The sequence below is a fragment of the Castor canadensis genome, chromosome 18 (genome assembly GCF_047511655.1).
Source record: "Castor canadensis chromosome 18, mCasCan1.hap1v2, whole genome shotgun sequence".
Classification (NCBI taxonomy): domain Eukaryota; kingdom Metazoa; phylum Chordata; class Mammalia; order Rodentia; family Castoridae; genus Castor; species Castor canadensis.
The window spans coordinates 18,027,999-18,316,356 of record NC_133403.1 but is presented as its reverse complement, the minus strand read 5'-3'; positions in this window follow the sequence as shown (position 1 = coordinate 18,316,356).

Here is a 288,358-nt window from a genome sequence, read left to right as displayed (position 1 = left end):
TATAAAGAAAACCACCTTTGATAGAAGCAGAAGCATTTTACACATTGTTTCAGTATGAGAATTGAACTAGTTTTTGAAAGGAATACGTCCTGCAAGTCATCATTTTCAAGGTGGGCAAAGGGTCATTTTGCTTGAAATAGGCCTATTCAGCTCAGTTGAAGAAACACACGTTTTTCTCGAAAGACAACCATCTGTGTTAGAAGCAGGAGTGTCTAGCACATTGTTTCCCTGTGAGAACTGAGTTAGTTTTTGCGACTCATAGCTGCCTAGGTGGATTACGGTTCATATTGCTCCAAATAGGCCTATTCAGAGGAGTTGAAGAATCACATGTATCTCTCAAAAAAAAACCATTTGTGTTATAAAAAGGAACATCTAGCACATTGCATTCCTCTCAGAATTGACTTAGTTTTTTAAAGGAATTCTTCCTGCAAGTCATAGTTTGCCAGGAAGTTAGGCGCTATTCGTTCAAATTGGCCTATTCAGCTCTCTTAATGAAACACATAGATCTCTGGAAAGAAAACCATCTGTGTTAGAATCAGGAAAACCTACCACATTCTTTGCCTGGGAATTGAGTTAGTTTTTGAAAGAATATGTCCCGCATATCACAGTTTTCATAGTGGAGATAGGCTCTGATGGATTCAAATGGGGCTATTCAGCTGAGTTGAAGAAACACATATATCTCTCCAAAGACAACCATCTGTGCTTGAAGCAGGAGAATCTAGCACCTTGTTTCCTTATGAGAACTGAGGTAGTTCTTGAAAGAATCCATTCTACAAATCAGAGTCTTGAAGATGGGAGAGGCTCATAGTCTTCCAACTTCAACTATGAGTTGAAGACTCATAGTCTTCAACTGTTCAGCTAAGTTGAAGAAACACTTGTATCTCTCAAAAGAAAATCATCTCGTTTAGAAGCAGGAGCATCTAGCATATTATTTCTCTGTGAGAATTGAGTTAGTTTTCCCAGGAATACTTCCTGCAAATCACAGTTTTCAAGGTGGATTAGTGCTCATGTTCCTGCATATGGCCCTATTCAGCTGACTTGAAGAAACAAATGTATCTCTCCACAGAAAACCATCCATGTTAGAAGCTGCAGCCTCCAGCAGATTGTTTCCCTGTGAGAATTCACTGACTCTTTGAAAACTATACTACCTGCAAACCATAGTTTCCAGGGTGACGATAGGCTGTGTTTGCTCCCAATAGGCCTTTTCAGATGAGTTCCATAAGTACGTGTATCCCTCAAATAAAACCATCTGTTTTAGAATCTGAGGCCATGGCACACTGTTTCCCTATGAGAATCGATTTAGCTTTTGAAAGGTGTACTTACTGCAACGTAGGTGTTTCCAGGTGGAGATCAGGTCAGTTTCCTCCAAAAACCGTCTATGATAGAAGAAGGAGCATCTAGCACATTACTTCCCTTTGAAAATTCAGTTAGTGTTTCAAAGGAGTTCATCCTGCAAATCATAGTTTTCCAGGTGGAGATAGACCCTTTGCTCCAAATTGGCCTTTTCTGATGAGTTGAAAAAGCACATTTATCCCTCAATGAAAACCATCTATGTTAGAAGCGGCAGCATTTAGCACATTGTTTCCCTGTGAGAATCGATTTAGGTTTTGTAAAGAATACTTCCTGCAACGTAGGTGTTTCAAGGTGCAGATAGGGTATGTTTGCTCCAAATAGGCTTTTTCTGCTAAGTTGAAGATACACATGTAACTCTATAGAGAAAACCATGTATGTAATAAGCAGGAGAATCTATTATATTGTTTCCCTAGAAACTGAGTTAGTTTTTGAAAGACATAATTTCTGCCACTTAGGTGTTTCAAGGAGGAGATAGGCTCTGTTTGATCCAAATAGGGCTATTTAGCTGAGTTTAACAAACACATGCATCTCCCAAAGAAAACTATCTCTGTTAGAAGCATGAGCATCTAGCACATTTTCTCCTTGGAGAACTGAGTTAGTTTATGAGAGGAATACTTCTTGAAAATCACACTTTTCAAGGTGGATTATGGCTAATGTTGCTACACACAGGACTATTCAGCAGAATTGAAGAAACACATGCATCCCTCCCAAGAAAATCATCTCTGTTCAAGGCTGCCGTGTCAAGCACCTGGTTTCCCTATGAGAATAGGTTTAGGTCTTGAAGGGAATACTTCCTGCTAATTAGGTGTTTCTAGGTGGAGATAGTGGTGTGTGCTGCAAATAGGCCTATTCAACTAAGTTGAAGAAACATATGTGCCTCTATAAAGAAAACCTTCCATGTAAGAAGCAGCAGCATTTGGCATGTTGTTTCCCTGAGAGAGTTGAGTTAGTTTTGAAAGGAATACTTCCTGCCAATCATAGATTTCAGGGTGGAGATAAGTTCTTTTTGCTTCAAATTGATCTTTTCAGCTAAGTTGAAGAAACACATGATTCTCTCAAAGAAAACCATCCTCGTTAGAAGCAGGAGCATCTCACTGATTGTTCCCATGTGAGAATTGAATTCGTTTTGGAATGGAATACTTCCTGCATCTTACGTGTTTCAGGTGGAGATGGACTGTGTTTGCTCCAAATATGATTACTCCACTGAGCTGAAGAAACACATGTATCTCTCCGAAGAAAACCCTCTATGGTAGAAGCTGCAACATCTAGCAGATTTTTTCCCTGTGAGAATTTATTTAGTGTTTGAAAGGAATTCTTCCTGCAAAGTTTAGTTTTCAAGGTGGAGAAAGCTTCTGTTTGCTCCAAATAGTCCTATTCAGTTGAGTTTAAGAAACACATGGATGTCTATAAAGAAAACCATCTAAGTTAGTAGCAGAAGCATCTAGTGCATTGTTTCCTTGAGAACTATTTTAGTTTTTGAAAGGAATACTTCCTAAAAGTTCGTTATTTCAAGGTGGATTTAGATTCTGTTTTCTCCAAGTACGGCATTTCAGCTGTGTTGAAGAAACACATGTATCTCACCAAAAAAACCCATCTGAGATGGAGGGGCAGTACTTAGCACATTGTTTTCAGTGAGAATTGCATTCGTTTTTGAAATGAATACTTCCTGCATATCATAGTTTTCAAGGTGGAGATGGGCTCTGTTTGCTCCAAATAGGCCTAATCACCTAAGTTGAAGAAACACATGTACCACTCAAAAGACAACCTTCTGTCTGACGATGGTTGATCTGCAAGATCATCTACCACACTCTTTTCCAGTGAGAACTGAGTTAGTTTTTCAAAGGAAAACTTCTTGCAAATCATAGTTTACTGGTGGATTGCAGCTCATGTTGCTCAAAAGAGATATATTCAGCAGAGTTGAAGAAACACAACATTTCTCCAAAGAAAGTCATCCTGTCCGAAGCTGCCATATCTAGGTTTGTTTCTGTGTGAGATCGATTTAGGTTTTGAAGTGAATACTTCCTGGATCTTGGGTGTTAAAGGTGGAGATGCGCTATGTTTGCTCCAAATAGGCCGAGTCAGCTAAGTGGAAGAAACACATGTCTCTGTATAGAGAAAACCATCTGCTTTAGAAACAGGAGCATCTAGCACATTTTTTTCTGTGTGAAAATTGAGCTAGTTTTGGAAACGAATACCTCCTGCAAATCGTAGTTTTCTAGGTCGGAAAAGGCTCATTTTGGTTGAAATAGGCCTATTCAGCTAAGTGGAAGAAACACATGTAGTTCTCAAAAGAAAACCATCTGTGCTAGAAGTAGGAACATTAAGCACATTGTTTGCCTGAGAATTGAGTTAGTTTTTGAAAGAATTCATCTTGCCAATCATAGTATTCAACGTGGGGAGAAGTTCATTTAGTTCAAATAGGCCTCTTCAGCTAAGTGGAAGAAAATCATGTATCTCTCATAAGAAAACCATCTGTGTTAGAAGCAGGAGCATCTGGCACATTGTTTTCTTAGGAGAACTGAGTTTGTTTCTGAAAGGAAAACTTGCTGCATTTCACAGTTTTCAAGGTGGATTACGACTCATGTTGTTCCAAATAGGCCTATTCAGATGAGTTGAAGAAAGGCATGTATCTCTTAAAACAAAACCATCTGTTTCAGAAGCAGAAGCATTTCACACTTTGTTTCCCTGTGAGGATATACTTAATTTTTGAAACGAATACTTCCTGCAACTTAGGTGTTTCAGTTTCAGTGGGCTCTGTTAGCTCCGAATATGGTTATTCAGCTGAGTTTAAGAAACACATGTATCTCTTCAAAGAAAACCTTCTATGTTAGAAGCTGCAGCACCTAGCACATTGTATTCCTGTGAGGCTTGTTTTCGTTTTCCCAAGTAATACGTCCTGCAAATCATAGTTTTCACAGGGGGGAAAAGCGAATGTTTTTCAAAATAGGCATATTCAGCTAAGTTGAAGAAACACATATATATATCTCTAAAGTAAACCATCTGTGTTAGAAGCAGCAGCATCTAGCACATTGTTTCCCTGAAAGAATTGAGTTCATTTTTGAGTGGAATACTTCCTGCAACGTGGATTTTTCAAGGTGGTGATAATCTCTCTTTGTTCCGAATAGGCCTATTCAGCTGAGTTGAAGAAACACATGTATCTCTCCAATGACAATCATCTGTGTTAGAAGCAGGAGCATCTAGAAGAACATTGTTTCCCTGTGAGAATTGAGTTCGTTTTTGATGGAATACTCCCTGCAATTTACATGTTTCAAGGTGGAGATAGGGTCTGTTTGCCCCAATTAGGCCCATTCAGCTAAGTTGAAGAAATACATATATTGCTCAAATGAAAACCATGTGTGTTAGGAGCATGAGCATCAAAATCATTGTTTCCCTGTTAGAACTGAGTTATTTTTTCAAAGAAATACTTCCTGCAAATCATACTTTCTAAGGTGGAGAAAGGCTTTCTTCGCTCCAAACAGGCCTACTCCGCTGAGTTGAAGAAACACATGTATCTCTATAAAGAAAACCATCTAATTTTGAATCAGGAGCATCTAGTGCATTGATGACCTTTGAGAACTGAGTTTTTTTGTAGGGAATAGTTTTGAAACTTAGGTGTTTCAAGGAGGTGTTAGGCTTTGTTTGCTCGAAGTAGGGCTATTCAGCTGAGTTGAAGAAACACATGTAACTCTCCAAAGAAAATCATCTGTTATAGAAGATGCAGCATGTGGCACATTGTTTCCCTGTGAGAACTGTTAGTTTTTTTAATGAATACTTCCTGTATATCAGTTTTCAAGGTGGAGATAGTCTCTGTTTGCTCCAGGAAGGCCTATTCAGCTAAGTTTAAGAAACACATGTATCTCTAGAAAGAAAACCATCTATGATAGAAGAAGGAGCATCAAGCATATCATTTCCCTGTCAAAATTCAGTTAGTTTTTGAAAGGAAAACATCCTGCAAAGCATAGTTTTCAAGGTGGAGATAGATTTGTTGGCTCCAAAAGGCCTTTGCAGATGAGCTGAAAAAGCACATTTTTCCCTTCATGAAAACCATCCATGTTAGAAGCTGCGGCATTAAGCACATTTTTCCCCTGGAGAATCTATTTAGGTTCTACCAGGTATCTTTCTTCAATGTAGGTGTTTCAAGGTGCATATAGGGTCTCTTTGATCCAAATAGGCGTATTCAGCTAAGTTGAAGTAACACATGTATCCCTATAACGATAACCATGTATTTTAGAAGCAGGAGGATCTAGTACATTGTTTCCCTCGAAATTGCGTTAGTATTTGAAAAGCCTAATTTTGCAACTTGGGTGTTTCCACGTGGAGAAAGCTTCTGTATGATCCATATGGGACTATTCATCTGAGTTGAAGAAATACATGTACCACTCCAAAGAAATCCACCTGTGTTAGAAGCAGGAGCATCTAGCGCATTATTTCCCTGAAGGACTAGACTTATTTTTTGGAAGGTACAAATTCTGCAAAGTGGATTTTTCAAGGTGGTGATAGGCTGTCTTTGTTCCAAATATGCCTATTCAGCTGAGTTGAAGAAAAACATGTATCTCTCCAAAGACAGCCATCTGTGTTTTAAGCAGGAGCATCTAGCACATTGTTTCCCTGTGAGAATTGAAGTCGTTTATCAGAGGAAGACTTCCTGCAAATCATAGGTTCCTTACAAGCTGCAGGATCCAGCACATGTATCCCTGTGAGAATTTAGTTAGTTTTTGAAAGGAATACTTCATGCAAATCATAGATTTACAGGAGAATTGGTTCTTTTGCTCCAAATAGGCCCATTCAGCTATCTTGTGGAAACACATGTATCTCTCGAAAGGAAACCCACTGTGTTAGAAGCAGGATCATATAGCACATTTTTTGCCTGAGATTTGAGTAAGTTTGTGAAAGAATACATTCTGAAAATCATAGTATTCAAGGTGGGGAAGAGTACATTTTGTTCCAAATAGGCCTGTTCAGCTAGGTTGAAGAAACACATGTATCTCTCGTAAGAAACCCATGTGTGTTTGAAGTAGGTACATCAAGCACATTGTTTTCCTGTGAGATCCGAGTTGGTTTTTCAAAGGTAAACTCTACAAATCATATTGTTCAAGGTGGAGTACTGCTCATGTTGCTCCAAATAGGCTTATTCAGTTGAGTTAAAGAACCACATAAATCTCTCCAAAGAAAATCATCTCTGTTCGTAGCTGCCATTTCTTTCTCATTGTTTCCCTGTGAGAATCGATATAGGTTTTGAAAGGAATACTTCCTGCAACTTGTGTGTTTCAAGGTGGAGATAGGCTCTGTTTGCTCCAAATAGGCCTAGTCAGGTAAGTTGAAGAAACCCATGTATCTGTATAAAGAAAACCACCTTTGATAGAAGCAGAAGCATTTTACACATTGTTTCAGTATGAGAATTGAACTAGTTTTTGAAAGGAATACGTCCTGCAAGTCATCATTTTCAAGGTGGGCAAAGGGTCATTTTGCTTGAAATAGGCCTATTCAGCTCAGTTGAAGAAACACACGTTTTTCTCGAAAGACAACCATCTGTGTTAGAAGCAGGAGTGTCTAGCACATTGTTTCCCTGTGAGAACTGAGTTAGTTTTTGTGACTCATAGCTGCCTAGGTGGATTACGGTTCATATTGCTCCAAATAGGCCTATTCAGAGGAGTTGAAGAATCACATGTATCTCTCAAAAAAAAACCATTTGTGTTATAAAAAGGAACATCTAGCACATTGCATTCCTCTCAGAATTGACTTAGTTTTTTAAAGGAATTCTTCCTGCAAGTCATAGTTTGCCAGGAAGTTAGGCGCTATTCGTTCAAATTGGCCTATTCAGCTCTCTTAATGAAACACATAGATCTCTGGAAAGAAAACCATCTGTGTTAGAATCAGGAAAACCTACCACATTCTTTGCCTGGGAATTGAGTTAGTTTTTGAAAGAATATGTCCCGCATATCACAGTTTTCATAGTGGAGATAGGCTCTGATGGATTCAAATGGGGCTATTCACCTGAGTTGAAGAAACACATATATCTCTCCAAAGACAACCATCTGTGCTTGAAGCAGGAGAATCTAGCACCTTGTTTCCTTATGAGAACTGAGGTAGTTCTTGAAAGAATCCATTCTACAAATCAGAGTCTTGAAGATGGGAGAGGCTCATAGTCTTCCAACTTCAACTATGAGTTGAAGACTCATAGTCTTCAACTGTTCAGCTAAGTTGAAGAAACACTTGTATCTCTCAAAAGAAAATCATCTCGGTTAGAAGCAGGAGCATCTAGCATATTATTTCTCTGTGAGAATTGAGTTAGTTTTCCCAGGAATACTTCCTGCAAATCACAGTTTTCAAGGTGGATTAGTGCTCATGTTCCTGCATATGGCCCTATTCAGCTGACTTGAAGAAACAAATGTATCTCTCCACAGAAAACCATCCATGTTAGAAGCTGCAGCCTCCAGCAGATTGTTTCCCTGTGAGAATTCACTGACTCTTTGAAAACTATACTTCCTGCAAACCATAGTTTCCAGGGTGGCGATAGGCTGTGTTTGCTCCCAATAGGCCTTTTCAGATGAGTTCCATAAGTACGTGTATCCCTCAAATAAAACCATCTGTTTTAGAATCTGAGGCCATGGCACACTGTTTCCCTATGAGAATCGATTTAGCTTTTGAAAGGTGTACTTACTGCAACGTAGGTGTTTCCAGGTGGAGATCAGGTCAGTTTCCTCCAAAAACCGTCTATGATAGAAGAAGGAGCATCTAGCACATTACTTCCCTTTGAAAATTCAGTTAGTGTTTGAAAGGAATTCATCCTGCAAATCATAGTTTTCCAGGTGGAGATAGACCCTTTGCTCCAAATTGGCCTTTTCTGATGAGTTGAAAAAGCACATTTATCCCTCACTGAAAACCATCTATGTTAGAAGCGGCAGCATTTAGCACATTGTTTCCCTGTGAGAATCGATTTAGGTTTTGTAAAGAATACTTCCTGCAACGTAGGTGTTTCAAGGTGCAGATAGGGTATGTTTGCTCCAAATAGGCTTTTTCTGCTAAGTTGAAGATACACATGTAACTCTATAGAGAAAACCATGTATGTAATAAGCAGGAGAATCTATTATATTGTTTCCCTAGAAACTGAGTTAGTTTTTGAAAGACATAATTTCTGCCACTTAGGTGTTTCAAGGAGGAGATAGGCTCTGTTTGATCCAAATAGGGCTATTTAGCTGAGTTTAACAAACACATGCATCTCCCAAAGAAAACTATCTCTGTTAGAAGCATGAGCATCTAGCACATTTTCTCCTTGGAGAACTGAGTTAGTTTATGAGAGGAATACTTCTTGAAAATCACACTTTTCAAGGTGGATTATGGCTAATGTTGCTACACACAGGACTATTCAGCAGAATTGAAGAAACACATGCATCCCTCCCAAGAAAATCATCTCTGTTCAAGGCTGCCGTGTCAAGCACCTGGTTTCCCTATGAGAATAGGTTTAGGTCTTGAAGGGAATACTTCCTGCTAATTAGGTGTTTCTAGGTGGAGATAGTGGTGTGTGCTGCAAATAGGCCTATTCAACTAAGTTGAAGAAACATATGTGCCTCTATAAAGAAAACCTTCCATGTAAGAAGCAGCAGCATTTGGCATGTTGTTTCCCTGAGAGAGTTGAGTTAGTTTTGAAAGGAATACTTCCTGCCAATCATAGATTTCAGGGTGGAGATAAGTTCTTTTTGCTTCAAATTGATCTTTTCAGCTAAGTTGAAGAAACACATGATTCTCTCAAAGAAAACCATCCTCGTTAGAAGCAGGAGCATCTCACTGATTGTTCCCATGTGAGAATTGAATTCGTTTTGGAATGGAATACTTCCTGCATCTTATGTGTTTCAGGTGGAGATGGACTGTGTTTGCTCCAAATATGATTACTCCACTGAGCTGAAGAAACACATGTATCTCTCCGAAGAAAACCCTCTATGGTAGAAGCTGCAACATCTAGCAGATTTTTTCCCTGTGAGAATTTATTTAGTGTTTGAAAGGAATTCTTCCTGCAAAGTTTAGTTTTCAAGGTGGAGAAAGCTTCTGTTTGCTCCAAATAGTCCTATTCAGTTGAGTTTAAGAAACACATGGATGTCTATAAAGAAAACCATCTAAGTTAGTAGCAGAAGCATCTAGTGCATTGTTTCCTTGAGAACTATTTTAGTTTTTGAAAGGAATACTTCCTAAAAGTTCGTTATTTCAAGGTGGATTTAGATTCTGTTTTCTCCAAGTACGGCATTTCAGCTGTGTTGAAGAAACACATGTATCTCACCAAAAAAACCCATCTGTGATGGAGGGGCAGTACTTAGCACATTGTTTTCAGTGAGAATTGCATTCGTTTTTGAAATGAATACTTCCTGCATATCATAGTTTTCAAGGTGGAGATGGGCTCTGTTTGCTCCAAATAGGCCTAATCACCTAAGTTGAAGAAACACATGTACCACTCAAAAGACAACCTTCTGTCTGACGATGGTTGATCTGCAAGATCATCTACCACACTCTTTTCCAGTGAGAACTGAGTTAGTTTTTCAAAGGAAAACTTCTTGCAAATCATAGTTTACTGGTGGATTGCAGCTCATGTTGCTCAAAAGAGATATATTCAGCAGAGTTGAAGAAACACAACATTTCTCCAAAGAAAGTCATCCTGTCCGAAGCTGCCATATCTAGGTTTGTTTCTGTGTGAGATCGATTTAGGTTTTGAAGTGAATACTTCCTGGATCTTGGGTGTTAAAGGTGGAGATGCGCTATGTTTGCTCCAAATAGGCCGAGTCAGCTAAGTGGAAGAAACACATGTCTCTGTATAGAGAAAACCATCTGCTTTAGAAACAGGAGCATCTAGCACATTTTTTTCTGTGTGAAAATTGAGCTAGTTTTGGAAACGAATACCTCCTGCAAATCGTAGTTTTCTAGGTCGGAAAAGGCTCATTTTGGTTGAAATAGGCCTATTCAGCTAAGTGGAAGAAACACATGTAGTTCTCAAAAGAAAACCATCTGTGCTAGAAGTAGGAACATTAAGCACATTGTTTGCCTGAGAATTGAGTTAGTTTTTGAAAGAATTCATCTTGCCAATCATAGTATTCAACGTGGGGAGAAGTTCATTTAGTTCAAATAGGCCTCTTCAGCTAAGTGGAAGAAAATCATGTATCTCTCATAAGAAAACCATCTGTGTTAGAAGCAGGAGCATCTGGCACATTGTTTTCTTAGGAGAACTGAGTTTGTTTCTGAAAGGAAAACTTGCTGCATTTCACAGTTTTCAAGGTGGATTACGACTCATGTTGTTCCAAATAGGCCTATTCAGATGAGTTGAAGAAAGGCATGTATCTCTTAAAACAAAACCATCTGTTTCAGAAGCAGAAGCATTTCACACTTTGTTTCCCTGTGAGGATATACTTAATTTTTGAAACGAATACTTCCTGCAACTTAGGTGTTTCAGTTTCAGTGGGCTCTGTTAGCTCCGAATATGGTTATTCAGCTGAGTTTAAGAAACACATGTATCTCTTCAAAGAAAACCTTCTATGTTAGAAGCTGCAGCACCTAGCACATTGTATTCCTGTGAGGCTTGTTTTCGTTTTCCCAAGTAATACGTCCTGCAAATCATAGTTTTCACAGGGGGGAAAAGCGAATGTTTTTCAAAATAGGCATATTCAGCTAAGTTGAAGAAACACATATATATATCTCTAAAGTAAACCATCTGTGTTAGAAGCAGCAGCATCTAGCACATTGTTTCCCTGAAAGAATTGAGTTCATTTTTGAGTGGAATACTTCCTGCAACGTGGATTTTTCAAGGTGGTGATAATCTCTCTTTGTTCCGAATAGGCCTATTCAGCTGAGTTGAAGAAACACATGTATCTCTCCAATGACAATCATCTGTGTTAGAAGCAGGAGCATCTAGAAGAACATTGTTTCCCTGTGAGAATTGAGTTCGTTTTTGATGGAATACTCCCTGCAATTTACATGTTTCAAGGTGGAGATAGGGTCTGTTTGCCCCAATTAGGCCCATTCAGCTAAGTTGAAGAAATACATATATTGCTCAAATGAAAACCATGTGTGTTAGGAGCATGAGCATCAAAATCATTGTTTCCCTGTTAGAACTGAGTTATTTTTTCAAAGAAATACTTCCTGCAAATCATACTTTCTAAGGTGGAGAAAGGCTTTCTTCGCTCCAAACAGGCCTACTCCGCTGAGTTGAAGAAACACATGTATCTCTATAAAGAAAACCATCTAATTTTGAATCAGGAGCATCTAGTGCATTGATGACCTTTGAGAACTGAGTTTTTTTGTAGGGAATAGTTTTGAAACTTAGGTGTTTCAAGGAGGTGTTAGGCTTTGTTTGCTCGAAGTAGGGCTATTCAGCTGAGTTGAAGAAACACATGTAACTCTCCAAAGAAAATCATCTGTTATAGAAGATGCAGCATGTGGCACATTGTTTCCCTGTGAGAACTGTTAGTTTTTTTAATGAATACTTCCTGTATATCAGTTTTCAAGGTGGAGATAGTCTCTGTTTGCTCCAGGAAGGCCTATTCAGCTAAGTTTAAGAAACACATGTATCTCTAGAAAGAAAACCATCTATGATAGAAGAAGGAGCATCAAGCATATCATTTCCCTGTCAAAATTCAGTTAGTTTTTGAAAGGAAAACATCCTGCAAAGCATAGTTTTCAAGGTGGAGATAGATTTGTTGGCTCCAAAAGGCCTTTGCAGATGAGCTGAAAAAGCACATTTTTCCCTTCATGAAAACCATCCATGTTAGAAGCTGCGGCATTAAGCACATTTTTCCCCTGGAGAATCTATTTAGGTTCTACCAGGTATCTTTCTTCAATGTAGGTGTTTCAAGGTGCATATAGGGTCTCTTTGATCCAAATAGGCGTATTCAGCTAAGTTGAAGTAACACATGTATCCCTATAACGATAACCATGTATTTTAGAAGCAGGAGGATCTAGTACATTGTTTCCCTCGAAATTGCGTTAGTATTTGAAAAGCCTAATTTTGCAACTTGGGTGTTTCCACGTGGAGAAAGCTTCTGTATGATCCATATGGGACTATTCATCTGAGTTGAAGAAATACATGTACCACTCCAAAGAAATCCACCTGTGTTAGAAGCAGGAGCATCTAGCGCATTATTTCCCTGAAGGACTAGACTTATTTTTTGGAAGGTACAAATTCTGCAAAGTGGATTTTTCAAGGTGGTGATAGGCTGTCTTTGTTCCAAATATGCCTATTCAGCTGAGTTGAAGAAAAACATGTATCTCTCCAAAGACAGCCATCTGTGTTTTAAGCAGGAGCATCTAGCACATTGTTTCCCTGTGAGAATTGAAGTCGTTTATCAGAGGAAGACTTCCTGCAAATCATAGGTTCCTTACAAGCTGCAGGATCCAGCACATGTATCCCTGTGAGAATTTAGTTAGTTTTTGAAAGGAATACTTCATGCAAATCATAGATTTACAGGAGAATTGGTTCTTTTGCTCCAAATAGGCCCATTCAGCTATCTTGTGGAAACACATGTATCTCTCGAAAGGAAACCCACTGTGTTAGAAGCAGGATCATATAGCACATTTTTTGCCTGAGATTTGAGTAAGTTTGTGAAAGAATACATTCTGAAAATCATAGTATTCAAGGTGGGGAAGAGTACATTTTGTTCCAAATAGGCCTGTTCAGCTAGGTTGAAGAAACACATGTATCTCTCGTAAGAAACCCATGTGTGTTTGAAGTAGGTACATCAAGCACATTGTTTTCCTGTGAGATCCGAGTTGGTTTTTCAAAGGTAAACTCTACAAATCATATTGTTCAAGGTGGAGTACTGCTCATGTTGCTCCAAATAGGCTTATTCAGTTGAGTTAAAGAACCACATAAATCTCTCCAAAGAAAATCATCTCTGTTCGTAGCTGCCATTTCTTTCTCATTGTTTCCCTGTGAGAATCGATATAGGTTTTGAAAGGAATACTTCCTGCAACTTGTGTGTTTCAAGGTGGAGATAGGCTCTGTTTGCTCCAAATAGGCCTAGTCAGGTAAGTTGAAGAAACCCATGTATCTGTATAAAGAAAACCACCTTTGATAGAAGCAGAAGCATTTTACACATTGTTTCAGTATGAGAATTGAACTAGTTTTTGAAAGGAATACGTCCTGCAAGTCATCATTTTCAAGGTGGGCAAAGGGTCATTTTGCTTGAAATAGGCCTATTCAGCTCAGTTGAAGAAACACACGTTTTTCTCGAAAGACAACCATCTGTGTTAGAAGCAGGAGTGTCTAGCACATTGTTTCCCTGTGAGAACTGAGTTAGTTTTTGTGACTCATAGCTGCCTAGGTGGATTACGGTTCATATTGCTCCAAATAGGCCTATTCAGAGGAGTTGAAGAATCACATGTATCTCTCAAAAAAAAACCATTTGTGTTATAAAAAGGAACATCTAGCACATTGCATTCCTCTCAGAATTGACTTAGTTTTTTAAAGGAATTCTTCCTGCAAGTCATAGTTTGCCAGGAAGTTAGGCGCTATTCGTTCAAATTGGCCTATTCAGCTCTCTTAATGAAACACATAGATCTCTGGAAAGAAAACCATCTGTGTTAGAATCAGGAAAACCTACCACATTCTTTGCCTGGGAATTGAGTTAGTTTTTGAAAGAATATGTCCCGCATATCACAGTTTTCATAGTGGAGATAGGCTCTGATGGATTCAAATGGGGCTATTCAGCTGAGTTGAAGAAACACATATATCTCTCCAAAGACAACCATCTGTGCTTGAAGCAGGAGAATCTAGCACCTTGTTTCCTTATGAGAACTGAGGTAGTTCTTGAAAGAATCCATTCTACAAATCAGAGTCTTGAAGATGGGAGAGGCTCATAGTCTTCCAACTTCAACTATGAGTTGAAGACTCATAGTCTTCAACTGTTCAGCTAAGTTGAAGAAACACTTGTATCTCTCAAAAGAAAATCATCTCGGTTAGAAGCAGGAGCATCTAGCATATTATTTCTCTGTGAGAATTGAGTTAGTTTTCCCAGGAATACTTCCTGCAAATCACAGTTTTCAAGGTGGATTAGTGCTCATGTTCCTGCATATGGCCCTATTCAGCTGACTTGAAGAAACAAATGTATCTCTCCACAGAAAACCATCCATGTTAGAAGCTGCAGCCTCCAGCAGATTGTTTCCCTGTGAGAATTCACTGACTCTTTGAAAACTATACTTCCTGCAAACCATAGTTTCCAGGGTGGCGATAGGCTGTGTTTGCTCCCAATAGGCCTTTTCAGATGAGTTCCATAAGTACGTGTATCCCTCAAATAAAACCATCTGTTTTAGAATCTGAGGCCATGGCACACTGTTTCCCTATGAGAATCGATTTAGCTTTTGAAAGGTGTACTTACTGCAACGTAGGTGTTTCCAGGTGGAGATCAGGTCAGTTTCCTCCAAAAACCGTCTATGATAGAAGAAGGAGCATCTAGCACATTACTTCCCTTTGAAAATTCAGTTAGTGTTTGAAAGGAATTCATCCTGCAAATCATAGTTTTCCAGGTGGAGATAGACCCTTTGCTCCAAATTGGCCTTTTCTGATGAGTTGAAAAAGCACATTTATCCCTCACTGAAAACCATCTATGTTAGAAGCGGCAGCATTTAGCACATTGTTTCCCTGTGAGAATCGATTTAGGTTTTGTAAAGAATACTTCCTGCAACGTAGGTGTTTCAAGGTGCAGATAGGGTATGTTTGCTCCAAATAGGCTTTTTCTGCTAAGTTGAAGATACACATGTAACTCTATAGAGAAAACCATGTATGTAATAAGCAGGAGAATCTATTATATTGTTTCCCTAGAAACTGAGTTAGTTTTTGAAAGACATAATTTCTGCCACTTAGGTGTTTCAAGGAGGAGATAGGCTCTGTTTGATCCAAATAGGGCTATTTAGCTGAGTTTAACAAACACATGCATCTCCCAAAGAAAACTATCTCTGTTAGAAGCATGAGCATCTAGCACATTTTCTCCTTGGAGAACTGAGTTAGTTTATGAGAGGAATACTTCTTGAAAATCACACTTTTCAAGGTGGATTATGGCTAATGTTGCTACACACAGGACTATTCAGCAGAATTGAAGAAACACATGCATCCCTCCCAAGAAAATCATCTCTGTTCAAGGCTGCCGTGTCAAGCACCTGGTTTCCCTATGAGAATAGGTTTAGGTCTTGAAGGGAATACTTCCTGCTAATTAGGTGTTTCTAGGTGGAGATAGTGGTGTGTGCTGCAAATAGGCCTATTCAACTAAGTTGAAGAAACATATGTGCCTCTATAAAGAAAACCTTCCATGTAAGAAGCAGCAGCATTTGGCATGTTGTTTCCCTGAGAGAGTTGAGTTAGTTTTGAAAGGAATACTTCCTGCCAATCATAGATTTCAGGGTGGAGATAAGTTCTTTTTGCTTCAAATTGATCTTTTCAGCTAAGTTGAAGAAACACATGATTCTCTCAAAGAAAACCATCCTCGTTAGAAGCAGGAGCATCTCACTGATTGTTCCCATGTGAGAATTGAATTCGTTTTGGAATGGAATACTTCCTGCATCTTACGTGTTTCAGGTGGAGATGGACTGTGTTTGCTCCAAATATGATTACTCCACTGAGCTGAAGAAACACATGTATCTCTCCGAAGAAAACCCTCTATGGTAGAAGCTGCAACATCTAGCAGATTTTTTCCCTGTGAGAATTTATTTAGTGTTTGAAAGGAATTCTTCCTGCAAAGTTTAGTTTTCAAGGTGGAGAAAGCTTCTGTTTGCTCCAAATAGTCCTATTCAGTTGAGTTTAAGAAACACATGGATGTCTATAAAGAAAACCATCTAAGTTAGTAGCAGAAGCATCTAGTGCATTGTTTCCTTGAGAACTATTTTAGTTTTTGAAAGGAATACTTCCTAAAAGTTCGTTATTTCAAGGTGGATTTAGATTCTGTTTTCTCCAAGTACGGCATTTCAGCTGTGTTGAAGAAACACATGTATCTCACCAAAAAAACCCATCTGTGATGGAGGGGCAGTACTTAGCACATTGTTTTCAGTGAGAATTGCATTCGTTTTTGAAATGAATACTTCCTGCATATCATAGTTTTCAAGGTGGAGATGGGCTCTGTTTGCTCCAAATAGGCCTAATCACCTAAGTTGAAGAAACACATGTACCACTCAAAAGACAACCTTCTGTCTGACGATGGTTGATCTGCAAGATCATCTACCACACTCTTTTCCAGTGAGAACTGAGTTAGTTTTTCAAAGGAAAACTTCTTGCAAATCATAGTTTACTGGTGGATTGCAGCTCATGTTGCTCAAAAGAGATATATTCAGCAGAGTTGAAGAAACACAACATTTCTCCAAAGAAAGTCATCCTGTCCGAAGCTGCCATATCTAGGTTTGTTTCTGTGTGAGATCGATTTAGGTTTTGAAGTGAATACTTCCTGGATCTTGGGTGTTAAAGGTGGAGATGCGCTATGTTTGCTCCAAATAGGCCGAGTCAGCTAAGTGGAAGAAACACATGTCTCTGTATAGAGAAAACCATCTGCTTTAGAAACAGGAGCATCTAGCACATTTTTTTCTGTGTGAAAATTGAGCTAGTTTTGGAAACGAATACCTCCTGCAAATCATAGTTTTCTAGGTCGGAAAAGGCTCATTTTGGTTGAAATAGGCCTATTCAGCTAAGTGGAAGAAACACATGTAGTTCTCAAAAGAAAACCATCTGTGCTAGAAGTAGGAACATTAAGCACATTGTTTGCCTGAGAATTGAGTTAGTTTTTGAAAGAATTCATCTTGCCAATCATAGTATTCAACGTGGGGAGAAGTTCATTTAGTTCAAATAGGCCTCTTCAGCTAAGTGGAAGAAAATCATGTATCTCTCATAAGAAAACCATCTGTGTTAGAAGCAGGAGCATCTGGCACATTGTTTTCTTAGGAGAACTGAGTTTGTTTCTGAAAGGAAAACTTGCTGCATTTCACAGTTTTCAAGGTGGATTACGACTCATGTTGTTCCAAATAGGCCTATTCAGATGAGTTGAAGAAAGGCATGTATCTCTTAAAACAAAACCATCTGTTTCAGAAGCAGAAGCATTTCACACTTTGTTTCCCTGTGAGGATATACTTAATTTTTGAAACGAATACTTCCTGCAACTTAGGTGTTTCAGTTTCAGTGGGCTCTGTTAGCTCCGAATATGGTTATTCAGCTGAGTTTAAGAAACACATGTATCTCTTCAAAGAAAACCTTCTATGTTAGAAGCTGCAGCACCTAGCACATTGTATTCCTGTGAGGCTTGTTTTCGTTTTCCCAAGTAATACGTCCTGCAAATCATAGTTTTCACAGGGGGGAAAAGCGAATGTTTTTCAAAATAGGCATATTCAGCTAAGTTGAAGAAACACATATATATATCTCTAAAGTAAACCATCTGTGTTAGAAGCAGCAGCATCTAGCACATTGTTTCCCTGAAAGAATTGAGTTCATTTTTGAGTGGAATACTTCCTGCAACGTGGATTTTTCAAGGTGGTGATAATCTCTCTTTGTTCCGAATAGGCCTATTCAGCTGAGTTGAAGAAACACATGTATCTCTCCAATGACAATCATCTGTGTTAGAAGCAGGAGCATCTAGAAGAACATTGTTTCCCTGTGAGAATTGAGTTCGTTTTTGATGGAATACTCCCTGCAATTTACATGTTTCAAGGTGGAGATAGGGTCTGTTTGCCCCAATTAGGCCCATTCAGCTAAGTTGAAGAAATACATATATTGCTCAAATGAAAACCATGTGTGTTAGGAGCATGAGCATCAAAATCATTGTTTCCCTGTTAGAACTGAGTTATTTTTTCAAAGAAATACTTCCTGCAAATCATACTTTCTAAGGTGGAGAAAGGCTTTCTTCGCTCCAAACAGGCCTACTCCGCTGAGTTGAAGAAACACATGTATCTCTATAAAGAAAACCATCTAATTTTGAATCAGGAGCATCTAGTGCATTGATGACCTTTGAGAACTGAGTTTTTTTGTAGGGAATAGTTTTGAAACTTAGGTGTTTCAAGGAGGTGTTAGGCTTTGTTTGCTCGAAGTAGGGCTATTCAGCTGAGTTGAAGAAACACATGTAACTCTCCAAAGAAAATCATCTGTTATAGAAGATGCAGCATGTGGCACATTGTTTCCCTGTGAGAACTGTTAGTTTTTTTAATGAATACTTCCTGTATATCAGTTTTCAAGGTGGAGATAGTCTCTGTTTGCTCCAGGAAGGCCTATTCAGCTAAGTTTAAGAAACACATGTATCTCTAGAAAGAAAACCATCTATGATAGAAGAAGGAGCATCAAGCATATCATTTCCCTGTCAAAATTCAGTTAGTTTTTGAAAGGAAAACATCCTGCAAAGCATAGTTTTCAAGGTGGAGATAGATTTGTTGGCTCCAAAAGGCCTTTGCAGATGAGCTGAAAAAGCACATTTTTCCCTTCATGAAAACCATCCATGTTAGAAGCTGCGGCATTAAGCACATTTTTCCCCTGGAGAATCTATTTAGGTTCTACCAGGTATCTTTCTTCAATGTAGGTGTTTCAAGGTGCATATAGGGTCTCTTTGATCCAAATAGGCGTATTCAGCTAAGTTGAAGTAACACATGTATCCCTATAACGATAACCATGTATTTTAGAAGCAGGAGGATCTAGTACATTGTTTCCCTCGAAATTGCGTTAGTATTTGAAAAGCCTAATTTTGCAACTTGGGTGTTTCCACGTGGAGAAAGCTTCTGTATGATCCATATGGGACTATTCATCTGAGTTGAAGAAATACATGTACCACTCCAAAGAAATCCACCTGTGTTAGAAGCAGGAGCATCTAGCGCATTATTTCCCTGAAGGACTAGACTTATTTTTTGGAAGGTACAAATTCTGCAAAGTGGATTTTTCAAGGTGGTGATAGGCTGTCTTTGTTCCAAATATGCCTATTCAGCTGAGTTGAAGAAAAACATGTATCTCTCCAAAGACAGCCATCTGTGTTTTAAGCAGGAGCATCTAGCACATTGTTTCCCTGTGAGAATTGAAGTCGTTTATCAGAGGAAGACTTCCTGCAAATCATAGGTTCCTTACAAGCTGCAGGATCCAGCACATGTATCCCTGTGAGAATTTAGTTAGTTTTTGAAAGGAATACTTCATGCAAATCATAGATTTACAGGAGAATTGGTTCTTTTGCTCCAAATAGGCCCATTCAGCTATCTTGTGGAAACACATGTATCTCTCGAAAGGAAACCCACTGTGTTAGAAGCAGGATCATATAGCACATTTTTTGCCTGAGATTTGAGTAAGTTTGTGAAAGAATACATTCTGAAAATCATAGTATTCAAGGTGGGGAAGAGTACATTTTGTTCCAAATAGGCCTGTTCAGCTAGGTTGAAGAAACACATGTATCTCTCGTAAGAAACCCATGTGTGTTTGAAGTAGGTACATCAAGCACATTGTTTTCCTGTGAGATCCGAGTTGGTTTTTCAAAGGTAAACTCTACAAATCATATTGTTCAAGGTGGAGTACTGCTCATGTTGCTCCAAATAGGCTTATTCAGTTGAGTTAAAGAACCACATAAATCTCTCCAAAGAAAATCATCTCTGTTCGTAGCTGCCATTTCTTTCTCATTGTTTCCCTGTGAGAATCGATATAGGTTTTGAAAGGAATACTTCCTGCAACTTGTGTGTTTCAAGGTGGAGATAGGCTCTGTTTGCTCCAAATAGGCCTAGTCAGGTAAGTTGAAGAAACCCATGTATCTGTATAAAGAAAACCACCTTTGATAGAAGCAGAAGCATTTTACACATTGTTTCAGTATGAGAATTGAACTAGTTTTTGAAAGGAATACGTCCTGCAAGTCATCATTTTCAAGGTGGGCAAAGGGTCATTTTGCTTGAAATAGGCCTATTCAGCTCAGTTGAAGAAACACACGTTTTTCTCGAAAGACAACCATCTGTGTTAGAAGCAGGAGTGTCTAGCACATTGTTTCCCTGTGAGAACTGAGTTAGTTTTTGTGACTCATAGCTGCCTAGGTGGATTACGGTTCATATTGCTCCAAATAGGCCTATTCAGAGGAGTTGAAGAATCACATGTATCTCTCAAAAAAAAACCATTTGTGTTATAAAAAGGAACATCTAGCACATTGCATTCCTCTCAGAATTGACTTAGTTTTTTAAAGGAATTCTTCCTGCAAGTCATAGTTTGCCAGGAAGTTAGGCGCTATTCGTTCAAATTGGCCTATTCAGCTCTCTTAATGAAACACATAGATCTCTGGAAAGAAAACCATCTGTGTTAGAATCAGGAAAACCTACCACATTCTTTGCCTGGGAATTGAGTTAGTTTTTGAAAGAATATGTCCCGCATATCACAGTTTTCATAGTGGAGATAGGCTCTGATGGATTCAAATGGGGCTATTCACCTGAGTTGAAGAAACACATATATCTCTCCAAAGACAACCATCTGTGCTTGAAGCAGGAGAATCTAGCACCTTGTTTCCTTATGAGAACTGAGGTAGTTCTTGAAAGAATCCATTCTACAAATCAGAGTCTTGAAGATGGGAGAGGCTCATAGTCTTCCAACTTCAACTATGAGTTGAAGACTCATAGTCTTCAACTGTTCAGCTAAGTTGAAGAAACACTTGTATCTCTCAAAAGAAAATCATCTCGGTTAGAAGCAGGAGCATCTAGCATATTATTTCTCTGTGAGAATTGAGTTAGTTTTCCCAGGAATACTTCCTGCAAATCACAGTTTTCAAGGTGGATTAGTGCTCATGTTCCTGCATATGGCCCTATTCAGCTGACTTGAAGAAACAAATGTATCTCTCCACAGAAAACCATCCATGTTAGAAGCTGCAGCCTCCAGCAGATTGTTTCCCTGTGAGAATTCACTGACTCTTTGAAAACTATACTTCCTGCAAACCATAGTTTCCAGGGTGGCGATAGGCTGTGTTTGCTCCCAATAGGCCTTTTCAGATGAGTTCCATAAGTACGTGTATCCCTCAAATAAAACCATCTGTTTTAGAATCTGAGGCCATGGCACACTGTTTCCCTATGAGAATCGATTTAGCTTTTGAAAGGTGTACTTACTGCAACGTAGGTGTTTCCAGGTGGAGATCAGGTCAGTTTCCTCCAAAAACCGTCTATGATAGAAGAAGGAGCATCTAGCACATTACTTCCCTTTGAAAATTCAGTTAGTGTTTGAAAGGAATTCATCCTGCAAATCATAGTTTTCCAGGTGGAGATAGACCCTTTGCTCCAAATTGGCCTTTTCTGATGAGTTGAAAAAGCACATTTATCCCTCACTGAAAACCATCTATGTTAGAAGCGGCAGCATTTAGCACATTGTTTCCCTGTGAGAATCGATTTAGGTTTTGTAAAGAATACTTCCTGCAACGTAGGTGTTTCAAGGTGCAGATAGGGTATGTTTGCTCCAAATAGGCTTTTTCTGCTAAGTTGAAGATACACATGTAACTCTATAGAGAAAACCATGTATGTAATAAGCAGGAGAATCTATTATATTGTTTCCCTAGAAACTGAGTTAGTTTTTGAAAGACATAATTTCTGCCACTTAGGTGTTTCAAGGAGGAGATAGGCTCTGTTTGATCCAAATAGGGCTATTTAGCTGAGTTTAACAAACACATGCATCTCCCAAAGAAAACTATCTCTGTTAGAAGCATGAGCATCTAGCACATTTTCTCCTTGGAGAACTGAGTTAGTTTATGAGAGGAATACTTCTTGAAAATCACACTTTTCAAGGTGGATTATGGCTAATGTTGCTACACACAGGACTATTCAGCAGAATTGAAGAAACACATGCATCCCTCCCAAGAAAATCATCTCTGTTCAAGGCTGCCGTGTCAAGCACCTGGTTTCCCTATGAGAATAGGTTTAGGTCTTGAAGGGAATACTTCCTGCTAATTAGGTGTTTCTAGGTGGAGATAGTGGTGTGTGCTGCAAATAGGCCTATTCAACTAAGTTGAAGAAACATATGTGCCTCTATAAAGAAAACCTTCCATGTAAGAAGCAGCAGCATTTGGCATGTTGTTTCCCTGAGAGAGTTGAGTTAGTTTTGAAAGGAATACTTCCTGCCAATCATAGATTTCAGGGTGGAGATAAGTTCTTTTTGCTTCAAATTGATCTTTTCAGCTAAGTTGAAGAAACACATGATTCTCTCAAAGAAAACCATCCTCGTTAGAAGCAGGAGCATCTCACTGATTGTTCCCATGTGAGAATTGAATTCGTTTTGGAATGGAATACTTCCTGCATCTTACGTGTTTCAGGTGGAGATGGACTGTGTTTGCTCCAAATATGATTACTCCACTGAGCTGAAGAAACACATGTATCTCTCCGAAGAAAACCCTCTATGGTAGAAGCTGCAACATCTAGCAGATTTTTTCCCTGTGAGAATTTATTTAGTGTTTGAAAGGAATTCTTCCTGCAAAGTTTAGTTTTCAAGGTGGAGAAAGCTTCTGTTTGCTCCAAATAGTCCTATTCAGTTGAGTTTAAGAAACACATGGATGTCTATAAAGAAAACCATCTAAGTTAGTAGCAGAAGCATCTAGTGCATTGTTTCCTTGAGAACTATTTTAGTTTTTGAAAGGAATACTTCCTAAAAGTTCGTTATTTCAAGGTGGATTTAGATTCTGTTTTCTCCAAGTACGGCATTTCAGCTGTGTTGAAGAAACACATGTATCTCACCAAAAAAACCCATCTGTGATGGAGGGGCAGTACTTAGCACATTGTTTTCAGTGAGAATTGCATTCGTTTTTGAAATGAATACTTCCTGCATATCATAGTTTTCAAGGTGGAGATGGGCTCTGTTTGCTCCAAATAGGCCTAATCACCTAAGTTGAAGAAACACATGTACCACTCAAAAGACAACCTTCTGTCTGACGATGGTTGATCTGCAAGATCATCTACCACACTCTTTTCCAGTGAGAACTGAGTTAGTTTTTCAAAGGAAAACTTCTTGCAAATCATAGTTTACTGGTGGATTGCAGCTCATGTTGCTCAAAAGAGATATATTCAGCAGAGTTGAAGAAACACAACATTTCTCCAAAGAAAGTCATCCTGTCCGAAGCTGCCATATCTAGGTTTGTTTCTGTGTGAGATCGATTTAGGTTTTGAAGTGAATACTTCCTGGATCTTGGGTGTTAAAGGTGGAGATGCGCTATGTTTGCTCCAAATAGGCCGAGTCAGCTAAGTGGAAGAAACACATGTCTCTGTATAGAGAAAACCATCTGCTTTAGAAACAGGAGCATCTAGCACATTTTTTTCTGTGTGAAAATTGCGCTAGTTTTGGAAACGAATACCTCCTGCAAATCGTAGTTTTCTAGGTCGGAAAAGGCTCATTTTGGTTGAAATAGGCCTATTCAGCTAAGTGGAAGAAACACATGTAGTTCTCAAAAGAAAACCATCTGTGCTAGAAGTAGGAACATTAAGCACATTGTTTGCCTGAGAATTGAGTTAGTTTTTGAAAGAATTCATCTTGCCAATCATAGTATTCAACGTGGGGAGAAGTTCATTTAGTTCAAATAGGCCTCTTCAGCTAAGTGGAAGAAAATCATGTATCTCTCATAAGAAAACCATCTGTGTTAGAAGCAGGAGCATCTGGCACATTGTTTTCTTAGGAGAACTGAGTTTGTTTCTGAAAGGAAAACTTGCTGCATTTCACAGTTTTCAAGGTGGATTACGACTCATGTTGTTCCAAATAGGCCTATTCAGATGAGTTGAAGAAAGGCATGTATCTCTTAAAACAAAACCATCTGTTTCAGAAGCAGAAGCATTTCACACTTTGTTTCCCTGTGAGGATATACTTAATTTTTGAAACGAATACTTCCTGCAACTTAGGTGTTTCAGTTTCAGTGGGCTCTGTTAGCTCCGAATATGGTTATTCAGCTGAGTTTAAGAAACACATGTATCTCTTCAAAGAAAACCTTCTATGTTAGAAGCTGCAGCACCTAGCACATTGTATTCCTGTGAGGCTTGTTTTCGTTTTCCCAAGTAATACGTCCTGCAAATCATAGTTTTCACAGGGGGGAAAAGCGAATGTTTTTCAAAATAGGCATATTCAGCTAAGTTGAAGAAACACATATATATATCTCTAAAGTAAACCATCTGTGTTAGAAGCAGCAGCATCTAGCACATTGTTTCCCTGAAAGAATTGAGTTCATTTTTGAGTGGAATACTTCCTGCAACGTGGATTTTTCAAGGTGGTGATAATCTCTCTTTGTTCCGAATAGGCCTATTCAGCTGAGTTGAAGAAACACATGTATCTCTCCAATGACAATCATCTGTGTTAGAAGCAGGAGCATCTAGAAGAACATTGTTTCCCTGTGAGAATTGAGTTCGTTTTTGATGGAATACTCCCTGCAATTTACATGTTTCAAGGTGGAGATAGGGTCTGTTTGCCCCAATTAGGCCCATTCAGCTAAGTTGAAGAAATACATATATTGCTCAAATGAAAACCATGTGTGTTAGGAGCATGAGCATCAAAATCATTGTTTCCCTGTTAGAACTGAGTTATTTTTTCAAAGAAATACTTCCTGCAAATCATACTTTCTAAGGTGGAGAAAGGCTTTCTTCGCTCCAAACAGGCCTACTCCGCTGAGTTGAAGAAACACATGTATCTCTATAAAGAAAACCATCTAATTTTGAATCAGGAGCATCTAGTGCATTGATGACCTTTGAGAACTGAGTTTTTTTGTAGGGAATAGTTTTGAAACTTAGGTGTTTCAAGGAGGTGTTAGGCTTTGTTTGCTCGAAGTAGGGCTATTCAGCTGAGTTGAAGAAACACATGTAACTCTCCAAAGAAAATCATCTGTTATAGAAGATGCAGCATGTGGCACATTGTTTCCCTGTGAGAACTGTTAGTTTTTTTAATGAATACTTCCTGTATATCAGTTTTCAAGGTGGAGATAGTCTCTGTTTGCTCCAGGAAGGCCTATTCAGCTAAGTTTAAGAAACACATGTATCTCTAGAAAGAAAACCATCTATGATAGAAGAAGGAGCATCAAGCATATCATTTCCCTGTCAAAATTCAGTTAGTTTTTGAAAGGAAAACATCCTGCAAAGCATAGTTTTCAAGGTGGAGATAGATTTGTTGGCTCCAAAAGGCCTTTGCAGATGAGCTGAAAAAGCACATTTTTCCCTTCATGAAAACCATCCATGTTAGAAGCTGCGGCATTAAGCACATTTTTCCCCTGGAGAATCTATTTAGGTTCTACCAGGTATCTTTCTTCAATGTAGGTGTTTCAAGGTGCATATAGGGTCTCTTTGATCCAAATAGGCGTATTCAGCTAAGTTGAAGTAACACATGTATCCCTATAACGATAACCATGTATTTTAGAAGCAGGAGGATCTAGTACATTGTTTCCCTCGAAATTGCGTTAGTATTTGAAAAGCCTAATTTTGCAACTTGGGTGTTTCCACGTGGAGAAAGCTTCTGTATGATCCATATGGGACTATTCATCTGAGTTGAAGAAATACATGTACCACTCCAAAGAAATCCACCTGTGTTAGAAGCAGGAGCATCTAGCGCATTATTTCCCTGAAGGACTAGACTTATTTTTTGGAAGGTACAAATTCTGCAAAGTGGATTTTTCAAGGTGGTGATAGGCTGTCTTTGTTCCAAATATGCCTATTCAGCTGAGTTGAAGAAAAACATGTATCTCTCCAAAGACAGCCATCTGTGTTTTAAGCAGGAGCATCTAGCACATTGTTTCCCTGTGAGAATTGAAGTCGTTTATCAGAGGAAGACTTCCTGCAAATCATAGGTTCCTTACAAGCTGCAGGATCCAGCACATGTATCCCTGTGAGAATTTAGTTAGTTTTTGAAAGGAATACTTCATGCAAATCATAGATTTACAGGAGAATTGGTTCTTTTCCTCCAAATAGGCCCATTCCGCTATCTTGTGGAAACACATGTATCTCTCGAAAGGAAACCCACTGTGTTAGAAGCAGGATCATATAGCACATTTTTTGCCTGAGATTTGAGTAAGTTTGTGAAAGAATACATTCTGAAAATCATAGTATTCAAGGTGGGGAAGAGTACATTTTGTTCCAAATAGGCCTGTTCAGCTAGGTTGAAGAAACACATGTATCTCTCGTAAGAAACCCATGTGTGTTTGAAGTAGGTACATCAAGCACATTGTTTTCCTGTGAGATCCGAGTTGGTTTTTCAAAGGTAAACTCTACAAATCATATTGTTCAAGGTGGAGTACTGCTCATGTTGCTCCAAATAGGCTTATTCAGTTGAGTTAAAGAACCACATAAATCTCTCCAAAGAAAATCATCTCTGTTCGTAGCTGCCATTTCTTTCTCATTGTTTCCCTGTGAGAATCGATATAGGTTTTGAAAGGAATACTTCCTGCAACTTGTGTGTTTCAAGGTGGAGATAGGCTCTGTTTGCTCCAAATAGGCCTAGTCAGGTAAGTTGAAGAAACCCATGTATCTGTATAAAGAAAACCACCTTTGATAGAAGCAGAAGCATTTTACACATTGTTTCAGTATGAGAATTGAACTAGTTTTTGAAAGGAATACGTCCTGCAAGTCATCATTTTCAAGGTGGGCAAAGGGTCATTTTGCTTGAAATAGGCCTATTCAGCTCAGTTGAAGAAACACACGTTTTTCTCGAAAGACAACCATCTGTGTTAGAAGCAGGAGTGTCTAGCACATTGTTTCCCTGTGAGAACTGAGTTAGTTTTTGTGACTCATAGCTGCCTAGGTGGATTACGGTTCATATTGCTCCAAATAGGCCTATTCAGAGGAGTTGAAGAATCACATGTATCTCTCAAAAAAAAACCATTTGTGTTATAAAAAGGAACATCTAGCACATTGCATTCCTCTCAGAATTGACTTAGTTTTTTAAAGGAATTCTTCCTGCAAGTCATAGTTTGCCAGGAAGTTAGGCGCTATTCGTTCAAATTGGCCTATTCAGCTCTCTTAATGAAACACATAGATCTCTGGAAAGAAAACCATCTGTGTTAGAATCAGGAAAACCTACCACATTCTTTGCCTGGGAATTGAGTTAGTTTTTGAAAGAATATGTCCCGCATATCACAGTTTTCATAGTGGAGATAGGCTCTGATGGATTCAAATGGGGCTATTCAGCTGAGTTGAAGAAACACATATATCTCTCCAAAGACAACCATCTGTGCTTGAAGCAGGAGAATCTAGCACCTTGTTTCCTTATGAGAACTGAGGTAGTTCTTGAAAGAATCCATTCTACAAATCAGAGTCTTGAAGATGGGAGAGGCTCATAGTCTTCCAACTTCAACTATGAGTTGAAGACTCATAGTCTTCAACTGTTCAGCTAAGTTGAAGAAACACTTGTATCTCTCAAAAGAAAATCATCTCGGTTAGAAGCAGGAGCATCTAGCATATTATTTCTCTGTGAGAATTGAGTTAGTTTTCCCAGGAATACTTCCTGCAAATCACAGTTTTCAAGGTGGATTAGTGCTCATGTTCCTGCATATGGCCCTATTCAGCTGACTTGAAGAAACAAATGTATCTCTCCACAGAAAACCATCCATGTTAGAAGCTGCAGCCTCCAGCAGATTGTTTCCCTGTGAGAATTCACTGACTCTTTGAAAACTATACTTCCTGCAAACCATAGTTTCCAGGGTGGCGATAGGCTGTGTTTGCTCCCAATAGGCCTTTTCAGATGAGTTCCATAAGTACGTGTATCCCTCAAATAAAACCATCTGTTTTAGAATCTGAGGCCATGGCACACTGTTTCCCTATGAGAATCGATTTAGCTTTTGAAAGGTGTACTTACTGCAACGTAGGTGTTTCCAGGTGGAGATCAGGTCAGTTTCCTCCAAAAACCGTCTATGATAGAAGAAGGAGCATCTAGCACATTACTTCCCTTTGAAAATTCAGTTAGTGTTTCAAAGGAATTCATCCTGCAAATCATAGTTTTCCAGGTGGAGATAGACCCTTTGCTCCAAATTGGCCTTTTCTGATGAGTTGAAAAAGCACATTTATCCCTCACTGAAAACCATCTATGTTAGAAGCGGCAGCATTTAGCACATTGTTTCCCTGTGAGAATCGATTTAGGTTTTGTAAAGAATACTTCCTGCAACGTAGGTGTTTCAAGGTGCAGATAGGGTATGTTTGCTCCAAATAGGCTTTTTCTGCTAAGTTGAAGATACACATGTAACTCTATAGAGAAAACCATGTATGTAATGAGCAGGAGAATCTATTATATTGTTTCCCTAGAAACTGAGTTAGTTTTTGAAAGACATAATTTCTGCCACTTAGGTGTTTCAAGGAGGAGATAGGCTCTGTTTGATCCAAATAGGGCTATTTAGCTGAGTTTAACAAACACATGCATCTCCCAAAGAAAACTATCTCTGTTAGAAGCATGAGCATCTAGCACATTTTCTCCTTGGAGAACTGAGTTAGTTTATGAGAGGAATACTTCTTGAAAATCACACTTTTCAAGGTGGATTATGGCTAATGTTGCTACACACAGGACTATTCAGCAGAATTGAAGAAACACATGCATCCCTCCCAAGAAAATCATCTCTGTTCAAGGCTGCCGTGTCAAGCACCTGGTTTCCCTATGAGAATAGGTTTAGGTCTTGAAGGGAATACTTCCTGCTAATTAGGTGTTTCTAGGTGGAGATAGTGGTGTGTGCTGCAAATAGGCCTATTCAACTAAGTTGAAGAAACATATGTGCCTCTATAAAGAAAACCTTCCATGTAAGAAGCAGCAGCATTTGGCATGTTGTTTCCCTGAGAGAGTTGAGTTAGTTTTGAAAGGAATACTTCCTGCCAATCATAGATTTCAGGGTGGAGATAAGTTCTTTTTGCTTCAAATTGATCTTTTCAGCTAAGTTGAAGAAACACATGATTCTCTCAAAGAAAACCATCCTCGTTAGAAGCAGGAGCATCTCACTGATTGTTCCCATGTGAGAATTGAATTCGTTTTGGAATGGAATACTTCCTGCATCTTACGTGTTTCAGGTGGAGATGGACTGTGTTTGCTCCAAATATGATTACTCCACTGAGCTGAAGAAACACATGTATCTCTCCGAAGAAAACCCTCTATGGTAGAAGCTGCAACATCTAGCAGATTTTTTCCCTGTGAGAATTTATTTAGTGTTTGAAAGGAATTCTTCCTGCAAAGTTTAGTTTTCAAGGTGGAGAAAGCTTCTGTTTGCTCCAAATAGTCCTATTCAGTTGAGTTTAAGAAACACATGGATGTCTATAAAGAAAACCATCTAAGTTAGTAGCAGAAGCATCTAGTGCATTGTTTCCTTGAGAACTATTTTAGTTTTTGAAAGGAATACTTCCTAAAAGTTCGTTATTTCAAGGTGGATTTAGATTCTGTTTTCTCCAAGTACGGCATTTCAGCTGTGTTGAAGAAACACATGTATCTCACCAAAAAAACCCATCTGTGATGGAGGGGCAGTACTTAGCACATTGTTTTCAGTGAGAATTGCATTCGTTTTTGAAATGAATACTTCCTGCATATCATAGTTTTCAAGGTGGAGATGGGCTCTGTTTGCTCCAAATAGGCCTAATCACCTAAGTTGAAGAAACACATGTACCACTCAAAAGACAACCTTCTGTCTGACGATGGTTGATCTGCAAGATCATCTACCACACTCTTTTCCAGTGAGAACTGAGTTAGTTTTTCAAAGGAAAACTTCTTGCAAATCATAGTTTACTGGTGGATTGCAGCTCATGTTGCTCAAAAGAGATATATTCAGCAGAGTTGAAGAAACACAACATTTCTCCAAAGAAAGTCATCCTGTCCGAAGCTGCCATATCTAGGTTTGTTTCTGTGTGAGATCGATTTAGGTTTTGAAGTGAATACTTCCTGGATCTTGGGTGTTAAAGGTGGAGATGCGCTATGTTTGCTCCAAATAGGCCGAGTCAGCTAAGTGGAAGAAACACATGTCTCTGTATAGAGAAAACCATCTGCTTTAGAAACAGGAGCATCTAGCACATTTTTTTCTGTGTGAAAATTGCGCTAGTTTTGGAAACGAATACCTCCTGCAAATCGTAGTTTTCTAGGTCGGAAAAGGCTCATTTTGGTTGAAATAGGCCTATTCAGCTAAGTGGAAGAAACACATGTAGTTCTCAAAAGAAAACCATCTGTGCTAGAAGTAGGAACATTAAGCACATTGTTTGCCTGAGAATTGAGTTAGTTTTTGAAAGAATTCATCTTGCCAATCATAGTATTCAACGTGGGGAGAAGTTCATTTAGTTCAAATAGGCCTCTTCAGCTAAGTGGAAGAAAATCATGTATCTCTCATAAGAAAACCATCTGTGTTAGAAGCAGGAGCATCTGGCACATTGTTTTCTTAGGAGAACTGAGTTTGTTTCTGAAAGGAAAACTTGCTGCATTTCACAGTTTTCAAGGTGGATTACGACTCATGTTGTTCCAAATAGGCCTATTCAGATGAGTTGAAGAAAGACATGTATCTCTTAAAACAAAACCATCTGTTTCAGAAGCAGAAGCATTTCACACTTTGTTTCCCTGTGAGGATATACTTAATTTTTGAAACGAATACTTCCTGCAACTTAGGTGTTTCAGTTTCAGTGGGCTCTGTTAGGTCCGAATATGGTTATTCAGCTGAGTTTAAGAAACACATGTATCTCTTCAAAGAAAACCTTCTATGTTAGAAGCTGCAGCACCTAGCACATTGTATTCCTGTGAGGCTTGTTTTCGTTTTCCCAAGTAATACGTCCTGCAAATCATAGTTTTCACAGGGGGGAAAAGCGAATGTTTTTCAAAATAGGCATATTCAGCTAAGTTGAAGAAACACATATATATATCTCTAAAGTACACCATCTGTGTTAGAAGCAGCAGCATCTAGCACATTGTTTCCCTGAAAGAATTGAGTTCATTTTTGAGTGGAATACTTCCTGCAACGTGGATTTTTCAAGGTGGTGATAATCTCTCTTTGTTCCGAATAGGCCTATTCAGATGAGTTGAAGAAAGACATGTATCTCTTAAAACAAAACCATCTGTTTCAGAAGCAGAAGCATTTCACACTTTGTTTCCCTGTGAGGATATACTTAATTTTTGAAACGAATACTTCCTGCAACTTAGGTGTTTCAGTTTCAGTGGGCTCTGTTAGCTCCGAATATGGTTATTCAGCTGAGTTTAAGAAACACATGTATCTCTTCAAAGAAAACCTTCTATGTTAGAAGCTGCAGCACCTAGCACATTGTATTCCTGTGAGGCTTGTTTTCGTTTTCCCAAGTAATACGTCCTGCAAATCATAGTTTTCACAGGGGGGAAAAGCGAATGTTTTTCAAAATAGGCATATTCAGCTAAGTTGAAGAAACACATATATATATATCTCTAAAGTAAACCATCTGTGTTAGAAGCAGCAGCATCTAGCACATTGTTTCCCTGAAAGAATTGAGTTCATTTTTGAGTGGAATACTTCCTGCAACGTGGATTTTTCAAGGTGGTGATAATCTCTCTTTGTTCCGAATAGGCCTATTCAGCTGAGTTGAAGAAACACATGTATCTCTCCAATGACAATCATCTGTGTTAGAAGCAGGAGCATCTAGAAGAACATTGTTTCCCTGTGAGAATTGAGTTCGTTTTTGATGGAATACTCCCTGCAATTTACATGTTTCAAGGTGGAGATAGGGTCTGTTTGCCCCAATTAGGCCCATTCAGCTAAGTTGAAGAAATACATATATTGCTCAAATGAAAACCATGTGTGTTAGGAGCATGAGCATCAAAATCATTGTTTCCCTGTTAGAACTGAGTTATTTTTTCAAAGAAATACTTCCTGCAAATCATACTTTCTAAGGTGGAGAAAGGCTTTCTTCGCTCCAAACAGGCCTACTCCGCTGAGTTGAAGAAACACATGTATCTCTATAAAGAAAACCATCTAATTTTGAATCAGGAGCATCTAGTGCATTGATGACCTTTGAGAACTGAGTTTTTTTGTAGGGAATAGTTTTGAAACTTAGGTGTTTCAAGGAGGTGTTAGGCTTTGTTTGCTCGAAGTAGGGCTATTCAGCTGAGTTGAAGAAACACATGTAACTCTCCAAAGAAAATCATCTGTTATAGAAGATGCAGCATGTGGCACATTGTTTCCCTGTGAGAACTGTTAGTTTTTTTAATGAATACTTCCTGTATATCAGTTTTCAAGGTGGAGATAGTCTCTGTTTGCTCCAGGAAGGCCTATTCAGCTAAGTTTAAGAAACACATGTATCTCTAGAAAGAAAACCATCTATGATAGAAGAAGGAGCATCAAGCATATCATTTCCCTGTCAAAATTCAGTTAGTTTTTGAAAGGAAAACATCCTGCAAAGCATAGTTTTCAAGGTGGAGATAGATTTGTTGGCTCCAAAAGGCCTTTGCAGATGAGCTGAAAAAGCACATTTTTCCCTTCATGAAAACCATCCATGTTAGAAGCTGCGGCATTAAGCACATTTTTCCCCTGGAGAATCTATTTAGGTTCTACCAGGTATCTTTCTTCAATGTAGGTGTTTCAAGGTGCATATAGGGTCTCTTTGATCCAAATAGGCGTATTCAGCTAAGTTGAAGTAACACATGTATCCCTATAACGATAACCATGTATTTTAGAAGCAGGAGGATCTAGTACATTGTTTCCCTCGAAATTGCGTTAGTATTTGAAAAGCCTAATTTTGCAACTTGGGTGTTTCCACGTGGAGAAAGCTTCTGTATGATCCATATGGGACTATTCATCTGAGTTGAAGAAATACATGTACCACTCCAAAGAAATCCACCTGTGTTAGAAGCAGGAGCATCTAGCGCATTATTTCCCTGAAGGACTAGACTTATTTTTTGGAAGGTACAAATTCTGCAAAGTGGATTTTTCAAGGTGGTGATAGGCTGTCTTTGTTCCAAATATGCCTATTCAGCTGAGTTGAAGAAAAACATGTATCTCTCCAAAGACAGCCATCTGTGTTTTAAGCAGGAGCATCTAGCACATTGTTTCCCTGTGAGAATTGAAGTCGTTTATCAGAGGAAGACTTCCTGCAAATCATAGGTTCCTTACAAGCTGCAGGATCCAGCACATGTATCCCTGTGAGAATTTAGTTAGTTTTTGAAAGGAATACTTCATGCAAATCATAGATTTACAGGAGAATTGGTTCTTTTGCTCCAAATAGGCCCATTCAGCTATCTTGTGGAAACACATGTATCTCTCGAAAGGAAACCCACTGTGTTAGAAGCAGGATCATATAGCACATTTTTTGCCTGAGATTTGAGTAAGTTTGTGAAAGAATACATTCTGAAAATCATAGTATTCAAGGTGGGGAAGAGTACATTTTGTTCCAAATAGGCCTGTTCAGCTAGGTTGAAGAAACACATGTATCTCTCGTAAGAAACCCATGTGTGTTTGAAGTAGGTACATCAAGCACATTGTTTTCCTGTGAGATCCGAGTTGGTTTTTCAAAGGTAAACTCTACAAATCATATTGTTCAAGGTGGAGTACTGCTCATGTTGCTCCAAATAGGCTTATTCAGTTGAGTTAAAGAACCACATAAATCTCTCCAAAGAAAATCATCTCTGTTCGTAGCTGCCATTTCTTTCACATTGTTTCCCTGTGAGAATTGATATAGGTTTTGAAAGGAATACTTCCTGCAACTTGTGTGTTTCAAGGTGGAGATAGGCTCTGTTTGCTCCAAATAGGCCTAGTCAGGTAAGTTGAAGAAACCCATGTATCTGTATAAAGAAAACCACCTTTGATAGAAGCAGAAGCATTTTACACATTGTTTCAGTATGAGAATTGAACTAGTTTTTGAAAGGAATACGTCCTGCAAGTCATCATTTTCAAGGTGGGCAAAGGGTCATTTTGCTTGAAATAGGCCTATTCAGCTCAGTTGAAGAAACACACGTTTTTCTCGAAAGACAACCATCTGTGTTAGAAGCAGGAGTGTCTAGCACATTGTTTCCCTGTGAGAACTGAGTTAGTTTTTGCGACTCATAGCTGCCTAGGTGGATTACGGTTCATATTGCTCCAAATAGGCCTATTCAGAGGAGTTGAAGAATCACATGTATCTCTCAAAAAAAAACCATTTGTGTTATAAAAAGGAACATCTAGCACATTGCATTCCTCTCAGAATTGACTTAGTTTTTTAAAGGAATTCTTCCTGCAAGTCATAGTTTGCCAGGAAGTTAGGCGCTATTCGTTCAAATTGGCCTATTCAGCTCTCTTAATGAAACACATAGATCTCTGGAAAGAAAACCATCTGTGTTAGAATCAGGAAAACCTACCACATTCTTTGCCTGGGAATTGAGTTAGTTTTTGAAAGAATATGTCCCGCATATCACAGTTTTCATAGTGGAGATAGGCTCTGATGGATTCAAATGGGGCTATTCAGCTGAGTTGAAGAAACACATATATCTCTCCAAAGACAACCATCTGTGCTTGAAGCAGGAGAATCTAGCACCTTGTTTCCTTATGAGAACTGAGGTAGTTCTTGAAAGAATCCATTCTACAAATCAGAGTCTTGAAGATGGGAGAGGCTCATAGTCTTCCAACTTCAACTATGAGTTGAAGACTCATAGTCTTCAACTGTTCAGCTAAGTTGAAGAAACACTTGTATCTCTCAAAAGAAAATCATCTCGTTTAGAAGCAGGAGCATCTAGCATATTATTTCTCTGTGAGAATTGAGTTAGTTTTCCCAGGAATACTTCCTGCAAATCACAGTTTTCAAGGTGGATTAGTGCTCATGTTCCTGCATATGGCCCTATTCAGCTGACTTGAAGAAACAAATGTATCTCTCCACAGAAAACCATCCATGTTAGAAGCTGCAGCCTCCAGCAGATTGTTTCCCTGTGAGAATTCACTGACTCTTTGAAAACTATACTACCTGCAAACCATAGTTTCCAGGGTGACGATAGGCTGTGTTTGCTCCCAATAGGCCTTTTCAGATGAGTTCCATAAGTACGTGTATCCCTCAAATAAAACCATCTGTTTTAGAATCTGAGGCCATGGCACACTGTTTCCCTATGAGAATCGATTTAGCTTTTGAAAGGTGTACTTACTGCAACGTAGGTGTTTCCAGGTGGAGATCAGGTCAGTTTCCTCCAAAAACCGTCTATGATAGAAGAAGGAGCATCTAGCACATTACTTCCCTTTGAAAATTCAGTTAGTGTTTCAAAGGAGTTCATCCTGCAAATCATAGTTTTCCAGGTGGAGATAGACCCTTTGCTCCAAATTGGCCTTTTCTGATGAGTTGAAAAAGCACATTTATCCCTCAATGAAAACCATCTATGTTAGAAGCGGCAGCATTTAGCACATTGTTTCCCTGTGAGAATCGATTTAGGTTTTGTAAAGAATACTTCCTGCAACGTAGGTGTTTCAAGGTGCAGATAGGGTATGTTTGCTCCAAATAGGCTTTTTCTGCTAAGTTGAAGATACACATGTAACTCTATAGAGAAAACCATGTATGTAATAAGCAGGAGAATCTATTATATTGTTTCCCTAGAAACTGAGTTAGTTTTTGAAAGACATAATTTCTGCCACTTAGGTGTTTCAAGGAGGAGATAGGCTCTGTTTGATCCAAATAGGGCTATTTAGCTGAGTTTAACAAACACATGCATCTCCCAAAGAAAACTATCTCTGTTAGAAGCATGAGCATCTAGCACATTTTCTCCTTGGAGAACTGAGTTAGTTTATGAGAGGAATACTTCTTGAAAATCACACTTTTCAAGGTGGATTATGGCTAATGTTGCTACACACAGGACTATTCAGCAGAATTGAAGAAACACATGCATCCCTCCCAAGAAAATCATCTCTGTTCAAGGCTGCCGTGTCAAGCACCTGGTTTCCCTATGAGAATAGGTTTAGGTCTTGAAGGGAATACTTCCTGCTAATTAGGTGTTTCTAGGTGGAGATAGTGGTGTGTGCTGCAAATAGGCCTATTCAACTAAGTTGAAGAAACATATGTGCCTCTATAAAGAAAACCTTCCATGTAAGAAGCAGCAGCATTTGGCATGTTGTTTCCCTGAGAGAGTTGAGTTAGTTTTGAAAGGAATACTTCCTGCCAATCATAGATTTCAGGGTGGAGATAAGTTCTTTTTGCTTCAAATTGATCTTTTCAGCTAAGTTGAAGAAACACATGATTCTCTCAAAGAAAACCATCCTCGTTAGAAGCAGGAGCATCTCACTGATTGTTCCCATGTGAGAATTGAATTCGTTTTGGAATGGAATACTTCCTGCATCTTACGTGTTTCAGGTGGAGATGGACTGTGTTTGCTCCAAATATGATTACTCCACTGAGCTGAAGAAACACATGTATCTCTCCGAAGAAAACCCTCTATGGTAGAAGCTGCAACATCTAGCAGATTTTTTCCCTGTGAGAATTTATTTAGTGTTTGAAAGGAATTCTTCCTGCAAAGTTTAGTTTTCAAGGTGGAGAAAGCTTCTGTTTGCTCCAAATAGTCCTATTCAGTTGAGTTTAAGAAACACATGGATGTCTATAAAGAAAACCATCTAAGTTAGTAGCAGAAGCATCTAGTGCATTGTTTCCTTGAGAACTATTTTAGTTTTTGAAAGGAATACTTCCTAAAAGTTCGTTATTTCAAGGTGGATTTAGATTCTGTTTTCTCCAAGTACGGCATTTCAGCTGTGTTGAAGAAACACATGTATCTCACCAAAAAAACCCATCTGAGATGGAGGGGCAGTACTTAGCACATTGTTTTCAGTGAGAATTGCATTCGTTTTTGAAATGAATACTTCCTGCATATCATAGTTTTCAAGGTGGAGATGGGCTCTGTTTGCTCCAAATAGGCCTAATCACCTAAGTTGAAGAAACACATGTACCACTCAAAAGACAACCTTCTGTCTGACGATGGTTGATCTGCAAGATCATCTACCACACTCTTTTCCAGTGAGAACTGAGTTAGTTTTTCAAAGGAAAACTTCTTGCAAATCATAGTTTACTGGTGGATTGCAGCTCATGTTGCTCAAAAGAGATATATTCAGCAGAGTTGAAGAAACACAACATTTCTCCAAAGAAAGTCATCCTGTCCGAAGCTGCCATATCTAGGTTTGTTTCTGTGTGAGATCGATTTAGGTTTTGAAGTGAATACTTCCTGGATCTTGGGTGTTAAAGGTGGAGATGCGCTATGTTTGCTCCAAATAGGCCGAGTCAGCTAAGTGGAAGAAACACATGTCTCTGTATAGAGAAAACCATCTGCTTTAGAAACAGGAGCATCTAGCACATTTTTTTCTGTGTGAAAATTGAGCTAGTTTTGGAAACGAATACCTCCTGCAAATCGTAGTTTTCTAGGTCGGAAAAGGCTCATTTTGGTTGAAATAGGCCTATTCAGCTAAGTGGAAGAAACACATGTAGTTCTCAAAAGAAAACCATCTGTGCTAGAAGTAGGAACATTAAGCACATTGTTTGCCTGAGAATTGAGTTAGTTTTTGAAAGAATTCATCTTGCCAATCATAGTATTCAACGTGGGGAGAAGTTCATTTAGTTCAAATAGGCCTCTTCAGCTAAGTGGAAGAAAATCATGTATCTCTCATAAGAAAACCATCTGTGTTAGAAGCAGGAGCATCTGGCACATTGTTTTCTTAGGAGAACTGAGTTTGTTTCTGAAAGGAAAACTTGCTGCATTTCACAGTTTTCAAGGTGGATTACGACTCATGTTGTTCCAAATAGGCCTATTCAGATGAGTTGAAGAAAGGCATGTATCTCTTAAAACAAAACCATCTGTTTCAGAAGCAGAAGCATTTCACACTTTGTTTCCCTGTGAGGATATACTTAATTTTTGAAACGAATACTTCCTGCAACTTAGGTGTTTCAGTTTCAGTGGGCTCTGTTAGCTCCGAATATGGTTATTCAGCTGAGTTTAAGAAACACATGTATCTCTTCAAAGAAAACCTTCTATGTTAGAAGCTGCAGCACCTAGCACATTGTATTCCTGTGAGGCTTGTTTTCGTTTTCCCAAGTAATACGTCCTGCAAATCATAGTTTTCACAGGGGGGAAAAGCGAATGTTTTTCAAAATAGGCATATTCAGCTAAGTTGAAGAAACACATATATATATCTCTAAAGTAAACCATCTGTGTTAGAAGCAGCAGCATCTAGCACATTGTTTCCCTGAAAGAATTGAGTTCATTTTTGAGTGGAATACTTCCTGCAACGTGGATTTTTCAAGGTGGTGATAATCTCTCTTTGTTCCGAATAGGCCTATTCAGCTGAGTTGAAGAAACACATGTATCTCTCCAATGACAATCATCTGTGTTAGAAGCAGGAGCATCTAGAAGAACATTGTTTCCCTGTGAGAATTGAGTTCGTTTTTGATGGAATACTCCCTGCAATTTACATGTTTCAAGGTGGAGATAGGGTCTGTTTGCCCCAATTAGGCCCATTCAGCTAAGTTGAAGAAATACATATATTGCTCAAATGAAAACCATGTGTGTTAGGAGCATGAGCATCAAAATCATTGTTTCCCTGTTAGAACTGAGTTATTTTTTCAAAGAAATACTTCCTGCAAATCATACTTTCTAAGGTGGAGAAAGGCTTTCTTCGCTCCAAACAGGCCTACTCCGCTGAGTTGAAGAAACACATGTATCTCTATAAAGAAAACCATCTAATTTTGAATCAGGAGCATCTAGTGCATTGATGACCTTTGAGAACTGAGTTTTTTTGTAGGGAATAGTTTTGAAACTTAGGTGTTTCAAGGAGGTGTTAGGCTTTGTTTGCTCGAAGTAGGGCTATTCAGCTGAGTTGAAGAAACACATGTAACTCTCCAAAGAAAATCATCTGTTATAGAAGATGCAGCATGTGGCACATTGTTTCCCTGTGAGAACTGTTAGTTTTTTTAATGAATACTTCCTGTATATCAGTTTTCAAGGTGGAGATAGTCTCTGTTTGCTCCAGGAAGGCCTATTCAGCTAAGTTTAAGAAACACATGTATCTCTAGAAAGAAAACCATCTATGATAGAAGAAGGAGCATCAAGCATATCATTTCCCTGTCAAAATTCAGTTAGTTTTTGAAAGGAAAACATCCTGCAAAGCATAGTTTTCAAGGTGGAGATAGATTTGTTGGCTCCAAAAGGCCTTTGCAGATGAGCTGAAAAAGCACATTTTTCCCTTCATGAAAACCATCCATGTTAGAAGCTGCGGCATTAAGCACATTTTTCCCCTGGAGAATCTATTTAGGTTCTACCAGGTATCTTTCTTCAATGTAGGTGTTTCAAGGTGCATATAGGGTCTCTTTGATCCAAATAGGCGTATTCAGCTAAGTTGAAGTAACACATGTATCCCTATAACGATAACCATGTATTTTAGAAGCAGGAGGATCTAGTACATTGTTTCCCTCGAAATTGCGTTAGTATTTGAAAAGCCTAATTTTGCAACTTGGGTGTTTCCACGTGGAGAAAGCTTCTGTATGATCCATATGGGACTATTCATCTGAGTTGAAGAAATACATGTACCACTCCAAAGAAATCCACCTGTGTTAGAAGCAGGAGCATCTAGCGCATTATTTCCCTGAAGGACTAGACTTATTTTTTGGAAGGTACAAATTCTGCAAAGTGGATTTTTCAAGGTGGTGATAGGCTGTCTTTGTTCCAAATATGCCTATTCAGCTGAGTTGAAGAAAAACATGTATCTCTCCAAAGACAGCCATCTGTGTTTTAAGCAGGAGCATCTAGCACATTGTTTCCCTGTGAGAATTGAAGTCGTTTATCAGAGGAAGACTTCCTGCAAATCATAGGTTCCTTACAAGCTGCAGGATCCAGCACATGTATCCCTGTGAGAATTTAGTTAGTTTTTGAAAGGAATACTTCATGCAAATCATAGATTTACAGGAGAATTGGTTCTTTTGCTCCAAATAGGCCCATTCAGCTATCTTGTGGAAACACATGTATCTCTCGAAAGGAAACCCACTGTGTTAGAAGCAGGATCATATAGCACATTTTTTGCCTGAGATTTGAGTAAGTTTGTGAAAGAATACATTCTGAAAATCATAGTATTCAAGGTGGGGAAGAGTACATTTTGTTCCAAATAGGCCTGTTCAGCTAGGTTGAAGAAACACATGTATCTCTCGTAAGAAACCCATGTGTGTTTGAAGTAGGTACATCAAGCACATTGTTTTCCTGTGAGATCCGAGTTGGTTTTTCAAAGGTAAACTCTACAAATCATATTGTTCAAGGTGGAGTACTGCTCATGTTGCTCCAAATAGGCTTATTCAGTTGAGTTAAAGAACCACATAAATCTCTCCAAAGAAAATCATCTCTGTTCGTAGCTGCCATTTCTTTCTCATTGTTTCCCTGTGAGAATCGATATAGGTTTTGAAAGGAATACTTCCTGCAACTTGTGTGTTTCAAGGTGGAGATAGGCTCTGTTTGCTCCAAATAGGCCTAGTCAGGTAAGTTGAAGAAACCCATGTATCTGTATAAAGAAAACCACCTTTGATAGAAGCAGAAGCATTTTACACATTGTTTCAGTATGAGAATTGAACTAGTTTTTGAAAGGAATACGTCCTGCAAGTCATCATTTTCAAGGTGGGCAAAGGGTCATTTTGCTTGAAATAGGCCTATTCAGCTCAGTTGAAGAAACACACGTTTTTCTCGAAAGACAACCATCTGTGTTAGAAGCAGGAGTGTCTAGCACATTGTTTCCCTGTGAGAACTGAGTTAGTTTTTGTGACTCATAGCTGCCTAGGTGGATTACGGTTCATATTGCTCCAAATAGGCCTATTCAGAGGAGTTGAAGAATCACATGTATCTCTCAAAAAAAAACCATTTGTGTTATAAAAAGGAACATCTAGCACATTGCATTCCTCTCAGAATTGACTTAGTTTTTTAAAGGAATTCTTCCTGCAAGTCATAGTTTGCCAGGAAGTTAGGCGCTATTCGTTCAAATTGGCCTATTCAGCTCTCTTAATGAAACACATAGATCTCTGGAAAGAAAACCATCTGTGTTAGAATCAGGAAAACCTACCACATTCTTTGCCTGGGAATTGAGTTAGTTTTTGAAAGAATATGTCCCGCATATCACAGTTTTCATAGTGGAGATAGGCTCTGATGGATTCAAATGGGGCTATTCACCTGAGTTGAAGAAACACATATATCTCTCCAAAGACAACCATCTGTGCTTGAAGCAGGAGAATCTAGCACCTTGTTTCCTTATGAGAACTGAGGTAGTTCTTGAAAGAATCCATTCTACAAATCAGAGTCTTGAAGATGGGAGAGGCTCATAGTCTTCCAACTTCAACTATGAGTTGAAGACTCATAGTCTTCAACTGTTCAGCTAAGTTGAAGAAACACTTGTATCTCTCAAAAGAAAATCATCTCGGTTAGAAGCAGGAGCATCTAGCATATTATTTCTCTGTGAGAATTGAGTTAGTTTTCCCAGGAATACTTCCTGCAAATCACAGTTTTCAAGGTGGATTAGTGCTCATGTTCCTGCATATGGCCCTATTCAGCTGACTTGAAGAAACAAATGTATCTCTCCACAGAAAACCATCCATGTTAGAAGCTGCAGCCTCCAGCAGATTGTTTCCCTGTGAGAATTCACTGACTCTTTGAAAACTATACTTCCTGCAAACCATAGTTTCCAGGGTGGCGATAGGCTGTGTTTGCTCCCAATAGGCCTTTTCAGATGAGTTCCATAAGTACGTGTATCCCTCAAATAAAACCATCTGTTTTAGAATCTGAGGCCATGGCACACTGTTTCCCTATGAGAATCGATTTAGCTTTTGAAAGGTGTACTTACTGCAACGTAGGTGTTTCCAGGTGGAGATCAGGTCAGTTTCCTCCAAAAACCGTCTATGATAGAAGAAGGAGCATCTAGCACATTACTTCCCTTTGAAAATTCAGTTAGTGTTTGAAAGGAATTCATCCTGCAAATCATAGTTTTCCAGGTGGAGATAGACCCTTTGCTCCAAATTGGCCTTTTCTGATGAGTTGAAAAAGCACATTTATCCCTCACTGAAAACCATCTATGTTAGAAGCGGCAGCATTTAGCACATTGTTTCCCTGTGAGAATCGATTTAGGTTTTGTAAAGAATACTTCCTGCAACGTAGGTGTTTCAAGGTGCAGATAGGGTATGTTTGCTCCAAATAGGCTTTTTCTGCTAAGTTGAAGATACACATGTAACTCTATAGAGAAAACCATGTATGTAATAAGCAGGAGAATCTATTATATTGTTTCCCTAGAAACTGAGTTAGTTTTTGAAAGACATAATTTCTGCCACTTAGGTGTTTCAAGGAGGAGATAGGCTCTGTTTGATCCAAATAGGGCTATTTAGCTGAGTTTAACAAACACATGCATCTCCCAAAGAAAACTATCTCTGTTAGAAGCATGAGCATCTAGCACATTTTCTCCTTGGAGAACTGAGTTAGTTTATGAGAGGAATACTTCTTGAAAATCACACTTTTCAAGGTGGATTATGGCTAATGTTGCTACACACAGGACTATTCAGCAGAATTGAAGAAACACATGCATCCCTCCCAAGAAAATCATCTCTGTTCAAGGCTGCCGTGTCAAGCACCTGGTTTCCCTATGAGAATAGGTTTAGGTCTTGAAGGGAATACTTCCTGCTAATTAGGTGTTTCTAGGTGGAGATAGTGGTGTGTGCTGCAAATAGGCCTATTCAACTAAGTTGAAGAAACATATGTGCCTCTATAAAGAAAACCTTCCATGTAAGAAGCAGCAGCATTTGGCATGTTGTTTCCCTGAGAGAGTTGAGTTAGTTTTGAAAGGAATACTTCCTGCCAATCATAGATTTCAGGGTGGAGATAAGTTCTTTTTGCTTCAAATTGATCTTTTCAGCTAAGTTGAAGAAACACATGATTCTCTCAAAGAAAACCATCCTCGTTAGAAGCAGGAGCATCTCACTGATTGTTCCCATGTGAGAATTGAATTCGTTTTGGAATGGAATACTTCCTGCATCTTATGTGTTTCAGGTGGAGATGGACTGTGTTTGCTCCAAATATGATTACTCCACTGAGCTGAAGAAACACATGTATCTCTCCGAAGAAAACCCTCTATGGTAGAAGCTGCAACATCTAGCAGATTTTTTCCCTGTGAGAATTTATTTAGTGTTTGAAAGGAATTCTTCCTGCAAAGTTTAGTTTTCAAGGTGGAGAAAGCTTCTGTTTGCTCCAAATAGTCCTATTCAGTTGAGTTTAAGAAACACATGGATGTCTATAAAGAAAACCATCTAAGTTAGTAGCAGAAGCATCTAGTGCATTGTTTCCTTGAGAACTATTTTAGTTTTTGAAAGGAATACTTCCTAAAAGTTCGTTATTTCAAGGTGGATTTAGATTCTGTTTTCTCCAAGTACGGCATTTCAGCTGTGTTGAAGAAACACATGTATCTCACCAAAAAAACCCATCTGTGATGGAGGGGCAGTACTTAGCACATTGTTTTCAGTGAGAATTGCATTCGTTTTTGAAATGAATACTTCCTGCATATCATAGTTTTCAAGGTGGAGATGGGCTCTGTTTGCTCCAAATAGGCCTAATCACCTAAGTTGAAGAAACACATGTACCACTCAAAAGACAACCTTCTGTCTGACGATGGTTGATCTGCAAGATCATCTACCACACTCTTTTCCAGTGAGAACTGAGTTAGTTTTTCAAAGGAAAACTTCTTGCAAATCATAGTTTACTGGTGGATTGCAGCTCATGTTGCTCAAAAGAGATATATTCAGCAGAGTTGAAGAAACACAACATTTCTCCAAAGAAAGTCATCCTGTCCGAAGCTGCCATATCTAGGTTTGTTTCTGTGTGAGATCGATTTAGGTTTTGAAGTGAATACTTCCTGGATCTTGGGTGTTAAAGGTGGAGATGCGCTATGTTTGCTCCAAATAGGCCGAGTCAGCTAAGTGGAAGAAACACATGTCTCTGTATAGAGAAAACCATCTGCTTTAGAAACAGGAGCATCTAGCACATTTTTTTCTGTGTGAAAATTGAGCTAGTTTTGGAAACGAATACCTCCTGCAAATCGTAGTTTTCTAGGTCGGAAAAGGCTCATTTTGGTTGAAATAGGCCTATTCAGCTAAGTGGAAGAAACACATGTAGTTCTCAAAAGAAAACCATCTGTGCTAGAAGTAGGAACATTAAGCACATTGTTTGCCTGAGAATTGAGTTAGTTTTTGAAAGAATTCATCTTGCCAATCATAGTATTCAACGTGGGGAGAAGTTCATTTAGTTCAAATAGGCCTCTTCAGCTAAGTGGAAGAAAATCATGTATCTCTCATAAGAAAACCATCTGTGTTAGAAGCAGGAGCATCTGGCACATTGTTTTCTTAGGAGAACTGAGTTTGTTTCTGAAAGGAAAACTTGCTGCATTTCACAGTTTTCAAGGTGGATTACGACTCATGTTGTTCCAAATAGGCCTATTCAGATGAGTTGAAGAAAGGCATGTATCTCTTAAAACAAAACCATCTGTTTCAGAAGCAGAAGCATTTCACACTTTGTTTCCCTGTGAGGATATACTTAATTTTTGAAACGAATACTTCCTGCAACTTAGGTGTTTCAGTTTCAGTGGGCTCTGTTAGCTCCGAATATGGTTATTCAGCTGAGTTTAAGAAACACATGTATCTCTTCAAAGAAAACCTTCTATGTTAGAAGCTGCAGCACCTAGCACATTGTATTCCTGTGAGGCTTGTTTTCGTTTTCCCAAGTAATACGTCCTGCAAATCATAGTTTTCACAGGGGGGAAAAGCGAATGTTTTTCAAAATAGGCATATTCAGCTAAGTTGAAGAAACACATATATATATCTCTAAAGTAAACCATCTGTGTTAGAAGCAGCAGCATCTAGCACATTGTTTCCCTGAAAGAATTGAGTTCATTTTTGAGTGGAATACTTCCTGCAACGTGGATTTTTCAAGGTGGTGATAATCTCTCTTTGTTCCGAATAGGCCTATTCAGCTGAGTTGAAGAAACACATGTATCTCTCCAATGACAATCATCTGTGTTAGAAGCAGGAGCATCTAGAAGAACATTGTTTCCCTGTGAGAATTGAGTTCGTTTTTGATGGAATACTCCCTGCAATTTACATGTTTCAAGGTGGAGATAGGGTCTGTTTGCCCCAATTAGGCCCATTCAGCTAAGTTGAAGAAATACATATATTGCTCAAATGAAAACCATGTGTGTTAGGAGCATGAGCATCAAAATCATTGTTTCCCTGTTAGAACTGAGTTATTTTTTCAAAGAAATACTTCCTGCAAATCATACTTTCTAAGGTGGAGAAAGGCTTTCTTCGCTCCAAACAGGCCTACTCCGCTGAGTTGAAGAAACACATGTATCTCTATAAAGAAAACCATCTAATTTTGAATCAGGAGCATCTAGTGCATTGATGACCTTTGAGAACTGAGTTTTTTTGTAGGGAATAGTTTTGAAACTTAGGTGTTTCAAGGAGGTGTTAGGCTTTGTTTGCTCGAAGTAGGGCTATTCAGCTGAGTTGAAGAAACACATGTAACTCTCCAAAGAAAATCATCTGTTATAGAAGATGCAGCATGTGGCACATTGTTTCCCTGTGAGAACTGTTAGTTTTTTTAATGAATACTTCCTGTATATCAGTTTTCAAGGTGGAGATAGTCTCTGTTTGCTCCAGGAAGGCCTATTCAGCTAAGTTTAAGAAACACATGTATCTCTAGAAAGAAAACCATCTATGATAGAAGAAGGAGCATCAAGCATATCATTTCCCTGTCAAAATTCAGTTAGTTTTTGAAAGGAAAACATCCTGCAAAGCATAGTTTTCAAGGTGGAGATAGATTTGTTGGCTCCAAAAGGCCTTTGCAGATGAGCTGAAAAAGCACATTTTTCCCTTCATGAAAACCATCCATGTTAGAAGCTGCGGCATTAAGCACATTTTTCCCCTGGAGAATCTATTTAGGTTCTACCAGGTATCTTTCTTCAATGTAGGTGTTTCAAGGTGCATATAGGGTCTCTTTGATCCAAATAGGCGTATTCAGCTAAGTTGAAGTAACACATGTATCCCTATAACGATAACCATGTATTTTAGAAGCAGGAGGATCTAGTACATTGTTTCCCTCGAAATTGCGTTAGTATTTGAAAAGCCTAATTTTGCAACTTGGGTGTTTCCACGTGGAGAAAGCTTCTGTATGATCCATATGGGACTATTCATCTGAGTTGAAGAAATACATGTACCACTCCAAAGAAATCCACCTGTGTTAGAAGCAGGAGCATCTAGCGCATTATTTCCCTGAAGGACTAGACTTATTTTTTGGAAGGTACAAATTCTGCAAAGTGGATTTTTCAAGGTGGTGATAGGCTGTCTTTGTTCCAAATATGCCTATTCAGCTGAGTTGAAGAAAAACATGTATCTCTCCAAAGACAGCCATCTGTGTTTTAAGCAGGAGCATCTAGCACATTGTTTCCCTGTGAGAATTGAAGTCGTTTATCAGAGGAAGACTTCCTGCAAATCATAGGTTCCTTACAAGCTGCAGGATCCAGCACATGTATCCCTGTGAGAATTTAGTTAGTTTTTGAAAGGAATACTTCATGCAAATCATAGATTTACAGGAGAATTGGTTCTTTTGCTCCAAATAGGCCCATTCAGCTATCTTGTGGAAACACATGTATCTCTCGAAAGGAAACCCACTGTGTTAGAAGCAGGATCATATAGCACATTTTTTGCCTGAGATTTGAGTAAGTTTGTGAAAGAATACATTCTGAAAATCATAGTATTCAAGGTGGGGAAGAGTACATTTTGTTCCAAATAGGCCTGTTCAGCTAGGTTGAAGAAACACATGTATCTCTCGTAAGAAACCCATGTGTGTTTGAAGTAGGTACATCAAGCACATTGTTTTCCTGTGAGATCCGAGTTGGTTTTTCAAAGGTAAACTCTACAAATCATATTGTTCAAGGTGGAGTACTGCTCATGTTGCTCCAAATAGGCTTATTCAGTTGAGTTAAAGAACCACATAAATCTCTCCAAAGAAAATCATCTCTGTTCGTAGCTGCCATTTCTTTCTCATTGTTTCCCTGTGAGAATCGATATAGGTTTTGAAAGGAATACTTCCTGCAACTTGTGTGTTTCAAGGTGGAGATAGGCTCTGTTTGCTCCAAATAGGCCTAGTCAGGTAAGTTGAAGAAACCCATGTATCTGTATAAAGAAAACCACCTTTGATAGAAGCAGAAGCATTTTACACATTGTTTCAGTATGAGAATTGAACTAGTTTTTGAAAGGAATACGTCCTGCAAGTCATCATTTTCAAGGTGGGCAAAGGGTCATTTTGCTTGAAATAGGCCTATTCAGCTCAGTTGAAGAAACACACGTTTTTCTCGAAAGACAACCATCTGTGTTAGAAGCAGGAGTGTCTAGCACATTGTTTCCCTGTGAGAACTGAGTTAGTTTTTGTGACTCATAGCTGCCTAGGTGGATTACGGTTCATATTGCTCCAAATAGGCCTATTCAGAGGAGTTGAAGAATCACATGTATCTCTCAAAAAAAAACCATTTGTGTTATAAAAAGGAACATCTAGCACATTGCATTCCTCTCAGAATTGACTTAGTTTTTTAAAGGAATTCTTCCTGCAAGTCATAGTTTGCCAGGAAGTTAGGCGCTATTCGTTCAAATTGGCCTATTCAGCTCTCTTAATGAAACACATAGATCTCTGGAAAGAAAACCATCTGTGTTAGAATCAGGAAAACCTACCACATTCTTTGCCTGGGAATTGAGTTAGTTTTTGAAAGAATATGTCCCGCATATCACAGTTTTCATAGTGGAGATAGGCTCTGATGGATTCAAATGGGGCTATTCAGCTGAGTTGAAGAAACACATATATCTCTCCAAAGACAACCATCTGTGCTTGAAGCAGGAGAATCTAGCACCTTGTTTCCTTATGAGAACTGAGGTAGTTCTTGAAAGAATCCATTCTACAAATCAGAGTCTTGAAGATGGGAGAGGCTCATAGTCTTCCAACTTCAACTATGAGTTGAAGACTCATAGTCTTCAACTGTTCAGCTAAGTTGAAGAAACACTTGTATCTCTCAAAAGAAAATCATCTCGGTTAGAAGCAGGAGCATCTAGCATATTATTTCTCTGTGAGAATTGAGTTAGTTTTCCCAGGAATACTTCCTGCAAATCACAGTTTTCAAGGTGGATTAGTGCTCATGTTCCTGCATATGGCCCTATTCAGCTGACTTGAAGAAACAAATGTATCTCTCCACAGAAAACCATCCATGTTAGAAGCTGCAGCCTCCAGCAGATTGTTTCCCTGTGAGAATTCACTGACTCTTTGAAAACTATACTTCCTGCAAACCATAGTTTCCAGGGTGGCGATAGGCTGTGTTTGCTCCCAATAGGCCTTTTCAGATGAGTTCCATAAGTACGTGTATCCCTCAAATAAAACCATCTGTTTTAGAATCTGAGGCCATGGCACACTGTTTCCCTATGAGAATCGATTTAGCTTTTGAAAGGTGTACTTACTGCAACGTAGGTGTTTCCAGGTGGAGATCAGGTCAGTTTCCTCCAAAAACCGTCTATGATAGAAGAAGGAGCATCTAGCACATTACTTCCCTTTGAAAATTCAGTTAGTGTTTCAAAGGAATTCATCCTGCAAATCATAGTTTTCCAGGTGGAGATAGACCCTTTGCTCCAAATTGGCCTTTTCTGATGAGTTGAAAAAGCACATTTATCCCTCACTGAAAACCATCTATGTTAGAAGCGGCAGCATTTAGCACATTGTTTCCCTGTGAGAATCGATTTAGGTTTTGTAAAGAATACTTCCTGCAACGTAGGTGTTTCAAGGTGCAGATAGGGTATGTTTGCTCCAAATAGGCTTTTTCTGCTAAGTTGAAGATACACATGTAACTCTATAGAGAAAACCATGTATGTAATAAGCAGGAGAATCTATTATATTGTTTCCCTAGAAACTGAGTTAGTTTTTGAAAGACATAATTTCTGCCACTTAGGTGTTTCAAGGAGGAGATAGGCTCTGTTTGATCCAAATAGGGCTATTTAGCTGAGTTTAACAAACACATGCATCTCCCAAAGAAAACTATCTCTGTTAGAAGCATGAGCATCTAGCACATTTTCTCCTTGGAGAACTGAGTTAGTTTATGAGAGGAATACTTCTTGAAAATCACACTTTTCAAGGTGGATTATGGCTAATGTTGCTACACACAGGACTATTCAGCAGAATTGAAGAAACACATGCATCCCTCCCAAGAAAATCATCTCTGTTCAAGGCTGCCGTGTCAAGCACCTGGTTTCCCTATGAGAATAGGTTTAGGTCTTGAAGGGAATACTTCCTGCTAATTAGGTGTTTCTAGGTGGAGATAGTGGTGTGTGCTGCAAATAGGCCTATTCAACTAAGTTGAAGAAACATATGTGCCTCTATAAAGAAAACCTTCCATGTAAGAAGCAGCAGCATTTGGCATGTTGTTTCCCTGAGAGAGTTGAGTTAGTTTTGAAAGGAATACTTCCTGCCAATCATAGATTTCAGGGTGGAGATAAGTTCTTTTTGCTTCAAATTGATCTTTTCAGCTAAGTTGAAGAAACACATGATTCTCTCAAAGAAAACCATCCTCGTTAGAAGCAGGAGCATCTCACTGATTGTTCCCATGTGAGAATTGAATTCGTTTTGGAATGGAATACTTCCTGCATCTTACGTGTTTCAGGTGGAGATGGACTGTGTTTGCTCCAAATATGATTACTCCACTGAGCTGAAGAAACACATGTATCTCTCCGAAGAAAACCCTCTATGGTAGAAGCTGCAACATCTAGCAGATTTTTTCCCTGTGAGAATTTATTTAGTGTTTGAAAGGAATTCTTCCTGCAAAGTTTAGTTTTCAAGGTGGAGAAAGCTTCTGTTTGCTCCAAATAGTCCTATTCAGTTGAGTTTAAGAAACACATGGATGTCTATAAAGAAAACCATCTAAGTTAGTAGCAGAAGCATCTAGTGCATTGTTTCCTTGAGAACTATTTTAGTTTTTGAAAGGAATACTTCCTAAAAGTTCGTTATTTCAAGGTGGATTTAGATTCTGTTTTCTCCAAGTACGGCATTTCAGCTGTGTTGAAGAAACACATGTATCTCACCAAAAAAACCCATCTGTGATGGAGGGGCAGTACTTAGCACATTGTTTTCAGTGAGAATTGCATTCGTTTTTGAAATGAATACTTCCTGCATATCATAGTTTTCAAGGTGGAGATGGGCTCTGTTTGCTCCAAATAGGCCTAATCACCTAAGTTGAAGAAACACATGTACCACTCAAAAGACAACCTTCTGTCTGACGATGGTTGATCTGCAAGATCATCTACCACACTCTTTTCCAGTGAGAACTGAGTTAGTTTTTCAAAGGAAAACTTCTTGCAAATCATAGTTTACTGGTGGATTGCAGCTCATGTTGCTCAAAAGAGATATATTCAGCAGAGTTGAAGAAACACAACATTTCTCCAAAGAAAGTCATCCTGTCCGAAGCTGCCATATCTAGGTTTGTTTCTGTGTGAGATCGATTTAGGTTTTGAAGTGAATACTTCCTGGATCTTGGGTGTTAAAGGTGGAGATGCGCTATGTTTGCTCCAAATAGGCCGAGTCAGCTAAGTGGAAGAAACACATGTCTCTGTATAGAGAAAACCATCTGCTTTAGAAACAGGAGCATCTAGCACATTTTTTTCTGTGTGAAAATTGAGCTAGTTTTGGAAACGAATACCTCCTGCAAATCGTAGTTTTCTAGGTCGGAAAAGGCTCATTTTGGTTGAAATAGGCCTATTCAGCTAAGTGGAAGAAACACATGTAGTTCTCAAAAGAAAACCATCTGTGCTAGAAGTAGGAACATTAAGCACATTGTTTGCCTGAGAATTGAGTTAGTTTTTGAAAGAATTCATCTTGCCAATCATAGTATTCAACGTGGGGAGAAGTTCATTTAGTTCAAATAGGCCTCTTCAGCTAAGTGGAAGAAAATCATGTATCTCTCATAAGAAAACCATCTGTGTTAGAAGCAGGAGCATCTGGCACATTGTTTTCTTAGGAGAACTGAGTTTGTTTCTGAAAGGAAAACTTGCTGCATTTCACAGTTTTCAAGGTGGATTACGACTCATGTTGTTCCAAATAGGCCTATTCAGATGAGTTGAAGAAAGGCATGTATCTCTTAAAACAAAACCATCTGTTTCAGAAGCAGAAGCATTTCACACTTTGTTTCCCTGTGAGGATATACTTAATTTTTGAAACGAATACTTCCTGCAACTTAGGTGTTTCAGTTTCAGTGGGCTCTGTTAGCTCCGAATATGGTTATTCAGCTGAGTTTAAGAAACACATGTATCTCTTCAAAGAAAACCTTCTATGTTAGAAGCTGCAGCACCTAGCACATTGTATTCCTGTGAGGCTTGTTTTCGTTTTCCCAAGTAATACGTCCTGCAAATCATAGTTTTCACAGGGGGGAAAAGCGAATGTTTTTCAAAATAGGCATATTCAGCTAAGTTGAAGAAACACATATATATATCTCTAAAGTAAACCATCTGTGTTAGAAGCAGCAGCATCTAGCACATTGTTTCCCTGAAAGAATTGAGTTCATTTTTGAGTGGAATACTTCCTGCAACGTGGATTTTTCAAGGTGGTGATAATCTCTCTTTGTTCCGAATAGGCCTATTCAGCTGAGTTGAAGAAACACATGTATCTCTCCAATGACAATCATCTGTGTTAGAAGCAGGAGCATCTAGAAGAACATTGTTTCCCTGTGAGAATTGAGTTCGTTTTTGATGGAATACTCCCTGCAATTTACATGTTTCAAGGTGGAGATAGGGTCTGTTTGCCCCAATTAGGCCCATTCAGCTAAGTTGAAGAAATACATATATTGCTCAAATGAAAACCATGTGTGTTAGGAGCATGAGCATCAAAATCATTGTTTCCCTGTTAGAACTGAGTTATTTTTTCAAAGAAATACTTCCTGCAAATCATACTTTCTAAGGTGGAGAAAGGCTTTCTTCGCTCCAAACAGGCCTACTCCGCTGAGTTGAAGAAACACATGTATCTCTATAAAGAAAACCATCTAATTTTGAATCAGGAGCATCTAGTGCATTGATGACCTTTGAGAACTGAGTTTTTTTGTAGGGAATAGTTTTGAAACTTAGGTGTTTCAAGGAGGTGTTAGGCTTTGTTTGCTCGAAGTAGGGCTATTCAGCTGAGTTGAAGAAACACATGTAACTCTCCAAAGAAAATCATCTGTTATAGAAGATGCAGCATGTGGCACATTGTTTCCCTGTGAGAACTGTTAGTTTTTTTAATGAATACTTCCTGTATATCAGTTTTCAAGGTGGAGATAGTCTCTGTTTGCTCCAGGAAGGCCTATTCAGCTAAGTTTAAGAAACACATGTATCTCTAGAAAGAAAACCATCTATGATAGAAGAAGGAGCATCAAGCATATCATTTCCCTGTCAAAATTCAGTTAGTTTTTGAAAGGAAAACATCCTGCAAAGCATAGTTTTCAAGGTGGAGATAGATTTGTTGGCTCCAAAAGGCCTTTGCAGATGAGCTGAAAAAGCACATTTTTCCCTTCATGAAAACCATCCATGTTAGAAGCTGCGGCATTAAGCACATTTTTCCCCTGGAGAATCTATTTAGGTTCTACCAGGTATCTTTCTTCAATGTAGGTGTTTCAAGGTGCATATAGGGTCTCTTTGATCCAAATAGGCGTATTCAGCTAAGTTGAAGTAACACATGTATCCCTATAACGATAACCATGTATTTTAGAAGCAGGAGGATCTAGTACATTGTTTCCCTCGAAATTGCGTTAGTATTTGAAAAGCCTAATTTTGCAACTTGGGTGTTTCCACGTGGAGAAAGCTTCTGTATGATCCATATGGGACTATTCATCTGAGTTGAAGAAATACATGTACCACTCCAAAGAAATCCACCTGTGTTAGAAGCAGGAGCATCTAGCGCATTATTTCCCTGAAGGACTAGACTTATTTTTTGGAAGGTACAAATTCTGCAAAGTGGATTTTTCAAGGTGGTGATAGGCTGTCTTTGTTCCAAATATGCCTATTCAGCTGAGTTGAAGAAAAACATGTATCTCTCCAAAGACAGCCATCTGTGTTTTAAGCAGGAGCATCTAGCACATTGTTTCCCTGTGAGAATTGAAGTCGTTTATCAGAGGAAGACTTCCTGCAAATCATAGGTTCCTTACAAGCTGCAGGATCCAGCACATGTATCCCTGTGAGAATTTAGTTAGTTTTTGAAAGGAATACTTCATGCAAATCATAGATTTACAGGAGAATTGGTTCTTTTGCTCCAAATAGGCCCATTCAGCTATCTTGTGGAAACACATGTATCTCTCGAAAGGAAACCCACTGTGTTAGAAGCAGGATCATATAGCACATTTTTTGCCTGAGATTTGAGTAAGTTTGTGAAAGAATACATTCTGAAAATCATAGTATTCAAGGTGGGGAAGAGTACATTTTGTTCCAAATAGGCCTGTTCAGCTAGGTTGAAGAAACACATGTATCTCTCGTAAGAAACCCATGTGTGTTTGAAGTAGGTACATCAAGCACATTGTTTTCCTGTGAGATCCGAGTTGGTTTTTCAAAGGTAAACTCTACAAATCATATTGTTCAAGGTGGAGTACTGCTCATGTTGCTCCAAATAGGCTTATTCAGTTGAGTTAAAGAACCACATAAATCTCTCCAAAGAAAATCATCTCTGTTCGTAGCTGCCATTTCTTTCTCATTGTTTCCCTGTGAGAATCGATATAGGTTTTGAAAGGAATACTTCCTGCAACTTGTGTGTTTCAAGGTGGAGATAGGCTCTGTTTGCTCCAAATAGGCCTAGTCAGGTAAGTTGAAGAAACCCATGTATCTGTATAAAGAAAACCACCTTTGATAGAAGCAGAAGCATTTTACACATTGTTTCAGTATGAGAATTGAACTAGTTTTTGAAAGGAATACGTCCTGCAAGTCATCATTTTCAAGGTGGGCAAAGGGTCATTTTGCTTGAAATAGGCCTATTCAGCTCAGTTGAAGAAACACACGTTTTTCTCGAAAGACAACCATCTGTGTTAGAAGCAGGAGTGTCTAGCACATTGTTTCCCTGTGAGAACTGAGTTAGTTTTTGTGACTCATAGCTGCCTAGGTGGATTACGGTTCATATTGCTCCAAATAGGCCTATTCAGAGGAGTTGAAGAATCACATGTATCTCTCAAAAAAAAACCATTTGTGTTATAAAAAGGAACATCTAGCACATTGCATTCCTCTCAGAATTGACTTAGTTTTTTAAAGGAATTCTTCCTGCAAGTCATAGTTTGCCAGGAAGTTAGGCGCTATTCGTTCAAATTGGCCTATTCAGCTCTCTTAATGAAACACATAGATCTCTGGAAAGAAAACCATCTGTGTTAGAATCAGGAAAACCTACCACATTCTTTGCCTGGGAATTGAGTTAGTTTTTGAAAGAATATGTCCCGCATATCACAGTTTTCATAGTGGAGATAGGCTCTGATGGATTCAAATGGGGCTATTCACCTGAGTTGAAGAAACACATATATCTCTCCAAAGACAACCATCTGTGCTTGAAGCAGGAGAATCTAGCACCTTGTTTCCTTATGAGAACTGAGGTAGTTCTTGAAAGAATCCATTCTACAAATCAGAGTCTTGAAGATGGGAGAGGCTCATAGTCTTCCAACTTCAACTATGAGTTGAAGACTCATAGTCTTCAACTGTTCAGCTAAGTTGAAGAAACACTTGTATCTCTCAAAAGAAAATCATCTCGGTTAGAAGCAGGAGCATCTAGCATATTATTTCTCTGTGAGAATTGAGTTAGTTTTCCCAGGAATACTTCCTGCAAATCACAGTTTTCAAGGTGGATTAGTGCTCATGTTCCTGCATATGGCCCTATTCAGCTGACTTGAAGAAACAAATGTATCTCTCCACAGAAAACCATCCATGTTAGAAGCTGCAGCCTCCAGCAGATTGTTTCCCTGTGAGAATTCACTGACTCTTTGAAAACTATACTTCCTGCAAACCATAGTTTCCAGGGTGGCGATAGGCTGTGTTTGCTCCCAATAGGCCTTTTCAGATGAGTTCCATAAGTACGTGTATCCCTCAAATAAAACCATCTGTTTTAGAATCTGAGGCCATGGCACACTGTTTCCCTATGAGAATCGATTTAGCTTTTGAAAGGTGTACTTACTGCAACGTAGGTGTTTCCAGGTGGAGATCAGGTCAGTTTCCTCCAAAAACCGTCTATGATAGAAGAAGGAGCATCTAGCACATTACTTCCCTTTGAAAATTCAGTTAGTGTTTGAAAGGAATTCATCCTGCAAATCATAGTTTTCCAGGTGGAGATAGACCCTTTGCTCCAAATTGGCCTTTTCTGATGAGTTGAAAAAGCACATTTATCCCTCACTGAAAACCATCTATGTTAGAAGCGGCAGCATTTAGCACATTGTTTCCCTGTGAGAATCGATTTAGGTTTTGTAAAGAATACTTCCTGCAACGTAGGTGTTTCAAGGTGCAGATAGGGTATGTTTGCTCCAAATAGGCTTTTTCTGCTAAGTTGAAGATACACATGTAACTCTATAGAGAAAACCATGTATGTAATAAGCAGGAGAATCTATTATATTGTTTCCCTAGAAACTGAGTTAGTTTTTGAAAGACATAATTTCTGCCACTTAGGTGTTTCAAGGAGGAGATAGGCTCTGTTTGATCCAAATAGGGCTATTTAGCTGAGTTTAACAAACACATGCATCTCCCAAAGAAAACTATCTCTGTTAGAAGCATGAGCATCTAGCACATTTTCTCCTTGGAGAACTGAGTTAGTTTATGAGAGGAATACTTCTTGAAAATCACACTTTTCAAGGTGGATTATGGCTAATGTTGCTACACACAGGACTATTCAGCAGAATTGAAGAAACACATGCATCCCTCCCAAGAAAATCATCTCTGTTCAAGGCTGCCGTGTCAAGCACCTGGTTTCCCTATGAGAATAGGTTTAGGTCTTGAAGGGAATACTTCCTGCTAATTAGGTGTTTCTAGGTGGAGATAGTGGTGTGTGCTGCAAATAGGCCTATTCAACTAAGTTGAAGAAACATATGTGCCTCTATAAAGAAAACCTTCCATGTAAGAAGCAGCAGCATTTGGCATGTTGTTTCCCTGAGAGAGTTGAGTTAGTTTTGAAAGGAATACTTCCTGCCAATCATAGATTTCAGGGTGGAGATAAGTTCTTTTTGCTTCAAATTGATCTTTTCAGCTAAGTTGAAGAAACACATGATTCTCTCAAAGAAAACCATCCTCGTTAGAAGCAGGAGCATCTCACTGATTGTTCCCATGTGAGAATTGAATTCGTTTTGGAATGGAATACTTCCTGCATCTTACGTGTTTCAGGTGGAGATGGACTGTGTTTGCTCCAAATATGATTACTCCACTGAGCTGAAGAAACACATGTATCTCTCCGAAGAAAACCCTCTATGGTAGAAGCTGCAACATCTAGCAGATTTTTTCCCTGTGAGAATTTATTTAGTGTTTGAAAGGAATTCTTCCTGCAAAGTTTAGTTTTCAAGGTGGAGAAAGCTTCTGTTTGCTCCAAATAGTCCTATTCAGTTGAGTTTAAGAAACACATGGATGTCTATAAAGAAAACCATCTAAGTTAGTAGCAGAAGCATCTAGTGCATTGTTTCCTTGAGAACTATTTTAGTTTTTGAAAGGAATACTTCCTAAAAGTTCGTTATTTCAAGGTGGATTTAGATTCTGTTTTCTCCAAGTACGGCATTTCAGCTGTGTTGAAGAAACACATGTATCTCACCAAAAAAACCCATCTGTGATGGAGGGGCAGTACTTAGCACATTGTTTTCAGTGAGAATTGCATTCGTTTTTGAAATGAATACTTCCTGCATATCATAGTTTTCAAGGTGGAGATGGGCTCTGTTTGCTCCAAATAGGCCTAATCACCTAAGTTGAAGAAACACATGTACCACTCAAAAGACAACCTTCTGTCTGACGATGGTTGATCTGCAAGATCATCTACCACACTCTTTTCCAGTGAGAACTGAGTTAGTTTTTCAAAGGAAAACTTCTTGCAAATCATAGTTTACTGGTGGATTGCAGCTCATGTTGCTCAAAAGAGATATATTCAGCAGAGTTGAAGAAACACAACATTTCTCCAAAGAAAGTCATCCTGTCCGAAGCTGCCATATCTAGGTTTGTTTCTGTGTGAGATCGATTTAGGTTTTGAAGTGAATACTTCCTGGATCTTGGGTGTTAAAGGTGGAGATGCGCTATGTTTGCTCCAAATAGGCCGAGTCAGCTAAGTGGAAGAAACACATGTCTCTGTATAGAGAAAACCATCTGCTTTAGAAACAGGAGCATCTAGCACATTTTTTTCTGTGTGAAAATTGCGCTAGTTTTGGAAACGAATACCTCCTGCAAATCGTAGTTTTCTAGGTCGGAAAAGGCTCATTTTGGTTGAAATAGGCCTATTCAGCTAAGTGGAAGAAACACATGTAGTTCTCAAAAGAAAACCATCTGTGCTAGAAGTAGGAACATTAAGCACATTGTTTGCCTGAGAATTGAGTTAGTTTTTGAAAGAATTCATCTTGCCAATCATAGTATTCAACGTGGGGAGAAGTTCATTTAGTTCAAATAGGCCTCTTCAGCTAAGTGGAAGAAAATCATGTATCTCTCATAAGAAAACCATCTGTGTTAGAAGCAGGAGCATCTGGCACATTGTTTTCTTAGGAGAACTGAGTTTGTTTCTGAAAGGAAAACTTGCTGCATTTCACAGTTTTCAAGGTGGATTACGACTCATGTTGTTCCAAATAGGCCTATTCAGATGAGTTGAAGAAAGGCATGTATCTCTTAAAACAAAACCATCTGTTTCAGAAGCAGAAGCATTTCACACTTTGTTTCCCTGTGAGGATATACTTAATTTTTGAAACGAATACTTCCTGCAACTTAGGTGTTTCAGTTTCAGTGGGCTCTGTTAGCTCCGAATATGGTTATTCAGCTGAGTTTAAGAAACACATGTATCTCTTCAAAGAAAACCTTCTATGTTAGAAGCTGCAGCACCTAGCACATTGTATTCCTGTGAGGCTTGTTTTCGTTTTCCCAAGTAATACGTCCTGCAAATCATAGTTTTCACAGGGGGGAAAAGCGAATGTTTTTCAAAATAGGCATATTCAGCTAAGTTGAAGAAACACATATATATATCTCTAAAGTAAACCATCTGTGTTAGAAGCAGCAGCATCTAGCACATTGTTTCCCTGAAAGAATTGAGTTCATTTTTGAGTGGAATACTTCCTGCAACGTGGATTTTTCAAGGTGGTGATAATCTCTCTTTGTTCCGAATAGGCCTATTCAGCTGAGTTGAAGAAACACATGTATCTCTCCAATGACAATCATCTGTGTTAGAAGCAGGAGCATCTAGAAGAACATTGTTTCCCTGTGAGAATTGAGTTCGTTTTTGATGGAATACTCCCTGCAATTTACATGTTTCAAGGTGGAGATAGGGTCTGTTTGCCCCAATTAGGCCCATTCAGCTAAGTTGAAGAAATACATATATTGCTCAAATGAAAACCATGTGTGTTAGGAGCATGAGCATCAAAATCATTGTTTCCCTGTTAGAACTGAGTTATTTTTTCAAAGAAATACTTCCTGCAAATCATACTTTCTAAGGTGGAGAAAGGCTTTCTTCGCTCCAAACAGGCCTACTCCGCTGAGTTGAAGAAACACATGTATCTCTATAAAGAAAACCATCTAATTTTGAATCAGGAGCATCTAGTGCATTGATGACCTTTGAGAACTGAGTTTTTTTGTAGGGAATAGTTTTGAAACTTAGGTGTTTCAAGGAGGTGTTAGGCTTTGTTTGCTCGAAGTAGGGCTATTCAGCTGAGTTGAAGAAACACATGTAACTCTCCAAAGAAAATCATCTGTTATAGAAGATGCAGCATGTGGCACATTGTTTCCCTGTGAGAACTGTTAGTTTTTTTAATGAATACTTCCTGTATATCAGTTTTCAAGGTGGAGATAGTCTCTGTTTGCTCCAGGAAGGCCTATTCAGCTAAGTTTAAGAAACACATGTATCTCTAGAAAGAAAACCATCTATGATAGAAGAAGGAGCATCAAGCATATCATTTCCCTGTCAAAATTCAGTTAGTTTTTGAAAGGAAAACATCCTGCAAAGCATAGTTTTCAAGGTGGAGATAGATTTGTTGGCTCCAAAAGGCCTTTGCAGATGAGCTGAAAAAGCACATTTTTCCCTTCATGAAAACCATCCATGTTAGAAGCTGCGGCATTAAGCACATTTTTCCCCTGGAGAATCTATTTAGGTTCTACCAGGTATCTTTCTTCAATGTAGGTGTTTCAAGGTGCATATAGGGTCTCTTTGATCCAAATAGGCGTATTCAGCTAAGTTGAAGTAACACATGTATCCCTATAACGATAACCATGTATTTTAGAAGCAGGAGGATCTAGTACATTGTTTCCCTCGAAATTGCGTTAGTATTTGAAAAGCCTAATTTTGCAACTTGGGTGTTTCCACGTGGAGAAAGCTTCTGTATGATCCATATGGGACTATTCATCTGAGTTGAAGAAATACATGTACCACTCCAAAGAAATCCACCTGTGTTAGAAGCAGGAGCATCTAGCGCATTATTTCCCTGAAGGACTAGACTTATTTTTTGGAAGGTACAAATTCTGCAAAGTGGATTTTTCAAGGTGGTGATAGGCTGTCTTTGTTCCAAATATGCCTATTCAGCTGAGTTGAAGAAAAACATGTATCTCTCCAAAGACAGCCATCTGTGTTTTAAGCAGGAGCATCTAGCACATTGTTTCCCTGTGAGAATTGAAGTCGTTTATCAGAGGAAGACTTCCTGCAAATCATAGGTTCCTTACAAGCTGCAGGATCCAGCACATGTATCCCTGTGAGAATTTAGTTAGTTTTTGAAAGGAATACTTCATGCAAATCATAGATTTACAGGAGAATTGGTTCTTTTCCTCCAAATAGGCCCATTCCGCTATCTTGTGGAAACACATGTATCTCTCGAAAGGAAACCCACTGTGTTAGAAGCAGGATCATATAGCACATTTTTTGCCTGAGATTTGAGTAAGTTTGTGAAAGAATACATTCTGAAAATCATAGTATTCAAGGTGGGGAAGAGTACATTTTGTTCCAAATAGGCCTGTTCAGCTAGGTTGAAGAAACACATGTATCTCTCGTAAGAAACCCATGTGTGTTTGAAGTAGGTACATCAAGCACATTGTTTTCCTGTGAGATCCGAGTTGGTTTTTCAAAGGTAAACTCTACAAATCATATTGTTCAAGGTGGAGTACTGCTCATGTTGCTCCAAATAGGCTTATTCAGTTGAGTTAAAGAACCACATAAATCTCTCCAAAGAAAATCATCTCTGTTCGTAGCTGCCATTTCTTTCTCATTGTTTCCCTGTGAGAATCGATATAGGTTTTGAAAGGAATACTTCCTGCAACTTGTGTGTTTCAAGGTGGAGATAGGCTCTGTTTGCTCCAAATAGGCCTAGTCAGGTAAGTTGAAGAAACCCATGTATCTGTATAAAGAAAACCACCTTTGATAGAAGCAGAAGCATTTTACACATTGTTTCAGTATGAGAATTGAACTAGTTTTTGAAAGGAATACGTCCTGCAAGTCATCATTTTCAAGGTGGGCAAAGGGTCATTTTGCTTGAAATAGGCCTATTCAGCTCAGTTGAAGAAACACACGTTTTTCTCGAAAGACAACCATCTGTGTTAGAAGCAGGAGTGTCTAGCACATTGTTTCCCTGTGAGAACTGAGTTAGTTTTTGTGACTCATAGCTGCCTAGGTGGATTACGGTTCATATTGCTCCAAATAGGCCTATTCAGAGGAGTTGAAGAATCACATGTATCTCTCAAAAAAAAACCATTTGTGTTATAAAAAGGAACATCTAGCACATTGCATTCCTCTCAGAATTGACTTAGTTTTTTAAAGGAATTCTTCCTGCAAGTCATAGTTTGCCAGGAAGTTAGGCGCTATTCGTTCAAATTGGCCTATTCAGCTCTCTTAATGAAACACATAGATCTCTGGAAAGAAAACCATCTGTGTTAGAATCAGGAAAACCTACCACATTCTTTGCCTGGGAATTGAGTTAGTTTTTGAAAGAATATGTCCCGCATATCACAGTTTTCATAGTGGAGATAGGCTCTGATGGATTCAAATGGGGCTATTCAGCTGAGTTGAAGAAACACATATATCTCTCCAAAGACAACCATCTGTGCTTGAAGCAGGAGAATCTAGCACCTTGTTTCCTTATGAGAACTGAGGTAGTTCTTGAAAGAATCCATTCTACAAATCAGAGTCTTGAAGATGGGAGAGGCTCATAGTCTTCCAACTTCAACTATGAGTTGAAGACTCATAGTCTTCAACTGTTCAGCTAAGTTGAAGAAACACTTGTATCTCTCAAAAGAAAATCATCTCGGTTAGAAGCAGGAGCATCTAGCATATTATTTCTCTGTGAGAATTGAGTTAGTTTTCCCAGGAATACTTCCTGCAAATCACAGTTTTCAAGGTGGATTAGTGCTCATGTTCCTGCATATGGCCCTATTCAGCTGACTTGAAGAAACAAATGTATCTCTCCACAGAAAACCATCCATGTTAGAAGCTGCAGCCTCCAGCAGATTGTTTCCCTGTGAGAATTCACTGACTCTTTGAAAACTATACTTCCTGCAAACCATAGTTTCCAGGGTGGCGATAGGCTGTGTTTGCTCCCAATAGGCCTTTTCAGATGAGTTCCATAAGTACGTGTATCCCTCAAATAAAACCATCTGTTTTAGAATCTGAGGCCATGGCACACTGTTTCCCTATGAGAATCGATTTAGCTTTTGAAAGGTGTACTTACTGCAACGTAGGTGTTTCCAGGTGGAGATCAGGTCAGTTTCCTCCAAAAACCGTCTATGATAGAAGAAGGAGCATCTAGCACATTACTTCCCTTTGAAAATTCAGTTAGTGTTTCAAAGGAATTCATCCTGCAAATCATAGTTTTCCAGGTGGAGATAGACCCTTTGCTCCAAATTGGCCTTTTCTGATGAGTTGAAAAAGCACATTTATCCCTCACTGAAAACCATCTATGTTAGAAGCGGCAGCATTTAGCACATTGTTTCCCTGTGAGAATCGATTTAGGTTTTGTAAAGAATACTTCCTGCAACGTAGGTGTTTCAAGGTGCAGATAGGGTATGTTTGCTCCAAATAGGCTTTTTCTGCTAAGTTGAAGATACACATGTAACTCTATAGAGAAAACCATGTATGTAATGAGCAGGAGAATCTATTATATTGTTTCCCTAGAAACTGAGTTAGTTTTTGAAAGACATAATTTCTGCCACTTAGGTGTTTCAAGGAGGAGATAGGCTCTGTTTGATCCAAATAGGGCTATTTAGCTGAGTTTAACAAACACATGCATCTCCCAAAGAAAACTATCTCTGTTAGAAGCATGAGCATCTAGCACATTTTCTCCTTGGAGAACTGAGTTAGTTTATGAGAGGAATACTTCTTGAAAATCACACTTTTCAAGGTGGATTATGGCTAATGTTGCTACACACAGGACTATTCAGCAGAATTGAAGAAACACATGCATCCCTCCCAAGAAAATCATCTCTGTTCAAGGCTGCCGTGTCAAGCACCTGGTTTCCCTATGAGAATAGGTTTAGGTCTTGAAGGGAATACTTCCTGCTAATTAGGTGTTTCTAGGTGGAGATAGTGGTGTGTGCTGCAAATAGGCCTATTCAACTAAGTTGAAGAAACATATGTGCCTCTATAAAGAAAACCTTCCATGTAAGAAGCAGCAGCATTTGGCATGTTGTTTCCCTGAGAGAGTTGAGTTAGTTTTGAAAGGAATACTTCCTGCCAATCATAGATTTCAGGGTGGAGATAAGTTCTTTTTGCTTCAAATTGATCTTTTCAGCTAAGTTGAAGAAACACATGATTCTCTCAAAGAAAACCATCCTCGTTAGAAGCAGGAGCATCTCACTGATTGTTCCCATGTGAGAATTGAATTCGTTTTGGAATGGAATACTTCCTGCATCTTACGTGTTTCAGGTGGAGATGGACTGTGTTTGCTCCAAATATGATTACTCCACTGAGCTGAAGAAACACATGTATCTCTCCGAAGAAAACCCTCTATGGTAGAAGCTGCAACATCTAGCAGATTTTTTCCCTGTGAGAATTTATTTAGTGTTTGAAAGGAATTCTTCCTGCAAAGTTTAGTTTTCAAGGTGGAGAAAGCTTCTGTTTGCTCCAAATAGTCCTATTCAGTTGAGTTTAAGAAACACATGGATGTCTATAAAGAAAACCATCTAAGTTAGTAGCAGAAGCATCTAGTGCATTGTTTCCTTGAGAACTATTTTAGTTTTTGAAAGGAATACTTCCTAAAAGTTCGTTATTTCAAGGTGGATTTAGATTCTGTTTTCTCCAAGTACGGCATTTCAGCTGTGTTGAAGAAACACATGTATCTCACCAAAAAAACCCATCTGTGATGGAGGGGCAGTACTTAGCACATTGTTTTCAGTGAGAATTGCATTCGTTTTTGAAATGAATACTTCCTGCATATCATAGTTTTCAAGGTGGAGATGGGCTCTGTTTGCTCCAAATAGGCCTAATCACCTAAGTTGAAGAAACACATGTACCACTCAAAAGACAACCTTCTGTCTGACGATGGTTGATCTGCAAGATCATCTACCACACTCTTTTCCAGTGAGAACTGAGTTAGTTTTTCAAAGGAAAACTTCTTGCAAATCATAGTTTACTGGTGGATTGCAGCTCATGTTGCTCAAAAGAGATATATTCAGCAGAGTTGAAGAAACACAACATTTCTCCAAAGAAAGTCATCCTGTCCGAAGCTGCCATATCTAGGTTTGTTTCTGTGTGAGATCGATTTAGGTTTTGAAGTGAATACTTCCTGGATCTTGGGTGTTAAAGGTGGAGATGCGCTATGTTTGCTCCAAATAGGCCGAGTCAGCTAAGTGGAAGAAACACATGTCTCTGTATAGAGAAAACCATCTGCTTTAGAAACAGGAGCATCTAGCACATTTTTTTCTGTGTGAAAATTGCGCTAGTTTTGGAAACGAATACCTCCTGCAAATCGTAGTTTTCTAGGTCGGAAAAGGCTCATTTTGGTTGAAATAGGCCTATTCAGCTAAGTGGAAGAAACACATGTAGTTCTCAAAAGAAAACCATCTGTGCTAGAAGTAGGAACATTAAGCACATTGTTTGCCTGAGAATTGAGTTAGTTTTTGAAAGAATTCATCTTGCCAATCATAGTATTCAACGTGGGGAGAAGTTCATTTAGTTCAAATAGGCCTCTTCAGCTAAGTGGAAGAAAATCATGTATCTCTCATAAGAAAACCATCTGTGTTAGAAGCAGGAGCATCTGGCACATTGTTTTCTTAGGAGAACTGAGTTTGTTTCTGAAAGGAAAACTTGCTGCATTTCACAGTTTTCAAGGTGGATTACGACTCATGTTGTTCCAAATAGGCCTATTCAGATGAGTTGAAGAAAGACATGTATCTCTTAAAACAAAACCATCTGTTTCAGAAGCAGAAGCATTTCACACTTTGTTTCCCTGTGAGGATATACTTAATTTTTGAAACGAATACTTCCTGCAACTTAGGTGTTTCAGTTTCAGTGGGCTCTGTTAGGTCCGAATATGGTTATTCAGCTGAGTTTAAGAAACACATGTATCTCTTCAAAGAAAACCTTCTATGTTAGAAGCTGCAGCACCTAGCACATTGTATTCCTGTGAGGCTTGTTTTCGTTTTCCCAAGTAATACGTCCTGCAAATCATAGTTTTCACAGGGGGGAAAAGCGAATGTTTTTCAAAATAGGCATATTCAGCTAAGTTGAAGAAACACATATATATATCTCTAAAGTACACCATCTGTGTTAGAAGCAGCAGCATCTAGCACATTGTTTCCCTGAAAGAATTGAGTTCATTTTTGAGTGGAATACTTCCTGCAACGTGGATTTTTCAAGGTGGTGATAATCTCTCTTTGTTCCGAATAGGCCTATTCAGATGAGTTGAAGAAAGACATGTATCTCTTAAAACAAAACCATCTGTTTCAGAAGCAGAAGCATTTCACACTTTGTTTCCCTGTGAGGATATACTTAATTTTTGAAACGAATACTTCCTGCAACTTAGGTGTTTCAGTTTCAGTGGGCTCTGTTAGCTCCGAATATGGTTATTCAGCTGAGTTTAAGAAACACATGTATCTCTTCAAAGAAAACCTTCTATGTTAGAAGCTGCAGCACCTAGCACATTGTATTCCTGTGAGGCTTGTTTTCGTTTTCCCAAGTAATACGTCCTGCAAATCATAGTTTTCACAGGGGGGAAAAGCGAATGTTTTTCAAAATAGGCATATTCAGCTAAGTTGAAGAAACACATATATATATATCTCTAAAGTAAACCATCTGTGTTAGAAGCAGCAGCATCTAGCACATTGTTTCCCTGAAAGAATTGAGTTCATTTTTGAGTGGAATACTTCCTGCAACGTGGATTTTTCAAGGTGGTGATAATCTCTCTTTGTTCCGAATAGGCCTATTCAGCTGAGTTGAAGAAACACATGTATCTCTCCAATGACAATCATCTGTGTTAGAAGCAGGAGCATCTAGAAGAACATTGTTTCCCTGTGAGAATTGAGTTCGTTTTTGATGGAATACTCCCTGCAATTTACATGTTTCAAGGTGGAGATAGGGTCTGTTTGCCCCAATTAGGCCCATTCAGCTAAGTTGAAGAAATACATATATTGCTCAAATGAAAACCATGTGTGTTAGGAGCATGAGCATCAAAATCATTGTTTCCCTGTTAGAACTGAGTTATTTTTTCAAAGAAATACTTCCTGCAAATCATACTTTCTAAGGTGGAGAAAGGCTTTCTTCGCTCCAAACAGGCCTACTCCGCTGAGTTGAAGAAACACATGTATCTCTATAAAGAAAACCATCTAATTTTGAATCAGGAGCATCTAGTGCATTGATGACCTTTGAGAACTGAGTTTTTTTGTAGGGAATAGTTTTGAAACTTAGGTGTTTCAAGGAGGTGTTAGGCTTTGTTTGCTCGAAGTAGGGCTATTCAGCTGAGTTGAAGAAACACATGTAACTCTCCAAAGAAAATCATCTGTTATAGAAGATGCAGCATGTGGCACATTGTTTCCCTGTGAGAACTGTTAGTTTTTTTAATGAATACTTCCTGTATATCAGTTTTCAAGGTGGAGATAGTCTCTGTTTGCTCCAGGAAGGCCTATTCAGCTAAGTTTAAGAAACACATGTATCTCTAGAAAGAAAACCATCTATGATAGAAGAAGGAGCATCAAGCATATCATTTCCCTGTCAAAATTCAGTTAGTTTTTGAAAGGAAAACATCCTGCAAAGCATAGTTTTCAAGGTGGAGATAGATTTGTTGGCTCCAAAAGGCCTTTGCAGATGAGCTGAAAAAGCACATTTTTCCCTTCATGAAAACCATCCATGTTAGAAGCTGCGGCATTAAGCACATTTTTCCCCTGGAGAATCTATTTAGGTTCTACCAGGTATCTTTCTTCAATGTAGGTGTTTCAAGGTGCATATAGGGTCTCTTTGATCCAAATAGGCGTATTCAGCTAAGTTGAAGTAACACATGTATCCCTATAACGATAACCATGTATTTTAGAAGCAGGAGGATCTAGTACATTGTTTCCCTCGAAATTGCGTTAGTATTTGAAAAGCCTAATTTTGCAACTTGGGTGTTTCCACGTGGAGAAAGCTTCTGTATGATCCATATGGGACTATTCATCTGAGTTGAAGAAATACATGTACCACTCCAAAGAAATCCACCTGTGTTAGAAGCAGGAGCATCTAGCGCATTATTTCCCTGAAGGACTAGACTTATTTTTTGGAAGGTACAAATTCTGCAAAGTGGATTTTTCAAGGTGGTGATAGGCTGTCTTTGTTCCAAATATGCCTATTCAGCTGAGTTGAAGAAAAACATGTATCTCTCCAAAGACAGCCATCTGTGTTTTAAGCAGGAGCATCTAGCACATTGTTTCCCTGTGAGAATTGAAGTCGTTTATCAGAGGAAGACTTCCTGCAAATCATAGGTTCCTTACAAGCTGCAGGATCCAGCACATGTATCCCTGTGAGAATTTAGTTAGTTTTTGAAAGGAATACTTCATGCAAATCATAGATTTACAGGAGAATTGGTTCTTTTGCTCCAAATAGGCCCATTCAGCTATCTTGTGGAAACACATGTATCTCTCGAAAGGAAACCCACTGTGTTAGAAGCAGGATCATATAGCACATTTTTTGCCTGAGATTTGAGTAAGTTTGTGAAAGAATACATTCTGAAAATCATAGTATTCAAGGTGGGGAAGAGTACATTTTGTTCCAAATAGGCCTGTTCAGCTAGGTTGAAGAAACACATGTATCTCTCGTAAGAAACCCATGTGTGTTTGAAGTAGGTACATCAAGCACATTGTTTTCCTGTGAGATCCGAGTTGGTTTTTCAAAGGTAAACTCTACAAATCATATTGTTCAAGGTGGAGTACTGCTCATGTTGCTCCAAATAGGCTTATTCAGTTGAGTTAAAGAACCACATAAATCTCTCCAAAGAAAATCATCTCTGTTCGTAGCTGCCATTTCTTTCACATTGTTTCCCTGTGAGAATTGATATAGGTTTTGAAAGGAATACTTCCTGCAACTTGTGTGTTTCAAGGTGGAGATAGGCTCTGTTTGCTCCAAATAGGCCTAGTCAGGTAAGTTGAAGAAACCCATGTATCTGTATAAAGAAAACCACCTTTGATAGAAGCAGAAGCATTTTACACATTGTTTCAGTATGAGAATTGAACTAGTTTTTGAAAGGAATACGTCCTGCAAGTCATCATTTTCAAGGTGGGCAAAGGGTCATTTTGCTTGAAATAGGCCTATTCAGCTCAGTTGAAGAAACACACGTTTTTCTCGAAAGACAACCATCTGTGTTAGAAGCAGGAGTGTCTAGCACATTGTTTCCCTGTGAGAACTGAGTTAGTTTTTGCGACTCATAGCTGCCTAGGTGGATTACGGTTCATATTGCTCCAAATAGGCCTATTCAGAGGAGTTGAAGAATCACATGTATCTCTCAAAAAAAAACCATTTGTGTTATAAAAAGGAACATCTAGCACATTGCATTCCTCTCAGAATTGACTTAGTTTTTTAAAGGAATTCTTCCTGCAAGTCATAGTTTGCCAGGAAGTTAGGCGCTATTCGTTCAAATTGGCCTATTCAGCTCTCTTAATGAAACACATAGATCTCTGGAAAGAAAACCATCTGTGTTAGAATCAGGAAAACCTACCACATTCTTTGCCTGGGAATTGAGTTAGTTTTTGAAAGAATATGTCCCGCATATCACAGTTTTCATAGTGGAGATAGGCTCTGATGGATTCAAATGGGGCTATTCAGCTGAGTTGAAGAAACACATATATCTCTCCAAAGACAACCATCTGTGCTTGAAGCAGGAGAATCTAGCACCTTGTTTCCTTATGAGAACTGAGGTAGTTCTTGAAAGAATCCATTCTACAAATCAGAGTCTTGAAGATGGGAGAGGCTCATAGTCTTCCAACTTCAACTATGAGTTGAAGACTCATAGTCTTCAACTGTTCAGCTAAGTTGAAGAAACACTTGTATCTCTCAAAAGAAAATCATCTCGGTTAGAAGCAGGAGCATCTAGCATATTATTTCTCTGTGAGAATTGAGTTAGTTTTCCCAGGAATACTTCCTGCAAATCACAGTTTTCAAGGTGGATTAGTGCTCATGTTCCTGCATATGGCCCTATTCAGCTGACTTGAAGAAACAAATGTATCTCTCCACAGAAAACCATCCATGTTAGAAGCTGCAGCCTCCAGCAGATTGTTTCCCTGTGAGAATTCACTGACTCTTTGAAAACTATACTTCCTGCAAACCATAGTTTCCAGGGTGGCGATAGGCTGTGTTTGCTCCCAATAGGCCTTTTCAGATGAGTTCCATAAGTACGTGTATCCCTCAAATAAAACCATCTGTTTTAGAATCTGAGGCCATGGCACACTGTTTCCCTATGAGAATCGATTTAGCTTTTGAAAGGTGTACTTACTGCAACGTAGGTGTTTCCAGGTGGAGATCAGGTCAGTTTCCTCCAAAAACCGTCTATGATAGAAGAAGGAGCATCTAGCACATTACTTCCCTTTGAAAATTCAGTTAGTGTTTGAAAGGAATTCATCCTGCAAATCATAGTTTTCCAGGTGGAGATAGACCCTTTGCTCCAAATTGGCCTTTTCTGATGAGTTGAAAAAGCACATTTATCCCTCAATGAAAACCATCTATGTTAGAAGCGGCAGCATTTAGCACATTGTTTCCCTGTGAGAATCGATTTAGGTTTTGTAAAGAATACTTCCTGCAACGTAGGTGTTTCAAGGTGCAGATAGGGTATGTTTGCTCCAAATAGGCTTTTTCTGCTAAGTTGAAGATACACATGTAACTCTATAGAGAAAACCATGTATGTAATAAGCAGGAGAATCTATTATATTGTTTCCCTAGAAACTGAGTTAGTTTTTGAAAGACATAATTTCTGCCACTTAGGTGTTTCAAGGAGGAGATAGGCTCTGTTTGATCCAAATAGGGCTATTTAGCTGAGTTTAACAAACACATGCATCTCCCAAAGAAAACTATCTCTGTTAGAAGCATGAGCATCTAGCACATTTTCTCCTTGGAGAACTGAGTTAGTTTATGAGAGGAATACTTCTTGAAAATCACACTTTTCAAGGTGGATTATGGCTAATGTTGCTACACACAGGACTATTCAGCAGAATTGAAGAAACACATGCATCCCTCCCAAGAAAATCATCTCTGTTCAAGGCTGCCGTGTCAAGCACCTGGTTTCCCTATGAGAATAGGTTTAGGTCTTGAAGGGAATACTTCCTGCTAATTAGGTGTTTCTAGGTGGAGATAGTGGTGTGTGCTGCAAATAGGCCTATTCAACTAAGTTGAAGAAACATATGTGCCTCTATAAAGAAAACCTTCCATGTAAGAAGCAGCAGCATTTGGCATGTTGTTTCCCTGAGAGAGTTGAGTTAGTTTTGAAAGGAATACTTCCTGCCAATCATAGATTTCAGGGTGGAGATAAGTTCTTTTTGCTTCAAATTGATCTTTTCAGCTAAGTTGAAGAAACACATGATTCTCTCAAAGAAAACCATCCTCGTTAGAAGCAGGAGCATCTCACTGATTGTTCCCATGTGAGAATTGAATTCGTTTTGGAATGGAATACTTCCTGCATCTTACGTGTTTCAGGTGGAGATGGACTGTGTTTGCTCCAAATATGATTACTCCACTGAGCTGAAGAAACACATGTATCTCTCCGAAGAAAACCCTCTATGGTAGAAGCTGCAACATCTAGCAGATTTTTTCCCTGTGAGAATTTATTTAGTGTTTGAAAGGAATTCTTCCTGCAAAGTTTAGTTTTCAAGGTGGAGAAAGCTTCTGTTTGCTCCAAATAGTCCTATTCAGTTGAGTTTAAGAAACACATGGATGTCTATAAAGAAAACCATCTAAGTTAGTAGCAGAAGCATCTAGTGCATTGTTTCCTTGAGAACTATTTTAGTTTTTGAAAGGAATACTTCCTAAAAGTTCGTTATTTCAAGGTGGATTTAGATTCTGTTTTCTCCAAGTACGGCATTTCAGCTGTGTTGAAGAAACACATGTATCTCACCAAAAAAACCCATCTGTGATGGAGGGGCAGTACTTAGCACATTGTTTTCAGTGAGAATTGCATTCGTTTTTGAAATGAATACTTCCTGCATATCATAGTTTTCAAGGTGGAGATGGGCTCTGTTTGCTCCAAATAGGCCTAATCACCTAAGTTGAAGAAACACATGTACCACTCAAAAGACAACCTTCTGTCTGACGATGGTTGATCTGCAAGATCATCTACCACACTCTTTTCCAGTGAGAACTGAGTTAGTTTTTCAAAGGAAAACTTCTTGCAAATCATAGTTTACTGGTGGATTGCAGCTCATGTTGCTCAAAAGAGATATATTCAGCAGAGTTGAAGAAACACAACATTTCTCCAAAGAAAGTCATCCTGTCCGAAGCTGCCATATCTAGGTTTGTTTCTGTGTGAGATCGATTTAGGTTTTGAAGTGAATACTTCCTGGATCTTGGGTGTTAAAGGTGGAGATGCGCTATGTTTGCTCCAAATAGGCCGAGTCAGCTAAGTGGAAGAAACACATGTCTCTGTATAGAGAAAACCATCTGCTTTAGAAACAGGAGCATCTAGCACATTTTTTTCTGTGTGAAAATTGAGCTAGTTTTGGAAACGAATACCTCCTGCAAATCGTAGTTTTCTAGGTCGGAAAAGGCTCATTTTGGTTGAAATAGGCCTATTCAGCTAAGTGGAAGAAACACATGTAGTTCTCAAAAGAAAACCATCTGTGCTAGAAGTAGGAACATTAAGCACATTGTTTGCCTGAGAATTGAGTTAGTTTTTGAAAGAATTCATCTTGCCAATCATAGTATTCAACGTGGGGAGAAGTTCATTTAGTTCAAATAGGCCTCTTCAGCTAAGTGGAAGAAAATCATGTATCTCTCATAAGAAAACCATCTGTGTTAGAAGCAGGAGCATCTGGCACATTGTTTTCTTAGGAGAACTGAGTTTGTTTCTGAAAGGAAAACTTGCTGCATTTCACAGTTTTCAAGGTGGATTACGACTCATGTTGTTCCAAATAGGCCTATTCAGATGAGTTGAAGAAAGACATGTATCTCTTAAAACAAAACCATCTGTTTCAGAAGCAGAAGCATTTCACACTTTGTTTCCCTGTGAGGATATACTTAATTTTTGAAACGAATACTTCCTGCAACTTACGGGTTTCAGTTTCAGTGGGCTCTGTTAGCTCCGAATATGGTTATTCAGCTGAGTTTAAGAAACACATGTATCTCTTCAAAGAAAACCTTCTATGTTAGAAGCTGCAGCACCTAGCACATTGTATTCCTGTGAGGCTTGTTTTCGTTTTCCCAAGTAATACGTCCTGCAAATCATAGTTTTCACAGGGGGGAAAAGCGAATGTTTTTCAAAATAGGCATATTCAGCTAAGTTGAAGAAACACATATATATATCTCTAAAGTAAACCATCTGTGTTAGAAGCAGCAGCATCTAGCACATTGTTTCCCTGAAAGAATTGAGTTCATTTTTGAGTGGAATACTTCCTGCAACGTGGATTTTTCAAGGTGGTGATAATCTCTCTTTGTTCCGAATAGGCCTATTCAGCTGAGTTGAAGAAACACATGTATCTCTCCAATGACAATCATCTGTGTTAGAAGCAGGAGCATCTAGAAGAACATTGTTTCCCTGTGAGAATTGAGTTCGTTTTTGATGGAATACTCCCTGCAATTTACATGTTTCAAGGTGGAGATAGGGTCTGTTTGCCCCAATTAGGCCCATTCAGCTAAGTTGAAGAAATACATATATTGCTCAAATGAAAACCATGTGTGTTAGGAGCATGAGCATCAAAATCATTGTTTCCCTGTTAGAACTGAGTTATTTTTTCAAAGAAATACTTCCTGCAAATCATACTTTCTAAGGTGGAGAAAGGCTTTCTTCGCTCCAAACAGGCCTACTCCGCTGAGTTGAAGAAACACATGTATCTCTATAAAGAAAACCATCTAATTTTGAATCAGGAGCATCTAGTGCATTGATGACCTTTGAGAACTGAGTTTTTTTGTAGGGAATAGTTTTGAAACTTAGGTGTTTCAAGGAGGTGTTAGGCTTTGTTTGCTCGAAGTAGGGCTATTCAGCTGAGTTGAAGAAACACATGTAACTCTCCAAAGAAAATCATCTGTTATAGAAGATGCAGCATGTGGCACATTGTTTCCCTGTGAGAACTGTTAGTTTTTTTTATGAATACTTCCTGTATATCAGTTTTCAAGGTGGAGATAGTCTCTGTTTGCTCCAGGAAGGCCTATTCAGCTAAGTTTAAGAAACACATGTATCTCTAGAAAGAAAACCATCTATGATAGAAGAAGGAGCATCAAGCATATCATTTCCCTGTCAAAATTCAGTTAGTTTTTGAAAGGAAAACATCCTGCAAAGCATAGTTTTCAAGGTGGAGATAGATTTGTTGGCTCCAAAAGGCCTTTGCAGATGAGCTGAAAAAGCACATTTTTCCCTTCATGAAAACCATCCATGTTAGAAGCTGCGGCATTAAGCACATTTTTCCCCTGGAGAATCTATTTAGGTTCTACCAGGTATCTTTCTTCAATGTAGGTGTTTCAAGGTGCATATAGGGTCTCTTTGATCCAAATAGGCGTATTCAGCTAAGTTGAAGTAACACATGTATCCCTATAACGATAACCATGTATTTTAGAAGCAGGAGGATCTAGTACCTTGTTTCCCTCGAAATTGCGTTAGTATTTGAAAAGCCTAATTTTGCAACTTGGGTGTTTCCACGTGGAGAAAGCTTCTGTATGATCCATATGGGACTATTCATCTGAGTTGAAGAAATACATGTACCACTCCAAAGAAATCCACCTGTGTTAGAAGCAGAAGCATCTAGCGCATTATTTCCCTGAAGGACTAGACTTATTTTTTGGAAGGTACAAATTCTGCAAAGTGGATTTTTCAAGGTGGTGATAGGCTGTCTTTGTTCCAAATATGCCTATTCAGCTGAGTTGAAGGAAAACATGTATCTCTCCAAAGACAGCCATCTGTGTTTTAAGCAGGAGCATCTAGCACATTGTTTCCCTGTGAGAATTGAAGTCGTTTATCAGAGGAAGACTTCCTGCAAATCATAGGTTCCTTACAAGCTGCAGGATCCAGCACATGTATCCCTGTGAGAATTTAGTTAGTTTTTGAAAGGAATACTTCATGCAAATCATAGATTTACAGGAGAATTGGTTCTTTTGCTCCAAATAGGCCCATTCAGCTATCTTGTGGAAACACATGTATCTCTCGAAAGGAAACCCACTGTGTTAGAAGCAGGATCATATAGCACATTTTTTGCCTGAGATTTCAGTAAGTTTGTGAAAGAATACATTCTGAAAATCATAGTATTCAAGGTGGGGAAGAGTACATTTTGTTCCAAATAGGCCTGTTCAGCTAGGTTGAAGAAACACATGTATCTCTCGTAAGAAACCCATGTGTGTTTGAAGTAGGTACATCAAGCACATTGTTTTCCTGTGAGATCCGAGTTGGTTTTTCAAAGGTAAACTCTACAAATCATATTGTTCAAGGTGGAGTACTGCTCATGTTGCTCCAAATAGGCTTATTCAGTTGAGTTAAAGAACCACATAAATCTCTCCAAAGAAAATCATCTCTGTTCGTAGCTGCCATTTCTTTCACATTGTTTCCCTGTGAGAATCGATATAGGTTTTGAAAGGAATACTTCCTGCAACTTGTGTGTTTCAAGGTGGAGATAGGCTCTGTTTGCTCCAAATAGGCCTAGTCAGGTAAGTTGAAGAAACCCATGTATCTGTATAAAGAAAACCACCTTTGATAGAAGCAGAAGCATTTTACACATTGTTTCAGTATGAGAATTGAACTAGTTTTTGAAAGGAATACGTCCTGCAAGTCATCATTTTCAAGGTGGGCAAAGGGTCATTTTGCTTGAAATAGGCCTATTCAGCTCAGTTGAAGAAACACACGTTTTTCTCGAAAGACAACCATCTGTGTTAGAAGGAGGAGTGTCTAGCACATTGTTTCCCTGTGAGAACTGAGTTAGTTTTTGCGACTCATAGCTGCCTAGGTGGATTACGGTTCATATTGCTCCAAATAGGCCTATTCAGAGGAGTTGAAGAATCACATGTATCTCTCAAAAAATAACCATTTGTGTTATAAAAAGGAACATCTAGCACATTGCATTCCTCTCAGAATTGACTTAGTTTTTTAAAGGAATTCTTCCTGCAAGTCATAGTTTGCCAGGAAGTTAGGCGCTATTCGTTCAAATTGGCCTATTCAGCTCTCTTAATGAAACACATAGATCTCTGGAAAGAAAACCATCTGTGTTAGAATCAGGAAAACCTACCACATTCTTTGCCTGGGAATTGAGTTAGTTTTTGAAAGAATATGTCCCGCATATCACAGTTTTCATAGTGGAGATAGGCTCTGATGGATTCAAATGGGGCTATTCACCTGAGTTGAAGAAACACATATATCTCTCCAAAGACAACCATCTGTGCTTGAAGCAGGAGAATCTAGCACCTTGTTTCCTTATGAGAACTGAGGTAGTTCTTGAAAGAATCCATTCTACAAATCAGAGTCTTGAAGATGGGAGAGGCTCATAGTCTTCCAACTTCAACTATGAGTTGAAGACTCATAGTCTTCAACTGTTCAGCTAAGTTGAAGAAACACTTGTATCTCTCAAAAGAAAATCATCTCGGTTAGAAGCAGGAGCATCTAGCATATTATTTCTCTGTGAGAATTGAGTTAGTTTTCCCAGGAATACTTCCTGCAAATCACAGTTTTCAAGGTGGATTAGTGCTCATGTTCCTGCATATGGCCCTATTCAGCTGACTTGAAGAAACAAATGTATCTCTCCACAGAAAACCATCCATGTTAGAAGCTGCAGCCTCCAGCAGATTGTTTCCCTGTGAGAATTCACTGACTCTTTGAAAACTATACTTCCTGCAAACCATAGTTTCCAGGGTGGCGATAGGCTGTGTTTGCTCCCAATAGGCCTTTTCAGATGAGTTCCATAAGTACGTGTATCCCTCAAATAAAACCATCTGTTTTAGAATCTGAGGCCATGGCACACTGTTTCCCTATGAGAATCGATTTAGCTTTTGAAAGGTGTACTTACTGCAACGTAGGTGTTTCCAGGTGGAGATCAGGTCAGTTTCCTCCAAAAACCGTCTATGATAGAAGAAGGAGCATCTAGCACATTACTTCCCTTTGAAAATTCAGTTAGTGTTTCAAAGGAATTCATCCTGCAAATCATAGTTTTCCAGGTGGAGATAGACCCTTTGCTCCAAATTGGCCTTTTCTGATGAGTTGAAAAAGCACATTTATCCCTCAATGAAAACCATCTATGTTAGAAGCGGCAGCATTTAGCACATTGTTTCCCTGTGAGAATCGATTTAGGTTTTGTAAAGAATACTTCCTGCAACGTAGGTGTTTCAAGGTGCAGATAGGGTATGTTTGCTCCAAATAGGCTTTTTCTGCTAAGTTGAAGATACATATGTAACTCTATAGAGAAAACCATGTATGTAATAAGCAGGAGAATCTATTATATTGTTTCCCTAGAAACTGAGTTAGTTTTTGAAAGACATAATTTCTGCCACTTAGGTGTTTCAAGGAGGAGATAGGCTCTGTTTGATCCAAATAGGGCTATTTAGCTGAGTTTAACAAACACATGCATCTCCCAAAGAAAACTATCTCTGTTAGAAGCATGAGCATCTAGCACATTTTCTCCTTGGAGAACTGAGTTAGTTTATGAGAGGAATACTTCTTGAAAATCACACTTTTCAAGGTGGATTATGGCTAATGTTGCTACACACAGGACTATTCAGCAGAATTGAAGAAACACATGCATCCCTCCCAAGAAAATCATCTCTGTTCAAGGCTGCCGTGTCAAGCACCTGGTTTCCCTATGAGAATAGGTTTAGGTCTTGAAGGGAATACTTCCTGCTAATTAGGTGTTTCTAGGTGGAGATAGTGGTGTGTGCTGCAAATAGGCCTATTCAACTAAGTTGAAGAAACATATGTGCCTCTATAAAGAAAACCTTCCATGTAAGAAGCAGCAGCATTTGGCATGTTGTTTCCCTGAGAGAGTTGAGTTAGTTTTGAAAGGAATACTTCCTGCCAATCATAGATTTCAGGGTGGAGATAAGTTCTTTTTGCTTCAAATTGATCTTTTCAGCTAAGTTGAAGAAACACATGATTCTCTCAAAGAAAACCATCCTCGTTAGAAGCAGGAGCATCTCACTGATTGTTCCCATGTGAGAATTGAATTCGTTTTGGAATGGAATACTTCCTGCATCTTACGTGTTTCAGGTGGAGATGGACTGTGTTTGCTCCAAATATGATTACTCCACTGAGCTGAAGAAACACATGTATCTCTCCGAAGAAAACCCTCTATGGTAGAAGCTGCAACATCTAGCAGATTTTTTCCCTGTGAGAATTTATTTAGTGTTTGAAAGGAATTCTTCCTGCAAAGTTTAGTTTTCAAGGTGGAGAAAGCTTCTGTTTGCTCCAAATAGTCCTATTCAGTTGAGTTTAAGAAACACATGGATGTCTATAAAGAAAACCATCTAAGTTAGTAGCAGAAGCATCTAGTGCATTGTTTCCTTGAGAACTATTTTAGTTTTTGAAAGGAATACTTCCTAAAAGTTCGTTATTTCAAGGTGGATTTAGATTCTGTTTTCTCCAAGTACGGCATTTCAGCTGTGTTGAAGAAACACATGTATCTCACCAAAAAAACCCATCTGTGATGGAGGGGCAGTACTTAGCACATTGTTTTCAGTGAGAATTGCATTCGTTTTTGAAATGAATACTTCCTGCATATCATAGTTTTCAAGGTGGAGATGGGCTCTGTTTGCTCCAAATAGGCCTAATCACCTAAGTTGAAGAAACACATGTACCACTCAAAAGACATCCTTCTGTCTGACGATGGTTGATCTGCAAGATCATCTACCACACTCTTTTCCAGTGAGAACTGAGTTAGTTTTTCAAAGGAAAACTTCTTGCAAATCATAGTTTACTGGTGGATTGCAGCTCATGTTGCTCAAAAGAGATATATTCAGCAGAGTTGAAGAAACACAACATTTCTCCAAAGAAAGTCATCCTGTCCGAAGCTGCCATATCTAGGTTTGTTTCTGTGTGAGATCGATTTAGGTTTTGAAGTGAATACTTCCTGGATCTTGGGTGTTAAAGGTGGAGATGCGCTATGTTTGCTCCAAATAGGCCGAGTCAGCTAAGTGGAAGAAACACATGTCTCTGTATAGAGAAAACCATCTGCTTTAGAAACAGGAGCATCTAGCACATTTTTTTCTGTGTGAAAATTGAGCTAGTTTTGGAAACGAATACCTCCTGCAAATCGTAGTTTTCTAGGTCGGAAAAGGCTCATTTTGGTTGAAATAGGCCTATTCAGCTAAGTGGAAGAAACACATGTAGTTCTCAAAAGAAAACCATCTGTGCTAGAAGTAGGAACATTAAGCACATTGTTTGCCTGAGAATTGAGTTAGTTTTTGAAAGAATTCATCTTGCCAATCATAGTATTCAACGTGGGGAGAAGTTCATTTAGTTCAAATAGGCCTCTTCAGCTAAGTGGAAGAAAATCATGTATCTCTCATAAGAAAACCATCTGTGTTAGAAGCAGGAGCATCTGGCACATTGTTTTCTTAGGAGAACTGAGTTTGTTTCTGAAAGGAAAACTTGCTGCATTTCACAGTTTTCAAGGTGGATTACGACTCATGTTGTTCCAAATAGGCCTATTCAGATGAGTTGAAGAAAGACATGTATCTCTTAAAACAAAACCATCTGTTTCAGAAGCAGAAGCATTTCACACTTTGTTTCCCTGTGAGGATATACTTAATTTTTGAAACGAATACTTCCTGCAACTTAGGGGTTTCAGTTTCAGTGGGCTCTGTTAGCTCCGAATATGGTTATTCAGCTGAGTTTAAGAAACACATGTATCTCTTCAAAGAAAACCTTCTATGTTAGAAGCTGCAGCACCTAGCACATTGTATTCCTGTGAGGCTTGTTTTCGTTTTCCCAAGTAATACGTCCTGCAAATCATAGTTTTCACAGGGGGGAAAAGCGAATTTTTCTCAAAATAGGCATATTCAGCTAAGTTGAAGAAACACATATATATATCTCTAAAGCAAACCATCTGTGTTAGAAGCAGCAGCATCTAGCACATTGTTTCCCTGAAAGAATTGAGTTCATTTTTGAGTGGAATACTTCCTGCAACGTGGATTTTTCAAGGTGGTGATAATCTCTCTTTGTTCCGAATAGGCCTATTCAGCTGAGTTGAAGAAACACATGTATCTCTCCAATGACAATCATCTGTGTTAGAAGCAGGAGCATCTAGAAGAACATTGTTTCCCTGTGAGAATTGAGTTCGTCTTTGATGGAATACTCCCTGCAATTTACATGTTTCAAGGTGGAGATAGGGTCTGTTTGCCCCAATTAGGCCCATTCAGCTAAGTTGAAGAAATACATATATTGCTCAAATGAAAACCATGTGTGTTAGGAGCATGAGCATCAAAATCATTGTTTCCCTGTTAGAACTGAGTTATTTTTTCAAAGAAATACTTCCTGCAAATCATACTTTCTAAGGTGGAGAAAGGCTTTCTTCGCTCCAAACAGGCCTACTCCGCTGAGTTGAAGAAACACATGTATCTCTATAAAGAAAACCATCTAATTTTGAATCAGGAGCATCTAGTGCATTGATGACCTTTGAGAACTGAGTTTTTTTGTAGGGAATAGTTTTGAAACTTAGGTGTTTCAAGGAGGTGTTAGGCTTTGTTTGCTCGAAGTAGGGCTATTCAGCTGAGTTGAAGAAACACATGTAACTCTCCAAAGAAAATCATCTGTTATAGAAGATGCAGCATGTGGCACATTGTTTCCCTGTGAGAACTGTTAGTTTTTTTAATGAATACTTCCTGTATATCAGTTTTCAAGGTGGAGATAGTCTCTGTTTGCTCCAGGAAGGCCTATTCAGCTAAGTTTAAGAAACACATGTATCTCTAGAAAGAAAACCATCTATGATAGAAGAAGGAGCATCAAGCATATCATTTCCCTGTCAAAATTCAGTTAGTTTTTGAAAGGAAAACATCCTGCAAAGCATAGTTTTCAAGGTGGAGATAGATTTGTTGGCTCCAAAAGGCCTTTGCAGATGAGCTGAAAAAGCACATTTTTCCCTTCATGAAAACCATCCATGTTAGAAGCTGCGGCATTAAGCACATTTTTCCCCTGGAGAATCTATTTAGGTTCTACCAGGTATCTTTCTTCAATGTAGGTGTTTCAAGGTGCATATAGGGTCTCTTTGATCCAAATAGGCGTATTCAGCTAAGTTGAAGTAACACATGTATCCCTATAACGATAACCATGTATTTTAGAAGCAGGAGGATCTAGTACATTGTTTCCCTCGAAATTGCGTTAGTATTTGAAAAGCCTAATTTTGCAACTTGGGTGTTTCCACGTGGAGAAAGCTTCTGTATGATCCATATGGGACTATTCATCTGAGTTGAAGAAATACATGTACCACTCCAAAGAAATCCACCTGTGTTAGAAGCAGGAGCATCTAGCGCATTATTTCCCTGAAGGACTAGACTTATTTTTTGGAAGGTACAAATTCTGCAAAGTGGATTTTTCAAGGTGGTGATAGGCTGTCTTTGTTCCAAATATGCCTATTCAGCTGAGTTGATTTCTCCAAAGACAGCCATCTGTGTTTTAAGCAGGAGCATCTAGCACATTGTTTCCCTGTGAGAATTGAAGTCGTTTATCAGAGGAAGACTTCCTGCAAATCATAGGTTCCTTACAAGCTGCAGGATCCAGCACATGTATCCCTGTGAGAATTTAGTTAGTTTTTGAAAGGAATACTTCATGCAAATCATAGATTTACAGGAGAATTGGTTCTTTTGCTCCAAATAGGCCCATTCAGCTATCTTGTGGAAACACATGTATCTCTCGAAAGGAAACCCACTGTGTTAGAAGCAGGATCATATAGCACATTTTTTGCCTGAGATTTGAGTAAGTTTGTGAAAGAATACATTCTGAAAATCATAGTATTCAAGGTGGGGAAGAGTACATTTTGTTCCAAATAGGCCTGTTCAGCTAGGTTGAAGAAACACATGTATCTCTCGTAAGAAACCCATGTGTGTTTGAAGTAGGTACATCAAGCACATTGTTTTCCTGTGAGATCCGAGTTGGTTTTTCAAAGGTAAACTCTACAAATCATATTGTTCAAGGTGGAGTACTGCTCATGTTGCTCCAAATAGGCTTATTCAGTTGAGTTAAAGAACCACATAAATCTCTCCAAAGAAAATCATCTCTGTTCGTAGCTGCCATTTCTTTCACATTGTTTCCCTGTGAGAATCGATATAGGTTTTGAAAGGAATACTTCCTGCAACTTGTGTGTTTCAAGGTGGAGATTGGCTCTGTTTGCTCCAAATAGGCCTAGTCAGGTAAGTTGAAGAAACCCATGTATCTGTATAAAGAAAACCACCTTTGATAGAAGCAGAAGCATTTTACACATTGTTTCAGTATGAGAATTGAACTAGTTTTTGAAAGGAATACGTCCTGCAAGTCATCATTTTCAAGGTGGGCAAAGGGTCATTTTGCTTGAAATAGGCCTATTCAGCTCAGTTGAAGAAACACACGTTTTTCTCGAAAGACAACCATCTGTGTTAGAAGCAGGAGTGTCTAGCACATTGTTTCCCTGTGAGAACTGAGTTAGTTTTTGCGACTCATAGCTGCCTAGGTGGATTACGGTTCATATTGCTCCAAATAGGCCTATTCAGAGGAGTTGAAGAATCACATGTATCTCTCAAAAAAAAACCATTTGTGTTATAAAAAGGAACATCTAGCACATTGCATTCCTCTCAGAATTGACTTAGTTTTTTAAAGGAATTCTTCCTGCAAGTCATAGTTTGCCAGGAAGTTAGGCGCTATTCGTTCAAATTGGCCTATTCAGCTCTCTTAATGAAACACATAGATCTCTGGAAAGAAAACCATCTGTGTTAGAATCAGGAAAACCTACCACATTCTTTGCCTGGGAATTGAGTTAGTTTTTGAAAGAATATGTCCCGCATATCACAGTTTTCATAGTGGAGATAGGCTCTGATGGATTCAAATGGGGCTATTCACCTGAGTTGAAGAAACACATATATCTCTCCAAAGACAACCATCTGTGCTTGAAGCAGGAGAATCTAGCACCTTGTTTCCTTATGAGAACTGAGGTAGTTCTTGAAAGAATCCATTCTACAAATCAGAGTCTTGAAGATGGGAGAGGCTCATAGTCTTCCAACTTCAACTATGAGTTGAAGACTCATAGTCTTCAACTGTTCAGCTAAGTTGAAGAAACACTTGTATCTCTCAAAAGAAAATCATCTCGGTTAGAAGCAGGAGCATCTAGCATATTATTTCTCTGTGAGAATTGAGTTAGTTTTCCCAGGAATACTTCCTGCAAATCACAGTTTTCAAGGTGGATTAGTGCTCATGTTCCTGCATATGGCCCTATTCAGCTGACTTGAAGAAACAAATGTATCTCTCCACAGAAAACCATCCATGTTAGAAGCTGCAGCCTCCAGCAGATTGTTTCCCTGTGAGAATTCACTGACTCTTTGAAAACTATAGTTCCTGCAAACCATAGTTTCCAGGGTGGCGATAGGCTGTGTTTGCTCCAAATAGGCCTTTTCAGATGAGTTCCATAAGTACGTGTATCCCTCAAATAAAACCATCTGTTTTAGAATCTGAGGCCATGGCACACTGTTTCCCTATGAGAATCGATTTAGCTTTTGAAAGGTGTACTTACTGCAACGTAGGTGTTTCCAGGTGGAGATCAGGTCAGTTTCCTCCAAAAACCGTCTATGATAGAAGAAGGAGCATCTAGCACATTACTTCCCTTTGAAAATTCAGTTAGTGTTTCAAAGGAATTCATCCTGCAAATCATAGTTTTCCAGGTGGAGATAGACCCTTTGCTCCAAATTGGCCTTTTCTGATGAGTTGAAAAAGCACATTTATCCCTCAATGAAAACCATCTATGTTAGAAGCGGCAGCATTTAGCACATTGTTTCCCTGTGAGAATCGATTTAGGTTTTGTAAAGAATACTTCCTGCAACGTAGGTGTTTCAAGGTGCAGATAGGGTATGTTTGCTCCAAATAGGCTTTTTCTGCTAAGTTGAAGATACACATGTAACTCTATAGAGAAAACCATGTATGTAATAAGCAGGAGAATCTATTATATTGTTTCCCTAGAAACTGAGTTAGTTTTTGAAAGACATAATTTCTGCCACTTAGGTGTTTCAAGGAGGAGATAGGCTCTGTTTGATCCAAATAGGGCTATTTAGCTGAGTTTAACAAACACATGCATCTCCCAAAGAAAACTATCTCTGTTAGAAGCATGAGCATCTAGCACATTTTCTCCTTGGAGAACTGAGTTAGTTTATGAGAGGAATACTTCTTGAAAATCACACTTTTCAAGGTGGATTATGGCTAATGTTGCTACACACAGGACTATTCAGCAGAATTGAAGAAACACATGCATCCCTCCCAAGAAAATCATCTCTGTTCAAGGCTGCCGTGTCAAGCACCTGGTTTCCCTATGAGAATAGGTTTAGGTCTTGAAGGGAATACTTCCTGCTAATTAGGTGTTTCTAGGTGGAGATAGTGGTGTGTGCTGCAAATAGGCCTATTCAACTAAGTTGAAGAAACATATGTGCCTCTATAAAGAAAACCTTCCATGTAAGAAGCAGCAGCATTTGGCATGTTGTTTCCCTGAGAGAGTTGAGTTAGTTTTGAAAGGAATACTTCCTGCCAATCATAGATTTCAGGGTGGAGATAAGTTCTTTTTGCTTCAAATTGATCTTTTCAGCTAAGTTGAAGAAACACATGATTCTCTCAAAGAAAACCATCCTCGTTAGAAGCAGGAGCATCTCACTGATTGTTCCCATGTGAGAATTGAATTCGTTTTGGAATGGAATACTTCCTGCATCTTACGTGTTTCAGGTGGAGATGGACTGTGTTTGCTCCAAATATGATTACTCCACTGAGCTGAAGAAACACATGTATCTCTCCAAAGAAAACCCTCTATGGTAGAAGCTGCAACATCTAGCAGATTTTTTCCCTGTGAGAATTTATTTAGTGTTTGAAAGGAATTCTTCCTGCAAAGTTTAGTTTTCAAGGTGGAGAAAGCTTCTGTTTGCTCCAAATAGTCCTATTCAGTTGAGTTTAAGAAACACATGGATGTCTATAAAGAAAACCATCTAAGTTAGTAGCAGAAGCATCTAGTGCATTGTTTCCTTGAGAACTATTTTAGTTTTTGAAAGGAATACTTCCTAAAAGTTCGTTATTTCAAGGTGGATTTAGATTCTGTTTTCTCCAAGTACGGCATTTCAGCTGTGTTGAAGAAACACATGTATCTCACCAAAAAAACCCATCTGTGATGGAGGGGCAGTACTTAGCACATTGTTTTCAGTGAGAATTGCATTCGTTTTTGAAATGAATACTTCCTGCATATCATAGTTTTCAAGGTGGAGATGGGCTCTGTTTGCTCCAAATAGGCCTAATCACCTAAGTTGAAGAAACACATGTACCACTCAAAAGACAACCTTCTGTCTGACGATGGTTGATCTGCAAGATCATCTACCACACTCTTTTCCAGTGAGAACTGAGTTAGTTTTTCAAAGGAAAACTTCTTGCAAATCATAGTTTACTGGTGGATTGCAGCTCATGTTGCTCAAAAGAGATATATTCAGCAGAGTTGAAGAAACACAACATTTCTCCAAAGAAAGTCATCCTGTCCGAAGCTGCCATATCTAGGTTTGTTTCTGTGTGAGATCGATTTAGGTTTTGAAGTGAATACTTCCTGGATCTTGGGTGTTAAAGGTGGAGATGCGCTATGTTTGCTCCAAATAGGCCGAGTCAGCTAAGTGGAAGAAACACATGTCTCTGTATAGAGAAAACCATCTGCTTTAGAAACAGGAGCATCTAGCACATTTTTTTCTGTGTGAAAATTGAGCTAGTTTTGGAAACGAATACCTCCTGCAAATCGTAGTTTTCTAGGTCGGAAAAGGCTCATTTTGGTTGAAATAGGCCTATTCAGCTAAGTGGAAGAAACACATGTAGTTCTCAAAAGAAAACCATCTGTGCTAGAAGTAGGAACATTAAGCACATTGTTTGCCTGAGAATTGAGTTAGTTTTTGAAAGAATTCATCTTGCCAATCATAGTATTCAACGTGGGGAGAAGTTCATTTAGTTCAAATAGGCCTCTTCAGCTAAGTGGAAGAAAATCATGTATCTCTCATAAGAAAACCATCTGTGTTAGAAGCAGGAGCATCTGGCACATTGTTTTCTTAGGAGAACTGAGTTTGTTTCTGAAAGGAAAACTTGCTGCATTTCACAGTTTTCAAGGTGGATTACGACTCATGTTGTTCCAAATAGGCCTATTCAGATGAGTTGAAGAAAGACATGTATCTCTTAAAACAAAACCATCTGTTTCAGAAGCAGAAGCATTTCACACTTTGTTTCCCTGTGAGGATATACTTAATTTTTGAAACGAATACTTCCTGCAACTTAGGGGTTTCAGTTTCAGTGGGCTCTGTTAGCTCCGAATATGGTTATTCAGCTGAGTTTAAGAAACACATGTATCTCTTCAAAGAAAACCTTCTATGTTAGAAGCTGCAGCACCTAGCACATTGTATTCCTGTGAGGCTTGTTTTCGTTTTCCCAAGTAATACGTCCTGCAAATCATAGTTTTCACAGGGGGGAAAAGCGAATTTTTTTCAAAATAGGCATATTCAGCTAAGTTGAAGAAACACATATATATATCTCTAAAGCAAACCATCTGTGTTAGAAGCAGCAGCATCTAGCACATTGTTTCCCTGAAAGAATTGAGTTCATTTTTGAGTGGAATACTTCCTGCAACGTGGATTTTTCAAGGTGGTGATAATCTCTCTTTGTTCCGAATAGGCCTATTCAGCTGAGTTGAAGAAACACATGTATCTCTCCAATGACAATCATCTGTGTTAGAAGCAGGAGCATCTAGAAGAACATTGTTTCCCTGTGAGAATTGAGTTCGTTTTTGATGGAATACTCCCTGCAATTTACATGTTTCAAGGTGGAGATAGGGTCTGTTTGCCCCAATTAGGCCCATTCAGCTAAGTTGAAGAAATACATATATTGCTCAAATGAAAACCATGTGTGTTAGGAGCATGAGCATCAAAATCATTGTTTCCCTGTTAGAACTGAGTTATTTTTTCAAAGAAATACTTCCTGCAAATCATACTTTCTAAGGTGGAGAAAGGCTTTCTTCGCTCCAAACAGGCCTACTCCGCTGAGTTGAAGAAACACATGTATCTCTATAAAGAAAACCATCTAATTTTGAATCAGGAGCATCTAGTGCATTGATGACCTTTGAGAACTGAGTTTTTTTGTAGGGAATAGTTTTGAAACTTAGGTGTTTCAAGGAGGTGTTAGGCTTTGTTTGCTCGAAGTAGGGCTATTCAGCTGAGTTGAAGAAACACATGTAACTCTCCAAAGAAAATCATCTGTTATAGAAGATGCAGCATGTGGCACATTGTTTCCCTGTGAGAACTGTTAGTTTTTTTAATGAATACTTCCTGTATATCAGTTTTCAAGGTGGAGATAGTCTCTGTTTGCTCCAGGAAGGCCTATTCAGCTAAGTTTAAGAAACACATGTATCTCTAGAAAGAAAACCATCTATGATAGAAGAAGGAGCATCAAGCATATCATTTCCCTGTCAAAATTCAGTTAGTTTTTGAAAGGAAAACATCCTGCAAAGCATAGTTTTCAAGGTGGAGATAGATTTGTTGGCTCCAAAAGGCCTTTGCAGATGAGCTGAAAAAGCACATTTTTCCCTTCATGAAAACCATCCATGTTAGAAGCTGCGGCATTAAGCACATTTTTCCCCTGGAGAATCTATTTAGGTTCTACCAGGTATCTTTCTTCAATGTAGGTGTTTCAAGGTGCATATAGGGTCTCTTTGATCCAAATAGGCGTATTCAGCTAAGTTGAAGTAACACATGTATCCCTATAACGATAACCATGTATTTTAGAAGCAGGAGGATCTAGTACATTGTTTCCCTCGAAATTGCGTTAGTATTTGAAAAGCCTAATTTTGCAACTTGGGTGTTTCCACGTGGAGAAAGCTTCTGTATGATCCATATGGGACTATTCATCTGAGTTGAAGAAATACATGTACCACTCCAAAGAAATCCACCTGTGTTAGAAGCAGGAGCATCTAGTGCATTATTTCCCTGAAGGACTAGACTTATTTTTTGGAAGGTACAAATTCTGCAAAGTGGATTTTTCAAGGTGGTGATAGGCTGTCTTTGTTCCAAATATGCCTATTCAGCTGAGTTGAAGAAAAACATGTATCTCTCCAAAGACAGCCATCTGTGTTTTAAGCAGGAGCATCTAGCACATTGTTTCCCTGTGAGAATTGAAGTCGTTTATCAGAGGAAGACTTCCTGCAAATCATAGGTTCCTTACAAGCTGCAGGATCCAGCACATGTATCCCTGTGAGAATTTAGTTAGTTTTTGAAAGGAATACTTCATGCAAATCATAGATTTACAGGAGAATTGGTTCTTTTGCTCCAAATAGGCCCATTCAGCTATCTTGTGGAAACACATGTATCTCTCGAAAGGAAACCCACTGTGTTAGAAGCAGGATCATATAGCACATTTTTTGCCTGAGATTTGAGTAAGTTTGTGAAAGAATACATTCTGAAAATCATAGTATTCAAGGTGGGGAAGAGTACATTTTGTTCCAAATAGGCCTGTTCAGCTAGGTTGAAGAAACACATGTATCTCTCGTAAGAAACCCATGTGTGTTTGAAGTAGGTACATCAAGCACATTGTTTTCCTGTGAGATCCGAGTTGGTTTTTCAAAGGTAAACTCTACAAATCATATTGTTCAAGGTGGAGTACTGCTCATGTTGCTCCAAATAGGCTTATTCAGTTGAGTTAAAGAACCACATAAATCTCTCCAAAGAAAATCATCTCTGTTCGTAGCTGCCATTTCTTTCACATTGTTCCCCTGTGAGAATCGATATAGGTTTTGAAAGGAATACTTCCTGCAACTTGTGTGTTTCAAGGTGGAGATAGGCTCTGTTTGCTCCAAATAGGCCTAGTCAGGTAAGTTGAAGAAACCCATGTATCTGTATAAAGAAAACCACCTTTGATAGAAGCAGAAGCATTTTACACATTGTTTCAGTATGAGAATTGAACTAGTTTTTGAAAGGAATACGTCCTGCAAGTCATCATTTTCAAGGTGGGCAAAGGGTCATTTTGCTTGAAATAGGCCTATTCAGCTCAGTTGAAGAAACACACGTTTTTCTCGAAAGACAACCATCTGTGTTAGAAGCAGGAGTGTCTAGCACATTGTTTCCCTGTGAGAACTGAGTTAGTTTTTGCGACTCATAGCTGCCTAGGTGGATTACGGTTCATATTGCTCCAAATAGGCCTATTCAGAGGAGTTGAAGAATCACATGTATCTCTCAAAAAAAAACCATTTGTGTTATAAAAAGGAACATCTAGCACATTGCATTCCTCTCAGAATTGACTTAGTTTTTTAAAGGAATTCTTCCTGCAAGTCATAGTTTGCCAGGAAGTTAGGCGCTATTCGTTCAAATTGGCCTATTCAGCTCTCTTAATGAAACACATAGATCTCTGGAAAGAAAACCATCTGTGTTAGAATCAGGAAAACCTACCACATTCTTTGCCTGGGAATTGAGTTAGTTTTTGAAAGAATATGTCCCGCATATCACAGTTTTCATAGTGGAGATAGGCTCTGATGGATTCAAATGGGGCTATTCAGCTGAGTTGAAGAAACACATATATCTCTCCAAAGACAACCATCTGTGCTTGAAGCAGGAGAATCTAGCACCTTGTTTCCTTATGAGAACTGAGGTAGTTCTTGAAAGAATCCATTCTACAAATCAGAGTCTTGAAGATGGGAGAGGCTCATAGTCTTCCAACTTCAACTATGAGTTGAAGACTCATAGTCTTCAACTGTTCAGCTAAGTTGAAGAAACACTTGTATCTCTCAAAAGAAAATCATCTCGGTTAGAAGCAGGAGCATCTAGCATATTATTTCTCTGTGAGAATTGAGTTAGTTTTCCCAGGAATACTTCCTGCAAATCACAGTTTTCAAGGTGGATTAGTGCTCATGTTCCTGCATATGGCCCTATTCAGCTGACTTGAAGAAACAAATGTATCTCTCCACAGAAAACCATCCATGTTAGAAGCTGCAGCCTCCAGCAGATTGTTTCCCTGTGAGAATTCACTGACTCTTTGAAAACTATACTTCCTGCAAACCATAGTTTCCAGGGTGGCGATAGGCTGTGTTTGCTCCCAATAGGCCTTTTCAGATGAGTTCCATAAGTATGTGTATCCCTCAAATAAAACCATCTGTTTTAGAATCTGAGGCCATGGCACACTGTTTCCCTATGAGAATCGATTTAGCTTTTGAAAGGTGTACTTACTGCAACGTAGGTGTTTCCAGGTGGAGATCAGGTCAGTTTCCTCCAAAAATGGTCTATGATAGAAGAAGGAGCATCTAGCACATTACTTCCCTTTGAAAATTCAGTTAGTGTTTCAAAGGAATTCATCCTGCAAATCATAGTTTTCCAGGTGGAGATAGACCCTTTGCTCCAAATTGGCCTTTTCTGATGAGTTGAAAAAGCACATTTATCCCTCAATGAAAACCATCTATGTTAGAAGCGGCAGCATTTAGCACATTGTTTCCCTGTGAGAATCGATTTAGGTTTTGTAAAGAATACTTCCTGCAACGTAGGTGTTTCAAGGTGCAGATAGGGTATGTTTGCTCCAAATAGGCTTTTTCTGCTAAGTTGAAGATACACATGTAACTCTATAGAGAAAACCATGTATGTAATAAGCAGGAGAATCTATTATATTGTTTCCCTAGAAACTGAGTTAGTTTTTGAAAGACATAATTTCTGCCACTTAGGTGTTTCAAGGAGGAGATAGGCTCTGTTTGATCCAAATAGGGCTATTTAGCTGAGTTTAACAAACACATGCATCTCCCAAAGAAAACTATCTCTGTTAGAAGCATGAGCATCTAGCACATTTTCTCCTTGGAGAACTGAGTTAGTTTATGAGAGGAATACTTCTTGAAAATCACACTTTTCAAGGTGGATTATGGCTAATGTTGCTACACACAGGACTATTCAGCAGAATTGAAGAAACACATGCATCCCTCCCAAGAAAATCATCTCTGTTCAAGGCTGCCGTGTCAAGCACCTGGTTTCCCTATGAGAATAGGTTTAGGTCTTGAAGGGAATACTTCCTGCTAATTAGGTGTTTCTAGGTGGAGATAGTGGTGTGTGCTGCAAATAGGCCTATTCAACTAAGTTGAAGAAACATATGTGCCTCTATAAAGAAAACCTTCCATGTAAGAAGCAGCAGCATTTGGCATGTTGTTTCCCTGAGAGAGTTGAGTTAGTTTTGAAAGGAATACTTCCTGCCAATCATAGATTTCAGGGTGGAGATAAGTTCTTTTTGCTTCAAATTGATCTTTTCAGCTAAGTTGAAGAAACACATGATTCTCTCAAAGAAAACCATCCTCGTTAGAAGCAGGAGCATCTCACTGATTGTTCCCATGTGAGAATTGAATTCGTTTTGGAATGGAATACTTCCTGCATCTTACGTGTTTCAGGTGGAGATGGACTGTGTTTGCTCCAAATATGATTACTCCACTGAGCTGAAGAAACACATGTATCTCTCCGAAGAAAACCCTCTATGGTAGAAGCTGCAACATCTAGCAGATTTTTTCCCTGTGAGAATTTATTTAGTGTTTGAAAGGAATTCTTCCTGCAAAGTTTAGTTTTCAAGGTGGAGAAAGCTTCTGTTTGCTCCAAATAGTCCTATTCAGTTGAGTTTAAGAAACACATGGATGTCTATAAAGAAAACCATCTAAGTTAGTAGCAGAAGCATCTAGTGCATTGTTTCCTTGAGAACTATTTTAGTTTTTGAAAGGAATACTTCCTAAAAGTTCGTTATTTCAAGGTGGATTTAGATTCTGTTTTCTCCAAGTACGGCATTTCAGCTGTGTTGAAGAAACACATGTATCTCACCAAAAAAACCCATCTGTGATGGAGGGGCAGTACTTAGCACATTGTTTTCAGTGAGAATTGCATTCGTTTTTGAAATGAATACTTCCTGCATATCATAGTTTTCAAGGTGGAGATGGGCTCTGTTTGCTCCAAATAGGCCTAATCACCTAAGTTGAAGAAACACATGTACCACTCAAAAGACAACCTTCTGTCTGACGATGGTTGATCTGCAAGATCATCTACCACACTCTTTTCCAGTGAGAACTGAGTTAGTTTTTCAAAGGAAAACTTCTTGCAAATCATAGTTTACTGGTGGATTGCAGCTCATGTTGCTCAAAAGAGATATATTCAGCAGAGTTGAAGAAACACAACATTTCTCCAAAGAAAGTCATCCTGTCCGAAGCTGCCATATCTAGGTTTGTTTCTGTGTGAGATCGATTTAGGTTTTGAAGTGAATACTTCCTGGATCTTGGGTGTTAAAGGTGGAGATGCGCTATGTTTGCTCCAAATAGGCCGAGTCAGCTAAGTGGAAGAAACACATGTCTCTGTATAGAGAAAACCATCTGCTTTAGAAACAGGAGCATCTAGCACATTTTTTTCTGTGTGAAAATTGAGCTAGTTTTGGAAACGAATACCTCCTGCAAATCGTAGTTTTCTAGGTCGGAAAAGGCTCATTTTGGTTGAAATAGGCCTATTCAGCTAAGTGGAAGAAACACATGTAGTTCTCAAAAGAAAACCATCTGTGCTAGAAGTAGGAACATTAAGCACATTGTTTGCCTGAGAATTGAGTTAGTTTTTGAAAGAATTCATCTTGCCAATCATAGTATTCAACGTGGGGAGAAGTTCATTTAGTTCAAATAGGCCTCTTCAGCTAAGTGGAAGAAAATCATGTATCTCTCATAAGAAAACCATCTGTGTTAGAAGCAGGAGCATCTGGCACATTGTTTTCTTAGGAGAACTGAGTTTGTTTCTGAAAGGAAAACTTGCTGCATTTCACAGTTTTCAAGGTGGATTACGACTCATGTTGTTCCAAATAGGCCTATTCAGATGAGTTGAAGAAAGACATGTATCTCTTAAAACAAAACCATCTGTTTCAGAAGCAGAAGCATTTCACACTTTGTTTCCCTGTGAGGATATACTTAATTTTTGAAACGAATACTTCCTGCAACTTAGGGGTTTCAGTTTCAGTGGGCTCTGTTAGCTCCGAATATGGTTATTCAGCTGAGTTTAAGAAACACATGTATCTCTTCAAAGAAAACCTTCTATGTTAGAAGCTGCAGCACCTAGCACATTGTATTCCTGTGAGGCTTGTTTTCGTTTTCCCAAGTAATACGTCCTGCAAATCATAGTTTTCACAGGGGGGAAAAGCGAATTTTTTTCAAAATAGGCATATTCAGCTAAGTTGAAGAAACACATATATATATCTCTAAAGCAAACCATCTGTGTTAGAAGCAGCAGCATCTAGCACATTGTTTCCCTGAAAGAATTGAGTTCATTTTTGAGTGGAATACTTCCTGCAACGTGGATTTTTCAAGGTGGTGATAATCTCTCTTTGTTCCGAATAGGCCTATTCAGCTGAGTTGAAGAAACACATGTATCTCTCCAATGACAATCATCTGTGTTAGAAGCAGGAGCATCTAGAAGAACATTGTTTCCCTGTGAGAATTGAGTTCGTTTTTGATGGAATACTCCCTGCAATTTACATGTTTCAAGGTGGAGATAGGGTCTGTTTGCCCCAATTAGGCCCATTCAGCTAAGTTGAAGAAATACATATATTGCTCAAATGAAAACCATGTGTGTTAGGAGCATGAGCATCAAAATCATTGTTTCCCTGTTAGAACTGAGTTATTTTTTCAAAGAAATACTTCCTGCAAATCATACTTTCTAAGGTGGAGAAAGGCTTTCTTCGCTCCAAACAGGCCTACTCCGCTGAGTTGAAGAAACACATGTATCTCTATAAAGAAAACCATCTAATTTTGAATCAGGAGCATCTAGTGCATTGATGACCTTTGAGAACTGAGTTTTTTTGTAGGGAATAGTTTTGAAACTTAGGTGTTTCAAGGAGGTGTTAGGCTTTGTTTGCTCGAAGTAGGGCTATTCAGCTGAGTTGAAGAAACACATGTAACTCTCCAAAGAAAATCATCTGTTATAGAAGATGCAGCATGTGGCACATTGTTTCCCTGTGAGAACTGTTAGTTTTTTTAATGAATACTTCCTGTATATCAGTTTTCAAGGTGGAGATAGTCTCTGTTTGCTCCAGGAAGGCCTATTCAGCTAAGTTTAAGAAACACATGTATCTCTAGAAAGAAAACCATCTATGATAGAAGAAGGAGCATCAAGCATATCATTTCCCTGTCAAAATTCAGTTAGTTTTTGAAAGGAAAACATCCTGCAAAGCATAGTTTTCAAGGTGGAGATAGATTTGTTGGCTCCAAAAGGCCTTTGCAGATGAGCTGAAAAAGCACATTTTTCCCTTCATGAAAACCATCCATGTTAGAAGCTGCGGCATTAAGCACATTTTTCCCCTGGAGAATCTATTTAGGTTCTACCAGGTATCTTTCTTCAATGTAGGTGTTTCAAGGTGCATATAGGGTCTCTTTGATCCAAATAGGCGTATTCAGCTAAGTTGAAGTAACACATGTATCCCTATAACGATAACCATGTATTTTAGAAGCAGGAGGATCTAGTACATTGTTTCCCTCGAAATTGCGTTAGTATTTGAAAAGCCTAATTTTGCAACTTGGGTGTTTCCACGTGGAGAAAGCTTCTGTATGATCCATATGGGACTATTCATCTGAGTTGAAGAAATACATGTACCACTCCAAAGAAATCCACCTGTGTTAGAAGCAGGAGCATCTAGCGCATTATTTCCCTGAAGGACTAGACTTATTTTTTGGAAGGTACAAATTCTGCAAAGTGGATTTTTCAAGGTGGTGATAGGCTGTCTTTGTTCCAAATATGCCTATTCAGCTGAGTTGATTTCTCCAAAGACAGCCATCTGTGTTTTAAGCAGGAGCATCTAGCACATTGTTTCCCTGTGAGAATTGAAGTCGTTTATCAGAGGAAGACTTCCTGCAAATCATAGGTTCCTTACAAGCTGCAGGATCCAGCACATGTATCCCTGTGAGAATTTAGTTAGTTTTTGAAAGGAATACTTCATGCAAATCATAGATTTACAGGAGAATTGGTTCTTTTGCTCCAAATAGGCCCATTCAGCTATCTTGTGGAAACACATGTATCTCTCGAAAGGAAACCCACTGTGTTAGAAGCAGGATCATATAGCACATTTTTTGCCTGAGATTTGAGTAAGTTTGTGAAAGAATACATTCTGAAAATCATAGTATTCAAGGTGGGGAAGAGTACATTTTGTTCCAAATAGGCCTGTTCAGCTAGGTTGAAGAAACACATGTATCTCTCGTAAGAAACCCATGTGTGTTTGAAGTAGGTACATCAAGCACATTGTTTTCCTGTGAGATCCGAGTTGGTTTTTCAAAGGTAAACTCTACAAATCATATTGTTCAAGGTGGAGTACTGCTCATGTTGCTCCAAATAGGCTTATTCAGTTGAGTTAAAGAACCACATAAATCTCTCCAAAGAAAATCATCTCTGTTCGTAGCTGCCATTTCTTTCACATTGTTTCCCTGTGAGAATCGATATAGGTTTTGAAAGGAATACTTCCTGCAACTTGTGTGTTTCAAGGTGGAGATAGGCTCTGTTTGCTCCAAATAGGCCTAGTCAGGTAAGTTGAAGAAACCCATGTATCTGTATAAAGAAAACCACCTTTGATAGAAGCAGAAGCATTTTACACATTGTTTCAGTATGAGAATTGAACTAGTTTTTGAAAGGAATACGTCCTGCAAGTCATCATTTTCAAGGTGGGCAAAGGGTCATTTTGCTTGAAATAGGCCTATTCAGCTCAGTTGAAGAAACACACGTTTTTCTCGAAAGACAACCATCTGTGTTAGAAGCAGGAGTGTCTAGCACATTGTTTCCCTGTGAGAACTGAGTTAGTTTTTGCGAGTCATAGCTGCCTAGGTGGATTACGGTTCATATTGCTCCAAATAGGCCTATTCAGAGGAGTTGAAGAATCACATGTATCTCTCAAAAAAAAACCATTTGTGTTATAAAAAGGAACATCTAGCACATTGCATTCCTCTCAGAATTGACTTAGTTTTTTAAAGGAATTCTTCCTGCAAGTCATAGTTTGCCAGGAAGTTAGGCGCTATTCGTTCAAATTGGCCTATTCAGCTCTCTTAATGAAACACATAGATCTCTGGAAAGAAAACCATCTGTGTTAGAATCAGGAAAACCTACCACATTCTTTGCCTGGGAATTGAGTTAGTTTTTGAAAGAATATGTCCCGCATATCACAGTTTTCATAGTGGAGATAGGCTCTGATGGATTCAAATGGGGCTATTCAGCTGAGTTGAAGAAACACATATATCTCTCCAAAGACAACCATCTGTGCTTGAAGCAGGAGAATCTAGCACCTTGTTTCCTTATGAGAACTGAGGTAGTTCTTGAAAGAATCCATTCTACAAATCAGAGTCTTGAAGATGGGAGAGGCTCATAGTCTTCCAACTTCAACTATGAGTTGAAGACTCATAGTCTTCAACTGTTCACCTAAGTTGAAGAAACACTTGTATCTCTCAAAAGAAAATCATCTCGGTTAGAAGCAGGAGCATCTAGCATATTATTTCTCTGTGAGAATTGAGTTAGTTTTCCCAGGAATACTTCCTGCAAATCACAGTTTTCAAGGTGGATTAGTGCTCATGTTCCTGCATATGGCCCTATTCAGCTGACTTGAAGAAACAAATGTATCTCTCCACAGAAAACCATCCATGTTAGAAGCTGCAGCCTCCAGCAGATTGTTTCCCTGTGAGAATTCACTGACTCTTTGAAAACTATACTTCCTGCAAACCATAGTTTCCAGGGTGGCGATAGGCTGTGTTTGCTCCCAATAGGCCTTTTCAGATGAGTTCCATAAGTACGTGTATCCCTCAAATAAAACCATCTGTTTTAGAATCTGAGGCCATGGCACACTGTTTCCCTATGAGAATCGATTTAGCTTTTGAAAGGTGTACTTACTGCAACGTAGGTGTTTCCAGGTGGAGATCAGGTCAGTTTCCTCCAAAAACCATCTATGATAGAAGAAGGAGCATCTAGCACATTACTTCCCTTTGAAAATTCAGTTAGTGTTTCAAAGGAATTCATCCTGCAAATCATAGTTTTCCAGGTGGAGATAGACCCTTTGCTCCAAATTGGCCTTTTCTGATGAGTTGAAAAAGCACATTTATCCCTCAATGAAAACCATCTATGTTAGAAGCGGCAGCATTTAGCACATTGTTTCCCTGTGAGAATCGATTTAGGTTTTGTAAAGAATACTTCCTGCAACGTAGGTGTTTCAAGGTGCAGATAGGGTATGTTTGCTCCAAATAGGCTTTTTCTGCTAAGTTGAAGATACACATGTAACTCTAAAGAGAAAACCATGTATGTAATAAGCAGGAGAATCTATTATATTGTTTCCCTAGAAACTGAGTTAGTTTTTGAAAGACATAATTTCTGCCACTTAGGTGTTTCAAGGAGGAGATAGGCTCTGTTTGATCCAAATAGGGCTATTTAGCTGAGTTTAACAAACACATGCATCTCCCAAAGAAAACTATCTCTGTTAGAAGCATGAGCATCTAGCACATTTTCTCCTTGGAGAACTGAGTTAGTTTATGAGAGGAATACTTCTTGAAAATCACACTTTTCAAGGTGGATTATGGCTAATGTTGCTACACACAGGACTATTCAGCAGAATTGAAGAAACACATGCATCCCTCCCAAGAAAATCATCTCTGTTCAAGGCTGCCGTGTCAAGCACCTGGTTTCCCTATGAGAATAGGTTTAGGTCTTGAAGGGAATACTTCCTGCTAATTAGGTGTTTCTAGGTGGAGATAGTGGTGTGTGCTGCAAATAGGCCTATTCAACTAAGTTGAAGAAACATATGTGCCTCTATAAAGAAAACCTTCCATGTAAGAAGCAGCAGCATTTGGCATGTTGTTTCCCTGAGAGAGTTGAGTTAGTTTTGAAAGGAATACTTCCTGCCAATCATAGATTTCAGGGTGGAGATAAGTTCTTTTTGCTTCAAATTGATCTTTTCAGCTAAGTTGAAGAAACACATGATTCTCTCAAAGAAAACCATCCTCGTTAGAAGCAGGAGCATCTCACTGATTGTTCCCATGTGAGAATTGAATTCGTTTTGGAATGGAATACTTCCTGCATCTTACGTGTTTCAGGTGGAGATGGACTGTGTTTGCTCCAAATATGATTACTCCACTGAGCTGAAGAAACACATGTATCTCTCCGAAGAAAACCCTCTATGGTAGAAGCTGCAACATCTAGCAGATTTTTTCCCTGTGAGAATTTATTTAGTGTTTGAAAGGAATTCTTCCTGCAAAGTTTAGTTTTCAAGGTGGAGAAAGCTTCTGTTTGCTCCAAATAGTCCTATTCAGTTGAGTTTAAGAAACACATGGATGTCTATAAAGAAAACCATCTAAGTTAGTAGCAGAAGCATCTAGTGCATTGTTTCCTTGAGAACTATTTTAGTTTTTGAAAGGAATACTTCCTAAAAGTTCGTTATTTCAAGGTGGATTTAGATTCTGTTTTCTCCAAGTACGGCATTTCAGCTGTGTTGAAGAAACACATGTATCTCACCAAAAAAACCCATCTGTGATGGAGGGGCAGTACTTAGCACATTGTTTTCAGTGAGAATTGCATTCGTTTTTGAAATGAATACTTCCTGCATATCATAGTTTTCAAGGTGGAGATGGGCTCTGTTTGCTCCAAATAGGCCTAATCACCTAAGTTGAAGAAACACATGTACCACTCAAAAGACAACCTTCTGTCTGACGATGGTTGATCTGCAAGATCATCTACCACACTCTTTTCCAGTGAGAACTGAGTTAGTTTTTCAAAGGAAAACTTCTTGCAAATCATAGTTTACTGGTGGATTGCAGCTCATGTTGCTCAAAAGAGATATATTCAGCAGAGTTGAAGAAACACAACATTTCTCCAAAGAAAGTCATCCTGTCCGAAGCTGCCATATCTAGGTTTGTTTCTGTGTGAGATCGATTTAGGTTTTGAAGTGAATACTTCCTGGATCTTGGGTGTTAAAGGTGGAGATGCGCTATGTTTGCTCCAAATAGGCCGAGTCAGCTAAGTGGAAGAAACACATGTCTCTGTATAGAGAAAACCATCTGCTTTAGAAACAGGAGCATCTAGCACATTTTTTTCTGTGTGAAAATTGAGCTAGTTTTGGAAACGAATACCTCCTGCAAATCGTAGTTTTCTAGGTCGGAAAAGGCTCATTTTGGTTGAAATAGGCCTATTCAGCTAAGTGGAAGAAACACATGTAGTTCTCAAAAGAAAACCATCTGTGCTAGAAGTAGGAACATTAAGCACATTGTTTGCCTGAGAATTGAGTTAGTTTTTGAAAGAATTCATCTTGCCAATCATAGTATTCAACGTGGGGAGAAGTTCATTTAGTTCAAATAGGCCTCTTCAGCTAAGTGGAAGAAAATCATGTATCTCTCATAAGAAAACCATCTGTGTTAGAAGCAGGAGCATCTGGCACATTGTTTTCTTAGGAGAACTGAGTTTGTTTCTGAAAGGAAAACTTGCTGCATTTCACAGTTTTCAAGGTGGATTACGACTCATGTTGTTCCAAATAGGCCTATTCAGATGAGTTGAAGAAAGACATGTATCTCTTAAAACAAAACCATCTGTTTCAGAAGCAGAAGCATTTCACACTTTGTTTCCCTGTGAGGATATACTTAATTTTTGAAACGAATACTTCCTGCAACTTAGGGGTTTCAGTTTCAGTGGGCTCTGTTAGCTCCGAATATGGTTATTCAGCTGAGTTTAAGAAACACATGTATCTCTTCAAAGAAAACCTTCTATGTTAGAAGCTGCAGCACCTAGCACATTGTATTCCTGTGAGGCTTGTTTTCGTTTTCCCAAGTAATACGTCCTGCAAATCATAGTTTTCACAGGGGGGAAAAGCGAATTTTTTTCAAAATAGGCATATTCAGCTAAGTTGAAGAAACACATATATATATCTCTAAAGCAAACCATCTGTGTTAGAAGCAGCAGCATCTAGCACATTGTTTCCCTGAAAGAATTGAGTTCATTTTTGAGTGGAATACTTCCTGCAACGTGGATTTTTCAAGGTGGTGATAATCTCTCTTTGTTCCGAATAGGCCTATTCAGCTGAGTTGAAGAAACACATGTATCTCTCCAATGACAATCATCTGTGTTAGAAGCAGGAGCATCTAGAAGAACATTGTTTCCCTGTGAGAATTGAGTTCGTTTTTGATGGAATACTCCCTGCAATTTACATGTTTCAAGGTGGAGATAGGGTCTGTTTGCCCCAATTAGGCCCATTCAGCTAAGTTGAAGAAATACATATATTGCTCAAATGAAAACCATGTGTGTTAGGAGCATGAGCATCAAAATCATTGTTTCCCTGTTAGAACTGAGTTATTTTTTCAAAGAAATACTTCCTGCAAATCATACTTTCTAAGGTGGAGAAAGGCTTTCTTCGCTCCAAACAGGCCTACTCCGCTGAGTTGAAGAAACACATGTATCTCTATAAAGAAAACCATCTAATTTTGAATCAGGAGCATCTAGTGCATTGATGACCTTTGAGAACTGAGTTTTTTTGTAGGGAATAGTTTTGAAACTTAGGTGTTTCAAGGAGGTGTTAGGCTTTGTTTGCTCGAAGTAGGGCTATTCAGCTGAGTTGAAGAAACACATGTAACTCTCCAAAGAAAATCATCTGTTATAGAAGATGCAGCATGTGGCACATTGTTTCCCTGTGAGAACTGTTAGTTTTTTTAATGAATACTTCCTGTATATCAGTTTTCAAGGTGGAGATAGTCTCTGTTTGCTCCAGGAAGGCCTATTCAGCTAAGTTTAAGAAACACATGTATCTCTAGAAAGAAAACCATCTATGATAGAAGAAGGAGCATCAAGCATATCATTTCCCTGTCAAAATTCAGTTAGTTTTTGAAAGGAAAACATCCTGCAAAGCATAGTTTTCAAGGTGGAGATAGATTTGTTGGCTCCAAAAGGCCTTTGCAGATGAGCTGAAAAAGCACATTTTTCCCTTCATGAAAACCATCCATGTTAGAAGCTGCGGCATTAAGCACATTTTTCCCCTGGAGAATCTATTTAGGTTCTACCAGGTATCTTTCTTCAATGTAGGTGTTTCAAGGTGCATATAGGGTCTCTTTGATCCAAATAGGCGTATTCAGCTAAGTTGAAGTAACACATGTATCCCTATAACGATAACCATGTATTTTAGAAGCAGGAGGATCTAGTACATTGTTTCCCTCGAAATTGCGTTAGTATTTGAAAAGCCTAATTTTGCAACTTGGGTGTTTCCACGTGGAGAAAGCTTCTGTATGATCCATATGGGACTATTCATCTGAGTTGAAGAAATACATGTACCACTCCAAAGAAATCCACCTGTGTTAGAAGCAGGAGCATCTAGCGCATTATTTCCCTGAAGGACTAGACTTATTTTTTGGAAGGTACAAATTCTGCAAAGTGGATTTTTCAAGGTGGTGATAGGCTGTCTTTGTTCCAAATATGCCTATTCAGCTGAGTTGAAGAAAACCATGTATCTCTCCAAAGACAGCCATCTGTGTTTTAAGCAGGAGCATCTAGCACATTGTTTCCCTGTGAGAATTGAAGTCGTTTATCAGAGGAAGACTTCCTGCAAATCATAGGTTCCTTACAAGCTGCAGGATCCAGCACATGTATCCCTGTGAGAATTTAGTTAGTTTTTGAAAGGAATACTTCATGCAAATCATAGATTTACAGGAGAATTGGTTCTTTTGCTCCAAATAGGCCCATTCAGCTATCTTGTGGAAACACATGTATCTCTCGAAAGGAAACCCACTGTGTTAGAAGCAGGATCATATAGCACATTTTTTGCCTGAGATTTGAGTAAGTTTGTGAAAGAATACATTCTGAAAATCATAGTATTCAAGGTGGGGAAGAGTACATTTTGTTCCAAATAGGCCTGTTCAGCTAGGTTGAAGAAACACATGTATCTCTCGTAAGAAACCCATGTGTGTTTGAAGTAGGTACATCAAGCACATTGTTTTCCTGTGAGATCCGAGTTGGTTTTTCAAAGGTAAACTCTACAAATCATATTGTTCAAGGTGGAGTACTGCTCATGTTGCTCCAAATAGGCTTATTCAGTTGAGTTAAAGAACCACATAAATCTCTCCAAAGAAAATCATCTCTGTTCGTAGCTGCCATTTCTTTCACATTGTTTCCCTGTGAGAATCGATATAGGTTTTGAAAGGAATACTTCCTGCAACTTGTGTGTTTCAAGGTGGAGATTGGCTCTGTTTGCTCCAAATAGGCCTAGTCAGGTAAGTTGAAGAAACCCATGTATCTGTATAAAGAAAACCACCTTTGATAGAAGCAGAAGCATTTTACACATTGTTTCAGTATGAGAATTGAACTAGTTTTTGAAAGGAATACGTCCTGCAAGTCATCATTTTCAAGGTGGGCAAAGGGTCATTTTGCTTGAAATAGGCCTATTCAGCTCAGTTGAAGAAACACACGTTATTCTCGAAAGACAACCATCTGTGTTAGAAGCAGGAGTGTCTAGCACATTGTTTCCCTGTGAGAACTGAGTTAGTTTTTGCGACTCATAGCTGCCTAGGTGGATTACGGTTCATATTGCTCCAAATAGGCCTATTCAGAGGAGTTGAAGAATCACATGTATCTCTCAAAAAAAAACCATTTGTGTTATAAAAAGGAACATCTAGCACATTGCATTCCTCTCAGAATTGACTTAGTTTTTTAAAGGAATTCTTCCTGCAAGTCATAGTTTGCCAGGAAGTTAGGCGCTATTCGTTCAAATTGGCCTATTCAGCTCTCTTAATGAAACACATAGATCTCTGGAAAGAAAACCATCTGTGTTAGAATCAGGAAAACCTACCACATTCTTTGCCTGGGAATTGAGTTAGTTTTTGAAAGAATATGTCCCGCATATCACAGTTTTCATAGTGGAGATAGGCTCTGATGGATTCAAATGGGGCTATTCAGCTGAGTTGAAGAAACACATATATCTCTCCAAAGACAACCATCTGTGCTTGAAGCAGGAGAATCTAGCACCTTGTTTCCTTATGAGAACTGAGGTAGTTCTTGAAAGAATCCATTCTACAAATCAGAGTCTTGAAGATGGGAGAGGCTCATAGTCTTCCAACTTCAACTATGAGTTGAAGACTCATAGTCTTCAACTGTTCAGCTAAGTTGAAGAAACACTTGTATCTCTCAAAAGAAAATCATCTCGGTTAGAAGCAGGAGCATCTAGCATATTATTTCTCTGTGAGAATTGAGTTAGTTTTCCCAGGAATACTTCCTGCAAATCACAGTTTTCAAGGTGGATTAGTGCTCATGTTCCTGCATATGGCCCTATTCAGCTGACTTGAAGAAACAAATGTATCTCTCCACAGAAAACCATCCATGTTAGAAGCTGCAGCCTCCAGCAGACTGTTTCCCTGTGAGAATTCACTGACTCTTTGAAAACTATACTTCCTGCAAACCATAGTTTCCAGGGTGGCGATAGGCTGTGTTTGCTCCCAATAGGCCTTTTCAGATGAGTTCCATAAGTACGTGTATCCCTCAAATAAAACCATCTGTTTTAGAATCTGAGGCCATGGCACACTGTTTCCCTATGAGAATCGATTTAGCTTTTGAAAGGTGTACTTACTGCAACGTAGGTGTTTCCAGGTGGAGATCAGGTCAGTTTCCTCCAAAAACCATCTATGATAGAAGAAGGAGCATCTAGCACATTACTTCCCTTTGAAAATTCAGTTAGTGTTTCAAAGGAATTCATCCTGCAAATCATAGTTTTCCAGGTGGAGATAGACCCTTTGCTCCAAATTGGCCTTTTCTGATGAGTTGAAAAAGCACATTTATCCCTCAATGAAAACCATCTATGTTAGAAGCGGCAGCATTTAGCACATTGTTTCCCTGTGAGAATCGATTTAGGTTTTGTAAAGAATACTTCCTGCAACGTAGGTGTTTGAAGGTGCAGATAGGGTATGTTTGCTCCAAATAGGCTTTTTCTGCTAAGTTGAAGATACACATGTAACTCTATAGAGAAAACCATGTATGTAATAAGCAGGAGAATCTATTATATTGTTTCCCTATAAACTGAGTTAGTTTTTGAAAGACATAATTTCTGCCACTTAGGTGTTTCAAGGAGGAGATAGTCTCTGTTTGATCCAAATAGGGCTATTTAGCTGAGTTTAACAAACACATGCATCTCCCAAAGAAAACTATCTCTGTTAGAAGCATGAGCATCTAGCACATTTTCTCCTTGGAGAACTGAGTTAGTTTATGAGAGGAATACTTCTTGAAAATCACACTTTTCAAGGTGGATTATGGCTAATGTTGCTACACACAGGACTATTCAGCAGAATTGAAGAAACACATGCATCCCTCCCAAGAAAATCATCTCTGTTCAAGGCTGCCGTGTCAAGCACCTGGTTTCCCTATGAGAATAGGTTTAGGTCTTGAAGGGAATACTTCCTGCTAATTAGGTGTTTCTAGGTGGAGATAGTGGTGTGTGCTGCAAATAGGCCTATTCAACTAAGTTGAAGAAACATATGTGCCTCTATAAAGAAAACCTTCCATGTAAGAAGCAGCAGCATTTGGCATGTTGTTTCCCTGAGAGAGTTGAGTTAGTTTTGAAAGGAATACTTCCTGCCAATCATAGATTTCAGGGTGGAGATAAGTTCTTTTTGCTTCAAATTGATCTTTTCAGCTAAGTTGAAGAAACACATGATTCTCTCAAAGAAAACCATCCTCGTTAGAAGCAGGAGCATCTCACTGATTGTTCCCATGTGAGAATTGAATTCGTTTTGGAATGGAATACTTCCTGCATCTTACGTGTTTCAGGTGGAGATGGACTGTGTTTGCTCCAAATATGATTACTCCACTGAGCTGAAGAAACACATGTATCTCTCCGAAGAAAACCCTCTATGGTAGAAGCTGCAACATCTAGCAGATTTTTTCCCTGTGAGAATTTATTTAGTGTTTGAAAGGAATTCTTCCTGCAAAGTTTAGTTTTCAAGGTGGAGAAAGCTTCTGTTTGCTCCAAATAGTCCTATTCAGTTGAGTTTAAGAAACACATGGATGTCTATAAAGAAAACCATCTAAGTTAGTAGCAGAAGCATCTAGTGCATTGTTTCCTTGAGAACTATTTTAGTTTTTGAAAGGAATACTTCCTAAAAGTTCGTTATTTCAAGGTGGATTTAGATTCTGTTTTCTCCAAGTACGGCATTTCAGCTGTGTTGAAGAAACACATGTATCTCACCAAAAAAACCCATCTGTGATGGAGGGGCAGTACTTAGCACATTGTTTTCAGTGAGAATTGCATTCGTTTTTGAAATGAATACTTCCTGCATATCATAGTTTTCAAGGTGGAGATGGGCTCTGTTTGCTCCAAATAGGCCTAATCACCTAAGTTGAAGAAACACATGTACCACTCAAAAGACAACCTTCTGTCTGACGATGGTTGATCTGCAAGATCATCTACCACACTCTTTTCCAGTGAGAACTGAGTTAGTTTTTCAAAGGAAAACTTCTTGCAAATCATAGTTTACTGGTGGATTGCAGCTCATGTTGCTCAAAAGAGATATATTCAGCAGAGTTGAAGAAACACAACATTTCTCCAAAGAAAGTCATCCTGTCCGAAGCTGCCATATCTAGGTTTGTTTCTGTGTGAGATCGATTTAGGTTTTGAAGTGAATACTTCCTGGATCTTGGGTGTTAAAGGTGGAGATGCGCTATGTTTGCTCCAAATAGGCCGAGTCAGCTAAGTGGAAGAAACACATGTCTCTGTATAGAGAAAACCATCTGCTTTAGAAACAGGAGCATCTAGCACATTTTTTTCTGTGTGAAAATTGAGCTAGTTTTGGAAACGAATACCTCCTGCAAATCGTAGTTTTCTAGGTCGGAAAAGGCTCATTTTGGTTGAAATAGGCCTATTCAGCTAAGTGGAAGAAACACATGTAGTTCTCAAAAGAAAACCATCTGTGCTAGAAGTAGGAACATTAAGCACATTGTTTGCCTGAGAATTGAGTTAGTTTTTGAAAGAATTCATCTTGCCAATCATAGTATTCAACGTGGGGAGAAGTTCATTTAGTTCAAATAGGCCTCTTCAGCTAAGTGGAAGAAAATCATGTATCTCTCATAAGAAAACCATCTGTGTTAGAAGCAGGAGCATCTGGCACATTGTTTTCTTAGGAGAACTGAGTTTGTTTCTGAAAGGAAAACTTGCTGCATTTCACAGTTTTCAAGGTGGATTACGACTCATGTTGTTCCAAATAGGCCTATTCAGATGAGTTGAAGAAAGACATGTATCTCTTAAAACAAAACCATCTGTTTCAGAAGCAGAAGCATTTCACACTTTGTTTCCCTGTGAGGATATACTTAATTTTTGAAACGAATACTTCCTGCAACTTAGGGGTTTCAGTTTCAGTGGGCTCTGTTAGCTCCGAATATGGTTATTCAGCTGAGTTTAAGAAACACATGTATCTCTTCAAAGAAAACCTTCTATGTTAGAAGCTGCAGCACCTAGCACATTGTATTCCTGTGAGGCTTGTTTTCGTTTTCCCAAGTAATACGTCCTGCAAATCATAGTTTTCACAGGGGGGAAAAGCGAATTTTTTTCAAAATAGGCATATTCAGCTAAGTTGAAGAAACACATATATATATCTCTAAAGCAAACCATCTGTGTTAGAAGCAGCAGCATCTAGCACATTGTTTCCCTGAAAGAATTGAGTTCATTTTTGAGTGGAATACTTCCTGCAACGTGGATTTTTCAAGGTGGTGATAATCTCTCTTTGTTCCGAATAGGCCTATTCAGCTGAGTTGAAGAAACACATGTATCTCTCCAATGACAATCATCTGTGTTAGAAGCAGGAGCATCTAGAAGAACATTGTTTCCCTGTGAGAATTGAGTTCGTTTTTGATGGAATACTCCCTGCAATTTACATGTTTCAAGGTGGAGATAGGGTCTGTTTGCCCCAATTAGGCCCATTCAGCTAAGTTGAAGAAATACATATATTGCTCAAATGAAAACCATGTGTGTTAGGAGCATGAGCATCAAAATCATTGTTTCCCTGTTAGAACTGAGTTATTTTTTCAAAGAAATACTTCCTGCAAATCATACTTTCTAAGGTGGAGAAAGGCTTTCTTCGCTCCAAACAGGCCTACTCCGCTGAGTTGAAGAAACACATGTATCTCTATAAAGAAAACCATCTAATTTTGAATCAGGAGCATCTAGTGCATTGATGACCTTTGAGAACTGAGTTTTTTTGTAGGGAATAGTTTTGAAACTTAGGTGTTTCAAGGAGGTGTTAGGCTTTGTTTGCTCGAAGTAGGGCTATTCAGCTGAGTTGAAGAAACACATGTAACTCTCCAAAGAAAATCATCTGTTATAGAAGATGCAGCATGTGGCACATTGTTTCCCTGTGAGAACTGTTAGTTTTTTTAATGAATACTTCCTGTATATCAGTTTTCAAGGTGGAGATAGTCTCTGTTTGCTCCAGGAAGGCCTATTCAGCTAAGTTTAAGAAACACATGTATCTCTAGAAAGAAAACCATCTATGATAGAAGAAGGAGCATCAAGCATATCATTTCCCTGTCAAAATTCAGTTAGTTTTTGAAAGGAAAACATCCTGCAAAGCATAGTTTTCAAGGTGGAGATAGATTTGTTGGCTCCAAAAGGCCTTTGCAGATGAGCTGAAAAAGCACATTTTTCCCTTCATGAAAACCATCCATGTTAGAAGCTGCGGCATTAAGCACATTTTTCCCCTGGAGAATCTATTTAGGTTCTACCAGGTATCTTTCTTCAATGTAGGTGTTTCAAGGTGCATATAGGGTCTCTTTGATCCAAATAGGCGTATTCAGCTAAGTTGAAGTAACACATGTATCCCTATAACGATAACCATGTATTTTAGAAGCAGGAGGATCTAGTACATTGTTTCCCTCGAAATTGCGTTAGTATTTGAAAAGCCTAATTTTGCAACTTGGGTGTTTCCACGTGGAGAAAGCTTCTGTATGATCCATATGGGACTATTCATCTGAGTTGAAGAAATACATGTACCACTCCAAAGAAATCCACCTGTGTTAGAAGCAGGAGCATCTAGCGCATTATTTCCCTGAAGGACTAGACTTATTTTTTGGAAGGTACAAATTCTGCAAAGTGGATTTTTCAAGGTGGTGATAGGCTGTCTTTGTTCCAAATATGCCTATTCAGCTGAGTTGAAGAAAACCATGTATCTCTCCAAAGACAGCCATCTGTGTTTTAAGCAGGAGCATCTAGCACATTGTTTCCCTGTGAGAATTGAAGTCGTTTATCAGAGGAAGACTTCCTGCAAATCATAGGTTCCTTACAAGCTGCAGGATCCAGCACATGTATCCCTGTGAGAATTTAGTTAGTTTTTGAAAGGAATACTTCATGCAAATCATAGATTTACAGGAGAATTGGTTCTTTTGCTCCAAATAGGCCCATTCAGCTATCTTGTGGAAACACATGTATCTCTCGAAAGGAAACCCACTGTGTTAGAAGCAGGATCATATAGCACATTTTTTGCCTGAGATTTGAGTAAGTTTGTGAAAGAATACATTCTGAAAATCATAGTATTCAAGGTGGGGAAGAGTACATTTTGTTCCAAATAGGCCTGTTCAGCTAGGTTGAAGAAACACATGTATCTCTCGTAAGAAACCCATGTGTGTTTGAAGTAGGTACATCAAGCACATTGTTTTCCTGTGAGATCCGAGTTGGTTTTTCAAAGGTAAACTCTACAAATCATATTGTTCAAGGTGGAGTACTGCTCATGTTGCTCCAAATAGGCTTATTCAGTTGAGTTAAAGAACCACATAAATCTCTCCAAAGAAAATCATCTCTGTTCGTAGCTGCCATTTCTTTCACATTGTTTCCCTGTGAGAATCGATATAGGTTTTGAAAGGAATACTTCCTGCAACTTGTGTGTTTCAAGGTGGAGATTGGCTCTGTTTGCTCCAAATAGGCCTAGTCAGGTAAGTTGAAGAAACCCATGTATCTGTATAAAGAAAACCACCTTTGATAGAAGCAGAAGCATTTTACACATTGTTTCAGTATGAGAATTGAACTAGTTTTTGAAAGGAATACGTCCTGCAAGTCATCATTTTCAAGGTGGGCAAAGGGTCATTTTGCTTGAAATAGGCCTATTCAGCTCAGTTGAAGAAACACACGTTATTCTCGAAAGACAACCATCTGTGTTAGAAGCAGGAGTGTCTAGCACATTGTTTCCCTGTGAGAACTGAGTTAGTTTTTGCGACTCATAGCTGCCTAGGTGGATTACGGTTCATATTGCTCCAAATAGGCCTATTCAGAGGAGTTGAAGAATCACATGTATCTCTCAAAAAAAAACCATTTGTGTTATAAAAAGGAACATCTAGCACATTGCATTCCTCTCAGAATTGACTTAGTTTTTTAAAGGAATTCTTCCTGCAAGTCATAGTTTGCCAGGAAGTTAGGCGCTATTCGTTCAAATTGGCCTATTCAGCTCTCTTAATGAAACACATAGATCTCTGGAAAGAAAACCATCTGTGTTAGAATCAGGAAAACCTACCACATTCTTTGCCTGGGAATTGAGTTAGTTTTTGAAAGAATATGTCCCGCATATCACAGTTTTCATAGTGGAGATAGGCTCTGATGGATTCAAATGGGGCTATTCAGCTGAGTTGAAGAAACACATATATCTCTCCAAAGACAACCATCTGTGCTTGAAGCAGGAGAATCTAGCACCTTGTTTCCTTATGAGAACTGAGGTAGTTCTTGAAAGAATCCATTCTACAAATCAGAGTCTTGAAGATGGGAGAGGCTCATAGTCTTCCAACTTCAACTATGAGTTGAAGACTCATAGTCTTCAACTGTTCAGCTAAGTTGAAGAAACACTTGTATCTCTCAAAAGAAAATCATCTCGGTTAGAAGCAGGAGCATCTAGCATATTATTTCTCTGTGAGAATTGAGTTAGTTTTCCCAGGAATACTTCCTGCAAATCACAGTTTTCAAGGTGGATTAGTGCTCATGTTCCTGCATATGGCCCTATTCAGCTGACTTGAAGAAACAAATGTATCTCTCCACAGAAAACCATCCATGTTAGAAGCTGCAGCCTCCAGCAGACTGTTTCCCTGTGAGAATTCACTGACTCTTTGAAAACTATACTTCCTGCAAACCATAGTTTCCAGGGTGGCGATAGGCTGTGTTTGCTCCCAATAGGCCTTTTCAGATGAGTTCCATAAGTACGTGTATCCCTCAAATAAAACCATCTGTTTTAGAATCTGAGGCCATGGCACACTGTTTCCCTATGAGAATCGATTTAGCTTTTGAAAGGTGTACTTACTGCAACGTAGGTGTTTCCAGGTGGAGATCAGGTCAGTTTCCTCCAAAAACCATCTATGATAGAAGAAGGAGCATCTAGCACATTACTTCCCTTTGAAAATTCAGTTAGTGTTTCAAAGGAATTCATCCTGCAAATCATAGTTTTCCAGGTGGAGATAGACCCTTTGCTCCAAATTGGCCTTTTCTGATGAGTTGAAAAAGCACATTTATCCCTCAATGAAAACCATCTATGTTAGAAGCGGCAGCATTTAGCACATTGTTTCCCTGTGAGAATCGATTTAGGTTTTGTAAAGAATACTTCCTGCAACGTAGGTGTTTCAAGGTGCAGATAGGGTATGTTTGCTCCAAATAGGCTTTTTCTGCTAAGTTGAAGATACACATGTAACTCTATAGAGAAAACCATGTATGTAATAAGCAGGAGAATCTATTATATTGTTTCCCTATAAACTGAGTTAGTTTTTGAAAGACATAATTTCTGCCACTTAGGTGTTTCAAGGAGGAGATAGTCTCTGTTTGATCCAAATAGGGCTATTTAGCTGAGTTTAACAAACACATGCATCTCCCAAAGAAAACTATCTCTGTTAGAAGCATGAGCATCTAGCACATTTTCTCCTTGGAGAACTGAGTTAGTTTATGAGAGGAATACTTCTTGAAAATCACACTTTTCAAGGTGGATTATGGCTAATGTTGCTACACACAGGACTATTCAGCAGAATTGAAGAAACACATGCATCCCTCCCAAGAAAATCATCTCTGTTCAAGGCTGCCGTGTCAAGCACCTGGTTTCCCTATGAGAATAGGTTTAGGTCTTGAAGGGAATACTTCCTGCTAATTAGGTGTTTCTAGGTGGAGATAGTGGTGTGTGCTGCAAATAGGCCTATTCAACTAAGTTGAAGAAACATATGTGCCTCTATAAAGAAAACCTTCCATGTAAGAAGCAGCAGCATTTGGCATGTTGTTTCCCTGAGAGAGTTGAGTTAGTTTTGAAAGGAATACTTCCTGCCAATCATAGATTTCAGGGTGGAGATAAGTTCTTTTTGCTTCAAATTGATCTTTTCAGCTAAGTTGAAGAAACACATGATTCTCTCAAAGAAAACCATCCTCGTTAGAAGCAGGAGCATCTCACTGATTGTTCCCATGTGAGAATTGAATTCGTTTTGGAATGGAATACTTCCTGCATCTTACGTGTTTCAGGTGGAGATGGACTGTGTTTGCTCCAAATATGATTACTCCACTGAGCTGAAGAAACACATGTATCTCTCCGAAGAAAACCCTCTATGGTAGAAGCTGCAACATCTAGCAGATTTTTTCCCTGTGAGAATTTATTTAGTGTTTGAAAGGAATTCTTCCTGCAAAGTTTAGTTTTCAAGGTGGAGAAAGCTTCTGTTTGCTCCAAATAGTCCTATTCAGTTGAGTTTAAGAAACACATGGATGTCTATAAAGAAAACCATCTAAGTTAGTAGCAGAAGCATCTAGTGCATTGTTTCCTTGAGAACTATTTTAGTTTTTGAAAGGAATACTTCCTAAAAGTTCGTTATTTCAAGGTGGATTTAGATTCTGTTTTCTCCAAGTACGGCATTTCAGCTGTGTTGAAGAAACACATGTATCTCACCAAAAAAACCCATCTGTGATGGAGGGGCAGTACTTAGCACATTGTTTTCAGTGAGAATTGCATTCGTTTTTGAAATGAATACTTCCTGCATATCATAGTTTTCAAGGTGGAGATGGGCTCTGTTTGCTCCAAATAGGCCTAATCACCTAAGTTGAAGAAACACATGTACCACTCAAAAGACAACCTTCTGTCTGACGATGGTTGATCTGCAAGATCATCTACCACACTCTTTTCCAGTGAGAACTGAGTTAGTTTTTCAAAGGAAAACTTCTTGCAAATCATAGTTTACTGGTGGATTGCAGCTCATGTTGCTCAAAAGAGATATATTCAGCAGAGTTGAAGAAACACAACATTTCTCCAAAGAAAGTCATCCTGTCCGAAGCTGCCATATCTAGGTTTGTTTCTGTGTGAGATCGATTTAGGTTTTGAAGTGAATACTTCCTGGATCTTGGGTGTTAAAGGTGGAGATGCGCTATGTTTGCTCCAAATAGGCCGAGTCAGCTAAGTGGAAGAAACACATGTCTCTGTATAGAGAAAACCATCTGCTTTAGAAACAGGAGCATCTAGCACATTTTTTTCTGTGTGAAAATTGAGCTAGTTTTGGAAACGAATACCTCCTGCAAATCGTAGTTTTCTAGGTCGGAAAAGGCTCATTTTGGTTGAAATAGGCCTATTCAGCTAAGTGGAAGAAACACATGTAGTTCTCAAAAGAAAACCATCTGTGCTAGAAGTAGGAACATTAAGCACATTGTTTGCCTGAGAATTGAGTTAGTTTTTGAAAGAATTCATCTTGCCAATCATAGTATTCAACGTGGGGAGAAGTTCATTTAGTTCAAATAGGCCTCTTCAGCTAAGTGGAAGAAAATCATGTATCTCTCATAAGAAAACCATCTGTGTTAGAAGCAGGAGCATCTGGCACATTGTTTTCTTAGGAGAACTGAGTTTGTTTCTGAAAGGAAAACTTGCTGCATTTCACAGTTTTCAAGGTGGATTACGACTCATGTTGTTCCAAATAGGCCTATTCAGATGAGTTGAAGAAAGACATGTATCTCTTAAAACAAAACCATCTGTTTCAGAAGCAGAAGCATTTCACACTTTGTTTCCCTGTGAGGATATACTTAATTTTTGAAACGAATACTTCCTGCAACTTAGGGGTTTCAGTTTCAGTGGGCTCTGTTAGCTCCGAATATGGTTATTCAGCTGAGTTTAAGAAACACATGTATCTCTTCAAAGAAAACCTTCTATGTTAGAAGCTGCAGCACCTAGCACATTGTATTCCTGTGAGGCTTGTTTTCGTTTTCCCAAGTAATACGTCCTGCAAATCATAGTTTTCACAGGGGGGAAAAGCGAATTTTTTTCAAAATAGGCATATTCAGCTAAGTTGAAGAAACACATATATATATCTCTAAAGCAAACCATCTGTGTTAGAAGCAGCAGCATCTAGCACATTGTTTCCCTGAAAGAATTGAGTTCATTTTTGAGTGGAATACTTCCTGCAACGTGGATTTTTCAAGGTGGTGATAATCTCTCTTTGTTCCGAATAGGCCTATTCAGCTGAGTTGAAGAAACACATGTATCTCTCCAATGACAATCATCTGTGTTAGAAGCAGGAGCATCTAGAAGAACATTGTTTCCCTGTGAGAATTGAGTTCGTTTTTGATGGAATACTCCCTGCAATTTACATGTTTCAAGGTGGAGATAGGGTCTGTTTGCCCCAATTAGGCCCATTCAGCTAAGTTGAAGAAATACATATATTGCTCAAATGAAAACCATGTGTGTTAGGAGCATGAGCATCAAAATCATTGTTTCCCTGTTAGAACTGAGTTATTTTTTCAAAGAAATACTTCCTGCAAATCATACTTTCTAAGGTGGAGAAAGGCTTTCTTCGCTCCAAACAGGCCTACTCCGCTGAGTTGAAGAAACACATGTATCTCTATAAAGAAAACCATCTAATTTTGAATCAGGAGCATCTAGTGCATTGATGACCTTTGAGAACTGAGTTTTTTTGTAGGGAATAGTTTTGAAACTTAGGTGTTTCAAGGAGGTGTTAGGCTTTGTTTGCTCGAAGTAGGGCTATTCAGCTGAGTTGAAGAAACACATGTAACTCTCCAAAGAAAATCATCTGTTATAGAAGATGCAGCATGTGGCACATTGTTTCCCTGTGAGAACTGTTAGTTTTTTTAATGAATACTTCCTGTATATCAGTTTTCAAGGTGGAGATAGTCTCTGTTTGCTCCAGGAAGGCCTATTCAGCTAAGTTTAAGAAACACATGTATCTCTAGAAAGAAAACCATCTATGATAGAAGAAGGAGCATCAAGCATATCATTTCCCTGTCAAAATTCAGTTAGTTTTTGAAAGGAAAACATCCTGCAAAGCATAGTTTTCAAGGTGGAGATAGATTTGTTGGCTCCAAAAGGCCTTTGCAGATGAGCTGAAAAAGCACATTTTTCCCTTCATGAAAACCATCCATGTTAGAAGCTGCGGCATTAAGCACATTTTTCCCCTGGAGAATCTATTTAGGTTCTACCAGGTATCTTTCTTCAATGTAGGTGTTTCAAGGTGCATATAGGGTCTCTTTGATCCAAATAGGCGTATTCAGCTAAGTTGAAGTAACACATGTATCCCTATAACGATAACCATGTATTTTAGAAGCAGGAGGATCTAGTACATTGTTTCCCTCGAAATTGCGTTAGTATTTGAAAAGCCTAATTTTGCAACTTGGGTGTTTCCACGTGGAGAAAGCTTCTGTATGATCCATATGGGACTATTCATCTGAGTTGAAGAAATACATGTACCACTCCAAAGAAATCCACCTGTGTTAGAAGCAGGAGCATCTAGCGCATTATTTCCCTGAAGGACTAGACTTATTTTTTGGAAGGTACAAATTCTGCAAAGTGGATTTTTCAAGGTGGTGATAGGCTGTCTTTGTTCCAAATATGCCTATTCAGCTGAGTTGAAGAAAACCATGTATCTCTCCAAAGACAGCCATCTGTGTTTTAAGCAGGAGCATCTAGCACATTGTTTCCCTGTGAGAATTGAAGTCGTTTATCAGAGGAAGACTTCCTGCAAATCATAGGTTCCTTACAAGCTGCAGGATCCAGCACATGTATCCCTGTGAGAATTTAGTTAGTTTTTGAAAGGAATACTTCATGCAAATCATAGATTTACAGGAGAATTGGTTCTTTTGCTCCAAATAGGCCCATTCAGCTATCTTGTGGAAACACATGTATCTCTCGAAAGGAAACCCACTGTGTTAGAAGCAGGATCATATAGCACATTTTTTGCCTGAGATTTGAGTAAGTTTGTGAAAGAATACATTCTGAAAATCATAGTATTCAAGGTGGGGAAGAGTACATTTTGTTCCAAATAGGCCTGTTCAGCTAGGTTGAAGAAACACATGTATCTCTCGTAAGAAACCCATGTGTGTTTGAAGTAGGTACATCAAGCACATTGTTTTCCTGTGAGATCCGAGTTGGTTTTTCAAAGGTAAACTCTACAAATCATATTGTTCAAGGTGGAGTACTGCTCATGTTGCTCCAAATAGGCTTATTCAGTTGAGTTAAAGAACCACATAAATCTCTCCAAAGAAAATCATCTCTGTTCGTAGCTGCCATTTCTTTCACATTGTTTCCCTGTGAGAATCGATATAGGTTTTGAAAGGAATACTTCCTGCAACTTGTGTGTTTCAAGGTGGAGATTGGCTCTGTTTGCTCCAAATAGGCCTAGTCAGGTAAGTTGAAGAAACCCATGTATCTGTATAAAGAAAACCACCTTTGATAGAAGCAGAAGCATTTTACACATTGTTTCAGTATGAGAATTGAACTAGTTTTTGAAAGGAATACGTCCTGCAAGTCATCATTTTCAAGGTGGGCAAAGGGTCATTTTGCTTGAAATAGGCCTATTCAGCTCAGTTGAAGAAACACACGTTATTCTCGAAAGACAACCATCTGTGTTAGAAGCAGGAGTGTCTAGCACATTGTTTCCCTGTGAGAACTGAGTTAGTTTTTGCGACTCATAGCTGCCTAGGTGGATTACGGTTCATATTGCTCCAAATAGGCCTATTCAGAGGAGTTGAAGAATCACATGTATCTCTCAAAAAAAAACCATTTGTGTTATAAAAAGGAACATCTAGCACATTGCATTCCTCTCAGAATTGACTTAGTTTTTTAAAGGAATTCTTCCTGCAAGTCATAGTTTGCCAGGAAGTTAGGCGCTATTCGTTCAAATTGGCCTATTCAGCTCTCTTAATGAAACACATAGATCTCTGGAAAGAAAACCATCTGTGTTAGAATCAGGAAAACCTACCACATTCTTTGCCTGGGAATTGAGTTAGTTTTTGAAAGAATATGTCCCGCATATCACAGTTTTCATAGTGGAGATAGGCTCTGATGGATTCAAATGGGGCTATTCAGCTGAGTTGAAGAAACACATATATCTCTCCAAAGACAACCATCTGTGCTTGAAGCAGGAGAATCTAGCACCTTGTTTCCTTATGAGAACTGAGGTAGTTCTTGAAAGAATCCATTCTACAAATCAGAGTCTTGAAGATGGGAGAGGCTCATAGTCTTCCAACTTCAACTATGAGTTGAAGACTCATAGTCTTCAACTGTTCAGCTAAGTTGAAGAAACACTTGTATCTCTCAAAAGAAAATCATCTCGGTTAGAAGCAGGAGCATCTAGCATATTATTTCTCTGTGAGAATTGAGTTAGTTTTCCCAGGAATACTTCCTGCAAATCACAGTTTTCAAGGTGGATTAGTGCTCATGTTCCTGCATATGGCCCTATTCAGCTGACTTGAAGAAACAAATGTATCTCTCCACAGAAAACCATCCATGTTAGAAGCTGCAGCCTCCAGCAGACTGTTTCCCTGTGAGAATTCACTGACTCTTTGAAAACTATACTTCCTGCAAACCATAGTTTCCAGGGTGGCGATAGGCTGTGTTTGCTCCCAATAGGCCTTTTCAGATGAGTTCCATAAGTACGTGTATCCCTCAAATAAAACCATCTGTTTTAGAATCTGAGGCCATGGCACACTGTTTCCCTATGAGAATCGATTTAGCTTTTGAAAGGTGTACTTACTGCAACGTAGGTGTTTCCAGGTGGAGATCAGGTCAGTTTCCTCCAAAAACCATCTATGATAGAAGAAGGAGCATCTAGCACATTACTTCCCTTTGAAAATTCAGTTAGTGTTTCAAAGGAATTCATCCTGCAAATCATAGTTTTCCAGGTGGAGATAGACCCTTTGCTCCAAATTGGCCTTTTCTGATGAGTTGAAAAAGCACATTTATCCCTCAATGAAAACCATCTATGTTAGAAGCGGCAGCATTTAGCACATTGTTTCCCTGTGAGAATCGATTTAGGTTTTGTAAAGAATACTTCCTGCAACGTAGGTGTTTGAAGGTGCAGATAGGGTATGTTTGCTCCAAATAGGCTTTTTCTGCTAAGTTGAAGATACACATGTAACTCTATAGAGAAAACCATGTATGTAATAAGCAGGAGAATCTATTATATTGTTTCCCTATAAACTGAGTTAGTTTTTGAAAGACATAATTTCTGCCACTTAGGTGTTTCAAGGAGGAGATAGTCTCTGTTTGATCCAAATAGGGCTATTTAGCTGAGTTTAACAAACACATGCATCTCCCAAAGAAAACTATCTCTGTTAGAAGCATGAGCATCTAGCACATTTTCTCCTTGGAGAACTGAGTTAGTTTATGAGAGGAATACTTCTTGAAAATCACACTTTTCAAGGTGGATTATGGCTAATGTTGCTACACACAGGACTATTCAGCAGAATTGAAGAAACACATGCATCCCTCCCAAGAAAATCATCTCTGTTCAAGGCTGCCGTGTCAAGCACCTGGTTTCCCTATGAGAATAGGTTTAGGTCTTGAAGGGAATACTTCCTGCTAATTAGGTGTTTCTAGGTGGAGATAGTGGTGTGTGCTGCAAATAGGCCTATTCAACTAAGTTGAAGAAACATATGTGCCTCTATAAAGAAAACCTTCCATGTAAGAAGCAGCAGCATTTGGCATGTTGTTTCCCTGAGAGAGTTGAGTTAGTTTTGAAAGGAATACTTCCTGCCAATCATAGATTTCAGGGTGGAGATAAGTTCTTTTTGCTTCAAATTGATCTTTTCAGCTAAGTTGAAGAAACACATGATTCTCTCAAAGAAAACCATCCTCGTTAGAAGCAGGAGCATCTCACTGATTGTTCCCATGTGAGAATTGAATTCGTTTTGGAATGGAATACTTCCTGCATCTTACGTGTTTCAGGTGGAGATGGACTGTGTTTGCTCCAAATATGATTACTCCACTGAGCTGAAGAAACACATGTATCTCTCCGAAGAAAACCCTCTATGGTAGAAGCTGCAACATCTAGCAGATTTTTTCCCTGTGAGAATTTATTTAGTGTTTGAAAGGAATTCTTCCTGCAAAGTTTAGTTTTCAAGGTGGAGAAAGCTTCTGTTTGCTCCAAATAGTCCTATTCAGTTGAGTTTAAGAAACACATGGATGTCTATAAAGAAAACCATCTAAGTTAGTAGCAGAAGCATCTAGTGCATTGTTTCCTTGAGAACTATTTTAGTTTTTGAAAGGAATACTTCCTAAAAGTTCGTTATTTCAAGGTGGATTTAGATTCTGTTTTCTCCAAGTACGGCATTTCAGCTGTGTTGAAGAAACACATGTATCTCACCAAAAAAACCCATCTGTGATGGAGGGGCAGTACTTAGCACATTGTTTTCAGTGAGAATTGCATTCGTTTTTGAAATGAATACTTCCTGCATATCATAGTTTTCAAGGTGGAGATGGGCTCTGTTTGCTCCAAATAGGCCTAATCACCTAAGTTGAAGAAACACATGTACCACTCAAAAGACAACCTTCTGTCTGACGATGGTTGATCTGCAAGATCATCTACCACACTCTTTTCCAGTGAGAACTGAGTTAGTTTTTCAAAGGAAAACTTCTTGCAAATCATAGTTTACTGGTGGATTGCAGCTCATGTTGCTCAAAAGAGATATATTCAGCAGAGTTGAAGAAACACAACATTTCTCCAAAGAAAGTCATCCTGTCCGAAGCTGCCATATCTAGGTTTGTTTCTGTGTGAGATCGATTTAGGTTTTGAAGTGAATACTTCCTGGATCTTGGGTGTTAAAGGTGGAGATGCGCTATGTTTGCTCCAAATAGGCCGAGTCAGCTAAGTGGAAGAAACACATGTCTCTGTATAGAGAAAACCATCTGCTTTAGAAACAGGAGCATCTAGCACATTTTTTTCTGTGTGAAAATTGAGCTAGTTTTGGAAACGAATACCTCCTGCAAATCGTAGTTTTCTAGGTCGGAAAAGGCTCATTTTGGTTGAAATAGGCCTATTCAGCTAAGTGGAAGAAACACATGTAGTTCTCAAAAGAAAACCATCTGTGCTAGAAGTAGGAACATTAAGCACATTGTTTGCCTGAGAATTGAGTTAGTTTTTGAAAGAATTCATCTTGCCAATCATAGTATTCAACGTGGGGAGAAGTTCATTTAGTTCAAATAGGCCTCTTCAGCTAAGTGGAAGAAAATCATGTATCTCTCATAAGAAAACCATCTGTGTTAGAAGCAGGAGCATCTGGCACATTGTTTTCTTAGGAGAACTGAGTTTGTTTCTGAAAGGAAAACTTGCTGCATTTCACAGTTTTCAAGGTGGATTACGACTCATGTTGTTCCAAATAGGCCTATTCAGATGAGTTGAAGAAAGACATGTATCTCTTAAAACAAAACCATCTGTTTCAGAAGCAGAAGCATTTCACACTTTGTTTCCCTGTGAGGATATACTTAATTTTTGAAACGAATACTTCCTGCAACTTAGGGGTTTCAGTTTCAGTGGGCTCTGTTAGCTCCGAATATGGTTATTCAGCTGAGTTTAAGAAACACATGTATCTCTTCAAAGAAAACCTTCTATGTTAGAAGCTGCAGCACCTAGCACATTGTATTCCTGTGAGGCTTGTTTTCGTTTTCCCAAGTAATACGTCCTGCAAATCATAGTTTTCACAGGGGGGAAAAGCGAATTTTTTTCAAAATAGGCATATTCAGCTAAGTTGAAGAAACACATATATATATCTCTAAAGCAAACCATCTGTGTTAGAAGCAGCAGCATCTAGCACATTGTTTCCCTGAAAGAATTGAGTTCATTTTTGAGTGGAATACTTCCTGCAACGTGGATTTTTCAAGGTGGTGATAATCTCTCTTTGTTCCGAATAGGCCTATTCAGCTGAGTTGAAGAAACACATGTATCTCTCCAATGACAATCATCTGTGTTAGAAGCAGGAGCATCTAGAAGAACATTGTTTCCCTGTGAGAATTGAGTTCGTTTTTGATGGAATACTCCCTGCAATTTACATGTTTCAAGGTGGAGATAGGGTCTGTTTGCCCCAATTAGGCCCATTCAGCTAAGTTGAAGAAATACATATATTGCTCAAATGAAAACCATGTGTGTTAGGAGCATGAGCATCAAAATCATTGTTTCCCTGTTAGAACTGAGTTATTTTTTCAAAGAAATACTTCCTGCAAATCATACTTTCTAAGGTGGAGAAAGGCTTTCTTCGCTCCAAACAGGCCTACTCCGCTGAGTTGAAGAAACACATGTATCTCTATAAAGAAAACCATCTAATTTTGAATCAGGAGCATCTAGTGCATTGATGACCTTTGAGAACTGAGTTTTTTTGTAGGGAATAGTTTTGAAACTTAGGTGTTTCAAGGAGGTGTTAGGCTTTGTTTGCTCGAAGTAGGGCTATTCAGCTGAGTTGAAGAAACACATGTAACTCTCCAAAGAAAATCATCTGTTATAGAAGATGCAGCATGTGGCACATTGTTTCCCTGTGAGAACTGTTAGTTTTTTTAATGAATACTTCCTGTATATCAGTTTTCAAGGTGGAGATAGTCTCTGTTTGCTCCAGGAAGGCCTATTCAGCTAAGTTTAAGAAACACATGTATCTCTAGAAAGAAAACCATCTATGATAGAAGAAGGAGCATCAAGCATATCATTTCCCTGTCAAAATTCAGTTAGTTTTTGAAAGGAAAACATCCTGCAAAGCATAGTTTTCAAGGTGGAGATAGATTTGTTGGCTCCAAAAGGCCTTTGCAGATGAGCTGAAAAAGCACATTTTTCCCTTCATGAAAACCATCCATGTTAGAAGCTGCGGCATTAAGCACATTTTTCCCCTGGAGAATCTATTTAGGTTCTACCAGGTATCTTTCTTCAATGTAGGTGTTTCAAGGTGCATATAGGGTCTCTTTGATCCAAATAGGCGTATTCAGCTAAGTTGAAGTAACACATGTATCCCTATAACGATAACCATGTATTTTAGAAGCAGGAGGATCTAGTACATTGTTTCCCTCGAAATTGCGTTAGTATTTGAAAAGCCTAATTTTGCAACTTGGGTGTTTCCACGTGGAGAAAGCTTCTGTATGATCCATATGGGACTATTCATCTGAGTTGAAGAAATACATGTACCACTCCAAAGAAATCCACCTGTGTTAGAAGCAGGAGCATCTAGCGCATTATTTCCCTGAAGGACTAGACTTATTTTTTGGAAGGTACAAATTCTGCAAAGTGGATTTTTCAAGGTGGTGATAGGCTGTCTTTGTTCCAAATATGCCTATTCAGCTGAGTTGAAGAAAACCATGTATCTCTCCAAAGACAGCCATCTGTGTTTTAAGCAGGAGCATCTAGCACATTGTTTCCCTGTGAGAATTGAAGTCGTTTATCAGAGGAAGACTTCCTGCAAATCATAGGTTCCTTACAAGCTGCAGGATCCAGCACATGTATCCCTGTGAGAATTTAGTTAGTTTTTGAAAGGAATACTTCATGCAAATCATAGATTTACAGGAGAATTGGTTCTTTTGCTCCAAATAGGCCCATTCAGCTATCTTGTGGAAACACATGTATCTCTCGAAAGGAAACCCACTGTGTTAGAAGCAGGATCATATAGCACATTTTTTGCCTGAGATTTGAGTAAGTTTGTGAAAGAATACATTCTGAAAATCATAGTATTCAAGGTGGGGAAGAGTACATTTTGTTCCAAATAGGCCTGTTCAGCTAGGTTGAAGAAACACATGTATCTCTCGTAAGAAACCCATGTGTGTTTGAAGTAGGTACATCAAGCACATTGTTTTCCTGTGAGATCCGAGTTGGTTTTTCAAAGGTAAACTCTACAAATCATATTGTTCAAGGTGGAGTACTGCTCATGTTGCTCCAAATAGGCTTATTCAGTTGAGTTAAAGAACCACATAAATCTCTCCAAAGAAAATCATCTCTGTTCGTAGCTGCCATTTCTTTCACATTGTTTCCCTGTGAGAATCGATATAGGTTTTGAAAGGAATACTTCCTGCAACTTGTGTGTTTCAAGGTGGAGATTGGCTCTGTTTGCTCCAAATAGGCCTAGTCAGGTAAGTTGAAGAAACCCATGTATCTGTATAAAGAAAACCACCTTTGATAGAAGCAGAAGCATTTTACACATTGTTTCAGTATGAGAATTGAACTAGTTTTTGAAAGGAATACGTCCTGCAAGTCATCATTTTCAAGGTGGGCAAAGGGTCATTTTGCTTGAAATAGGCCTATTCAGCTCAGTTGAAGAAACACACGTTATTCTCGAAAGACAACCATCTGTGTTAGAAGCAGGAGTGTCTAGCACATTGTTTCCCTGTGAGAACTGAGTTAGTTTTTGCGACTCATAGCTGCCTAGGTGGATTACGGTTCATATTGCTCCAAATAGGCCTATTCAGAGGAGTTGAAGAATCACATGTATCTCTCAAAAAAAAACCATTTGTGTTATAAAAAGGAACATCTAGCACATTGCATTCCTCTCAGAATTGACTTAGTTTTTTAAAGGAATTCTTCCTGCAAGTCATAGTTTGCCAGGAAGTTAGGCGCTATTCGTTCAAATTGGCCTATTCAGCTCTCTTAATGAAACACATAGATCTCTGGAAAGAAAACCATCTGTGTTAGAATCAGGAAAACCTACCACATTCTTTGCCTGGGAATTGAGTTAGTTTTTGAAAGAATATGTCCCGCATATCACAGTTTTCATAGTGGAGATAGGCTCTGATGGATTCAAATGGGGCTATTCAGCTGAGTTGAAGAAACACATATATCTCTCCAAAGACAACCATCTGTGCTTGAAGCAGGAGAATCTAGCACCTTGTTTCCTTATGAGAACTGAGGTAGTTCTTGAAAGAATCCATTCTACAAATCAGAGTCTTGAAGATGGGAGAGGCTCATAGTCTTCCAACTTCAACTATGAGTTGAAGACTCATAGTCTTCAACTGTTCAGCTAAGTTGAAGAAACACTTGTATCTCTCAAAAGAAAATCATCTCGGTTAGAAGCAGGAGCATCTAGCATATTATTTCTCTGTGAGAATTGAGTTAGTTTTCCCAGGAATACTTCCTGCAAATCACAGTTTTCAAGGTGGATTAGTGCTCATGTTCCTGCATATGGCCCTATTCAGCTGACTTGAAGAAACAAATGTATCTCTCCACAGAAAACCATCCATGTTAGAAGCTGCAGCCTCCAGCAGACTGTTTCCCTGTGAGAATTCACTGACTCTTTGAAAACTATACTTCCTGCAAACCATAGTTTCCAGGGTGGCGATAGGCTGTGTTTGCTCCCAATAGGCCTTTTCAGATGAGTTCCATAAGTACGTGTATCCCTCAAATAAAACCATCTGTTTTAGAATCTGAGGCCATGGCACACTGTTTCCCTATGAGAATCGATTTAGCTTTTGAAAGGTGTACTTACTGCAACGTAGGTGTTTCCAGGTGGAGATCAGGTCAGTTTCCTCCAAAAACCATCTATGATAGAAGAAGGAGCATCTAGCACATTACTTCCCTTTGAAAATTCAGTTAGTGTTTCAAAGGAATTCATCCTGCAAATCATAGTTTTCCAGGTGGAGATAGACCCTTTGCTCCAAATTGGCCTTTTCTGATGAGTTGAAAAAGCACATTTATCCCTCAATGAAAACCATCTATGTTAGAAGCGGCAGCATTTAGCACATTGTTTCCCTGTGAGAATCGATTTAGGTTTTGTAAAGAATACTTCCTGCAACGTAGGTGTTTCAAGGTGCAGATAGGGTATGTTTGCTCCAAATAGGCTTTTTCTGCTAAGTTGAAGATACACATGTAACTCTATAGAGAAAACCATGTATGTAATAAGCAGGAGAATCTATTATATTGTTTCCCTATAAACTGAGTTAGTTTTTGAAAGACATAATTTCTGCCACTTAGGTGTTTCAAGGAGGAGATAGTCTCTGTTTGATCCAAATAGGGCTATTTAGCTGAGTTTAACAAACACATGCATCTCCCAAAGAAAACTATCTCTGTTAGAAGCATGAGCATCTAGCACATTTTCTCCTTGGAGAACTGAGTTAGTTTATGAGAGGAATACTTCTTGAAAATCACACTTTTCAAGGTGGATTATGGCTAATGTTGCTACACACAGGACTATTCAGCAGAATTGAAGAAACACATGCATCCCTCCCAAGAAAATCATCTCTGTTCAAGGCTGCCGTGTCAAGCACCTGGTTTCCCTATGAGAATAGGTTTAGGTCTTGAAGGGAATACTTCCTGCTAATTAGGTGTTTCTAGGTGGAGATAGTGGTGTGTGCTGCAAATAGGCCTATTCAACTAAGTTGAAGAAACATATGTGCCTCTATAAAGAAAACCTTCCATGTAAGAAGCAGCAGCATTTGGCATGTTGTTTCCCTGAGAGAGTTGAGTTAGTTTTGAAAGGAATACTTCCTGCCAATCATAGATTTCAGGGTGGAGATAAGTTCTTTTTGCTTCAAATTGATCTTTTCAGCTAAGTTGAAGAAACACATGATTCTCTCAAAGAAAACCATCCTCGTTAGAAGCAGGAGCATCTCACTGATTGTTCCCATGTGAGAATTGAATTCGTTTTGGAATGGAATACTTCCTGCATCTTACGTGTTTCAGGTGGAGATGGACTGTGTTTGCTCCAAATATGATTACTCCACTGAGCTGAAGAAACACATGTATCTCTCCAAAGAAAACCCTCTATGGTAGAAGCTGCAACATCTAGCAGATTTTTTCCCTGTGAGAATTTATTTAGTGTTTGAAAGGAATTCTTCCTGCAAAGTTTAGTTTTCAAGGTGGAGAAAGCTTCTGTTTGCTCCAAATAGTCCTATTCAGTTGAGTTTAAGAAACACATGGATGTCTATAAAGAAAACCATCTAAGTTAGTAGCAGAAGCATCTAGTGCATTGTTTCCTTGAGAACTATTTTAGTTTTTGAAAGGAATACTTCCTAAAAGTTCGTTATTTCAAGGTGGATTTAGATTCTGTTTTCTCCAAGTACGGCATTTCAGCTGTGTTGAAGAAACACATGTATCTCACCAAAAAAACCCATCTGTGATGGAGGGGCAGTACTTAGCACATTGTTTTCAGTGAGAATTGCATTCGTTTTTGAAATGAATACTTCCTGCATATCATAGTTTTCAAGGTGGAGATGGGCTCTGTTTGCTCCAAATAGGCCTAATCACCTAAGTTGAAGAAACACATGTACCACTCAAAAGACAACCTTCTGTCTGACGATGGTTGATCTGCAAGATCATCTACCACACTCTTTTCCAGTGAGAACTGAGTTAGTTTTTCAAAGGAAAACTTCTTGCAAATCATAGTTTACTGGTGGATTGCAGCTCATGTTGCTCAAAAGAGATATATTCAGCAGAGTTGAAGAAACACAACATTTCTCCAAAGAAAGTCATCCTGTCCGAAGCTGCCATATCTAGGTTTGTTTCTGTGTGAGATCGATTTAGGTTTTGAAGTGAATACTTCCTGGATCTTGGGTGTTAAAGGTGGAGATGCGCTATGTTTGCTCCAAATAGGCCGAGTCAGCTAAGTGGAAGAAACACATGTCTCTGTATAGAGAAAACCATCTGCTTTAGAAACAGGAGCATCTAGCACATTTTTTTCTGTGTGAAAATTGAGCTAGTTTTGGAAACGAATACCTCCTGCAAATCGTAGTTTTCTAGGTCGGAAAAGGCTCATTTTGGTTGAAATAGGCCTATTCAGCTAAGTGGAAGAAACACATGTAGTTCTCAAAAGAAAACCATCTGTGCTAGAAGTAGGAACATTAAGCACATTGTTTGCCTGAGAATTGAGTTAGTTTTTGAAAGAATTCATCTTGCCAATCATAGTATTCAACGTGGGGAGAAGTTCATTTAGTTCAAATAGGCCTCTTCAGCTAAGTGGAAAAAAATCATGTATCTCTCATAAGAAAACCATCTGTGTTAGAAGCAGGAGCATCTGGCACATTGTTTTCTTAGGAGAACTGAGTTTGTTTCTGAAAGGAAAACTTGCTGCATTTCACAGTTTTCAAGGTGGATTACGACTCATGTTGTTCCAAATAGGCCTATTCAGATGAGTTGAAGAAAGACATGTATCTCTTAAAACAAAACCATCTGTTTCAGAAGCAGAAGCATTTCACACTTTGTTTCCCTGTGAGGATATACTTAATTTTTGAAACGAATACTTCCTGCAACTTAGGGGTTTCAGTTTCAGTGGGCTCTGTTAGCTCCGAATATGGTTATTCAGCTGAGTTTAAGAAACACATGTATCTCTTCAAAGAAAACCTTCTATGTTAGAAGCTGCAGCACCTAGCACATTGTATTCCTGTGAGGCTTGTTTTCGTTTTCCCAAGTAATACGTCCTGCAAATCATAGTTTTCACAGGGGGGAAAAGCGAATTTTTTTCAAAATAGGCATATTCAGCTAAGTTGAAGAAACACATATATATATCTCTAAAGCAAACCATCTGTGTTAGAAGCAGCAGCATCTAGCACATTGTTTCCCTGAAAGAATTGAGTTCATTTTTGAGTGGAATACTTCCTGCAACGTGGATTTTTCAAGGTGGTGATAATCTCTCTTTGTTCCGAATAGGCCTATTCAGCTGAGTTGAAGAAACACATGTATCTCTCCAATGACAATCATCTGTGTTAGAAGCAGGAGCATCTAGAAGAACATTGTTTCCCTGTGAGAATTGAGTTCGTTTTTGATGGAATACTCCCTGCAATTTACATGTTTCAAGGTGGAGATAGGGTCTGTTTGCCCCAATTAGGCCCATTCAGCTAAGTTGAAGAAATACATATATTGCTCAAATGAAAACCATGTGTGTTAGGAGCATGAGCATCAAAATCATTGTTTCCCTGTTAGAACTGAGTTATTTTTTCAAAGAAATACTTCCTGCAAATCATACTTTCTAAGGTGGAGAAAGGCTTTCTTCGCTCCAAACAGGCCTACTCCGCTGAGTTGAAGAAACACATGTATCTCTATAAAGAAAACCATCTAATTTTGAATCAGGAGCATCTAGTGCATTGATGACCTTTGAGAACTGAGTTTTTTTGTAGGGAATAGTTTTGAAACTTAGGTGTTTCAAGGAGGTGTTAGGCTTTGTTTGCTCGAAGTAGGGCTATTCAGCTGAGTTGAAGAAACACATGTAACTCTCCAAAGAAAATCATCTGTTATAGAAGATGCAGCATGTGGCACATTGTTTCCCTGTGAGAACTGTTAGTTTTTTTAATGAATACTTCCTGTATATCAGTTTTCAAGGTGGAGATAGTCTCTGTTTGCTCCAGGAAGGCCTATTCAGCTAAGTTTAAGAAACACATGTATCTCTAGAAAGAAAACCATCTATGATAGAAGAAGGAGCATCAAGCATATCATTTCCCTGTCAAAATTCAGTTAGTTTTTAAAAGGAAAACATCCTGCAAAGCATAGTTTTCAAGGTGGAGATAGATTTGTTGGCTCCAAAAGGCCTTTGCAGATGAGCTGAAAAAGCACATTTTTCCCTTCATGAAAACCATCCATGTTAGAAGCTGCGGCATTAAGCACATTTTTCCCCTGGAGAATCTATTTAGGTTCTACCAGGTATCTTTCTTCAATGTAGGTGTTTCAAGGTGCATATAGGGTCTCTTTGATCCAAATAGGTGTATTCAGCTAAGTTGAAGTAACACATGTATCCCTATAACGATAACCATGTATTTTAGAAGCAGGAGGATCTAGTACATTGTTTCCCTCGAAATTGCGTTAGTATTTGAAAAGCCTAATTTTGCAACTTGGGTGTTTCCACGTGGAGAAAGCTTCTGTATGATCCATATGGGACTATTCATCTGAGTTGAAGAAATACATGTACCACTCCAAAGAAATCCACCTGTGTTAGAAGCAGGAGCATCTAGCGCATTATTTCCCTGAAGGACTAGACTTATTTTTTGGAAGGTACAAATTCTGCAAAGTGGATTTTTCAAGGTGGTGATAGGCTGTCTTTGTTCCAAATATGCCTATTCAGCTGAGTTGAAGAAAAACATGTATCTCTCCAAAGACAGCCATCTGTGTTTTAAGCAGGAGCATCTAGCACATTGTTTCCCTGTGAGAATTGAAGTCGTTTATCAGAGGAAGACTTCCTGCAAATCATAGGTTCCTTACAAGCTGCAGGATCCAGCACATGTATCCCTGTGAGAATTTAGTTAGTTTTTGAAAGGAATACTTCATGCAAATCATAGATTTACAGGAGAATTGGTTCTTTTGCTCCAAATAGGCCCATTCAGCTATCTTGTGGAAACACATGTATCTCTCGAAAGGAAACCCACTGTGTTAGAAGCAGGATCATATAGCACATTTTTTGCCTGAGATTTGAGTAAGTTTGTGAAAGAATACATTCTGAAAATCATAGTATTCAAGGTGGGGAAGAGTACATTTTGTTCCAAATAGGCCTGTTCAGCTAGGTTGAAGAAACACATGTATCTCTCGTAAGAAACCCATGTGTGTTTGAAGTAGGTACATCAAGCACATTGTTTTCCTGTGAGATCCGAGTTGGTTTTTCAAAGGTAAACTCTACAAATCATATTGTTCAAGGTGGAGTACTGCTCATGTTGCTCCAAATAGGCTTATTCAGTTGAGTTAAAGAACCACATAAATCTCTCCAAAGAAAATCATCTCTGTTCGTAGCTGCCATTTCTTTCACATTGTTCCCCTGTGAGAATCGATATAGGTTTTGAAAGGAATACTTCCTGCAACTTGTGTGTTTCAAGGTGGAGATAGGCTCTGTTTGCTCCAAATAGGCCTAGTCAGGTAAGTTGAAGAAACCCATGTATCTGTATAAAGAAAACCACCTTTGATAGAAGCAGAAGCATTTTACACATTGTTTCAGTATGAGAATTGAACTAGTTTTTGAAAGGAATACGTCCTGCAAGTCATCATTTTCAAGGTGGGCAAAGGGTCATTTTGCTTGAAATAGGCCTATTCAGCTCAGTTGAAGAAACACACGTTTTTCTCGAAAGACAACCATCTGTGTTAGAAGGAGGAGTGTCTAGCACATTGTTTCCCTGTGAGAACTGAGTTAGTTTTTGCGACTCATAGCTGCCTAGGTGGATTACGGTTCATATTGCTCCAAATAGGCCTATTCAGAGGAGTTGAAGAATCACATGTATCTCTCAAAAAATAACCATTTGTGTTATAAAAAGGAACATCTAGCACATTGCATTCCTCTCAGAATTGACTTAGTTTTTTAAAGGAATTCTTCCTGCAAGTCATAGTTTGCCAGGAAGTTAGGCGCTATTCGTTCAAATTGGCCTATTCAGCTCTCTTAATGAAACACATAGATCTCTGGAAAGAAAACCATCTGTGTTAGAATCAGGAAAACCTACCACATTCTTTGCCTGGGAATTGAGTTAGTTTTTGAAAGAATATGTCCCGCATATCACAGTTTTCATAGTGGAGATAGGCTCTGATGGATTCAAATGGGGCTATTCAGCTGAGTTGAAGAAACACATATATCTCTCCAAAGACAACCATCTGTGCTTGAAGCAGGAGAATCTAGCACCTTGTTTCCTTATGAGAACTGAGGTAGTTCTTGAAAGAATCCATTCTACAAATCAGAGTCTTGAAGATGGGAGAGGCTCATAGTCTTCCAACTTCAACTATGAGTTGAAGACTCATAGTCTTCAACTGTTCAGCTAAGTTGAAGAAACACTTGTATCTCTCAAAAGAAAATCATCTCGGTTAGAAGCAGGAGCATCTAGCATATTATTTCTCTGTGAGAATTGAGTTAGTTTTCCCAGGAATACTTCCTGCAAATCACAGTTTTCAAGGTGGATTAGTGCTCATGTTCCTGCATATGGCCCTATTCAGCTGACTTGAAGAAACAAATGTATCTCTCCACAGAAAACCATCCATGTTAGAAGCTGCAGCCTCCAGCAGATTGTTTCCCTGTGAGAATTCACTGACTCTTTGAAAACTATACTTCCTGCAAACCATAGTTTCCAGGGTGGCGATAGGCTGTGTTTGCTCCCAATAGGCCTTTTCAGATGAGTTCCATAAGTACGTGTATCCCTCAAATAAAACCATCTGTTTTAGAATCTGAGGCCATGGCACACTGTTTCCCTATGAGAATCGATTTAGCTTTTGAAAGGTGTACTTACTGCAACGTAGGTGTTTCCAGGTGGAGATCAGGTCAGTTTCCTCCAAAAACCGTCTATGATAGAAGAAGGAGCATCTAGCACATTACTTCCCTTTGAAAATTCAGTTAGTGTTTCAAAGGAATTCATCCTGCAAATCATAGTTTTCCAGGTGGAGATAGACCCTTTGCTCCAAATTGGCCTTTTCTGATGAGTTGAAAAAGCACATTTATCCCTCAATGAAAACCATCTATGTTAGAAGCGGCAGCATTTAGCACATTGTTTCCCTGTGAGAATCGATTTAGGTTTTGTAAAGAATACTTCCTGCAACGTAGGTGTTTCAAGGTGCAGATAGGGTATGTTTGCTCCAAATAGGCTTTTTCTGCTAAGTTGAAGATACACATGTAACTCTATAGAGAAAACCATGTATGTAATAAGCAGGAGAATCTATTATATTGTTTCCCTAGAAACTGAGTTAGTTTTTGAAAGACATAATTTCTGCCACTTAGGTGTTTCAAGGAGGAGATAGGCTCTGTTTGATCCAAATAGGGCTATTTAGCTGAGTTTAACAAACACATGCATCTCCCAAAGAAAACTATCTCTGTTAGAAGCATGAGCATCTAGCACATTTTCTCCTTGGAGAACTGAGTTAGTTTATGAGAGGAATACTTCTTGAAAATCACACTTTTCAAGGTGGATTATGGCTAATGTTGCTACACACAGGACTATTCAGCAGAATTGAAGAAACACATGCATCCCTCCCAAGAAAATCATCTCTGTTCAAGGCTGCCGTGTCAAGCACCTGGTTTCCCTATGAGAATAGGTTTAGGTCTTGAAGGGAATACTTCCTGCTAATTAGGTGTTTCTAGGTGGAGATAGTGGTGTGTGCTGCAAATAGGCCTATTCAACTAAGTTGAAGAAACATATGTGCCTCTATAAAGAAAACCTTCCATGTAAGAAGCAGCAGCATTTGGCATGTTGTTTCCCTGAGAGAGTTGAGTTAGTTTTGAAAGGAATACTTCCTGCCAATCATAGATTTCAGGGTGGAGATAAGTTCTTTTTGCTTCAAATTGATCTTTTCAGCTAAGTTGAAGAAACACATGATTCTCTCAAAGAAAACCATCCTCGTTAGAAGCAGGAGCATCTCACTGATTGTTCCCATGTGAGAATTGAATTCGTTTTGGAATGGAATACTTCCTGCATCTTACGTGTTTCAGGTGGAGATGGACTGTGTTTGCTCCAAATATGATTACTCCACTGAGCTGAAGAAACACATGTATCTCTCCAAAGAAAACCCTCTATGGTAGAAGCTGCAACATCTAGCAGATTTTTTCCCTGTGAGAATTTATTTAGTGTTTGAAAGGAATTCTTCCTGCAAAGTTTAGTTTTCAAGGTGGAGAAAGCTTCTGTTTGCTCCAAATAGTCCTATTCAGTTGAGTTTAAGAAACACATGGATGTCTATAAAGAAAACCATCTAAGTTAGTAGCAGAAGCATCTAGTGCATTGTTTCCTTGAGAACTATTTTAGTTTTTGAAAGGAATACTTCCTAAAAGTTCGTTATTTCAAGGTGGATTTAGATTCTGTTTTCTCCAAGTACGGCATTTCAGCTGTGTTGAAGAAACACATGTATCTCACCAAAAAAACCCATCTGTGATGGAGGGGCAGTACTTAGCACATTGTTTTCAGTGAGAATTGCATTCGTTTTTGAAATGAATACTTCCTGCATATCATAGTTTTCAAGGTGGAGATGGGCTCTGTTTGCTCCAAATAGGCCTAATCACCTAAGTTGAAGAAACACATGTACCACTCAAAAGACAACCTTCTGTCTGACGATGGTTGATCTGCAAGATCATCTACCACACTCTTTTCCAGTGAGAACTGAGTTAGTTTTTCAAAGGAAAACTTCTTGCAAATCATAGTTTACTGGTGGATTGCAGCTCATGTTGCTCAAAAGAGATATATTCAGCAGAGTTGAAGAAACACAACATTTCTCCAAAGAAAGTCATCCTGTCCGAAGCTGCCATATCTAGGTTTGTTTCTGTGTGAGATCGATTTAGGTTTTGAAGTGAATACTTCCTGGATCTTGGGTGTTAAAGGTGGAGATGCGCTATGTTTGCTCCAAATAGGCCGAGTCAGCTAAGTGGAAGAAACACATGTCTCTGTATAGAGAAAACCATCTGCTTTAGAAACAGGAGCATCTAGCACATTTTTTTCTGTGTGAAAATTGAGCTAGTTTTGGAAACGAATACCTCCTGCAAATCATAGTTTTGTAGGTCGGAAAAGGCTCATTTTGGTTGAAATAGGCCTATTCAGCTAAGTGGAAGAAACACATGTAGTTCTCAAAAGAAAACCATCTGTGCTAGAAGTAGGAACATTAAGCACATTGTTTGCCTGAGAATTGAGTTAGTTTTTGAAAGAATTCATCTTGCCAATCATAGTATTCAACGTGGGGAGAAGTTCATTTAGTTCAAATAGGCCTCTTCAGCTAAGTGGAAGAAAATCATGTATCTCTCATAAGAAAACCATCTGTGTTAGAAGCAGGAGCATCTGGCACATTGTTTTCCTAGGAGAACTGAGTTTGTTTCTGAAAGGAAAACTTGCTGCATTTCACAGTTTTCAAGGTGGATTACGACTCATGTTGTTCCAAATAGGCCTATTCAGATGAGTTGAAGAAAGACATGTATCTCTTAAAACAAAACCATCTGTTTCAGAAGCAGAAGCATTTCACACTTTGTTTCCCTGTGAGGATATACTTAATTTTTGAAACGAATACTTCCTGCAACTTAGGGGTTTCAGTTTCAGTGGGCTCTGTTAGCTCCGAATATGGTTATTCAGCTGAGTTTAAGAAACACATGTATCTCTTCAAAGAAAACCTTCTATGTTAGAAGCTGCAGCACCTAGCACATTGTATTCCTGTGAGGCTTGTTTTCGTTTTCCCAAGTAATACGTCCTGCAAATCATAGTTTTCACAGGGGGGAAAAGCGAATTTTTTTCAAAATAGGCATATTCAGCTAAGTTGAAGAAACACATATATATATCTCTAAAGCAAACCATCTGTGTTAGAAGCAGCAGCATCTAGCACATTGTTTCCCTGAAAGAATTGAGTTCATTTTTGAGTGGAATACTTCCTGCAACGTGGATTTTTCAAGGTGGTGATAATCTCTCTTTGTTCCGAATAGGCCTATTCAGCTGAGTTGAAGAAACACATGTATCTCTCCAATGACAATCATCTGTGTTAGAAGCAGGAGCATCTAGAAGAACATTGTTTCCCTGTGAGAATTGAGTTCGTTTTTGATGGAATACTCCCTGCAATTTACATGTTTCAAGGTGGAGATAGGGTCTGTTTGCCCCAATTAGGCCCATTCAGCTAAGTTGAAGAAATACATATATTGCTCAAATGAAAACCATGTGTGTTAGGAGCATGAGCATCAAAATCATTGTTTCCCTGTTAGAACTGAGTTATTTTTTCAAAGAAATACTTCCTGCAAATCATACTTTCTAAGGTGGAGAAAGGCTTTCTTCGCTCCAAACAGGCCTACTCCGCTGAGTTGAAGAAACACATGTATCTCTATAAAGAAAACCATCTAATTTTGAATCAGGAGCATCTAGTGCATTGATGACCTTTGAGAACTGAGGTTTTTTGTAGGGAATAGTTTTGAAACTTAGGTGTTTCAAGGAGGTGTTAGGCTTTGTTTGCTCGAAGTAGGGCTATTCAGCTGAGTTGAAGAAACACATGTAACTCTCCAAAGAAAATCATCTGTTATAGAAGATGCAGCATGTGGCACATTGTTTCCCTGTGAGAACTGTTAGTTTTTTTAATGAATACTTCCTGTATATCAGTTTTCAAGGTGGAGATAGTCTCTGTTTGCTCCAGGAAGGCCTATTCAGCTAAGTTTAAGAAACACATGTATCTCTAGAAAGAAAACCATCTATGATAGAAGAAGGAGCATCAAGCATATCATTTCCCTGTCAAAATTCAGTTAGTTTTTGAAAGGAAAACATCCTGCAAAGCATAGTTTTCAAGGTGGAGATAGATTTGTTGGCTCCAAAAGGCCTTTGCAGATGAGCTGAAAAAGCACATTTTTCCCTTCATGAAAACCATCCATGTTAGAAGCTGCGGCATTAAGCACATTTTTCCCCTGGAGAATCTATTTAGGTTCTACCAGGTATCTTTCTTCAATGTAGGTGTTTCAAGGTGCATATAGGGTCTCTTTGATCCAAATAGGCGTATTCAGCTAAGTTGAAGTAACACATGTATCCCTATAACGATAACCATGTATTTTAGAAGCAGGAGGATCTAGTACATTGTTTCCCTCGAAATTGCGTTAGTATTTGAAAAGCCTAATTTTGCAACTTGGGTGTTTCCACGTGGAGAAAGCTTCTGTATGATCCATATGGGACTATTCATCTGAGTTGAAGAAATACATGTACCACTCCAAAGAAATCCACCTGTGTTAGAAGCAGGAGCATCTAGCGCATTATTTCCCTGAAGGACTAGACTTATTTTTTGGAAGGTACAAATTCTGCAAAGTGGATTTTTCAAGGTGGTGATAGGCTGTCTTTGTTCCAAATATGCCTATTCAGCTGAGTTGAAGAAAAACATGTATCTCTCCAAAGACAGCCATCTGTGTTTTAAGCAGGAGCATCTAGCACATTGTTTCCCTGTGAGAATTGAAGTCGTTTATCAGAGGAAGACTTCCTGCAAATCATAGGTTCCTTACAAGCTGCAGGATCCAGCACATGTATCCCTGTGAGAATTTAGTTAGTTTTTGAAAGGAATACTTCATGCAAATCATAGATTTACAGGAGAATTGGTTCTTTTGCTCCAAATAGGCCCATTCAGCTATCTTGTGGAAACACATGTATCTCTCGAAAGGAAACCCACCGTGTTAGAAGCAGGATCATATAGCACATTTTTTGCCTGAGATTTGAGTAAGTTTGTGAAAGAATACATTCTGAAAATCATAGTATTCAAGGTGGGGAAGAGTACATTTTGTTCCAAATAGGCCTGTTCAGCTAGGTTGAAGAAACACATGTATCTCTCGTAAGAAACCCATGTGTGTTTGAAGTAGGTACATCAAGCACATTGTTTTCCTGTGAGATCCGAGTTGGTTTTTCAAAGGTAAACTCTACAAATCATATTGTTCAAGGTGGAGTACTGCTCATGTTGCTCCAAATAGGCTTATTCAGTTGAGTTAAAGAACCACATAAATCTCTCCAAAGAAAATCATCTCTGTTCGTAGCTGCCATTTCTTTCACATTGTTTCCCTGTGAGAATCGATATAGGTTTTGAAAGGAATACTTCCTGCAACTTGTGTGTTTCAAGGTGGAGATTGGCTCTGTTTGCTCCAAATAGGCCTAGTCAGGTAAGTTGAAGAAACCCATGTATCTGTATAAAGAAAACCACCTTTGATAGAAGCAGAAGCATTTTACACATTGTTTCAGTATGAGAATTGAACTAGTTTTTGAAAGGAATACGTCCTGCAAGTCATCATTTTCAAGGTGGGCAAAGGGTCATTTTGCTTGAAATAGGCCTATTCAGCTCAGTTGAAGAAACACACGTTATTCTCGAAAGACAACCATCTGTGTTAGAAGCAGGAGTGTCTAGCACATTGTTTCCCTGTGAGAACTGAGTTAGTTTTTGCGACTCATAGCTGCCTAGGTGGATTACGGTTCATATTGCTCCAAATAGGCCTATTCAGAGGAGTTGAAGAATCACATGTATCTCTCAAAAAAAAACCATTTGTGTTATAAAAAGGAACATCTAGCACATTGCATTCCTCTCAGAATTGACTTAGTTTTTTAAAGGAATTCTTCCTGCAAGTCATAGTTTGCCAGGAAGTTAGGCGCTATTCGTTCAAATTGGCCTATTCAGCTCTCTTAATGAAACACATAGATCTCTGGAAAGAAAACCATCTGTGTTAGAATCAGGAAAACCTACCACATTCTTTGCCTGGGAATTGAGTTAGTTTTTGAAAGAATATGTCCCGCATATCACAGTTTTCATAGTGGAGATAGGCTCTGATGGATTCAAATGGGGCTATTCAGCTGAGTTGAAGAAACACATATATCTCTCCAAAGACAACCATCTGTGCTTGAAGCAGGAGAATCTAGCACCTTGTTTCCTTATGAGAACTGAGGTAGTTCTTGAAAGAATCCATTCTACAAATCAGAGTCTTGAAGATGGGAGAGGCTCATAGTCTTCCAACTTCAACTATGAGTTGAAGACTCATAGTCTTCAACTGTTCAGCTAAGTTGAAGAAACACTTGTATCTCTCAAAAGAAAATCATCTCGGTTAGAAGCAGGAGCATCTAGCATATTATTTCTCTGTGAGAATTGAGTTAGTTTTCCCAGGAATACTTCCTGCAAATCACAGTTTTCAAGGTGGATTAGTGCTCATGTTCCTGCATATGGCCCTATTCAGCTGACTTGAAGAAACAAATGTATCTCTCCACAGAAAACCATCCATGTTAGAAGCTGCAGCCTCCAGCAGATTGTTTCCCTGTGAGAATTCACTGACTCTTTGAAAACTATACTTCCTGCAAACCATAGTTTCCAGGGTGGCGATAGGCTGTGTTTGCTCCCAATAGGCCTTTTCAGATGAGTTCCATAAGTACGTGTATCCCTCAAATAAAACCATCTGTTTTAGAATCTGAGGCCATGGCACACTGTTTCCCTATGAGAATCGATTTAGCTTTTGAAAGGTGTACTTACTGCAACGTAGGTGTTTCCAGGTGGAGATCAGGTCAGTTTCCTCCAAAAACCGTCTATGATAGAAGAAGGAGCATCTAGCACATTACTTCCCTTTGAAAATTCAGTTAGTGTTTCAAAGGAATTCATCCTGCAAATCATAGTTTTCCAGGTGGAGATAGACCCTTTGCTCCAAATTGGCCTTTTCTGATGAGTTGAAAAAGCACATTTATCCCTCAATGAAAACCATCTATGTTAGAAGCGGCAGCATTTAGCACATTGTTTCCCTGTGAGAATCGATTTAGGTTTTGTAAAGAATACTTCCTGCAACGTAGGTGTTTCAAGGTGCAGATAGGGTATGTTTGCTCCAAATAGGCTTTTTCTGCTAAGTTGAAGATACACATGTAACTCTATAGAGAAAACCATGTATGTAATAAGCAGGAGAATCTATTATATTGTTTCCCTAGAAACTGAGTTAGTTTTTGAAAGACATAATTTCTGCCACTTAGGTGTTTCAAGGAGGAGATAGGCTCTGTTTGATCCAAATAGGGCTATTTAGCTGAGTTTAACAAACACATGCATCTCCCAAAGAAAACTATCTCTGTTAGAAGCATGAGCATCTAGCACATTTTCTCCTTGGAGAACTGAGTTAGTTTATGAGAGGAATACTTCTTGAAAATCACACTTTTCAAGGTGGATTATGGCTAATGTTGCTACACACAGGACTATTCAGCAGAATTGAAGAAACACATGCATCCCTCCCAAGAAAATCATCTCTGTTCAAGGCTGCCGTGTCAAGCACCTGGTTTCCCTATGAGAATAGGTTTAGGTCTTGAAGGGAATACTTCCTGCTAATTAGGTGTTTCTAGGTGGAGATAGTGGTGTGTGCTGCAAATAGGCCTATTCAACTAAGTTGAAGAAACATATGTGCCTCTATAAAGAAAACCTTCCATGTAAGAAGCAGCAGCATTTGGCATGTTGTTTCCCTGAGAGAGTTGAGTTAGTTTTGAAAGGAATACTTCCTGCCAATCATAGATTTCAGGGTGGAGATAAGTTCTTTTTGCTTCAAATTGATCTTTTCAGCTAAGTTGAAGAAACACATGATTCTCTCAAAGAAAACCATCCTCGTTAGAAGCAGGAGCATCTCACTGATTGTTCCCATGTGAGAATTGAATTCGTTTTGGAATGGAATACTTCCTGCATCTTACGTGTTTCAGGTGGAGATGGACTGTGTTTGCTCCAAATATGATTACTCCACTGAGCTGAAGAAACACATGTATCTCTCCAAAGAAAACCCTCTATGGTAGAAGCTGCAACATCTAGCAGATTTTTTCCCTGTGAGAATTTATTTAGTGTTTGAAAGGAATTCTTCCTGCAAAGTTTAGTTTTCAAGGTGGAGAAAGCTTCTGTTTGCTCCAAATAGTCCTATTCAGTTGAGTTTAAGAAACACATGGATGTCTATAAAGAAAACCATCTAAGTTAGTAGCAGAAGCATCTAGTGCATTGTTTCCTTGAGAACTATTTTAGTTTTTGAAAGGAATACTTCCTAAAAGTTCGTTATTTCAAGGTGGATTTAGATTCTGTTTTCTCCAAGTACGGCATTTCAGCTGTGTTGAAGAAACACATGTATCTCACCAAAAAAACCCATCTGTGATGGAGGGGCAGTACTTAGCACATTGTTTTCAGTGAGAATTGCATTCGTTTTTGAAATGAATACTTCCTGCATATCATAGTTTTCAAGGTGGAGATGGGCTCTGTTTGCTCCAAATAGGCCTAATCACCTAAGTTGAAGAAACACATGTACCACTCAAAAGACAACCTTCTGTCTGACGATGGTTGATCTGCAAGATCATCTACCACACTCTTTTCCAGTGAGAACTGAGTTAGTTTTTCAAAGGAAAACTTCTTGCAAATCATAGTTTACTGGTGGATTGCAGCTCATGTTGCTCAAAAGAGATATATTCAGCAGAGTTGAAGAAACACAACATTTCTCCAAAGAAAGTCATCCTGTCCGAAGCTGCCATATCTAGGTTTGTTTCTGTGTGAGATCGATTTAGGTTTTGAAGTGAATACTTCCTGGATCTTGGGTGTTAAAGGTGGAGATGCGCTATGTTTGCTCCAAATAGGCCGAGTCAGCTAAGTGGAAGAAACACATGTCTCTGTATAGAGAAAACCATCTGCTTTAGAAACAGGAGCATCTAGCACATTTTTTTCTGTGTGAAAATTGAGCTAGTTTTGGAAACGAATACCTCCTGCAAATCGTAGTTTTCTAGGTCGGAAAAGGCTCATTTTGGTTGAAATAGGCCTATTCAGCTAAGTGGAAGAAACACATGTAGTTCTCAAAAGAAAACCATCTGTGCTAGAAGTAGGAACATTAAGCACATTGTTTGCCTGAGAATTGAGTTAGTTTTTGAAAGAATTCATCTTGCCAATCATAGTATTCAACGTGGGGAGAAGTTCATTTAGTTCAAATAGGCCTCTTCAGCTAAGTGGAAGAAAATCATGTATCTCTCATAAGAAAACCATCTGTGTTAGAAGCAGGAGCATCTGGCACATTGTTTTCTTAGGAGAACTGAGTTTGTTTCTGAAAGGAAAACTTGCTGCATTTCACAGTTTTCAAGGTGGATTACGACTCATGTTGTTCCAAATAGGCCTATTCAGATGAGTTGAAGAAAGACATGTATCTCTTAAAACAAAACCATCTGTTTCAGAAGCAGAAGCATTTCACACTTTGTTTCCCTGTGAGGATATACTTAATTTTTGAAACGAATACTTCCTGCAACTTAGGGGTTTCAGTTTCAGTGGGCTCTGTTAGCTCCGAATATGGTTATTCAGCTGAGTTTAAGAAACACATGTATCTCTTCAAAGAAAACCTTCTATGTTAGAAGCTGCAGCACCTAGCACATTGTATTCCTGTGAGGCTTGTTTTCGTTTTCCCAAGTAATACGTCCTGCAAATCATAGTTTTCACAGGGGGGAAAAGCGAATTTTTTTCAAAATAGGCATATTCAGCTAAGTTGAAGAAACACATATATATATCTCTAAAGCAAACCATCTGTGTTAGAAGCAGCAGCATCTAGCACATTGTTTCCCTGAAAGAATTGAGTTCATTTTTGAGTGGAATACTTCCTGCAACGTGGATTTTTCAAGGTGGTGATAATCTCTCTTTGTTCCGAATAGGCCTATTCAGCTGAGTTGAAGAAACACATGTATCTCTCCAATGACAATCATCTGTGTTAGAAGCAGGAGCATCTAGAAGAACATTGTTTCCCTGTGAGAATTGAGTTCGTTTTTGATGGAATACTCCCTGCAATTTACATGTTTCAAGGTGGAGATAGGGTCTGTTTGCCCCAATTAGGCCCATTCAGCTAAGTTGAAGAAATACATATATTGCTCAAATGAAAACCATGTGTGTTAGGAGCATGAGCATCAAAATCATTGTTTCCCTGTTAGAACTGAGTTATTTTTTCAAAGAAATACTTCCTGCAAATCATACTTTCTAAGGTGGAGAAAGGCTTTCTTCGCTCCAAACAGGCCTACTCCGCTGAGTTGAAGAAACACATGTATCTCTATAAAGAAAACCATCTAATTTTGAATCAGGAGCATCTAGTGCATTGATGACCTTTGAGAACTGAGTTTTTTTGTAGGGAATAGTTTTGAAACTTAGGTGTTTCAAGGAGGTGTTAGGCTTTGTTTGCTCGAAGTAGGGCTATTCAGCTGAGTTGAAGAAACACATGTAACTCTCCAAAGAAAATCATCTGTTATAGAAGATGCAGCATGTGGCACATTGTTTCCCTGTGAGAACTGTTAGTTTTTTTAATGAATACTTCCTGTATATCAGTTTTCAAGGTGGAGATAGTCTCTGTTTGCTCCAGGAAGGCCTATTCAGCTAAGTTTAAGAAACACATGTATCTCTAGAAAGAAAACCATCTATGATAGAAGAAGGAGCATCAAGCATATCATTTCCCTGTCAAAATTCAGTTAGTTTTTGAAAGGAAAACATCCTGCAAAGCATAGTTTTCAAGGTGGAGATAGATTTGTTGGCTCCAAAAGGCCTTTGCAGATGAGCTGAAAAAGCACATTTTTCCCTTCATGAAAACCATCCATGTTAGAAGCTGCGGCATTAAGCACATTTTTCCCCTGGAGAATCTATTTAGGTTCTACCAGGTATCTTTCTTCAATGTAGGTGTTTCAAGGTGCATATAGGGTCTCTTTGATCCAAATAGGCGTATTCAGCTAAGTTGAAGTAACACATGTATCCCTATAACGATAACCATGTATTTTAGAAGCAGGAGGATCTAGTACATTGTTTCCCTCGAAATTGCGTTAGTATTTGAAAAGCCTAATTTTGCAACTTGGGTGTTTCCACGTGGAGAAAGCTTCTGTATGATCCATATGGGACTATTCATCTGAGTTGAAGAAATACATGTACCACTCCAAAGAAATCCACCTGTGTTAGAAGCAGGAGCATCTAGCGCATTATTTCCCTGAAGGACTAGACTTATTTTTTGGAAGGTACAAATTCTGCAAAGTGGATTTTTCAAGGTGGTGATAGGCTGTCTTTGTTCCAAATATGCCTATTCAGCTGAGTTGAAGAAAAACATGTATCTCTCCAAAGACAGCCATCTGTGTTTTAAGCAGGAGCATCTAGCACATTGTTTCCCTGTGAGAATTGAAGTCGTTTATCAGAGGAAGACTTCCTGCAAATCATAGGTTCCTTACAAGCTGCAGGATCCAGCACATGTATCCCTGTGAGAATTTAGTTAGTTTTTGAAAGGAATACTTCATGCAAATCATAGATTTACAGGAGAATTGGTTCTTTTGCTCCAAATAGGCCCATTCAGCTATCTTGTGGAAACACATGTATCTCTCGAAAGGAAACCCACTGTGTTAGAAGCAGGATCATATAGCACATTTTTTGCCTGAGATTTGAGTAAGTTTGTGAAAGAATACATTCTGAAAATCATAGTATTCAAGGTGGGGAAGAGTACATTTTGTTCCAAATAGGCCTGTTCAGCTAGGTTGAAGAAACACATGTATCTCTCGTAAGAAACCCATGTGTGTTTGAAGTAGGTACATCAAGCACATTGTTTTCCTGTGAGATCCGAGTTGGTTTTTCAAAGGTAAACTCTACAAATCATATTGTTCAAGGTGGAGTACTGCTCATGTTGCTCCAAATAGGCTTATTCAGTTGAGTTAAAGAACCACATAAATCTCTCCAAAGAAAATCATCTCTGTTCGTAGCTGCCATTTCTTTCACATTGTTTCCCTGTGAGAATCGATATAGGTTTTGAAAGGAATACTTCCTGCAACTTGTGTGTTTCAAGGTGGAGATAGGCTCTGTTTGCTCCAAATAGGCCTAGTCAGGTAAGTTGAAGAAACCCATGTATCTGTATAAAGAAAACCACCTTTGATAGAAGCAGAAGCATTTTACACATTGTTTCAGTATGAGAATTGAACTAGTTTTTGAAAGGAATACGTCCTGCAAGTCATCATTTTCAAGGTGGGCAAAGGGTCATTTTGCTTGAAATAGGCCTATTCAGCTCAGTTGAAGAAACACACGTTTTTCTCGAAAGACAACCATCTGTGTTAGAAGGAGGAGTGTCTAGCACATTGTTTCCCTGTGAGAACTGAGTTAGTTTTTGCGACTCATAGCTGCCTAGGTGGATTACGGTTCATATTGCTCCAAATAGGCCTATTCAGAGGAGTTGAAGAATCACATGTATCTCTCAAAAAATAACCATTTGTGTTATAAAAAGGAACATCTAGCACATTGCATTCCTCTCAGAATTGACTTAGTTTTTTAAAGGAATTCTTCCTGCAAGTCATAGTTTGCCAGGAAGTTAGGCGCTATTCGTTCAAATTGGCCTATTCAGCTCTCTTAATGAAACACATAGATCTCTGGAAAGAAAACCATCTGTGTTAGAATCAGGAAAACCTACCACATTCTTTGCCTGGGAATTGAGTTAGTTTTTGAAAGAATATGTCCCGCATATCACAGTTTTCATAGTGGAGATAGGCTCTGATGGATTCAAATGGGGCTATTCAGCTGAGTTGAAGAAACACATATATCTCTCCAAAGACAACCATCTGTGCTTGAAGCAGGAGAATCTAGCACCTTGTTTCCTTATGAGAACTGAGGTAGTTCTTGAAAGAATCCATTCTACAAATCAGAGTCTTGAAGATGGGAGAGGCTCATAGTCTTCCAACTTCAACTATGAGTTGAAGACTCATAGTCTTCAACTGTTCAGCTAAGTTGAAGAAACACTTGTATCTCTCAAAAGAAAATCATCTCGGTTAGAAGCAGGAGCATCTAGCATATTATTTCTCTGTGAGAATTGAGTTAGTTTTCCCAGGAATACTTCCTGCAAATCACAGTTTTCAAGGTGGATTAGTGCTCATGTTCCTGCATATGGCCCTATTCAGCTGACTTGAAGAAACAAATGTATCTCTCCACAGAAAACCATCCATGTTAGAAGCTGCAGCCTCCAGCAGATTGTTTCCCTGTGAGAATTCACTGACTCTTTGAAAACTATACTTCCTGCAAACCATAGTTTCCAGGGTGGCGATAGGCTGTGTTTGCTCCCAATAGGCCTTTTCAGATGAGTTCCATAAGTACGTGTATCCCTCAAATAAAACCATCTGTTTTAGAATCTGAGGCCATGGCACACTGTTTCCCTATGAGAATCGATTTAGCTTTTGAAAGGTGTACTTACTGCAACGTAGGTGTTTCCAGGTGGAGATCAGGTCAGTTTCCTCCAAAAACCGTCTATGATAGAAGAAGGAGCATCTAGCACATTACTTCCCTTTGAAAATTCAGTTAGTGTTTCAAAGGAATTCATCCTGCAAATCATAGTTTTCCAGGTGGAGATAGACCCTTTGCTCCAAATTGGCCTTTTCTGATGAGTTGAAAAAGCACATTTATCCCTCAATGAAAACCATCTATGTTAGAAGCGGCAGCATTTAGCACATTGTTTCCCTGTGAGAATCGATTTAGGTTTTGTAAAGAATACTTCCTGCAACGTAGGTGTTTCAAGGTGCAGATAGGGTATGTTTGCTCCAAATAGGCTTTTTCTGCTAAGTTGAAGATACACATGTAACTCTATAGAGAAAACCATGTATGTAATAAGCAGGAGAATCTATTATATTGTTTCCCTAGAAACTGAGTTAGTTTTTGAAAGACATAATTTCTGCCACTTAGGTGTTTCAAGGAGGAGATAGGCTCTGTTTGATCCAAATAGGGCTATTTAGCTGAGTTTAACAAACACATGCATCTCCCAAAGAAAACTATCTCTGTTAGAAGCATGAGCATCTAGCACATTTTCTCCTTGGAGAACTGAGTTAGTTTATGAGAGGAATACTTCTTGAAAATCACACTTTTCAAGGTGGATTATGGCTAATGTTGCTACACACAGGACTATTCAGCAGAATTGAAGAAACACATGCATCCCTCCCAAGAAAATCATCTCTGTTCAAGGCTGCCGTGTCAAGCACCTGGTTTCCCTATGAGAATAGGTTTAGGTCTTGAAGGGAATACTTCCTGCTAATTAGGTGTTTCTAGGTGGAGATAGTGGTGTGTGCTGCAAATAGGCCTATTCAACTAAGTTGAAGAAACATATGTGCCTCTATAAAGAAAACCTTCCATGTAAGAAGCAGCAGCATTTGGCATGTTGTTTCCCTGAGAGAGTTGAGTTAGTTTTGAAAGGAATACTTCCTGCCAATCATAGATTTCAGGGTGGAGATAAGTTCTTTTTGCTTCAAATTGATCTTTTCAGCTAAGTTGAAGAAACACATGATTCTCTCAAAGAAAACCATCCTCGTTAGAAGCAGGAGCATCTCACTGATTGTTCCCATGTGAGAATTGAATTCGTTTTGGAATGGAATACTTCCTGCATCTTACGTGTTTCAGGTGGAGATGGACTGTGTTTGCTCCAAATATGATTACTCCACTGAGCTGAAGAAACACATGTATCTCTCCAAAGAAAACCCTCTATGGTAGAAGCTGCAACATCTAGCAGATTTTTTCCCTGTGAGAATTTATTTAGTGTTTGAAAGGAATTCTTCCTGCAAAGTTTAGTTTTCAAGGTGGAGAAAGCTTCTGTTTGCTCCAAATAGTCCTATTCAGTTGAGTTTAAGAAACACATGGATGTCTATAAAGAAAACCATCTAAGTTAGTAGCAGAAGCATCTAGTGCATTGTTTCCTTGAGAACTATTTTAGTTTTTGAAAGGAATACTTCCTAAAAGTTCGTTATTTCAAGGTGGATTTAGATTCTGTTTTCTCCAAGTACGGCATTTCAGCTGTGTTGAAGAAACACATGTATCTCACCAAAAAAACCCATCTGTGATGGAGGGGCAGTACTTAGCACATTGTTTTCAGTGAGAATTGCATTCGTTTTTGAAATGAATACTTCCTGCATATCATAGTTTTCAAGGTGGAGATGGGCTCTGTTTGCTCCAAATAGGCCTAATCACCTAAGTTGAAGAAACACATGTACCACTCAAAAGACAACCTTCTGTCTGACGATGGTTGATCTGCAAGATCATCTACCACACTCTTTTCCAGTGAGAACTGAGTTAGTTTTTCAAAGGAAAACTTCTTGCAAATCATAGTTTACTGGTGGATTGCAGCTCATGTTGCTCAAAAGAGATATATTCAGCAGAGTTGAAGAAACACAACATTTCTCCAAAGAAAGTCATCCTGTCCGAAGCTGCCATATCTAGGTTTGTTTCTGTGTGAGATCGATTTAGGTTTTGAAGTGAATACTTCCTGGATCTTGGGTGTTAAAGGTGGAGATGCGCTATGTTTGCTCCAAATAGGCCGAGTCAGCTAAGTGGAAGAAACACATGTCTCTGTATAGAGAAAACCATCTGCTTTAGAAACAGGAGCATCTAGCACATTTTTTTCTGTGTGAAAATTGAGCTAGTTTTGGAAACGAATACCTCCTGCAAATCGTAGTTTTCTAGGTCGGAAAAGGCTCATTTTGGTTGAAATAGGCCTATTCAGCTAAGTGGAAGAAACACATGTAGTTCTCAAAAGAAAACCATCTGTGCTAGAAGTAGGAACATTAAGCACATTGTTTGCCTGAGAATTGAGTTAGTTTTTGAAAGAATTCATCTTGCCAATCATAGTATTCAACGTGGGGAGAAGTTCATTTAGTTCAAATAGGCCTCTTCAGCTAAGTGGAAGAAAATCATGTATCTCTCATAAGAAAACCATCTGTGTTAGAAGCAGGAGCATCTGGCACATTGTTTTCTTAGGAGAACTGAGTTTGTTTCTGAAAGGAAAACTTGCTGCATTTCACAGTTTTCAAGGTGGATTACGACTCATGTTGTTCCAAATAGGCCTATTCAGATGAGTTGAAGAAAGACATGTATCTCTTAAAACAAAACCATCTGTTTCAGAAGCAGAAGCATTTCACACTTTGTTTCCCTGTGAGGATATACTTAATTTTTGAAACGAATACTTCCTGCAACTTAGGGGTTTCAGTTTCAGTGGGCTCTGTTAGCTCCGAATATGGTTATTCAGCTGAGTTTAAGAAACACATGTATCTCTTCAAAGAAAACCTTCTATGTTAGAAGCTGCAGCACCTAGCACATTGTATTCCTGTGAGGCTTGTTTTCGTTTTCCCAAGTAATACGTCCTGCAAATCATAGTTTTCACAGGGGGGAAAAGCGAATTTTTTTCAAAATAGGCATATTCAGCTAAGTTGAAGAAACACATATATATATCTCTAAAGCAAACCATCTGTGTTAGAAGCAGCAGCATCTAGCACATTGTTTCCCTGAAAGAATTGAGTTCATTTTTGAGTGGAATACTTCCTGCAACGTGGATTTTTCAAGGTGGTGATAATCTCTCTTTGTTCCGAATAGGCCTATTCAGCTGAGTTGAAGAAACACATGTATCTCTCCAATGACAATCATCTGTGTTAGAAGCAGGAGCATCTAGAAGAACATTGTTTCCCTGTGAGAATTGAGTTCGTTTTTGATGGAATACTCCCTGCAATTTACATGTTTCAAGGTGGAGATAGGGTCTGTTTGCCCCAATTAGGCCCATTCAGCTAAGTTGAAGAAATACATATATTGCTCAAATGAAAACCATGTGTGTTAGGAGCATGAGCATCAAAATCATTGTTTCCCTGTTAGAACTGAGTTATTTTTTCAAAGAAATACTTCCTGCAAATCATACTTTCTAAGGTGGAGAAAGGCTTTCTTCGCTCCAAACAGGCCTACTCCGCTGAGTTGAAGAAACACATGTATCTCTATAAAGAAAACCATCTAATTTTGAATCAGGAGCATCTAGTGCATTGATGACCTTTGAGAACTGAGTTTTTTTGTAGGGAATAGTTTTGAAACTTAGGTGTTTCAAGGAGGTGTTAGGCTTTGTTTGCTCGAAGTAGGGCTATTCAGCTGAGTTGAAGAAACACATGTAACTCTCCAAAGAAAATCATCTGTTATAGAAGATGCAGCATGTGGCACATTGTTTCCCTGTGAGAACTGTTAGTTTTTTTAATGAATACTTCCTGTATATCAGTTTTCAAGGTGGAGATAGTCTCTGTTTGCTCCAGGAAGGCCTATTCAGCTAAGTTTAAGAAACACATGTATCTCTAGAAAGAAAACCATCTATGATAGAAGAAGGAGCATCAAGCATATCATTTCCCTGTCAAAATTCAGTTAGTTTTTGAAAGGAAAACATCCTGCAAAGCATAGTTTTCAAGGTGGAGATAGATTTGTTGGCTCCAAAAGGCCTTTGCAGATGAGCTGAAAAAGCACATTTTTCCCTTCATGAAAACCATCCATGTTAGAAGCTGCGGCATTAAGCACATTTTTCCCCTGGAGAATCTATTTAGGTTCTACCAGGTATCTTTCTTCAATGTAGGTGTTTCAAGGTGCATATAGGGTCTCTTTGATCCAAATAGGCGTATTCAGCTAAGTTGAAGTAACACATGTATCCCTATAACGATAACCATGTATTTTAGAAGCAGGAGGATCTAGTACATTGTTTCCCTCGAAATTGCGTTAGTATTTGAAAAGCCTAATTTTGCAACTTGGGTGTTTCCACGTGGAGAAAGCTTCTGTATGATCCATATGGGACTATTCATCTGAGTTGAAGAAATACATGTACCACTCCAAAGAAATCCACCTGTGTTAGAAGCAGGAGCATCTAGCGCATTATTTCCCTGAAGGACTAGACTTATTTTTTGGAAGGTACAAATTCTGCAAAGTGGATTTTTCAAGGTGGTGATAGGCTGTCTTTGTTCCAAATATGCCTATTCAGCTGAGTTGAAGAAAAACATGTATCTCTCCAAAGACAGCCATCTGTGTTTTAAGCAGGAGCATCTAGCACATTGTTTCCCTGTGAGAATTGAAGTCGTTTATCAGAGGAAGACTTCCTGCAAATCATAGGTTCCTTACAAGCTGCAGGATCCAGCACATGTATCCCTGTGAGAATTTAGTTAGTTTTTGAAAGGAATACTTCATGCAAATCATAGATTTACAGGAGAATTGGTTCTTTTGCTCCAAATAGGCCCATTCAGCTATCTTGTGGAAACACATGTATCTCTCGAAAGGAAACCCACTGTGTTAGAAGCAGGATCATATAGCACATTTTTTGCCTGAGATTTGAGTAAGTTTGTGAAAGAATACATTCTGAAAATCATAGTATTCAAGGTGGGGAAGAGTACATTTTGTTCCAAATAGGCCTGTTCAGCTAGGTTGAAGAAACACATGTATCTCTCGTAAGAAACCCATGTGTGTTTGAAGTAGGTACATCAAGCACATTGTTTTCCTGTGAGATCCGAGTTGGTTTTTCAAAGGTAAACTCTACAAATCATATTGTTCAAGGTGGAGTACTGCTCATGTTGCTCCAAATAGGCTTATTCAGTTGAGTTAAAGAACCACATAAATCTCTCCAAAGAAAATCATCTCTGTTCGTAGCTGCCATTTCTTTCACATTGTTTCCCTGTGAGAATCGATATAGGTTTTGAAAGGAATACTTCCTGCAACTTGTGTGTTTCAAGGTGGAGATAGGCTCTGTTTGCTCCAAATAGGCCTAGTCAGGTAAGTTGAAGAAACCCATGTATCTGTATAAAGAAAACCACCTTTGATAGAAGCAGAAGCATTTTACACATTGTTTCAGTATGAGAATTGAACTAGTTTTTGAAAGGAATACGTCCTGCAAGTCATCATTTTCAAGGTGGGCAAAGGGTCATTTTGCTTGAAATAGGCCTATTCAGCTCAGTTGAAGAAACACACGTTTTTCTCGAAAGACAACCATCTGTGTTAGAAGGAGGAGTGTCTAGCACATTGTTTCCCTGTGAGAACTGAGTTAGTTTTTGCGACTCATAGCTGCCTAGGTGGATTACGGTTCATATTGCTCCAAATAGGCCTATTCAGAGGAGTTGAAGAATCACATGTATCTCTCAAAAAATAACCATTTGTGTTATAAAAAGGAACATCTAGCACATTGCATTCCTCTCAGAATTGACTTAGTTTTTTAAAGGAATTCTTCCTGCAAGTCATAGTTTGCCAGGAAGTTAGGCGCTATTCGTTCAAATTGGCCTATTCAGCTCTCTTAATGAAACACATAGATCTCTGGAAAGAAAACCATCTGTGTTAGAATCAGGAAAACCTACCACATTCTTTGCCTGGGAATTGAGTTAGTTTTTGAAAGAATATGTCCCGCATATCACAGTTTTCATAGTGGAGATAGGCTCTGATGGATTCAAATGGGGCTATTCAGCTGAGTTGAAGAAACACATATATCTCTCCAAAGACAACCATCTGTGCTTGAAGCAGGAGAATCTAGCACCTTGTTTCCTTATGAGAACTGAGGTAGTTCTTGAAAGAATCCATTCTACAAATCAGAGTCTTGAAGATGGGAGAGGCTCATAGTCTTCCAACTTCAACTATGAGTTGAAGACTCATAGTCTTCAACTGTTCAGCTAAGTTGAAGAAACACTTGTATCTCTCAAAAGAAAATCATCTCGGTTAGAAGCAGGAGCATCTAGCATATTATTTCTCTGTGAGAATTGAGTTAGTTTTCCCAGGAATACTTCCTGCAAATCACAGTTTTCAAGGTGGATTAGTGCTCATGTTCCTGCATATGGCCCTATTCAGCTGACTTGAAGAAACAAATGTATCTCTCCACAGAAAACCATCCATGTTAGAAGCTGCAGCCTCCAGCAGATTGTTTCCCTGTGAGAATTCACTGACTCTTTGAAAACTATACTTCCTGCAAACCATAGTTTCCAGGGTGGCGATAGGCTGTGTTTGCTCCCAATAGGCCTTTTCAGATGAGTTCCATAAGTACGTGTATCCCTCAAATAAAACCATCTGTTTTAGAATCTGAGGCCATGGCACACTGTTTCCCTATGAGAATCGATTTAGCTTTTGAAAGGTGTACTTACTGCAACGTAGGTGTTTCCAGGTGGAGATCAGGTCAGTTTCCTCCAAAAACCGTCTATGATAGAAGAAGGAGCATCTAGCACATTACTTCCCTTTGAAAATTCAGTTAGTGTTTCAAAGGAATTCATCCTGCAAATCATAGTTTTCCAGGTGGAGATAGACCCTTTGCTCCAAATTGGCCTTTTCTGATGAGTTGAAAAAGCACATTTATCCCTCAATGAAAACCATCTATGTTAGAAGCGGCAGCATTTAGCACATTGTTTCCCTGTGAGAATCGATTTAGGTTTTGTAAAGAATACTTCCTGCAACGTAGGTGTTTCAAGGTGCAGATAGGGTATGTTTGCTCCAAATAGGCTTTTTCTGCTAAGTTGAAGATACACATGTAACTCTATAGAGAAAACCATGTATGTAATAAGCAGGAGAATCTATTATATTGTTTCCCTAGAAACTGAGTTAGTTTTTGAAAGACATAATTTCTGCCACTTAGGTGTTTCAAGGAGGAGATAGGCTCTGTTTGATCCAAATAGGGCTATTTAGCTGAGTTTAACAAACACATGCATCTCCCAAAGAAAACTATCTCTGTTAGAAGCATGAGCATCTAGCACATTTTCTCCTTGGAGAACTGAGTTAGTTTATGAGAGGAATACTTCTTGAAAATCACACTTTTCAAGGTGGATTATGGCTAATGTTGCTACACACAGGACTATTCAGCAGAATTGAAGAAACACATGCATCCCTCCCAAGAAAATCATCTCTGTTCAAGGCTGCCGTGTCAAGCACCTGGTTTCCCTATGAGAATAGGTTTAGGTCTTGAAGGGAATACTTCCTGCTAATTAGGTGTTTCTAGGTGGAGATAGTGGTGTGTGCTGCAAATAGGCCTATTCAACTAAGTTGAAGAAACATATGTGCCTCTATAAAGAAAACCTTCCATGTAAGAAGCAGCAGCATTTGGCATGTTGTTTCCCTGAGAGAGTTGAGTTAGTTTTGAAAGGAATACTTCCTGCCAATCATAGATTTCAGGGTGGAGATAAGTTCTTTTTGCTTCAAATTGATCTTTTCAGCTAAGTTGAAGAAACACATGATTCTCTCAAAGAAAACCATCCTCGTTAGAAGCAGGAGCATCTCACTGATTGTTCCCATGTGAGAATTGAATTCGTTTTGGAATGGAATACTTCCTGCATCTTACGTGTTTCAGGTGGAGATGGACTGTGTTTGCTCCAAATATGATTACTCCACTGAGCTGAAGAAACACATGTATCTCTCCAAAGAAAACCCTCTATGGTAGAAGCTGCAACATCTAGCAGATTTTTTCCCTGTGAGAATTTATTTAGTGTTTGAAAGGAATTCTTCCTGCAAAGTTTAGTTTTCAAGGTGGAGAAAGCTTCTGTTTGCTCCAAATAGTCCTATTCAGTTGAGTTTAAGAAACACATGGATGTCTATAAAGAAAACCATCTAAGTTAGTAGCAGAAGCATCTAGTGCATTGTTTCCTTGAGAACTATTTTAGTTTTTGAAAGGAATACTTCCTAAAAGTTCGTTATTTCAAGGTGGATTTAGATTCTGTTTTCTCCAAGTACGGCATTTCAGCTGTGTTGAAGAAACACATGTATCTCACCAAAAAAACCCATCTGTGATGGAGGGGCAGTACTTAGCACATTGTTTTCAGTGAGAATTGCATTCGTTTTTGAAATGAATACTTCCTGCATATCATAGTTTTCAAGGTGGAGATGGGCTCTGTTTGCTCCAAATAGGCCTAATCACCTAAGTTGAAGAAACACATGTACCACTCAAAAGACAACCTTCTGTCTGACGATGGTTGATCTGCAAGATCATCTACCACACTCTTTTCCAGTGAGAACTGAGTTAGTTTTTCAAAGGAAAACTTCTTGCAAATCATAGTTTACTGGTGGATTGCAGCTCATGTTGCTCAAAAGAGATATATTCAGCAGAGTTGAAGAAACACAACATTTCTCCAAAGAAAGTCATCCTGTCCGAAGCTGCCATATCTAGGTTTGTTTCTGTGTGAGATCGATTTAGGTTTTGAAGTGAATACTTCCTGGATCTTGGGTGTTAAAGGTGGAGATGCGCTATGTTTGCTCCAAATAGGCCGAGTCAGCTAAGTGGAAGAAACACATGTCTCTGTATAGAGAAAACCATCTGCTTTAGAAACAGGAGCATCTAGCACATTTTTTTCTGTGTGAAAATTGAGCTAGTTTTGGAAACGAATACCTCCTGCAAATCGTAGTTTTCTAGGTCGGAAAAGGCTCATTTTGGTTGAAATAGGCCTATTCAGCTAAGTGGAAGAAACACATGTAGTTCTCAAAAGAAAACCATCTGTGCTAGAAGTAGGAACATTAAGCACATTGTTTGCCTGAGAATTGAGTTAGTTTTTGAAAGAATTCATCTTGCCAATCATAGTATTCAACGTGGGGAGAAGTTCATTTAGTTCAAATAGGCCTCTTCAGCTAAGTGGAAGAAAATCATGTATCTCTCATAAGAAAACCATCTGTGTTAGAAGCAGGAGCATCTGGCACATTGTTTTCTTAGGAGAACTGAGTTTGTTTCTGAAAGGAAAACTTGCTGCATTTCACAGTTTTCAAGGTGGATTACGACTCATGTTGTTCCAAATAGGCCTATTCAGATGAGTTGAAGAAAGACATGTATCTCTTAAAACAAAACCATCTGTTTCAGAAGCAGAAGCATTTCACACTTTGTTTCCCTGTGAGGATATACTTAATTTTTGAAACGAATACTTCCTGCAACTTAGGGGTTTCAGTTTCAGTGGGCTCTGTTAGCTCCGAATATGGTTATTCAGCTGAGTTTAAGAAACACATGTATCTCTTCAAAGAAAACCTTCTATGTTAGAAGCTGCAGCACCTAGCACATTGTATTCCTGTGAGGCTTGTTTTCGTTTTCCCAAGTAATACGTCCTGCAAATCATAGTTTTCACAGGGGGGAAAAGCGAATTTTTTTCAAAATAGGCATATTCAGCTAAGTTGAAGAAACACATATATATATCTCTAAAGCAAACCATCTGTGTTAGAAGCAGCAGCATCTAGCACATTGTTTCCCTGAAAGAATTGAGTTCATTTTTGAGTGGAATACTTCCTGCAACGTGGATTTTTCAAGGTGGTGATAATCTCTCTTTGTTCCGAATAGGCCTATTCAGCTGAGTTGAAGAAACACATGTATCTCTCCAATGACAATCATCTGTGTTAGAAGCAGGAGCATCTAGAAGAACATTGTTTCCCTGTGAGAATTGAGTTCGTTTTTGATGGAATACTCCCTGCAATTTACATGTTTCAAGGTGGAGATAGGGTCTGTTTGCCCCAATTAGGCCCATTCAGCTAAGTTGAAGAAATACATATATTGCTCAAATGAAAACCATGTGTGTTAGGAGCATGAGCATCAAAATCATTGTTTCCCTGTTAGAACTGAGTTATTTTTTCAAAGAAATACTTCCTGCAAATCATACTTTCTAAGGTGGAGAAAGGCTTTCTTCGCTCCAAACAGGCCTACTCCGCTGAGTTGAAGAAACACATGTATCTCTATAAAGAAAACCATCTAATTTTGAATCAGGAGCATCTAGTGCATTGATGACCTTTGAGAACTGAGTTTTTTTGTAGGGAATAGTTTTGAAACTTAGGTGTTTCAAGGAGGTGTTAGGCTTTGTTTGCTCGAAGTAGGGCTATTCAGCTGAGTTGAAGAAACACATGTAACTCTCCAAAGAAAATCATCTGTTATAGAAGATGCAGCATGTGGCACATTGTTTCCCTGTGAGAACTGTTAGTTTTTTTAATGAATACTTCCTGTATATCAGTTTTCAAGGTGGAGATAGTCTCTGTTTGCTCCAGGAAGGCCTATTCAGCTAAGTTTAAGAAACACATGTATCTCTAGAAAGAAAACCATCTATGATAGAAGAAGGAGCATCAAGCATATCATTTCCCTGTCAAAATTCAGTTAGTTTTTGAAAGGAAAACATCCTGCAAAGCATAGTTTTCAAGGTGGAGATAGATTTGTTGGCTCCAAAAGGCCTTTGCAGATGAGCTGAAAAAGCACATTTTTCCCTTCATGAAAACCATCCATGTTAGAAGCTGCGGCATTAAGCACATTTTTCCCCTGGAGAATCTATTTAGGTTCTACCAGGTATCTTTCTTCAATGTAGGTGTTTCAAGGTGCATATAGGGTCTCTTTGATCCAAATAGGCGTATTCAGCTAAGTTGAAGTAACACATGTATCCCTATAACGATAACCATGTATTTTAGAAGCAGGAGGATCTAGTACATTGTTTCCCTCGAAATTGCGTTAGTATTTGAAAAGCCTAATTTTGCAACTTGGGTGTTTCCACGTGGAGAAAGCTTCTGTATGATCCATATGGGACTATTCATCTGAGTTGAAGAAATACATGTACCACTCCAAAGAAATCCACCTGTGTTAGAAGCAGGAGCATCTAGCGCATTATTTCCCTGAAGGACTAGACTTATTTTTTGGAAGGTACAAATTCTGCAAAGTGGATTTTTCAAGGTGGTGATAGGCTGTCTTTGTTCCAAATATGCCTATTCAGCTGAGTTGAAGAAAAACATGTATCTCTCCAAAGACAGCCATCTGTGTTTTAAGCAGGAGCATCTAGCACATTGTTTCCCTGTGAGAATTGAAGTCGTTTATCAGAGGAAGACTTCCTGCAAATCATAGGTTCCTTACAAGCTGCAGGATCCAGCACATGTATCCCTGTGAGAATTTAGTTAGTTTTTGAAAGGAATACTTCATGCAAATCATAGATTTACAGGAGAATTGGTTCTTTTGCTCCAAATAGGCCCATTCAGCTATCTTGTGGAAACACATGTATCTCTCGAAAGGAAACCCACTGTGTTAGAAGCAGGATCATATAGCACATTTTTTGCCTGAGATTTGAGTAAGTTTGTGAAAGAATACATTCTGAAAATCATAGTATTCAAGGTGGGGAAGAGTACATTTTGTTCCAAATAGGCCTGTTCAGCTAGGTTGAAGAAACACATGTATCTCTCGTAAGAAACCCATGTGTGTTTGAAGTAGGTACATCAAGCACATTGTTTTCCTGTGAGATCCGAGTTGGTTTTTCAAAGGTAAACTCTACAAATCATATTGTTCAAGGTGGAGTACTGCTCATGTTGCTCCAAATAGGCTTATTCAGTTGAGTTAAAGAACCACATAAATCTCTCCAAAGAAAATCATCTCTGTTCGTAGCTGCCATTTCTTTCACATTGTTCCCCTGTGAGAATCGATATAGGTTTTGAAAGGAATACTTCCTGCAACTTGTGTGTTTCAAGGTGGAGATAGGCTCTGTTTGCTCCAAATAGGCCTAGTCAGGTAAGTTGAAGAAACCCATGTATCTGTATAAAGAAAACCACCTTTGATAGAAGCAGAAGCATTTTACACATTGTTTCAGTATGAGAATTGAACTAGTTTTTGAAAGGAATACGTCCTGCAAGTCATCATTTTCAAGGTGGGCAAAGGGTCATTTTGCTTGAAATAGGCCTATTCAGCTCAGTTGAAGAAACACACGTTTTTCTCGAAAGACAACCATCTGTGTTAGAAGCAGGAGTGTCTAGCACATTGTTTCCCTGTGAGAACTGAGTTAGTTTTTGCGACTCATAGCTGCCTAGGTGGATTACGGTTCATATTGCTCCAAATAGGCCTATTCAGAGGAGTTGAAGAATCACATGTATCTCTCAAAAAAAAACCATTTGTGTTATAAAAAGGAACATCTAGCACATTGCATTCCTCTCAGAATTGACTTAGTTTTTTAAAGGAATTCTTCCTGCAAGTCATAGTTTGCCAGGAAGTTAGGCGCTATTCGTTCAAATTGGCCTATTCAGCTCTCTTAATGAAACACATAGATCTCTGGAAAGAAAACCATCTGTGTTAGAATCAGGAAACCCTACCACATTCTTTGCCTGGGAATTGAGTTAGTTTTTGAAAGAATATGTCCCGCATATCACAGTTTTCATAGTGGAGATAGGCTCTGATGGATTCAAATGGGGCTATTCAGCTGAGTTGAAGAAACACATATATCTCTCCAAAGACAACCATCTGTGCTTGAAGCAGGAGAATCTAGCACCTTGTTTCCTTATGAGAACTGAGGTAGTTCTTGAAAGAATCCATTCTACAAATCAGAGTCTTGAAGATGGGAGAGGCTCATAGTCTTCCAACTTCAACTATGAGTTGAAGACTCATAGTCTTCAACTGTTCAGCTAAGTTGAAGAAACACTTGTATCTCTCAAAAGAAAATCATCTCGGTTAGAAGCAGGAGCATCTAGCATATTATTTCTCTGTGAGAATTGAGTTAGTTTTCCCAGGAATACTTCCTGCAAATCACAGTTTTCAAGGTGGATTAGTGCTCATGTTCCTGCATATGGCCCTATTCAGCTGACTTGAAGAAACAAATGTATCTCTCCACAGAAAACCATCCATGTTAGAAGCTGCAGCCTCCAGCAGATTGTTTCCCTGTGAGAATTCACTGACTCTTTGAAAACTATACTTCCTGCAAACCATAGTTTCCAGGGTGGCGATAGGCTGTGTTTGCTCCCAATAGGCCTTTTCAGATGAGTTCCATAAGTACGTGTATCCCTCAAATAAAACCATCTGTTTTAGAATCTGAGGCCATGGCACACTGTTTCCCTATGAGAATCGATTTAGCTTTTGAAAGGTGTACTTACTGCAACGTAGGTGTTTCCAGGTGGAGATCAGGTCAGTTTCCTCCAAAAACGGTCTATGATAGAAGAAGGAGCATCTAGCACATTACTTCCCTTTGAAAATTCAGTTAGTGTTTCAAAGGAATTCATCCTGCAAATCATAGTTTTCCAGGTGGAGATAGACCCTTTGCTCCAAATTGGCCTTTTCTGATGAGTTGAAAAAGCACATTTATCCCTCAATGAAAACCATCTATGTTAGAAGCGGCAGCATTTAGCACATTGTTTCCCTGTGAGAATCGATTTAGGTTTTGTAAAGAATACTTCCTGCAACGTAGGTGTTTCAAGGTGCAGATAGGGTATGTTTGCTCCAAATAGGCTTTTTCTGCTAAGTTGAAGATACACATGTAACTCTATAGAGAAAACCATGTATGTAATAAGCAGGAGAATCTATTATATTGTTTCCCTAGAAACTGAGTTAGTTTTTGAAAGACATAATTTCTGCCACTTAGGTGTTTCAAGGAGGAGATAGGCTCTGTTTGATCCAAATAGGGCTATTTAGCTGAGTTTAACAAACACATGCATCTCCCAAAGAAAACTATCTCTGTTAGAAGCATGAGCATCTAGCACATTTTCTCCTTGGAGAACTGAGTTAGTTTATGAGAGGAATACTTCTTGAAAATCACACTTTTCAAGGTGGATTATGGCTAATGTTGCTACACACAGGACTATTCAGCAGAATTGAAGAAACACATGCATCCCTCCCAAGAAAATCATCTCTGTTCAAGGCTGCCGTGTCAAGCACCTGGTTTCCCTATGAGAATAGGTTTAGGTCTTGAAGGGAATACTTCCTGCTAATTAGGTGTTTCTAGGTGGAGATAGTGGTGTGTGCTGCAAATAGGCCTATTCAACTAAGTTGAAGAAACATATGTGCCTCTATAAAGAAAACCTTCCATGTAAGAAGCAGCAGCATTTGGCATGTTGTTTCCCTGAGAGAGTTGAGTTAGTTTTGAAAGGAATACTTCCTGCCAATCATAGATTTCAGGGTGGAGATAAGTTCTTTTTGCTTCAAATTGATCTTTTCAGCTAAGTTGAAGAAACACATGATTCTCTCAAAGAAAACCATCCTCGTTAGAAGCAGGAGCATCTCACTGATTGTTCCCATGTGAGAATTGAATTCGTTTTGGAATGGAATACTTCCTGCATCTTACGTGTTTCAGGTGGAGATGGACTGTGTTTGCTCCAAATATGATTACTCCACTGAGCTGAAGAAACACATGTATCTCTCCAAAGAAAACCCTCTATGGTAGAAGCTGCAACATCTAGCAGATTTTTTCCCTGTGAGAATTTATTTAGTGTTTGAAAGGAATTCTTCCTGCAAAGTTTAGTTTTCAAGGTGGAGAAAGCTTCTGTTTGCTCCAAATAGTCCTATTCAGTTGAGTTTAAGAAACACATGGATGTCTATAAAGAAAACCATCTAAGTTAGTAGCAGAAGCATCTAGTGCATTGTTTCCTTGAGAACTATTTTAGTTTTTGAAAGGAATACTTCCTAAAAGTTCGTTATTTCAAGGTGGATTTAGATTCTGTTTTCTCCAAGTACGGCATTTCAGCTGTGTTGAAGAAACACATGTATCTCACCAAAAAAACCCATCTGTGATGGAGGGGCAGTACTTAGCACATTGTTTTCAGTGAGAATTGCATTCGTTTTTGAAATGAATACTTCCTGCATATCATAGTTTTCAAGGTGGAGATGGGCTCTGTTTGCTCCAAATAGGCCTAATCACCTAAGTTGAAGAAACACATGTACCACTCAAAAGACAACCTTCTGTCTGACGATGGTTGATCTGCAAGATCATCTACCACACTCTTTTCCAGTGAGAACTGAGTTAGTTTTTCAAAGGAAAACTTCTTGCAAATCATAGTTTACTGGTGGATTGCAGCTCATGTTGCTCAAAAGAGATATATTCAGCAGAGTTGAAGAAACACAACATTTCTCCAAAGAAAGTCATCCTGTCCGAAGCTGCCATATCTAGGTTTGTTTCTGTGTGAGATCGATTTAGGTTTTGAAGTGAATACTTCCTGGATCTTGGGTGTTAAAGGTGGAGATGCGCTATGTTTGCTCCAAATAGGCCGAGTCAGCTAAGTGGAAGAAACACATGTCTCTGTATAGAGAAAACCATCTGCTTTAGAAACAGGAGCATCTAGCACATTTTTTTCTGTGTGAAAATTGAGCTAGTTTTGGAAACGAATACCTCCTGCAAATCGTAGTTTTCTAGGTCGGAAAAGGCTCATTTTGGTTGAAATAGGCCTATTCAGCTAAGTGGAAGAAACACATGTAGTTCTCAAAAGAAAACCATCTGTGCTAGAAGTAGGAACATTAAGCACATTGTTTGCCTGAGAATTGAGTTAGTTTTTGAAAGAATTCATCTTGCCAATCATAGTATTCAACGTGGGGAGAAGTTCATTTAGTTCAAATAGGCCTCTTCAGCTAAGTGGAAGAAAATCATGTATCTCTCATAAGAAAACCATCTGTGTTAGAAGCAGGAGCATCTGGCACATTGTTTTCTTAGGAGAACTGAGTTTGTTTCTGAAAGGAAAACTTGCTGCATTTCACAGTTTTCAAGGTGGATTACGACTCATGTTGTTCCAAATAGGCCTATTCAGATGAGTTGAAGAAAGACATGTATCTCTTAAAACAAAACCATCTGTTTCAGAAGCAGAAGCATTTCACACTTTGTTTCCCTGTGAGGATATACTTAATTTTTGAAACGAATACTTCCTGCAACTTAGGGGTTTCAGTTTCAGTGGGCTCTGTTAGCTCCGAATATGGTTATTCAGCTGAGTTTAAGAAACACATGTATCTCTTCAAAGAAAACCTTCTATGTTAGAAGCTGCAGCACCTAGCACATTGTATTCCTGTGAGGCTTGTTTTCGTTTTCCCAAGTAATACGTCCTGCAAATCATAGTTTTCACAGGGGGGAAAAGCGAATTTTTTTCAAAATAGGCATATTCAGCTAAGTTGAAGAAACACATATATATATCTCTAAAGCAAACCATCTGTGTTAGAAGCAGCAGCATCTAGCACATTGTTTCCCTGAAAGAATTGAGTTCATTTTTGAGTGGAATACTTCCTGCAACGTGGATTTTTCAAGGTGGTGATAATCTCTCTTTGTTCCGAATAGGCCTATTCAGCTGAGTTGAAGAAACACATGTATCTCTCCAATGACAATCATCTGTGTTAGAAGCAGGAGCATCTAGAAGAACATTGTTTCCCTGTGAGAATTGAGTTCGTTTTTGATGGAATACTCCCTGCAATTTACATGTTTCAAGGTGGAGATAGGGTCTGTTTGCCCCAATTAGGCCCATTCAGCTAAGTTGAAGAAATACATATATTGCTCAAATGAAAACCATGTGTGTTAGGAGCATGAGCATCAAAATCATTGTTTCCCTGTTAGAACTGAGTTATTTTTTCAAAGAAATACTTCCTGCAAATCATACTTTCTAAGGTGGAGAAAGGCTTTCTTCGCTCCAAACAGGCCTACTCCGCTGAGTTGAAGAAACACATGTATCTCTATAAAGAAAACCATCTAATTTTGAATCAGGAGCATCTAGTGCATTGATGACCTTTGAGAACTGAGTTTTTTTGTAGGGAATAGTTTTGAAACTTAGGTGTTTCAAGGAGGTGTTAGGCTTTGTTTGCTCGAAGTAGGGCTATTCAGCTGAGTTGAAGAAACACATGTAACTCTCCAAAGAAAATCATCTGTTATAGAAGATGCAGCATGTGGCACATTGTTTCCCTGTGAGAACTGTTAGTTTTTTTAATGAATACTTCCTGTATATCAGTTTTCAAGGTGGAGATAGTCTCTGTTTGCTCCAGGAAGGCCTATTCAGCTAAGTTTAAGAAACACATGTATCTCTAGAAAGAAAACCATCTATGATAGAAGAAGGAGCATCAAGCATATCATTTCCCTGTCAAAATTCAGTTAGTTTTTGAAAGGAAAACATCCTGCAAAGCATAGTTTTCAAGGTGGAGATAGATTTGTTGGCTCCAAAAGGCCTTTGCAGATGAGCTGAAAAAGCACATTTTTCCCTTCATGAAAACCATCCATGTTAGAAGCTGCGGCATTAAGCACATTTTTCCCCTGGAGAATCTATTTAGGTTCTACCAGGTATCTTTCTTCAATGTAGGTGTTTCAAGGTGCATATAGGGTCTCTTTGATCCAAATAGGCGTATTCAGCTAAGTTGAAGTAACACATGTATCCCTATAACGATAACCATGTATTTTAGAAGCAGGAGGATCTAGTACATTGTTTCCCTCGAAATTGCGTTAGTATTTGAAAAGCCTAATTTTGCAACTTGGGTGTTTCCACGTGGAGAAAGCTTCTGTATGATCCATATGGGACTATTCATCTGAGTTGAAGAAATACATGTACCACTCCAAAGAAATCCACCTGTGTTAGAAGCAGGAGCATCTAGCGCATTATTTCCCTGAAGGACTAGACTTATTTTTTGGAAGGTACAAATTCTGCAAAGTGGATTTTTCAAGGTGGTGATAGGCTGTCTTTGTTCCAAATATGCCTATTCAGCTGAGTTGAAGAAAAACATGTATCTCTCCAAAGACAGCCATCTGTGTTTTAAGCAGGAGCATCTAGCACATTGTTTCCCTGTGAGAATTGAAGTCGTTTATCAGAGGAAGACTTCCTGCAAATCATAGGTTCCTTACAAGCTGCAGGATCCAGCACATGTATCCCTGTGAGAATTTAGTTAGTTTTTGAAAGGAATACTTCATGCAAATCATAGATTTACAGGAGAATTGGTTCTTTTGCTCCAAATAGGCCCATTCAGCTATCTTGTGGAAACACATGTATCTCTCGAAAGGAAACCCACTGTGTTAGAAGCAGGATCATATAGCACATTTTTTGCCTGAGATTTGAGTAAGTTTGTGAAAGAATACATTCTGAAAATCATAGTATTCAAGGTGGGGAAGAGTACATTTTGTTCCAAATAGGCCTGTTCAGCTAGGTTGAAGAAACACATGTATCTCTCGTAAGAAACCCATGTGTGTTTGAAGTAGGTACATCAAGCACATTGTTTTCCTGTGAGATCCGAGTTGGTTTTTCAAAGGTAAACTCTACAAATCATATTGTTCAAGGTGGAGTACTGCTCATGTTGCTCCAAATAGGCTTATTCAGTTGAGTTAAAGAACCACATAAATCTCTCCAAAGAAAATCATCTCTGTTCGTAGCTGCCATTTCTTTCACATTGTTTCCCTGTGAGAATCGATATAGGTTTTGAAAGGAATACTTCCTGCAACTTGTGTGTTTCAAGGTGGAGATAGGCTCTGTTTGCTCCAAATAGGCCTAGTCAGGTAAGTTGAAGAAACCCATGTATCTGTATAAAGAAAACCACCTTTGATAGAAGCAGAAGCATTTTACACATTGTTTCAGTATGAGAATTGAACTAGTTTTTGAAAGGAATACGTCCTGCAAGTCATCATTTTCAAGGTGGGCAAAGGGTCATTTTGCTTGAAATAGGCCTATTCAGCTCAGTTGAAGAAACACACGTTTTTCTCGAAAGACAACCATCTGTGTTAGAAGGAGGAGTGTCTAGCACATTGTTTCCCTGTGAGAACTGAGTTAGTTTTTGCGACTCATAGCTGCCTAGGTGGATTACGGTTCATATTGCTCCAAATAGGCCTATTCAGAGGAGTTGAAGAATCACATGTATCTCTCAAAAAATAACCATTTGTGTTATAAAAAGGAACATCTAGCACATTGCATTCCTCTCAGAATTGACTTAGTTTTTTAAAGGAATTCTTCCTGCAAGTCATAGTTTGCCAGGAAGTTAGGCGCTATTCGTTCAAATTGGCCTATTCAGCTCTCTTAATGAAACACATAGATCTCTGGAAAGAAAACCATCTGTGTTAGAATCAGGAAAACCTACCACATTCTTTGCCTGGGAATTGAGTTAGTTTTTGAAAGAATATGTCCCGCATATCACAGTTTTCATAGTGGAGATAGGCTCTGATGGATTCAAATGGGGCTATTCAGCTGAGTTGAAGAAACACATATATCTCTCCAAAGACAACCATCTGTGCTTGAAGCAGGAGAATCTAGCACCTTGTTTCCTTATGAGAACTGAGGTAGTTCTTGAAAGAATCCATTCTACAAATCAGAGTCTTGAAGATGGGAGAGGCTCATAGTCTTCCAACTTCAACTATGAGTTGAAGACTCATAGTCTTCAACTGTTCAGCTAAGTTGAAGAAACACTTGTATCTCTCAAAAGAAAATCATCTCGGTTAGAAGCAGGAGCATCTAGCATATTATTTCTCTGTGAGAATTGAGTTAGTTTTCCCAGGAATACTTCCTGCAAATCACAGTTTTCAAGGTGGATTAGTGCTCATGTTCCTGCATATGGCCCTATTCAGCTGACTTGAAGAAACAAATGTATCTCTCCACAGAAAACCATCCATGTTAGAAGCTGCAGCCTCCAGCAGATTGTTTCCCTGTGAGAATTCACTGACTCTTTGAAAACTATACTTCCTGCAAACCATAGTTTCCAGGGTGGCGATAGGCTGTGTTTGCTCCCAATAGGCCTTTTCAGATGAGTTCCATAAGTACGTGTATCCCTCAAATAAAACCATCTGTTTTAGAATCTGAGGCCATGGCACACTGTTTCCCTATGAGAATCGATTTAGCTTTTGAAAGGTGTACTTACTGCAACGTAGGTGTTTCCAGGTGGAGATCAGGTCAGTTTCCTCCAAAAACCGTCTATGATAGAAGAAGGAGCATCTAGCACATTACTTCCCTTTGAAAATTCAGTTAGTGTTTCAAAGGAATTCATCCTGCAAATCATAGTTTTCCAGGTGGAGATAGACCCTTTGCTCCAAATTGGCCTTTTCTGATGAGTTGAAAAAGCACATTTATCCCTCAATGAAAACCATCTATGTTAGAAGCGGCAGCATTTAGCACATTGTTTCCCTGTGAGAATCGATTTAGGTTTTGTAAAGAATACTTCCTGCAACGTAGGTGTTTCAAGGTGCAGATAGGGTATGTTTGCTCCAAATAGGCTTTTTCTGCTAAGTTGAAGATACACATGTAACTCTATAGAGAAAACCATGTATGTAATAAGCAGGAGAATCTATTATATTGTTTCCCTAGAAACTGAGTTAGTTTTTGAAAGACATAATTTCTGCCACTTAGGTGTTTCAAGGAGGAGATAGGCTCTGTTTGATCCAAATAGGGCTATTTAGCTGAGTTTAACAAACACATGCATCTCCCAAAGAAAACTATCTCTGTTAGAAGCATGAGCATCTAGCACATTTTCTCCTTGGAGAACTGAGTTAGTTTATGAGAGGAATACTTCTTGAAAATCACACTTTTCAAGGTGGATTATGGCTAATGTTGCTACACACAGGACTATTCAGCAGAATTGAAGAAACACATGCATCCCTCCCAAGAAAATCATCTCTGTTCAAGGCTGCCGTGTCAAGCACCTGGTTTCCCTATGAGAATAGGTTTAGGTCTTGAAGGGAATACTTCCTGCTAATTAGGTGTTTCTAGGTGGAGATAGTGGTGTGTGCTGCAAATAGGCCTATTCAACTAAGTTGAAGAAACATATGTGCCTCTATAAAGAAAACCTTCCATGTAAGAAGCAGCAGCATTTGGCATGTTGTTTCCCTGAGAGAGTTGAGTTAGTTTTGAAAGGAATACTTCCTGCCAATCATAGATTTCAGGGTGGAGATAAGTTCTTTTTGCTTCAAATTGATCTTTTCAGCTAAGTTGAAGAAACACATGATTCTCTCAAAGAAAACCATCCTCCTTAGAAGCAGGAGCATCTCACTGATTGTTCCCATGTGAGAATTGAATTCGTTTTGGAATGGAATACTTCCTGCATCTTACGTGTTTCAGGTGGAGATGGACTGTGTTTGCTCCAAATATGATTACTCCACTGAGTTGAAGAAACACATGTATCTCTCCGAAGAAAACCCTCTATGGTAGAAGCTGCAACATCTAGCAGATTTTTTCCCTGTGAGAATTTATTTAGTGTTTGAAAGGAATTCTTCCTGCAAAGTTTAGTTTTCAAGGTGGAGAAAGCTTCTGTTTGCTCCAAATAGTCCTATTCAGTTGAGTTTAAGAAACACATGGATGTCTATAAAGAAAACCATCTAAGTTAGTAGCAGAAGCATCTAGTGCATTGTTTCCTTGAGAACTATTTTAGTTTTTGAAAGGAATACTTCCTAAAAGTTCGTTATTTCAAGGTGGATTTAGATTCTGTTTTCTCCAAGTACGGCATTTCAGCTGTGTTGAAGAAACACATGTATCTCACCAAAAAAACCCATCTGTGATGGAGGGGCAGTACTTAGCACATTGTTTTCAGTGAGAATTGCATTCGTTTTTGAAATGAGTACTTCCTGCATATCATAGTTTTCAAGGTGGAGATGGGCTCTGTTTGCTCCAAATAGGCCTAATCACCTAAGTTGAAGAAACACATGTACCACTCAAAAGACAACCTTCTGTCTGACGATGGTTGATCTGCAAGATCATCTACCACACTCTTTTCCAGTGAGAACTGAGTTAGTTTTTCAAAGGAAAACTTCTTGCAAATCATAGTTTACTGGTGGATTGCAGCTCATGTTGCTCAAAAGAGATATATTCAGCAGAGTTGAAGAAACACAACATTTCTCCAAAGAAAGTCATCCTGTCCGAAGCTGCCATATCTAGGTTTGTTTCTGTGTGAGATCGATTTAGGTTTTGAAGTGAATACTTCCTGGATCTTGGGTGTTAAAGGTGGAGATGCGCTATGTTTGCTCCAAATAGGCCGAGTCAGCTAAGTGGAAGAAACACATGTCTCTGTATAGAGAAAACCATCTGCTTTAGAAACAGGAGCATCTAGCACATTTTTTTCTGTGTGAAAATTGAGCTAGTTTTGGAAACGAATACCTCCTGCAAATCGTAGTTTTCTAGGTCGGAAAAGGCTCATTTTGGTTGAAATAGGCCTATTCAGCTAAGTGGAAGAAACACATGTAGTTCTCAAAAGAAAACCATCTGTGCTAGAAGTAGGAACATTAAGCACATTGTTTGCCTGAGAATTGAGTTAGTTTTTGAAAGAATTCATCTTGCCAATCATAGTATTCCACGTGGGGAGAAGTTCATTTAGTTCAAATAGGCCTCTTCAGCTAAGTGGAAGAAAATCATGTATCTCTCATAAGAAAACCATCTGTGTTAGAAGCAGGAGCATCTGGCACATTGTTTTCTTAGGAGAACTGAGTTTGTTTCTGAAAGGAAAACTTGCTGCATTTCACAGTTTTCAAGGTGGATTACGACTCATGTTGTTCCAAATAGGCCTATTCAGATGAGTTGAAGAAAGACATGTATCTCTTAAAACAAAACCATCTGTTTCAGAAGCAGAAGCATTTCACACTTTGTTTCCCTGTGAGGATATACTTAATTTTTGAAACGAATACTTCCTGCAACTTAGGTGTTTCAGTTTCAGTGGGCTCTGTTAGCTCCGAATATGGTTATTCAGCTGAGTTTAAGAAACACATGTATCTCTTCAAAGAAAACCTTCTATGTTAGAAGCTGCAGCACCTAGCACATTGTATTCCTGTGAGGCTTGTTTTCGTTTTCCCAAGTAATACGTCCTGCAAATCATAGTTTTCACAGGGGGGAAAAGCGAATTTTTTTCAAAATAGGCATATTCAGCTAAGTTGAAGAAACACATATATATATCTCTAAAGTAAACCATCTGTGTTAGAAGCAGCAGCATCTAGCACATTGTTTCCCTGAAAGAATTGAGTTCATTTTTGAGTGGAATACTTCCTGCAACGTGGATTTTTCAAGGTGGTGATAATCTCTCTTTGTTCCGAATAGGCCTATTCAGCTGAGTTGAAGAAACACATGTATCTCTCCAATGACAATCATCTGTGTTAGAAGCAGGAGCATCTAGAAGAACATTGTTTCCCTGTGAGAATTGAGTTCGTTTTTGATGGAATACTCCCTGCAATTTACATGTTTCAAGGTGGAGATAGGGTCTGTTTGCCCCAATTAGGCCCATTCAGCTAAGTTGAAGAAATACATATATTGCTCAAATGAAAACCATGTGTGTTAGGAGCATGAGCATCAAAATCATTGTTTCCCTGTTAGAACTGAGTTATTTTTTCAAAGAAATACTTCCTGCAAATCATACTTTCTAAGGTGGAGAAAGGCTTTCTTCGCTCCAAACAGGCCTACTCCGCTGAGTTGAAGAAACACATGTATCTCTATAAAGAAAACCATCTAATTTTGAATCAGGAGCATCTAGTGCATTGATGACCTTTGAGAACTGAGTTTTTTTGTAGGGAATAGTTTTGAAACTTAGGTGTTTCAAGGAGGTGTTAGGCTTTGTTTGCTCGAAGTAGGGCTATTCAGCTGAGTTGAAGAAACACATGTAACTCTCCAAAGAAAATCATCTGTTATAGAAGATGCAGCATGTGGCACATTGTTTCCCTGTGAGAACTGTTAGTTTTTTTAATGAATACTTCCTGTATATCAGTTTTCAAGGTGGAGATAGTCTCTGTTTGCTCCAGGAAGGCCTATTCAGCTAAGTTTAAGAAACACATGTATCTCTAGAAAGAAAACCATCTATGATAGAAGAAGGAGCATCAAGCATATCATTTCCCTGTCAAAATTCAGTTAGTTTTTGAAAGGAAAACATCCTGCAAAGCATAGTTTTCAAGGTGGAGATAGATTTGTTGGCTCCAAAAGGCCTTTGCAGATGAGCTGAAAAAGCACATTTTTTCCCTTCATGAAAACCATCCATGTTAGAAGCTGCGGCATTAAGCACATTTTTCCCCTGGAGAATCTATTTAGGTTCTACCAGGTATCTTTCTTCAATGTAGGTGTTTCAAGGTGCATATAGGGTCTCTTTGATCCAAATAGGCGTATTCAGCTAAGTTGAAGTAACACATGTATCCCTATAACGATAACCATGTATTTTAGAAGCAGGAGGATCTAGTACATTGTTTCCCTCGAAATTGCGTTAGTATTTGAAAAGCCTAATTTTGCAACTTGGGTGTTTCCACGTGGAGAAAGCTTCTGTATGATCCATATGGGACTATTCATCTGAGTTGAAGAAATACATGTACCACTCCAAAGAAATCCACCTGTGTTAGAAGCAGGAGCATCTAGCGCATTATTTCCCTGAAGGACTAGACTTATTTTTTGGAAGGTACAAATTCTGCAAAGTGGATTTTTCAAGGTGGTGATAGGCTGTCTTTGTTCCAAATATGCCTATTCAGCTGAGTTGAAGAAAAACATGTATCTCTCCAAAGACAGCCATCTGTGTTTTAAGCAGGAGCATCTAGCACATTGTTTCCCTGTGAGAATTGAAGTCGTTTATCAGAGGAAGACTTCCTGCAAATCATAGGTTCCTTACAAGCTGCAGGATCCAGCACATGTATCCCTGTGAGAATTTAGTTAGTTTTTGAAAGGAATACTTCATGCAAATCATAGATTTACAGGAGAATTGGTTCTTTTGCTCCAAATAGGCCCATTCAGCTATCTTGTGGAAACACATGTATCTCTCGAAAGGAAACCCACCGTGTTAGAAGCAGGATCATATAGCACATTTTTTGCCTGAGATTTGAGTAAGTTTGTGAAAGAATACATTCTGAAAATCATAGTATTCAAGGTGGGGAAGAGTACATTTTGTTCCAAATAGGCCTGTTCAGCTAGGTTGAAGAAACACATGTATCTCTCGTAAGAAACCCATGTGTGTTTGAAGTAGGTACATCAAGCACATTGTTTTCCTGTGAGATCCGAGTTGGTTTTTCAAAGGTAAACTCTACAAATCATATTGTTCAAGGTGGAGTACTGCTCATGTTGCTCCAAATAGGCTTATTCAGTTGAGTTAAAGAACCACATAAATCTCTCCAAAGAAAATCATCTCTGTTCGTAGCTGCCATTTCTTTCACATTGTTCCCCTGTGAGAATCGATATAGGTTTTGAAAGGAATACTTCCTGCAACTTGTGTGTTTCAAGGTGGAGATAGGCTCTGTTTGCTCCAAATAGGCCTAGTCAGGTAAGTTGAAGAAACCCATGTATCTGTATAAAGAAAACCACCTTTGATAGAAGCAGAAGCATTTTACACATTGTTTCAGTATGAGAATTGAACTAGTTTTTGAAAGGAATACGTCCTGCAAGTCATCATTTTCAAGGTGGGCAAAGGGTCATTTTGCTTGAAATAGGCCTATTCAGCTCAGTTGAAGAAACACACGTTTTTCTCGAAAGACAACCATCTGTGTTAGAAGCAGGAGTGTCTAGCACATTGTTTCCCTGTGAGAACTGAGTTAGTTTTTGCGACTCATAGCTGCCTAGGTGGATTACGGTTCATATTGCTCCAAATAGGCCTATTCAGAGGAGTTGAAGAATCACATGTATCTCTCAAAAAATAAACATTTGTGTTATAAAAAGGAACATCTAGCACATTGCATTCCTCTCAGAATTGACTTAGTTTTTTAAAGGAATTCTTCCTGCAAGTCATAGTTTGCCAGGAAGTTAGGCGCTATTCGTTCAAATTGGCCTATTCAGCTCTCTTAATGAAACACATAGATCTCTGGAAAGAAAACCATCTGTGTTAGAATCAGGAAACCTACCACATTCTTTGCCTGGGAATTGAGTTAGTTTTTGAAAGAATATGTCCCGCATATCACAGTTTTCATAGTGGAGATAGGCTCTGATGGATTCAAATGGGGCTATTCAGCTGAGTTGAAGAAACACATATATCTCTCCAAAGACAACCATCTGTGCTTGAAGCAGGAGAATCTAGCACCTTGTTTCCTTATGAGAACTGAGGTAGTTCTTGAAAGAATCCATTCTACAAATCAGAGTCTTGAAGATGGGAGAGGCTCATAGTCTTCCAACTTCAACTATGAGTTGAAGACTCATAGTCTTCAACTGTTCAGCTAAGTTGAAGAAACACTTGTATCTCTCAAAAGAAAATCATCTCGGTTAGAAGCAGGAGCATCTAGCATATTATTTCTCTGTGAGAATTGAGTTAGTTTTCCCAGGAATACTTCCTGCAAATCACAGTTTTCAAGGTGGATTAGTGCTCATGTTCCTGCATATGGCCCTATTCAGCTGACTTGAAGAAACAAATGTATCTCTCCACAGAAAACCATCCATGTTAGAAGCTGCAGCCTCCAGCAGATTGTTTCCCTGTGAGAATTCACTGACTCTTTGAAAACTATACTTCCTGCAAACCATAGTTTCCAGGGTGGCGATAGGCTGTGTTTGCTCCAAATAGGCCTTTTCAGATGAGTTCCATAAGTACGTGTATCCCTCAAATAAAACCATCTGTTTTAGAATCTGAGGCCATGGCACACTGTTTCCCTATGAGAATCGATTTAGCTTTTGAAAGGTGTACTTACTGCAACGAAGGTGTTTCCAGGTGGAGATCAGGTCAGTTTCCTCCAAAAACCGTCTATGATAGAAGAAGGAGCATCTAGCACATTACTTCCCTTTGAAAATTCAGTTAGTGTTTCAAAGGAATTCATCCTGCAAATCATAGTTTTCCAGGTGGAGATAGACCCTTTGCTCCAAATTGGCCTTTTCTGATGAGTTGAAAAAGCACATTTATCCCTCAATGAAAACCATCTATGTTAGAAGCGGCAGCATTTAGCACATTGTTTCCCTGTGAGAATCGATTTAGGTTTTGTAAAGAATACTTCCTGCAACGTAGGTGTTTCAAGGTGCAGATAGGGTATGTTTGCTCCAAATAGGCTTTTTCTGCTAAGTTGAAGATACACATGTAACTCTATAGAGAAAACCATGTATGTAATAAGCAGGAGAATCTATTATATTGTTTCCCTAGAAACTGAGTTAGTTTTTGAAAGACATAATTTCTGCCACTTAGGTGTTTCAAGGAGGAGATAGGCTCTGTTTGATCCAAATAGGGCTATTTATCTGAGTTTAACAAACACATGCATCTCCCAAAGAAAACTATCTCTGTTAGAAGCATGAGCATCTAGCACATTTTCTCCTTGGAGAACTGAGTTAGTTTATGAGAGGAATACTTCTTGAAAATCACACTTTTCAAGGTGGATTATGGCTAATGTTGCTACACACAGGACTATTCAGCAGAATTGAAGAAACACATGCACCCCTCCCAAGAAAATCATCTCTGTTCAAGGCTGCCGTGTCAAGCACCTGGTTTCCCTATGAGAATAGGTTTAGGTCTTGAAGGGAATACTTCCTGCTAATTAGGTGTTTCTAGGTGGAGATAGTGGTGTGTGCTGCAAACAGGCCTATTCAACTAAGTTGAAGAAACATATGTGCCTCTATAAAGAAAACCTTCCATGTAAGAAGCAGCAGCATTTGGCATGTTGTTTCCCTGAGAGAGTTGAGTTAGTTTTGAAAGGAATACTTCCTGCCAATCATAGATTTCAGGGTGGAGATAAGTTCTTTTTGCTTCAAATTGATCTTTTCAGCTAAGTTGAAGAAACACATGATTCTCTCAAAGAAAACCATCCTCGTTAGAAGCAGGAGCATCTCACTGATTGTTCCCATGGAGAATTGAATTCGTTTTGGAATGGAATACTTCCTGCATCTTACATGTTTCAGGTGGAGATGGACTGTGTTTGCTCCAAATATGATTACTCCACTGAGTTGAAGAAACACATGTATCTCTCCGAAGAAAACCCTCTATGGTAGAAGCTGCAACATCTAGCAGATTTTTTCCCTGTGAGAATTTATTTAGTGTTTGAAAGGAATTCTTCCTGCAAAGTTTAGTTTTCAAGGTGGAGAAAGCTTCTGTTTGCCCCAAATAGTCCTATTCAGTTGAGTTTAAGAAACACATGGATGTCTATAAAGAAAACCATCTAAGTTAGTAGCAGAAGCATCTAGTGCATTGTTTCCTTGAGAACTATTTTAGTTTTTGAAAGGAATACTTCCTAAAAGTTCGTTATTTCAAGGTGGATTTAGATTCTGTTTTCTCCAAGTACGGCATTTCAGCTGTGTTGAAGAAACACATGTATCTCACCAAAAAAACCCATCTGTGATGGAGGGGCAGTACTTAGCACATTGTTTTCAGTGAGAATTGCATTCGTTTTTGAAATGAATACTTCCTGCATATCATAGTTTTCAAGGTGGAGATGGGCTCTGTTTGCTCCAAATAGGCCTAATCACCTAAGTTGAAGAAACACATGTACCACTCAAAAGACAACCTTCTGTCTGACGATGGTTGATCTGCAAGATCATCTACCACACTCTTTTCCAGTGAGAACTGAGTTAGTTTTTCAAAGGAAAACTTCTTGCAAATCATAGTTTACTGGTGGATTGCAGCTCATGTTGCTCAAAAGAGATATATTCAGCAGAGTTGAAGAAACACAACATTTCTCCAAAGAAAGTCATCCTGTCCGAAGCTGCCATATCTAGGTTTGTTTCTGTGTGAGATCGATTTAGGTTTTGAAGTGAATACTTCCTGGATCTTGTGTGTTAAAGGTGGAGATGCGCTATGTTTGCTCCAAATAGGCCGAGTCAGCTAAGTGGAAGAAACACATGTCTCTGTATAGAGAAAACCATCTGCTTTAGAAACAGGAGCATCTAGCACATTTTTTTCTGTGTGAAAATTGAGCTAGTTTTGGAAACGAATACCTCCTGCAAATCGTAGTTTTCTAGGTCGGAAAAGGCTCGTTTTGGTTGAAATAGGCCTATTCAGCTAAGTGGAAGAAACACATGGAGTTCTCAAAAGAAAACCATCTGTGCTAGAAGTAGGAACATTAAGCACATTGTTTGCCTGAGAATTGAGTTAGTTTTTGAAAGAATTCATCTTGCCAATCATAGTATTCAACGTGGGGAGAAGTTCATTTAGTTCAAATAGGCCTCTTCAGCTAAGTGGAAGAAAATCATGTATCTCTCATAAGAAAACCATCTGTGTTAGAAGCAGGAGCATCTGGCACATTGTTTTCTTAGGAGAACTGAGTTTGTTTCTGAAAGGAAAACTTGCTGCATTTCACAGTTTTCAAGGTGGATTACGACTCATGTTGTTCCAAATAGGCCTATTCAGATGAGTTGAAGAAAGACATGTATCTCTTAAAACAAAACCATCTGTTTCAGAAGCAGAAGCATTTCACACTTTGTTTCCCTGTGAGGATATACTTAATTTTTGAAATGAATACTTCCTGCAACTTAGGTGTTTCAGTTTCAGTGGGCTCTGTTAGCTCCGAATATGGTTATTCAGCTGAGTTTAAGAAACACATGTATCTCTTCAAAGAAAACCTTCTATGTTAGAAGCTGCAGCACCTAGCACATTGTATTCCTGTGAGGCTTGTTTTCGTTTTCCCAAGTAATACGTCCTGCAAATCATAGTTTTCACAGGGGGGAAAAGCGAATTTTTTTCAAAATAGGCATATTCAGCTAAGTTGAAGAAACACATATATATATCTCTAAAGTAAACCATCTGTGTTAGAAGCAGCAGCATCTAGCACATTGTTTCCCTGAAAGAATTGAGTTCATTTTTGAGTGGAATACTTCCTGCAACGTGGATTTTTCAAGGTGGTGATAATCTCTCTTTGTTCCGAATAGGCCTATTCAGGTGAGTTGAAGAAACACATGTATCTCTCCAATGACAATCATCTGTGTTAGAAGCAGGAGCATCTAGAAGAACATTGTTTCCCTGTGAGAATTGAGTTCGTTTTTGATGGAATACTCCCTGCAATTTACATGTTTCAAGGTGGAGATAGGTTCTGTTTGCCCCAATTAGGCCCATTCAGCTATGTTGAAGAAATACATATATTGCTCAAATGAAAACCATGTGTGTTAGGAGCATGAGCATCAAAATCATTGTTTCCCTGTTAGAACTGAGTTATTTTTTCAAAGAAATACTTCCTGCAAATCATACTTTCTAAGGTGGAGAAAGGCTTTCTTCGCTCCAAACAGGCCTACTCCGCTGAGTTGAAGAAACACATGTATCTCTATAAAGAAAACCATCTAATTTTGAATCAGGAGCATCTAGTGCATTGATGACCTTTGAGAACTGAGTTTTTTTGTAGGGAATAGTTTTGAAACTTAGGTGTTTCAAGGAGGTGTTAGGCTTTGTTTGCTCGAAGTAGGGCTATTCAGCTGAGTTGAAGAAACACATGTAACTCTCCAAAGAAAATCATCTGTTATAGAAGATGCAGCATGTGGCACATTGTTTCCCTGTGAGAACTGTTAGTTTTTTTAATGAATACTTCCTGTATATCAGTTTTCAAGGTGGAGATAGTCTCTGTTTGCTCCAGGAAGGCCTATTCAGCTAAGTTTAAGAAACACATGTATCTCTAGAAAGAAAACCATCTATGATAGAAGAAGGAGCATCAAGCATATCATTTCCCTGTCAAAATTCAGTTAGTTTTTGAAAGGAAAACATCCTGCAAAGCATAGTTTTCAAGGTGGAGATAGATTTGTTGGCTCCAAAAGGCCTTTGCAGATGAGCTGAAAAAGCACATTTTTCCCTTCATGAAAACCATCCATGTTAGAAGCTGCGGCATTAAGCACATTTTTCCCCTGGAGAATCTATTTAGGTTCTACCAGGTATCTTTCTTCAATGTAGGTGTTTCAAGGTGCATATAGGGTCTCTTTGATCCAAATAGGCGTATTCAGCTAAGTTGAAGTAACACATGTATCCCTATAACGATAACCATGTATTTTAGAAGCAGGAGGATCTAGTACATTGTTTCCCTCGAAATTGCGTTAGTATTTGAAAAGCCTAATTTTGCAACTTGGGTGTTTCCACGTGGAGAAAGCTTCTGTATGATCCATATGGGACTATTCATCTGAGTTGAAGAAATACATGTACCACTCCAAAGAAATCCACCTGTGTTAGAAGCAGGAGCATCTAGCGCATTATTTCCCTGAAGGACTAGACTTATTTTTTGGAAGGTACAAATTCTGCAAAGTGGATTTTTCAAGGTGGTGATAGGCTGTCTTTGTTCCAAATATGCCTATTCAGCTGAGTTGAAGAAAACCATGTATCTCTCCAAAGACAGCCATCTGTGTTTTAAGCAGGAGCATCTAGCACATTGTTTCCCTGTGAGAATTGAAGTCGTTTATCAGAGGAAGACTTCCTGCAAATCATAGGTTCCTTACAAGCTGCAGGATCCAGCACATGTATCCCTGTGAGAATTTAGTTAGTTTTTGAAAGGAATACTTCATGCAAATCATAGATTTACAGGAGAATTGGTTCTTTTGCTCCAAATATGCCCATTCAGCTATCTTGTGGAAACACATGTATCTCTCGAGAGGAAACCCACTGTGTTAGAAGGAGGATCATATAGCACATTTTTTGCCTGAGATTTGAGTAAGTTTGTGAAAGAATACATTCTGAAAATCATAGTATTCAAGGTGGGGAAGAGTACATTTTGTTCCAAATAGGCCTGTTCAGCTAGGTTGAAGAAACACATGTATCTCTCGTAAGAAACCCATGGGTGTTTGAAGTAGGTACATCAAGCACATTGTTTTCCTGTTAGATCCGAGTTGGTTTTTCAAAGGTAAACTCTACAAATCATATTGTTCAAGGTGGAGTACTGCTCATGTTGCTCCAAATAGGCTTATTCAGTTGAGTTAAAGAACCACATAAATCTCTCCAAAGAAAATCATCTCTGTTCGTAGCTGCCATTTCTTTCACATTGTTTCCCTGTGAGAATCGATATAGGTTTTGAAAGGAATACTTCCTGCAACTTGTGTGTTTCAAGGTGGAGATAGGCTCTGTTTGCTCCAAATAGGCCTAGTCAGGTAAGTTGAAGAAACCCATGTATCTGTATAAAGAAAACCACCTTTGATAGAAGCAGAAGCATTTTACACATTGTTTCAGTATGAGAATTGAACTAGTTTTTGAAAGGAATACGTCCTGCAAGTCATCATTTTCAAGGTGGGCAAAGGGTCATTTTGCTTGAAATAGGCCTATTCAGCTCAGTTGAAGAAACACACGTTTTTCTCGAAAGACAACCATCTGTGTTAGAAGCAGGAGTGTCTAGCACATTGTTTCCCTGTGAGAACTGAGTTAGTTTTTGCGACTCATAGCTGCCTAGGTGGATTACGGTTCATATTGCTCCAAATAGGCCTATTCAGAGGAGTTGAAGAATCACATGTATCTCTCAAAAAAAAACCATTTGTGTTATAAAAAGGAACATCTAGCACATTGCATTCCTCTCAGAATTGACTTAGTTTTTTAAAGGAATTCTTCCTGCAAGTCATAGTTTGCCAGGAAGTTAGGCGCTATTCGTTCAAATTGGCCTATTCAGCTCTCTTAATGAAACACATAGATCTCTGGAAAGAAAACCATCTGTGTTAGAATCAGGAAAACCTACCACATTCTTTGCCTGGGAATTGAGTTAGTTTTTGAAAGAATATGTCCCGCATATCACAGTTTTCATAGTGGAGATAGGCTCTGATGGATTCAAATGGGGCTATTCAGCTGAGTTGAAGAAACACATATATCTCTCCAAAGACAACCATCTGTGCTTGAAGCAGGAGAATCTAGCACCTTGTTTCCTTATGAGAACTGAGGTAGTTCTTGAAAGAATCCATTCTACAAATCAGAGTCTTGAAGATGGGAGAGGCTCATAGTCTTCCAACTTCAACTATGAGTTGAAGACTCATAGTCTTCAACTGTTCAGCTAAGTTGAAGAAACACTTGTATCTCTCAAAAGAAAATCATCTCGGTTAGAAGCAGGAGCATCTAGCATATTATTTCTCTGTGAGAATTGAGTTAGTTTTCCCAGGAATACTTCCTGCAAATCACAGTTTTCAAGGTGGATTAGTGCTCATGTTCCTGCATATGGCCCTATTCAGCTGACTTGAAGAAACAAATGTATCTCTCCACAGAAAACCATCCATGTTAGAAGCTGCAGCCTCCAGCAGATTGTTTCCCTGTGAGAATTCACTGACTCTTTGAAAACTATACTTCCTGCAAACCATAGTTTCCAGGGTGGCGATAGGCTGTGTTTGCTCCCAATAGGCCTTTTCAGATGAGTTCCATAAGTACGTGTATCCCTCAAATAAAACCATCTGTTTTAGAATCTGAGGCCATGGCACACTGTTTCCCTATGAGAATCGATTTAGCTTTTGAAAGGTGTACTTACTGCAACGTAGGTGTTTCCAGGTGGAGATCAGGTCAGTTTCCTCCAAAAACCGTCTATGATAGAAGAAGGAGCATCTAGCACATTACTTCCCTTTGAAAATTCAGTTAGTGTTTGAAAGGAATTCATCCTGCAAATCATAGTTTTCCAGGTGGAGATAGACCCTTTGCTCCAAATTGGCCTTTTCTGATGAGTTGAAAAAGCACATTTATCCCTCAATGAAAACCATCTATGTTAGAAGCGGCAGCATTTAGCACATTGTTTCCCTGTGAGAATCGATTTAGGTTTTGTAAAGAATACTTCCTGCAACGTAGGTGTTTCAAGGTGCAGATAGGGTATGTTTGCTCCAAATAGGCTTTTTCTGCTAAGTTGAAGATACACATGTAACTCTATAGAGAAAACCATGTATGTAATAAGCAGGAGAATCTATTATATTGTTTCCCTAGAAACTGAGTTAGTTTTTGAAAGACATAATTTCTGCCACTTAGGTGTTTCAAGGAGGAGATAGGCTCTGTTTGATCCAAATAGGGCTATTTAGCTGAGTTTAACAAACACATGCATCTCCCAAAGAAAACTATCTCTGTTAGAAGCATGAGCATCTAGCACATTTTCTCCTTGGAGAACTGAGTTAGTTTATGAGAGGAATACTTCTTGAAAATCACACTTTTCAAGGTGGATTATGGCTAATGTTGCTACACACAGGACTATTCAGCAGAATTGAAGAAACACATGCATCCCTCCCAAGAAAATCATCTCTGTTCAAGGCTGCCGTGTCAAGCACCTGGTTTCCCTATGAGAATAGGTTTAGGTCTTGAAGGGAATACTTCCTGCTAATTAGGTGTTTCTAGGTGGAGATAGTGGTGTGTGCTGCAAATAGGCCTATTCAACTAAGTTGAAGAAACATATGTGCCTCTATAAAGAAAACCTTCCATGTAAGAAGCAGCAGCATTTGGCATGTTGTTTCCCTGAGAGAGTTGAGTTAGTTTTGAAAGGAATACTTCCTGCCAATCATAGATTTCAGGGTGGAGATAAGTTCTTTTTGCTTCAAATTGATCTTTTCAGCTAAGTTGAAGAAACACATGATTCTCTCAAAGAAAACCATCCTCGTTAGAAGCAGGAGCATCTCACTGATTGTTCCCATGTGAGAATTGAATTCGTTTTGGAATGGAATACTTCCTGCATCTTACGTGTTTCAGGTGGAGATGGACTGTGTTTGCTCCAAATATGATTACTCCACTGAGTTGAAGAAACACATGTATCTCTCCGAAGAAAACCCTCTATGGTAGAAGCTGCAACATCTAGCAGATTTTTTCCCTGTGAGAATTTATTTAGTGTTTGAAAGGAATTCTTCCTGCAAAGTTTAGTTTTCAAGGTGGAGAAAGCTTCTGTTTGCTCCAAATATTCCTATTCAGTTGAGTTTAAGAAACACATGGATGTCTATAAAGAAAACCATCTAAGTTAGTAGCAGAAGCATCTAGTGCATGGTTTCCTTGAGAACTATTTTAGTTTTTGAAAGGAATACTTCCTAAAAGTTCGTTATTTCAAGGTGGATTTAGATTCTGTTTTCTCCAAGTACGGCATTTCAGCTGTGTTGAAGAAACACATGTATCTCACCAAAAAAACCCATCTGTGATGGAGGGGCAGTACTTAGCACATTGTTTTCAGTGAGAATTGCATTCGTTTTTGAAATGAATACTTCCTGCATATCATAGTTTTCAAGGTGGAGATGGGCTCTGTTTGCTCCAAATAGGCCTAATCACCTAAGTTGAAGAAACACATGTACCACTCAAAAGACAACCTTCTGTCTGACGATGGTTGATCTGCAAGATCATCTACCACACTCTTTTCCAGTGAGAACTGAGTTAGTTTTTCAAAGGAAAACTTCTTGCAAATCATAGTTTACTGGTGGATTGCAGCTCATGTTGCTCAAAAGAGATATATTCAGCAGAGTTGAAGAAACACAACATTTCTCCAAAGAAAGTCATCCTGTCCGAAGCTGCCATATCTAGGTTTGTTTCTGTGTGAGATCGATTTAGGTTTTGAAGTGAATACTTCCTGGATCTTGGGTGTTAAAGGTGGAGATGCGCTATGTTTGCTCCAAATAGGCCGAGTCAGCTAAGTGGAAGAAACACATGTCTCTGTATAGAGAAAACCATCTGCTTTAGAAACAGGAGCATCTAGCACATTTTTTTCTGTGTGAAAATTGAGCTAGTTTTGGAAACGAATACCTCCTGCAAATCGTAGTTTTCTAGGTCGGAAAAGGCTCGTTTTGGTTGAAATAGGCCTATTCAGCTAAGTGGAAGAAACACATGTAGTTCTCAAAAGAAAACCATCTGTGCTAGAAGTAGGAACATTAAGCACATTGTTTGCCTGAGAATTGAGTTAGTTTTTGAAAGAATTCATCTTGCCAATCATAGTATTCAACGTGGGGAGAAGTTCATTTAGTTCAAATAGGCCTCTTCAGCTAAGTGGAAGAAAATCATGTATCTCTCATAAGAAAACCATCTGTGTTAGAAGCAGGAGCATCTGGCACATTGTTTTCTTAGGAGAACTGAGTTTGTTTCTGAAAGGAAAACTTGCTGCATTTCACAGTTTTCAAGGTGGATTACGACTCATGTTGTTCCAAATAGGCCTATTCAGATGAGTTGAAGAAAGACATGTATCTCTTAAAACAAAACCATCTGATTCAGAAGCAGAAGCATTTCACACTTTGTTTCCCTGTGAGGATATACTTAATTTTTGAAACGAATACTTCCTGCAACTTAGGTGTTTCAGTTTCAGTGGGCTCTGTTAGCTCCGAATATGGTTATTCAGCTGAGTTTAAGAAACACATGTATCTCTTCAAAGAAAACCTTCTATGTTAGAAGCTGCAGCACCTAGCACATTGTATTCCTGTGAGGCTTGTTTTCGTTTTCCCAAGTAATACGTCCTGCAAATCATAGTTTTCACAGGGGGGAAAAGCGAATTTTTTTCAAAATAGGCATATTCAGCTAAGTTGAAGAAACACATATATATATCTCTAAAGTAAACCATCTGTGTTAGAAGCAGCAGCATCTAGCACATTGTTTCCCTGAAAGAATTGAGTTCATTTTTGAGTGGAATACTTCCTGCAACGTGGATTTTTCAAGGTGGTGATAATCTCTCTTTGTTCCGAATAGGCCTATTCAGATGAGTTGAAGAAACACATGTATCTCTCCAATGACAATCATCTGTGTTAGAAGCAGGAGCATCTAGAAGAACATTGTTTCCCTGTGAGAATTGAGTTCGTTTTTGATGGAATACTCCCTGCAATTTACATGTTTCAAGGTGGAGATAGGGTCTGTTTGCCCCAATTAGGCCCATTCAGCTAAGTTGAAGAAATACATATATTGCTCAAATGAAAACCATGTGTGTTAGGAGCATGAGCATCAAAATCATTGTTTCCCTGTTAGAACTGAGTTATTTTTTCAAAGAAATACTTCCTGCAAATCATACTTTCTAAGGTGGAGAAAGGCTTTCTTCGCTCCAAACAGGCCTACTCCGCTGAGTTGAAGAAACACATGTATCTCTATAAAGAAAACCATCTAATTTTGAATCAGGAGCATCTAGTGCATTGATGACCTTTGAGAACTGAGTTTTTTTGTAGGGAATAGTTTTGAAACTTAGGTGTTTCAAGGAGGTGTTAGGCTTTGTTTGCTCGAAGTAGGGCTATTCAGCTGAGTTGAAGAAACACATGTAACTCTCCAAAGAAAATCATCTGTTATAGAAGATGCAGCATGTGGCACATTGTTTCCCTGTGAGAACTGTTAGTTTTTTTAATGAATACTTCCTGTATATCAGTTTTCAAGGTGGAGATAGTCTCTGTTTGCTCCAGGAAGGCCTATTCAGCTAAGTTTAAGAAACACATGTATCTCTAGAAAGAAAACCATCTATGATAGAAGAAGGAGCATCAAGCATATCATTTCCCTGTCAAAATTCAGTTAGTTTTTGAAAGGAAAACATCCTGCAAAGCATAGTTTTCAAGGTGGAGATAGATTTGTTGGCTCCAAAAGGCCTTTGCAGATGAGCTGAAAAAGCACATTTTTCCCTTCATGAAAACCATCCATGTTAGAAGCTGCGGCATTAAGCACATTTTTCCCCTGGAGAATCTATTTAGGTTCTACCAGGTATCTTTCTTCAATGTAGGTGTTTCAAGGTGCATATAGGGTCTCTTTGATCCAAATAGGCGTATTCAGCTAAGTTGAAGTAACACATGTATCCCTATAACGATAACCATGTATTTTAGAAGCAGGAGGATCTAGTACATTGTTTCCCTCGAAATTGCGTTAGTATTTGAAAAGCCTAATTTTGCAACTTGGGTGTTTCCACGTGGAGAAAGCTTCTGTATGATCCATATGGGACTATTCATCTGAGTTGAAGAAATACATGTACCACTCCAAAGAAATCCACCTGTGTTAGAAGCAGGAGCATCTAGCGCATTATTTCCTTGAAGGACTAGACTTATTTTTTGGAAGGTACAAATTCTGCAAAGTGGATTTTTCAAGGTGGTGATAGGCTGTCTTTGTTCCAAATATGCCTATTCAGCTGAGTTGAAGAAAAACATGTATCTCTCCAAAGACAGCCATCTGTGTTTTAAGCACAAGCATCTAGCACATTGTTTCCCTGTGAGAGTTGAAGTCGTTTATCAGAGGAAGACTTCCTGCAAATCATAGGTTCCTTACAAGCTGCAGGATCCAGCACATGTATCCCTGTGAGAATTTAGTTAGTTTTTGAAAGGAATACTTCATGCAAATCATAGATTTACAGGAGAATTGGTTCTTTTGCTCCAAATAGGCCCATTCAGCTATCTTGTGGAAACACATGTATCTCTCGAAAGGAAACCCACTGTGTTAGAAGCAGGATCATATAGCACATTTTTTGCCTGAGATTTGAGTAAGTTTGTGAAAGAATACATTCTGAAAATCATAGTATTCAAGGTGGGGAAGAGTACATTTTGTTCCAAATAGGCCTGTTCAGCTAGGTTGAAGAAACACATGTATCTCTCGTAAGAAACCCATGTGTGTTTGAAGTAGGTACATCAAGCACATTGTTTTCCTGTGAGATCCGAGTTGGTTTTTCAAAGGTAAACTCTACAAATCATATTGTTCAAGGTGGAGTACTGCTCATGTTGCTCCAAATAGGCTTATTCAGTTGAGTTAAAGAACCACATAAATCTCTCCAAAGAAAATCATCTCTGTTCGTAGCTGCCATTTCTTTCTCATTGTTTCCCTGTGAGAATCGATATAGGTTTTGAAAGGAATACTTCCTGCAACTTGTGTGTTTCAAGGTGGAGATAGGCTCTGTTTGCTCCAAATAGGCCTAGTCAGGTAAGTTGAAGAAACCCATGTATCTGTATAAAGAAAACCACCTTTGATAGAAGCAGAAGCATTTTACACATTGTTTCAGTATGAGAATTGAACTAGTTTTTGAAAGGAATACGTCCTGCAAGTCATCATTTTCAAGGTGGGCAAAGGGTCATTTTGCTTGAAATAGGCCTATTCAGCTCAGTTGAAGAAACACACGTTTTTCTCGAAAGACAACCATCTGTGTTAGAAGCAGGAGTGTCTAGCACATTGTTTCCCTGTGAGAACTGAGTTAGTTTTTGCGACTCATAGCTGCCTAGGTGGATTACGGTTCATATTGCTCCAAATAGGCCTATTCAGAGGAGTTGAAGAATCACATGTATCTCTCAAAAAAAAACCATTTGTGTTATAAAAAGGAACATCTAGCACATTGCATTCCTCTCAGAATTGACTTAGTTTTTTAAAGGAATTCTTCCTGCAAGTCATAGTTTGCCAGGAAGTTAGGCGCTATTCGTTCAAATTGGCCTATTCAGCTCTCTTAATGAAACACATAGATCTCTGGAAAGAAAACCATCTGTGTTAGAATCAGGAAAACCTACCACATTCTTTGCCTGGGAATTGAGTTAGTTTTTGAAAGAATATGTCCCGCATATCACAGTTTTCATAGTGGAGATAGGCTCTGATGGATTCAAATGGGGCTATTCACCTGAGTTGAAGAAACACATATATCTCTCCAAAGACAACCATCTGTGCTTGAAGCAGGAGAATCTAGCACCTTGTTTCCTTATGAGAACTGAGGTAGTTCTTGAAAGAATCCATTCTACAAATCAGAGTCTTGAAGATGGGAGAGGCTCATAGTCTTCCAACTTCAACTATGAGTTGAAGACTCATAGTCTTCAACTGTTCAGCTAAGTTGAAGAAACACTTGTATCTCTCAAAAGAAAATCATCTCGGTTAGAAGCAGGAGCATCTAGCATATTATTTCTCTGTGAGAATTGAGTTAGTTTTCCCAGGAATACTTCCTGCAAATCACAGTTTTCAAGGTGGATTAGTGCTCATGTTCCTGCATATGGCCCTATTCAGCTGACTTGAAGAAACAAATGTATCTCTCCACAGAAAACCATCCATGTTAGAAGCTGCAGCCTCCAGCAGATTGTTTCCCTGTGAGAATTCACTGACTCTTTGAAAACTATACTTCCTGCAAACCATAGTTTCCAGGGTGGCGATAGGCTGTGTTTGCTCCCAATAGGCCTTTTCAGATGAGTTCCATAAGTACGTGTATCCCTCAAATAAAACCATCTGTTTTAGAATCTGAGGCCATGGCACACTGTTTCCCTATGAGAATCGATTTAGCTTTTGAAAGGTGTACTTACTGCAACGTAGGTGTTTCCAGGTGGAGATCAGGTCAGTTTCCTCCAAAAACCGTCTATGATAGAAGAAGGAGCATCTAGCACATTACTTCCCTTTGAAAATTCAGTTAGTGTTTGAAAGGAATTCATCCTGCAAATCATAGTTTTCCAGGTGGAGATAGACCCTTTGCTCCAAATTGGCCTTTTCTGATGAGTTGAAAAAGCACATTTATCCCTCAATGAAAACCATCTATGTTAGAAGCGGCAGCATTTAGCACATTGTTTCCCTGTGAGAATCGATTTAGGTTTTGTAAAGAATACTTCCTGCAACGTAGGTGTTTCAAGGTGCAGATAGGGTATGTTTGCTCCAAATAGGCTTTTTCTGCTAAGTTGAAGATACACATGTAACTCTATAGAGAAAACCATGTATGTAATAAGCAGGAGAATCTATTATATTGTTTCCCTAGAAACTGAGTTAGTTTTTGAAAGACATAATTTCTGCCACTTAGGTGTTTCAAGGAGGAGATAGGCTCTGTTTGATCCAAATAGGGCTATTTAGCTGAGTTTAACAAACACATGCATCTCCCAAAGAAAACTATCTCTGTTAGAAGCATGAGCATCTAGCACATTTTCTCCTTGGAGAACTGAGTTAGTTTATGAGAGGAATACTTCTTGAAAATCACACTTTTCAAGGTGGATTATGGCTAATGTTGCTACACACAGGACTATTCAGCAGAAATGAAGAAACACATGCATCCCTCCCAAGAAAATCATCTCTGTTCAAGGCTGCCGTGTCAAGCACCTGGTTTCCCTATGAGAATAGGTTTAGGTCTTGAAGGGAATACTTCCTGCTAATTAGGTGTTTCTAGGTGGAGATAGTGGTGTGTGCTGCAAATAGGCCTATTCAACTAAGTTGAAGAAACATATGTGCCTCTATAAAGAAAACCTTCCATGTAAGAAGCAGCAGCATTTGGCATGTTGTTTCCCTGAGAGAGTTGAGTTAGTTTTGAAAGGAATACTTCCTGCCAATCATAGATTTCAGGGTGGAGATAAGTTCTTTTTGCTTCAAATTGATCTTTTCAGCTAAGTTGAAGAAACACATGATTCTCTCAAAGAAAACCATCCTCGTTAGAAGCAGGAGCATCTCACTGATTGTTCCCATGTGAGAATTGAATTCGTTTTGGAATGGAATACTTCCTGCATCTTACGTGTTTCAGGTGGAGATGGACTGTGTTTGCTCCAAATATGATTACTCCACTGAGTTGAAGAAACACATGTATCTCTCCGAAGAAAACCCTCTATGGTAGAAGCTGCAACATCTAGCAGATTTTTTCCCTGTGAGAATTTATTTAGTGTTTGAAAGGAATTCTTCCTGCAAAGTTTAGTTTTCAAGGTGGAGAAAGCTTCTGTTTGCTCCAAATAGTCCTATTCAGTTGAGTTTAAGAAACACATGGATGTCTATAAAGAAAACCATCTAAGTTAGTAGCAGAAGCATCTAGTGCATTGTTTCCTTGAGAACTATTTTAGTTTTTGAAAGGAATACTTCCTAAAAGTTCGTTATTTCAAGGTGGATTTAGATTCTGTTTTCTCCAAGTACGGCATTTCAGCTGTGTTGAAGAAACACATGTATCTCACCAAAAAAACCCATCTGTGATGGAGGGGCAGTACTTAGCACATTGTTTTCAGTGAGAATTGCATTCGTTTTTGAAATGAATACTTCCTGCATATCATAGTTTTCAAGGTGGAGATGGGCTCTGTTTGCTCCAAATAGGCCTAATCACCTAAGTTGAAGAAACACATGTACCACTCAAAAGACAACCTTCTGTCTGACGATGGTTGATCTGCAAGATCATCTACCACACTCTTTTCCAGTGAGAACTGAGTTAGTTTTTCAAAGGAAAACTTCTTGCAAATCATAGTTTACTGGTGGATTGCAGCTCATGTTGCTCAAAAGAGATATATTCAGCAGAGTTGAAGAAACACAACATTTCTCCAAAGAAAGTCATCCTGTCCGAAGCTGCCATATCTAGGTTTGTTTCTGTGTGAGATCGATTTAGGTTTTGAAGTGAATACTTCCTGGATCTTGGGTGTTAAAGGTGGAGATGCGCTATGTTTGCTCCAAATAGGCCGAGTCAGCTAAGTGGAAGAAACACATGTCTCTGTATAGAGAAAACCATCTGCTTTAGAAACAGGAGCATCTAGCACATTTTTTTCTGTGTGAAAATTGAGCTAGTTTTGGAAACGAATACCTCCTGCAAATCGTAGTTTTCTAGGTCGGAAAAGGCTCGTTTTGGTTGAAATAGGCCTATTCAGCTAAGTGGAAGAAACACATGTAGTTCTCAAAAGAAAACCATCTGTGCTAGAAGTAGGAACATTAAGCACATTGTTTGCCTGAGAATTGAGTTAGTTTTTGAAAGAATTCATCTTGCCAATCATAGTATTCAACGTGGGGAGAAGTTCATTTAGTTCAAATAGGCCTCTTCAGCTAAGTGGAAGAAAATCATGTATCTCTCATAAGAAAACCATCTGTGTTAGAAGCAGGAGCATCTGGCACATTGTTTTCTTAGGAGAACTGAGTTTGTTTCTGAAAGGAAAACTTGCTGCATTTCACAGTTTTCAAGGTGGATTACGACTCATGTTGTTCCAAATAGGCCTATTCAGATGAGTTGAAGAAAGACATGTATCTCTTAAAACAAAACCATCTGATTCAGAAGCAGAAGCATTTCACACTTTGTTTCCCTGTGAGGATATACTTAATTTTTGAAACGAATACTTCCTGCAACTTAGGTGTTTCAGTTTCAGTGGGCTCTGTTAGCTCCGAATATGGTTATTCAGCTGAGTTTAAGAAACACATGTATCTCTTCAAAGAAAACCTTCTATGTTAGAAGCTGCAGCACCTAGCACATTGTATTCCTGTGAGGCTTGTTTTCGTTTTCCCAAGTAATAAGTCCTGCAAATCATAGTTTTCACAGGGGGGAAAAGCGAATTTTTTTCAAAATAGGCATATTCAGCTAAGTTGAAGAAACACATATATATATATCTCTAAAGTAAACCATCTGTGTTAGAAGCAGCAGCATCTAGCACATTGTTTCCCTGAAAGAATTGAGTTCATTTTTGAGTGGAATACTTCCTGCAACGTGGATTTTTCAAGGTGGTGATAATCTCTCTTTGTTCCGAATAGGCCTATTCAGCTGAGTTGAAGAAACACATGTATCTCTCCAATGACAATCATCTGTGTTAGAAGCAGGAGCATCTAGAAGAACATTGTTTCCCTGTGAGAATTGAGTTCGTTTTTGATGGAATACTCCCTGCAATTTACATGTTTCAAGGTGGAGATAGGGTCTGTTTGCCCCAATTAGGCCCATTCAGCTAAGTTGAAGAAATACATATATTGCTCAAATGAAAACCATGTGTGTTAGGAGCATGAGCATCAAAATCATTGTTTCCCTGTTAGAACTGAGTTATTTTTTCAAAGAAATACTTCCTGCAAATCATACTTTCTAAGGTGGAGAAAGGCTTTCTTCGCTCCAAACAGGCCTACTCCGCTGAGTTGAAGAAACACATGTATCTCTATAAAGAAAACCATCTAATTTTGAATCAGGAGCATCTAGTGCATTGATGACCTTTGAGAACTGAGTTTTTTTGTAGGGAATAGTTTTGAAACTTAGGTGTTTCAAGGAGGTGTTAGGCTTTGTTTGCTCGAAGTAGGGCTATTCAGCTGAGTTGAAGAAACACATGTAACTCTCCAAAGAAAATCATCTGTTATAGAAGATGCAGCATGTGGCACATTGTTTCCCTGTGAGAACTGTTAGTTTTTTTAATGAATACTTCCTGTATATCAGTTTTCAAGGTGGAGATAGTCTCTGTTTGCTCCAGGAAGGCCTATTCAGCTAAGTTTAAGAAACACATGTATCTCTAGAAAGAAAACCATCTATGATAGAAGAAGGAGCATCAAGCATATCATTTCCCTGTCAAAATTCAGTTAGTTTTTGAAAGGAAAACATCCTGCAAAGCATAGTTTTCAAGGTGGAGATAGATTTGTTGGCTCCAAAAGGCCTTTGCAGATGAGCTGAAAAAGCACATTTTTCCCTTCATGAAAACCATCCATGTTAGAAGCTGCGGCATTAAGCACATTTTTCCCCTGGAGAATCTATTTAGGTTCTACCAGGTATCTTTCTTCAATGTAGGTGTTTCAAGGTGCATATAGGGTCTCCTTGATCCAAATAGGCGTATTCAGCTAAGTTGAAGTAACACATGTATCCCTATAACGATAACCATGTATTTTAGAAGCAGGAGGATCTAGTACATTGTTTCCCTCGAAATTGCGTTAGTATTTGAAAAGCCTAATTTTGCAACTTGGGTGTTTCCACGTGGAGAAAGCTTCTGTATGATCCATATGGGACTATTCATCTGAGTTGAAGAAATACATGTACCACTCCAAAGAAATCCACCTGTGTTAGAAGCAGGAGCATCTAGCGCATTATTTCCCTGAAGGACTAGACTTATTTTTTGGAAGGTACAAATTCTGCAAAGTGGATTTTTCAAGGTGGTGATAGGCTGTCTTTGTTCCAAATATGCCTATTCAGCTGAGTTGAAGAAAAACATGTATCTCTCCAAAGACAGCCATCTGTGTTTTAAGCAGGAGCATCTAGCACATTGTTTCCCTGTGAGAATTGAAGTCGTTTATCAGAGGAAGACTTCCTGCAAATCATAGGTTCCTTACAAGCTGCAGGATCCAGCACATGTATCCCTGTGAGAATTTAGTTAGTTTTTGAAAGGAATACTTCATGCAAATCATAGATTTACAGGAGAATTGGTTCTTTTGCTCCAAATAGGCCCATTCAGCTATCTTATGGAAACACATGTATCTCTCGAAAGGAAACCCACTGTGTTAGAAGCAGGATCATATAGCACATTTTTTGCCTGAGATTTGAGTAAGTTTGTGAAAGAATACATTCTGAAAATCATAGTATTCAAGGTGGGGAAGAGTACATTTTGTTCCAAATAGGCCTGTTCAGCTAGGTTGAAGAAACACATGTATCTCTCGTAAGAAACCCATGTGTGTTTGAAGTAGGTACATCAAGCACATTGTTTTCCTGTGAGATCCGAGTTGGTTTTTCAAAGGTAAACTCTACAAATCATATTGTTCAAGGTGGAGTACTGCTCATGTTGCTCCAAATAGGCTTATTGAGTTGAGTTAAAGAACCACATAAATCTCTCCAAAGAAAATCATCTCTGTTCGTAGCTGCCATTTCTTTCTCATTGTTTCCCTGTGAGAATCGATATAGGTTTTGAAAGGAATACTTCCTGCAACTTGTGTGTTTCAAGGTGGAGATAGGCTCTGTTTGCTCCAAATAGGCCTAGTCAGGTAAGTTGAAGAAACCCATGTATCTGTATAAAGAAAACCACCTTTGATAGAAGCAGAAGCATTTTACACATTGTTTCAGTATGAGAATTGAACTAGTTTTTGAAAGGAATACGTCCTGCAAGTCATCATTTTCAAGGTGGGCAAAGGGTCATTTTGCTTGAAATAGGCCTATTCAGCTCAGTTGAAGAAACACACGTTTTTCTCGAAAGACAACCATCTGTGTTAGAAGCAGGAGTGTCTAGCACATTGTTTCCCTGTGAGAACTGAGTTAGTTTTTGCGACTCATAGCTGCCTAGGTGGATTACGGTTCATATTGCTCCAAATAGGCCTATTCAGAGGAGTTGAAGAATCACATGTATCTCTCAAAAAAAAACCATTTGTGTTATAAAAAGGAACATCTAGCACATTGCATTCCTCTCAGAATTGACTTAGTTTTTTAAAGGAATTCTTCCTGCAAGTCATAGTTTGCCAGGAAGTTAGGCGCTATTCGTTCAAATTGGCCTATTCAGCTCTCTTAATGAAACACATAGATCTCTGGAAAGAAAACCATCTGTGTTAGAATCAGGAAAACCTACCACATTCTTTGCCTGGGAATTGAGTTAGTTTTTGAAAGAATATGTCCCGCATATCACAGTTTTCATAGTGGAGATAGGCTCTGATGGATTCAAATGGGGCTATTCAGCTGAGTTGAAGAAACACATATATCTCTCCAAAGACAACCATCTGTGCTTGAAGCAGGAGAATCTAGCACCTTGTTTCCTTATGAGAACTGAGGTAGTTCTTGAAAGAATCCATTCTACAAATCAGAGTCTTGAAGATGGGAGAGGCTCATAGTCTTCCAACTTCAACTATGAGTTGAAGACTCATAGTCTTCAACTGTTCAGCTAAGTTGAAGAAACACTTGTATCTCTCAAAAGAAAATCATCTCGGTTAGAAGCAGGAGCATCTAGCATATTATTTCTCTGTGAGAATTGAGTTAGTTTTCCCAGGAATACTTCCTGCAAATCACAGTTTTCAAGGTGGATTAGTGCTCATGTTCCTGCATATGGCCCTATTCAGCTGACTTGAAGAAACAAATGTATCTCTCCACAGAAAACCATCCATGTTAGAAGCTGCAGCCTCCAGCAGATTGTTTCCCTGTGAGAATTCACTGACTCTTTGAAAACTATACTTCCTGCAAACCATAGTTTCCAGGGTGGCGATAGGCTGTGTTTGCTCCCAATAGGCCTTTTCAGATGAGTTCCATAAGTACGTGTATCCCTCAAATAAAACCATCTGTTTTAGAATCTGAGGCCATGGCACACTGTTTCCCTATGAGAATCGATTTAGCTTTTGAAAGGTGTACTTACTGCAACGTAGGTGTTTCCAGGTGGAGATCAGGTCAGTTTCCTCCAAAAACGGTCTATGATAGAAGAAGGAGCATCTAGCACATTACTTCCCTTTGAAAATTCAGTTAGTGTTTCAAAGGAATTCATCCTGCAAATCATAGTTTTCCAGGTGGAGATAGACCCTTTGCTCCAAATTGGCCTTTTCTGATGAGTTGAAAAAGCACATTTATCCCTCAATGAAAACCATCTATGTTAGAAGCGGCAGCATTTAGCACATTGTTTCCCTGTGAGAATCGATTTAGGTTTTGTAAAGAATACTTCCTGCAACGTAGGTGTTTCAAGGTGCAGATAGGGTATGTTTGCTCCAAATAGGCTTTTTCTGCTAAGTTGAAGATACACATGTAACTCTATAGAGAAAACCATGTATGTAATAAGCAGGAGAATCTATTATATTGTTTCCCTAGAAACTGAGTTAGTTTTTGAAAGACATAATTTCTGCCACTTAGGTGTTTCAAGGAGGAGATAGGCTCTGTTTGATCCAAATAGGGCTATTTAGCTGAGTTTAACAAACACATGCATCTCCCAAAGAAAACTATCTCTGTTAGAAGCATGAGCATCTAGCACATTTTCTCCTTGGAGAACTGAGTTAGTTTATGAGAGGAATACTTCTTGAAAATCACACTTTTCAAGGTGGATTATGGCTAATGTTGCTACACACAGGACTATTCAGCAGAATTGAAGAAACACATGCATCCCTCCCAAGAAAATCATCTCTGTTCAAGGCTGCCGTGTCAAGCACCTGGTTTCCCTATGAGAATAGGTTTAGGTCTTGAAGGGAATACTTCCTGCTAATTAGGTGTTTCTAGGTGGAGATAGTGGTGTGTGCTGCAAATAGGCCTATTCAACTAAGTTGAAGAAACATATGTGCCTCTATAAAGAAAACCTTCCATGTAAGAAGCAGCAGCATTTGGCATGTTGTTTCCCTGAGAGAGTTGAGTTAGTTTTGAAAGGAATACTTCCTGCCAATCATAGATTTCAGGGTGGAGATAAGTTCTTTTTGCTTCAAATTGATCTTTTCAGCTAAGTTGAAGAAACACATGATTCTCTCAAAGAAAACCATCCTCGTTAGAAGCAGGAGCATCTCACTGATTGTTCCCATGTGAGAATTGAATTCGTTTTGGAATGGAATACTTCCTGCATCTTATGTGTTTCAGGTGGAGATGGACTGTGTTTGCTCCAAATATGATTACTCCACTGAGTTGAAGAAACACATGTATCTCTCCAAAGAAATCCCTCTATGGTAGAAGCTGCAACATCTAGCAGATATTTTCCCTGTGAGAATTTATTTAGTGTTTGAAAGGAATTCTTCCTGCAAAGTTTAGTTTTCAAGGTGGAGAAAGCTTCTGTTTGCTCCAAATAGTCCTATGCAGTTGAGTTTAAGAAACACATGGATGTCTATAAAGAAAACCATCTAAGTTAGTAGCAGAAGCATCTAGTGCATTGTTTCCTTGAGAACTATTTTAGTTTTTGAAAGGAATACTTCCTAAAAGTTCGTTATTTCAAGGTGGATTTAGATTCTGTTTTCTCCAAGTACGGCATTTCAGCTGTGTTGAAGAAACACATGTATCTCACCAAAAAAACCCATCTGTGATGGAGGGGCAGTACTTAGCACATTGTTTTCAGTGAGAATTGCATTCGTTTTTGAAATGAATACTTCCTGCATATCATAGTTTTCAAGGTGGAGATGGGCTCTGTTTGCTCCAAATAGGCCTAATCACCTAAGTTGAAGAAACACATGTACCACTCAAAAGACAACCTTCTGTCTGACGATGGTTGATCTGCAAGATCATCTACCACACTCTTTTCCAGTGAGAACTGAGTTAGTTTTTCAAAGGAAAACTTCTTGCAAATCATAGTTTACTGGTGGATTGCAGCTCATGTTGCTCAAAAGAGATATATTCAGCAGAGTTGAAGAAACACAACATTTCTCCAAAGAAAGTCATCCTGTCCGAAGCTGCCATATCTAGGTTTGTTTCTGTGTGAGATCGATTTAGGTTTTGAAGTGAATACTTCCTGGATCTTGGGTGTTAAAGGTGGAGATGCGCTATGTTTGCTCCAAATAGGCCGAGTCAGCTAAGTGGAAGAAACACATGTCTCTGTATAGAGAAAACCATCTGCTTTAGAAACAGGAGCATCTAGCACATTTTTTTCTGTGTGAAAATTGAGCTAGTTTTGGAAACGAATACCTCCTGCAAATCGTAGTTTTCTAGGTCGGAAAAGGCTCATTTTGGTTGAAATAGGCCTATTCAGCTAAGTGGAAGAAACACATGTAGTTCTCAAAAGAAAACCATCTGTGCTAGAAGTAGGAACATTAAGCACATTGTTTGCCTGAGAATTGAGTTAGTTTTTGAAAGAATTCATCTTGCCAATCATAGTATTCAACGTGGGGAGAAGTTCATTTAGTTCAAATAGGCCTCTTCAGCTAAGTGGAAGAAAATCATGTATCTCTCATAAGAAAACCATCTGTGTTAGAAGCAGGAGCATCTGGCACATTGTTTTCCTAGGAGAACTGAGTTTGTTTCTGAAAGGAAAACTTGCTGCATTTCACAGTTTTCAAGGTGGATTACGACTCATGTTGTTCCAAATAGGCCTATTCAGATGAGTTGAAGAAAGACATGTATCTCTTAAAACAAAACCATCTGTTTCAGAAGCAGAAGCATTTCACACTTTGTTTCCCTGTGAGGATATACTTAATTTTTGAAACGAATACTTCCTGCAACTTAGGTGTTTCAGTTTCAGTGGGCTCTGTTAGCTCCGAATATGGTTATTCAGCTGAGTTTAAGAAACACATGTATCTCTTCAAAGAAAACCTTCTATGTTAGAAGCTGCAGCACCTAGCACATTGTATTCCTGTGAGGCTTGTTTTCGTTTTCCCAAGTAATACGTCCTGCAAATCACAGTTTTCACAGGGGGGAAAAGCGAATGTTTTTCAAAATAGGCATATTCAGCTAAGTTGAAGAAACACATATATATATCTCTAAAGTAAACCATCTGTGTTAGAAGCAGCAGCATCTAGCACATTGTTTCCCTGAAAGAATTGAGTTCATTTTTGAGTGGAATACTTCCTGCAACGTGGATTTTTCAAGGTGGTGATAATCTCTCTTTGTTCCGAATAGGCCTATTCAGCTGAGTTGAAGAAACACATGTATCTCTCCAATGACAATCATCTGTGTTAGAAGCAGGAGCATCTAGAAGAACATTGTTTCCCTGTGAGAATTGAGTTCGTTTTTGATGGAATACTCCCTGCAATTTACATGTTTCAAGGTGGAGATAGGGTCTGTTTGCCCCAATTAGGCCCATTCAGCTAAGTTGAAGAAATACATATATTGCTCAAATGAAAACCATGTGTGTTAGGAGCATGAGCATCAAAATCATTGTTTCCCTGTTAGAACTGAGTTATTTTTTCAAAGAAATACTTCCTGCAAATCATACTTTCTAAGGTGGAGAAAGGCTTTCTTCGCTCCAAACAGGCCTACTCCGCTGAGTTGAAGAAACACATGTATCTCTATAAAGAAAACCATCTAATTTTGAATCAGGAGCATCTAGTGCATTGATGACCTTTGAGAACTGAGTTTTTTTGTAGGGAATAGTTTTGAAACTTAGGTGTTTCAAGGAGGTGTTAGGCTTTGTTTGCTCGAAGTAGGGCTATTCAGCTGAGTTGAAGAAACACATGTAACTCTCCAAAGAAAATCATCTGTTATAGAAGATGCAGCATGTGGCACATTGTTTCCCTGTGAGAACTGTTAGTTTTTTTAATGAATACTTCCTGTATATCAGTTTTCAAGGTGGAGATAGTCTCTGTTTGCTCCAGGAAGGCCTATTCAGCTAAGTTTAAGAAACACATGTATCTCTAGAAAGAAAACCATCTATGATAGAAGAAGGAGCATCAAGCATATCATTTCCCTGTCAAAATTCAGTTAGTTTTTGAAAGGAAAACATCCTGCAAAGCATAGTTTTCAAGGTGGAGATAGATTTGTTGGCTCCAAAAGGCCTTTGCAGATGAGCTGAAAAAGCACATTTTTCCCTTCATGAAAACCATCCATGTTAGAAGCTGCGGCATTAAGCACATTTTTCCCCTGGAGAATCTATTTAGGTTCTACCAGGTATCTTTCTTCAATGTAGGTGTTTCAAGGTGCATATAGGGTCTCTTTGATCCAAATAGGCGTATTCAGCTAAGTTGAAGTAACACATGTATCCCTATAACGATAACCATGTATTTTAGAAGCAGGAGGATCTAGTACATTGTTTCCCTCGAAATTGCGTTAGTATTTGAAAAGCCTAATTTTGCAACTTGGGTGTTTCCACGTGGAGAAAGCTTCTGTATGATCCATATGGGACTATTCATCTGAGTTGAAGAAACACATGTACCACTCCAAAGAAATCCACCTGTGTTAGAAGCAGGAGCATCTAGCGCATTATTTCCCTGAAGGACTAGACTTATTTTTTGGAAGGTACAAATTCTGCAAAGTGGATTTTTCAAGGTGGTGATAGGCTGTCTTTGTTCCAAATATGCCTATTCAGCTGAGTTGAAGAAAAACATGTATCTCTCCAAAGACAGCCATCTGTGTTTTAAGCAGGAGCATCTAGCACATTGTTTCCCTGTGAGAATTGAAGTCGTTTATCAGAGGAAGACTTCCTGCAAATCATAGGTTCCTTACAAGCTGCAGGATCCAGCACATGTATCCCTGTGAGAATTTAGTTAGTTTTTGAAAGGAATACTTCATGCAAATCATAGATTTACAGGAGAATTGGTTCTTTTGCTCCAAATAGGCCCATTCAGCTATCTTGTGGAAACACATGTATCTCTCGAAAGGAAACCCACTGTGTTAGAAGCAGGATCATATAGCACATTTTTTGCCTGAGATTTGAGTAAGTTTGTGAAAGAATACATTCTGAAAATCATAGTATTCAAGGTGGGGAAGAGTACATTTTGTTCCAAATAGGCCTGTTCAGCTAGGTTGAAGAAACACATGTATCTCTCGTAAGAAACCCATGGGTGTTTGAAGTAGGTACATCAAGCACATTGTTTTCCTGTGAGATCCGAGTTGGTTTTTCAAAGGTAAACTCTACAAATCATATTGTTCAAGGTGGAGTACTGCTCATGTTGCTCCAAATAGGCTTATTCAGTTGAGTTAAAGAACCACATAAATCTCTCCAAAGAAAATCATCTCTGTTCGTAGCTGCCATTTCTTTCTCATTGTTTCCCTGTGAGAATCGATATAGGTTTTGAAAGGAATACTTCCTGCAACTTGTGTGTTTCAAGGTGGAGATAGGCTCTGTTTGCTCCAAATAGGCCTAGTCAGGTAAGTTGAAGAAACCCATGTATCTGTATAAAGAAAACCACCTTTGATAGAAGCAGAAGCATTTTACACATTGTTTCAGTATGAGAATTGAACTAGTTTTTGAAAGGAATACGTCCTGCAAGTCATCATTTTCAAGGTGGGCAAAGGGTCATTTTGCTTGAAATAGGCCTATTCAGCTCAGTTGAAGAAACACACGTTTTTCTCGAAAGACAACCATCTGTGTTAGAAGCAGGAGTGTCTAGCACATTGTTTCCCTGTGAGAACTGAGTTAGTTTTTGCGACTCATAGCTGCCTAGGTGGATTACGGTTCATATTGCTCCAAATAGGCCTATTCAGAGGAGTTGAAGAATCACATGTATCTCTCAAAAAATAACCATTTGTGTTATAAAAAGGAACATCTAGCACATTGCATTCCTCTCAGAATTGACTTAGTTTTTTAAAGGAATTCTTCCTGCAAGTCATAGTTTGCCAGGAAGTTAGGCGCTATTCGTTCAAATTGGCCTATTCAGCTCTCTTAATGAAACACATAGATCTCTGGAAAGAAAACCATCTGTGTTAGAATCAGGAAAACCTACCACATTCTTTGCCTGGGAATTGAGTTAGTTTTTGAAAGAAGATGTCCCGCATATCACAGTTTTCATAGTGGAGATAGGCTCTGATGGATTCAAATGGGGCTATTCAGCTGAGTTGAAGAAACACATATATCTCTCCAAAGACAACCATCTGTGCTTGAAGCAGGAGAATCTAGCACCTTGTTTCCTTATGAGAACTGAGGTAGTTCTTGAAAGAATCCATTCTACAAATCAGAGTCTTGAAGATGGGAGAGGCTCATAGTCTTCCAACTTCAACTATGAGTTGAAGACTCATAGTCTTCAACTGTTCAGCTAAGTTGAAGAAACACTTGTATCTCTCAAAAGAAAATCATCTCGGTTAGAAGCAGGAGCATCTAGCATATTATTTCTCTGTGAGAATTGAGTTAGTTTTCCCAGGAATACTTCCTGCAAATCACAGTTTTCAAGGTGGATTAGTGCTCATGTTCCTGCATATGGCCCTATTCAGCTGACTTGAAGAAACAAATGTATCTCTCCACAGAAAACCATCCATGTTAGAAGCTGCAGCCTCCAGCAGATTGTTTCCCTGTGAGAATTCACTGACTCTTTGAAAACTATACTTCCTGCAAACCATAGTTTCCAGGGTGGCGATAGGCTGTGTTTGCTCCAAATAGGCCTTTTCAGATGAGTTCCATAAGTACGTGTATCCCTCAAATAAAACCATCTGTTTTAGAATCTGAGGCCATGGCACACTGTTTCCCTATGAGAATCGATTTAGCTTTTGAAAGGTGTACTTACTGCAACGTAGGTGTTTCCAGGTGGAGATCAGGTCAGTTTCCTCCAAAAACCGTCTATGATAGAAGAAGGAGCATCTAGCACATTACTTCCCTTTGAAAATTCAGTTAGTGTTTGAAAGGAATTCATCCTGCAAATCATAGTTTTCCAGGTGGAGATAGACCCTTTGCTCCAAATTGGCCTTTTCTGATGAGTTGAAAAAGCACATTTATCCCTCAATGAAAACCATCTATGTTAGAAGCGGCAGCATTTAGCACATTGTTTCCCTGTGAGAATCGATTTAGGTTTTGTAAAGAATACTTCCTGCAACGTAGGTGTTTCAAGGTGCAGATAGGGTATGTTTGCTCCAAATAGGCTTTTTCTGCTAAGTTGAAGATACACATGTAACTCTATAGAGAAAACCATGTATGTAATAAGCAGGAGAATCTATTATATTGTTTCCCTAGAAACTGAGTTAGTTTTTGAAAGACATAATTTCTGCCACTTAGGTGTTTCAAGGAGGAGATAGGCTCTGTTTGATCCAAATAGGGCTATTTAGCTGAGTTTAACAAACACATGCATCTCCCAAAGAAAACTATCTCTGTTAGAAGCATGAGCATCTAGCACATTTTCTCCTTGGAGAACTGAGTTAGTTTATGAGAGGAATACTTCTTGAAAATCACACTTTTCAAGGTGGATTATGGCTAATGTTGCTACACACAGGACTATTCAGCAGAATTGAAGAAACACATGCATCCCTCCCAAGAAAATCATCTCTGTTCAAGGCTGCCGTGTCAAGCACCTGGTTTCCCTATGAGAATAGGTTTAGGTCTTGAAGGGAATACTTCCTGCTAATTAGGTGTTTCTAGGTGGAGATAGTGGTGTGTGCTGCAAATAGGCCTATTCAACTAAGTTGAAGAAACATATGTGCCTCTATAAAGAAAACCTTCCATGTAAGAAGCAGCAGCATTTGGCATGTTGTTTCCCTGAGAGAGTTGAGTTAGTTTTGAAAGGAATACTTCCTGCCAATCATAGATTTCAGGGTGGAGATAAGTTCTTTTTGCTTCAAATTGATCTTTTCAGCTAAGTTGAAGAAACACATGATTCTCTCAAAGAAAACCATCCTCGTTAGAAGCAGGAGCATCTCACTGATTGTTCCCATGTGAGAATTGAATTCGTTTTGGAATGGAATACTTCCTGCATCTTACGTGTTTCAGGTGGAGATGGACTGTGTTTGCTCCAAATATGATTACTCCACTGAGTTGAAGAAACACATGTATCTCTCCGAAGAAAACCCTCTATGGTAGAAGCTGCAACATCTAGCAGATTTTTTCCCTGTGAGAATTTATTTAGTGTTTGAAAGGAATTCTTCCTGCAAAGTTTAGTTTTCAAGGTGGAGAAAGCTTCTGTTTGCTCCAAATAGTCCTATTCAGTTGAGTTTAAGAAACACATGGATGTCTATAAAGAAAACCATCTAAGTTAGTAGCAGAAGCATCTAGTGCATTGTTTCCTTGAGAACTATTTTAGTTTTTGAAAGGAATACTTCCTAAAAGTTCGTTATTTCAAGGTGGATTTAGATTCTGTTTTCTCCAAGTACGGCATTTCAGCTGTGTTGAAGAAACACATGTATCTCACCAAAAAAACCCATCTGTGATGGAGGGGCAGTACTTAGCACATTGTTTTCAGTGAGAATTGCATTCGTTTTTGAAATGAATACTTCCTGCATATCATAGTTTTCAAGGTGGAGATGGGCTCTGTTTGCTCCAAATAGGCCTAATCACCTAAGTTGAAGAAACACATGTACCACTCAAAAGACAACCTTCTGTCTGACGATGGTTGATCTGCAAGATCATCTACCACACTCTTTTCCAGTGAGAACTGAGTTAGTTTTTCAAAGGAAAACTTCTTGCAAATCATAGTTTACTGGTGGATTGCAGCTCATGTTGCTCAAAAGAGATATATTCAGCAGAGTTGAAGAAACACAACATTTCTCCAAAGAAAGTCATCCTGTCCGAAGCTGCCATATCTAGGTTTGTTTCTGTGTGAGATCGATTTAGGTTTTGAAGTGAATACTTCCTGGATCTTGGGTGTTAAAGGTGGAGATGCGCTATGTTTGCTCCAAATAGGCCGAGTCAGCTAAGTGGAAGAAACACATGTCTCTGTATAGAGAAAACCATCTGCTTTAGAAACAGGAGCATCTAGCACATTTTTTTCTGTGTGAAAATTGAGCTAGTTTTGGAAACGAATACCTTCTGCAAATCATAGTTTTCTAGGTCGGAAAAGGCTCATTTTGGTTGAAATAGGCCTATTCAGCTAAGTGGAAGAAACACATGTAGTTCTCAAAAGAAAACCATCTGTGCTAGAAGTAGGAACATTAAGCACATTGTTTGCCTGAGAATTGAGTTAGTTTTTGAAAGAATTCATCTTGCCAATCATAGTATTCAACGTGGGGAGAAGTTCATTTAGTTCAAATAGGCCTCTTCAGCTAAGTGGAAGAAAATCATGTATCTCTCATAAGAAAACCATCTGTGTTAGAAGCAGGAGCATCTGGCACATTGTTTTCTTAGGAGAACTGAGTTTGTTTCTGAAAGGAAAACTTGCTGCATTTCACAGTTTTCAAGGTGGTTTACGACTCATGTTGTTCCAAATAGGCCTATTCAGATGAGTTGAAGAAAGACATGTATCTCTTAAAACAAAACCATCTGTTTCAGAAGCAGAAGCATTTCACACTTTGTTTCCCTGTGAGGATATACTTAATTTTTGAAACGAATACTTCCTGCAACTTAGGTGTTTCAGTTTCAGTGGGCTCTGTTAGGTCCGAATATGGTTATTCAGCTGAGTTTAAGAAACACATGTATCTCTTCAAAGAAAACCTTCTATGTTAGAAGCTGCAGCACCTAGCACATTGTATTCCTGTGAGGCTTGTTTTCGTTTTCCCAAGTAATACGTCCTGCAAATCATAGTTTTCACAGGGGGGAAAAGCGAATGTTTTTCAAAATAGGCATATTCAGCTAAGTTGAAGAAACACATATATATATCTCTAAAGTAAACCATCTGTGTTAGAAGCAGCAGCATCTAGCACATTGTTTCCCTGAAAGAATTGAGTTCATTTTTGAGTGGAATACTTCCTGCAACGTGGATTTTTCAAGGTGGTGATAATCTCTCTTTGTTCCGAATAGGCCTATTCAGCTGAGTTGAAGAAACACATGTATCTCTCCAATGACAATCATCTGTGTTAGAAGCAGGAGCATCTAGAAGAACATTGTTTCCCTGTGAGAATTGAGTTCGTTTTTGATGGAATACTCCCTGCAATTTACATGTTTCAAGGTGGAGATAGGGTCTGTTTGCCCCAATTAGGCCCATTCAGCTAAGTTGAAGAAATACATATATTGCTCAAATGAAAACCATGTGTGTTAGGAGCATGAGCATCAAAATCATTGTTTCCCTGTTAGAACTGAGTTATTTTTTCAAAGAAATACTTCCTGCAAATCATACTTTCTAAGGTGGAGAAAGGCTTTCTTCGCTCCAAACAGGCCTACTCCGCTGAGTTGAAGAAACACATGTATCTCTATAAAGAAAACCATCTAATTTTGAATCAGGAGCATCTAGTGCATTGATGACCTTTGAGAACTGAGTTTTTTTGTAGGGAATAGTTTTGAAACTTAGGTGTTTCAAGGAGGTGTTAGGCTTTGTTTGCTCGAAGTAGGGCTATTCAGCTGAGTTGAAGAAACACATGTAACTCTCCAAAGAAAATCATCTGTTATAGAAGATGCAGCATGTGGCACATTGTTTCCCTGTGAGAACTGTTAGTTTTTTTAATGAATACTTCCTGTATATCAGTTTTCAAGGTGGAGATAGTCTCTGTTTGCTCCAGGAAGGCCTATTCAGCTAAGTTTAAGAAACACATGTATCTCTAGAAAGAAAACCATCTATGATAGAAGAAGGAGCATCAAGCATATCATTTCCCTGTCAAAATTCAGTTAGTTTTTGAAAGGAAAACATCCTGCAAAGCATAGTTTTCAAGGTGGAGATAGATTTGTTGGCTCCAAAAGGCCTTTGCAGATGAGCTGAAAAAGCACATTTTTCCCTTCCTGAAAACCATCCATGTTAGAAGCTGCGGCATTAAGCACATTTTTCCCCTGGAGAATCTATTTAGGTTCTACCAGGTATCTTTCTTCAATGTAGGTGTTTCAAGGTGCATATAGGGTCTCTTTGATCCAAATAGGCGTATTCAGCTAAGTTGAAGTAACACATGTATCCCTATAACGATAACCATGTATTTTAGAAGCAGGAGGATCTAGTACATTGTTTCCCTCGAAATTGCGTTAGTATTTGAAAAGCCTAATTTTGCAACTTGGGTGTTTCCACGTGGAGAAAGCTTCTGTATGATCCATATGGGACTATTCATCTGAGTTGAAGAAATACATGTACCACTCCAAAGAAATCCACCTGTGTTAGAAGCAGGAGCATCTAGCGCATTATTTCCCTGAAGGACTAGACTTATTTTTTGGAAGGTACAAATTCTGCAAAGTGGATTTTTCAAGGTGGTGATAGGCTGTCTTTGTTCCAAATATGCCTATTCAGCTGAGTTGAAGAAAAACATGTATCTCTCCAAAGACAGCCATCTGTGTTTTAAGCAGGAGCATCTAGCACATTGTTTCCCTGTGAGAATTGAAGTCGTTTATCAGAGGAAGACTTCCTGCAAATCATAGGTTCCTTACAAGCTGCAGGATCCAGCACATGTATCCCTGTGAGAATTTAGTTAGTTTTTGAAAGGAATACTTCATGCAAATCATAGATTTACAGGAGAATTGGTTCTTTTGCTCCAAATAGGCCCATTCAGCTATCTTGTGGAAACACATGTATCTCTCGAAAGGAAACCCACTGTGTTAGAAGCAGGATCATATAGCACATTTTTTGCCTGAGATTTGAGTAAGTTTGTGAAAGAATACATTCTGAAAATCATAGTATTCAAGGTGGGGAAGAGTACATTTTGTTCCAAATAGGCCTGTTCAGCTAGGTTGAAGAAACACATGTATCTCTCGTAAGAAACCCATGGGTGTTTGAAGTAGGTACATCAAGCACATTGTTTTCCTGTGAGATCCGAGTTGGTTTTTCAAAGGTAAACTCTACAAATCATATTGTTCAAGGTGGAGTACTGCTCATGTTGCTCCAAATAGGCTTATTCAGTTGAGTTAAAGAACCACATAAATCTCTCCAAAGAAAATCATCTCTGTTCGTAGCTGCCATTTCTTTCTCATTGTTTCCCTGTGAGAATCGATATAGGTTTTGAAAGGAATACTTCCTGCAACTTGTGTGTTTCAAGGTGGAGATAGGCTCTGTTTGCTCCAAATAGGCCTAGTCAGGTAAGTTGAAGAAACCCATGTATCTGTATAAAGAAAACCACCTTTGATAGAAGCAGAAGCATTTTACACATTGTTTCAGTATGAGAATTGAACTAGTTTTTGAAAGGAATACGTCCTGCAAGTCATCATTTTCAAGGTGGGCAAAGGGTCATTTTGCTTGAAATAGGCCTATTCAGCTCAGTTGAAGAAACACACGTTTTTCTCGAAAGACAACCATCTGTGTTAGAAGCAGGAGTGTCTAGCACATTGTTTCCCTGTGAGAACTGAGTTAGTTTTTGCGAGTCATAGCTGCCTAGGTGGATTACGGTTCATATTGCTCCAAATAGGCCTATTCAGAGGAGTTGAAGAATCACATGTATCTCTCAAAAAAAAACCATTTGTGTTATAAAAAGGAACATCTAGCACATTGCATTCCTCTCAGAATTGACTTAGTTTTTTAAAGGAATTCTTCCTGCAAGTCATAGTTTGCCAGGAAGTTAGGCGCTATTCGTTCAAATTGGCCTATTCAGCTCTCTTAATGAAACACATAGATCTCTGGAAAGAAAACCATCTGTGTTAGAATCAGGAAAACCTAACACATTCTTTGCCTGGGAATTGAGTTAGTTTTTGAAATAATATGTCCCGCATATCACAGTTTTCATAGTGGAGATAGGCTCTGATGGATTCAAATGGGGCTATTCAGCTGAGTTGAAGAAACACATATATCTCTCCAAAGACAACCATCTGTGCTTGAAGCAGGAGAATCTAGCACCTTGTTTCCTTATGAGAACTGAGGTAGTTCTTGAAAGAATCCATTCTACAAATCAGAGTCTTGAAGATGGGAGAGGCTCATAGTCTTCCAACTTCAACTATGAGTTGAAGACTCATAGTCTTCAACTGTTCAGCTAAGTTGAAGAAACACTTGTATCTCTCAAAAGAAAATCATCTCGGTTAGAAGCAGGAGCATCTAGCATATTATTTCTCTGTGAGAATTGAGTTAGTTTTCCCAGGAATACTTCCTGCAAATCACAGTTTTCAAGGTGGATTAGTGCTCATGTTCCTGCATATGGCCCTATTCAGCTGACTTGAAGAAACAAATGTATCTCTCCATAGAAAACCATCCATGTTAGAAGCTGCAGCCTCCAGCAGATTGTTTCCCTGTGAGAATTCACTGACTCTTTGAAAACTATACTTCCTGCAAACCATAGTTTCCAGGGTGGCGATAGGCTGTGTTTGCTCCCAATAGGCCTTTTCAGATGAGTTCCATAAGTACGTGTATCCCTCAAATAAAACCATCTGTTTTAGAATCTGAGGCCATGGCACACTGTTTCCCTATGAGAATCGATTTAGCTTTTGAAAGGTGTACTTACTGCAACGTAGGTGTTTCCAGGTGGAGATCAGGTCAGTTTCCTCCAAAAACCGTCTATGATAGAAGAAGGAGCATCTAGCACATTACTTCCCTTTGAAAATTCAGTTAGTGTTTGAAGGGAATTCATCCTGACAATCATAGTTTTCCAGGTGGAGATAGACCCTTTGCTCCAAATTGGCCTTTTCTGATGAGTTGAAAAAGCACATTTATCCCTCAATGAAAACCATCTATGTTAGAAGCGGCAGCATTTAGCACATTGTTTCCCTGTGAGAATCGATTTAGGTTTTGTAAAGAATACTTCCTGCAACGTAGGTGTTTCAAGGTGCAGATAGGGTATGTTTGCTCCAAATAGGCTTTTTCTGCTAAGTTGAAGATACACATGTAACTCTATAGAGAAAACCATGTATGTAATAAGCAGGAGAATCTATTATATTGTTTCCCTAGAAACTGAGTTAGTTTTTGAAAGACATAATTTCTGCCACTTAGGTGTTTCAAGGAGGAGATAGGCTCTGTTTGATCCAAATAGGGCTATTTAGCTGAGTTTAACAAACACATGCATCTCCCAAAGAAAACTATCTCTGTTAGAAGCATGAGCATCTAGCACATTTTCTCCTTGGAGAACTGAGTTAGTTTATGAGAGGAATACTTCTTGAAAATCACACTTTTCAAGGTGGATTATGGCTAATGTTGCTACACACAGGACTATTCAGCAGAATTGAAGAAACACATGCATCCCTCCCAAGAAAATCATCTCTGTTCAAGGCTGCCGTGTCAAGCACCTGGTTTCCCTATGAGAATAGGTTTAGGTCTTGAAGGGAATACTTCCTGCTAATTAGGTGTTTCTAGGTGGAGATAGTGGTGTGTGCTGCAAATAGGCCTATTCAACTAAGTTGAAGAAACATATGTGCCTCTATAAAGAAAACCTTCCATGTAAGAAGCAGCAGCATTTGGCATGTTGTTTCCCTGAGAGAGTTGAGTTAGTTTTGAAAGGAATACTTCCTGCCAATCATAGATTTCAGGGTGGAGATAAGTTCTTTTTGCTTCAAATTGATCTTTTCAGCTAAGTTGAAGAAACACATGATTCTCTCAAAGAAAACCATCCTCGTTAGAAGCAGGAGCATCTCACTGATTGTTCCCATGTGAGAATTGAATTCGTTTTGGAATGGAATACTTCCTGCATCTTACGTGTTTCAGGTGGAGATGGACTGTGTTTGCTCCAAATATGATTACTCCACTGAGTTGAAGAAACACATGTATCTCTCCGAAGAAAACCCTCTATGGTAGAAGCTGCAACATCTAGCAGATTTTTTCCCTGTGAGAATTTATTTAGTGTTTGAAAGGAATTCTTCCTGCAAAGTTTAGTTTTCAAGGTGGAGAAAGCTTCTGTTTGCTCCAAATAGTCCTATTCAGTTGAGTTTAAGAAACACATGGATGTCTATAAAGAAAACCATCTAAGTTAGTAGCAGAAGCATCTAGTGCATTGTTTCCTTGAGAACTATTTTAGTTTTTGAAAGGAATACTTCCTAAAAGTTCGTTATTTCAAGGTGGATTTAGATTCTGTTTTCTCCAAGTACGGCATTTCAGCTGTGTTGAAGAAACACATGTATCTCACCAAAAAAACCCATCTGTGATGGAGGGGCAGTACTTAGCACATTGTTTTCAGTGAGAATTGCATTCGTTTTTGAAATGAATACTTCCTGCATATCATAGTTTTCAAGGTGGAGATGGGCTCTGTTTGCTCCAAATAGGCCTAATCACCTAAGTTGAAGAAACACATGTACCACTCAAAAGACAACCTTCTGTCTGACGATGGTTGATCTGCAAGATCATCTACCACACTCTTTTCCAGTGAGAACTGAGTTAGTTTTTCAAAGGAAAACTTCTTGCAAATCATAGTTTACTGGTGGATTGCAGCTCATGTTGCTCAAAAGAGATATATTCAGCAGAGTTGAAGAAACACAACATTTCTCCAAAGAAAGTCATCCTGTCCGAAGCTGCCATATCTAGGTTTGTTTCTGTGTGAGATCGATTTAGGTTTTGAAGTGAATACTTCCTGGATCTTGGGTGTTAAAGGTGGAGATGCGCTATGTTTGCTCCAAATAGGCCGAGTCAGCTAAGTGGAAGAAACACATGTCTCTGTATAGAGAAAACCATCTGCTTTAGAAACAGGAGCATCTAGCACATTTTTTTCTGTGTGAAAATTGAGCTAGTTTTGGAAACGAATACCTCCTGCAAATCATAGTTTTGTAGGTCGGAAAAGGCTCATTTTGGTTGAAATAGGCCTATTCAGCTAAGTGGAAGAAACACATGTAGTTCTCAAAAGAAAACCATCTGTGCTAGAAGTAGGAACATTAAGCACATTGTTTGCCTGAGAATTGAGTTAGTTTTTGAAAGAATTCATCTTGCCAATCATAGTATTCAACGTGGGGAGAAGTTCATTTAGTTCAAATAGGCCTCTTCAGCTAAGTGGAAGAAAATCATGTATCTCTCATAAGAAAACCATCTGTGTTAGAAGCAGGAGCATCTGGCACATTGTTTTCCTAGGAGAACTGAGTTTGTTTCTGAAAGGAAAACTTGCTGCATTTCACAGTTTTCAAGGTGGATTACGACTCATGTTGTTCCAAATAGGCCTATTCAGATGAGTTGAAGAAAGACATGTATCTCTTAAAACAAAACCATCTGTTTCAGAAGCAGAAGCATTTCACACTTTGTTTCCCTGTGAGGATATACTTAATTTTTGAAACGAATACTTCCTGCAACTTAGGTGTTTCAGTTTCAGTGGGCTCTGTTAGCTCCGAATATGGTTATTCAGCTGAGTTTAAGAAACACATGTATCTCTTCAAAGAAAACCTTCTATGTTAGAAGCTGCAGCACCTAGCACATTGTATTCCTGTGAGGCTTGTTTTCGTTTTCCCAAGTAATACGTCCTGCAAATCATAGTTTTCACAGGGGGGAAAAGCGAATGTTTTTCAAAATAGGCATATTCAGCTAAGTTGAAGAAACACATATATATATCTCTAAAGTAAACCATCTGTGTTAGAAGCAGCAGCATCTAGCACATTGTTTCCCTGAAAGAATTGAGTTCATTTTTGAGTGGAATACTTCCTGCAACGTGGATTTTTCAAGGTGGTGATAATCTCTCTTTGTTCCGAATAGGCCTATTCAGCTGAGTTGAAGAAACACATGTATCTCTCCAATGACAATCATCTGTGTTAGAAGCAGGAGCATCTAGAAGAACATTGTTTCCCTGTGAGAATTGAGTTCGTTTTTGATGGAATACTCCCTGCAATTTACATGTTTCAAGGTGGAGATAGGGTCTGTTTGCCCCAATTAGGCCCATTCAGCTAAGTTGAAGAAATACATATATTGCTCAAATGAAAACCATGTGTGTTAGGAGCATGAGCATCAAAATCATTGTTTCCCTGTTAGAACTGAGTTATTTTTTCAAAGAAATACTTCCTGCAAATCATACTTTCTAAGGTGGAGAAAGGCTTTCTTCGCTCCAAACAGGCCTACTCCGCTGAGTTGAAGAAACACATGTATCTCTATAAAGAAAACCATCTAATTTTGAATCAGGAGCATCTAGTGCATTGATGACCTTTGAGAACTGAGTTTTTTTGTAGGGAATAGTTTTGAAACTTAGGTGTTTCAAGGAGGTGTTAGGCTTTGTTTGCTCGAAGTAGGGCTATTCAGCTGAGTTGAAGAAACACATGTAACTCTCCAAAGAAAATCATCTGTTATAGAAGATGCAGCATGTGGCACATTGTTTCCCTGTGAGAACTGTTAGTTTTTTTAATGAATACTTCCTGTATATCAGTTTTCAAGGTGGAGATAGTCTCTGTTTGCTCCAGGAAGGCCTATTCAGCTAAGTTTAAGAAACACATGTATCTCTAGAAAGAAAACCATCTATGATAGAAGAAGGAGCATCAAGCATATCATTTCCCTGTCAAAATTCAGTTAGTTTTTGAAAGGAAAACATCCTGCAAAGCATAGTTTTCAAGGTGGAGATAGATTTGTTGGCTCCAAAAGGCCTTTGCAGATGAGCTGAAAAAGCACATTTTTCCCTTCATGAAAACCATCCATGTTAGAAGCTGCGGCATTAAGCACATTTTTCCCCTGGAGAATCTATTTAGGTTCTACCAGGTATCTTTCTTCAATGTAGGTGTTTCAAGGTGCATATAGGGTCTCTTTGATCCAAATAGGCGTATTCAGCTAAGTTGAAGTAACACATGTATCCCTATAACGATAACCATGTATTTTAGAAGCAGGAGGATCTAGTACATTGTTTCCCTCGAAATTGCGTTAGTATTTGAAAAGCCTAATTTTGCAACTTGGGTGTTTCCACGTGGAGAAAGCTTCTGTATGATCCATATGGGACTATTCATCTGAGTTGAAGAAATACATGTACCACTCCAAAGAAATCCACCTGTGTTAGAAGCAGGAGCATCTAGCGCATTATTTCCCTGAAGGACTAGACTTATTTTTTGGAAGGTACAAATTCTGCAAAGTGGATTTTTCAAGGTGGTGATAGGCTGTCTTTGTTCCAAATATGCCTATTCAGCTGAGTTGAAGAAAAACATGTATCTCTCCAAAGACAGCCATCTGTGTTTTAAGCAGGAGCATCTAGCACATTGTTTCCCTGTGAGAATTGAAGTCGTTTATCAGAGGAAGACTTCCTGCAAATCATAGGTTCCTTACAAGCTGCAGGATCCAGCACATGTATCCCTGTGAGAATTTAGTTAGTTTTTGAAAGGAATACTTCATGCAAATCATAGATTTACAGGAGAATTGGTTCTTTTGCTCCAAATAGGCCCATTCAGCTATCTTGTGGAAACACATGTATCTCTCGAAAGGAAACCCACTGTGTTAGAAGCAGGATCATATAGCACATTTTTTGCCTGAGATTTGAGTAAGTTTGTGAAAGAATACATTCTGAAAATCATAGTATTCAAGGTGGGGAAGAGTACATTTTGTTCCAAATAGGCCTGTTCAGCTAGGTTGAAGAAACACATGTATCTCTCGTAAGAAACCCATGGGTGTTTGAAGTAGGTACATCAAGCACATTGTTTTCCTGTGAGATCCGAGTTGGTTTTTCAAAGGTAAACTCTACAAATCATATTGTTCAAGGTGGAGTACTGCTCATGTTGCTCCAAATAGGCTTATTCAGTTGAGTTAAAGAACCACATAAATCTCTCCAAAGAAAATCATCTCTGTTCGTAGCTGCCATTTCTTTCTCATTGTTTCCCTGTGAGAATCGATATAGGTTTTGAAAGGAATACTTCCTGCAACTTGTGTGTTTCAAGGTGGAGATAGGCTCTGTTTGCTCCAAATAGGCCTAGTCAGGTAAGTTGAAGAAACCCATGTATCTGTATAAAGAAAACCACCTTTGATAGAAGCAGAAGCATTTTACACATTGTTTCAGTATGAGAATTGAACTAGTTTTTGAAAGGAATACGTCCTGCAAGTCATCATTTTCAAGGTGGGCAAAGGGTCATTTTGCTTGAAATAGGCCTATTCAGCTCAGTTGAAGAAACACACGTTTTTCTCGAAAGACAACCATCTGTGTTAGAAGCAGGAGTGTCTAGCACATTGTTTCCCTGTGAGAACTGAGTTAGTTTTTGCGACTCATAGCTGCCTAGGTGGATTACGGTTCATATTGCTCCAAATAGGCCTATTCAGAGGAGTTGAAGAATCACATGTATCTCTCAAAAAAAAACCATTTGTGTTATAAAAAGGAACATCTAGCACATTGCATTCCTCTCAGAATTGACTTAGTTTTTTAAAGGAATTCTTCCTGCAAGTCATAGTTTGCCAGGAAGTTAGGCGCTATTCGTTCAAATTGGCCTATTCAGCTCTCTTAATGAAACACATAGATCTCTGGAAAGAAAACCATCTGTGTTAGAATCAGGAAAACCTACCACATTCTTTGCCTGGGAATTGAGTTAGTTTTTGAAAGAATATGTCCCGCATATCACAGTTTTCATAGTGGAGATAGGCTCTGATGGATTCAAATGGGGCTATTCAGCTGAGTTGAAGAAACACATATATCTCTCCAAAGACAACCATCTGTGCTTGAAGCAGGAGAATCTAGCACCTTGTTTCCTTATGAGAACTGAGGTAGTTCTTGAAAGAATCCATTCTACAAATCAGAGTCTTGAAGATGGGAGAGGCTCATAGTCTTCCAACTTCAACTATGAGTTGAAGACTCATAGTCTTCAACTGTTCAGCTAAGTTGAAGAAACACTTGTATCTCTCAAAAGAAAATCATCTCGGTTAGAAGCAGGAGCATCTAGCATATTATTTCTCTGTGAGAATTGAGTTAGTTTTCCCAGGAATACTTCCTGCAAATCACAGTTTTCAAGGTGGATTAGTGCTCATGTTCCTGCATATGGCCCTATTCAGCTGACTTGAAGAAACAAATGTATCTCTCCACAGAAAACCATCCATGTTAGAAGCTGCAGCCTCCAGCAGATTGTTTCCCTGTGAGAATTCACTGACTCTTTGAAAACTATACTTCCTGCAAACCATAGTTTCCAGGGTGGCGATAGGCTGTGTTTGCTCCAAATAGGCCTTTTCAGATGAGTTCCATAAGTACGTGTATCCCTCAAATAAAACCATCTGTTTTAGAATCTGAGGCCATGGCACACTGTTTCCCTATGAGAATCGATTTAGCTTTTGAAAGGTGTACTTACTGCAACGTAGGTGTTTCCAGGTGGAGATCAGGTCAGTTTCCTCCAAAAACCGTCTATGATAGAAGAAGGAGCATCTAGCACATTACTTCCCTTTGAAAATTCAGTTAGTGTTTGAAAGGAATTCATCCTGCAAATCATAGTTTTCCAGGTGGAGATAGACCCTTTGCTCCAAATTGGCCTTTTCTGATGAGTTGAAAAAGCACATTTATCCCTCAATGAAAACCATCTATGTTAGAAGCGGCAGCATTTAGCACATTGTTTCCCTGTGAGAATCGATTTAGGTTTTGTAAAGAATACTTCCTGCAACGTAGGTGTTTCAAGGTGCAGATAGGGTATGTTTGCTCCAAATAGGCTTTTTCTGCTAAGTTGAAGATACACATGTAACTCTATAGAGAAAACCATGTATGTAATAAGCAGGAGAATCTATTATATTGTTTCCCTAGAAACTGAGTTAGTTTTTGAAAGACATAATTTCTGCCACTTAGGTGTTTCAAGGAGGAGATAGGCTCTGTTTGATCCAAATAGGGCTATTTAGCTGAGTTTAACAAACACATGCATCTCCCAAAGAAAACTATCTCTGTTAGAAGCATGAGCATCTAGCACATTTTCTCCTTGGAGAACTGAGTTAGTTTATGAGAGGAATACTTCTTGAAAATCACACTTTTCAAGGTGGATTATGGCTAATGTTGCTACACACAGGACTATTCAGCAGAATTGAAGAAACACATGCATCCCTCCCAAGAAAATCATCTCTGTTCAAGGCTGCCGTGTCAAGCACCTGGTTTCCCTATGAGAATAGGTTTAGGTCTTGAAGGGAATACTTCCTGCTAATTAGGTGTTTCTAGGTGGAGATAGTGGTGTGTGCTGCAAATAGGCCTATTCAACTAAGTTGAAGAAACATATGTGCCTCTATAAAGAAAACCTTCCATGTAAGAAGCAGCAGCATTTGGCATGTTGTTTCCCTGAGAGAGTTGAGTTAGTTTTGAAAGGAATACTTCCTGCCAATCATAGATTTCAGGGTGGAGATAAGTTCTTTTTGCTTCAAATTGATCTTTTCAGCTAAGTTGAAGAAACACATGATTCTCTCAAAGAAAACCATCCTCGTTAGAAGCAGGAGCATCTCACTGATTGTTCCCATGTGAGAATTGAATTCGTTTTGGAATGGAATACTTCCTGCATCTTACGTGTTTCAGGTGGAGATGGACTGTGTTTGCTCCAAATATGATTACTCCACTGAGCTGAAGAAACACATGTATCTCTCCGAAGAAAACCCTCTATGGTAGAAGCTGCAACATCTAGCAGATTTTTTCCCTGTGAGAATTTATTTAGTGTTTGAAAGGAATTCTTCCTGCAAAGTTTAGTTTTCAAGGTGGAGAAAGCTTCTGTTTGCTCCAAATAGTCCTATTCAGTTGAGTTTAAGAAACACATGGATGTCTATAAAGAAAACCATCTAAGTTAGTAGCAGAAGCATCTAGTGCATTGTTTCCTTGAGAACTATTTTAGTTTTTGAAAGGAATACTTCCTAAAAGTTCGTTATTTCAAGGTGGATTTAGATTCTGTTTTCTCCAAGTACGGCATTTCAGCTGTGTTGAAGAAACACATGTATCTCACCAAAAAAACCCATCTGTGATGGAGGGGCAGTACTTAGCACATTGTTTTCAGTGAGAATTGCATTCGTTTTTGAAATGAATACTTCCTGCATATCATAGTTTTCAAGGTGGAGATGGGCTCTGTTTGCTCCAAATAGGCCTAATCACCTAAGTTGAAGAAACACATGTACCACTCAAAAGACAACCTTCTGTCTGACGATGGTTGATCTGCAAGATCATCTACCACACTCTTTTCCAGTGAGAACTGAGTTAGTTTTTCAAAGGAAAACTTCTTGCAAATCATAGTTTACTGGTGGATTGCAGCTCATGTTGCTCAAAAGAGATATATTCAGCAGAGTTGAAGATACACAACATTTCTCCAAAGAAAGTCATCCTGTCCGAAGCTGCCATATCTAGGTTTGTTTCTGTGTGAGATCGATTTAGGTTTTGAAGTGAATACTTCCTGGATCTTGGGTGTTAAAGGTGGAGATGCGCTATGTTTGCTCCAAATAGGCCGAGTCAGCTAAGTGGAAGAAACACATGTCTCTGTATAGAGAAAACCATCTGCTTTAGAAACAGGAGCATCTAGCACATTTTTTTCTGTGTGAAAATTGAGCTAGTTTTGGAAACGAATACCTCCTGCAAATCGTAGTTTTCTAGGTCGGAAAAGGCTCATTTTGGTTGAAATAGGCCTATTCAGCTAAGTGGAAGAAACACATGTAGTTCTCAAAAGAAAACCATCTGTGCTAGAAGTAGGAACATTAAGCACATTGTTTGCCTGAGAATTGAGTTAGTTTTTGAAAGAATTCATCTTGCCAATCATAGTATTCAACGTGGGGAGAAGTTCATTTAGTTCAAATAGGCCTCTTCAGCTAAGTGGAAGAAAATCATGTATCTCTCATAAGAAAACCATCTGTGTTAGAAGCAGGAGCATCTGGCACATTGTTTTCTTAGGAGAACTGAGTTTGTTTCTGAAAGGAAAACTTGCTGCATTTCACAGTTTTCAAGGTGGATTACGACTCATGTTGTTCCAAATAGGCCTATTCAGATGAGTTGAAGAAAGACATGTATCTCTTAAAACAAAACCATCTGTTTCAGAAGCAGAAGCATTTCACACTTTGTTTCCCTGTGAGGATATACTTAATTTTTGAAACGAATACTTCCTGCAACTTAGGTGTTTCAGTTTCAGTGGGCTCTGTTAGGTCCGAATATGGTTATTCAGCTGAGTTTAAGAAACACATGTATCTCTTCAAAGAAAACCTTCTATGTTAGAAGCTGCAGCACCTAGCACATTGTATTCCTGTGAGGCTTGTTTTCGTTTTCCCAAGTAATACGTCCTGCAAATCATAGTTTTCACAGGGGGGAAAAGCGAATGTTTTTCAAAATAGGCATATTCAGCTAAGTTGAAGAAACACATATATATATCTCTAAAGTAAACCATCTGTGTTAGAAGCAGCAGCATCTAGCACATTGTTTCCCTGAAAGAATTGAGTTCATTTTTGAGTGGAATACTTCCTGCAACGTGGATTTTTCAAGGTGGTGATAATCTCTCTTTGTTCCGAATAGGCCTATTCAGCTGAGTTGAAGAAACACATGTATCTCTCCAATGACAATCATCTGTGTTAGAAGCAGGAGCATCTAGAAGAACATTGTTTCCCTGTGAGAATTGAGTTCGTTTTTGATGGAATACTCCCTGCAATTTACATGTTTCAAGGTGGAGATAGGGTCTGTTTGCCCCAATTAGGCCCATTCAGCTAAGTTGAAGAAATACATATATTGCTCAAATGAAAACCATGTGTGTTAGGAGCATGAGCATCAAAATCATTGTTTCCCTGTTAGAACTGAGTTATTTTTTCAAAGAAATACTTCCTGCAAATCATACTTTCTAAGGTGGAGAAAGGCTTTCTTCGCTCCAAACAGGCCTACTCCGCTGAGTTGAAGAAACACATGTATCTCTATAAAGAAAACCATCTAATTTTGAATCAGGAGCATCTAGTGCATTGATGACCTTTGAGAACTGAGTTTTTTTGTAGGGAATAGTTTTGAAACTTAGGTGTTTCAAGGAGGTGTTAGGCTTTGTTTGCTCGAAGTAGGGCTATTCAGCTGAGTTGAAGAAACACATGTAACTCTCCAAAGAAAATCATCTGTTATAGAAGATGCAGCATGTGGCACATTGTTTCCCTGTGAGAACTGTTAGTTTTTTTAATGAATACTTCCTGTATATCAGTTTTCAAGGTGGAGATAGTCTCTGTTTGCTCCAGGAAGGCCTATTCAGCTAAGTTTAAGAAACACATGTATCTCTAGAAAGAAAACCATCTATGATAGAAGAAGGAGCATCAAGCATATCATTTCCCTGTCAAAATTCAGTTAGTTTTTGAAAGGAAAACATCCTGCAAAGCATAGTTTTCAAGGTGGAGATAGATTTGTTGGCTCCAAAAGGCCTTTGCAGATGAGCTGAAAAAGCACATTTTTCCCTTCATGAAAACCATCCATGTTAGAAGCTGCGGCATTAAGCACATTTTTCCCCTGGAGAATCTATTTAGGTTCTACCAGGTATCTTTCTTCAATGTAGGTGTTTCAAGGTGCATATAGGGTCTCTTTGATCCAAATAGGCGTATTCAGCTAAGTTGAAGTAACACATGTATCCCTATAACGATAACCATGTATTTTAGAAGCAGGAGGATCTAGTACATTGTTTCCCTCGAAATTGCGTTAGTATTTGAAAAGCCTAATTTTGCAACTTGGGTGTTTCCACGTGGAGAAAGCTTCTGTATGATCCATATGGGACTATTCATCTGAGTTGAAGAAACACATGTACCACTCCAAAGAAATCCACCTGTGTTAGAAGCAGGAGCATCTAGCGCATTATTTCCCTGAAGGACTAGACTTATTTTTTGGAAGGTACAAATTCTGCAAAGTGGATTTTTCAAGGTGGTGATAGGCTGTCTTTGTTCCAAATATGCCTATTCAGCTGAGTTGAAGAAAAACATGTATCTCTCCAAAGACAGCCATCTGTGTTTTAAGCAGGAGCATCTAGCACATTGTTTCCCTGTGAGAATTGAAGTCGTTTATCAGAGGAAGACTTCCTGCAAATCATAGGTTCCTTACAAGCTGCAGGATCCAGCACATGTATCCCTGTGAGAATTTAGTTAGTTTTTGAAAGGAATACTTCATGCAAATCATAGATTTACAGGAGAATTGGTTCTTTTGCTCCAAATAGGCCCATTCAGCTATCTTGTGGAAACACATGTATCTCTCGAAAGGAAACCCACTGTGTTAGAAGCAGGATCATATAGCACATTTTTTGCCTGAGATTTGAGTAAGTTTGTGAAAGAATACATTCTGAAAATCATAGTATTCAAGGTGGGGAAGAGTACATTTTGTTCCAAATAGGCCTGTTCAGCTAGGTTGAAGAAACACATGTATCTCTCGTAAGAAACCCATGTGTGTTTGAAGTAGGTACATCAAGCACATTGTTTTCCTGTGAGATCCGAGTTGGTTTTTCAAAGGTAAACTCTACAAATCATATTGTTCAAGGTGGAGTACTGCTCATGTTGCTCCAAATAGGCTTATTCAGTTGAGTTAAAGAACCACATAAATCTCTCCAAAGAAAATCATCTCTGTTCGTAGCTGCCATTTCTTTCACATTGTTTCCCTGTGAGAATCGATATAGGTTTTGAAAGGAATACTTCCTGCAACTTGTGTGTTTCAAGGTGGAGATAGGCTCTGTTTGCTCCAAATAGGCCTAGTCAGGTAAGTTGAAGAAACCCATGTATCTGTATAAAGAAAACCACCTTTGATAGAAGCAGAAGCATTTTACACATTGTTTCAGTATGAGAATTGAACTAGTTTTTGAAAGGAATACGTCCTGCAAGTCATCATTTTCAAGGTGGGCAAAGGGTCATTTTGCTTGAAATAGGCCTATTCAGCTCAGTTGAAGAAACACACGTTTTTCTCGAAAGACAACCATCTGTGTTAGAAGCAGGAGTGTCTAGCACATTGTTTCCCTGTGAGAACTGAGTTAGTTTTTGCGACTCATAGCTGCCTAGGTGGATTACGGTTCATATTGCTCCAAATAGGCCTATTCAGAGGAGTTGAAGAATCACATGTATCTCTCAAAAAATAACCATTTGTGTTATAAAAAGGAACATCTAGCACATTGCATTCCTCTCAGAATTGACTTAGTTTTTTAAAGGAATTCTTCCTGCAAGTCATAGTTTGCCAGGAAGTTAGGCGCTATTCGTTCAAATTGGCCTATTCAGCTCTCTTAATGAAACACATAGATCTCTGGAAAGAAAACCATCTGTGTTAGAATCAGGAAAACCTACCACATTCTTTGCCTGGGAATTGAGTTAGTTTTTGAAAGAATATGTCCCGCATATCACAGTTTTCATAGTGGAGATAGGCTCTGATGGATTCAAATGGGGCTATTCAGCTGAGTTGAAGAAACACATATATCTCTCCAAAGACAACCATCTGTGCTTGAAGCAGGAGAATCTAGCACCTTGTTTCCTTATGAGAACTGAGGTAGTTCTTGAAAGAATCCATTCTACAAATCAGAGTCTTGAAGATGGGAGAGGCTCATAGTCTTCCAACTTCAACTATGAGTTGAAGACTCATAGTCTTCAACTGTTCAGCTAAGTTGAAGAAACACTTGTATCTCTCAAAAGAAAATCATCTCGGTTAGAAGCAGGAGCATCTAGCATATTATTTCTCTGTGAGAATTGAGTTAGTTTTCCCAGGAATACTTCCTGCAAATCACAGTTTTCAAGGTGGATTAGTGCTCATGTTCCTGCATATGGCCCTATTCAGCTGACTTGAAGAAACAAATGTATCTCTCCACAGAAAACCATCCATGTTAGAAGCTGCAGCCTCCAGCAGATTGTTTCCCTGTGAGAATTCACTGACTCTTTGAAAACTATACTTCCTGCAAACCATAGTTTCCAGGGTGGCGATAGGCTGTGTTTGCTCCCAATAGGCCTTTTCAGATGAGTTCCATAAGTACGTGTATCCCTCAAATAAAACCATCTGTTTTAGAATCTGAGGCCATGGCACACTGTTTCCCTATGAGAATCGATTTAGCTTTTGAAAGGTGTACTTACTGCAACGTAGGTGTTTCCAGGTGGAGATCAGGTCAGTTTCCTCCAAAAACCGTCTATGATAGAAGAAGGAGCATCTAGCACATTACTTCCCTTTGAAAATTCAGTTAGTGTTTCAAAGGAATTCATCCTGCAAATCATAGTTTTCCAGGTGGAGATAGACCCTTTGCTCCAAATTGGCCTTTTCTGATGAGTTGAAAAAGCACATTTATCCCTCAATGAAAACCATCTATGTTAGAAGCGGCAGCATTTAGCACATTGTTTCCCTGTGAGAATCGATTTAGGTTTTGTAAAGAATACTTCCTGCAACGTAGGTGTTTCAAGGTGCAGATAGGGTATGTTTGCTCCAAATAGGCTTTTTCTGCTAAGTTGAAGATACACATGTAACTCTATAGAGAAAACCATGTATGTAATAAGCAGGAGAATCTATTATATTGTTTCCCTAGAAACTGAGTTAGTTTTTGAAAGACATAATTTCTGCCACTTAGGTGTTTCAAGGAGGAGATAGGCTCTGTTTGATCCAAATAGGGCTATTTAGCTGAGTTTAACAAACACATGCATCTCCCAAAGAAAACTATCTCTGTTAGAAGCATGAGCATCTAGCACATTTTCTCCTTGGAGAACTGAGTTAGTTTATGAGAGGAATACTTCTTGAAAATCACACTTTTCAAGGTGGATTATGGCTAATGTTGCTACACACAGGACTATTCAGCAGAATTGAAGAAACACATGCATCCCTCCCAAGAAAATCATCTCTGTTCAAGGCTGCCGTGTCAAGCACCTGGTTTCCCTATGAGAATAGGTTTAGGTCTTGAAGGGAATACTTCCTGCTAATTAGGTGTTTCTAGGTGGAGATAGTGGTGTGTGCTGCAAATAGGCCTATTCAACTAAGTTGAAGAAACATATGTGCCTCTATAAAGAAAACCTTCCATGTAAGAAGCAGCAGCATTTGGCATGTTGTTTCCCTGAGAGAGTTGAGTTAGTTTTGAAAGGAATACTTCCTGCCAATCATAGATTTCAGGGTGGAGATAAGTTCTTTTTGCTTCAAATTGATCTTTTCAGCTAAGTTGAAGAAACACATGATTCTCTCAAAGAAAACCATCCTCGTTAGAAGCAGGAGCATCTCACTGATTGTTCCCATGTGAGAATTGAATTCGTTTTGGAATGGAATACTTCCTGCATCTTACGTGTTTCAGGTGGAGATGGACTGTGTTTGCTCCAAATATGATTACTCCACTGAGTTGAAGAAACACATGTATCTCTCCGAAGAAAACCCTCTATGGTAGAAGCTGCAACATCTAGCAGATTTTTTCCCTGTGAGAATTTATTTAGTGTTTGAAAGGAATTCTTCCTGCAAAGTTTAGTTTTCAAGGTGGAGAAAGCTTCTGTTTGCTCCAAATAGTCCTATTCAGTTGAGTTTAAGAAACACATGGATGTCTATAAAGAAAACCATCTAAGTTAGTAGCAGAAGCATCTAGTGCATTGTTTCCTTGAGAACTATTTTAGTTTTTGAAAGGAATACTTCCTAAAAGTTCGTTATTTCAAGGTGGATTTAGATTCTGTTTTCTCCAAGTACGGCATTTCAGCTGTGTTGAAGAAACACATGTATCTCACCAAAAAAACCCATCTGTGATGGAGGGGCAGTACTTAGCACATTGTTTTCAGTGAGAATTGCATTCGTTTTTGAAATGAATACTTCCTGCATATCATAGTTTTCAAGGTGGAGATGGGCTCTGTTTGCTCCAAATAGGCCTAATCACCTAAGTTGAAGAAACACATGTACCACTCAAAAGACAACCTTCTGTCTGACGATGGTTGATCTGCAAGATCATCTACCACACTCTTTTCCAGTGAGAACTGAGTTAGTTTTTCAAAGGAAAACTTCTTGCAAATCATAGTTTACTGGTGGATTGCAGCTCATGTTGCTCAAAAGAGATATATTCAGCAGAGTTGAAGAAACACAACATTTCTCCAAAGAAAGTCATCCTGTCCGAAGCTGCCATATCTAGGTTTGTTTCTGTGTGAGATCGATTTAGGTTTTGAAGTGAATACTTCCTGGATCTTGGGTGTTAAAGGTGGAGATGCGCTATGTTTGCTCCAAATAGGCCGAGTCAGCTAAGTGGAAGAAACACATGTCTCTGTATAGAGAAAACCATCTGCTTTAGAAACAGGAGCATCTAGCACATTTTTTTCTGTGTGAAAATTGAGCTAGTTTTGGAAACGAATACCTCCTGCAAATCGTAGTTTTCTAGGTCGGAAAAGGCTCGTTTTGGTTGAAATAGGCCTATTCAGCTAAGTGGAAGAAACACATGTAGTTCTCAAAAGAAAACCATCTGTGCTAGAAGTAGGAACATTAAGCACATTGTTTGCCTGAGAATTGAGTTAGTTTTTGAAAGAATTCATCTTGCCAATCATAGTATTCCACGTGGGGTGAAGTTCATTTAGTTCAAATAGGCCTCTTCAGCTAAGTGGAAGAAAATCATGTATCTCTCATAAGAAAACCATCTGTGTTAGAAGCAGGAGCATCTGGCACATTGTTTTCTTAGGAGAACTGAGTTTGTTTCTGAAAGGAAAACTTGCTGCATTTCACAGTTTTCAAGGTGGATTACGACTCATGTTGTTCCAAATAGGCCTATTCAGATGAGTTGAAGAAAGACATGTATCTCTTAAAACAAAACCATCTGTTTCAGAAGCAGAAGCATTTCACACTTTGTTTCCCTGTGAGGATATACTTAATTTTTGAAACGAATACTTCCTGCAACTTAGGTGTTTCAGTTTCAGTGGGCTCTGTTAGCTCCGAATATGGTTATTCAGCTGAGTTTAAGAAACACATGTATCTCTTCAAAGAAAACCTTCTATGTTAGAAGCTGCAGCACCTAGCACATTGTATTCCTGTGAGGCTTGTTTTCGTTTTCCCAAGTAATACGTCCTGCAAATCATAGTTTTCACAGGGGGGAAAAGCGAATTTTTTTCAAAATAGGCATATTCAGCTAAGTTGAAGAAACACATATATATATCTCTAAAGTAAACCATCTGTGTTAGAAGCAGCAGCATCTAGCACATTGTTTCCCTGAAAGAATTGAGTTCATTTTTGAGTGGAATACTTCCTGCAACGTGGATTTTTCAAGGTGGTGATAATCTCTCTTTGTTCCGAATAGGCCTATTCAGCTGAGTTGAAGAAACACATGTATCTCTCCAATGACAATCATCTGTGTTAGAAGCAGGAGCATCTAGAAGAACATTGTTTCCCTGTGAGAATTGAGTTCGTTTTTGATGGAATACTCCCTGCAATTTACATGTTTCAAGGTGGAGATAGGGTCTGTTTGCCCCAATTAGGCCCATTCAGCTAAGTTGAAGAAATACATATATTGCTCAAATGAAAACCATGTGTGTTAGGAGCATGAGCATCAAAATCATTGTTTCTCTGTTAGAACTGAGTTATTTTTTCAAAGAAATACTTCCTGCAAATCATACTTTCTAAGGTGGAGAAAGGCTTTCTTCGCTCCAAACAGGCCTACTCCGCTGAGTTGAAGAAACACATGTATCTCTATAAAGAAAACCATCTAATTTTGAATCAGGAGCATCTAGTGCATTGATGACCTTTGAGAACTGAGTTTTTTTGTAGGGAATAGTTTTGAAACTTAGGTGTTTCAAGGAGGTGTTAGGCTTTGTTTGCTCGAAGTAGGGCTATTCAGCTGAGTTGAAGAAACACATGTAACTCTCCAAAGAAAATCATCTGTTATAGAAGATGCAGCATGTGGCACATTGTTTCCCTGTGAGAACTGTTAGTTTTTTTAATGAATACTTCCTGTATATCAGTTTTCAAGGTGGAGATAGTCTCTGTTTGCTCCAGGAAGGCCTATTCAGCTAAGTTTAAGAAACACATGTATCTCTAGAAAGAAAACCATCTATGATAGAAGAAGGAGCATCAAGCATATCATTTCCCTGTCAAAATTCAGTTAGTTTTTGAAAGGAAAACATCCTGCAAAGCATAGTTTTCAAGGTGGAGATAGATTTGTTGGCTCCAAAAGGCCTTTGCAGATGAGCTGAAAAAGCACATTTTTCCCTTCATGAAAACCATCCATGTTAGAAGCTGCGGCATTAAGCACATTTTTCCCCTGGAGAATCTATTTAGGTTCTACCAGGTATCTTTCTTCAATGTAGGTGTTTCAAGGTGCATATAGGGTCTCTTTGATCCAAATAGGCGTATTCAGCTAAGTTGAAGTAACACATGTATCCCTATAACGATAACCATGTATTTTAGTAGCAGGAGGATCTAGTACATTGTTTCCCTCGAAATTGCGTTAGTATTTGAAAAGCCTAATTTTGCAACTTGGGTGTTTCCACGTGGAGAAAGCTTCTGTATGATCCATATGGGACTATTCATCTGAGTTGAAGAAATACATGTACCACTCCAAAGAAATCCACCTGTGTTAGAAGCAGGAGCATCTAGCGCATTATTTCCCTGAAGGACTAGACTTATTTTTTGGAAGGTACAAATTCTGCAAAGTGGATTTTTCAAGGTGGTGATAGGCTGTCTTTGTTCCAAATATGCCTATTCAGCTGAGTTGAAGGAAAACATGTATCTCTCCAAAGACATCCATCTGTGTTTTAAGCAGGAGCATCTAGCACATTGTTTCCCTGTGAGAATTGAAGTCGTTTATCAGAGGAAGACTTCCTGCAAATCATAGGTTCCTTACAAGCTGCAGGATCCAGCACATGTATCCCTGTGAGAATTTAGTTAGTTTTTGAAAGGAATACTTCATGCAAATCATAGATTTACAGGAGAATTGGTTCTTTTGCTCCAAATAGGCCCATTCAGCTATCTTGTGGAAACACATGTATCTCTCGAAAGGAAACCCACTGTGTTAGAAGCAGGATCATATAGCACATTTTTTGCCTGAGATTTGAGTAAGTTTGTGAAAGAATACATTCTGAAAATCATAGTATTCAAGGTGGGGAAGAGTACATTTTGTTCCAAATAGGCCTGTTCAGCTAGGTTGAAGAAACACATGTATCTCTCGTAAGAAACCCATGTGTGTTTGAAGTAGGTACATCAAGCACATTGTTTTCCTGTGAGATCCGAGTTGGTTTTTCAAAGGTAAACTCTACAAATCATATTGTTCAAGGTGGAGTACTGCTCATGTTGCTCCAAATAGGCTTATTCAGTTGAGTTAAAGAACCACATAAATCTCTCCAAAGAAAATCATCTCTGTTCGTAGCTGCCATTTCTTTCACATTGTTTCCCTGTGAGAATCGATATAGGTTTTGAAAGGAATACTTCCTGCAACTTGTGTGTTTCAAGGTGGAGATAGGCTCTGTTTGCTCCAAATAGGCCTAGTCAGGTAAGTTGAAGAAACCCATGTATCTGTATAAAGAAAACCACCTTTGATAGAAGCAGAAGCATTTTACACATTGTTTCAGTATGAGAATTGAACTAGTTTTTGAAAGGAATACGTCCTGCAAGTCATCATTTTCAAGGTGGGCAAAGGGTCATTTTGCTTGAAATAGGCCTATTCAGCTCAGTTGAAGAAACACACGTTTTTCTCGAAAGACAACCATCTGTGTTAGAAGCAGGAGTGTCTAGCACATTGTTTCCCTGTGAGAACTGAGTTAGTTTTTGCGACTCATAGCTGCCTAGGTGGATTACGGTTCATATTGCTCCAAATAGGCCTATTCAGAGGAGTTGAAGAATCACATGTATCTCTCAAAAAAAAACCATTTGTGTTATAAAAAGGAACATCTAGCACATTGCATTCCTCTCAGAATTGACTTAGTTTTTTAAAGGAATTCTTCCTGCAAGTCATAGTTTGCCAGGAAGTTAGGCGCTATTCGTTCAAATTGGCCTATTCAGCTCTCTTAATGAAACACATAGATCTCTGGAAAGAAAACCATCTGTGTTAGAATCAGGAAAACCTACCACATTCTTTGCCTGGGAATTGAGTTAGTTTTTGAAAGAATATGTCCCGCATATCACAGTTTTCATAGTGGAGATAGGCTCTGATGGATTCAAATGGGGCTATTCAGCTGAGTTGAAGAAACACATATATCTCTCCAAAGACAACCATCTGTGCTTGAAGCAGGAGAATCTAGCACCTTGTTTCCTTATGAGAACTGAGGTAGTTCTTGAAAGAATCCATTCTACAAATCAGAGTCTTGAAGATGGGAGAGGCTCATAGTCTTCCAACTTCAACTATGAGTTGAAGACTCATAGTCTTCAACTGTTCAGCTAAGTTGAAGAAACACTTGTATCTCTCAAAAGAAAATCATCTCGGTTAGAAGCAGGAGCATCTAGCATATTATTTCTCTGTGAGAATTGAGTTAGTTTTCCCAGGAATACTTCCTGCAAATCACAGTTTTCAAGGTGGATTAGTGCTCATGTTCCTGCATATGGCCCTATTCAGCTGACTTGAAGAAACAAATGTATCTCTCCACAGAAAACCATCCATGTTAGAAGCTGCAGCCTCCAGCAGATTGTTTCCCTGTGAGAATTCACTGACTCTTTGAAAACTATACTTCCTGCAAACCATAGTTTCCAGGGTGGCGATAGGCTGTGTTTGCTCCCAATAGGCCTTTTCAGATGAGTTCCATAAGTACGTGTATCCCTCAAATAAAACCATCTGTTTTAGAATCTGAGGCCATGGCACACTGTTTCCCTATGAGAATCGATTTAGCTTTTGAAAGGTGTACTTACTGCAACGTAGGTGTTTCCAGGTGGAGATCAGGTCAGTTTCCTCCAAAAACCGTCTATGATAGAAGAAGGAGCATCTAGCACATTACTTCCCTTTGAAAATTCAGTTAGTGTTTCAAAGGAATTCATCCTGCAAATCATAGTTTTCCAGGTGGAGATAGACCCTTTGCTCCAAATTGGCCTTTTCTGATGAGTTGAAAAAGCACATTTATCCCTCAATGAAAACCATCTATGTTAGAAGCGGCAGCATTTAGCACATTGTTTCCCTGTGAGAATCGATTTAGGTTTTGTAAAGAATACTTCCTGCAACGTAGGTGTTTCAAGGTGCAGATAGGGTATGTTTGCTCCAAATAGGCTTTTTCTGCTAAGTTGAAGATACACATGTAACTCTATAGAGAAAACCATGTATGTAATAAGCAGGAGAATCTATTATATTGTTTCCCTAGAAACTGAGTTAGTTTTTGAAAGACATAATTTCTGCCACTTAGGTGTTTCAAGGAGGAGATAGGCTCTGTTTGATCCAAATAGGGCTATTTAGCTGAGTTTAACAAACACATGCATCTCCCAAAGAAAACTATCTCTGTTAGAAGCATGAGCATCTAGCACATTTTCTCCTTGGAGAACTGAGTTAGTTTATGAGAGGAATACTTCTTGAAAATCACACTTTTCAAGGTGGATTATGGCTAATGTTGCTACACACAGGACTATTCAGCAGAATTGAAGAAACACATGCATCCCTCCCAAGAAAATCATCTCTGTTCAAGGCTGCCGTGTCAAGCACCTGGTTTCCCTATGAGAATAGGTTTAGGTCTTGAAGGGAATACTTCCTGCTAATTAGGTGTTTCTAGGTGGAGATAGTGGTGTGTGCTGCAAATAGGCCTATTCAACTAAGTTGAAGAAACATATGTGCCTCTATAAAGAAAACCTTCCATGTAAGAAGCAGCAGCATTTGGCATGTTGTTTCCCTGAGAGAGTTGAGTTAGTTTTGAAAGGAATACTTCCTGCCAATCATAGATTTCAGGGTGGAGATAAGTTCTTTTTGCTTCAAATTGATCTTTTCAGCTAAGTTGAAGAAACACATGATTCTCTCAAAGAAAACCATCCTCGTTAGAAGCAGGAGCATCTCACTGATTGTTCCCATATGAGAATTGAATTCGTTTTGGAATGGAATACTTCCTGCATCTTACGTGTTTCAGGTGGAGATGGACTGTGTTTGCTCCAAATATGATTACTCCACTGAGCTGAAGAAACACATGTATCTCTCCGAAGAAAACCCTCTATGGTAGAAGCTGCAACATCTAGCAGATTTTTTCCCTGTGAGAATTTATTTAGTGTTTGAAAGGAATTCTTCCTGCAAAGTTTAGTTTTCAAGGTGGAGAAAGCTTCTGTTTGCTCCAAATAGTCCTATTCAGTTGAGTTTAAGAAACACATGGATGTCTATAAAGAAAACCATCTAAGTTAGTAGCAGAAGCATCTAGTGCATTGTTTCCTTGAGAACTATTTTAGTTTTTGAAAGGAATACTTCCTAAAAGTTCGTTATTTCAAGGTGGATTTAGATTCTGTTTTCTCCAAGTACGGCATTTCAGCTGTGTTGAAGAAACACATGTATCTCACCAAAAAAACCCATCTGTGATGGAGGGGCAGTACTTAGCACATTGTTTTCAGTGAGAATTGCATTCGTTTTTGAAATGAATACTTCCTGCATATCATAGTTTTCAAGGTGGAGATGGGCTCTGTTTGCTCCAAATAGGCCTAATCACCTAAGTTGAAGAAACACATGTACCACTCAAAAGACAACCTTCTGTCTGACGATGGTTGATCTGCAAGATCATCTACCACACTCTTTTCCAGTGAGAACTGAGTTAGTTTTTCAAAGGAAAACTTCTTGCAAATCATAGTTTACTGGTGGATTGCAGCTCATGTTGCTCAAAAGAGATATATTCAGCAGAGTTGAAGAAACACAACATTTCTCCAAAGAAAGTCATCCTGTCCAAAGCTGCCATATCTAGGTTTGTTTCTGTGTGAGATCGATTTAGGTTTTGAAGTGAATACTTCCTGGATCTTGGGTGTTAAAGGTGGAGATGCGCTATGTTTGCTCCAAATAGGCCGAGTCAGCTAAGTGGAAGAAACACATGTCTCTGTATAGAGAAAACCATCTGCTTTAGAAACAGGAGCATCTAGCACATTTTTTTCTGTGTGAAAATTGAGCTAGTTTTGGAAACGAATACCTCCTGCAAATCGTAGTTTTCTAGGTCGGAAAAGGCTCATTTTGGTTGAAATAGGCCTATTCAGCTAAGTGGAAGAAACACATGTAGTTCTCAAAAGAAAACCATCTGTGCTAGAAGTAGGAACATTAAGCACATTGTTTGCCTGAGAATTGAGTTAGTTTTTGAAAGAATTCATCTTGCCAATCATAGTATTCCACGTGGGGAGAAGTTCATTTAGTTCAAATAGGCCTCTTCAGCTAAGTGGAAGAAAATCATGTATCTCTCATAAGAAAACCATCTGTGTTAGAAGCAGGAGCATCTGGCACATTGTTTTCTTAGGAGAACTGAGTTTGTTTCTGAAAGGAAAACTTGCTGCATTTCACAGTTTTCAAGGTGGATTACGACTCATGTTGTTCCAAATAGGCCTATTCAGATGAGTTGAAGAAAGACATGTATCTCTTAAAACAAAACCATCTGTTTCAGAAGCAGAAGCATTTCACACTTTGTTTCCCTGTGAGGATATACTTAATTTTTGAAACGAATACTTCCTGCAACTTAGGGGTTTCAGTTTCAGTGGGCTCTGTTAGCTCCGAATATGGTTATTCAGCTGAGTTTAAGAAACACATGTATCTCTTCAAAGAAAACCTTCTATGTTAGAAGCTGCAGCACCTAGCACATTGTATTCCTGTGAGGCTTGTTTTCGTTTTCCCAAGTAATACGTCCTGCAAATCATAGTTTTCACAGGGGGGAAAAGCGAATGTTTTTCAAAATAGGCATATTCAGCTAAGTTGAAGAAACACATATATATATCTCTAAAGTAAACCATCTGTGTTAGAAGCAGCAGCATCTAGCACATTGTTTCCCTGAAAGAATTGAGTTCATTTTTGAGTGGAATACTTCCTGCAACGTGGATTTTTCAAGGTGGTGATAATCTCTCTTTGTTCCGAATAGGCCTATTCAGCTGAGTTGAAGAAACACATGTATCTCTCCAATGACAATCATCTGTGTTAGAAGCAGGAGCATCTAGAAGAACATTGTTTCCCTGTGAGAATTGAGTTCGTTTTTGATGGAATACTCCCTGCAATTTACATGTTTCAAGGTGGAGATAGGGTCTGTTTGCCCCAATTAGGCCCATTCAGCTAAGTTGAAGAAATACATATATTGCTCAAATGAAAACCATGTGTGTTAGGAGCATGAGCATCAAAATCATTGTTTCCCTGTTAGAACTGAGTTATTTTTTCAAAGAAATACTTCCTGCAAATCATACTTTCTAAGGTGGAGAAAGGCTTTCTTCGCTCCAAACAGGCCTACTCCGCTGAGTTGAAGAAACACATGTATCTCTATAAAGAAAACCATCTAATTTTGAATCAGGAGCATCTAGTGCATTGATGACCTTTGAGAACTGAGTTTTTTTGTAGGGAATAGTTTTGAAACTTAGGTGTTTCAAGGAGGTGTTAGGCTTTGTTTGCTCGAAGTAGGGCTATTCAGCTGAGTTGAAGAAACACATGTAACTCTCCAAAGAAAATCATCTGTTATAGAAGATGCAGCATGTGGCACATTGTTTCCCTGTGAGAACTGTTAGTTTTTTTAATGAATACTTCCTGTATATCAGTTTTCAAGGTGGAGACAGTCTCTGTTTGCTCCAGGAAGGCCTATTCAGCTAAGTTTAAGAAACACATGTATCTCTAGAAAGAAAACCATCTATGATAGAAGAAGGAGCATCAAGCATATCATTTCCCTGTCAAAATTCAGTTAGTTTTTGAAAGGAAAACATCCTGCAAAGCATAGTTTTCAAGGTGGAGATAGATTTGTTGGCTCCAAAAGGCCTTTGCAGATGAGCTGAAAAAGCACATTTTTCCCTTCCTGAAAACCATCCATGTTAGAAGCTGCGGCATTAAGCACATTTTTCCCCTGGAGAATCTATTTAGGTTCTACCAGGTATCTTTCTTCAATGTAGGTGTTTCAAGGTGCATATAGGGTCTCTTTGATCCAAATAGGCGTATTCAGCTAAGTTGAAGTAACACATGTATCCCTATAACGATAACCATGTATTTTAGAAGCAGGAGGATCTAGTACATTGTTTCCCTCGAAATTGCGTTAGTATTTGAAAAGCCTAATTTTGCAACTTGGGTGTTTCCACGTGGAGAAAGCTTCTGTATGATCCATATGGGACTATTCATCTGAGTTGAAGAAATACATGTACCACTCCAAAGAAATCCACCTGTGTTAGAAGCAGGAGCATCTAGCGCATTATTTCCCTGAAGGACTAGACTTATTTTTTGGAAGGTACAAATTCTGCAAAGTGGATTTTTCAAGGTGGTGATAGGCTGTCTTTGTTCCAAATATGCCTATTCAGCTGAGTTGAAGAAAAACATGTATCTCTCCAAAGACAGCCATCTGTGTTTTAAGCAGGAGCATCTAGCACATTGTTTCCCTGTGAGAATTGAAGTCGTTTATCAGAGGAAGACTTCCTGCAAATCATAGGTTCCTTACAAGCTGCAGGATCCAGCACATGTATCCCTGTGAGAATTTAGTTAGTTTTTGAAAGGAATACTTCATGCAAATCATAGATTTACAGGAGAATTGGTTCTTTTGCTCCAAATAGGCCCATTCAGCTATCTTGTGGAAACACATGTATCTCTCGAAAGGAAACCCACTGTGTTAGAAGCAGGATCATATAGCACATTTTTTGCCTGAGATTTGAGTAAGTTTGTGAAAGAATACATTCTGAAAATCATAGTATTCAAGGTGGGGAAGAGTACATTTTGTTCCAAATAGGCCTGTTCAGCTAGGTTGAAGAAACACATGTATCTCTCGTAAGAAACCCATGTGTGTTTGAAGTAGGTACATCAAGCACATTGTTTTCCTGTGAGATCCGAGTTGGTTTTTCAAAGGTAAACTCTACAAATCATATTGTTCAAGGTGGAGTACTGCTCATGTTGCTCCAAATAGGCTTATTCAGTTGAGTTAAAGAACCACATAAATCTCTCCAAAGAAAATCATCTCTGTTCGTAGCTGCCATTTCTTTCTCATTGTTTCCCTGTGAGAATCGATATAGGTTTTGAAAGGAATACTTCCTGCAACTTGTGTGTTTCAAGGTGGAGATAGGCTCTGTTTGCTCCAAATAGGCCTAGTCAGGTAAGTTGAAGAAACCCATGTATCTGTATAAAGAAAACCACCTTTGATAGAAGCAGAAGCATTTTACACATTGTTTCAGTATGAGAATTGAACTAGTTTTTGAAAGGAATACGTCCTGCAAGTCATCATTTTCAAGGTGGGCAAAGGGTCATTTTGCTTGAAATAGGCCTATTCAGCTCAGTTGAAGAAACACACGTTTTTCTCGAAAGACAACCATCTGTGTTAGAAGCAGGAGTGTCTAGCACATTGTTTCCCTGTGAGAACTGAGTTAGTTTTTGCGACTCATAGCTGCCTAGGTGGATTACGGTTCATATTGCTCCAAATAGGCCTATTCAGAGGAGTTGAAGAATCACATGTATCTCTCAAAAAAAAACCATTTGTGTTATAAAAAGGAACATCTAGCACATTGCATTCCTCTCAGAATTGACTTAGTTTTTTAAAGGAATTCTTCCTGCAAGTCATAGTTTGCCAGGAAGTTAGGCGCTATTCGTTCAAATTGGCCTATTCAGCTCTCTTAATGAAACACATAGATCTCTGGAAAGAAAACCATCTGTGTTAGAATCAGGAAAACCTACCACATTCTTTGCCTGGGAATTGAGTTAGTTTTTGAAAGAATATGTCCCGCATATCACAGTTTTCATAGTGGAGATAGGCTCTGATGGATTCAAATGGGGCTATTCAGCTGAGTTGAAGAAACACATATATCTCTCCAAAGACAACCATCTGTGCTTGAAGCAGGAGAATCTAGCACCTTGTTTCCTTATGAGAACTGAGGTAGTTCTTGAAAGAATCCATTCTACAAATCAGAGTCTTGAAGATGGGAGAGGCTCATAGTCTTCCAACTTCAACTATGAGTTGAAGACTCATAGTCTTCAACTGTTCAGCTAAGTTGAAGAAACACTTGTATCTCTCAAAAGAAAATCATCTCGGTTAGAAGCAGGAGCATCTAGCATATTATTTCTCTGTGAGAATTGAGTTAGTTTTCCCAGGAATACTTCCTGCAAATCACAGTTTTCAAGGTGGATTAGTGCTCATGTTCCTGCATATGGCCCTATTCAGCTGACTTGAAGAAACAAATGTATCTCTCCACAGAAAACCATCCATGTTAGAAGCTGCAGCCTCCAGCAGATTGTTTCCCTGTGAGAATTCACTGACTCTTTGAAAACTATACTTCCTGCAAACCATAGTTTCCAGGGTGGCGATAGGCTGTGTTTGCTCCCAATAGGCCTTTTCAGATGAGTTCCATAAGTACGTGTATCCCTCAAATAAAACCATCTGTTTTAGAATCTGAGGCCATGGCACACTGTTTCCCTATGAGAATCGATTTAGCTTTTGAAAGGTGTACTTACTGCAACGTAGGTGTTTCCAGGTGGAGATCAGGTCAGTTTCCTCCAAAAACCGTCTATGATAGAAGAAGGAGCATCTAGCACATTACTTCCCTTTGAAAATTCAGTTAGTGTTTCAAAGGAATTCATCCTGCAAATCATAGTTTTCCAGGTGGAGATAGACCCTTTGCTCCAAATTGGCCTTTTCTGATGAGTTGAAAAAGCACATTTATCCCTCAATGAAAACCATCTATGTTAGAAGCGGCAGCATTTAGCACATTGTTTCCCTGTGAGAATCGATTTAGGTTTTGTAAAGAATACTTCCTGCAACGTAGGTGTTTCAAGGTGCAGATAGGGTATGTTTGCTCCAAATAGGCTTTTTCTGCTAAGTTGAAGATACACATGTAACTCTATAGAGAAAACCATGTATGTAATAAGCAGGAGAATCTATTATATTGTTTCCCTAGAAACTGAGTTAGTTTTTGAAAGACATAATTTCTGCCACTTAGGTGTTTCAAGGAGGAGATAGGCTCTGTTTGATCCAAATAGGGCTATTTAGCTGAGTTTAACAAACACATGCATCTCCCAAAGAAAACTATCTCTGTTAGAAGCATGAGCATCTAGCACATTTTCTCCTTGGAGAACTGAGTTAGTTTATGAGAGGAATACTTCTTGAAAATCACACTTTTCAAGGTGGATTATGGCTAATGTTGCTACACACAGGACTATTCAGCAGAATTGAAGAAACACATGCATCCCTCCCAAGAAAATCATCTCTGTTCAAGGCTGCCGTGTCAAGCACCTGGTTTCCCTATGAGAATAGGTTTAGGTCTTGAAGGGAATACTTCCTGCTAATTAGGTGTTTCTAGGTGGAGATAGTGGTGTGTGCTGCAAATAGGCCTATTCAACTAAGTTGAAGAAACATATGTGCCTCTATAAAGAAAACCTTCCATGTAAGAAGCAGCAGCATTTGGCATGTTGTTTCCCTGAGAGAGTTGAGTTAGTTTTGAAAGGAATACTTCCTGCCAATCATAGATTTCAGGGTGGAGATAAGTTCTTTTTGCTTCAAATTGATCTTTTCAGCTAAGTTGAAGAAACACATGATTCTCTCAAAGAAAACCATCCTCGTTAGAAGCAGGAGCATCTCACTGATTGTTCCCATATGAGAATTGAATTCGTTTTGGAATGGAATACTTCCTGCATCTTACGTGTTTCAGGTGGAGATGGACTGTGTTTGCTCCAAATATGATTACTCCACTGAGCTGAAGAAACACATGTATCTCTCCGAAGAAAACCCTCTATGGTAGAAGCTGCAACATCTAGCAGATTTTTTCCCTGTGAGAATTTATTTAGTGTTTGAAAGGAATTCTTCCTGCAAAGTTTAGTTTTCAAGGTGGAGAAAGCTTCTGTTTGCTCCAAATAGTCCTATTCAGTTGAGTTTAAGAAACACATGGATGTCTATAAAGAAAACCATCTAAGTTAGTAGCAGAAGCATCTAGTGCATTGTTTCCTTGAGAACTATTTTAGTTTTTGAAAGGAATACTTCCTAAAAGTTCGTTATTTCAAGGTGGATTTAGATTCTGTTTTCTCCAAGTACGGCATTTCAGCTGTGTTGAAGAAACACATGTATCTCACCAAAAAAACCCATCTGTGATGGAGGGGCAGTACTTAGCACATTGTTTTCAGTGAGAATTGCATTCGTTTTTGAAATGAATACTTCCTGCATATCATAGTTTTCAAGGTGGAGATGGGCTCTGTTTGCTCCAAATAGGCCTAATCACCTAAGTTGAAGAAACACATGTACCACTCAAAAGACAACCTTCTGTCTGACGATGGTTGATCTGCAAGATCATCTACCACACTCTTTTCCAGTGAGAACTGAGTTAGTTTTTCAAAGGAAAACTTCTTGCAAATCATAGTTTACTGGTGGATTGCAGCTCATGTTGCTCAAAAGAGATATATTCAGCAGAGTTGAAGAAACACAACATTTCTCCAAAGAAAGTCATCCTGTCCAAAGCTGCCATATCTAGGTTTGTTTCTGTGTGAGATCGATTTAGGTTTTGAAGTGAATACTTCCTGGATCTTGGGTGTTAAAGGTGGAGATGCGCTATGTTTGCTCCAAATAGGCCGAGTCAGCTAAGTGGAAGAAACACATGTCTCTGTATAGAGAAAACCATCTGCTTTAGAAACAGGAGCATCTAGCACATTTTTTTCTGTGTGAAAATTGAGCTAGTTTTGGAAACGAATACCTCCTGCAAATCGTAGTTTTCTAGGTCGGAAAAGGCTCATTTTGGTTGAAATAGGCCTATTCAGCTAAGTGGAAGAAACACATGTAGTTCTCAAAAGAAAACCATCTGTGCTAGAAGTAGGAACATTAAGCACATTGTTTGCCTGAGAATTGAGTTAGTTTTTGAAAGAATTCATCTTGCCAATCATAGTATTCCACGTGGGGAGAAGTTCATTTAGTTCAAATAGGCCTCTTCAGCTAAGTGGAAGAAAATCATGTATCTCTCATAAGAAAACCATCTGTGTTAGAAGCAGGAGCATCTGGCACATTGTTTTCTTAGGAGAACTGAGTTTGTTTCTGAAAGGAAAACTTGCTGCATTTCACAGTTTTCAAGGTGGATTACGACTCATGTTGTTCCAAATAGGCCTATTCAGATGAGTTGAAGAAAGACATGTATCTCTTAAAACAAAACCATCTGTTTCAGAAGCAGAAGCATTTCACACTTTGTTTCCCTGTGAGGATATACTTAATTTTTGAAACGAATACTTCCTGCAACTTAGGGGTTTCAGTTTCAGTGGGCTCTGTTAGCTCCGAATATGGTTATTCAGCTGAGTTTAAGAAACACATGTATCTCTTCAAAGAAAACCTTCTATGTTAGAAGCTGCAGCACCTAGCACATTGTATTCCTGTGAGGCTTGTTTTCGTTTTCCCAAGTAATACGTCCTGCAAATCATAGTTTTCACAGGGGGGAAAAGCGAATGTTTTTCAAAATAGGCATATTCAGCTAAGTTGAAGAAACACATATATATATCTCTAAAGTAAACCATCTGTGTTAGAAGCAGCAGCATCTAGCACATTGTTTCCCTGAAAGAATTGAGTTCATTTTTGAGTGGAATACTTCCTGCAACGTGGATTTTTCAAGGTGGTGATAATCTCTCTTTGTTCCGAATAGGCCTATTCAGCTGAGTTGAAGAAACACATGTATCTCTCCAATGACAATCATCTGTGTTAGAAGCAGGAGCATCTAGAAGAACATTGTTTCCCTGTGAGAATTGAGTTCGTTTTTGATGGAATACTCCCTGCAATTTACATGTTTCAAGGTGGAGATAGGGTCTGTTTGCCCCAATTAGGCCCATTCAGCTAAGTTGAAGAAATACATATATTGCTCAAATGAAAACCATGTGTGTTAGGAGCATGAGCATCAAAATCATTGTTTCCCTGTTAGAACTGAGTTATTTTTTCAAAGAAATACTTCCTGCAAATCATACTTTCTAAGGTGGAGAAAGGCTTTCTTCGCTCCAAACAGGCCTACTCCGCTGAGTTGAAGAAACACATGTATCTCTATAAAGAAAACCATCTAATTTTGAATCAGGAGCATCTAGTGCATTGATGACCTTTGAGAACTGAGTTTTTTTGTAGGGAATAGTTTTGAAACTTAGGTGTTTCAAGGAGGTGTTAGGCTTTGTTTGCTCGAAGTAGGGCTATTCAGCTGAGTTGAAGAAACACATGTAACTCTCCAAAGAAAATCATCTGTTATAGAAGATGCAGCATGTGGCACATTGTTTCCCTGTGAGAACTGTTAGTTTTTTTAATGAATACTTCCTGTATATCAGTTTTCAAGGTGGAGACAGTCTCTGTTTGCTCCAGGAAGGCCTATTCAGCTAAGTTTAAGAAACACATGTATCTCTAGAAAGAAAACCATCTATGATAGAAGAAGGAGCATCAAGCATATCATTTCCCTGTCAAAATTCAGTTAGTTTTTGAAAGGAAAACATCCTGCAAAGCATAGTTTTCAAGGTGGAGATAGATTTGTTGGCTCCAAAAGGCCTTTGCAGATGAGCTGAAAAAGCACATTTTTCCCTTCCTGAAAACCATCCATGTTAGAAGCTGCGGCATTAAGCACATTTTTCCCCTGGAGAATCTATTTAGGTTCTACCAGGTATCTTTCTTCAATGTAGGTGTTTCAAGGTGCATATAGGGTCTCTTTGATCCAAATAGGCGTATTCAGCTAAGTTGAAGTAACACATGTATCCCTATAACGATAACCATGTATTTTAGAAGCAGGAGGATCTAGTACATTGTTTCCCTCGAAATTGCGTTAGTATTTGAAAAGCCTAATTTTGCAACTTGGGTGTTTCCACGTGGAGAAAGCTTCTGTATGATCCATATGGGACTATTCATCTGAGTTGAAGAAATACATGTACCACTCCAAAGAAATCCACCTGTGTTAGAAGCAGGAGCATCTAGCGCATTATTTCCCTGAAGGACTAGACTTATTTTTTGGAAGGTACAAATTCTGCAAAGTGGATTTTTCAAGGTGGTGATAGGCTGTCTTTGTTCCAAATATGCCTATTCAGCTGAGTTGAAGAAAAACATGTATCTCTCCAAAGACAGCCATCTGTGTTTTAAGCAGGAGCATCTAGCACATTGTTTCCCTGTGAGAATTGAAGTCGTTTATCAGAGGAAGACTTCCTGCAAATCATAGGTTCCTTACAAGCTGCAGGATCCAGCACATGTATCCCTGTGAGAATTTAGTTAGTTTTTGAAAGGAATACTTCATGCAAATCATAGATTTACAGGAGAATTGGTTCTTTTGCTCCAAATAGGCCCATTCAGCTATCTTGTGGAAACACATGTATCTCTCGAAAGGAAACCCACTGTGTTAGAAGCAGGATCATATAGCACATTTTTTGCCTGAGATTTGAGTAAGTTTGTGAAAGAATACATTCTGAAAATCATAGTATTCAAGGTGGGGAAGAGTACATTTTGTTCCAAATAGGCCTGTTCAGCTAGGTTGAAGAAACACATGTATCTCTCGTAAGAAACCCATGTGTGTTTGAAGTAGGTACATCAAGCACATTGTTTTCCTGTGAGATCCGAGTTGGTTTTTCAAAGGTAAACTCTACAAATCATATTGTTCAAGGTGGAGTACTGCTCATGTTGCTCCAAATAGGCTTATTCAGTTGAGTTAAAGAACCACATAAATCTCTCCAAAGAAAATCATCTCTGTTCGTAGCTGCCATTTCTTTCTCATTGTTTCCCTGTGAGAATCGATATAGGTTTTGAAAGGAATACTTCCTGCAACTTGTGTGTTTCAAGGTGGAGATAGGCTCTGTTTGCTCCAAATAGGCCTAGTCAGGTAAGTTGAAGAAACCCATGTATCTGTATAAAGAAAACCACCTTTGATAGAAGCAGAAGCATTTTACACATTGTTTCAGTATGAGAATTGAACTAGTTTTTGAAAGGAATACGTCCTGCAAGTCATCATTTTCAAGGTGGGCAAAGGGTCATTTTGCTTGAAATAGGCCTATTCAGCTCAGTTGAAGAAACACACGTTTTTCTCGAAAGACAACCATCTGTGTTAGAAGCAGGAGTGTCTAGCACATTGTTTCCCTGTGAGAACTGAGTTAGTTTTTGCGACTCATAGCTGCCTAGGTGGATTACGGTTCATATTGCTCCAAATAGGCCTATTCAGAGGAGTTGAAGAATCACATGTATCTCTCAAAAAAAAACCATTTGTGTTATAAAAAGGAACATCTAGCACATTGCATTCCTCTCAGAATTGACTTAGTTTTTTAAAGGAATTCTTCCTGCAAGTCATAGTTTGCCAGGAAGTTAGGCGCTATTCGTTCAAATTGGCCTATTCAGCTCTCTTAATGAAACACATAGATCTCTGGAAAGAAAACCATCTGTGTTAGAATCAGGAAAACCTACCACATTCTTTGCCTGGGAATTGAGTTAGTTTTTGAAAGAATATGTCCCGCATATCACAGTTTTCATAGTGGAGATAGGCTCTGATGGATTCAAATGGGGCTATTCAGCTGAGTTGAAGAAACACATATATCTCTCCAAAGACAACCATCTGTGCTTGAAGCAGGAGAATCTAGCACCTTGTTTCCTTATGAGAACTGAGGTAGTTCTTGAAAGAATCCATTCTACAAATCAGAGTCTTGAAGATGGGAGAGGCTCATAGTCTTCCAACTTCAACTATGAGTTGAAGACTCATAGTCTTCAACTGTTCAGCTAAGTTGAAGAAACACTTGTATCTCTCAAAAGAAAATCATCTCGGTTAGAAGCAGGAGCATCTAGCATATTATTTCTCTGTGAGAATTGAGTTAGTTTTCCCAGGAATACTTCCTGCAAATCACAGTTTTCAAGGTGGATTAGTGCTCATGTTCCTGCATATGGCCCTATTCAGCTGACTTGAAGAAACAAATGTATCTCTCCACAGAAAACCATCCATGTTAGAAGCTGCAGCCTCCAGCAGATTGTTTCCCTGTGAGAATTCACTGACTCTTTGAAAACTATACTTCCTGCAAACCATAGTTTCCAGGGTGGCGATAGGCTGTGTTTGCTCCCAATAGGCCTTTTCAGATGAGTTCCATAAGTACGTGTATCCCTCAAATAAAACCATCTGTTTTAGAATCTGAGGCCATGGCACACTGTTTCCCTATGAGAATCGATTTAGCTTTTGAAAGGTGTACTTACTGCAACGTAGGTGTTTCCAGGTGGAGATCAGGTCAGTTTCCTCCAAAAACGGTCTATGATAGAAGAAGGAGCATCTAGCACATTACTTCCCTTTGAAAATTCAGTTAGTGTTTCAAAGGAATTCATCCTGCAAATCATAGTTTTCCAGGTGGAGATAGACCCTTTGCTCCAAATTGGCCTTTTCTGATGAGTTGAAAAAGCACATTTATCCCTCAATGAAAACCATCTATGTTAGAAGCGGCAGCATTTAGCACATTGTTTCCCTGTGAGAATTGATTTAGGTTTTGTAAAGAATACTTCCTGCAACGTAGGTGTTTCAAGGTGCAGATAGGGTATGTTTGCTCCAAATAGGCTTTTTCTGCTAAGTTGAAGATACACATGTAACTCTATAGAGAAAACCATGTATGTAATAAGCAGGAGAATCTATTATATTGTTTCCCTAGAAACTGAGTTAGTTTTTGAAAGACATAATTTCTGCCACTTAGGTGTTTCAAGGAGGAGATAGGCTCTGTTTGATCCAAATAGGGCTATTTAGCTGAGTTTAACAAACACATGCATCTCCCAAAGAAAACTATCTCTGTTAGAAGCATGAGCATCTAGCACATTTTCTCCTTGGAGAACTGAGTTAGTTTATGAGAGGAATACTTCTTGAAAATCACACTTTTCAAGGTGGATTATGGCTAATGTTGCTACACACAGGACTATTCAGCAGAATTGAAGAAACACATGCATCCCTCCCAAGAAAATCATCTCTGTTCAAGGCTGCCGTGTCAAGCACCTGGTTTCCCTATGAGAATAGGTTTAGGTCTTGAAGGGAATACTTCCTGCTAATTAGGTGTTTCTAGGTGGAGATAGTGGTGTGTGCTGCAAATAGGCCTATTCAACTAAGTTGAAGAAACATATGTGCCTCTATAAAGAAAACCTTCCATGTAAGAAGCAGCAGCATTTGGCATGTTGTTTCCCTGAGAGAGTTGAGTTAGTTTTGAAAGGAATACTTCCTGCCAATCATAGATTTCAGGGTGGAGATAAGTTCTTTTTGCTTCAAATTGATCTTTTCAGCTAAGTTGAAGAAACACATGATTCTCTCAAAGAAAACCATCCTCGTTAGAAGCAGGAGCATCTCACTGATTGTTCCCATGTGAGAATTGAATTCGTTTTGGAATGGAATACTTCCTGCATCTTACGTGTTTCAGGTGGAGATGGACTGTGTTTGCTCCAAATATGATTACTCCACTGAGCTGAAGAAACACATGTATCTCTCCGAAGAAAACCCTCTATGGTAGAAGCTGCAACATCTAGCAGATTTTTTCCCTGTGAGAATTTATTTAGTGTTTGAAAGGAATTCTTCCTGCAAAGTTTAGTTTTCAAGGTGGAGAAAGCTTCTGTTTGCTCCAAATAGTCCTATTCAGTTGAGTTTAAGAAACACATGGATGTCTATAAAGAAAACCATCTAAGTTAGTAGCAGAAGCATCTAGTGCATTGTTTCCTTGAGAACTATTTTAGTTTTTGAAAGGAATACTTCCTAAAAGTTCGTTATTTCAAGGTGGATTTAGATTCTGTTTTCTCCAAGTACGGCATTTCAGCTGTGTTGAAGAAACACATGTATCTCACCAAAAAAACCCATCTGTGATGGAGGGGCAGTACTTAGCACATTGTTTTCAGTGAGAATTGCATTCGTTTTTGAAATGAATACTTCCTGCATATCATAGTTTTCAAGGTGGAGATGGGCTCTGTTTGCTCCAAATAGGCCTAATCACCTAAGTTGAAGAAACACATGTACCACTCAAAAGACAACCTTCTGTCTGACGATGGTTGATCTGCAAGATCATCTACCACACTCTTTTCCAGTGAGAACTGAGTTAGTTTTTCAAAGGAAAACTTCTTGCAAATCATAGTTTACTGGTGGATTGCAGCTCATGTTGCTCAAAAGAGATATATTCAGCAGAGTTGAAGATACACAACATTTCTCCAAAGAAAGTCATCCTGTCCGAAGCTGCCATATCTAGGTTTGTTTCTGTGTGAGATCGATTTAGGTTTTGAAGTGAATACTTCCTGGATCTTGGGTGTTAAAGGTGGAGATGCGCTATGTTTGCTCCAAATAGGCCGAGTCAGCTAAGTGGAAGAAACACATGTCTCTGTATAGAGAAAATCATCTGCTTTAGAAACAGGAGCATCTAGCACATTTTTTTCTGTGTGAAAATTGAGCTAGTTTTGGAAACGAATACCTCCTGCAAATCGTAGTTTTCTAGGTCGGAAAAGGCTCATTTTGGTTGAAATAGGCCTATTCAGCTAAGTGGAAGAAACACATGTAGTTCTCAAAAGAAAACCATCTGTGCTAGAAGTAGGAACATTAAGCACATTGTTTGCCTGAGAATTGAGTTAGTTTTTGAAAGAATTCATCTTGCCAATCATAGTATTCAACGTGGGGAGAAGTTCATTTAGTTCAAATAGGCCTCTTCAGCTAAGTGGAAGAAAATCATGTATCTCTCATAAGAAAACCATCTGTGTTAGAAGCAGGAGCATCTGGCACATTGTTTTCTTAGGAGAACTGAGTTTGTTTCTGAAAGGAAAACTTGCTGCATTTCACAGTTTTCAAGGTGGATTACGACTCATGTTGTTCCAAATAGGCCTATTCAGATGAGTTGAAGAAAGACATGTATCTCTTAAAACAAAACCATCTGTTTCAGAAGCAGAAGCATTTCACACTTTGTTTCCCTGTGAGGATATACTTAATTTTTGAAACGAATACTTCCTGCAACTTAGGTGTTTCAGTTTCAGTGGGCTCTGTTAGCTCCGAATATGGTTATTCAGCTGAGTTTAAGAAACACATGTATCTCTTCAAAGAAAACCTTCTATGTTAGAAGCTGCAGCACCTAGCACATTGTATTCCTGTGAGGCTTGTTTTCGTTTTCCCAAGTAATACGTCCTGCAAATCATAGTTTTCACAGGGGGGAAAAGCGAATGTTTTTCAAAATAGGCATATTCAGCTAAGTTGAAGAAACACATATATATATCTCTAAAGTAAACCATCTGTGTTAGAAGCAGCAGCATCTAGCACATTGTTTCCCTGAAAGAATTGAGTTCATTTTTGAGTGGAATACTTCCTGCAACGTGGATTTTTCAAGGTGGTGATAATCTCTCTTTGTTCCGAATAGGCCTATTCAGCTGAGTTGAAGAAACACATGTATCTCTCCAATGACAATCATCTGTGTTAGAAGCAGGAGCATCTAGAAGAACATTGTTTCCCTGTGAGAATTGAGTTCGTTTTTGATGGAATACTCCCTGCAATTTACATGTTTCAAGGTGGAGATAGGGTCTGTTTGCCCCAATTAGGCCCATTCAGCTAAGTTGAAGAAATACATATATTGCTCAAATGAAAACCATGTGTGTTAGGAGCATGAGCATCAAAATCATTGTTTCCCTGTTAGAACTGAGTTATTTTTTCAAAGAAATACTTCCTGCAAATCATACTTTCTAAGGTGGAGAAAGGCTTTCTTCGCTCCAAACAGGCCTACTCCGCTGAGTTGAAGAAACACATGTATCTCTATAAAGAAAACCATCTAATTTTGAATCAGGAGCATCTAGTGCATTGATGACCTTTGAGAACTGAGTTTTTTTGTAGGGAATAGTTTTGAAACTTAGGTGTTTCAAGGAGGTGTTAGGCTTTGTTTGCTCGAAGTAGGGCTATTCAGCTGAGTTGAAGAAACACATGTAACTCTCCAAAGAAAATCATCTGTTATAGAAGATGCAGCATGTGGCACATTGTTTCCCTGTGAGAACTGTTAGTTTTTTTAATGAATACTTCCTGTATATCAGTTTTCAAGGTGGAGACAGTCTCTGTTTGCTCCAGGAAGGCCTATTCAGCTAAGTTTAAGAAACACATGTATCTCTAGAAAGAAAACCATCTATGATAGAAGAAGGAGCATCAAGCATATCATTTCCCTGTCAAAATTCAGTTAGTTTTTGAAAGGAAAACATCCTGCAAAGCATAGTTTTCAAGGTGGAGATAGATTTGTTGGCTCCAAAAGGCCTTTGCAGATGAGCTGAAAAAGCACATTTTTCCCTTCCTGAAAACCATCCATGTTAGAAGCTGCGGCATTAAGCACATTTTTCCCCTGGAGAATCTATTTAGGTTCTACCAGGTATCTTTCTTCAATGTAGGTGTTTCAAGGTGCATATAGGGTCTCTTTGATCCAAATAGGCGTATTCAGCTAAGTTGAAGTAACACATGTATCCCTATAACGATAACCATGTATTTTAGAAGCAGGAGGATCTAGTACATTGTTTCCCTCGAAATTGCGTTAGTATTTGAAAAGCCTAATTTTGCAACTTGGGTGTTTCCACGTGGAGAAAGCTTCTGTATGATCCATATGGGACTATTCATCTGAGTTGAAGAAATACATGTACCACTCCAAAGAAATCCACCTGTGTTAGAAGCAGGAGCATCTAGCGCATTATTTCCCTGAAGGACTAGACTTATTTTTTGGAAGGTACAAATTCTGCAAAGTGGATTTTTCAAGGTGGTGATAGGCTGTCTTTGTTCCAAATATGCCTATTCAGCTGAGTTGAAGAAAAACATGTATCTCTCCAAAGACAGCCATCTGTGTTTTAAGCAGGAGCATCTAGCACATTGTTTCCCTGTGAGAATTGAAGTCGTTTATCAGAGGAAGACTTCCTGCAAATCATAGGTTCCTTACAAGCTGCAGGATCCAGCACATGTATCCCTGTGAGAATTTAGTTAGTTTTTGAAAGGAATACTTCATGCAAATCATAGATTTACAGGAGAATTGGTTCTTTTGCTCCAAATAGGCCCATTCAGCTATCTTGTGGAAACACATGTATCTCTCGAAAGGAAACCCACTGTGTTAGAAGCAGGATCATATAGCACATTTTTTGCCTGAGATTTGAGTAAGTTTGTGAAAGAATACATTCTGAAAATCATAGTATTCAAGGTGGGGAAGAGTACATTTTGTTCCAAATAGGCCTGTTCAGCTAGGTTGAAGAAACACATGTATCTCTCGTAAGAAACCCATGTGTGTTTGAAGTAGGTACATCAAGCACATTGTTTTCCTGTGAGATCCGAGTTGGTTTTTCAAAGGTAAACTCTACAAATCATATTGTTCAAGGTGGAGTACTGCTCATGTTGCTCCAAATAGGCTTATTCAGTTGAGTTAAAGAACCACATAAATCTCTCCAAAGAAAATCATCTCTGTTCGTAGCTGCCATTTCTTTCTCATTGTTTCCCTGTGAGAATCGATATAGGTTTTGAAAGGAATACTTCCTGCAACTTGTGTGTTTCAAGGTGGAGATAGGCTCTGTTTGCTCCAAATAGGCCTAGTCAGGTAAGTTGAAGAAACCCATGTATCTGTATAAAGAAAACCACCTTTGATAGAAGCAGAAGCATTTTACACATTGTTTCAGTATGAGAATTGAACTAGTTTTTGAAAGGAATACGTCCTGCAAGTCATCATTTTCAAGGTGGGCAAAGGGTCATTTTGCTTGAAATAGGCCTATTCAGCTCAGTTGAAGAAACACACGTTTTTCTCGAAAGACAACCATCTGTGTTAGAAGCAGGAGTGTCTAGCACATTGTTTCCCTGTGAGAACTGAGTTAGTTTTTGCGACTCATAGCTGCCTAGGTGGATTACGGTTCATATTGCTCCAAATAGGCCTATTCAGAGGAGTTGAAGAATCACATGTATCTCTCAAAAAAAAACCATTTGTGTTATAAAAAGGAACATCTAGCACATTGCATTCCTCTCAGAATTGACTTAGTTTTTTAAAGGAATTCTTCCTGCAAGTCATAGTTTGCCAGGAAGTTAGGCGCTATTCGTTCAAATTGGCCTATTCAGCTCTCTTAATGAAACACATAGATCTCTGGAAAGAAAACCATCTGTGTTAGAATCAGGAAAACCTACCACATTCTTTGCCTGGGAATTGAGTTAGTTTTTGAAAGAATATGTCCCGCATATCACAGTTTTCATAGTGGAGATAGGCTCTGATGGATTCAAATGGGGCTATTCAGCTGAGTTGAAGAAACACATATATCTCTCCAAAGACAACCATCTGTGCTTGAAGCAGGAGAATCTAGCACCTTGTTTCCTTATGAGAACTGAGGTAGTTCTTGAAAGAATCCATTCTACAAATCAGAGTCTTGAAGATGGGAGAGGCTCATAGTCTTCCAACTTCAACTATGAGTTGAAGACTCATAGTCTTCAACTGTTCAGCTAAGTTGAAGAAACACTTGTATCTCTCAAAAGAAAATCATCTCGGTTAGAAGCAGGAGCATCTAGCATATTATTTCTCTGTGAGAATTGAGTTAGTTTTCCCAGGAATACTTCCTGCAAATCACAGTTTTCAAGGTGGATTAGTGCTCATGTTCCTGCATATGGCCCTATTCAGCTGACTTGAAGAAACAAATGTATCTCTCCACAGAAAACCATCCATGTTAGAAGCTGCAGCCTCCAGCAGATTGTTTCCCTGTGAGAATTCACTGACTCTTTGAAAACTATACTTCCTGCAAACCATAGTTTCCAGGGTGGCGATAGGCTGTGTTTGCTCCCAATAGGCCTTTTCAGATGAGTTCCATAAGTACGTGTATCCCTCAAATAAAACCATCTGTTTTAGAATCTGAGGCCATGGCACACTGTTTCCCTATGAGAATCGATTTAGCTTTTGAAAGGTGTACTTACTGCAACGTAGGTGTTTCCAGGTGGAGATCAGGTCAGTTTCCTCCAAAAACGGTCTATGATAGAAGAAGGAGCATCTAGCACATTACTTCCCTTTGAAAATTCAGTTAGTGTTTCAAAGGAATTCATCCTGCAAATCATAGTTTTCCAGGTGGAGATAGACCCTTTGCTCCAAATTGGCCTTTTCTGATGAGTTGAAAAAGCACATTTATCCCTCAATGAAAACCATCTATGTTAGAAGCGGCAGCATTTAGCACATTGTTTCCCTGTGAGAATTGATTTAGGTTTTGTAAAGAATACTTCCTGCAACGTAGGTGTTTCAAGGTGCAGATAGGGTATGTTTGCTCCAAATAGGCTTTTTCTGCTAAGTTGAAGATACACATGTAACTCTATAGAGAAAACCATGTATGTAATAAGCAGGAGAATCTATTATATTGTTTCCCTAGAAACTGAGTTAGTTTTTGAAAGACATAATTTCTGCCACTTAGGTGTTTCAAGGAGGAGATAGGCTCTGTTTGATCCAAATAGGGCTATTTAGCTGAGTTTAACAAACACATGCATCTCCCAAAGAAAACTATCTCTGTTAGAAGCATGAGCATCTAGCACATTTTCTCCTTGGAGAACTGAGTTAGTTTATGAGAGGAATACTTCTTGAAAATCACACTTTTCAAGGTGGATTATGGCTAATGTTGCTACACACAGGACTATTCAGCAGAATTGAAGAAACACATGCATCCCTCCCAAGAAAATCATCTCTGTTCAAGGCTGCCGTGTCAAGCACCTGGTTTCCCTATGAGAATAGGTTTAGGTCTTGAAGGGAATACTTCCTGCTAATTAGGTGTTTCTAGGTGGAGATAGTGGTGTGTGCTGCAAATAGGCCTATTCAACTAAGTTGAAGAAACATATGTGCCTCTATAAAGAAAACCTTCCATGTAAGAAGCAGCAGCATTTGGCATGTTGTTTCCCTGAGAGAGTTGAGTTAGTTTTGAAAGGAATACTTCCTGCCAATCATAGATTTCAGGGTGGAGATAAGTTCTTTTTGCTTCAAATTGATCTTTTCAGCTAAGTTGAAGAAACACATGATTCTCTCAAAGAAAACCATCCTCGTTAGAAGCAGGAGCATCTCACTGATTGTTCCCATGTGAGAATTGAATTCGTTTTGGAATGGAATACTTCCTGCATCTTACGTGTTTCAGGTGGAGATGGACTGTGTTTGCTCCAAATATGATTACTCCACTGAGCTGAAGAAACACATGTATCTCTCCGAAGAAAACCCTCTATGGTAGAAGCTGCAACATCTAGCAGATTTTTTCCCTGTGAGAATTTATTTAGTGTTTGAAAGGAATTCTTCCTGCAAAGTTTAGTTTTCAAGGTGGAGAAAGCTTCTGTTTGCTCCAAATAGTCCTATTCAGTTGAGTTTAAGAAACACATGGATGTCTATAAAGAAAACCATCTAAGTTAGTAGCAGAAGCATCTAGTGCATTGTTTCCTTGAGAACTATTTTAGTTTTTGAAAGGAATACTTCCTAAAAGTTCGTTATTTCAAGGTGGATTTAGATTCTGTTTTCTCCAAGTACGGCATTTCAGCTGTGTTGAAGAAACACATGTATCTCACCAAAAAAACCCATCTGTGATGGAGGGGCAGTACTTAGCACATTGTTTTCAGTGAGAATTGCATTCGTTTTTGAAATGAATACTTCCTGCATATCATAGTTTTCAAGGTGGAGATGGGCTCTGTTTGCTCCAAATAGGCCTAATCACCTAAGTTGAAGAAACACATGTACCACTCAAAAGACAACCTTCTGTCTGACGATGGTTGATCTGCAAGATCATCTACCACACTCTTTTCCAGTGAGAACTGAGTTAGTTTTTCAAAGGAAAACTTCTTGCAAATCATAGTTTACTGGTGGATTGCAGCTCATGTTGCTCAAAAGAGATATATTCAGCAGAGTTGAAGATACACAACATTTCTCCAAAGAAAGTCATCCTGTCCGAAGCTGCCATATCTAGGTTTGTTTCTGTGTGAGATCGATTTAGGTTTTGAAGTGAATACTTCCTGGATCTTGGGTGTTAAAGGTGGAGATGCGCTATGTTTGCTCCAAATAGGCCGAGTCAGCTAAGTGGAAGAAACACATGTCTCTGTATAGAGAAAATCATCTGCTTTAGAAACAGGAGCATCTAGCACATTTTTTTCTGTGTGAAAATTGAGCTAGTTTTGGAAACGAATACCTCCTGCAAATCGTAGTTTTCTAGGTCGGAAAAGGCTCATTTTGGTTGAAATAGGCCTATTCAGCTAAGTGGAAGAAACACATGTAGTTCTCAAAAGAAAACCATCTGTGCTAGAAGTAGGAACATTAAGCACATTGTTTGCCTGAGAATTGAGTTAGTTTTTGAAAGAATTCATCTTGCCAATCATAGTATTCAACGTGGGGAGAAGTTCATTTAGTTCAAATAGGCCTCTTCAGCTAAGTGGAAGAAAATCATGTATCTCTCATAAGAAAACCATCTGTGTTAGAAGCAGGAGCATCTGGCACATTGTTTTCTTAGGAGAACTGAGTTTGTTTCTGAAAGGAAAACTTGCTGCATTTCACAGTTTTCAAGGTGGATTACGACTCATGTTGTTCCAAATAGGCCTATTCAGATGAGTTGAAGAAAGACATGTATCTCTTAAAACAAAACCATCTGTTTCAGAAGCAGAAGCATTTCACACTTTGTTTCCCTGTGAGGATATACTTAATTTTTGAAACGAATACTTCCTGCAACTTAGGTGTTTCAGTTTCAGTGGGCTCTGTTAGCTCCGAATATGGTTATTCAGCTGAGTTTAAGAAACACATGTATCTCTTCAAAGAAAACCTTCTATGTTAGAAGCTGCAGCACCTAGCACATTGTATTCCTGTGAGGCTTGTTTTCGTTTTCCCAAGTAATACGTCCTGCAAATCATAGTTTTCACAGGGGGGAAAAGCGAATGTTTTTCAAAATAGGCATATTCAGCTAAGTTGAAGAAACACATATATATATCTCTAAAGTAAACCATCTGTGTTAGAAGCAGCAGCATCTAGCACATTGTTTCCCTGAAAGAATTGAGTTCATTTTTGAGTGGAATACTTCCTGCAACGTGGATTTTTCAAGGTGGTGATAATCTCTCTTTGTTCCGAATAGGCCTATTCAGCTGAGTTGAAGAAACACATGTATCTCTCCAATGACAATCATCTGTGTTAGAAGCAGGAGCATCTAGAAGAACATTGTTTCCCTGTGAGAATTGAGTTCGTTTTTGATGGAATACTCCCTGCAATTTACATGTTTCAAGGTGGAGATAGGGTCTGTTTGCCCCAATTAGGCCCATTCAGCTAAGTTGAAGAAATACATATATTGCTCAAATGAAAACCATGTGTGTTAGGAGCATGAGCATCAAAATCATTGTTTCCCTGTTAGAACTGAGTTATTTTTTCAAAGAAATACTTCCTGCAAATCATACTTTCTAAGGTGGAGAAAGGCTTTCTTCGCTCCAAACAGGCCTACTCCGCTGAGTTGAAGAAACACATGTATCTCTATAAAGAAAACCATCTAATTTTGAATCAGGAGCATCTAGTGCATTGATGACCTTTGAGAACTGAGTTTTTTTGTAGGGAATAGTTTTGAAACTTAGGTGTTTCAAGGAGGTGTTAGGCTTTGTTTGCTCGAAGTAGGGCTATTCAGCTGAGTTGAAGAAACACATGTAACTCTCCAAAGAAAATCATCTGTTATAGAAGATGCAGCATGTGGCACATTGTTTCCCTGTGAGAACTGTTAGTTTTTTTAATGAATACTTCCTGTATATCAGTTTTCAAGGTGGAGACAGTCTCTGTTTGCTCCAGGAAGGCCTATTCAGCTAAGTTTAAGAAACACATGTATCTCTAGAAAGAAAACCATCTATGATAGAAGAAGGAGCATCAAGCATATCATTTCCCTGTCAAAATTCAGTTAGTTTTTGAAAGGAAAACATCCTGCAAAGCATAGTTTTCAAGGTGGAGATAGATTTGTTGGCTCCAAAAGGCCTTTGCAGATGAGCTGAAAAAGCACATTTTTCCCTTCCTGAAAACCATCCATGTTAGAAGCTGCGGCATTAAGCACATTTTTCCCCTGGAGAATCTATTTAGGTTCTACCAGGTATCTTTCTTCAATGTAGGTGTTTCAAGGTGCATATAGGGTCTCTTTGATCCAAATAGGCGTATTCAGCTAAGTTGAAGTAACACATGTATCCCTATAACGATAACCATGTATTTTAGAAGCAGGAGGATCTAGTACATTGTTTCCCTCGAAATTGCGTTAGTATTTGAAAAGCCTAATTTTGCAACTTGGGTGTTTCCACGTGGAGAAAGCTTCTGTATGATCCATATGGGACTATTCATCTGAGTTGAAGAAATACATGTACCACTCCAAAGAAATCCACCTGTGTTAGAAGCAGGAGCATCTAGCGCATTATTTCCCTGAAGGACTAGACTTATTTTTTGGAAGGTACAAATTCTGCAAAGTGGATTTTTCAAGGTGGTGATAGGCTGTCTTTGTTCCAAATATGCCTATTCAGCTGAGTTGAAGAAAAACATGTATCTCTCCAAAGACAGCCATCTGTGTTTTAAGCAGGAGCATCTAGCACATTGTTTCCCTGTGAGAATTGAAGTCGTTTATCAGAGGAAGACTTCCTGCAAATCATAGGTTCCTTACAAGCTGCAGGATCCAGCACATGTATCCCTGTGAGAATTTAGTTAGTTTTTGAAAGGAATACTTCATGCAAATCATAGATTTACAGGAGAATTGGTTCTTTTGCTCCAAATAGGCCCATTCAGCTATCTTGTGGAAACACATGTATCTCTCGAAAGGAAACCCACTGTGTTAGAAGCAGGATCATATAGCACATTTTTTGCCTGAGATTTGAGTAAGTTTGTGAAAGAATACATTCTGAAAATCATAGTATTCAAGGTGGGGAAGAGTACATTTTGTTCCAAATAGGCCTGTTCAGCTAGGTTGAAGAAACACATGTATCTCTCGTAAGAAACCCATGTGTGTTTGAAGTAGGTACATCAAGCACATTGTTTTCCTGTGAGATCCGAGTTGGTTTTTCAAAGGTAAACTCTACAAATCATATTGTTCAAGGTGGAGTACTGCTCATGTTGCTCCAAATAGGCTTATTCAGTTGAGTTAAAGAACCACATAAATCTCTCCAAAGAAAATCATCTCTGTTCGTAGCTGCCATTTCTTTCTCATTGTTTCCCTGTGAGAATCGATATAGGTTTTGAAAGGAATACTTCCTGCAACTTGTGTGTTTCAAGGTGGAGATAGGCTCTGTTTGCTCCAAATAGGCCTAGTCAGGTAAGTTGAAGAAACCCATGTATCTGTATAAAGAAAACCACCTTTGATAGAAGCAGAAGCATTTTACACATTGTTTCAGTATGAGAATTGAACTAGTTTTTGAAAGGAATACGTCCTGCAAGTCATCATTTTCAAGGTGGGCAAAGGGTCATTTTGCTTGAAATAGGCCTATTCAGCTCAGTTGAAGAAACACACGTTTTTCTCGAAAGACAACCATCTGTGTTAGAAGCAGGAGTGTCTAGCACATTGTTTCCCTGTGAGAACTGAGTTAGTTTTTGCGACTCATAGCTGCCTAGGTGGATTACGGTTCATATTGCTCCAAATAGGCCTATTCAGAGGAGTTGAAGAATCACATGTATCTCTCAAAAAAAAACCATTTGTGTTATAAAAAGGAACATCTAGCACATTGCATTCCTCTCAGAATTGACTTAGTTTTTTAAAGGAATTCTTCCTGCAAGTCATAGTTTGCCAGGAAGTTAGGCGCTATTCGTTCAAATTGGCCTATTCAGCTCTCTTAATGAAACACATAGATCTCTGGAAAGAAAACCATCTGTGTTAGAATCAGGAAAACCTACCACATTCTTTGCCTGGGAATTGAGTTAGTTTTTGAAAGAATATGTCCCGCATATCACAGTTTTCATAGTGGAGATAGGCTCTGATGGATTCAAATGGGGCTATTCAGCTGAGTTGAAGAAACACATATATCTCTCCAAAGACAACCATCTGTGCTTGAAGCAGGAGAATCTAGCACCTTGTTTCCTTATGAGAACTGAGGTAGTTCTTGAAAGAATCCATTCTACAAATCAGAGTCTTGAAGATGGGAGAGGCTCATAGTCTTCCAACTTCAACTATGAGTTGAAGACTCATAGTCTTCAACTGTTCAGCTAAGTTGAAGAAACACTTGTATCTCTCAAAAGAAAATCATCTCGGTTAGAAGCAGGAGCATCTAGCATATTATTTCTCTGTGAGAATTGAGTTAGTTTTCCCAGGAATACTTCCTGCAAATCACAGTTTTCAAGGTGGATTAGTGCTCATGTTCCTGCATATGGCCCTATTCAGCTGACTTGAAGAAACAAATGTATCTCTCCACAGAAAACCATCCATGTTAGAAGCTGCAGCCTCCAGCAGATTGTTTCCCTGTGAGAATTCACTGACTCTTTGAAAACTATACTTCCTGCAAACCATAGTTTCCAGGGTGGCGATAGGCTGTGTTTGCTCCCAATAGGCCTTTTCAGATGAGTTCCATAAGTACGTGTATCCCTCAAATAAAACCATCTGTTTTAGAATCTGAGGCCATGGCACACTGTTTCCCTATGAGAATCGATTTAGCTTTTGAAAGGTGTACTTACTGCAACGTAGGTGTTTCCAGGTGGAGATCAGGTCAGTTTCCTCCAAAAACGGTCTATGATAGAAGAAGGAGCATCTAGCACATTACTTCCCTTTGAAAATTCAGTTAGTGTTTCAAAGGAATTCATCCTGCAAATCATAGTTTTCCAGGTGGAGATAGACCCTTTGCTCCAAATTGGCCTTTTCTGATGAGTTGAAAAAGCACATTTATCCCTCAATGAAAACCATCTATGTTAGAAGCGGCAGCATTTAGCACATTGTTTCCCTGTGAGAATCGATTTAGGTTTTGTAAAGAATACTTCCTGCAACGTAGGTGTTTCAAGGTGCAGATAGGGTATGTTTGCTCCAAATAGGCTTTTTCTGCTAAGTTGAAGATACACATGTAACTCTATAGAGAAAACCATGTATGTAATAAGCAGGAGAATCTATTATATTGTTTCCCTAGAAACTGAGTTAGTTTTTGAAAGACATAATTTCTGCCACTTAGGTGTTTCAAGGAGGAGATAGGCTCTGTTTGATCCAAATAGGGCTATTTAGCTGAGTTTAACAAACACATGCATCTCCCAAAGAAAACTATCTCTGTTAGAAGCATGAGCATCTAGCACATTTTCTCCTTGGAGAACTGAGTTAGTTTATGAGAGGAATACTTCTTGAAAATCACACTTTTCAAGGTGGATTATGGCTAATGTTGCTACACACAGGACTATTCAGCAGAATTGAAGAAACACATGCATCCCTCCCAAGAAAATCATCTCTGTTCAAGGCTGCCGTGTCAAGCACCTGGTTTCCCTATGAGAATAGGTTTAGGTCTTGAAGGGAATACTTCCTGCTAATTAGGTGTTTCTAGGTGGAGATAGTGGTGTGTGCTGCAAATAGGCCTATTCAACTAAGTTGAAGAAACATATGTGCCTCTATAAAGAAAACCTTCCATGTAAGAAGCAGCAGCATTTGGCATGTTGTTTCCCTGAGAGAGTTGAGTTAGTTTTGAAAGGAATACTTCCTGCCAATCATAGATTTCAGGGTGGAGATAAGTTCTTTTTGCTTCAAATTGATCTTTTCAGCTAAGTTGAAGAAACACATGATTCTCTCAAAGAAAACCATCCTCGTTAGAAGCAGGAGCATCTCACTGATTGTTCCCATGTGAGAATTGAATTCGTTTTGGAATGGAATACTTCCTGCATCTTACGTGTTTCAGGTGGAGATGGACTGTGTTTGCTCCAAATATGATTACTCCACTGAGCTGAAGAAACACATGTATCTCTCCGAAGAAAACCCTCTATGGTAGAAGCTGCAACATCTAGCAGATTTTTTCCCTGTGAGAATTTATTTAGTGTTTGAAAGGAATTCTTCCTGCAAAGTTTAGTTTTCAAGGTGGAGAAAGCTTCTGTTTGCTCCAAATAGTCCTATTCAGTTGAGTTTAAGAAACACATGGATGTCTATAAAGAAAACCATCTAAGTTAGTAGCAGAAGCATCTAGTGCATTGTTTCCTTGAGAACTATTTTAGTTTTTGAAAGGAATACTTCCTAAAAGTTCGTTATTTCAAGGTGGATTTAGATTCTGTTTTCTCCAAGTACGGCATTTCAGCTGTGTTGAAGAAACACATGTATCTCACCAAAAAAACCCATCTGTGATGGAGGGGCAGTACTTAGCACATTGTTTTCAGTGAGAATTGCATTCGTTTTTGAAATGAATACTTCCTGCATATCATAGTTTTCAAGGTGGAGATGGGCTCTGTTTGCTCCAAATAGGCCTAATCACCTAAGTTGAAGAAACACATGTACCACTCAAAAGACAACCTTCTGTCTGACGATGGTTGATCTGCAAGATCATCTACCACACTCTTTTCCAGTGAGAACTGAGTTAGTTTTTCAAAGGAAAACTTCTTGCAAATCATAGTTTACTGGTGGATTGCAGCTCATGTTGCTCAAAAGAGATATATTCAGCAGAGTTGAAGATACACAACATTTCTCCAAAGAAAGTCATCCTGTCCGAAGCTGCCATATCTAGGTTTGTTTCTGTGTGAGATCGATTTAGGTTTTGAAGTGAATACTTCCTGGATCTTGGGTGTTAAAGGTGGAGATGCGCTATGTTTGCTCCAAATAGGCCGAGTCAGCTAAGTGGAAGAAACACATGTCTCTGTATAGAGAAAACCATCTGCTTTAGAAACAGGAGCATCTAGCACATTTTTTTCTGTGTGAAAATTGAGCTAGTTTTGGAAACGAATACCTCCTGCAAATCGTAGTTTTCTAGGTCGGAAAAGGCTCATTTTGGTTGAAATAGGCCTATTCAGCTAAGTGGAAGAAACACATGTAGTTCTCAAAAGAAAACCATCTGTGCTAGAAGTAGGAACATTAAGCACATTGTTTGCCTGAGAATTGAGTTAGTTTTTGAAAGAATTCATCTTGCCAATCATAGTATTCAACGTGGGGAGAAGTTCATTTAGTTCAAATAGGCCTCTTCAGCTAAGTGGAAGAAAATCATGTATCTCTCATAAGAAAACCATCTGTGTTAGAAGCAGGAGCATCTGGCACATTGTTTTCTTAGGAGAACTGAGTTTGTTTCTGAAAGGAAAACTTGCTGCATTTCACAGTTTTCAAGGTGGATTACGACTCATGTTGTTCCAAATAGGCCTATTCAGATGAGTTGAAGAAAGACATGTATCTCTTAAAACAAAACCATCTGTTTCAGAAGCAGAAGCATTTCACACTTTGTTTCCCTGTGAGGATATACTTAATTTTTGAAACGAATACTTCCTGCAACTTAGGTGTTTCAGTTTCAGTGGGCTCTGTTAGCTCCGAATATGGTTATTCAGCTGAGTTTAAGAAACACATGTATCTCTTCAAAGAAAACCTTCTATGTTAGAAGCTGCAGCACCTAGCACATTGTATTCCTGTGAGGCTTGTTTTCGTTTTCCCAAGTAATACGTCCTGCAAATCATAGTTTTCACAGGGGGGAAAAGCGAATGTTTTTCAAAATAGGCATATTCAGCTAAGTTGAAGAAACACATATATATATCTCTAAAGTAAACCATCTGTGTTAGAAGCAGCAGCATCTAGCACATTGTTTCCCTGAAAGAATTGAGTTCATTTTTGAGTGGAATACTTCCTGCAACGTGGATTTTTCAAGGTGGTGATAATCTCTCTTTGTTCCGAATAGGCCTATTCAGCTGAGTTGAAGAAACACATGTATCTCTCCAATGACAATCATCTGTGTTAGAAGCAGGAGCATCTAGAAGAACATTGTTTCCCTGTGAGAATTGAGTTCGTTTTTGATGGAATACTCCCTGCAATTTACATGTTTCAAGGTGGAGATAGGGTCTGTTTGCCCCAATTAGGCCCATTCAGCTAAGTTGAAGAAATACATATATTGCTCAAATGAAAACCATGTGTGTTAGGAGCATGAGCATCAAAATCATTGTTTCCCTGTTAGAACTGAGTTATTTTTTCAAAGAAATACTTCCTGCAAATCATACTTTCTAAGGTGGAGAAAGGCTTTCTTCGCTCCAAACAGGCCTACTCCGCTGAGTTGAAGAAACACATGTATCTCTATAAAGAAAACCATCTAATTTTGAATCAGGAGCATCTAGTGCATTGATGACCTTTGAGAACTGAGTTTTTTTGTAGGGAATAGTTTTGAAACTTAGGTGTTTCAAGGAGGTGTTAGGCTTTGTTTGCTCGAAGTAGGGCTATTCAGCTGAGTTGAAGAAACACATGTAACTCTCCAAAGAAAATCATCTGTTATAGAAGATGCAGCATGTGGCACATTGTTTCCCTGTGAGAACTGTTAGTTTTTTTAATGAATACTTCCTGTATATCAGTTTTCAAGGTGGAGATAGTCTCTGTTTGCTCCAGGAAGGCCTATTCAGCTAAGTTTAAGAAACACATGTATCTCTAGAAAGAAAACCATCTATGATAGAAGAAGGAGCATCAAGCATATCATTTCCCTGTCAAAATTCAGTTAGTTTTTGAAAGGAAAACATCCTGCAAAGCATAGTTTTCAAGGTGGAGATAGATTTGTTGGCTCCAAAAGGCCTTTGCAGATGAGCTGAAAAAGCACATTTTTCCCTTCATGAAAACCATCCATGTTAGAAGCTGCGGCATTAAGCACATTTTTCCCCTGGAGAATCTATTTAGGTTCTACCAGGTATCTTTCTTCAATGTAGGTGTTTCAAGGTGCATATAGGGTCTCTTTGATCCAAATAGGCGTATTCAGCTAAGTTGAAGTAACACATGTATCCCTATAACGATAACCATGTATTTTAGAAGCAGGAGGATCTAGTACATTGTTTCCCTCGAAATTGCGTTAGTATTTGAAAAGCCTAATTTTGCAACTTGGGTGTTTCCACGTGGAGAAAGCTTCTGTATGATCCATATGGGACTATTCATCTGAGTTGAAGAAATACATGTACCACTCCAAAGAAATCCACCTGTGTTAGAAGCAGGAGCATCTAGCGCATTATTTCCCTGAAGGACTAGACTTATTTTTTGGAAGGTACAAATTCTGCAAAGTGGATTTTTCAAGGTGGTGATAGGCTGTCTTTGTTCCAAATATGCCTATTCAGCTGAGTTGAAGAAAAACATGTATCTCTCCAAAGACAGCCATCTGTGTTTTAAGCAGGAGCATCTAGCACATTGTTTCCCTGTGAGAATTGAAGTCGTTTATCAGAGGAAGACTTCCTGCAAATCATAGGTTCCTTACAAGCTGCAGGATCCAGCACATGTATCCCTGTGAGAATTTAGTTAGTTTTTGAAAGGAATACTTCATGCAAATCATAGATTTACAGGAGAATTGGTTCTTTTGCTCCAAATAGGCCCATTCAGCTATCTTGTGGAAACACATGTATCTCTCGAAAGGAAACCCACTGTGTTAGAAGCAGGATCATATAGCACATTTTTTGCCTGAGATTTGAGTAAGTTTGTGAAAGAATACATTCTGAAAATCATAGTATTCAAGGTGGGGAAGAGTACATTTTGTTCCAAATAGGCCTGTTCAGCTAGGTTGAAGAAACACATGTATCTCTCGTAAGAAACCCATGTGTGTTTGAAGTAGGTACATCAAGCACATTGTTTTCCTGTGAGATCCGAGTTGGTTTTTCAAAGGTAAACTCTACAAATCATATTGTTCAAGGTGGAGTACTGCTCATGTTGCTCCAAATAGGCTTATTCAGTTGAGTTAAAGAACCACATAAATCTCTCCAAAGAAAATCATCTCTGTTCGTAGCTGCCATTTCTTTCACATTGTTTCCCTGTGAGAATCGATATAGGTTTTGAAAGGAATACTTCCTGCAACTTGTGTGTTTCAAGGTGGAGATAGGCTCTGTTTGCTCCAAATAGGCCTAGTCAGGTAAGTTGAAGAAACCCATGTATCTGTATAAAGAAAACCACCTTTGATAGAAGCAGAAGCATTTTACACATTGTTTCAGTATGAGAATTGAACTAGTTTTTGAAAGGAATACGTCCTGCAAGTCATCATTTTCAAGGTGGGCAAAGGGTCATTTTGCTTGAAATAGGCCTATTCAGCTCAGTTGAAGAAACACACGTTTTTCTCGAAAGACAACCATCTGTGTTAGAAGCAGGAGTGTCTAGCACATTGTTTCCCTGTGAGAACTGAGTTAGTTTTTGCGACTCATAGCTGCCTAGGTGGATTACGGTTCATATTGCTCCAAATAGGCCTATTCAGAGGAGTTGAAGAATCACATGTATCTCTCAAAAAAAAACCATTTGTGTTATAAAAAGGAACATCTAGCACATTGCATTCCTCTCAGAATTGACTTAGTTTTTTAAAGGAATTCTTCCTGCAAGTCATAGTTTGCCAGGAAGTTAGGCGCTATTCGTTCAAATTGGCCTATTCAGCTCTCTTAATGAAACACATAGATCTCTGGAAAGAAAACCATCTGTGTTAGAATCAGGAAAACCTACCACATTCTTTGCCTGGGAATTGAGTTAGTTTTTGAAAGAATATGTCCCGCATATCACAGTTTTCATAGTGGAGATAGGCTCTGATGGATTCAAATGGGGCTATTCAGCTGAGTTGAAGAAACACATATATCTCTCCAAAGACAACCATCTGTGCTTGAAGCAGGAGAATCTAGCACCTTGTTTCCTTATGAGAACTGAGGTAGTTCTTGAAAGAATCCATTCTACAAATCAGAGTCTTGAAGATGGGAGAGGCTCATAGTCTTCCAACTTCAACTATGAGTTGAAGACTCATAGTCTTCAACTGTTCAGCTAAGTTGAAGAAACACTTGTATCTCTCAAAAGAAAATCATCTCGGTTAGAAGCAGGAGCATCTAGCATATTATTTCTCTGTGAGAATTGAGTTAGTTTTCCCAGGAATACTTCCTGCAAATCACAGTTTTCAAGGTGGATTAGTGCTCATGTTCCTGCATATGGCCCTATTCAGCTGACTTGAAGAAACAAATGTATCTCTCCACAGAAAACCATCCATGTTAGAAGCTGCAGCCTCCAGCAGATTGTTTCCCTGTGAGAATTCACTGACTCTTTGAAAACTATACTTCCTGCAAACCATAGTTTCCAGGGTGGCGATAGGCTGTGTTTGCTCCCAATAGGCCTTTTCAGATGAGTTCCATAAGTACGTGTATCCCTCAAATAAAACCATCTGTTTTAGAATCTGAGGCCATGGCACACTGTTTCCCTATGAGAATCGATTTAGCTTTTGAAAGGTGTACTTACTGCAACGTAGGTGTTTCCAGGTGGAGATCAGGTCAGTTTCCTCCAAAAACCGTCTATGATAGAAGAAGGAGCATCTAGCACATTACTTCCCTTTGAAAATTCAGTTAGTGTTTGAAAGGAATTCATCCTGCAAATCATAGTTTTCCAGGTGGAGATAGACCCTTTGCTCCAAATTGGCCTTTTCTGATGAGTTGAAAAAGCACATTTATCCCTCAATGAAAACCATCTATGTTAGAAGCGGCAGCATTTAGCACATTGTTTCCCTGTGAGAATCGATTTAGGTTTTGTAAAGAATACTTCCTGCAACGTAGGTGTTTCAAGGTGCAGATAGGGTATGTTTGCTCCAAATAGGCTTTTTCTGCTAAGTTGAAGATACACATGTAACTCTATAGAGAAAACCATGTATGTAATAAGCAGGAGAATCTATTATATTGTTTCCCTAGAAACTGAGTTAGTTTTTGAAAGACATAATTTCTGCCACTTAGGTGTTTCAAGGAGGAGATAGGCTCTGTTTGATCCAAATAGGGCTATTTAGCTGAGTTTAACAAACACATGCATCTCCCAAAGAAAACTATCTCTGTTAGAAGCATGAGCATCTAGCACATTTTCTCCTTGGAGAACTGAGTTAGTTTATGAGAGGAATACTTCTTGAAAATCACACTTTTCAAGGTGGATTATGGCTAATGTTGCTACACACAGGACTATTCAGCAGAATTGAAGAAACACATGCATCCCTCCCAAGAAAATCATCTCTGTTCAAGGCTGCCGTGTCAAGCACCTGGTTTCCCTATGAGAATAGGTTTAGGTCTTGAAGGGAATACTTCCTGCTAATTAGGTGTTTCTAGGTGGAGATAGTGGTGTGTGCTGCAAATAGGCCTATTCAACTAAGTTGAAGAAACATATGTGCCTCTATAAAGAAAACCTTCCATGTAAGAAGCAGCAGCATTTGGCATGTTGTTTCCCTGAGAGAGTTGAGTTAGTTTTGAAAGGAATACTTCCTGCCAATCATAGATTTCAGGGTGGAGATAAGTTCTTTTTGCTTCAAATTGATCTTTTCAGCTAAGTTGAAGAAACACATGATTCTCTCAAAGAAAACCATCCTCGTTAGAAGCAGGAGCATCTCACTGATTGTTCCCATGTGAGAATTGAATTCGTTTTGGAATGGAATACTTCCTGCATCTTACGTGTTTCAGGTGGAGATGGACTGTGTTTGCTCCAAATATGATTACTCCACTGAGCTGAAGAAACACATGTATCTCTCCGAAGAAAACCCTCTATGGTAGAAGCTGCAACATCTAGCAGATTTTTTCCCTGTGAGAATTTATTTAGTGTTTGAAAGGAATTCTTCCTGCAAAGTTTAGTTTTCAAGGTGGAGAAAGCTTCTGTTTGCTCCAAATAGTCCTATTCAGTTGAGTTTAAGAAACACATGGATGTCTATAAAGAAAACCATCTAAGTTAGTAGCAGAAGCATCTAGTGCATTGTTTCCTTGAGAACTATTTTAGTTTTTGAAAGGAATACTTCCTAAAAGTTCGTTATTTCAAGGTGGATTTAGATTCTGTTTTCTCCAAGTACGGCATTTCAGCTGTGTTGAAGAAACACATGTATCTCACCAAAAAAACCCATCTGTGATGGAGGGGCAGTACTTAGCACATTGTTTTCAGTGAGAATTGCATTCGTTTTTGAAATGAATACTTCCTGCATATCATAGTTTTCAAGGTGGAGATGGGCTCTGTTTGCTCCAAATAGGCCTAATCACCTAAGTTGAAGAAACACATGTACCACTCAAAAGACAACCTTCTGTCTGACGATGGTTGATCTGCAAGATCATCTACCACACTCTTTTCCAGTGAGAACTGAGTTAGTTTTTCAAAGGAAAACTTCTTGCAAATCATAGTTTACTGGTGGATTGCAGCTCATGTTGCTCAAAAGAGATATATTCAGCAGAGTTGAAGAAACACAACATTTCTCCAAAGAAAGTCATCCTGTCCGAAGCTGCCATATCTAGGTTTGTTTCTGTGTGAGATCGATTTAGGTTTTGAAGTGAATACTTCCTGGATCTTGGGTGTTAAAGGTGGAGATGCGCTATGTTTGCTCCAAATAGGCCGAGTCAGCTAAGTGGAAGAAACACATGTCTCTGTATAGAGAAAACCATCTGCTTTAGAAACAGGAGCATCTAGCACATTTTTTTCTGTGTGAAAATTGAGCTAGTTTTGGAAACGAATACCTCCTGCAAATCGTAGTTTTCTAGGTCGGAAAAGGCTCATTTTGGTTGAAATAGGCCTATTCAGCTAAGTGGAAGAAACACATGTAGTTCTCAAAAGAAAACCATCTGTGCTAGAAGTAGGAACATTAAGCACATTGTTTGCCTGAGAATTGAGTTAGTTTTTGAAAGAATTCATCTTGCCAATCATAGTATTCAACGTGGGGAGAAGTTCATTTAGTTCAAATAGGCCTCTTCAGCTAAGTGGAAGAAAATCATGTATCTCTCATAAGAAAACCATCTGTGTTAGAAGCAGGAGCATCTGGCACATTGTTTTCTTAGGAGAACTGAGTTTGTTTCTGAAAGGAAAACTTGCTGCATTTCACAGTTTTCAAGGTGGATTACGACTCATGTTGTTCCAAATAGGCCTATTCAGATGAGTTGAAGAAAGACATGTATCTCTTAAAACAAAACCATCTGTTTCAGAAGCAGAAGCATTTCACACTTTGTTTCCCTGTGAGGATATACTTAATTTTTGAAACGAATACTTCCTGCAACTTAGGTGTTTCAGTTTCAGTGGGCTCTGTTAGCTCCGAATATGGTTATTCAGCTGAGTTTAAGAAACACATGTATCTCTTCAAAGAAAACCTTCTATGTTAGAAGCTGCAGCACCTAGCACATTGTATTCCTGTGAGGCTTGTTTTCGTTTTCCCAAGTAATACGTCCTGCAAATCATAGTTTTCACAGGGGGGAAAAGCGAATGTTTTTCAAAATAGGCATATTCAGCTAAGTTGAAGAAACACATATATATATCTCTAAAGTAAACCATCTGTGTTAGAAGCAGCAGCATCTAGCACATTGTTTCCCTGAAAGAATTGAGTTCATTTTTGAGTGGAATACTTCCTGCAACGTGGATTTTTCAAGGTGGTGATAATCTCTCTTTGTTCCGAATAGGCCTATTCAGCTGAGTTGAAGAAACACATGTATCTCTCCAATGACAATCATCTGTGTTAGAAGCAGGAGCATCTAGAAGAACATTGTTTCCCTGTGAGAATTGAGTTCGTTTTTGATGGAATACTCCCTGCAATTTACATGTTTCAAGGTGGAGATAGGGTCTGTTTGCCCCAATTAGGCCCATTCAGCTAAGTTGAAGAAATACATATATTGCTCAAATGAAAACCATGTGTGTTAGGAGCATGAGCATCAAAATCATTGTTTCCCTGTTAGAACTGAGTTATTTTTTCAAAGAAATACTTCCTGCAAATCATACTTTCTAAGGTGGAGAAAGGCTTTCTTCGCTCCAAACAGGCCTACTCCGCTGAGTTGAAGAAACACATGTATCTCTATAAAGAAAACCATCTAATTTTGAATCAGGAGCATCTAGTGCATTGATGACCTTTGAGAACTGAGTTTTTTTGTAGGGAATAGTTTTGAAACTTAGGTGTTTCAAGGAGGTGTTAGGCTTTGTTTGCTCGAAGTAGGGCTATTCAGCTGAGTTGAAGAAACACATGTAACTCTCCAAAGAAAATCATCTGTTATAGAAGATGCAGCATGTGGCACATTGTTTCCCTGTGAGAACTGTTAGTTTTTTTAATGAATACTTCCTGTATATCAGTTTTCAAGGTGGAGATAGTCTCTGTTTGCTCCAGGAAGGCCTATTCAGCTAAGTTTAAGAAACACATGTATCTCTAGAAAGAAAACCATCTATGATAGAAGAAGGAGCATCAAGCATATCATTTCCCTGTCAAAATTCAGTTAGTTTTTGAAAGGAAAACATCCTGCAAAGCATAGTTTTCAAGGTGGAGATAGATTTGTTGGCTCCAAAAGGCCTTTGCAGATGAGCTGAAAAAGCACATTTTTCCCTTCCTGAAAACCATCCATGTTAGAAGCTGCGGCATTAAGCACATTTTTCCCCTGGAGAATCTATTTAGGTTCTACCAGGTATCTTTCTTCAATGTAGGTGTTTCAAGGTGCATATAGGGTCTCTTTGATCCAAATAGGCGTATTCAGCTAAGTTGAAGTAACACATGTATCCCTATAACGATAACCATGTATTTTAGAAGCAGGAGGATCTAGTACATTGTTTCCCTCGAAATTGCGTTAGTATTTGAAAAGCCTAATTTTGCAACTTGGGTGTTTCCACGTGGAGAAAGCTTCTGTATGATCCATATGGGACTATTCATCTGAGTTGAAGAAATACATGTACCACTCCAAAGAAATCCACCTGTGTTAGAAGCAGGAGCATCTAGCGCATTATTTCCCTGAAGGACTAGACTTATTTTTTGGAAGGTACAAATTCTGCAAAGTGGATTTTTCAAGGTGGTGATAGGCTGTCTTTGTTCCAAATATGCCTATTCAGCTGAGTTGAAGAAAAACATGTATCTCTCCAAAGACAGCCATCTGTGTTTTAAGCAGGAGCATCTAGCACATTGTTTCCCTGTGAGAATTGAAGTCGTTTATCAGAGGAAGACTTCCTGCAAATCATAGGTTCCTTACAAGCTGCAGGATCCAGCACATGTATCCCTGTGAGAATTTAGTTAGTTTTTGAAAGGAATACTTCATGCAAATCATAGATTTACAGGAGAATTGGTTCTTTTGCTCCAAATAGGCCCATTCAGCTATCTTGTGGAAACACATGTATCTCTCGAAAGGAAACCCACTGTGTTAGAAGCAGGATCATATAGCACATTTTTTGCCTGAGATTTGAGTAAGTTTGTGAAAGAATACATTCTGAAAATCATAGTATTCAAGGTGGGGAAGAGTACATTTTGTTCCAAATAGGCCTGTTCAGCTAGGTTGAAGAAACACATGTATCTCTCGTAAGAAACCCATGTGTGTTTGAAGTAGGTACATCAAGCACATTGTTTTCCTGTGAGATCCGAGTTGGTTTTTCAAAGGTAAACTCTACAAATCATATTGTTCAAGGTGGAGTACTGCTCATGTTGCTCCAAATAGGCTTATTCAGTTGAGTTAAAGAACCACATAAATCTCTCCAAAGAAAATCATCTCTGTTCGTAGCTGCCATTTCTTTCACATTGTTTCCCTGTGAGAATCGATATAGGTTTTGAAAGGAATACTTCCTGCAACTTGTGTGTTTCAAGGTGGAGATAGGCTCTGTTTGCTCCAAATAGGCCTAGTCAGGTAAGTTGAAGAAACCCATGTATCTGTATAAAGAAAACCACCTTTGATAGAAGCAGAAGCATTTTACACATTGTTTCAGTATGAGAATTGAACTAGTTTTTGAAAGGAATACGTCCTGCAAGTCATCATTTTCAAGGTGGGCAAAGGGTCATTTTGCTTGAAATAGGCCTATTCAGCTCAGTTGAAGAAACACACGTTTTTCTCGAAAGACAACCATCTGTGTTAGAAGCAGGAGTGTCTAGCACATTGTTTCCCTGTGAGAACTGAGTTAGTTTTTGCGACTCATAGCTGCCTAGGTGGATTACGGTTCATATTGCTCCAAATAGGCCTATTCAGAGGAGTTGAAGAATCACATGTATCTCTCAAAAAAAAACCATTTGTGTTATAAAAAGGAACATCTAGCACATTGCATTCCTCTCAGAATTGACTTAGTTTTTTAAAGGAATTCTTCCTGCAAGTCATAGTTTGCCAGGAAGTTAGGCGCTATTCGTTCAAATTGGCCTATTCAGCTCTCTTAATGAAACACATAGATCTCTGGAAAGAAAACCATCTGTGTTAGAATCAGGAAAACCTACCACATTCTTTGCCTGGGAATTGAGTTAGTTTTTGAAAGAATATGTCCCGCATATCACAGTTTTCATAGTGGAGATAGGCTCTGATGGATTCAAATGGGGCTATTCAGCTGAGTTGAAGAAACACATATATCTCTCCAAAGACAACCATCTGTGCTTGAAGCAGGAGAATCTAGCACCTTGTTTCCTTATGAGAACTGAGGTAGTTCTTGAAAGAATCCATTCTACAAATCAGAGTCTTGAAGATGGGAGAGGCTCATAGTCTTCCAACTTCAACTATGAGTTGAAGACTCATAGTCTTCAACTGTTCAGCTAAGTTGAAGAAACACTTGTATCTCTCAAAAGAAAATCATCTCGGTTAGAAGCAGGAGCATCTAGCATATTATTTCTCTGTGAGAATTGAGTTAGTTTTCCCAGGAATACTTCCTGCAAATCACAGTTTTCAAGGTGGATTAGTGCTCATGTTCCTGCATATGGCCCTATTCAGCTGACTTGAAGAAACAAATGTATCTCTCCACAGAAAACCATCCATGTTAGAAGCTGCAGCCTCCAGCAGATTGTTTCCCTGTGAGAATTCACTGACTCTTTGAAAACTATACTTCCTGCAAACCATAGTTTCCAGGGTGGCGATAGGCTGTGTTTGCTCCCAATAGGCCTTTTCAGATGAGTTCCATAAGTACGTGTATCCCTCAAATAAAACCATCTGTTTTAGAATCTGAGGCCATGGCACACTGTTTCCCTATGAGAATCGATTTAGCTTTTGAAAGGTGTACTTACTGCAACGTAGGTGTTTCCAGGTGGAGATCAGGTCAGTTTCCTCCAAAAACCGTCTATGATAGAAGAAGGAGCATCTAGCACATTACTTCCCTTTGAAAATTCAGTTAGTGTTTGAAAGGAATTCATCCTGCAAATCATAGTTTTCCAGGTGGAGATAGACCCTTTGCTCCAAATTGGCCTTTTCTGATGAGTTGAAAAAGCACATTTATCCCTCAATGAAAACCATCTATGTTAGAAGCGGCAGCATTTAGCACATTGTTTCCCTGTGAGAATCGATTTAGGTTTTGTAAAGAATACTTCCTGCAACGTAGGTGTTTCAAGGTGCAGATAGGGTATGTTTGCTCCAAATAGGCTTTTTCTGCTAAGTTGAAGATACACATGTAACTCTATAGAGAAAACCATGTATGTAATAAGCAGGAGAATCTATTATATTGTTTCCCTAGAAACTGAGTTAGTTTTTGAAAGACATAATTTCTGCCACTTAGGTGTTTCAAGGAGGAGATAGGCTCTGTTTGATCCAAATAGGGCTATTTAGCTGAGTTTAACAAACACATGCATCTCCCAAAGAAAACTATCTCTGTTAGAAGCATGAGCATCTAGCACATTTTCTCCTTGGAGAACTGAGTTAGTTTATGAGAGGAATACTTCTTGAAAATCACACTTTTCAAGGTGGATTATGGCTAATGTTGCTACACACAGGACTATTCAGCAGAATTGAAGAAACACATGCATCCCTCCCAAGAAAATCATCTCTGTTCAAGGCTGCCGTGTCAAGCACCTGGTTTCCCTATGAGAATAGGTTTAGGTCTTGAAGGGAATACTTCCTGCTAATTAGGTGTTTCTAGGTGGAGATAGTGGTGTGTGCTGCAAATAGGCCTATTCAACTAAGTTGAAGAAACATATGTGCCTCTATAAAGAAAACCTTCCATGTAAGAAGCAGCAGCATTTGGCATGTTGTTTCCCTGAGAGAGTTGAGTTAGTTTTGAAAGGAATACTTCCTGCCAATCATAGATTTCAGGGTGGAGATAAGTTCTTTTTGCTTCAAATTGATCTTTTCAGCTAAGTTGAAGAAACACATGATTCTCTCAAAGAAAACCATCCTCGTTAGAAGCAGGAGCATCTCACTGATTGTTCCCATGTGAGAATTGAATTCGTTTTGGAATGGAATACTTCCTGCATCTTACGTGTTTCAGGTGGAGATGGACTGTGTTTGCTCCAAATATGATTACTCCACTGAGCTGAAGAAACACATGTATCTCTCCGAAGAAAACCCTCTATGGTAGAAGCTGCAACATCTAGCAGATTTTTTCCCTGTGAGAATTTATTTAGTGTTTGAAAGGAATTCTTCCTGCAAAGTTTAGTTTTCAAGGTGGAGAAAGCTTCTGTTTGCTCCAAATAGTCCTATTCAGTTGAGTTTAAGAAACACATGGATGTCTATAAAGAAAACCATCTAAGTTAGTAGCAGAAGCATCTAGTGCATTGTTTCCTTGAGAACTATTTTAGTTTTTGAAAGGAATACTTCCTAAAAGTTCGTTATTTCAAGGTGGATTTAGATTCTGTTTTCTCCAAGTACGGCATTTCAGCTGTGTTGAAGAAACACATGTATCTCACCAAAAAAACCCATCTGTGATGGAGGGGCAGTACTTAGCACATTGTTTTCAGTGAGAATTGCATTCGTTTTTGAAATGAATACTTCCTGCATATCATAGTTTTCAAGGTGGAGATGGGCTCTGTTTGCTCCAAATAGGCCTAATCACCTAAGTTGAAGAAACACATGTACCACTCAAAAGACAACCTTCTGTCTGACGATGGTTGATCTGCAAGATCATCTACCACACTCTTTTCCAGTGAGAACTGAGTTAGTTTTTCAAAGGAAAACTTCTTGCAAATCATAGTTTACTGGTGGATTGCAGCTCATGTTGCTCAAAAGAGATATATTCAGCAGAGTTGAAGAAACACAACATTTCTCCAAAGAAAGTCATCCTGTCCGAAGCTGCCATATCTAGGTTTGTTTCTGTGTGAGATCGATTTAGGTTTTGAAGTGAATACTTCCTGGATCTTGGGTGTTAAAGGTGGAGATGCGCTATGTTTGCTCCAAATAGGCCGAGTCAGCTAAGTGGAAGAAACACATGTCTCTGTATAGAGAAAACCATCTGCTTTAGAAACAGGAGCATCTAGCACATTTTTTTCTGTGTGAAAATTGAGCTAGTTTTGGAAACGAATACCTCCTGCAAATCGTAGTTTTCTAGGTCGGAAAAGGCTCATTTTGGTTGAAATAGGCCTATTCAGCTAAGTGGAAGAAACACATGTAGTTCTCAAAAGAAAACCATCTGTGCTAGAAGTAGGAACATTAAGCACATTGTTTGCCTGAGAATTGAGTTAGTTTTTGAAAGAATTCATCTTGCCAATCATAGTATTCAACGTGGGGAGAAGTTCATTTAGTTCAAATAGGCCTCTTCAGCTAAGTGGAAGAAAATCATGTATCTCTCATAAGAAAACCATCTGTGTTAGAAGCAGGAGCATCTGGCACATTGTTTTCTTAGGAGAACTGAGTTTGTTTCTGAAAGGAAAACTTGCTGCATTTCACAGTTTTCAAGGTGGATTACGACTCATGTTGTTCCAAATAGGCCTATTCAGATGAGTTGAAGAAAGACATGTATCTCTTAAAACAAAACCATCTGTTTCAGAAGCAGAAGCATTTCACACTTTGTTTCCCTGTGAGGATATACTTAATTTTTGAAACGAATACTTCCTGCAACTTAGGTGTTTCAGTTTCAGTGGGCTCTGTTAGCTCCGAATATGGTTATTCAGCTGAGTTTAAGAAACACATGTATCTCTTCAAAGAAAACCTTCTATGTTAGAAGCTGCAGCACCTAGCACATTGTATTCCTGTGAGGCTTGTTTTCGTTTTCCCAAGTAATACGTCCTGCAAATCATAGTTTTCACAGGGGGGAAAAGCGAATGTTTTTCAAAATAGGCATATTCAGCTAAGTTGAAGAAACACATATATATATCTCTAAAGTAAACCATCTGTGTTAGAAGCAGCAGCATCTAGCACATTGTTTCCCTGAAAGAATTGAGTTCATTTTTGAGTGGAATACTTCCTGCAACGTGGATTTTTCAAGGTGGTGATAATCTCTCTTTGTTCCGAATAGGCCTATTCAGCTGAGTTGAAGAAACACATGTATCTCTCCAATGACAATCATCTGTGTTAGAAGCAGGAGCATCTAGAAGAACATTGTTTCCCTGTGAGAATTGAGTTCGTTTTTGATGGAATACTCCCTGCAATTTACATGTTTCAAGGTGGAGATAGGGTCTGTTTGCCCCAATTAGGCCCATTCAGCTAAGTTGAAGAAATACATATATTGCTCAAATGAAAACCATGTGTGTTAGGAGCATGAGCATCAAAATCATTGTTTCCCTGTTAGAACTGAGTTATTTTTTCAAAGAAATACTTCCTGCAAATCATACTTTCTAAGGTGGAGAAAGGCTTTCTTCGCTCCAAACAGGCCTACTCCGCTGAGTTGAAGAAACACATGTATCTCTATAAAGAAAACCATCTAATTTTGAATCAGGAGCATCTAGTGCATTGATGACCTTTGAGAACTGAGTTTTTTTGTAGGGAATAGTTTTGAAACTTAGGTGTTTCAAGGAGGTGTTAGGCTTTGTTTGCTCGAAGTAGGGCTATTCAGCTGAGTTGAAGAAACACATGTAACTCTCCAAAGAAAATCATCTGTTATAGAAGATGCAGCATGTGGCACATTGTTTCCCTGTGAGAACTGTTAGTTTTTTTAATGAATACTTCCTGTATATCAGTTTTCAAGGTGGAGATAGTCTCTGTTTGCTCCAGGAAGGCCTATTCAGCTAAGTTTAAGAAACACATGTATCTCTAGAAAGAAAACCATCTATGATAGAAGAAGGAGCATCAAGCATATCATTTCCCTGTCAAAATTCAGTTAGTTTTTGAAAGGAAAACATCCTGCAAAGCATAGTTTTCAAGGTGGAGATAGATTTGTTGGCTCCAAAAGGCCTTTGCAGATGAGCTGAAAAAGCACATTTTTCCCTTCATGAAAACCATCCATGTTAGAAGCTGCGGCATTAAGCACATTTTTCCCCTGGAGAATCTATTTAGGTTCTACCAGGTATCTTTCTTCAATGTAGGTGTTTCAAGGTGCATATAGGGTCTCTTTGATCCAAATAGGCGTATTCAGCTAAGTTGAAGTAACACATGTATCCCTATAACGATAACCATGTATTTTAGAAGCAGGAGGATCTAGTACATTGTTTCCCTCGAAATTGCGTTAGTATTTGAAAAGCCTAATTTTGCAACTTGGGTGTTTCCACGTGGAGAAAGCTTCTGTATGATCCATATGGGACTATTCATCTGAGTTGAAGAAATACATGTACCACTCCAAAGAAATCCACCTGTGTTAGAAGCAGGAGCATCTAGCGCATTATTTCCCTGAAGGACTAGACTTATTTTTTGGAAGGTACAAATTCTGCAAAGTGGATTTTTCAAGGTGGTGATAGGCTGTCTTTGTTCCAAATATGCCTATTCAGCTGAGTTGAAGAAAAACATGTATCTCTCCAAAGACAGCCATCTGTGTTTTAAGCAGGAGCATCTAGCACATTGTTTCCCTGTGAGAATTGAAGTCGTTTATCAGAGGAAGACTTCCTGCAAATCATAGGTTCCTTACAAGCTGCAGGATCCAGCACATGTATCCCTGTGAGAATTTAGTTAGTTTTTGAAAGGAATACTTCATGCAAATCATAGATTTACAGGAGAATTGGTTCTTTTGCTCCAAATAGGCCCATTCAGCTATCTTGTGGAAACACATGTATCTCTCGAAAGGAAACCCACTGTGTTAGAAGCAGGATCATATAGCACATTTTTTGCCTGAGATTTGAGTAAGTTTGTGAAAGAATACATTCTGAAAATCATAGTATTCAAGGTGGGGAAGAGTACATTTTGTTCCAAATAGGCCTGTTCAGCTAGGTTGAAGAAACACATGTATCTCTCGTAAGAAACCCATGTGTGTTTGAAGTAGGTACATCAAGCACATTGTTTTCCTGTGAGATCCGAGTTGGTTTTTCAAAGGTAAACTCTACAAATCATATTGTTCAAGGTGGAGTACTGCTCATGTTGCTCCAAATAGGCTTATTCAGTTGAGTTAAAGAACCACATAAATCTCTCCAAAGAAAATCATCTCTGTTCGTAGCTGCCATTTCTTTCTCATTGTTTCCCTGTGAGAATCGATATAGGTTTTGAAAGGAATACTTCCTGCAACTTGTGTGTTTCAAGGTGGAGATAGGCTCTGTTTGCTCCAAATAGGCCTAGTCAGGTAAGTTGAAGAAACCCATGTATCTGTATAAAGAAAACCACCTTTGATAGAAGCAGAAGCATTTTACACATTGTTTCAGTATGAGAATTGAACTAGTTTTTGAAAGGAATACGTCCTGCAAGTCATCATTTTCAAGGTGGGCAAAGGGTCATTTTGCTTGAAATAGGCCTATTCAGCTCAGTTGAAGAAACACACGTTTTTCTCGAAAGACAACCATCTGTGTTAGAAGCAGGAGTGTCTAGCACATTGTTTCCCTGTGAGAACTGAGTTAGTTTTTGCGACTCATAGCTGCCTAGGTGGATTACGGTTCATATTGCTCCAAATAGGCCTATTCAGAGGAGTTGAAGAATCACATGTATCTCTCAAAAAAAAACCATTTGTGTTATAAAAAGGAACATCTAGCACATTGCATTCCTCTCAGAATTGACTTAGTTTTTTAAAGGAATTCTTCCTGCAAGTCATAGTTTGCCAGGAAGTTAGGCGCTATTCGTTCAAATTGGCCTATTCAGCTCTCTTAATGAAACACATAGATCTCTGGAAAGAAAACCATCTGTGTTAGAATCAGGAAAACCTACCACATTCTTTGCCTGGGAATTGAGTTAGTTTTTGAAAGAATATGTCCCGCATATCACAGTTTTCATAGTGGAGATAGGCTCTGATGGATTCAAATGGGGCTATTCAGCTGAGTTGAAGAAACACATATATCTCTCCAAAGACAACCATCTGTGCTTGAAGCAGGAGAATCTAGCACCTTGTTTCCTTATGAGAACTGAGGTAGTTCTTGAAAGAATCCATTCTACAAATCAGAGTCTTGAAGATGGGAGAGGCTCATAGTCTTCCAACTTCAACTATGAGTTGAAGACTCATAGTCTTCAACTGTTCAGCTAAGTTGAAGAAACACTTGTATCTCTCAAAAGAAAATCATCTCGGTTAGAAGCAGGAGCATCTAGCATATTATTTCTCTGTGAGAATTGAGTTAGTTTTCCCAGGAATACTTCCTGCAAATCACAGTTTTCAAGGTGGATTAGTGCTCATGTTCCTGCATATGGCCCTATTCAGCTGACTTGAAGAAACAAATGTATCTCTCCACAGAAAACCATCCATGTTAGAAGCTGCAGCCTCCAGCAGATTGTTTCCCTGTGAGAATTCACTGACTCTTTGAAAACTATACTTCCTGCAAACCATAGTTTCCAGGGTGGCGATAGGCTGTGTTTGCTCCCAATAGGCCTTTTCAGATGAGTTCCATAAGTACGTGTATCCCTCAAATAAAACCATCTGTTTTAGAATCTGAGGCCATGGCACACTGTTTCCCTATGAGAATCGATTTAGCTTTTGAAAGGTGTACTTACTGCAACGTAGGTGTTTCCAGGTGGAGATCAGGTCAGTTTCCTCCAAAAACCGTCTATGATAGAAGAAGGAGCATCTAGCACATTACTTCCCTTTGAAAATTCAGTTAGTGTTTCAAAGGAATTCATCCTGCAAATCATAGTTTTCCAGGTGGAGATAGACCCTTTGCTCCAAATTGGCCTTTTCTGATGAGTTGAAAAAGCACATTTATCCCTCAATGAAAACCATCTATGTTAGAAGCGGCAGCATTTAGCACATTGTTTCCCTGTGAGAATCGATTTAGGTTTTGTAAAGAATACTTCCTGCAACGTAGGTGTTTCAAGGTGCAGATAGGGTATGTTTGCTCCAAATAGGCTTTTTCTGCTAAGTTGAAGATACACATGTAACTCTATAGAGAAAACCATGTATGTAATAAGCAGGAGAATCTATTATATTGTTTCCCTAGAAACTGAGTTAGTTTTTGAAAGACATAATTTCTGCCACTTAGGTGTTTCAAGGAGGAGATAGGCTCTGTTTGATCCAAATAGGGCTATTTAGCTGAGTTTAACAAACACATGCATCTCCCAAAGAAAACTATCTCTGTTAGAAGCATGAGCATCTAGCACATTTTCTCCTTGGAGAACTGAGTTAGTTTATGAGAGGAATACTTCTTGAAAATCACACTTTTCAAGGTGGATTATGGCTAATGTTGCTACACACAGGACTATTCAGCAGAATTGAAGAAACACATGCATCCCTCCCAAGAAAATCATCTCTGTTCAAGGCTGCCGTGTCAAGCACCTGGTTTCCCTATGAGAATAGGTTTAGGTCTTGAAGGGAATACTTCCTGCTAATTAGGTGTTTCTAGGTGGAGATAGTGGTGTGTGCTGCAAATAGGCCTATTCAACTAAGTTGAAGAAACATATGTGCCTCTATAAAGAAAACCTTCCATGTAAGAAGCAGCAGCATTTGGCATGTTGTTTCCCTGAGAGAGTTGAGTTAGTTTTGAAAGGAATACTTCCTGCCAATCATAGATTTCAGGGTGGAGATAAGTTCTTTTTGCTTCAAATTGATCTTTTCAGCTAAGTTGAAGAAACACATGATTCTCTCAAAGAAAACCATCCTCGTTAGAAGCAGGAGCATCTCACTGATTGTTCCCATGTGAGAATTGAATTCGTTTTGGAATGGAATACTTCCTGCATCTTACGTGTTTCAGGTGGAGATGGACTGTGTTTGCTCCAAATATGATTACTCCACTGAGCTGAAGAAACACATGTATCTCTCCGAAGAAAACCCTCTATGGTAGAAGCTGCAACATCTAGCAGATTTTTTCCCTGTGAGAATTTATTTAGTGTTTGAAAGGAATTCTTCCTGCAAAGTTTAGTTTTCAAGGTGGAGAAAGCTTCTGTTTGCTCCAAATAGTCCTATTCAGTTGAGTTTAAGAAACACATGGATGTCTATAAAGAAAACCATCTAAGTTAGTAGCAGAAGCATCTAGTGCATTGTTTCCTTGAGAACTATTTTAGTTTTTGAAAGGAATACTTCCTAAAAGTTCGTTATTTCAAGGTGGATTTAGATTCTGTTTTCTCCAAGTACGGCATTTCAGCTGTGTTGAAGAAACACATGTATCTCACCAAAAAAACCCATCTGTGATGGAGGGGCAGTACTTAGCACATTGTTTTCAGTGAGAATTGCATTCGTTTTTGAAATGAATACTTCCTGCATATCATAGTTTTCAAGGTGGAGATGGGCTCTGTTTGCTCCAAATAGGCCTAATCACCTAAGTTGAAGAAACACATGTACCACTCAAAAGACAACCTTCTGTCTGACGATGGTTGATCTGCAAGATCATCTACCACACTCTTTTCCAGTGAGAACTGAGTTAGTTTTTCAAAGGAAAACTTCTTGCAAATCATAGTTTACTGGTGGATTGCAGCTCATGTTGCTCAAAAGAGATATATTCAGCAGAGTTGAAGATACACAACATTTCTCCAAAGAAAGTCATCCTGTCCGAAGCTGCCATATCTAGGTTTGTTTCTGTGTGAGATCGATTTAGGTTTTGAAGTGAATACTTCCTGGATCTTGGGTGTTAAAGGTGGAGATGCGCTATGTTTGCTCCAAATAGGCCGAGTCAGCTAAGTGGAAGAAACACATGTCTCTGTATAGAGAAAACCATCTGCTTTAGAAACAGGAGCATCTAGCACATTTTTTTCTGTGTGAAAATTGAGCTAGTTTTGGAAACGAATACCTCCTGCAAATCGTAGTTTTCTAGGTCGGAAAAGGCTCATTTTGGTTGAAATAGGCCTATTCAGCTAAGTGGAAGAAACACATGTAGTTCTCAAAAGAAAACCATCTGTGCTAGAAGTAGGAACATTAAGCACATTGTTTGCCTGAGAATTGAGTTAGTTTTTGAAAGAATTCATCTTGCCAATCATAGTATTCAACGTGGGGAGAAGTTCATTTAGTTCAAATAGGCCTCTTCAGCTAAGTGGAAGAAAATCATGTATCTCTCATAAGAAAACCATCTGTGTTAGAAGCAGGAGCATCTGGCACATTGTTTTCTTAGGAGAACTGAGTTTGTTTCTGAAAGGAAAACTTGCTGCATTTCACAGTTTTCAAGGTGGATTACGACTCATGTTGTTCCAAATAGGCCTATTCAGATGAGTTGAAGAAAGACATGTATCTCTTAAAACAAAACCATCTGTTTCAGAAGCAGAAGCATTTCACACTTTGTTTCCCTGTGAGGATATACTTAATTTTTGAAACGAATACTTCCTGCAACTTAGGTGTTTCAGTTTCAGTGGGCTCTGTTAGCTCCGAATATGGTTATTCAGCTGAGTTTAAGAAACACATGTATCTCTTCAAAGAAAACCTTCTATGTTAGAAGCTGCAGCACCTAGCACATTGTATTCCTGTGAGGCTTGTTTTCGTTTTCCCAAGTAATACGTCCTGCAAATCATAGTTTTCACAGGGGGGAAAAGCGAATGTTTTTCAAAATAGGCATATTCAGCTAAGTTGAAGAAACACATATATATATCTCTAAAGTAAACCATCTGTGTTAGAAGCAGCAGCATCTAGCACATTGTTTCCCTGAAAGAATTGAGTTCATTTTTGAGTGGAATACTTCCTGCAACGTGGATTTTTCAAGGTGGTGATAATCTCTCTTTGTTCCGAATAGGCCTATTCAGCTGAGTTGAAGAAACACATGTATCTCTCCAATGACAATCATCTGTGTTAGAAGCAGGAGCATCTAGAAGAACATTGTTTCCCTGTGAGAATTGAGTTCGTTTTTGATGGAATACTCCCTGCAATTTACATGTTTCAAGGTGGAGATAGGGTCTGTTTGCCCCAATTAGGCCCATTCAGCTAAGTTGAAGAAATACATATATTGCTCAAATGAAAACCATGTGTGTTAGGAGCATGAGCATCAAAATCATTGTTTCCCTGTTAGAACTGAGTTATTTTTTCAAAGAAATACTTCCTGCAAATCATACTTTCTAAGGTGGAGAAAGGCTTTCTTCGCTCCAAACAGGCCTACTCCGCTGAGTTGAAGAAACACATGTATCTCTATAAAGAAAACCATCTAATTTTGAATCAGGAGCATCTAGTGCATTGATGACCTTTGAGAACTGAGTTTTTTTGTAGGGAATAGTTTTGAAACTTAGGTGTTTCAAGGAGGTGTTAGGCTTTGTTTGCTCGAAGTAGGGCTATTCAGCTGAGTTGAAGAAACACATGTAACTCTCCAAAGAAAATCATCTGTTATAGAAGATGCAGCATGTGGCACATTGTTTCCCTGTGAGAACTGTTAGTTTTTTTAATGAATACTTCCTGTATATCAGTTTTCAAGGTGGAGATAGTCTCTGTTTGCTCCAGGAAGGCCTATTCAGCTAAGTTTAAGAAACACATGTATCTCTAGAAAGAAAACCATCTATGATAGAAGAAGGAGCATCAAGCATATCATTTCCCTGTCAAAATTCAGTTAGTTTTTGAAAGGAAAACATCCTGCAAAGCATAGTTTTCAAGGTGGAGATAGATTTGTTGGCTCCAAAAGGCCTTTGCAGATGAGCTGAAAAAGCACATTTTTCCCTTCATGAAAACCATCCATGTTAGAAGCTGCGGCATTAAGCACATTTTTCCCCTGGAGAATCTATTTAGGTTCTACCAGGTATCTTTCTTCAATGTAGGTGTTTCAAGGTGCATATAGGGTCTCTTTGATCCAAATAGGCGTATTCAGCTAAGTTGAAGTAACACATGTATCCCTATAACGATAACCATGTATTTTAGAAGCAGGAGGATCTAGTACATTGTTTCCCTCGAAATTGCGTTAGTATTTGAAAAGCCTAATTTTGCAACTTGGGTGTTTCCACGTGGAGAAAGCTTCTGTATGATCCATATGGGACTATTCATCTGAGTTGAAGAAATACATGTACCACTCCAAAGAAATCCACCTGTGTTAGAAGCAGGAGCATCTAGCGCATTATTTCCCTGAAGGACTAGACTTATTTTTTGGAAGGTACAAATTCTGCAAAGTGGATTTTTCAAGGTGGTGATAGGCTGTCTTTGTTCCAAATATGCCTATTCAGCTGAGTTGAAGAAAAACATGTATCTCTCCAAAGACAGCCATCTGTGTTTTAAGCAGGAGCATCTAGCACATTGTTTCCCTGTGAGAATTGAAGTCGTTTATCAGAGGAAGACTTCCTGCAAATCATAGGTTCCTTACAAGCTGCAGGATCCAGCACATGTATCCCTGTGAGAATTTAGTTAGTTTTTGAAAGGAATACTTCATGCAAATCATAGATTTACAGGAGAATTGGTTCTTTTGCTCCAAATAGGCCCATTCAGCTATCTTGTGGAAACACATGTATCTCTCGAAAGGAAACCCACTGTGTTAGAAGCAGGATCATATAGCACATTTTTTGCCTGAGATTTGAGTAAGTTTGTGAAAGAATACATTCTGAAAATCATAGTATTCAAGGTGGGGAAGAGTACATTTTGTTCCAAATAGGCCTGTTCAGCTAGGTTGAAGAAACACATGTATCTCTCGTAAGAAACCCATGTGTGTTTGAAGTAGGTACATCAAGCACATTGTTTTCCTGTGAGATCCGAGTTGGTTTTTCAAAGGTAAACTCTACAAATCATATTGTTCAAGGTGGAGTACTGCTCATGTTGCTCCAAATAGGCTTATTCAGTTGAGTTAAAGAACCACATAAATCTCTCCAAAGAAAATCATCTCTGTTCGTAGCTGCCATTTCTTTCACATTGTTTCCCTGTGAGAATCGATATAGGTTTTGAAAGGAATACTTCCTGCAACTTGTGTGTTTCAAGGTGGAGATAGGCTCTGTTTGCTCCAAATAGGCCTAGTCAGGTAAGTTGAAGAAACCCATGTATCTGTATAAAGAAAACCACCTTTGATAGAAGCAGAAGCATTTTACACATTGTTTCAGTATGAGAATTGAACTAGTTTTTGAAAGGAATACGTCCTGCAAGTCATCATTTTCAAGGTGGGCAAAGGGTCATTTTGCTTGAAATAGGCCTATTCAGCTCAGTTGAAGAAACACACGTTTTTCTCGAAAGACAACCATCTGTGTTAGAAGCAGGAGTGTCTAGCACATTGTTTCCCTGTGAGAACTGAGTTAGTTTTTGCGACTCATAGCTGCCTAGGTGGATTACGGTTCATATTGCTCCAAATAGGCCTATTCAGAGGAGTTGAAGAATCACATGTATCTCTCAAAAAATAACCATTTGTGTTATAAAAAGGAACATCTAGCACATTGCATTCCTCTCAGAATTGACTTAGTTTTTTAAAGGAATTCTTCCTGCAAGTCATAGTTTGCCAGGAAGTTAGGCGCTATTCGTTCAAATTGGCCTATTCAGCTCTCTTAATGAAACACATAGATCTCTGGAAAGAAAACCATCTGTGTTAGAATCAGGAAAACCTACCACATTCTTTGCCTGGGAATTGAGTTAGTTTTTGAAAGAATATGTCCCGCATATCACAGTTTTCATAGTGGAGATAGGCTCTGATGGATTCAAATGGGGCTATTCAGCTGAGTTGAAGAAACACATATATCTCTCCAAAGACAACCATCTGTGCTTGAAGCAGGAGAATCTAGCACCTTGTTTCCTTATGAGAACTGAGGTAGTTCTTGAAAGAATCCATTCTACAAATCAGAGTCTTGAAGATGGGAGAGGCTCATAGTCTTCCAACTTCAACTATGAGTTGAAGACTCATAGTCTTCAACTGTTCAGCTAAGTTGAAGAAACACTTGTATCTCTCAAAAGAAAATCATCTCGGTTAGAAGCAGGAGCATCTAGCATATTATTTCTCTGTGAGAATTGAGTTAGTTTTCCCAGGAATACTTCCTGCAAATCACAGTTTTCAAAGTGGATTAGTGCTCATGTTCCTGCATATGGCCCTATTCAGCTGACTTGAAGAAACAAATGTATCTCTCCACAGAAAACCATCCATGTTAGAAGCTGCAGCCTCCAGCAGATTGTTTCCCTGTGAGAATTCACTGACTCTTTGAAAACTATACTTCCTGCAAACCATAGTTTCCAGGGTGGCGATAGGCTGTGTTTGCTCCCAATAGGCCTTTTCAGATGAGTTCCATAAGTACGTGTATCCCTCAAATAAAACCATCTGTTTTAGAATCTGAGGCCATGGCACACTGTTTCCCTATGAGAATCGATTTAGCTTTTGAAAGGTGTACTTACTGCAACGTAGGTGTTTCCAGGTGGAGATCAGGTCAGTTTCCTCCAAAAACCGTCTATGATAGAAGAAGGAGCATCTAGCACATTACTTCCCTTTGAAAATTCAGTTAGTGTTTGAAAGGAATTCATCCTGCAAATCATAGTTTTCCAGGTGGAGATAGACCCTTTGCTCCAAATTGGCCTTTTCTGATGAGTTGAAAAAGCACATTTATCCCTCACTGAAAACCATCTATGTTAGAAGCGGCAGCATTTAGCACATTGTTTCCCTGTGAGAATCGATTTAGGTTTTGTAAAGAATACTTCCTGCAACGTAGGTGTTTCAAGGTGCAGATAGGGTATGTTTGCTCCAAATAGGCTTTTTCTGCTAAGTTGAAGATACACATGTAACTCTATAGAGAAAACCATGTATGTAATAAGCAGGAGAATCTATTATATTGTTTCCCTAGAAACTGAGTTAGTTTTTGAAAGACATAATTTCTGCCACTTAGGTGTTTCAAGGAGGAGATAGGCTCTGTTTGATCCAAATAGGGCTATTTAGCTGAGTTTAACAAACACATGCATCTCCCAAAGAAAACTATCTCTGTTAGAAGCATGAGCATCTAGCACATTTTCTCCTTGGAGAACTGAGTTAGTTTATGAGAGGAATACTTCTTGAAAATCACACTTTTCAAGGTGGATTATGGCTAATGTTGCTACACACAGGACTGTTCAGCAGAATTGAAGAAACACATGCATCCCTCCCAAGAAAATCATCTCTGTTCAAGGCTGCCGTGTCAAGCACCTGGTTTCCCTATGAGAATAGGTTTAGGTCTTGAAGGGAATACTTCCTGCTAATTAGGTGTTTCTAGGTGGAGATAGTGGTGTGTGCTGCAAATAGGCCTATTCAACTAAGTTGAAGAAACATATGTGCCTCTATAAAGAAAACCTTCCATGTAAGAAGCAGCAGCATTTGGCATGTTGTTTCCCTGAGAGAGTTGAGTTAGTTTTGAAAGGAATACTTCCTGCCAATCATAGATTTCAGGGTGGAGATAAGTTCTTTTTGCTTCAAATTGATCTTTTCAGCTAAGTTGAAGAAACACATGATTCTCTCAAAGAAAACCATCCTCGTTAGAAGCAGGAGCATCTCACTGATTGTTCCCATGTGAGAATTGAATTCGTTTTGGAATGGAATACTTCCTGCATCTTACGTGTTTCAGGTGGAGATGGACTGTGTTTGCTCCAAATATGATTACTCCACTGAGCTGAAGAAACACATGTATCTCTCCGAAGAAAACCCTCTATGGTAGAAGCTGCAACATCTAGCAGATTTTTTCCCTGTGAGAATTTATTTAGTGTTTGAAAGGAATTCTTCCTGCAAAGTTTAGTTTTCAAGGTGGAGAAAGCTTCTGTTTGCTCCAAATAGTCCTATTCAGTTGAGTTTAAGAAACACATGGATGTCTATAAAGAAAACCATCTAAGTTAGTAGCAGAAGCATCTAGTGCATTGTTTCCTTGAGAACTATTTTAGTTTTTGAAAGGAATACTTCCTAAAAGTTCGTTATTTCAAGGTGGATTTAGATTCTGTTTTCTCCAAGTACGGCATTTCAGCTGTGTTGAAGAAACACATGTATCTCACCAAAAAAACCCATCTGTGATGGAGGGGCAGTACTTAGCACATTGTTTTCAGTGAGAATTGCATTCGTTTTTGAAATGAATACTTCCTGCATATCATAGTTTTCAAGGTGGAGATGGGCTCTGTTTGCTCCAAATAGGCCTAATCACCTAAGTTGAAGAAACACATGTACCACTCAAAAGACAACCTTCTGTCTGACGATGGTTGATCTGCAAGATCATCTACCACACTCTTTTCCAGTGAGAACTGAGTTAGTTTTTCAAAGGAAAACTTCTTGCAAATCATAGTTTACTGGTGGATTGCAGCTCATGTTGCTCAAAAGAGATATATTCAGCAGAGTTGAAGATACACAACATTTCTCCAAAGAAAGTCATCCTGTCCGAAGCTGCCATATCTAGGTTTGTTTCTGTGTGAGATCGATTTAGGTTTTGAAGTGAATACTTCCTGGATCTTGGGTGTTAAAGGTGGAGATGCGCTATGTTTGCTCCAAATAGGCCGAGTCAGCTAAGTGGAAGAAACACATGTCTCTGTATAGAGAAAACCATCTGCTTTAGAAACAGGAGCATCTAGCACATTTTTTTCTGTGTGAAAATTGAGCTAGTTTTGGAAACGAATACCTCCTGCAAATCGTAGTTTTCTAGGTCGGAAAAGGCTCATTTTGGTTGAAATAGGCCTATTCAGCTAAGTGGAAGAAACACATGTAGTTCTCAAAAGAAAACCATCTGTGCTAGAAGTAGGAACATTAAGCACATTGTTTGCCTGAGAATTGAGTTAGTTTTTGAAAGAATTCATCTTGCCAATCATAGTATTCCACGTGGGGAGAAGTTCATTTAGTTCAAATAGGCCTCTTGAGCTAAGTGGAAGAAAATCATGTATCTCTCATAAGAAAACCATCTGTGTTAGAAGCAGGAGCATCTGGCACATTGTTTTCTTAGGAGAACTGAGTTTGTTTCTGAAAGGAAAACTTGCTGCATTTCACAGTTTTCAAGGTGGATTACGACTCATGTTGTTCCAAATAGGCCTATTCAGATGAGTTGAAGAAAGACATGTATCTCTTAAAACAAAACCATCTGTTTCAGAAGCAGAAGCATTTCACACTTTGTTTCCCTGTGAGGATATACTTAATTTTTGAAACGAATACTTCCTGCAACTTAGGTGTTTCAGTTTCAGTGGGCTCTGTTAGCTCCGAATATGGTTATTCAGCTGAGTTTAAGAAACACATGTATCTCTTCAAAGAAAACCTTCTATGTTAGAAGCTGCAGCACCTAGCACATTGTATTCCTGTGAGGCTTGTTTTCGTTTTCCCAAGTAATACGTCCTGCAAATCATAGTTTTCACAGGGGGGAAAAGCGAATGTTTTTCAAAATAGGCATATTCAGCTAAGTTGAAGAAACACATATATATATCTCTAAAGTAAACCATCTGTGTTAGAAGCAGCAGCATCTAGCACATTGTTTCCCTGAAAGAATTGAGTTCATTTTTGAGTGGAATACTTCCTGCAACGTGGATTTTTCAAGGTGGTGATAATCTCTCTTTGTTCCGAATAGGCCTATTCAGCTGAGTTGAAGAAACACATGTATCTCTCCAATGACAATCATCTGTGTTAGAAGCAGGAGCATCTAGAAGAACATTGTTTCCCTGTGAGAATTGAGTTCGTTTTTGATGGAATACTCCCTGCAATTTACATGTTTCAAGGTGGAGATAGGGTCTGTTTGCCCCAATTAGGCCCATTCAGCTAAGTTGAAGAAATACATATATTGCTCAAATGAAAACCATGTGTGTTAGGAGCATGAGCATCAAAATCATTGTTTCCCTGTTAGAACTGAGTTATTTTTTCAAAGAAATACTTCCTGCAAATCATACTTTCTAAGGTGGAGAAAGGCTTTCTTCGCTCCAAACAGGCCTACTCCGCTGAGTTGAAGAAACACATGTATCTCTATAAAGAAAACCATCTAATTTTGAATCAGGAGCATCTAGTGCATTGATGACCTTTGAGAACTGAGTTTTTTTGTAGGGAATAGTTTTGAAACTTAGGTGTTTCAAGGAGGTGTTAGGCTTTGTTTGCTCGAAGTAGGGCTATTCAGCTGAGTTGAAGAAACACATGTAACTCTCCAAAGAAAATCATCTGTTATAGAAGATGCAGCATGTGGCACATTGTTTCCCTGTGAGAACTGTTAGTTTTTTTAATGAATACTTCCTGTATATCAGTTTTCAAGGTGGAGATAGTCTCTGTTTGCTCCAGCTAAGTTTAAGAAACACATGTATCTCTAGAAAGAAAACCATCTATGATAGAAGAAGGAGCATCAAGCATATCATTTCCCTGTCAAAATTCAGTTAGTTTTTGAAAGGAAAACATCCTGCAAAGCATAGTTTTCAAGGTGGAGATAGATTTGTTGGCTCCAAAAGGCCTTTGCAGATGAGCTGAAAAAGCACATTTTTCCCTTCATGAAAACCATCCATGTTAGAAGCTGCGGCATTAAGCACATTTTTCCCCTGGAGAATCTATTTAGGTTCTACCAGGTATCTTTCTTCAATGTAGGTGTTTCAAGGTGCATATAGGGTCTCTTTGATCCAAATAGGCGTATTCAGCTAAGTTGAAGTAACACATGTATCCCTATAACGATAACCATGTATTTTAGAAGCAGGAGGATCTAGTACATTGTTTCCCTCGAAATTGCGTTAGTATTTGAAAAGCCTAATTTTGCAACTTGGGTGTTTCCACGTGGAGAAAGCTTCTGTATGATCCATATGGGACTATTCATCTGAGTTGAAGAAATACATGTACCACTCCAAAGAAATCCACCTGTGTTAGAAGCAGGAGCATCTAGCGCATTATTTCCCTGAAGGACTAGACTTATTTTTTGGAAGGTACAAATTCTGCAAAGTGGATTTTTCAAGGTGGTGATAGGCTGTCTTTGTTCCAAATATGCCTATTCAGCTGAGTTGAAGAAAAACATGTATCTCTCCAAAGACAGCCATCTGTGTTTTAAGCAGGAGCATCTAGCACATTGTTTCCCTGTGAGAATTGAAGTCGTTTATCAGAGGAAGACTTCCTGCAAATCATAGGTTCCTTACAAGCTGCAGGATCCAGCACATGTATCCCTGTGAGAATTTAGTTAGTTTTTGAAAGGAATACTTCATGCAAATCATAGATTTACAGGAGAATTGGTTCTTTTGCTCCAAATAGGCCCATTCAGCTATCTTGTGGAAACACATGTATCTCTCGAAAGGAAACCCACTGTGTTAGAAGCAGGATCATATAGCACATTTTTTGCCTGAGATTTGAGTAAGTTTGTGAAAGAATACATTCTGAAAATCATAGTATTCAAGGTGGGGAAGAGTACATTTTGTTCCAAATAGGCCTGTTCAGCTAGGTTGAAGAAACACATGTATCTCTCGTAAGAAACCCATGTGTGTTTGAAGTAGGTACATCAAGCACATTGTTTTCCTGTGAGATCCGAGTTGGTTTTTCAAAGGTAAACTCTACAAATCATATTGTTCAAGGTGGAGTACTGCTCATGTTGCTCCAAATAGGCTTATTCAGTTGAGTTAAAGAACCACATAAATCTCTCCAAAGAAAATCATCTCTGTTCGTAGCTGCCATTTCTTTCACATTGTTTCCCTGTGAGAATCGATATAGGTTTTGAAAGGAATACTTCCTGCAACTTGTGTGTTTCAAGGTGGAGATAGGCTCTGTTTGCTCCAAATAGGCCTAGTCAGGTAAGTTGAAGAAACCCATGTATCTGTATAAAGAAAACCACCTTTGATAGAAGCAGAAGCATTTTACACATTGTTTCAGTATGAGAATTGAACTAGTTTTTGAAAGGAATACGTCCTGCAAGTCATCATTTTCAAGGTGGGCAAAGGGTCATTTTGCTTGAAATAGGCCTATTCAGCTCAGTTGAAGAAACACACGTTTTTCTCGAAAGACAACCATCTGTGTTAGAAGCAGGAGTGTCTAGCACATTGTTTCCCTGTGAGAACTGAGTTAGTTTTTGCGACTCATAGCTGCCTAGGTGGATTACGGTTCATATTGCTCCAAATAGGCCTATTCAGAGGAGTTGAAGAATCACATGTATCTCTCAAAAAATAACCATTTGTGTTATAAAAAGGAACATCTAGCACATTGCATTCCTCTCAGAATTGACTTAGTTTTTTAAAGGAATTCTTCCTGCAAGTCATAGTTTGCCAGGAAGTTAGGCGCTATTCGTTCAAATTGGCCTATTCAGCTCTCTTAATGAAACACATAGATCTCTGGAAAGAAAACCATCTGTGTTAGAATCAGGAAAACCTACCACATTCTTTGCCTGGGAATTGAGTTAGTTTTTGAAAGAATATGTCCCGCATATCACAGTTTTCATAGTGGAGATAGGCTCTGATGGATTCAAATGGGGCTATTCAGCTGAGTTGAAGAAACACATATATCTCTCCAAAGACAACCATCTGTGCTTGAAGCAGGAGAATCTAGCACCTTGTTTCCTTATGAGAACTGAGGTAGTTCTTGAAAGAATCCATTCTACAAATCAGAGTCTTGAAGATGGGAGAGGCTCATAGTCTTCCAACTTCAACTATGAGTTGAAGACTCATAGTCTTCAACTGTTCAGCTAAGTTGAAGAAACACTTGTATCTCTCAAAAGAAAATCATCTCGGTTAGAAGCAGGAGCATCTAGCATATTATTTCTCTGTGAGAATTGAGTTAGTTTTCCCAGGAATACTTCCTGCAAATCACAGTTTTCAAGGTGGATTAGTGCTCATGTTCCTGCATATGGCCCTATTCAGCTGACTTGAAGAAACAAATGTATCTCTCCACAGAAAACCATCCATGTTAGAAGCTGCAGCCTCCAGCAGATTGTTTCCCTGTGAGAATTCACTGACTCTTTGAAAACTATACTTCCTGCAAACCATAGTTTCCAGGGTGGCGATAGGCTGTGTTTGCTCCCAATAGGCCTTTTCAGATGAGTTCCATAAGTACGTGTATCCCTCAAATAAAACCATCTGTTTTAGAATCTGAGGCCATGGCACACTGTTTCCCTATGAGAATCGATTTAGCTTTTGAAAGGTGTACTTACTGCAACGTAGGTGTTTCCAGGTGGAGATCAGGTCAGTTTCCTCCAAAAACCGTCTATGATAGAAGAAGGAGCATCTAGCACATTACTTCCCTTTGAAAATTCAGTTAGTGTTTCAAAGGAATTCATCCTGCAAATCATAGTTTTCCAGGTGGAGATAGACCCTTTGCTCCAAATTGGCCTTTTCTGATGAGTTGAAAAAGCACATTTATCCCTCAATGAAAACCATCTATGTTAGAAGCGGCAGCATTTAGCACATTGTTTCCCTGTGAGAATCGATTTAGGTTTTGTAAAGAATACTTCCTGCAACGTAGGTGTTTCAAGGTGCAGATAGGGTATGTTTGCTCCAAATAGGCTTTTTCTGCTAAGTTGAAGATACACATGTAACTCTATAGAGAAAACCATGTATGTAATAAGCAGGAGAATCTATTATATTGTTTCCCTAGAAACTGAGTTAGTTTTTGAAAGACATAATTTCTGCCACTTAGGTGTTTCAAGGAGGAGATAGGCTCTGTTTGATCCAAATAGGGCTATTTAGCTGAGTTTAACAAACACATGCATCTCCCAAAGAAAACTATCTCTGTTAGAAGCATGAGCATCTAGCACATTTTCTCCTTGGAGAACTGAGTTAGTTTATGAGAGGAATACTTCTTGAAAATCACACTTTTCAAGGTGGATTATGGCTAATGTTGCTACACACAGGACTGTTCAGCAGAATTGAAGAAACACATGCATCCCTCCCAAGAAAATCATCTCTGTTCAAGGCTGCCGTGTCAAGCACCTGGTTTCCCTATGAGAATAGGTTTAGGTCTTGAAGGGAATACTTCCTGCTAATTAGGTGTTTCTAGGTGGAGATAGTGGTGTGTGCTGCAAATAGGCCTATTCAACTAAGTTGAAGAAACATATGTGCCTCTATAAAGAAAACCTTCCATGTAAGAAGCAGCAGCATTTGGCATGTTGTTTCCCTGAGAGAGTTGAGTTAGTTTTGAAAGGAATACTTCCTGCCAATCATAGATTTCAGGGTGGAGATAAGTTCTTTTTGCTTCAAATTGATCTTTTCAGCTAAGTTGAAGAAACACATGATTCTCTCAAAGAAAACCATCCTCGTTAGAAGCAGGAGCATCTCACTGATTGTTCCCATGTGAGAATTGAATTCGTTTTGGAATGGAATACTTCCTGCATCTTACGTGTTTCAGGTGGAGATGGACTGTGTTTGCTCCAAATATGATTACTCCACTGAGCTGAAGAAACACATGTATCTCTCCGAAGAAAACCCTCTATGGTAGAAGCTGCAACATCTAGCAGATTTTTTCCCTGTGAGAATTTATTTAGTGTTTGAAAGGAATTCTTCCTGCAAAGTTTAGTTTTCAAGGTGGAGAAAGCTTCTGTTTGCTCCAAATAGTCCTATTCAGTTGAGTTTAAGAAACACATGGATGTCTATAAAGAAAACCATCTAAGTTAGTAGCAGAAGCATCTAGTGCATTGTTTCCTTGAGAACTATTTTAGTTTTTGAAAGGAATACTTCCTAAAAGTTCGTTATTTCAAGGTGGATTTAGATTCTGTTTTCTCCAAGTACGGCATTTCAGCTGTGTTGAAGAAACACATGTATCTCACCAAAAAAACCCATCTGTGATGGAGGGGCAGTACTTAGCACATTGTTTTCAGTGAGAATTGCATTCGTTTTTGAAATGAATACTTCCTGCATATCATAGTTTTCAAGGTGGAGATGGGCTCTGTTTGCTCCAAATAGGCCTAATCACCTAAGTTGAAGAAACACATGTACCACTCAAAAGACAACCTTCTGTCTGACGATGGTTGATCTGCAAGATCATCTACCACACTCTTTTCCAGTGAGAACTGAGTTAGTTTTTCAAAGGAAAACTTCTTGCAAATCATAGTTTACTGGTGGATTGCAGCTCATGTTGCTCAAAAGAGATATATTCAGCAGAGTTGAAGAAACACAACATTTCTCCAAAGAAAGTCATCCTGTCCGAAGCTGCCATATCTAGGTTTGTTTCTGTGTGAGATCGATTTAGGTTTTGAAGTGAATACTTCCTGGATCTTGGGTGTTAAAGGTGGAGATGCGCTATGTTTGCTCCAAATAGGCCGAGTCAGCTAAGTGGAAGAAACACATGTCTCTGTATAGAGAAAACCATCTGCTTTAGAAACAGGAGCATCTAGCGCATTTTTTTCTGTGTGAAAATTGAGCTAGTTTTGGAAACGAATACCTCCTGCAAATCGTAGTTTTCTAGGTCGGAAAAGGCTCATTTTGGTTGAAATAGGCCTATTCAGCTAAGTGGAAGAAACACATGTAGTTCTCAAAAGAAAACCATCTGTGCTAGAAGTAGGAACATTAAGCACATTGTTTGCCTGAGAATTGAGTTAGTTTTTGAAAGAATTCATCTTGCCAATCATAGTATTCCACGTGGGGAGAAGTTCATTTAGTTCAAATAGGCCTCTTCAGCTAAGTGGAAGAAAATCATGTATCTCTCATAAGAAAACCATCTGTGTTAGAAGCAGGAGCATCTGGCACATTGTTTTCTTAGGAGAACTGAGTTTGTTTCTGAAAGGAAAACTTGCTGCATTTCACAGTTTTCAAGGTGGATTACGACTCATGTTGTTCCAAATAGGCCTATTCAGATGAGTTGAAGAAAGACATGTATCTCTTAAAACAAAACCATCTGTTTCAGAAGCAGAAGCATTTCACACTTTGTTTCCCTGTGAGGATATACTTAATTTTTGAAACGAATACTTCCTGCAACTTAGGGGTTTCAGTTTCAGTGGGCTCTGTTAGCTCCGAATATGGTTATTCAGCTGAGTTTAAGAAACACATGTATCTCTTCAAAGAAAACCTTCTATGTTAGAAGCTGCAGCACCTAGCACATTGTATTCCTGTGAGGCTTGTTTTCGTTTTCCCAAGTAATACGTCCTGCAAATCATAGTTTTCACAGGGGGGAAAAGCGAATGTTTTTCAAAATAGGCATATTCAGCTAAGTTGAAGAAACACATATATATATCTCTAAAGTAAACCATCTGTGTTAGAAGCAGCAGCATCTAGCACATTGTTTCCCTGAAAGAATTGAGTTCATTTTTGAGTGGAATACTTCCTGCAACGTGGATTTTTCAAGGTGGTGATAATCTCTCTTTGTTCCGAATAGGCCTATTCAGCTGAGTTAAAGAAACACATGTATCTCTCCAATGACAATCATCTGTGTTAGAAGCAGGAGCATCTAGAAGAACATTGTTTCCCTGTGAGAATTGAGTTCGTTTTTGATGGAATACTCCCTGCAATTTACATGTTTCAAGGTGGAGATAGGGTCTGTTTGCCCCAATTAGGCCCATTCAGCTAAGTTGAAGAAATACATATATTGCTCAAATGAAAACCATGTGTGTTAGGAGCATGAGCATCAAAATCATTGTTTCCCTGTTAGAACTGAGTTATTTTTTCAAAGAAATACTTCCTGCAAATCATACTTTCTAAGGTGGAGAAAGGCTTTCTTCGCTCCAAACAGGCCTACTCCGCTGAGTTGAAGAAACACATGTATCTCTATAAAGAAAACCATCTAATTTTGAATCAGGAGCATCTAGTGCATTGATGACCTTTGAGAACTGAGTTTTTTTGTAGGGAATAGTTTTGAAACTTAGGTGTTTCAAGGAGGTGTTAGGCTTTGTTTGCTCGAAGTAGGGCTATTCAGCTGAGTTGAAGAAACACATGTAACTCTCCAAAGAAAATCATCTGTTATAGAAGATGCAGCATGTGGCACATTGTTTCCCTGTGAGAACTGTTAGTTTTTTTAATGAATACTTCCTGTATATCAGTTTTCAAGGTGGAGATAGTCTCTGTTTGCTCCAGGAAGGCCTATTCAGCTAAGTTTAAGAAACACATGTATCTCTAGAAAGAAAACCATCTATGATAGAAGAAGGAGCATCAAGCATATCATTTCCCTGTCAAAATTCAGTTAGTTTTTGAAAGGAAAACATCCTGCAAAGCATAGTTTTCAAGGTGGAGATAGATTTGTTGGCTCCAAAAGGCCTTTGCAGATGAGCTGAAAAAGCACATTTTTCCCTTCATGAAAACCATCCATGTTAGAAGCTGCAGCATTAAGCACATTTTTCCCCTGGAGAATCTATTTAGGTTCTACCAGGTATCTTTCTTCAATGTAGGTGTTTCAAGGTGCATATAGGGTCTCTTTGATCCAAATAGGCGTATTCAGCTAAGTTGAAGTAACACATGTATCCCTATAACGATAACCATGTATTTTAGAAGCAGGAGGATCTAGTACATTGTTTCCCTCGAAATTGCGTTAGTATTTGAAAAGCCTAATTTTGCAACTTGGGTGTTTCCACGTGGAGAAAGCTTCTGTATGATCCATATGGGACTATTCATCTGAGTTGAAGAAATACATGTACCACTCCAAAGAAATCCACCTGTGTTAGAAGCAGGAGCATCTAGCGCATTATTTCCCTGAAGGACTAGACTTATTTTTTGGAAGGTACAAATTCTGCAAAGTGGATTTTTCAAGGTGGTGATAGGCTGTCTTTGTTCCAAATATGCCTATTCAGCTGAGTTGAAGAAAAACATGTATCTCTCCAAAGACAGCCATCTGTGTTTTAAGCAGGAGCATCTAGCACATTGTTTCCCTGTGAGAATTGAAGTCGTTTATCAGAGGAAGACTTCCTGCAAATCATAGGTTCCTTACAAGCTGCAGGATCCAGCACATGTATCCCTGTGAGAATTTAGTTAGTTTTTGAAAGGAATACTTCATGCAAATCATAGATTTACAGGAGAATTGGTTCTTTTGCTCCAAATAGGCCCATTCAGCTATCTTGTGGAAACACATGTATCTCTCGAAAGGAAACCCACTGTGTTAGAAGCAGGATCATATAGCACATTTTTTGCCTGAGATTTGAGTAAGTTTGTGAAAGAATACATTCTGAAAATCATAGTATTCAAGGTGGGGAAGAGTACATTTTGTTCCAAATAGGCCTGTTCAG